General features: G+C 44.9%; 2 protein-coding genes across 2 annotated transcripts; one reads left to right on the top strand and one right to left on the bottom strand.

Annotated features, from left to right (window-relative positions):
• Positions 1-31,947: 31,947 nt before the first annotated feature.
• Positions 31,948-170,635, bottom strand: GLP2R (glucagon like peptide 2 receptor). Its single transcript, XM_044981830.1, has 13 exons — positions 170,464-170,635; positions 160,525-160,618; positions 147,349-147,453; positions 143,494-143,615; positions 125,701-125,807; positions 125,299-125,455; positions 107,969-108,128; positions 92,989-93,049; positions 78,267-78,336; positions 61,316-61,404; positions 52,528-52,666; positions 37,220-37,261; positions 31,948-33,004 (listed from the first exon to the last, which is right to left on the bottom strand). Exons 1-13 carry the CDS (start codon positions 170,566-170,568, stop codon positions 32,669-32,671), a joined length of 1,587 nt encoding a protein of 528 aa, XP_044837765.1. The 5' UTR covers positions 170,569-170,635; the 3' UTR covers positions 31,948-32,668.
• A 10,736-nt stretch (positions 170,636-181,371) lies between these two features.
• On the top strand, positions 181,372-244,606 carry GSG1L2 (GSG1 like 2). Its single transcript, XM_044981829.1, has 6 exons — positions 181,372-181,666; positions 193,726-193,773; positions 205,820-205,972; positions 223,562-223,673; positions 240,157-240,324; positions 244,490-244,606. Exons 1-6 carry the CDS (start codon positions 181,372-181,374, stop codon positions 244,491-244,493), a joined length of 780 nt encoding a protein of 259 aa, XP_044837764.1. The 3' UTR covers positions 244,494-244,606.
• Positions 244,607-257,084: the final 12,478 nt, after the last annotated feature.

The raw sequence follows: 257,084 nt of genomic DNA, 5'->3' as shown, positions 1-257,084 counted from the left end.
GATTATAAATGGTAAGGCATAAAAGTCAGAACTGGTGACAAAAGAAACAGATAAAACTGCAATCTAATTCCTAAACTTTACCAAAGTTAATAGGTCTAGAAGCAAAATAGGTGTCTCACCATTAGCTGCAATACATTTCACAGTCTGCATCTGCTTCCACATTCTTCAGGTGATTTCATGGAGATAGAGAGGAAAGGAGAGGTGGCCAGAGGCCTTTTTTCCTCTTCTTATATGCTAACCCTTTGAACTAGAAAAGTCTTTTCAGGTCATAGGGTCAGGCTGTTCTATTGCGTACATGAGCTGCCAGCTGTCCATCAGTTAAATTGTAAATTGTTTATACCTTCCCTGCCCCCTTGCTGGGGAATTAAGTAGGTAATGGATCTTTAGCACCTGGCTGGCGTGCAAGTGTGTCTTTGTCTTTGGGAAACTGGCTTGTGGGTGTTACCCAGAATTACAACACATTTCAGTAACACTCGTATTGCAAAATCTCATAATTTTATGTGCATTGTTGTTATAAACATTTTAACAGGATAATAATATGCAGTAGATTATGAGTTTTCAAATGATACCTCACAAGGCATACATTGTACAAAATATATCATAACCATATGGGGTACAGGGTGTCACACGAGCAAACCAACAACTCCATTGTCCCATTTCTAGTTTCTAATAATCAGCTGAGTCAGGTTCTGGAGCAGCCATGCAATAGGAGTCGGGTTTGCCTGCAATAGCAGGGACTGGACCTGATGACTCCGGGAGTCCCTTCCAGTCCTAAATTCCTAATGGCCAATTTGAGCACGCAAAAAATGGGAAGGGACATCTTGTGTGTCAGTCATGCTCTTCTGCTAGGTTGAGATTTTCCTATCAGAAGCTCCATGGAAATTATGACTTAAAACATGGAAACACTAATGTCACCTCCCACTTTTCTAAATTGCTGTCTCAGACATTCTACAAATAAAAAATAAGTTTTATAAACTGGTCCTACTGAAATATTTACACCAAAGACAAACATTTCTGCTGAACCAGCCAAAATCCATGCGCCCCCGTTTGTAATGATTTTACTTACACAAGTTGCTATGGAGAGAGGACATGAACTTTCAACTTCAATTTTATTTTCATTTCCTGATGTCTAATACAGAAAACCAAACACTCAACCCTTCTGAAGATACTGCATAAATTATACCCTTTTATATACAGAGCTATGACTTGTTTTAGACCCAGCAAATATATTAACACTACATCAGTTTAAATAACTTGTTTCTTTAAGACCTAAACTGTCCTTTAGTTGTCAGTTGTTTACACGTATCCTAGCTGACCTCTCCAGTGTGAGCTGGCTCCTCAAGTGACATGAACATTTGACACGTTCTGCTCAGAGTTTCAGGCCTCAGTATCTTTTCCCTACTATGAGGTCACTTTTTGGAACATCTCTTTCATGGGGTCGAGGGTCAGGAAAGGATGCTGCTGTGGCAGAGGCACAGGCAGGGGAAGAGCATTCACACTCCTTATGTAAACCATTTTGGGTAATAGTCTCAACGTAAAAAGTACTTTTGCATATCTGTAATTACAGGCACAAGAGTGACTTTGCAGGCTCAAATTGGTCCAAATACAGCTGAACACCTAATTGTATTCCTAAATGACCAGTTTGCACATGCTGTTGTAGTAAAAGCACATACCAAAGAGATGGATATAGACCATGGGCCTCTCATTCTGAATGTTGTCCCATTAGCTCTCTGTATCTCATTTTATGGATCTATATTACAGAAGAACTCTGTGCACCTTGCAAGGTTGTCTCTTTCACCAATAGAAGTTGGTCCAATAAAAGATATTACCTCACCCACCTTGTCTCAGGTACCCACCTGATTGGTGTATGGAGAGTCAGAATTCCCTAATGATCCAAGCCCTGAAGTTAATGGGAATTTTAACCGAGGGCTTGTCCACGTGAACACTTAGTTTGCAGCAAACTGGGGTGTAACTCTACCCCACACCAGCCTGCCTCGCCCTACCTGTCCATTAGTGCTGCTGACTCTAATGCTGCGCACTGTAAGTTCTCTAGTGCGCTTTGAAACTGGAATAATTAAAGTGCACTAGGGACCAGTCACTGTGCAGCAGCGGGGCCACATGGCCATTTAGTGTGCAGCAGGTAGATTTACACCCCCTCTTGCTGCAAACTAGATGTCTGTGTAGACAATAACAACTAACTGATCTAGGGTTTGGCCTAGATGTTTCTAAAGGTCTTTGAGATTCTTGAATGGAAGTTGCTCCATAAGTGCAAATATCAAATGTAGCCAGAGGGCCATTGTCCATGATGTGTGGTATTGTCTGTCTTTGGCCAGAGTCACATGTAGGAGCCTCTCATTGGCCCCAGGCGTGAAGGCTGGCTGCACATTGACAATGGCCTGTTCGAAATCAGAAGACCCCCATGAACGTCATGGCAAATCAAAGCCTGGTCCATGTGTGGTTAAGTGAGTTATAAGAGACTGGTTTTTGACAGCTGCAGACCACTCTTCAAGCCACATCGACTGTGCAGAGAAATCAGGGCAGGGCAAGTGGGCCCCCAATGGGTCCATCAACAACAAGTGTGACTTGGGTGGTCAAAGAGGTCTGTGTAAAGTGGTAGGCTCGGGTTTGCTTTGAAATTCTCAACCAGCCTGGTTCTGACATCGGCGTAGTCCATCATCAGTTTAAACACAACACAGTCAAAACTGGATCTTCCCTGCCAGGGCCGCTTCGCTGTCACTGTTAATATCACCAGCCTCCTCATCCCTAGCTCATAGGCTGGGAGTCCACTTCAGTTCTTCCCAATCTCTTGTCTGCACCTGTCAAGGTTCTTTCCCCACTCTGAACTCTAGGGTACAGATGTGGGGACCTGCATGAGAAGCTCTAAGGTTAATTACCAGCTTAGATCTGGTTTTGCTGCCACCACCCAAATTATTTGAGACATTTGGGAAACTCTACCTCCCTCCCCCAACCCCGCCCCAGAATATCTCCCTGCCAAGTACTATAACACTTCCCTGGGTAGCCTTGAGAGCCTTCTCCACCAAGTTCCTGGTGAACACCGATCCAAACTCTTGGATCTTAAAACAAGGAGAAATTAACCATTCCCCCTCCTTTCCCCCCACCAATTCCTGGTGAGTCCAGATCCAACCCCCTTGGATCTTAAAACAAGGAAAAATCAATCAGGTTCTTAAAAAGAAGGCTTTTAATTAAAGAAAGGTAAAAGTCATCTCTGTAAAATCAGGATGGAAAATAACTTTACAGGGTAATCAGATTCATAGAGCCCAGGGGAACCCCCTCTAGCCTTAGGTTCAGCAAACAGAGGTAAATCCTTTAGCAAAAGGAACATTTACAAGTTGAGGAAACCAAGATAAAACTAACATGCCTTGCCTGGCTGTTACTTACAAGTTTGAAATATGAGAGACTTGTTCAGAAAGATTTGGAGAGCCTGGAGTGATGTCTGGTCTCTCTTAGTCCCAAGAGCGAACAACCCCCCAAAACAAAGAGCCCAAACAAAAGCCTTCCCCCCACCAAGATTTAAAAGTATCTTGTCCCCTTATTGGTCCTTTGGGTCAGGTGTCAGCCAGGTTACCTGAGCTTCTTAACTCTTTACAGGTAAAAGGATTTTGGTGTCTCTGGCCAGGAGGGATGTTATAGTATTGTACACAGGAGGGCTGTTACCCTTCCCTTAATAGTTATGACAACACCCCATTCAGACTTTTTCCAAATCTTCTTCCTCCATAATATCTCCCAGCTCAACTCTCTGCTTCCTGTGCAGCCGGCTGAAACTCTTCTGTGTCGACTGCTGTCGCCTCCTTCTCTCCAGCCTTCTCAAACCCCTGTCGCTCCACTTCAGGAAACACAAACCCAAGGGTGGCTCCCCACAGCTGCCCATGTGGCTCTTATCCTGGCCAGGCTGGGGCTCCCCAGCTGGAGCCGGGTCCAGGTAAGAACTGTGTGTGGTGCAGCAGCTTTGGGAAGTAGGGTTGCCAACTGTCTAATCACACAAACCCAAAGACCCTTGCCCCGCACCCTGCCCTGCCCCTTCCCCAAGGCCCCGCCCCTGCCCTGTCCCTTCTCTGAGACCATGCCCCTGACCCGCCCCTTGTCCGAGACCTCACCCCCGCTCACTCCATCCCCCCTCCCTGCACCACTCATTCACGCTCGCCCCCACCTTCGCTCACTTTCACCAGGCTGGGGCAGGGGGGTTGGGTTCAGGAGGGGATGAGGGGTCGGGCTCTGGGTGGGAGTTTGGATGCAGGAGGGGGTTCAGGGTGCAGGCTTTGGGAGGGAATTTGGGTCCGGGGTCCAGGCTTTAGGCTGGGGCAGGGGATTGGGATGCAGGAGCAGGTCAGGGGGTCGGCACTTTCCTCGGGTGGCTCCCGAAAGCAACCGGAACAATCCTCTGGCAGCAGCTTCTAAGCCAGGGGGCTAGAGGGTCTCTTTGCGATGCTGTCCACAGGCACCACTTCTGCAGTTCTCACTGGGCACAGTTCCCGGCCAATGGGAGCTGCAGAGTCAGTGCTCGGGGTAGGGGTAGTGCACGGAGACCCCCTGCCCCCCTCCAGGGGCTGCAGGGATGGTGCTGGCCACTTCCAGGAGCAGCGCAGAGCCAAGGCAGGTAAGGGATCCAGCCTGAGCCCTGCTGCGTTACCGCTGGACTTTTAGCCCCAAATCTTCCAGTTTGGCTGAAGTAGCCTCCAGGAGATAGAGCGTGATTCTGGGAGACTCCCGGCGAAAGCAGAAGGGTTGGCAACCCTACGCCATGAACCCTCCTGCCCTGCATGGGGTGTGCAGGGCAGGGACATGAGCTGGGGCTGCTCTCGGCCCCCGCACCCTGAGCAGGTGGAGGGTCCAGGGTGTGGCTCCCTACAGCCGTCTGAGCTCCCCGGCTGGGCTCCAGCTGCTGCCACCTGAGGTTGGGCTGGGGCCTTTGGGGGGAAGAGGAGGGGCAGGGGTGAGGCGGGGCCCCTGCCAAAATGTGGACAGGGCAGGCCCGTCCACTTTCAAACATGGGAGAGCCCTGCCCCCCAGCCCCATTCTGGCACCCCTGCAACCCACTGCTGCTAAGATCAGCTCCTTGCCTGTCACTCTGACCCCATCGTCCCCTTTCAGTCACTGTGCATAGACCTGTCATGTCCCTCAGGAAACACACACACACATTAGGGCTGTCACACATTCCCATGCGACCAGCAACACATCATGCCTTTTTTTTTCCAAACACAAGAGCTTCCCTTGCACAACATAGTGAAGTCTGGGGAGAGGTGCATCAACCTACCAGCCAAGCTCTAATTCCAGCTGTTCTCCTGACTTTTCATAATATTTCTGTGCGCTGCAGAACCCTTATTAACCAATCCCTCTAGCCCTACCTTAATGGAGACAATCATCATGCATCCACTTCACAGCTAAGGCAACAGCTGTTGGACAAGGCCACTGTAGGCAAACTGGGTACAGAACCCTGGTCTCTAATATTCCAGAGCTGAGTCACAGCTACTTTACCAGAATGCCTTTGGAGCGACAGGGCCAAACTAGCTCCTGCTCTAACTCACACTAAAACAGAGTGGCTCTTAGTCCAACTTGAGCATCTAGGCTCTATGTGGGGGATTACGAGTCTGCTGCTATCTCCACACTCCTATGCTGGTGGCAGCAGTTCCTGTGTTTACACTGAGCAAGCCTATGGTCAGTCTTTGTAAGTGACCCAAATAGTGTAATTGCTGCTGCTGACTATATTGTCTTTACCCACTGGAGCATTCCCTGCCCAAAGAGCAGGAGCAGGACCCAGGACTCCTGACCAGAGTTCGTCAAAACATTTGCAATGCAACAAATTTTGTCAGAAAATGCAGCTTTGTCAAAATCGATCTATTTCACAGGAACATGTCGATTTTGACATTTTTTATGGCAACTGTCAAATGGTTTGTTTCACCTTTATTGTTTTGGTTTGCTAAAATTGAAGTGTTTTGTTGTGACTTCATTGGCTCTATTTTGTTTGGCCATTTCTATATTACTTTAATATAATGTAATGTAATATGTTAATACAATATTAACATTCATAAAATATTATATTTAATAGTTGGTATTATACTGTTTTGATATTCTGGAAACATATTTTTACTTTGTAAAAACAATATGACATTATCAAAATAAAATGTTTAGATGTTTCCAAATTGATTTTTTCAGAATTTCAGTTCTGCTCAAATTTCATTCTGATTCAGCATGAAAACAGTTTTTGAAACGTCAGAATTTCCCATCAAGTAGAATTCTGTTTTCTGTCCTGCCTGACCCTGATACACGACATTCCAAAGAGACGTCTCACCCCGTGAGTGGGTGGTGTGGCCCCGGCTAGGAACTGAGCCTCACAGCTAATAGAACAGCAGCACTTCCTCACCAGAGACTCTTACAGTCGACATGCCAGATGTCTGTGCTGCTGGTCTTAAGACTGTGGATTCAGACCTGCCTCCTAGCCATGTGTGAGGAAAAGATATGTAATTATTGTGAGGGCTCTGGCATAATTTTTGAAATGATTGTATATTGCAGATATTTAGAGGTGAACATGGATATTGTGTTAATGTTTTTTAAGTCTGTATTTTGGTTAATGGGAGCTTTAAGTTAAGGGTAATACTATGATTTGTTGGAGGAGGTTGATCACACTGATGTTCTCTGTGTGAGCAGGGGGCCGGGGTGTGTATGTTTGTGTGTGAGCGGATCCTACCTATGCAAGCTCCAGATAGGTAAGAACTTGATTTTCTAACTAGACAGCAGCCTCACCCGCCAAAGCATCACAGTAGTGTTTCTGGAAACTGGCAGCCTGTGACATACCAGGGCACAATCCAGACTGATCAGTTGATGAGTAGCTGTGTCACTGCTTCCCTGTAACCTGGGGTACCCTTTACAATGCCTTGCTGTTCATAAACAGCCCCCAGCATGTAAATCACTCCCAGCCACGTCTGTGTGTGCTGCAGCCAGCCAGCCACACCTTGGCTCTTACTAGTTTTAACAATTACCACAAGGTGAGCTCAACATACTCCCAGTCCCAGATTTCCCCCCAGAAATGTTTGTCCTGTCCCGCCCTGCCCTGCCCTGCCCTCTCCTAGACAGTACAAATACATTGAATCTGTTGTTCCTTTAAGGGAATAATATGCACACAACTTGTTACCCCAAATGTAGTGGTCCACAGACTTCATTTTGAGCACACTGGATTAGATAAAACAATAAAAAATGTATTAACTACAAAGAGAGAGATTTTAAGTGAGAACAAGTAATGAGGCATAACAGAAAAATACAGATAAAATGCTTAATAATGCCTAATTTATCAAACTATACTAGATTGAAGCAAAGTTTCTCACACATGCTCCAGAAGAGTACTTGCCAAACTCTCAGGCCAGGACCCCCCCCCCCGCCCCAGAGTCCAGCACTTGCTTCCTTTGTGTTTTCTTGTGCAGTGAATGCAATTGGGGGGTGGGTGGGTGTGTGCCTTGGGGTGTTTGTCCCTCCTTTTTATAGTTTGAGTTCCCCCTGGAAAAACATTGCCAGCTGAGAACCAGAAGCCAAGGAGAGCCTATGAGGAAGGATAGTCTCTGCTGGTTTTTTCACCTGTTTGAACTTCCTTTGTCTTCCTTTCCTGCTTGATGACTCTTTTACTGTTTAAATGCAAATTAAGCTGAGCACATGTTCCTTTGTTTGCCAACTTCTGTGTGGCTAGGGCTGTGGGGTTTGGAACATGTGTTAATAACACCATACAGGGGAATGTTATAACTTCACATACAGTGTTGCCACACATTTTACCAGGACAATATTGCTCAGCAAATGATCAGTTTTCCAATGATACCTTACAAGGCATTTGCACAAAGATTATAACAGTGGTGTGTAGGGTGTGACTGCAGGGGTGTATTCTGTCACACTGCTGTGGGGTGTTGCTAATGCACTACAGAATCTTCCACATGGAGGGCACCAGCCTGAGTCCAGCCCAGCTCAGCTGGAATTAAACACTGACCCCATCTAATGGGTGTTTGGTGGGCTCTGAGTGAGACACGTTTGGTGGGTCTCACCTCAGCTCCCATGTCACAGACGCCTCACCATGCTTTGCACTAATAGGCTAACTCAGCAGTGAGGCCAAAAATGGCTGGGGCCATGGGACGCCTAGAGGAAACCCCCCAGATCAGAACTGATGCTGAGCCATGATGGTAGTGCAGTGCATGGCGCAAGCACACCCTGTAGGGTATAGGCTCCATTCGCTTGGGCTGCACGAGCACTAAAGCCATACAATATTTGTAAAGCCAGACTTTACGGTTATATGCAAATTAATTGTACATATGCAAATTAGATAATTAGATTAGTTACATAAACCGTCATACACAAAGCTGCAGAAAATTTGGCACATCAAGCTCAGATTTCTTGTTTTCACTTTTAAGGCTCTTTTCACCTGTCTCCTATTTATCCAGTCTATAAACTCACGACACCCCCATGGATTCCAGCAAGGATTAGCATCCCTCACCCTCAGGGTGCTGGAGAAGGAAGCGCACTATTGCTGCTCTCCTGGTTGGCTGGAGAGCCAGTGCTGGCAGACTCTCTCTCCCCAGCACCTGTGTGTTCCTGAGTGATTATAGGGTACATTTTGTAAATTGAGACTACACAGTTTACAGCCCCTCCCCCAAACACAGGTAAACCAGATTAGAGATTTCAAATGATGCTTGAACTAAGACCTCATTTGCGAGAAGGTCACTGTTTTCAAGACAGTCTGGTGGTTTATTTAGAACTGCGGAGCTTGTAATGCTTCTTTAAAAATGAAGTATGTGGGTGTTCATCTGGATTTGACATGCACGGTCTTCCTTTGGTAGGATAAATAATATGATTATATTCCAATGATTACATTTGTTGATTAATATAGTTACCAACTTGCCTTTTAACAGAATCCATGTAATATTGAAATAATGCAAAAGATTGTTTTTACTAGGCCTCCTGGGTCTGATTATATAAGATCAGTTGATTTCTATAAACAGAAACAGGCAGAAAGATTATACATGCATGAGAGAGAAGAAATGCCACTCGCTATAAACTGCGGCCAGCAATATCAGAGGCTGCCTTCTTTCCCAGGGGAAATATCTTATCCTGCTCCAAAGAAGTAGTTGAAACCACAATTTTTGATGAGAAATAATTATATGATCATAAGCTTTTTATTCCTCAATCACTTCTTCTGGGGCACACAGATAAAATACATTCATAGCCAGAGGAAACAGAACACTTTTTGAAGTCTAAAACCACACATTTAGGAGAAATAAGGCTTTTTTTTTTAAGAGGGAAAAAATACTGAAATTAATGGCAGATTTGCACAACCTAGGGCACAGCACAGCAAAAGCACTGCTCTAAGGGCTGATGGGGTGTCCCTTAAGGGAGGATGGCATTTGAACACAGACACCCATTTAGGTGAAGCTCCAGGAGTAGGTCTCAAAACTAACCAGGGCCTACATTAATCCGGGCTTTAAAACAAGTCGAATTATCTTAAAATCACTCAATCGTTAATTTTAATCTAATTACAAATGCAAGATCAGTGCCATGTACATTACTTGTATTAAAGGCTGACAGGTAATGGGGAGGCATCATCCAGAGGACATGTTCCAAGTGGGGTACCACAGGGATCTGCCCTTGGTCCAGTGCTATTCTGTAACTTCAACAATGATGTGGAAGAAAATACAGAATCACTGCTGGTAAAGTTTGCAGAGGGCTCACAAAAATTGGTGCAGGGGCAAATAGTGATGAGGACAGGTCTGTTATACAGAGACGTCTTGATTGCTTGGTAAGCTGGATTCTTTAAAACAACATGTTTTAAAACAGCCAAATGCAAGATCTATAATTAGGGAAGGAATGTAGGTCATACTTACAGAATGGGGGACTTCATCCTGGAAAGTAGTGACATTGTGAGTGATGCTGTGGCAAAGAGGGCTAATGCAACTCTTGGAGGTCTGCACAGGTAAAATTGAGTAGGAGTCGGGAGATGTCTGTCCCAAAAACTTTATTTGGGGTAGGTGGAAAATGCAATTTTCCTTGTTTAGCTTCAGTCTGACCTGGCTGATTAGGCTTAGAATTTTGTGGTGTTTTTTCCATCTACGACTCATATACCAAAATATTGCCCAAAACTATGCCCATTTGTGTCTGTTAACAGTTCTGCCATCTTTCTTTGGAAAATGCCAGGTGCACTGGTAATCCCAAAAGGTAACCTTCAAGAGCAAAATCTCCCAAAGGGTGTGATAAACGAAGTCAGTTGAGCACTTTTTTAGCTAAAGCAATTTTCCAGTTCCACACACGGTATCCAGCTTGGAGAATACTGTAGCTCCTTTCACTTTGGGGAAGAAGCCATCCAATGTTGGGAGAATATATTTTTCTCACACAACTGCTTCTTTAAGTCATTTAGAATCCACACTGTTTTGTATTTTTTTTCCAAAGATTTTTCTCAAAAATGCCAATCTGCTCTTCTTTAATTCAGTTTCCACTTTATGAAGTAATGGGATAGGAATCTGGTGAGGTGTATGTACACTGTATGGTTCAGCATTGTTATTTATACCAGAGCTCCTTTCAAAAGTCCAATATCACCAAATATTCCGTTGCATTTTTCCACTTTTCTCACTAGGCCCATCATGGCTGCCATGCATGGCAGAGAAAGCTGTTGGTCTGTGATCCTTTGATCCTATGATCCTTTGAATGCAAAGCTTCTGTCTTTGCAAGTTCTTTCTGTGGAGAACTGGCCCATGTAGTTCAGAATATCTCCAGGGCAATTCATGACTGTGTCAGGTGATTTCTGCTTTGAGAGGGGTTCAAAGTGATTGTAAATCTTTTTTGAGATGTCCGCTTCTGAGTCAACTTTAAAATCAATCTTTCCATGAATATTCAGTTTCATTCTCTAGGCAGGCTTTGTGTCATCAGGGCCGGCTCTAGACCCCAGCGCGCCAAGCAGGCGCGTGGGGCGGCCCTTTCACTGGGGGGCGGCATTTGGCTCCGGTGGACCTCCCGCAGGCATGCCTGCGGGAGGTCCACCGGAGCCCGGGACGAGCGGACCTGCCGCAGGCATGACTGCGGCGGGTCCCCTCTTCCCGCGGCTCCAGTTGAGCTCCCGCAGGCATGCCTGCGGGAGCTCAGCCGGAGCCGCACGAAGAGGGGACCGGCCGCGGGACCGGGGAAGGGGCGGCGCTGCGCACGGCTGCTTGGGGCAGCCTATTTTCTAGAGCCGCCCCTGTGTGTCATCATACATGATAGAGCCAAGGGATGTTGATTGTCTGTAATATTAGTTAACTCCCTGACTGCTTTGGTGCAAACAGATCCAAAATCTGCGTATTTTGTGCACTTATTACTTTGCACCTTTGGTGAAACACATCTGTTGGACTAGGAATTTTTCCATGTCTTGTGCATTTGGGCTGTAAGGCTTTGGTGTTTGACCTGAGAATTTTCTCTCCTTGCCTCAGTGTTCTTATGGTAATGACTTGTAGCGCTCATGTCACATCTGTTAACAGCTTCTAAAGTTAGTTACTTGTTTTTCAAGTTTGGGAAGTTGCTCTTGGTTTCGCTGTCTCACCATCTCAGAGGGCTGTTCAAGTAGCAAAGCAGTACACAGAGTACATCTATCTTTATTTATAGCTGCTGAGAAAGGTTTTTATCTGTTAACCCGTTACCAGCACAATTTAGAGCTTTCTCCCCCCAACTCTGGGTGCAATGGCCCTCTACAGCTTAATGGGACCTTTTCCCAGTAAAAGAACCTTTATCACACAGTAAATATTCTTAAACATCTACATGTATTTATTAGCAATCAACAATCAGCAGAATGCACATGCTAAGTGTTTAATGCTCACCTCTCCCAATAAAACAGATTGTGTCTCCCAATGGTCAGTCAGGATCCGATCTCCAGGGCTCTAGCTTCTACACAGTCTAGTTGAGCAGGGGTTAAAAATCGTAGCAGCTTTGGTCTTGAGCTGTATCCCAGAGTTCAGTTCCAATGAGCTTCTTTTCTGACCCTCATGGTATAGTTAAAATGAGAGTTGTTCTTATCAATACCGTAACAAGTTATTTTACTCAAAGCATGTCTATGCAAAAAACATTAACCAATCATTTTCTCCGTACAATGTTCTAGGCGGTGAGCTCTTGCTGGGCAGCGCAGCTGCAGAGCCGTGGCCTGACCCGGTGCTCTGTGCTGTGCAGTGGCGTGGCTGGCTCCAGCCGGGCGGCATGGCTGCCTGTCCTGGTGCTCTGGGCGGCACAGCTGTAGCGCCCCCAGCCACCAGTGCTCCATGTAGCGTGGTATAGGGGCAGGGAGCAGGGGAGGTTGGCTAGAGAGCAGGGGAGTTCGGGGTGGTGGTCAGGGGGCGGGGGTGTGGATAGGGGTCGGGGTGGTCAGAGGGCAGGGAACAGGGGGGTTGAATGGGGCAGGGATCCTGAGGGGGCAGTCAGGAAGGAGAGGGGAGGTTGGATGGGGCGGTGCGGGGGAGTCAGGGGCAGGGATTCTGGGGGCGGTCAGGGAGAAGGGGTGGTTGAAGGGGCAGGGGTCCTGGGGGTGCAGTCAGGAATGAGAGGAGGGGTTGGATGGGGTGGGGGGGGAAGTCAGGGGCGGGGGACCCAGGGGCAGTCAAGGGACAGGGTGGGTTGGATGGGGCAGGAGTCCCGGGGGGGCCATCAGGCACAGCCTTCTCTAACCAGCCCTCCATACAATTTTGGAAACCTGATGTGGCCCTCAGGCCAAAAAGTTTGACCCCCTCCCATTATAGTGGTTGACAACGAGCCCGTCTTTGATATTTTCATATTTTGCAGTTCCACAATCAGTTTTGGGCCAATGCATGCAGAGCTCTTATAAAACATCCAACCTTTTCCCCTAGCCCTGGAAATCTCTGTTGAAAACATGCTCTTTCATGAACGACATTTCTCTCAGGCCTTGTCTACACTACAAGACTATTTCGAATCAACTTAGTTCGAATTTGTGGATTCGACCTTATGAAGTTGAATTTGTGTATCCATACTAAATACACTAATTCGAATTTCTGAGTCCACATTCACGGGGCCAGCGTCGACTTTGGAAGCGGTGCACTGTGGGAAGCTATCCCACAGTTCCCGCACTCCCCGCTGCCCATTGGAATGCTGGGTAGAGCCCCCAATGCCTGCTGGGGGGAGAAATGTGTCGAGGGTGGTTTTGGGTAACTGTCGTCATTGAACCGTCAATCACAACCTCCCTCCCTCCCTCCGTGAAAGCGCCTGCGGGCAATCTGTTCGTGCACTTTTCTGGTCAGTGACAGCGCGGACGCCACAGCACTGCAAGCATGGAGCCCGCTGCGATCATCGCCGTTTTCTCCTCCTCGCACTTTATCGTTCACCTCTTCCACAGTCAGCTGATGAGAAATTGGGCTACTTTTCAATGGTGCTGCAAGCACTGGGGGACCATAGGGGATGTTTTACAAACATCAACGTCGGGTGGCCGGGCAAGGTTCATGATGCGTGTGTTTTCAGGAACTGTGGGCTGCTCAGATGCCTGCAGGAAGGTAGTTTCTTCCCGGACCACGAAATAACTGTTGTGGATGTGCAGATGCCTATAGTCATCCTCGGGGACCCAGCCTGCCCACTAATGCACTTGCTCATGAAGCCCTATACAGGCGCCTGGGACAGCGACAAGGAACTCTTCAAATACCAGCGAGCAGTGAGCAGCGTGACCTGTGACTGTTCAGTTTCTTTACAGAGAAGCTGAACCTGCCCCTGTTTCTTTACCCACTGACTTTTGACTCTCCTCTTCGGTTACATACCCCGTTCACCCCGTTACCCCCACTTCCAGCACACGTGTAAAAATAAAATACATGTCCCATTATTACTTAACAAAGGTTTCTTTATTCATGACTTTTCGTGAAAGGGTTGAAACTGGGACGCAGGCTGTGCTGGGTAGGGTGTGCGGTGAGGTAAAGACTGCCTCTAAACTCAAGGAATGACAGGCTCCTGCTCCTAGAGCGGTCCGCAGTGCCGGAAGGCTTCTTTCAATGGAGCCTGCCATCCCTCTTTATGGAATTCTGTGTGCGGGCGGATATGTGACCTTGTGGTGGAGGAGGACGGATACAGATTCCTCAGCTGCGTGACTCAGCGGTCCAGGACAAGGACCGCTGTATAAGATCTGTAACCGCCCTCCCCCGCTGCAAAGTCACATCTCCCCCGCCCACACAGATCCTGGAAACCACCTCCAAAAAACGACCAGGGTGCCTACTGACTGCACCGTGTGTGTGACCCGCTGCTGATCCTGCCCCCGTGTCTGTACCCTGGGAAAGGTGACTGTCCTATGCAATTAACCACCCCCTTCCCCACGCCCCCCATTCAAACACAGTCTTCTTTGAAAAAACATAACGGAAACAGTAATTAACAGCAAAGCATGTTTATTAATTAAGTAGACAGTTAGGGGATGGGACTGGGATTGGGACTACTGTGAGTCTGGAAGTGAAGGACTTTGGCAAATATAGGGTATGAGAGCTTTTGGGTACTTGAGCACTGTGCTGTGGTGCAGTGACAGTATTCATGTCCCCGGCTGCCCCTCCTCCTGATTATTTTCGGTGAGGGGGGTATGGGACTTTGTGGCGGGGGAGTGCGGTTGCAGATACACTGCAGGGTGTCTCTGTCCTCCTGCGGTCCTGCAGAACATCCACAAGGCGCCTGAGCGTGTTCGTTTGCTCCCTCACTAGTCCAAGCATTGTTTCAGTCGCCTGCTTGTCTTCCTCACGCCACCTCTCCTCCCGTTCGCTGTGTGAGCGCTGGCACAGAGAGACGGTCTCCCTCCACTGGCTCTGCTGGTCCGCCTCTGCTAGGTAGCAGCCCATACGTTCCTCGAACATCTTGTCCCTTGTCTTTTTCTTTCGCCGCCTAATCTTTGCCAGCCTCTGCGAGGGGGATGCTGTGGCAGGTCTGGAGACAGTGGAAGCTGTGAGATGGGAAACAGGGAGTGAATTCCTTGCAAAGATACATTTTTGCGAACAATTAACTGAGTCTAGGCTGTCTCTGTGAATTCTGGGTTGAGACCCTGTGCCTGCTGGGGCAGAAATCATTTTCGCGGTGGATTCTGGGTAAATGTCACCAGTCATTCCTTCCTCCGGGAAAGCAACGGCAGACAATCATTTCAAGCCCGTTTTCCCAGAATTGCCCTGGCATACGCCATAGCGTGGCAACCATGGACACTATTTTGCCTTTTGTGTATGTCACCGTATGTGTACTAGATGCCGCTGACAGAGGCGGGCCAGCAGCGCTACACAGCAGCATGCTTTTGCTTTTGCATGACAGCAGAGATGGTTACCAGCCATATTGTACCATCTACCATACCATAAATTGGTAATAAGATGGTAATAAGATGGGCATGGTTACCTGTCCTTTTGCACTGCCCCATTTGGGGCTGTCATAAGTGCCCCTGGCCGAGCAGCCAGGGGCGCAAAAGCAAAAATTGGGAATGACTCCCTGAGTCAATCCCTCCTTTTTGGTATCTAAAAATAGAATCAGTCCTGCCTAGATTATGGGCAAGTGTACTAGAGAAACACTGTATCATAGAACCAGAGAGCACAGCTGCTCTGTGTCCGATCCTGCATAAATTATGAGCTGTATGCTATTCACAGGGGGTGCTCCTGCAACAACACCACCTGTTCATTCCGTTCTTACCCCAGCCTTCCTGGGCTACCATACCATTGTCCCAACACTTGTGTGATGAAGTAATAAAGAATGCAGGAATAAGACACAGTGACTTGTTTGTGAGAAATGAGTGGAAGGAAGCCTCCAGCTGCAATGATAGTCCAGGCAGGACATTAAGGAGTGTGGACGAAGGAGCCCATCATCCCTCTGCTAGTCCAGGGGCAATTGAATCTTTTATTTACAATGAAGGGTGGGGGCTGATGGAGCTCAGCCCCCTGTTGCAATGATGAGGACGGTTACCAGCCATATTGCACCATCTGCCATCAAAAATTAGGGACAGGCGCCCTTGAACGACCTTACTGATGCTAGTCGGCATGGTTACCAGCCCTTTTGCACTGCCCCATGTGCCAATAGGCTGATGGTACAAAAAGATGGAAATCCATCCTCATCATCAGCCATCCATAGCGTGCTGCACCATCGCGTCTATCTGCAGCATTCAGTAAAGATAGGGTGACATGTAAAAGAGTCAACAGAGGATTGTTTTCACTTCTGGTGGTGGGTGGGGTGTGTGCGCAAATTGCCGAACTATGCCCTGACCCACCGCAGACACTGTGTTTGGCCCTAGAAGCATTTGGAGCTCATCCAAGAATGCAAATACTTTTCGGAGACAGCAGGAACTGTGGGATACCTTGCGTCCTCATTCCCCCTCCCTCCATGAGCGTCCAATAGACTCTTTGGCTGTCCGTTACGCACGTCACGCAGCTGCTGCGTGCTGAGTCTGTGCTATGCCGTCTGTCCGTAGATTTCTTAAAAATACTTTGGACCAGGCGTAAAATTACAGTAATTACCCTAATTAGATGCAGGAGTCTCCGAGCGAGATCACCCTGAGGAGGGTCACTGAAGGAGATAGAGAGCGCATGCTGCGTGAAAGCTAGCACGAACCAGGGCCCGATGCAGCCGTGCTCGGGGAGGCAGTGCTCCCTGAGTTCCTCATGAAAGCCTCGCGCGGAAAACTGTGCTACCACGGAGCACCCAATAAGGCAGCTCTCCCCAGGAACCTCCTGCTGATGCTTTTCGATTAACGCAAGGAGAGCTTCGTGGAGATCTCCAAGGATGATTTCTGTTCTATCCCCATATATAGAGAGTCCTCCTTTTCACACAGTTAAGATTCCTGTTATATTAAGAATAAAAGTTAACATGGTTAAAGCACTTACCGACTGCTCCTTCCCCTGATTCAGGGTCCGGGTTAATGGCCGGGGAGGGTTGTTGGGGGATCTCCGTGACGGTGATGAATAGATCCTGGCTGTCGGGGAAACCAGCGTTGTAAGCGCTCTCGCCTGCCTCGTCCTCCACAAACCCTTCCTCATCTTCCCCGTCCGCGAACATCACCGAGGAACTGGCCGTCGACACTGTCCCATCGTCAGAGTCCACGGTCACTGGTGGGGCAGTGGTGGCAGGCTCCGTAGCGTCCGTTTGCCGCTTTGATTTTTTGGTAGCCTTGTCTGGGGTCCTTGGTTTTCACGCGGCGATGCGTTGCATGACGGCTGTATCCTCTGTCTGGATCATGGCTTTGGAGACCTTCTCGTAGGTCTTTGCATTCCGTTTGTTGGAGCGCAGCTCCGAAAGCACAGACTCCTCGCCCCACACACTGATCAGATCCAAGAGTTCCCGGTCAGTCTATGCCGGGTCCCTCTTTCTATTCAGAGATTACATGAACTCCTCTGCTGGAGAGCTCTGCATTGCTGCCGGTGCTGCTGAGCTCGCCCCGATGTCCAACCACGAAATGAGATTCTAACTGTCCAGACAGGAAAAGGAATTCAAATTTTCCCGGGTCGTTTCCTGTGTGGCTGCTCAGAGCATCGAAGCTCGGACTGCTGTCCAGAGCGTCAACAGAGTGGTGCACTGTGGGATAGCTCCCGGAGCTACTAAGTTCGATTTGCATCCACACCTAGCCTAATTCGAGCTAGCCATGTCGAATTTAGCGTTACTCCACCTGTCGGGGTGGAGTACCAAATTCGAACTAAAGAGCCCTCTAGTTCGAATTAAATGGCTTCCTAGTGTAGACAGTTGAGCGGTTAGTTCGAATTAACGCTGCTAAATTCGAATTAAAGTCCTAGTGTAGACCAGGCCTGAGATATAAAGTATTCATCAAACATAGCACAAACTCTTTCATGGTCGTCTTTGTGACGGCCTTCAGTAAAGTCAAAGGATTTAAATATATGCTCTGTTTGCTTCGCTTTAGCATAAATGAATGATGATACCTAAACATTCTCAGTTTCCTTTTAGAGTTTCACAGCAATTCAAAATCTTGCAAAATGCTGCTTCCACCCTGTCCATTCTGAAGGGCTGTCAAAGCTGAAGTTCTCTAGGGCATTAAAGAGCAGCATGGTGATGAGATCCCTCAACCTTCATTGCTTTATTTCTTCTATTTGCTTTGGTGCTGTTTCCTTCGGTTTCTGTTCTCTTCTGGCACTAGTTAACTCTCAACACCATGTCATGTACACTGTGTGCAAGGTAGGTTGCAGGGCTGCTACTACCAGATTAGGCTCTTGTACGAGGATATGGAGCTCCCTTCTGAGTGAGCTGCACACCAGATGTGTTGACTATGGGCTAGGAGTAGCCTATAGGGCCAGCGCAGTCACTGAGAGGAACTACTCAGCAATAATCAGCTCCTGACATACACACTCTCCAGCATTTCCTAGTGATTACTTAGTTACCAAGAAGTTGTTATTTTTTAAACTACATTGCATAGTAATTACTAACACCATGTAAAACGAGCACCACATTTTTACTAGCTATTATGGAGAATTACTTAAAATGAATAACTTTTCTTGAAAACTTTGAAATTACTTACAAGTAGCCGGCATGTGGACTGTTCACATGCACTGGTGCCTTGCTATCCCGTCACTCTGACTCCATGCTGGGGGGGCAGGGCTAGTAGGGGCCTAGGGGTATAGCTACGCTGCATTTTAAAACCTCACAGCCGCAAGTCTCAGAGCCCAGATCTACAGCCCCCTCCCCACGGCGTCAGAGCCTGAGCTCCAGCCCAAGCATCTACACGTCTGTGTTTAGTGCTGGAGCTCAAGCCCCGTGAGCCTGAGGCTGAGACTTGCTGGCCACAAGGTTTAAAACACAGTGTAGATGTACCCTAGGGGACTGGCCTACAGTACTTCTGGGGCAGAGCAGCAAACAGACCCCAGGCTTTCTGAGGCCTAGTCCAGTGCCTTATACACAAGACCCTCCTTCCTAGCCAAGACACACATACACACTGACATACAGTTGGTCCCCCCACCCTCACACAAGAAGAGGGGATTCATGTAGGGCAAACTCCATAGGGATGTTGTGGAAGCTCCTCCCAGGGTGCACATCGGGGCTGGGAGTGAGGCAGAGGGTATCAGTCACTCTGTGGGATTGTGTATGGTCACCTTATGGAGATCTGTGTGGCATTCTCAGTAGAAGTTAGGAAATTTGCTGCTGCAAACACTACTAATGCCTTCTGTGTCCCCTTGAAGCTGCACCTCAACAGACAAGGGATCCCACGGATGTAGAGATGGGCCTAGTGGCAGTATGAAAGGGGGCAGCTCCTACTCCTGTGGGCGTTTCGTTCCCTAGAGCTACCCAGGATGTGTGGGGTTGGGCATCTCACTCTCTGGCTTTGGTATATGAGCATTGTGTTGGACTTGCAGGCTATTGTTTTAAGAATGTGTTTGTTTGTGTGGGTGTGGCTGGGGGGAGGTGGTTCCCTGGTTCTGCTGGCCGTCTAGAGGGGTCTGTACTAAAGCATGTGACTGGTGTCAGTTTTCAGCTAGCCTAGAGTAAGGTGGGTGAGCTGTGCCTCTGTTTTAGGGAGCAGCCTGCTTTTTTTTAATCTCTGTTTTGGAGTTCTTGAGTGCTATTGTTCTTAACTCTAAGAAATAAAGTTGTGTTACATTGCAAACTACAGCAAGCGCAATTATGTTTTTTCTCATTTCTCTGTGTGTGTGGGGACTGTGAACATAACACTGGCCTCTGCCCAAACTTCTTGGAGATAGAGGACAATTTCCTGGACAACTGGTGGGGGTCTCAGAGAGGCCAGCCTTACTGCCTCCTCCATGCCCATGGATTGGCATGAGAGAACCCCTATGTGGCACTCCCACAAAAATGCAGACGCAGAATAGAAGTTTTCCTTCCAAAACTTCCTCACCCCCAACACCTAGGTGCAAGAGCTGCCCCTTGGGTGCATTTCCCACCCTCTGGGCCCTTCCCAGGTGTACTGCAGGCCCAACCCATTATGATATATATCTTCCCAATAGGGGAACACTAGGATAATGTTCTTATATATAGGCAATGTCTACAAATGTAGTGAACTCTACTTTCAGGAGACTCTGTCAGGATCAAACTGTTTCCTCAGGAAAAATCAACTCAGGTTCCTCCAACCCAGGACTCACCTATGCCTCCAGTGGTAATAGGGTGGTGTCAGCAGCCTCAACCCCCTGTGGTCCTCAGCTCTAGCCTGTGGGCTCTTATATGTAGTCAGTTGTTCCCCATTTTGTAGTTGTGCCTTTGATTTTTCCTTCCTAAGTGAAGTATTTTATAGTTTTCTATATTGAATTTCATCTTGTTGAATTTAGACCAATTTTCCAATTTGTAAACATTGTTTTGTAACAATCCTCCAACAATCCAGTCCTCCACAGTGCTTGCAACCCCTCCTAGCTTGGTGCCATATGAAAATTTTATAAGCATACTCTCCACTCCATTATCCAAATTAATAATAAAAATATTGAATAGCATCAGGCCCAGGACTGACCTCTGCACACCCCCACTCCAGTTTGACAGTGAACCATTGATAACTACCCTTTGAGTACAGTTTTTTAACCAGTTGTGCACCAACCTTATAGTAATTTTATCTTGACTGCATTTCCTTAGTTTGTTTATGAGACTGTAACCTGGAACTGTGCCAAAAGCCTTACAAAAATCAAGAAGGCCAAGACTATAAAAGAGTTCAAAAAAGAACTAGATATTACCCAGGATGGTGTCCCTAGCCTTGGTTTTGCCAGAAGCTGGGAATGGGCAACAGGGGATGGATCACTTGATGATTCCCTGTTCTGTTCATGCCCTCTGGGGCACCTGGCACTGGCCACTGTTGGAAGACAGGATACTGGGCAAGATGGACCTTTGGTCTGATGCAGTGTGGCCATTTTTATGTTTCTTATGTTTTTAAGATACATCACATCTACTGCTTTCCCTTGTCACATTCTGGGGTGCAATCCAGATCAGTGAGAGATTGTGTCACCGCCTGCCCTATAACTCTGGGTGCCTTAAAATGCTCTGCTGCCTTGTCTGGATGCTCCCAGTCACATACAGGCATGTACTAACTGCCTGAGTGACAAGCAGCCCTGGTTCAGTAACTCTGCTTGTTGTACCTCTGGTCTCCATCAGCCTTGGTTACTCTAGGCACCAGGAAAGCAAGCACATGCTTGGGGCGGCACATTTCCAGGGGCAGCATTCCGGCCATCCTTTTTTTTTCCAGACAAATCCACCAATGAATGAGAAAAAAGTAATACATGAAGATCAAAAAAATCTCCACTAGTGCGATAGGAGCGTGATGTGAAAAATATCGTGTCACATCGTGACACGGTCATTCATAATGTGAACGTGCGTAAATGTGTAAACGTTAATGGTTATTGATCAATTAAATCAGGAATCATGATTACTTGTGTGTACTGTACCACCCTATCAGCGCCATTCATACCAATTTCTTTGTCGTGTCGGTGCCAGTGGTTATAGGGCTAAAATGGCGGGACAAAAAAGGAAAATGACTTTCCGGTGCTGCCTACCAGCAACAAAGAGAGTGGCTTCAGGTGAGCTCAGTTTCTCAAACTGAAATTACTAAAAAATTATTTGAGGTCCACCATGTCTCAAAATCATTTGTCAGGACTCGCATTAATTTCAACTGAAAGTACCATTGCAAAAAAATTAGATTTCACTGAATTATTAAAATCATACTAAATCAAAATTTATACTACTACGGAAGTATAAAATCCAGAAAAATTCAGTTCATATAAATTCTTTTAATTTATGAGAAACTGGGTGCACCGGTAGACATTAACGTTTTTCATTACAGTGTATAGTTGAACCCAAATTGTTTGTAATTGTGATTTTGTTAAAATTAAATGAGTACACTAGTAGGAAATTGTTTTATTTGACTAACTACAAATTCTCTGTTGTCATTTTAAAAAAAAATTTAAACAGTCAAAAAAACCAAACAAACCCAAAACAAAAGAAAAAATAAAACATTGCAAAGTGTAAACATGTGTAAAAGCCAAAAAAGGGGGTGGGGGGCGGAGTGGCCAAACATTTTTTTGCTTGGGGTGGCAAAAAAACCTAGAGCCTTCCCTGTTGCTTACTAATAGCCAGGTGACCCCAACACACACTAGGGTGACAAGATGTCCCGATTTTATAGGGACAGTCCCTATTTTGGGGTCTTTTTCTTATATAGGCTCCTATTACACCTCACCCCCGACCCGATTTTTCACATTTGCTGTCTTGTCACCCTAACATACACCCAGTCCCGAATTTCCCCAGAACTGTCTGCCCTGGGCCATTCAGAGGAATACTAATACTCATCATCCTGCCACATTAACTGGAGTTAGCAATTACTTCAAGTAAAACACAGCACTGAAGTGGTTTAGATTAAAATAAAACAATTTTACTAACAACAGGACCTAGGTTAAGTGTTGCCAAGTAAATGAAATAAAGGCAGAGATGGTTACAAGCACATGAGAGTGAAAACATAGCTCTAAAGTCTAAAACTTAATCTAGCAAGGGACAGGCTTTGTTTAAGATGGCTTTGCTCACCATACTTTTGGTCCACCATGGCTGACTGTCTCTCAGTTAGGACGTTCCACAGAAGTACAAGGTGCTGGTTTCCCTCGTCTTCTTAGGTGAAAGATCACTTAGGGGTTCACTGCCCCTCTCTTCAGAGTTTGAAACGCATGTCGCTTGAAGTTCATTATCCCTGCTTCCAAAAGCAGGAAGGCTTCCTGGGGTGCAGTCTCCTTTTCCCATTGATAGTTGAGTTGTTACTTCTTCCAGGGGGAGGAGTCAAGCACACCGCCCCATCATCAGGGGCACAGAATTCCTCTGGGGCTGCAGTGGGGAGAGCAAACTCCTCTGGCCCCGGGGCTGCGGAGGGTGGGAGGGACAGCCAGCTCCACCGGTGCCAGAGCTGCAGCGGGGAAAGGCAGCACCTCTGGACAAGGGTTGATGGTCGGGGGAGAGGCAGCTTCTTGATGCAGCTAGTCCTGGAACCCACAAGAGGAGAGGCAATTCTTCATTTAGTCCTAAGTGGAACACATGATCTGGTCCAAGAGGTGAATATAGTGGGACAGCTTGGTAATAGTGACCATAATATAATTAAATTTAACATCCCTGTGGCAGGGAAAACACCACAGCAGCCCAACACTGTAGCATTTAATTTCACAAAGGGGAATGACACAAAAATGAGGAAGTTAGTTAAACAGAAATTAAAAGGTAAAGCACAAAAGTACAATCCCTCTGAGCTTCATGGAAACTTTTTAAAGACACCATAATAGAGGCTGAACTTAAATGTATACCTCAAATTAAAAAAAACATAGTAAGAGAACCAAAAAAAGTGCCACCATGGCTAAACAACAAAGTAAGAGAAGCAGTGAGAGGCAAAAAGGCAACCGTTAAAAAGTGGAAGTTAAATTCTAGTGAGGTAAATAGAAAGGAGCATAAACTCTGGCAAATGAAGTGTAAAATTAGGAAGGCCAAAAAAGAATTTGAAGAACAGCTAGCCAAAGACTCAAAAAGTAATAGCAAAACATTTTAAGTATATCAGAAGCAGGAAGCCTGCTAAACAACCAGTGGAGCCACTGGATGATTGAGATGCTAAAGGAGCACTCAAGGATGATAAGGCCATTGCGGAGAAACTAAACTAAATTCTTTGCATTGGTCTTCACAGTTGAGGATGTAAGGGAGATTCCCAAACCTGAGCCTTTCTTTTTAGGTGACAGATCTGAGGAACTGTCCCAGATTGAGGTGTTATTAGAGGAGGTTTTGGAACAAACTGATAAACTAAAAAGTAATAAGTCACCAGGACCAGATGGTATTCACCCAATAATTCCGAAGGAATTCAAATGTGACATTGCCGGACTACTAACTGTAGCTGTAACCTATAATTTAAACCAGCTTCTGTACCAAATGCCTGGATGATAGCTAATGTGATACCATTTTTTTATTTAAAAAGGGCTTCAGAGGTGTCCTTTGCAATTACAGGCTGGTAAGCCTAACTTCAGTACTGGGCAAACTGATTGAAACTATAGTAAAGAACAAAATTGTCAGACACGTAGATGAACATAATTTGTTGGGGAAGAGTCAACATGGTTTTTATAAAGGGCAATCATGCCTCACCAATCTACTAAAATTATTTGAGGGAATCAACAAGCATGTGGACAAGGGGGATCCAGTTGATATAGTGTATTTTGATTTTCAGAAAGCAAAATAAGTAGTTATGGGTTAAGAGGGAAGGTCCTCTCATGGATTGGTAACTGGTTAAAAGATAGGAAACAGAAGAGAAGAATGAGGGGGGATTTGATAGCTGCTTTCAACTACCTAAAAGGGGGTTCCAAAGAGGATGGATCTAGACTGTTCTCAGTGGTAGAAGATGACAGAACAAGGAGTAATGGTCTCAAGTTGCAGAGGGGAAGGTTTAGGTTGGACATTAGGAAAAACTTTTTCACTAGTAGGGTGGTGAAGAACTGGAATGGGTTACCTAGGGAGGTAGTGGAATCTCCTTCCTTAGAGGTTTTGAAGGTCAGGCTTGACAAAGCCCTGGCTGGGATGATTTAGTTGGGTTTGGTCCTGCTTTGAGCAGGGGGTTGGACTAGATGACCTCCTGAGGTCCCTTCCAACCCTGAGATTCTATGAGTCTATGAAACAAAGGGTAGGAATAAATGATCAGTTTTCAGAATGGCGAGAGGTAAATAGTGGTGTCCCCCCAGCGGTCTATCCTTGACCCAGTCCTATTCAACATATTCATTAATGATCTGGGAAAAGGGGTAAACAGTGAGATGGCAAAATTTGCAGATGATACAAAACTACTCAAGATAGTTAAGCCCCAGGCAGACTGTGAAGAGCTACAAAAGGATCTCTCAAAACTGGGTGACTGAGCAACCCTAACAAAATGGCAGATGAAATTCAATATTGATAAATTCAAAGTAATGCACATTGGAAAACATAATCCTAACTATACATATAAAATGATGGGGTCTAAATTAGTTGTTACACAGAATGCTGGGAATCATTAAGAAAGGGATAGATAATGAGAGAAAATATCATATTGCCTCTATATAAATCCATGGTTTGCCCACATTTTGAATACTGCATGCGGATTGGTTGCTCCTTCTCAAAAAGGATATATTGGAATTGGAAAAGGATCAGAAAATGGCAACAAAAATGATTAGGGGTATGGAACGGCTGCCATATGAGGAGAGATTAATAAAACTGGGGCTTTTCAGCTTGGAAAAGAGATGACTAAGGGGGGGATGTGATAGAGGTCTATAAAATCATGACTATTGTGGAGAAAGTAAATAAGGAAGTGTTATTTACTCCTTCTCATAACACAAGAACTAGGGTCACCAAATAAAATTATTAGGCAGCAGATTTAAAACATACAAAAGGAAGTTTTTTTTCCCCCACACAACACACAGTCAACCTGTGGAACTCCTTGCCAGGGGATGTTGTGAAGGCCAAGACTATAACAGGGTTCAAAAAAGAACTAGATAAATTCATGGAGGATAGGTCCATCAACGGCTATTAGCCAGGATGGGCAGGGATGGTGTCCCTAGCCTCTGTTTGCCAGAAGCTGGGAATGAGTGACAGGGGATCGATCACTTGATGATTACCTGTTCTGTTCATTCCTTCTGGGGCACCTGGCATTGGCCACTATTGGAAGACAGGATATTGGGCTAGATGGAACTTTGGTCTGACCCAGTATGTCCATTCTTATGTTCCTCCTGCCGTGGGAAGCACAGAAAGCACATCTCCAAAAGCAGCCAAATTTTTATTCTTGTACACGCCACTGACCTCCTCGTTAGCTTGATGCCTTTCTTTATCTTTTATGTAAATGTATCTTCATTGTCTCTGCTTGGCAACCAGGCTGGTTCGACAAGAAAATACATTTTCTTTTTTTACGATCCAGACATGCTGATTCCCCAAGCACCCTGTGAGCTTTGATAGTTCAAGGTACTACACATGTAAATTGCTATTCCATTGTCACTGGTTGTTGTCAGTTGGCTTGCGTGTGTGTGTTCTTTCAGTGTGCTGTCCAGTCTTGTGCAGATAGCTGGTTTAGCAGACCTCGATAGTACTAGACAGTGTTGTTAATTGCTGAAGGCTGGAATGTCATTGCATTAGTACTGCTGCTCAGGCTGCCCAGTGCTTCTGTCCTTGGACAGCCAGTAAGGTAGCCTGCTCGTTCAGCAGACTTCAGTGTTACTCATAAAGAAAGACCACAGGCACAGTTCAGTGACAAAGGCAGTCAGCCAAGTTTATTGCCCCCTAGGCACAGTATTAGTGCCCTGGCTCTGTGGTTACTGGTACACAGACACATGAGTGCTCAGTGGGCAGCAGGAGTTTCTGCCATCCCCATGGCCACGCAAAGAATTAAGGCAGAGTACCCCGACATTTATAGGCTAAAAACAAACAACTAACATACACACCACCTTACATATTTCATGACATCTGTTTGTTATCTCCCTTTGTTCCTGATATCTTGAACAAAACATCCCTATTCATTATTCTGTCAAACCATCTTATCTTGTACTAGATTGAGATGTATCTGAACTAACTGGAATAGATTTATGTAACTATCCAGTGCCTAGTACACTAGCAACAACTTTGCCAAGTTCATGTGCTGGGCAGTGAATTTGTACGTGTCTGCTTTAATACATGGCCTGACTTTGGTTCACAGCCTCTGGTTCAGGCCTCAGCCCTTGTACCAGGCCCAGTGCTCCAGGCTCTCTCTCACCCTCCTTAATTTGTATTCAAGACCTGGGCAGACCTGTTTCTACCTTGTTCAAATATAGAGTTAAAAACACAATATCAGAGGACAGTCACAACTCCACATGCAGCATTGTCACATGTATTCACAATGATATTATTGACCAGTGTGGTGTTAGTTTTCAAATGATACCACAGAAGGCATTGTTTGTACAAACATCATTGCAGTACTGTATAGGGTGTGAATACATGGGTGCTTATGGTCTCACCCCTCTATCCACTAGGCCAATAATCCTGTCAAAGATGGCAATTAAGTTGTTTTGGCAAGATCTGGTCTTGACAAATCCATGCTGGCTATTCCTTATAATCCTGTTATCCTCTAGATACTTACAAATCAATTGTTTAATCATTTGTTCCAGTATATTTCCAGGTATCTAAGTTAGGCTGACTGGCCTATAATTCTCTGGGTCCTCTTTCTTCCCCTTTTTAAAGACAGGTACTATGTTTACCCTTCCCCTGCCCTCACCCAACCTCCAGGAGCTCTCAAAGATGATTGCTAACAGTTCTGAGATATCTTCATCTAGCTTTTAAGTATCCTAGGATGAATTTCATCAGGCCCTGCTGATTTGAATACATCTAAGTGTTCTTTAACCTGTTCATTCCCTACTCTGGCTTGTGTTCCTTCCCCCTTGTCAATATTAATTGTGTTAAGCATCAGGTCACAATTAACCTTCTAGTGAAGACTGAAGCAAAATAGGCATTAAACACCTCAGCCTTAGTTCTGTCATCTGTTATTAGCTCTCCTTCCCTGCTGGGGAGTGGACCTACGCTTTCCTTTGTCTTTCTCTAAATCCTAATGTACTCATAGAAGCTCTTCTTATTGCTTGTCACATCCCTTGCTATGTATAACTCATTTGCTGCCTTAGTCTCTCTGATTTTGTCCCTATATGCTCGTGTTATTCTTTTGTACTCTTTGCTAGCAATTTGTCCACTTTTTGATTTTCAGGTCGCCAAGGAAGCCTGATGCAGTCATATTGGCCTCTTTCTATTTTGCCTATCTTCACATCAGGATAGTATGCAGTTGTGCCTTTAATATTGTCTCCTCTAAAAACTGCCAGATCTTCTGAAGTCCTATTTCCCTTAGATTTTCTTCCCATGGAACCTTACCTATCAGTTCTCTGAAGTTGTCTTTTTTCTGGACTGTTTGCAATAGTTACTCTCAGAAGATTTGCCTCTTTTAATTTACTATAATTACAGTCGGGGCGCTGGAACAATTTGTACAGTGGGGGTGCTGACAGCCATAGAATCAAACTGTAAACCCTGTATCTGATGGAAACCTCTTCAACCCAGGGGGTGCAGCAGCACCGCCAGCACCCTTTGGTATGGAACCTATGATTACACTGTTATCATTTTTTCACAAATGAATAAAAATACAATTAAAATACACACATTTAGAAGCAATAGTAAAATTCAGTATAGCCAGACTTCTCAAAAGCTGGGAATTCTACATACAAACTATTTAGAAATAGTTGAGTAAACAAGGTTCCTTTAATGAACTTACATGGTTTTAAATACCATTATATTGGCTCCTTGGGTATTGCTGAAACCGCAACGGTGGGTTTGCAGAGCCAGCAGCATCTGCTTTCCTCAGGGCCCCTTGCTCTGTGAGGTCCATGGAGTTATGGGGCTGGAATTGTTTGAATAGGGAATTAAGTTATTTCATGGGAAACTGACAAAAGTGAAACAGAATCTGATACTGAAGGGGCAGCTGAGCAGGGGCTTTGAAATTGTTTTAATGTTGACTTAGTAAGAAGTGACTGGAAAGGACAGAAATGTGTGAAGGAGGGGCTGTAATATGGCATTCATGCTAGAAAGTGATTTAAGATCAAACTCTGTATTTAAAATCAGAACAAGCTGGAAGTTTCAGATATTTCTTTCCCATTTAGCATTGGATTGGTTTGTGAAATACTGTGCCCAAAAGAACAAAATATGCAGGAGTTTGTAATTCTTTGCAAGTTCATTTCCAGTTCAAAGTGAAAGTGTATCTAGAATCATTATTACACTGCAAGTACTCTGAGCTCCCAGCCTGAGCACCTGTCATATAATCATCTTGGGCCTCTTTGTGTATAAGGAATTAGGTCATAATTAAATGCTGGCAATGAACTGGAATGTCTTTAGGATTAACTATCCATCTGTGTGCTTCAGCTGCAGATAGCAATAACTGTTGAGGCTGCACATGTCACTCTAGTTTTTGGTGTTATCATGAATATTGACAGGCAGAGAATGTATGAAGAATCTGGGGCACCTCCCACTTCTTCTGCATGGCTGTCTGGGCAGTGCATGTACCTGATGGAAGGGGGAAAGGAGGGAGGGTCAGAAGAAAGGCAGCCACCTGCTCCACGTGGACTGTGAGGCTGCTTATCAGTGAGGTAGGTAGGGAGAGATGGTGAACAGTGCAATGAGGGGTCTGCCAGATGCTTACTATTTCACATTTGGGGACAATATATACCTTCAAGTCTGTGGCACTGCTATGAGTACCCGCATGTCCCACAGGATGCCAACATTTTTATGGCTGACTTAGAACAACGCTTCCTCAGCTCTCGTCCCCTAACGCCCCTATTCTACTTGCACTACATTGATGACATCTTCATCATCTGGACCCATGGAAAAGAAGCCTATGAGGAATTCCACCATGATTTCAACAATTTCCATCCCACCATCAACCTCAGCCTGGACCAGTCCACACAAAAGATCCACTTCCTGGACACTACAGTGCTAATAAGCAATGGTAATATAAACATCACCCTATAGCAGAAACCTACTGACCGCTATATTTACCTACATGTCTCCAGCTTTCATCCAGACCACATTACATGACCGTTGTCTACAGCCAAGCTCTAAGATACAACCGCATTTGCTCCAATCCCTCAGACAGAGACACACACTTACAAGAGCTCTATCAAGTGTTCTTAAAACTACAATATCCACCTGCTGAACTGAAGAAACAGATTGACAGAACCAGAAGACTACCCAGAAGTCACCTACTCTAGGAGAGGCCCAACAAATAAAGTAACAGAACGCCACTAGCCATCACCTTCAGCCCCCAACTAAAACCTCTCCAGCGCATCATCAAGGATCTACAACCTATCCTGAAGGATGATCCCTCACTCTCACAGATCTTGGGAGACATGCCAGTCCTCGTTTACAGAGAGCCCCCCAACCTGAAGCAAATACTCACCAGCAACCACACACCACACAACAAGAAAACTAACCCAGGAACCTATCCTTGCAACAAAGCCAGTTGCCAACTCTGTCCACCCATCTATTCAGGGGACACCATCATAGGACCTAATCACATCAGCCTCCCCATCAGAGGCTCATTCACCTGCACATCAACCAATGTGATATATGACATCATGTGCCAGCAATGCCCCTCTGCCATGTACATTGGCCAAACCAGACAGTCTCTACGCAAAAGAATAAATGGACATAAATCAGACATCAAGAATTATAACATTAAAAAACGAGTCGGAGAACACTTCTACCTCTCTGGTCACTCAATTACAGACCTAAAAGTCACAATTCTCCAACAAAAAACCTTCAAAAACAGACTCCAATGAGAAACTGCAGAACTGGAATTAATTTGCAAACTGGACACCATTAAATTAGGCTTGAATAAAGACTGGGAGTGGATGGGTCATTACACAAAGTAAAAACGATTTCCCCATGCTAATTTTCCCCCTACTGTTACTCACACCTTCTTGTCAACTGTTTGAAATGGGCCATCCTGATTATCACTACAAAAGTTTTTTTCTCCTGCTGATAATAGTCCATCTTAATTGATTAGTCTCGTTAGAGTTGGTATGGCAGCACCTATTTTTTCATGTTCTCTGTGTGTATATATATCTTCCTACTGTATTTTCCACTGCATGCATCTGATGAAGTGGGTTTTAGCCCATGAAAGGTTATGCCCAAATAAATTTGTTAGTCTAAGGTGCCACAAGTACTCCTCATTCTTTCTCCTCTTACTGTTCTGTCACAGCATGATTGTTCAACTTCTGCTTCTTGGGGGTGAGGAAGAGCATTTGTCCCTCCTTGTGTGAATTTGTTTAGCTTGAGTTCTTGTAAATGTGCAGACTCACCCCTGCGGCGCCTCCTGCTGGTGACTTCTGGGAATTAGCTCATTCTGTCTCTGGAGTGCCCTCTGCAGGCCGGTGATCTGCCTGTCCTCTGGCCCCTGTGTCCCTCCCTGGACCCCAGTGCCCCATTTACCTGGGGTGCTGCCCCCTGGCAGTAACCTCTTTCAGCCTCAGGGTCTCCCCTTCCCAGGGGAACCGCCACCCACTATCCCCACCTGGCCTCAGTATATGGCTACTGCCAGTCATTGTCTAGCCCCATGGCCTGGGGCAGACTGCAGTATCAGCCTACTCATCACTGGCAAGGTTGGGTTTGGACCTGCTGCCTCTGCCTACCCCTGGGCTGCCCTCTGCAACCCCCAGTACCCGTTGGCCTTGTGCTAGGCCACAGCCTGTGACTTTCCAGGCTGGAGCTCCCCAGCTCCTCTGCCTTTCCCCAGCCCTGCTTCACTTAGGGTAGGTCCACACTAAGAAGGGGGGTCGAACTAGGGTACGCAAATTCAGCTACATGAATAGCGTAGCTGAATTCGAAGTACCCTAGTTCGAACTACTCACCCGTCCAGACGCCGCGGAATCGAAGTCCGTGGCTCCAAGGTCGACTCCGCCACCGCCGTTTGCAGTGGTGGAGTACCGGAGTCAACCGGAGCGCGCGGGGAGTTCGAACTATCGCGTCTAGATTAGACGCGATAGTTCGAACTCCGAGAAGTCGAACTCACCGCGTCGACCCGGCAGGTAAGTGTAGACTAGCCCTCAGGTACCCAGTGTCTATCTCCCTGCAGCCAGGCCCTTCTCCCTCTACAGGCAGAGGGAGATTCTGACCCTTCTGGTTTCCCTGGCCTTCTTATAAGGCCCTGTGGCTCCATTTGGGGAGTGCCCCAGCTGCAGCCACTTCCCCCAGTCAGCCAGCGTTTTACCTTGCCCAGCCCCAGCCCTCTGCAGGGCTTTTCCAACCCCTTCCAGGCTGGAGCGGGTGGTCACCCCACTACAGTACTGTACATGTCTATCCCATTTACAAATCTTATGAACACTTATGAACAACAATGTGGGAATATGTGCACACAACACACTCACAAACATGCGCACAAATAAACATACACACACACACACAGCCAGTGACCACACCAAACAAACCCATATGAAGCACCTCAAAATAAATCCAAAAATTGTTTCTTCAATAGATGTAATTATTCTTCTGGACTCCATAAAACTGAAAACTAAATTAGTATATGCCAAAAATGCCATTCATGCCAAATAATAAACAAACCCGAAGGAAACATGCTGATATTCATATCTGTCAGCAAAACTGCAGGACAGAGTAGCAAACAAAATACAGATGATGTCTCATGATTTATGTAAAGGAACAAAACAGTTCTCTTCTCTATTGTATTAAAAGCATGGTAGACATGTGCAGATAAAGACACAGGGATGATCTGTGAAATCTGCTATGTGCACCCACAGGGTCCCATTCATGACCAGAATGCAACTTGTTTTCCTTGGTTGCCAGATTAACCGAAAACAATATCTCTCCTCTCTTTTAAACACCATAAAGACTGAGAGGAAATGTATCACCAGATCTGCAGGAACCCTCAGATTTTACTTTGATTTCCCTTGTGTGTTTAAGAGATAACTTGGGATGGGGCAGGGAATGTTAACCCATGGGAAGAAAGTCAAGATAGGTGAGGTAATCTTCAGCTCTGGGTAAACTTGGAAATTTGTCTCTGTCATCAGCAGAAGTTGGTCCAATAAAAGCTATGACCTCACCCACCTTGTCTGTCTAATATGCTGGCTACAACAACACTGCATAGCCCATGGGAAAAAACTTCCCATTCTTTTTCTCCTGTTGCAGGAACACAGCTTGTGGGGGAGGAAGAGGTCCGTTCTGAAGGTGCCTTTATTATGCTGTCCTTTAAAAGAGCCTTCTAAATCTCACTTTCTTCAAAGACTTCCTCTGTTGTCTCCCCAGTTGTGACTTCTCCTTCGCTGCTATCCGACACACTTGCCCTGAGGTAGGGCTCTCCAGTACGTCCTGGCTCTGAGCTAAGATCTGCTCTCCCATTCAACAGCACCTGCTGGAGCTGCGCAGCCCAGGGCTCACTCACTTCCACGCACAACCTGTTATTGGCAAAGTGCTGATGTTTTTGCTTCTTTGAATATTTCCCCAGATATTTGATGTTTTCCCCAAGGAAGCACTGCATGCAGCCAAATGGATCAGCCAGCAGGAAGCGGGACCATTGCTTTTGGAGTTCTGCTTTCACCTGTTGGAAGAAGAAAACAATCTGACACGAGGTATTTCTGTGTGGTGACTTTCATGCAGGCAAAACATGCTGGGCTGACAGCCCTGCAGACTGGCATTTCAGCTACTCACAGAGCAGTGTAAGAACAAGCAAGCTGCAGTGTCTCAGCCTTGCCTTGGTGTGAGCGCACTACGGGACAAAGCGGAGGTCAGCCCCCAGGGCCAACTCAGACCTGGACTTTCTGATTCATCTGCCAGCAAGAGGGTTGTCTGTGAAGTAGCTGTTGGGACGTGGCTGCCTGTCTAACAGTAAGTGTGTGGAGACCAGCAACTCATGTCGAACAGCCCACTTAGCAGCTGGCTACCATGACTGAAAGGTGAAAGACTGCATGCCTCTGTCAGTCCCCTAAGCTGTCAGGCCCTGCTCTAGGGTGACCAGGCAGCAAGTGTGAAAAATCGGGACAGGGGGTCGGGGGAAATAGAATCCTATATAAGAAAAAGACCCCAAAATCTGGACTGTCCCTATAAAATTGGGACATCTGGTCACCCTACCCTGCTCCATTCACTACACTATAGAGGGAGTGAGAATGACTCCTATGTTTATATCCCCAAACACTTTCTTTTACGGTGACTTTTTGTTTTGAAATGCTTAGTACCACTGGGGATTGCTGCAGGACTTTGAAATTGGGCAGGAGATAGTCCTGGGGCCAGGGCAGTGATGTCTGGGCAGATTTGTGTGAGTTGTATGTTCTGGTCTGTGGTTTGTATAATACAGCTGCCCTGTCCCAAACCCTGAATACTGTATAGCCTGCCGCATGCATCGTCCCAGTGGCAGCACTGCACATGGAGCTGTAATTCCAGACAGCACAAAGACAAAATGGATCCACAGCCCTACCACAAACAGCATCAGTGTACCCTTTGGCCTAGGAAAAGACCACTTCATAAAGAGCCGGCCGGCCAAGAGTTCAAGTCTTACTTTTGCTGAATGATATTAATATTTCTATGCAATTTGGAACCCTTGTCATTGAGCAAGGCCTACTCTTGTGCAGGCAGGTATCAGCCTGTCTTACAGGAGTAGCTGAGCAGTTGCTCTATGTCACTTCTAAGAAAGCTAGGAGGAGAATTCCAGCCTCTAATACAGAAACTCCAAGTCTTACCCTCTCACCATGATTCTTCTCAGGAAGAGGTGATCAAATGAACATGCTTGTCAGTAAAATAGTTCTACTGCTGCAGAGGTCACCCAATGTATGATGTCCTTCACAAGTGGCTAGGCCAAGGGGATAACAGCCTACTATCACTGACTGCTAATAGAGGTAGCCTTTATCTTAAGTGTCAGAGATTAGGTGCTGTGGAACTGATGGGGCTGGTGTGCTGCTCATGATCTAAGCAGGAGTTGTTAGTGTTGCACATTATAGAATTTATGTTTTCCATTTTTTTAGAAAAGAAACCATATAAAAGCTACGCTAAACAAACATTATTATGGTTTCCAAGTCCAGAATAAAAGTTGCCTATACATCCACACAAACAGGGAAAAATTAAGGTTTCCCTTGTCCCTATAAGTCGAGTGTTTGACTTTGCAACTTTAATAATGTTCTTTTAATGTAGATTTTGGGTTTGTAATTATAGGTGGCACAGGTAATGATGCCTAAAGTTAAGGTTGCCTAACACTTCCTGTTTTCAGTTGCCTATGCTAAACTTTAACTTTTTGGGCAGAATTTTTTCATGCAAGATGTCTGCTTCAGGCTGAATCACTGTCCCCATAAAAATTGTCATTTTCACATGCACTGTAGAATTTGTTCAGAATCTATCCCTTATTTTTCTGAATATCACACATGCTATTGTACCTCCGGTATTGTATGTATGTGTTATGTAAATAACTAGAACTCTGCACAGGAGATAGAGAAAACAGTTCCTCCTGGTCTTCCAATTAGATATATAACCAGCTATTTGTAAGAGCCCTTACCCAGTTATGTGTGCAAATGCAGCCATATGTTTGGTGTACTTCTGTTTTCCATTTTTGCAACTTTGTATGTTATGTGGGTTTAGGCCCTCCTTGTGTAGTTATCACTATTATTCAATAAATAACTTTTATGGTTAAGTTGGTTGCTTCTCTCTCTCTTGCTGAACTTTACACTTTTGTGTTTTTAGCTTCCTCCCATCATTCTACAGCAACGCTTCTTTTACCTAAGCTAAAGATCCCTGCAGCGCCCAAAATACAGTGGGGTTTGCTCATCAAGTAGGTTACTGCCAGTACAATTGTGGTGTGAGAGTGGGTATAGAGACGTGCTGAATCTGGAACACATAAGGGTAACAGCTTGAAAGTGCTGCTTGACCCAGTCCATGGAGTCCAGGGGCATATAAGGGGAAGTAGCTTGAAAGTGCTGCTTCCTTCAGCCCAGTGAGTCCAAGGACAAATAAGGGGTCAGCTTGACAGTGCTAACTGACCCTGTCCGCTCAGACTTGCTCTGTTACTTATGTGTGGGTGTGTTCATCCGGTCCTGGGGCTGGAGAAACCCAGCCTAGGGAACCTAGGTCCTGCAGGATAGCTCCACTGGGAGGGGACTTGCAGAAGGGATAAGTAGAGCTCCATATGAAAACACAAGTGACACAAGCAGTACATTGATAGAATTACAGAACCCCCACTCCCCACCGAAGAGTAACCCAAATAAATGAGCATACCCCAAGGTAACGGGCAAATCTGGTAATACCCAGGTCTCTGGGGTTCCAGTTCATTATGACTGTGGGTCAGATACTGGTCTTAGGGTATGGCTACACTTGCAGCTGTACAGTGCTGGGAGTTAAACCTGTCTTCATACAGCTGAGTAGGGAAAGCGCTGTCTGGCCACACTGACAGCTACCAGCGCACTGTCGTGGCCACATCTGCAGCATTTGCAGTGGCATTGGGAGCGGTGCATTATGGGCAGCTATCCCAGCGTTCAAGTGGCTGCAACATGCTTTTCAAAAGGGGTGGGATGGGGTGGAGTGTGACAGGGAGTGTGGGGGGAGAGAGAGTGGATTTTTGGAGTCGATACTGTGTCAGCTCCCTGCCTTGCAAGTTCCAACCTCCCTCCCTCCTTCACCCCTCTTGCACTCACTGAAAGCAAACAGCAGCTGTTTGTTTTTTTCTCACAGACCAGATAAGCAGCCCTCTCCGAAACGGACCCGCCCCCTCCCCCCAGCGCCGCCTCTCTCTTCAAGCAAACACTAGCTGTGAGTGTTCCAAAGGAAGCCCCCCTGCCTGCCTCTGCTCATTCACAGCAAACAGTAGCTGTGTTTGTTTTTTTGATAAGCAGCTCCTGGAGCCTGGAGTTCACAACAAAACAAAGAGAGGCATCACAACAAAACAAGGAGAGGAACCTTCACTTAAAGGATTATGGGGAGTTTCCGGAGGTCAGTCACTGGAGCATCAGCGTCTCAGCCACTCCGCACCAGCTGTTAATCCTCTCGGGGAGGTGGAGTACCTGCAGCGCTGTAGCCACGGAGATACAGCTCTGTATGTGCCTTGCCAGTGTGGACGGGGAGTGAGTTACAGCGCTGTGGGCGACTTTATTGCGCTGTAACTCTCAAGTATAGCCAAGGCCTTAGTTACTCCAGTGTAAATCTAGAGCAGTGTCTCTCAACCTTTCCAGACTACTGTTCCCCTTTCAGGAGTCTGATTTGTCTTGAGTACCCAAGTTTCACCTCACTTAAAACTACTTGCTTAAAAGATCAGATATAAAAATACAGAAGTGTGATAGCACACTAGTACTGAAAAATTACTCACTTTCTTCATATCATTATAAAATAAATCAATTGGAAGATAAATATTGTACTTACATTTCAGTGTATGGTATAAAGAGCAGTATAAACAAGTCATTGTCCACATGAAATTTTATTTTGTACTGACTTCGCTAGTGCTTTTTTATGTAGCCTGTTGTAAAAGTAGGCAAATATCTAGATAAGTTGATGTACCTCTGGAATACTTCTGTGTACCCCCAGGGTACGCACACCTCTGGTTGAAAACACTGATCTAGAACAACTCCACTAGTTTCAGTAGAGTTACTCTGCATTTACATTTACCATAGTGAGGGCTGAATCTGGCTACTGTCTCCCCTGATAAAAAGAGGTTACTGCCTATTTAGAAGAATGCACTTATGCAAATCTCAGTGGTCAATACAGTATTGTTTTATTGTCATTCTGTTCATTACCTTGAAAATTCTACAGAAATCAACTAGTAATACACGTTGCGGTGCCTTACCTCTCCGTTAACAAAGCAGTATAAAATTGCTACAAGGAAACCCTATAAGAGAAAGAAAATGAGAAGAAAATTAGATTATGGAGGAGACACTGATTCCTATAGTCTTAATTTAAGGGTGAAATTACTATTAAAATCTTCATAATAGTAATCCCAGAACCATAAATCTTCTTTCCTTAAATAATTTTCTCATATACAATAGGTTTGTTTTAAAGGATTGCTAATATGACCAACGGAATTGGTTAAGTGGTAAACCTTCTAATAAGTGTGGAAAAGATTTGTACTTGACATACTTGAGGCTATTTTGTTGCCAACACTCAAGAATGGAGATCATCAGCAGTTGAGCCTCCTGTACAAATGTCAATGTAGTATCTTCTGCACACTACTTCTAGTGCAGTGGGTACCATTCTGAGGAGTTCATAGTATCTTATTAGTTCAAAAGACCTTGGACAATGCCATGATATCCAGGATATCTTTGATGGAAAGAAGTCTTCCTCAGAAACTGGACATGGAAGGAAGCTCTGGCTTGCTTTGCTATTACACCTATAGCCTTGAAGCTTCCTCTTTAGTCCCAAGGGATTTCACCAACTTTAAAATGCCTAGCAGTGATGTGATCTCTAATGATTATTACAAGGCTGGATGAACTCTTCCTAGTGGATGCTCAATAGGCTGCAGTGTTTGAATCCACCCACTGGATCCCATGTGCAATTGACTTTGTGGGTCTGAGCAGAGTCTTGGCGTTGGCTCTGGCAGTGTAGGCACTCTCAAGGTACAGATCCTCTGTCTAGCACCCCTTGTAAGAAATGGGCCTCTATTCCAATGTAATGGGCCCTGAAAGTAGTGCCAGCTCTTCCAAGCCTCCCCAGTAGTTCTTGCACATTCCTGGAGTTCCACCAAAGCACTGGATCCCCTGGATTACTGTTTCCTCCTTCACAGCTATGTGACAGCGAAAGCAAGGGACACAAAAAACTTTCCAAAGGAATTTCTAAATCATACTCAACTCACAGACAGAGTACAAGAGAGATAAAAATCTATGGAAAGTAACAAAAACATGCATGCAGAATCCTCCCTCCTGTGTTCTCACCAATCCGAGAGAGTCTTTTTGGTTTTAGTCAGTTTCCTTTCAGAGTCCCATCACCCTCTTCTCTTTCTTCTCCTCCTGCCCAATCTGACCGCCTTCTGCTTCTAGTCTCTTCTCTGTGTAAGGTTATGTCTCCACTGTGAGCTAGGAGTGTGATTCCCAGCTCACATAGACAGACTGGTGCTGGATCACATTGACCTAGCATGCCAAAATAACAGTGTAGCTGTGGTATGAGAGACAGCGGCGAGCAATGGGATGGGCTAGCCACCCTGAGCACATATCCATGGGGTCCAGAAGGAAGCTAGCCCATGCCACCGCTTGCCACTGCCTTTGCTAACGCTGTGAAGCAAACTTGCAGCCAAACCAAGGCTGCTCATCCAGCTGCACTGACTTACCAGTCCTATGGAGCCTGTGGTGACTCAGCCCTCAGGCAACCAACAACAAGCTATCCCAGAGCAGAGCCTCGGTCAGGTGACCCCCAGGCTCAGGTACTTCCACAACACCACCAGAGCTGCAGATCAGTCTGTTCAACAGCACTGCCCATCCAGGAACCTTCCTGCTGCCTCGCAGTGCATCAGATTCCCAACTTGCTCCTGTTTTTGCCTAGGGCTTCCAGGCATCCGGTTTTCAAACAGAACGCCTGGTCGAAAAGGGACTCTGGTGGCTCCAGTCGGTACCACTGACTGGGCTGTTAAAAGTCCGGTCAGTGGCGCAGCAGGGGCCCGGGGCTAAGGCAGGCTCTCTGCCTTCCCTGTAGCTGTGTGGCTCCCAGAAGCGGCTGCCAGGTCCCTTCAGTCCTTAGACTGCACGGGTGGCCAGGGAGGCTCTGTGCCCTGCCCCAAGGGCCGGCTCCACAGCTCCCATTGGCCGGAAAGCCACAGAAAGCACTGTCGGGACCCCACACCCCAAACCCTCTCCCACACCCCAACTCCCTGCCCTAGCCTGGAGTTCCCTCCCATACCCAAACTCCCTCCTGGAGCCCGCACTCCCGCAAACATCCCCGCCCCATGCCCCAGCCTCCTGCACCCAAACCCCCTGCTTCAGCCTGGAACCCCTCCTGTACCTCAAACCCTGCATCCCCAGCCCCACCCCAAAGCCTGCACCCCCAGCCAGTGCCCTCATCCCTCTCCAACACTCCAACCCCTTGCCACAGCCTGGTTAAAGTGTGTGAGAGTGGGATGGCATGAGCAGGAGTGAGGCCTCAGAGAAGGGGCGGTGCAGGGGTGTTTGGTTTTGTGCAATTAGAAAGTTGGCAATCCTGCCCCAGCCTTGCTTGAGCCCTGTCCCAGTCTTGTCTTTGTCCTACTCTAGTCTCACTCCAGCCCTGCCACTGACCCGCTCCAGCCTTGCCTCCACCTCCTGATCCTCCCCAGACCCTCAGACTCTGACTACCTGGCTTTGACCTCTGGCCTGTATCTGGACTCTGGCTTCAATATTCACTTGGCTTGTCCTGGGAAGCCGACCCTATGGTCTCAACCTCTGGCCTTCACTTGGACTGTGCTGACAGTTCCAGTTCTGGTTTAGCTATGGATTCTGATCTTCATTTTTACCCTGGTTTGTCCCCAGATCTGGACTGTAGCACCACCCTTGGCCCAGGCTCAACCCTATGACTAGTTGTGACCTCACTCCAACCACTAGGTCTGACTGTTGGAGGCATTGCCTGACAACCATGGCTACTCTACTATTTTTAACTCTTGATTAGAGCTAGCATGAGTATGTCTGTGTAAGCTGGGAATCACACCCCTCGCTCATAATGTAGACAGACTAAAATGGCCAGTGAGAGAGCCTTCCTTTTATAGGTTCCAGTTCCTATTGTCAGGTGACTGTCTTCAGTGGCTTCAAGTCCCTTGTCAAGTTCATAGTTTCATATATTCCAAGGCCAAAAGGGATCACTGTGATCATCTAGTCCGACCTCCTGTAAAATACAAACCAGAGAACTTCCCAAAAATAATTCCTAGAGCAGAGCTTTTAGAAAGACAGCCAATGCTGATCTGTTCTTTAGTTACAAGCCCAGCTGGAAGAACTGATTTTCCTGGGTGGCAGCTAAGTCTCTGTCCTAGGATGCTTCCATTTGAACAGGTTAACAACTCTGTATGGCTCTGCCTTGTTCTGCTAGGGAATGGCTATTTCAGATGTTATTCGTTCTTAATGACTGTTCCATTCAGGTTTGCACCCTTGCTGTAGCCATGCTGGTCCCAGGATATTAGAGAAAAAAGGTAAGAATATAAGAACAGCCAAACTGGGTCAGAGTAAATGTCCATCTAGCCCAGTATCCTGTCTTCCAACAGTGGCCAATGCCAGGTGCATCAGAGGGAATGAACAGAACAGGTAATCAGCAAGCGATCCATTCCCCATTGCCCGTTCCCAGCTTCTGGAAAACAGAGGCTAGGGTCACCACTCCTACCCATCCTGGCTGATAGCCATTGATTGGCTTATTGTCCATAAACATATCTAGTTCCTTTTTTAACACTGTTATACTCTTGGCCTTCACAATATCCTCTGGCAAAGAGTTCCACGGGTTGACTGTGCATACTTCCTTTTATTTGTTTTAAACCTGCTGCCTATTAATATCATTTGGTGACCCCTAGTTCTTGTGTTATGAGAAGGAGTAAATAACACTTCCTTATTTACTTTCTCCACACTAGTCATGATTTTATAGACCTCTATCGTATCCCCCATTAGTCGTCTCTTTTCCAAGCCGAAAAGTCTCAGTCTTATTAATCTCTCCTTATTCAGAAGCTGTTCCATACCCCTAATAATTTTTGTTACCCTTTTCTGTACCTTTTCCAATTCCAATATATATTTTTTGAGATGGGATGAACAGATCTGCATGCAGTATTCAAGATGTGGGTGGGAGTACCATGGATTTATATAGAGGCAATATAGTATTTTCTGTCTTATTTATAGTTGATATATTTTTGTATAAGATAGGTGAAGGTAATATCTTTACTGGACCTACTTCTGTTGGTGAAAGAGACCAACTTTCAAGGTACAAAAAACTCTTCTTCGTATCTGACCAGAAGCTGGTCCTCACCCACCTTGTCTCTCTATTTCATTCAGGGACACACATCAAGTGCCAGACCCTTCACCTTAACACACAAATTATGATGCAAGGACACAGGGAATGATGTCAGTAAGTGTATAAACATACACTTAAAAAAGTTCATAAAATCAACCTGGAATGCATAAGTTCACATAGACAGATCCCCAACCTGTGCCTGTGCTATTCCTCCTTATCTTCAAACATATTCCAGAAACCCTTATTCTCAATTGGGTACATGAACAATCATGTCTTTTCCTGTGGATAGTATCTGTCATTAAGATTCTTCATTTAAGCTGCAGAGACTTTTGATATAACCTGTGTAATTTAGCTTCCTATGGTTCTTTCACCCAAACACCTTAAATAAATAACTAAATGCTTCCCCTTATCTTATTACACCCCAACTCTCCTCTTTTGCCACAACCTCACACAGTCTATCTTCCCTTCTTCCATCATCAATACCACAATCTTCTTTACTCCATATTACATCAGGGCACAATTCTACAACCAATCTCCCATATAAATCTAATTACACGAGTCCTTCTTAAAGAATTTATCTCCCCTAATGAGAATGCCCCAGACACTGAGGAGAGAGGGAGGACTCTGTGTTGGCTACAACAGAACTCTTCTGAGAACTCTTCTTAAAGGGCTTTTCTCTTGCTGGAGAAGTCAGTGCTACTAGGGGAGTGAGGCATATAGTGTCAGCTGATGGCCCCAGGAGCCCATTTTAAAGGGCCACTGCTAAGCTGAAAAAGTATCTGCTGTTAGCATAGAGGTACCACTATTTCCCTGTCAGTCCTTCTGAATGTCCAAGCACCCTCTTTAAAAGCCCATCTCCTGCTGGAAAAGCTGTTGCTGCTCAGGGAGCTGTGTGTGCAGTGACACATGGCAGCACTACAAATCCTCCACATGTATTGATATAAAGAACGAGGCAGTGGACTTGATCCTCAGCTGGTATCAATCACCGTAGCTCCCTGAAGTTAACAGAGCTATGTGAATGTACACCAGTTGAGGATCTGGCATGTATGCAAAAGTAGACAGAATTAATTGACTGTCATGTTTACTGTTCACTCCACATTTGATGATTTTTTTTATGCTCAATTTCTCACCTTTAGTGTTGCAATATCAGTTATTTTTCTCAGTGGATAATATTAACATTTGGAGGTTAGACTACATGACCTTGTGGTCCCTTCTAGCCCCATGATGCTATATAGCTAGAAATCTCTCTACTATGGCCATGAGTTTCTGAGCAGTAGTCTCTTTAAAAGTAACATTATATGGGGGAGATGAAGTTAGAAGTTCAGAAGGAATACTTATTGGTTTCTGATGACCCTATTGGGAAGCAGATATTTGCATGTGTGGTCTCAGTATTGTTCATTTTTCATGCACATAACAGACTGTGTCTGTTTTTAAGCCACCATGAACCAGTAGTTTTTTTCTGTGGGTAACAATTCATGTTATACAACGCTAAGCTGAGATGATTGGATCTCCCCACTCTCTAAAGCAGAGATGCTGCTAGTACTGTTATAGCTACAGCAGAGCTGACTTTTTCATATTTAATTTTGTGCTCTTTTCAATTGTTTGTTAAAACTTCCATCTCACATCCCAGAGGTAATTGTTTTTCCTTAACAAAACAGTTTAGAAACAGTTTAAAACTACTTAGGATTTTTAGAGACTAAACAGATGGAATTGGTTCTAGTTTGTATGCTATTCGTTAATCCTTTTACAAAGTAATGTTTTCATTAGAAATAAAAACAAGAGAGAGAGCAATTGCAGTAAATACAGATTAAGTCCTTTAGCTATTTTGAAAAATTGTTTTATTTTTAAAAAGTGAAATGTTTGCTAAGTTGCAGATGCCTAGCAAGTTCCCCTAGATGAAAAGATGTTCTTTTACTATTCACTTTTTTCAATCTTGTCATTTAAAATAATTTAAGGTTCCCTAAACATAACATGCAACCAATGCAACCCTTAAAAGTAAGGAAATGCTAAATTATGGGACAACTCTTAACTGTTGTGACATTATCTGATTAAACTATGACCACGTAGATCATTACTACCACTTTTATATAATTGTAACAAATCTTGTACAAAATGTACAATCTATGGAAAGGTTATGATTTGCTGAATATGATTATGCTATTTGTATGCATGTATCATTTGTGTATCTGAAGTTATGAGTATTTGAACTATACCTGTCTTTCTAATGTGTTTACTTCTGGGAAACACCAACAAGGTGTTTAGACAGCACATTGGGAAGGAACTATTCAAGATAAGTGGCTCATCAAAAGGACATTTAACTCACAATGGAAGACGCCCATCTACACTGAATGGACTGTCCTGTGAATGTTCTGTCTGGGGTATAGGTAATGGTTTCCTGTTATGACTAAGAGAAGTCATGCATGGACATGTGACTTGCCCATGTGACTCCAAACACCATCTTGCTACCTCTAATTTTCCATTAGCTGTGCTGAGGGCTTTATTTGAAACAATGGATTTCCTTCCACATGGCAGAAGCTATATAAGGCACTGGAAACATCCCCAATGCCCCAAACCCCTGGCCCAGTCAGATCCCCCTCCTACCTACCAAACACCTCTGTCCCAGCCTGGAGCCCCCTCCTGTACCCCAAACTCCCCATCAATGGCCCCACCCAGAGCCCGAACTCCCAGCTGGAGCTCTCACCCCCTCTTGCATCCCAACCCACTGCTTCAACTCCTGCACCCTGAAGTCCTCATTTCTGGTCCCACCCCAGAGCCAGCAGCCCCCTCCGGAGCCCTCACCCCCTCCCACACCCCAACCCCCTGAGCCAGCCCGGTGAAAATGAGCCAGTGAGAGGGAGGCTGGGGAGAGTGAGCGACGAGGGGGGGATATGGAGTGAGCGGGGTGGGGCCTCAGAGAAGGGGCAGGGCAGGATAGGGCCTCAGAAGAGGGACAGGGCAGGGGGCGGGGCAAGGGTGTTCGGTTTTGTGCGAGTACAAAGTTGGCAAACCTCGTGGGAAGAGGCAGGGCGGGGTCGGAGCAGAGGCCAAAGGGGGAGGCCTTAGAGGAAAGAGCTGGAGTAGGGGTGGGACCTGGGTCGAGCGACCTCAGGAAAATGAGAAAGTCAGTGCCTGTGCTGCCCATAGGTAATGCTAGCAGCCCCTTTCTCTCCTTCATATCATTATATTCTTCTTCGAGTGATTGCTCCTATGCATTCCAGTTAGGTGTGTGCGAAGCGTGTGCACGGCTCTTCGGAACATTTTTACCCTAGCAACTCCGGCGGGCCGGCTGGGCGCCCCCTGGAGTGGCTCCGCTATGGCGCTGAATATATACCCCAGCCGGCCCGTCCGCTCCTCAGTTCCTTCTTACCACCCGTGACGGCCAGTTGGAACAGTGGAGTGCTCTCTTACCTCCACAGCCCTAGCGTTTCTCCATTCTTCAGTGTACATAGTTGGTTAACTTAGTTTAGTTGTTAGATTAGTTGAATAAGTTTAGTTAGTTATAGTATAGTAAGGGAATTAGAGGGGTTAGCCCCTCTTCTTCCACAACCGGTGCGGGCTCATGCCCAAGGCACCGGGGTTTAAGCCCTGTGCGGATTGCCAGCGGCACATGCCCGTTGGCGACCCGCACGACTCCTGCCTGCGCTGCCTCGGGGAATCTCACAGGACAGATAAGTGCCTGATCTGCACGGCGTTTAAGCCGCGCACCAGAAAGGAGCGGGACTCTCACCTCAAGCAGCTCCTTACGGAGGTGGCACTTCAGCCTCCCGCGCCGTTCCTGGCGGCACCGAAATCGTCCTCGGCGCGCAGCGCACCAGCGGCACCGAGCCGCCCCGGTACCGACACTGCTCGATCTTCGCAGACGGCACCGGCGTCCCGGCACCGTTCCCTCTCTCCACCAAGGAAGCGGAAGACGGTGCACTCGGCTTCTAAGCCTCCTGCTTCGGGACAGCTTACCCAGCCTTCACCGGCACCTCCGGCACCGGCTGTGGTAGTGCACAAGCCATGCACAGTTCCGTTGACTCCGGCACCTCAAGAGCCGTCGAGTCCGGTACCTCCCTGCTCCCCGGTGCCAACCGCGGTCGAGCTGCATCTCCCGTCCACGCCCGAGACCTTCTCAATGGCGAGAGAGCTTATCGAGCTCACAGAGGCACCGAGCCTCTGGCCCCCGGCACCGCCGGTGTGGGCTGTTCAGTCGGTGGGCAAGCCGGCAATGATGCGGCCCCCGACCCCCGACAGACGGGATAGACGGCGCTCCAAGTCTCGGACCCGGTCCCGATCCAGGAAACGGTCACCGTCACGCCGATCCCGATCCCGGCACCGATCAACGTCTCGGTACCACTCCCCGTCTCGGCACTGGTCGCAGTCCCGGTACCGCTCAGTATCGCGGTACCGGTCGCACTCCCGGCGACGCTCCCGGTCCCAGTCACCGGACCGCCGGTACCGTAGGAGGTCTGGCTCCCGGTACTGTTCTCGGCACTGCGACTCCCGAAGCCGCTCCCGTCACCGTCGATCGAGGTCGCGGTCATGCTCCCGGTACCGAGGCAATCGATGGTCCCGATCTCCATCCTGGCACCGCGACGGTCGGCACCGATCCTCGGCACCGTCCGGGGACAAACTGCCACCTTCCACGGCGCACTCCATCAGCGCCTCTGCCCCCCCGTGGCCTTCGTGTCAGCTGTCAGTCGCCTCTCAGGCGGGCAGCGGGAGAGATCTCCGGGCTAGCACCCAGAACCAGGACCTTGGACCACAGCAGTGGGTTTTTGGGTCCCCTGGGCCTACCATGAGCCCCAAGGGCTCCCTTTCCCCCCGCGTCCCGCGGGTGCTGAACTCAGGGTGCCAGAAGCCACAGTGAGCAGACCTCCCCCATCACCACCGGGTGAGGCCCTGTCGCCACCTGGTCCCGCAGAGCATCCGGGGCACGATACAGCTTCCCACCCCCCTGAGCAACCACCGGCAGATGTGGTGGTCCAGACTCTTTCCTCGTCTTCCTCACCGGATGAGGCGGTGGTGGGGGCCTCTATGGCGGACCCTCCTCCGATTGACTTGCGGGCCCACCAGGACCTTCTTCGCAGGGTGGCGAAGGCTATTGACCTCCCGGTGGCGGAGGTCCCGGAGGACGAAGACCCGGTGACCAACGTCATCGGAGCTGAGGCCCCGTTGCGGGTGGCCCTCCCGTTTATCCGGACTATTCAGAAAAATGCCACTACCATCTGGCAGTCACCGGCGTCCGTCCCTCCTACCGCAAGGGGTGTCGAACGAAAATACTCGGTCCCCCCCACTGGATACGAGTATTTGTACACCCACCCCACTCCAGACTCCCTCGTCGTGCAGTCTGTTAATGACCGCGAGAGGCATGGACAGCCAGCCCCGGCGCCAAAGTCCAAGGACGCCAGGCGCATGGACCTGTTGGGCCGAAAGGTGTATTCGGCGGGGGGTCTCCAGCTCCGGATTGCCAACCAGTTGGCCCTCCTAGCTCGTTACACCTTTGACATTTTCGTGTCCCTAACTAAGTTCTCGGAGCTGATCCTGACGGCTTCCCGACAGGAGTTCTCCGCTCTCGTCGAAGAGGGCAGAAAAGCCTCCCGGTCCTCCATCCAGGCTGCTCTGGACTCGGCGGACTCAGGGGACAGAACTTTGGCCTCAGGAGTGACCATGCGGCGCATCTCCTGGCTGCAGTCCTCCACCTTGCCGCCGGAGGTGCAATATACCCTACAGGACCTCCCCTTTGAGACTCACGGTCTGTTCTTGGAGAAAACGGACTCCAGGATTCAGACCCTCAAGGATGGTCGTATCGCTATTCGCACTCTGGATATGCACACACCGGCTACCCAGAGGCGCTCATTCCGGCAACAACAGCCCTACCGGCCTTTTACCCAGGCCAGATCGCGGCCGTATAATAGTCGGCGGAACGGTCTAAACCGCCATAGGCCATCCGGCAGCAGGTGCAACCAGGCCCAGGCGTCGTCCAAGGCCCCGCAAGGGCCCAAGCAGGCGTTTTGACGGGACGCCCAAGGACGGCCCAGCAGTCTCTTCCCCGGATCCTTCCCGTTTATTTTGCAACCGCCTTTCTCACTTCCTCCCGGCGTGGTCCCGAATAACGACGGACAGCTGGGTACTTCATACTGTCCAGCACGGGTATCGCCTTCAGTTTATTTCGCCCCCACCCTCCCACCCACCCTCCCCGTCCCTCTTCAGGGACCCCTCTCACGAGCAATTCCTCCTACAAGAGGTCGAGACTCTGTTGAGCTTGGGTGCCATAGAGGAGGTGCCGCACGATATGCGGGGCAGGGGATTCTATTCCTGTTATTTTCTCATCCCCAAGGCGAAAGGAGGTCTCAGGCCTATACTGGACCTCCGGGAGCTCAACAAGTACCTGGTCAAGCTCAAATTTCGGGAGACTGGTTTGCCGCCCTCGATATGAAGGACGCGTACTTCCATATCGCGATCTACCCTCCCCATCGACGCTACCTGTGTTTCGTGGTCAACAGTGCGCACTACCAGTTTGCGGTACTACCCTTCGGCCTGTCCACCGCGCCGAGGGTCTTCACCAAGTGCATGGCAGTAGTTGCTGCAGACCTCCGCCGTCGTCGCGTTCACGTCTACCCGTATCTCGACGACTGGCTGGTTCGCGGACCATCCTGACAACTGGTAGCAGATCAAATGTCCGAAATACTATCCCTGTTTCGGGTACTGGGCCTTCTCGTCAATGCCGAAAAGTCCTCATTGACTCCATCGCAGAGAGTGGAGTTCATCGGAGCGGTCCTCGACTCCACGGTAGCCAGGGCCTGCCTCCCTCGAACTCGGCACCAGACGATGGTCTCCATCATCCGAGACCTGCACACCTTTCCCACTACAACAGTTCGGTCCTGCCTACGCCTCCTGGGTCACATGGCATCCTGCACGTTTGTCATCGCCTACGCGAGACTGCGCCTTCGCCCATTTCAGTCCTGGCTAGCATCAGTGTACCACCCGCACCACGACTCCATAGACATGGTAGTCACGGTCACGAAGCCTACCCTCGATTCGCTCAGCTGGTGGCTGGACCCAGAGGTCGTGTGTGCAGGAGTCCCGTTCCGCCCTCCTCGTCCATCCATCACACTGACCACGGATGCCTTGGCGTTGAGATGGGGGGCTCACTTGGGCGACCTTCACACACAGGGTCTCTGGTCGCCCCACGAGCTCTCCCTCCACATCAACGTCCAGGAGCTGCGAGTGATCCGCTTGGCGTGTTTCGCCTTCTGTGCCCGTCTGCAAGACCGCTGCGTGGTGGTGTTCACGGACAACACGACGGCGATGTTCTACATGAACAAGCAGGGCGGAGCCCGCTCCTCCCTGCTCTGCAAAGAAGCCATGCTCCTGTGGGACTTCTGCGTGACCCACTCGATTCGCCTGGAAGTGTCCTTTATTCCAGGAGTGCAGAACACGCTGGCCGACCATCTCAGCAGATCGTTCCTCTCCCACAAGTGGTCTCTTCGTCCGGATGTGGTGCACACAATTTTCCGGAGGTGGGGGTTTCCCCAGATAGACCTGTTTGCCTCCAAGGAGAACAGGAAGTGCCATCTGTTTTGTTCATACCAGGGTCGCTCCCCAGGCTCCCTGTCGGATCCATTCCTCTGCTCCTGGACGGATCACCTCCTCTACGCCTTCCCTCCGTTCCCGCTCGTACACCGAGTGCTACTGAAGCTTTGGAGGGACAGGGCCCGCGTCATACTCGTCGCTCCGGCCTGGCCGAGGCAGCACTGGTACACCCTGCTGCTCGAGCTCTCCGTTCGGGATCCCATTCCCCTTCCGTTATGGCCAGACCTCATCACGCAGGACTTCGGCAGACTCCGCCATCCGAACCTGCAGTCCCTCCATCTTACAGCTTGGTGCCTGCGTGGTTGACCCACGCGGAGAGGGACTGTTCGGCAGCAGTACAGCAAGTCCTGCTAGAGAGCAGAAAGCCTTCCACTTGCTCCACCTACCTCACGAAATGGAAGCGTTTCGCGCTCTGGTGTGATGAACGCGGCCTCAATCCCTTCGTAGTCCCTATCCCTACAATCCTGGACTACCTCTGGTACCTTAAGGAGCAAGGTCTTGCGGTCTCCTCCTTGAAGGTGCACCTGGCAGCAGTGTCTACCTTTCGTCCATCCATGGGAGGTCGGTCCATCTTCTCCAACCAGATGGTTTCCCGCTTCCTTAAAGGCCTGGACCGCTTGTACCCGCCGGTGCGGCGTCCTACCCCGACCTGGGATTTAAACCTCGTTCTGGCCAAGCTTATGGGACCGCCCTTCGAGCCCCTGGCCACGTGCTCTCTACTCTCTCTCTCCTGGAAGACGGCCTTCCTCGTCGCAATTACGTTGGCAAGACGAGTTTCTGAGCTCCATGCCCTAACGGTTAGTCCACCATACACCGTCTTCCACGGAGACAAGGTGCAGCTTCGACCACACCCAGCCTTCCTCCCTAAGGTGGTGTCGGCCTTTCACCTCAATCAGGAGATCTTCCTTCCGGTCTTCTTCCCAAAGCCGCACGCCTCATCTCAAATGAACCTGAATGTTCCAGAGTTTGGGATCAGCAACTCTGGCATTGTGATGAGTTTGTACTACACACTGCCAGCCAAAGGCGCTCAGTCTAATCATGTAGTTTGCTCATGAGCTCTGGCTCCTAGACCACATTAACTGGAGATGCTGGGATAAGTTAGGCCTCTCCTTCCTTGTGCTGTGGTAATGGGTTCTGGAATGCAGGGCTCTGGAGGATATTTCTACATGATTACATCACAATGCAGGGTGAATTTGCTGACCTTTGCAGCTATATGACTGAAAGACAGGCTGGGCTGTTTGGAGGAAGACAGGTGTTTCTCATTAGGGACAGTAGGTTCTTGAATTTTTGGATGCTGAGTAACAAGATCCAATGGCTGGAAGTTGAAGAGGAGGGGAAGTGAAAATTTCTAAAACCTTAGAAAGAAGGAAAGAAAGAGGAATTTTATATAGAAAGAAGGGCGAGGGCAGTCTTGCTGTTCTCTAATTAAACTTTTCTACCATTTTAAAAGTTTTCTCTCTTCCCTTCCTATTCTTCTGCACTTGCTTTAAGTTCCATCTCATAGTGACAGAATGCCAGATGTGCTCTGGAGCAATAGAAATTGGTCACCTTACCAGTAAAATGCCCTGCTTGGCAATAGCATGGCTGGCAGTTCTGCCCTCCCCCTTGGTTTTGAGGCTGGTTTTGGCAGATGAATTGAGGCTGGGAAGTTATAGATATTGTTCTCTAATTGGAAAGTGTATCTAAGGGCCTAACTTTTCAAAAAGCACTAGTGAGTTTAAGCACATCAGTTCCAGGGTGAATTTGAGACAACTTGAATGGGGTCTGATTTTCAGAAGGCAGATGCTCAACACAAATGAAAAACAGGGGCTGTTAAGGTATTCCAGGTTGGGCATCAAAAATGGAGGCCCCTCAAATGACTGGTTCTTAGTGAAAATGTGTCTAGAGAATATTTATTAGGATGTTCCTGCTTTGCAATCTAACAGGCTTCCAGCACGTGTGGCCTTTTGGAATATCCCTGCCATGGGATAAGAGGGAAGGTGCTCACATTGATTGGTAACTGGTTAAAAGATAGGAAACAAAGGGTCACTATAAATGGTCAGTTTTCAAAGTGGAGAGAGGTAAATTTTGGTGTCCCCAAGGGATCTGTACTGGGACCAGTCCTATTTAACATATTCATACATGATCTGGAAAAGGGGGTAAACAGTCAGGTGGCAAAATTTGCAGATGATACAAAATTACTAAAGATAGTTAAGACCCAGGCAGACTGTGAAGAGCTACAAAAGGATCTCACAAAACTGGGTGACTGGGCAACAAAATGGCAGATGAAATTTAATGTTGATAAATGCAAAGTAATGCACATTGGAAAGCATAATCCCAACTATACATATAAAATGATGGGATCTAAATTAGCTGTTACCACTCAAGAAAGATCTTGGGGTCATTATGGATAGTTCTTTGAAAACATCCACTCAATGTGCAGCGGCAGTCAAAAAAGTGAACAGAATGCTGGGAATAATTAAGAAAGGGATAGATAATAGGACAGAAAATATCATATTGCCTCTATATAATATATGGAGATATACCTATCTCATAGAGCTGGAAGGGACCCTGCCTTCACTAACAGGACCAAGTACTGATTTTTGCTCCAGATCTCTAAGTGGCCCCTGAGGGGTTAAACTCACAACCCTGGGTTTAGCAGGCCAATACGCAAGCCACTGAGCTACTCCTTCCCACTAAAAGTTATGGTATGTCCACATCTTGAATACTGTGTGCATGTGTGGTTGCCCCATCTCAAAAAAGATATTGGAATTGGAAAAGGTTCAGAAAAGGGCAACAAAAATTATGAGGGGTATGGAACAGCTGCTGTGTGAGGAGAGATTAATAAGACTGGGACTTTTTAGCTTGGAAAAGAGATGGCTAAGGAGAAATATGATTGAGGTTTATAAAATCATGACTGGTGTAGAGAAAGTAGATAAGGAAGTGTTGTTGTTTACTACTTCTCATAACACAAGAACTAGGGGTCACCAAATGAAATTAATAGGCAGCAGGTTTAAAACAAATAAAAGGAAGTATTTCTTCACACAATGCACAATCAACCTGTGGAACTCCTTGCCAGAGGATGTTGTGAAGGCCAAGACCATAACAGCGTTCAAAAAAAGAACTCATGGAGGATAGGTCCATCAATGGCTATTAGCCAGGATGGGCAGGAATGGTGGCCCTAGTCTCTGTTTGCCAGAAGCCGGGAATGAGCGACAGGGCATGGATCACTAGATGATTACCTGTTCTGCTCATTCCCTCTGGGGTACCTGGCACTGGCCACTGTCAGAAGACTGGATACTGGGCTAGATGGACCCTTGGTCTGACCCAGTAGGGTCATTCTTATGTTCTTAAGGGGATTCACTTCAGAATCGCCTCTGAAGACTGCACTGATTGTGAGGCGATGCAGGATTCACTGGCTGAGAAGAGACATATGCAGGCGAGAGGGTCAAATTTCCCATTTTAGTCTGTTCAGGAAACTGCCAATTTGAAATTGTTTTTGTGAATTTATTGATCCATCCAGTGTAACACTATCACTAACACTATCATGTTAAGCCAATATATGTTGAAGGATAATAATAAATAAAACCAGGATATCTAGTCTATATGGGAAAATCCTAGCTCTAAGGAAAGATACTGTAACAGAGTACTTACGTGAAAGGAACTCATTGTTAATTGCATGAAGAGTCTTATATGTCTTGACAATCCTTTAACTTGTTCATCAGTGATGAAGGTAAATATAAACTCATGGATCCCCAGTAAAGGTATTAGCACCAGAGTAGATCTTGCCAATCTTAAAAATAAAGTGTTTGAATATTATATTTCTTAACATCCTTGATGCGAAGCGGAATATCCAACTATGGAGAAATAACTACAGTAGAAGGTCCCTTGGGGCTCCAGTTTGGGGCTGATATAAGAACTTCACTAATGATCTGGAGGAGAAAATAGCAGGTACTGGGAAACTGTATCTACAACAAAAGATAGATCAGGAAAAAGAAACCAAAAGCAAATGAGACAGAGGTGAGATTAGATGTAGGGAACTGGCAAATACCTATTAGTGCAGTGGTTCTCAAACTTTTGTACTGGTGACCCCCTTCACAGAGCAAGCCTCTGAGTGCGACCCCCTTTATAAATTAAAAACACTTTTTTATATATTTAACACCATTATAAATGCTGGAGGCAAAGCGAGGTTTAGGGCGGAGGCTGACAGCTCGCAACCCCCCATGTAATAACCTGGTGCCCAACCCCCAGTTTGGGAACCCCTATATTAGAAGAATGTTATTTGAAAAGTGATGTGAAAGGAAGGGTTTGGGGTTGGGTTGTAGTGAGGAATTAGGGATAGCAAACTGGCCACAGAGGCCAACATTATCAAACTATTACAGTTCGGCAGTTAACAACAGTACACCTAAATATAAACACACCTAAATATTGGCCTCTTTCTAGAGGCGCTAAGCAATGTCCCCTTTTCATCCATGTGCTGAATGACTTTTGTTATGTGCACCAAATTATTGAGGTAATGTGCGGATGTGTGCCACCAATAGAAACAAAAAACCTGGATATCATATATATTTTTATAAAGTTACCATAGAGATAATTACTTCAGCCAGGAGAGGTGAGACATTTTAGAACTCACTACTAAAAGAATTAAATGTAAGCGTAAGAGAGAAATCAAAATAATGAAATGCATTGACCAGTCAAAAAACTCAAATAACAGCACTTTGAAAGAATAAAATTACAGAGAATATATGTGCATTGCTGGAAGTATCAAGAAGTAACAACAACAACAACAATAATACAAGTATGTGTTGGGAGGTGAGTGTGAAAGAGAGTATTTGTGTCTGTGTGACACACAGTGTGTGTGTGAGACAGAGATAAAGTAAGTGTATGTGTATGAGGCAGAGATAGGGTACAGGGCTGGGGGGCTGTAGTACCATCCCTTTCCTTTGAGAGAGCATGTCACGCATAGTGATGAACTCCCTTCAGTCCCTTCAGAATCTCATCCATGGATTTCTGGAACAGGGCAGGTGCCAATGTGATTCCAAAAGGCAACCTATTGTAATAAAGGCAAGCCTTTATGTGTGTTGATTGTGAGATATTTGTGAGATGCCAGATCAATCTCCATTTGTAAGTATGCACTGAGAAAATCCAATTTACTGAAACACTGTCCACCACTAAGAGTAGCAAACAAATCCTCAATATAAGGTAGTGGATATGGAGCTGCACATAAAACTGGACTCAGTATCACTTTGAAATCTCCACAAATTTGGACTGAGCTTTTGGTTGGACCCAGGCTTTTCTGGGCTGGGTGTGAGGAATTAGCTTTTTTTGCCTCTGTCTTCACAGACAAGGTCAGCTCCCAGACAGCTGCACTCTGCAGCACGGTAAGGGGAGGAGGTGACCAGCTCTCTGTGGAGAAAGAAGTAGTTCGGGACTATTTAGAAAAGCTGGACGAGCACAAATCCATGGGGCCGGATGCACTGCATCCGAGGGTGCTAAAGGAGTTGGCCGATGAGATTGCAGAGCCATTGGCCATTATCTTTGAAAAATCATGGCGATCGGGGGAGGTCCCGGATGACTGGAAAAAAGCTAATGTAGTGCCCATCTTTAAAAAAGGGAAGAAGGAAGATCCAGGGAACTACAGACCAGTCAGTCTCACCTCAGTCCCTGGAAAAATCATGGAATCAATTTTGAACCACTTAAAGGAGGGGAAAGTGATCAGGAACAGTCAGCATGGATTCACCAAGGGCAAGTCATGCCTGACTAACCTAATTGCCTTCTATGATGAGATAACCGGCTCTGTGGATGAGGGGAAAGCAGTGGATGTGCTATTTCTAGACTTTGGCAAAGCTTTTGATACAGTCTCCCACAGTATTCTTGCCAGCAAGTTAAAGAAGTATGGGTTGGATGAATGGACGATAAGGTGGATAGAAAACTGGCTAGATGGTCGGGCTCAACGGGTAGTGATAAATGGTTCCATGTCTAGTTGGCAGCCGGTAGCAAGTGGAGTGCCCCAAGGGTCGGTGCTGGGGCCGGTTTTGTTCAATATCTTCATTAACGATCTGGAGGATGGTGTGGACTGCACCCTCAGCAAGTTTGCAGATGACACTAAACTGGGAGGAGTGGTTGATACGCTGGAGGGTAGGGATAGGATACAGAGGGACCTAGACAAATTAGAGGATTGGGCCAAAAGAAATATGATGAGGTTCAACAAGGACAAGTGCAGGTTCCTGCACTTGGGACGGCAGAATCCCATTCACTGCTACAGACTAGGGACCGAATGGCTGGGCAGCAGTTCTGCAGAAAAGGACCTAGGGGTTACGGTGGACGAATAGCTGAATATGAGTCAACAGTGTGCCCTTGTTGCCAAGAAGACTAATGGCATTTTGAGTTGTATAAGTAGGGGCATTTCCAGCAGATCGAGGGATGTGATCATTCCCCTCTACTCAGCACTGGTGAGGCCTCATTTGGAGTACTGTGTCCAGTTTTGGGCCCCACACTACAAGAAGGATGTGGATAAATTGGAGAGAGTCCAGCGGAGGGCAACAAAAATGATTAGGGGGCTGTAGCACATGACTTTTGAGGAGAGGCTGAGGGAACTGGGATTGTTTAGTCTGCAGAAGAGAAGAATGAGGGGGGATTTGATAGCTGCTTTCAACTACCTGAAAGGGGGTTCCAAGGAGGATGGATCTAGACTGTTCTCAGTGGTAGAAGATGACAGAACAAGGAGTAATGGTTTCAAGTTGCAGAGGGGGAGGTTTAGGTTGGACATTAGGAAAAACTTTTTCACTAGTAGGGTGGTGAGGAACTGGAATGCGTTACCTAGGGAGGTGGTGGAATCTCCTTCCTTAGAGGTCTTTAAGGTCAGGCTTAACAAAGCCCTGGATGGGATGATTTAGTTGGGGTTGGTCCTGCTTTGAGCAGGGGGTTGGACTAGATGACCTCCTGAGGTCCCTTCCAACCCTGAGATTCTATGATTCTCTGATTTTATTATTTACCATAGAAACATAAGAACAGCCTTACTGTTCATCTAGCCCAGTATCCTGTCTTCCAGCAGTGGCCAATGCCAGGTGCTTTAGAGGGAATGAACAGAACAGGTAATCATCAAGCGATCCACTCCCTGTCACCCATTCCCAGCTTCTGGCAAACAGAGCCTAGGGACATCATCCCTGCCCATCCTGCTTAATAGCCATTGATGGACCTATCATCCATGAACATATCTAGTTCCTTTTTAAACCCTCTTATAGTCTTGGCATTCACAACCTCACAGGTTGATTGTGCATTGTGTGAAGAAATACGTCCTTTTATTTGTTTTAAATCTGCATTATGAGAACGAGTAAATAACACTTCCTTATTCACTTTCTCCACACCCATCATGATTTTATAGACCTCTATCATATCCCCCCTTAGTTGTCCCTTTTCCAAGCTGCAAAGTCCCAATCTTATTCATCTCTCCTCATATGTAAGCTGTTCCATACCCCTAATATTTTTTTGCCCTTTTCTGAACCTTTTTCAATTCCAATATTTTTTTTTGAGCTGGGCCAATCACATCTGCATGCAGTATTCAAGATGTGTGTGTACCATGGATTTATAGAGAGGCAATACGATATTTTCTGACTTATTATCGATCCCTTTCTTAATGATTCCCAATATTCTGTTTGCCTTTTTTATGGCTGCTGCACATTGAGTGGATGTTTTCAGGGAACTATCCACAATGACTCCAAGATCTCTTTCTTGAGTGGTAACAGCTAGTTTAGACACCATCATTTTATCTGTATAGTTGGGATTATGTTTTCCAATGTGCATTACTGATCATAAAAGTTCATTGTACAAGACTAAAGCTTGATAAGAGAATGGCACAGATATGGCTCCTTGAGGATAAGTATGAGACTATTTAGACCCTGTGGTTGTGGAATACACATGTACTAGTGTACACAAGTGCCCACAACAGATTCATGTTTGCTAATAACCTTTCCATGCCTTGCAGCAGAGAATTGCCAACTTTATAGGGGTTCTTCAGCTCCTCCTCTGGATCTGCAGGGAACCCCCCATTTGTTTTACTGTCCTTCCCTATTCCCCCACCTCCTAGGAAAAGACAACCAGTCATAAATGCTTCATGTGCTGAAGGACCATCTGGCATTCCTTCCCGTCTGCAAATATAGGTTGGAGCACTCGAGAAATCCTCCTACCTCATGTGCTCAGGGGAAAATTGGGAACAACAGCTCCCTGTCATTCTGCAACTCTGTCTGGAGTTGCCTGCCCCCCAACCTGGATAAGGGAGTCGAGTGCTATCACTAGACCTTGGAAAAGGTGATGAAGAGGTCCCAGGCACACAATGGGACAGGGCAGCAGAATCAATTGAGGGGCTCTGCAAAATGGTAGGGGGAATGAATTAATGGTGTGTGTGTAGGAAGCAAGATAGAGCAAAATGAATTGATGTTTGGTGTGTGGAGAGAACTATTAGTTGGTCCATGAAAGGGAAGGGCAAACTGAATTGTGTGTGTGGGAAGGGAGAGTGTGTGTGTGGAGACAAGAGGGATGGTTAGTAGGGAGCCAGAATTTGAAGGTCCCTGTGGTGTTTCACGTGGGGATGGGAGGTGGGGAAGTCTTTGTTCGAGAGCAAATATTGCAGGAGTTAATATATAACTTGATGAAAGGTTGCATTTCTGGCCACAAAAATATAGAAAAACTAGTCTATGTGTTTTAAAGTGGCCAAAGTTGGCAGCTAAAGGAGAATCATGGCTTTGTGATGACATAGATATGGCCCTTGAAATAAAGGATCCCATCTTTGACGAGGAAGCTGGGGTTAGGAAGTTGGTCACTGGCAGCATTCTGAGTCAGCATGACTTTTGTCGCAAATGGGTCATTAGATAACTAGGATGAGATGAAGGGTAGCAAATTCCTATGTACTAAGGCATTGGCAAAATTACAGTATATAAGGATTCTAGAATATTCTTGAGTTCTTTCTCCTAGTATTCCCCCTTAAGACATAGTGCGGTAAGCTTGCTGGGTTCTGGGTGTCTGAATGGTATGTCAAAATGAAGCAAAATCTGGAAAAAAATAAAGACCACTGGTTTTGATGTTGATTCAGGGTTTTCACGGCATGTAGATATTCCAAAATTTTGTGATCTGTATATACATGGGACAGAAATTGGGTGCACATGGAGTTGATGCTGGGGTCCATGTTGTTATGATAGTACAGCTCTGATTGCCACTTTGAGCATGTTTGCCTCAACTTAAAGGGTTTCACTGGATCTGAGCACCAGAATAGGTGTTGACAAAAATTATCCATTAAGTGGTCTAAAAAGACTGAGTTGCCAATGTCCAGGCTAATCAAGTATTCTTCTGGAGCAGTGTCATCACAGAGGACACCAATCTTACCAAATCCTTAATAAAAATTGGCAAAAATTGGTAAACATTTTCAAATTTAAGGAAATGTTCAACTTCACACACATTTCTTGGGGTTGCCCAATTCGTGATCACAGACACTTTTCTATTGTCCATGCTGATGCCACTTGAGAAAACTATATACAGTAATCTAGAAATTCTATGGACGACTGGCCAAATTCACATTTTTCTAGTTTTGCGTAAAGCCCATGCTCATGAAGCCATTCTAGTACTATGTGAATATGTGTTGGTCATGGAGGAGTTAAGTTTCTGAGAAGATAAGAATATGATCCAGGTAGATCACCACAAATTGATTTTAAATGCTTCTAAAAATGTCATTAATGAAATGCTGAAAAGTGGCCAGGGTCTCTGAACAACCAAAAGGCATCACCAGATACTCAAAATGGCCATACCACATCTAGAACATGCACTTCCATTCATCACCTTTGTGAATTTGAACCAAATTATAAGTGCCTCAAAGGCTTGGTAAACAGCATTGTGGAGCACAATCTGTCAAATAACTCGGTGATAAAAAACAAGGGGTATCTATTCCTAATGGTGATTCTACTCAAGGCATGATAATTAATGCAAACACATAGTCAGACATCTTTCTTCATCACAAATAATATAGGAATACTGGACAGAGAGGTCAACAGATGGATGAAATTTTTTGCAAGATTTTCTTGAAGGTGTTTCTGAAGAGCCTTGAGCTCTTGTTCCAGCAGAGTGTACATTCGCCCAATGGGATCTTGGCTCCTGGCTGGAGATCAATAGGACAATTGTAAGGGTGATGAGGTGGTAGAATGTCCATATTTCTTTTATCAAACATGTTTGCTAGATCTTGGTATTTTGCTGGGACCACAGGGACTGAGTTGGGATCTTTGGCCCTAACTATTCCAACAACATGGTCTGGATGGGCATTCGTTGGTAGTACCTTAATTGTTACCACTATTATGGACATCAAAAGTGTTTGAAGCACTAGGTTGATGTTGGCTAATGTGTTGGGAAGAATGCACAATAGACGTAGTTGTGTCGTCTTCTGGGGTTTTGGTACTTGATCCCACAAGGCACAACTGTCAGCAGTAACTTGATTTGAAACACGCTTCTTGTGCCCTCCATGAAATATGTGGATCATTCGGTGTAAATCAAGTAATACTGAGGAAAATGCAGCAATTTGACTAAGGTGACTTCACGGGGTCACTTGGTTAACCACGTCTGAAGAAAGCAGGGCACCATCAATGGACTCAACATAATCAGGAGCAGAGTTACATTAAATTGGGACTTTATGTCCATGAAATTACTGGATGCACCAGAGTTACCAAGTGTGCGTTGTATAGGGTTGGACAATGGAGGTTCCTAAGCTTATACGAGGTTTGAATTTCAAGGGACAGGTAGCCACAAAGTGGCCAGACCCACCACAGTATGACAAAGACCATTTTGGTGACAATGCTTCTTCTCTTGACCAGTGAGATGAGTTCAAGTTCTGTCAACCCACATAGTTTCAATCACATGATTAGCTTGTGATGCCTGCAGAAATATCATCACATAGAAACAAGTTTGCTGGAATGAACTCTTTCTCTCCTGATGTCATTCAAATAAGCAGACATCAATCCAGATGCATAAATTGACAAAGGAAAATAGGGTCACTGATGGTTTCATCCAGGCCAACTCATCCTTATCAGGTTTCAAAAGTGGGCAGTGTAGTCTGAAATGGACCAACAACCCTGTTTTATGGAGTGAAGGGAGGCTTTGGCCACATGAGTGTAGTTTGGGTCATCAAATATAGTTAAGAAAACACAGATGAAATCATCAAAGTTACTCAGCATGGGACTGTACTGCTCCAGCAGCAGTGATACCTAATTCAGAGCTTCTCTGGTCAGTAGGCTATTTATAAGCCCTACCTTGGTCTGGTCTGTAGGGTATATAAGGAGCCGGAGCAGATAAAGTAGATGCCATTGATTCAGGAAATCACAAAATTTCTATCTGTCATGAATAAATTTATGCAGCAATGGGACTCAGGCCCCTATCTGATGGTACTGGGGGTTGAGAAGCCTTGAGAGCAGTATTCTGTACCTGCAGTTGCACCATTTGGTTCTGGAAGCTTTGGAGGTTATATCAGCCACAGGTATGTTAGTGTTTTGAATTCCCTAGTAGAAATCATGAAGGGAGGAGATGGGTTAGTCAGTGCTCTGCTCAAACTGTCATGGAATAGATAACACTCACAATCGACACAGGTTCAGCCGAATCAGTGTCAGGCTTTATTCCAAGAACACAACACAGCACCTAATGGATAAGAAGCCAGGCAGCTATTGCATTGAGTAGTCAGACTGGCACTCGCTGAGTTCTTATATAGCCAATGTGGGTGGCCGCTGGAGGGCAGCAACCTCTAGTGGGTAAGCTATACTAATACAATTACAAGCCTGCACAGACTGCATGAGTTCCTTACAGTCTCATATGCCAAGTAGTGCACAGCCTAGATCTGTACCTAGATTGGAACCCTCCCCTGGAAAGCTCAGCCAGCTGCAGGAAGTGATGGCAGTGATTCAATAGGTGGTGCTCTGAGTCCTTCCCTCTGAGTCCTTCCTGATCCCCAATACCACAGCATGGTACTAGGGCATGCTAAGGGACGCAGGTGACTCTGAAGGGGTTTCCCTGCTCCCCCCAGCCCCTCCAGGACCTGGGCTTAAGTCTTCAGCCCCCCAGATGTGAGAAGCTTCAGGGGGTGATGTAAGTTTTGAAAGAAGTATAAAATTGGGGTCCTAACCACTTATCACTAAAGATCCCTTATCACTTACTGCAAAACAAAGTGTGGTTACAGCTAGAACTGGTACCTACATTCAACCTCCCTATATTTCCTCTTGAGTTTCAGTTGGCAAATCATTATTCTTCTCTTCCTCTCCTATGACACTTGTGTTACTTGATCAGAATGGCTGCCATGTCTTACCACTTTGGTGGCTGTGTATAACTATATATCCTCCGTATCACTTTAGGAACTTTCTGAAGGAAAGGCACCATGGTAATACAAATGATTAGTAACACTTTGATATTTATCACATACCTGTATTTGTAATCATGAAAGCTCATTTGCTGGGCTTTGAGTTTGGAAATTAACAACTTTAGAATTTTTAGGAAGATGCAGAAATTAACCTTAAAAGAAAATATATATTGATTAGTTACAGTAAATGTCACTATACAGTAATACCAGTTATACATGCGTATATAATATACATCTGAAAAACTAAAAGAACATGAAAGTTGTAACATCAAGCAGTCAAAAGTTAGGAAATGTCAGAATTATGTTTGCCTGTGCAACCTTCATTCTGCTCCCTTGTGCGCACGTATTATGAGACAGTCTTGAACTATACTATCACATTTTAGTTTTTCCACATGACCCCTGCTTTATTCAGTGACTAGGCAGTTATTGAATGTTTACTTTTATCATCTTCTTGCAATGCGTGGCTCCCAAGCCTCATTTAATACACACCACCAAAACCCTGAATTCTGTACAGAATTATTAGTTTCCTCATGGAGTTTTCTTTGATATTCATCATCATATTGTCTGTGAAATGAATAGGTGGTAATATCCCAATTTTACATGTAGGAAATTGAGGCAGAGAGAGATTAAGACCAAAATTGTCAGAAGTATCCACTAATTTCAGGTGCCCAACTTGAGACACCTAAGATCAGAGTTCTCAGAGTCCTTAGCATTATATAGCAATTTATATGTTCAAAGCACTGCTCGCACTGATTTCAACTGCAGGTGAGAGTACTCAGCACTTGGGTAAGTCTGGTCCTAAGGGCTCAAGATGGGCACCCAGAAAAAGAAACAATTAGTGGCCAGGTGTGAAAATGTTGGTTTAAACGACTTGCCAGTGCCACACAGGAACTCTGTGGCAGAGGCAGGGATAGACTCCAGTTCTCCAGGGTTGCATTCAACATCCTTAACCAGCAAACCATTCTTTCTCTTCCTGAAGCCCCCCTGTCTCATTCACCATACCACTTCCAACTTCTGCAACAAATGAGACAGAGTCCTATGGACAACAGCCTCTTTCACTCCACAACTCTGATACATCCCCAGGGCAGAGCAATCCTATGCACTGAATGAGGCAGGAAAAAAAAAGTGATCATGTAATTAAAGATGGCATGGGCAACCTTAATTCTGGAATGTCCTAGATTTAAGTGCTTGACTATATAACCATAATGTTCTTTTGCCATAGTTTTTTTGTGTGTAATTTACTAGGCTTTTAAAAAGCAAACTGAAAAGACAAAATTCCATATTGTGGAGCTATACTGACATCCACATGGTTCATCAGCAGTAGGGTTCATAAAAAAACCAACAAAAAAACCCTCCTCTTTTGATAGGAAATTGGTTTTTTAACTAAATAATTTTTTTTGCAAAAACTGTCTGCTTTCCACAGAAATTATCGATGTTTCATCAGAAAAGAGAATGCCTGAAAACCAAAAAAATTCAGATTTTGATATTTCAATGAAAGTCTGAATTTTCCTAGAAAATTTAAATGAAAAGAACAAAAATGTTTTGTTGAAATTTCTCTCAGAAACAAAACCCTTTTTCTAACTGACTAATCAGCAGGTTTGGAATGTTTAGATCCACTACACAGAGTGCTGCCACTTGAGCTAACAGCATAACCGATACTTGTAGCAGGTTGTTATCCTCTATGTGGAGCAGCCACTACAGAGTGAGGAGACATATGCTTTGCCAGTGGGTTTCACAGCTGTTTGCTGACATTAGAGGGATGTAGAGACTCAAGTCTTCTGGCTTCAGTTTCAGGATTTGGAGGAGAGTGGATCCCTCTGCTCCCTTTCTGTTTCTAGCCATCTCTCCCAACTCGGCTCCTGCTACCCTTCCCTCAGCTTTTATCCATCCCAATTCTACCCCCATCTGTTGCTATCCACCTCACCCCTGGCTCCTGTCCCTCTTCCTTCTTTCCTCCTATCCACCCTATCACCCTTCCCCCACCTACCATATTCCACTCCCCCATTCCTCGCTTCTCTGCATTCCAGTCAGGCTGATTCCTCTTCCTCCTCCATCTCTTTGTGGTGTGGGGAGAAGGGCAGGTTTTCTAATCCTGTAATCATTCTTGTGGATCTTCTCTGACCCATCTCCAATTTATCACCATCCTTCTTGAATTGTGGGCACCAGAACTGGAGACAATATTCCAGTAGTGGTTACACCAGTGCTAAATACAGAGGTAAAATAACCTCTCTGCTCCTACTTGAGATTTTCCTGTTTATACATCCCAGGATCACATTAGCCCTTTTGGAAACAGAGGCACATTGGAAGCTCTTGTTCATCTGACTATCCATCATGATCCCCAAAGCTATTTCAGAGTCATTGCTTCCCAAGATAGAGTCCACCATCCTGTAAGTATGGCCTACATTCTTTGTTCCTAGATCTACCTTTAGCCATATTAAAATGCATATTGTTTGCTTGATCCCAGTTTACCAATCAATCCAGATCACCCTAAATCAGTGGCCTGCCCTCTTCATTATTTACCACTCTCACAATTTTTGTGTAATCTACAAACTTTATCAGAGATGATTTTATATTTTCTTCCAGGTCATTGGTAAAAATGTTGAATAGCATAGGACGAAGAACTGATCCCTGAAGGGCTTAGTGGAAACACACTCGCTTGATGGTGACTCACCATTTACAATTACATTTGGAGACCTATCAGTTAGCCAGTGTTTAATCCATTTAATCTGTGCCACGTTAATTTTATATCAGTCTCGTTTTTAATCAAAATGTGCAGTAGCAAGTCAAACACCTTACAGAAGTGTAAGTATGTTACATTAACACTATTACCTTTACCAACCAACTTTTAATCTTATCCAAAAAAAGTTAATATTAATTTGACAGGATCTATTTTCCATAACTCCATGTTGATTTGCATTATTTACATTTGTGACATTCTATACCTTGTGGGAATGTCCTGGAACCCCCATATTTCTCATTTTTATATAATCATGATCTTACATAAAAAGCATGCCTTGTAAGGTATCAGGGGAAAGGTTATGATGTGATGAAAGTCATTTCTCTATCCATATGTGTGTATCATTAATGCATATGAAGTTATGAGAATTGCATTGTATGGTGGCCACTAAAATATGCTGTAAGTTGGGGAATCAGCCAGATATTAGCTCCCCAGAGGTAACAGCAAGGAAAGTAACCAACACCTGGGTGAGGTGTCAATCAACCCATCAACAACCATTGTCCAGCAAGGGAGCTACAATGCAATGATTCACCTGCATGAGGCCACACCAGGGAAATTGCTCAACCTTGCCTGGGGACTGAGCAATGCACCCAGACATGCCTGGACTTGTGTTTTCCAAGCACATGGACTGAGGGTATAGAACAGACACAGTGGCCACATGCTTGGCTTTTTCTCCTTGATCCACCTACGCTGCAAGCAACAAGGACACTCTGAAGACTCCAACTGAAGGGACTGGCCCAGATTTCAAGGGTGAAATCTGTATACTATGAACTGCAATATCCAGTGGGGAGAGAAAAACTGCTTAGTCTAGTTGTTGCCCAGTCTAATAGGGTTGAGACTTTAGACTGCGTGCTTATATTTGATTTCTTTTGGTAACTAACTCTGACTTTTTACCCTATCACTTAATATCACTTAAAATCTATCTTTTATAGTCAATACATTTGTTTAACTGTTGATCTTTACCGGTGAGTTTGTATGAAGTGTGTGGCAAATCTGTTCAGGTTTTGCAAAGGCTGGTGTATATCCACTTTCCATTGATGAAGTGGTGAACCAATTAATAAATCTGCCCATCTTGAGCAGTGCAAGACAGTATATTCCTGAGGTTCAGTGCTGGGAGCTGGGGGGATTTGGCTCTGGTACCTTTCTCTGTGAGATTCATGAGTGACTGGGAGCATTCATGCAACCTAGCTGGGTGTGGGGTCTCCCCATGCGGTTGGGCTGAGTGATAACAGCACCTGAAGGGGTTTGCTGAAGGGTATCACTAGCAAGGCATTGCGAGAGACAGCCCAGTCTGGAGAGAGTTCAGGGAGGCACAGTAGTCCCACAGTCACAGGCTGCACTCCAGGGAACCCGTCACAACATTATTTTCCTTTAATTCTTTATTAATAAAGTTCAATATCCACTGCTCCATTATCTTGCCTGAGATCGCTATCAGGCCTATAATTACCTAGATCATCTCATTTACCCATTTTCAAAATTGGTACTACACTAGCTAACTTTCAGTCTTCTGAAAGTTCCCCAGTGCTCCAAGACTTACTGAAAATCAGCATTAATCAGCATTAATGATCCAGTGTGCTCCTCAGCCAGATCTTTTAAAACTCTTGAAGCAAGTTCTCTTGCTCTGCTGATTTAAAAATGTTTAACTCTAGTAGCTTCTGTTTTACATCTTCCTGATAGTCACGCTGCTCTCAGTTTTGATGCCCAGTGCTAAAGTGGTCACCAGCAGCTGGGAGGAACAATCACAGGGAAAGTCATGCTTAGCTCCTGCAGCCCTTGGCTGGAGCATGCTCAGTCACTCTGAGGGGATGGCACCTGCACAGTGTGGTCACATGTAGCAGCCAGTACAGATAGAAGCATGGTCCGTGCAGATTGAATCTTCAAAAAATTTAGCTGCTAACCTCTAACAAACCACTATTGAGCATATGAAAACTGAGATTTTTCAGAGTCTTATAACTTGGACAAATGTGGATTTTTTTCAGAGGAATTGTAAAGGGCACATCCATGACACTAGGGACTCAGTCTGCCAAATATCAAGTCCCTGCTCTAAAGTATGGACACATTAAGGCTTCTCAGTGAAGAAGCTGTCAGGATTTTTTTAACATGAACAAACAGATTTTCCCCTAATCTCATTTTCAGAAAAGGCTGACCTGTTTTTGCTGAAACTTTCAACATGAAAAAAAACCAAAAAACTAACTAAACCTTCAGCCAGATACAGACATCTGACATGGGAAATTTCAGCTCAAACTGTTAAAGTCTGGCAAAGTTATAGGCATTTGAAAACAGGTTCTTCTAATGGGAAGTGTTGGGCAACCTTAGCTGTTGGTGGTGTGACCAGCTCCACATATTATTGTGAAGATGCTGGTCATGACTCCATAATTCAGTTTGAGATAAGTTTTGTACTTAAAGCAGAAATTCAACCTTTTATTGTGCATGAAGAACACAGTGTATTCTTCTGAAATTTGTAGCATTTACTCTGTGAATACAGATTGATTTGTCTGAGCATTTACAAATACACTGTTAATTAGTTTATAAATTAGAATTAATTTGAAAACAGGAGATTTAATAAATTTTGCATCCTGTGTCACACTTTGTTTGGATAGTTTTTGCTGGCTTCCGTGCTTATTCAAATAGGACCTGGCTGGAATTGGAATCTTGCTGAGGAAGGAGAATATCTCCACTGCAGGGGAGGCATCCATTGGAGCACATGAATTGGGAATTATGGACATCTACTATGACCCACTTATTCCCCCTACTCTCCCATATTCCCAATTTTTGCCCCTTCACTCCCTCATCCCTGTTCACCCTTCTTTTCCCCTTCATATTCCTGTTTATTTCCATAATCTTCCCACTGATGGATGTTTCCCCCTCCCCTTTCTCTGGTGTCTGATGATAAAGAGCATGGGGTGGGGGGGCAGGGGGACAGTGAGGATTTGGAGGGGAAGAGGTTGGGGAAGGGGGCAGAGTGAAAGCTGGGTGTATATGGCAGAAGGGGCTGTTTTAGGGAAACCGGCACCATGCAAAGTGGGAGCCTGGGTGTGCAGTTGCAGCACACGGATGTGTCTGCACTCTAGGGGCTTTCACCTCAGCAGCAGTAACAAGTGAGCATGGAGGACGCATAGGGTAAGAGGTCAGAGGCAAGGTTTTATGTTGTTGTGTGAGTTGGATGAAAGGGCACTATTACTGGGAGCAGGGATAGCTTTATCCCTACCTCTCCTTATGCCACCAGCACAACAACCTCATTGATGTACTCCAGCACAGAGCCAGTGACACTGGGTAGCAACGATTCATTGGAATGAATCAGAGGGGTAGCTGTGTTAGTCTGGATTTGTAAAAAGCAACAAAGAGTCCTGTTGTACCTTCTAGACTAACAGATGTATTGGAGCATAAGCTTTTGTGGGTGAACACCCACTTTGACAGACATGTGTCATGCCTATCTCATAGAGCTGGAAGGGACCCTGAAAGGTCATTGTATCCAGCCCCCTGCTTTCAGTACTGATTTTGGCCTAGATCCCTAAGTAGCCCCTCAAGGATTGAGCTCATAACCCTGGGTTTAGCAGGCCAATGCTCAAACCACAGAGCTATCCCTCCCCCATGAAAGCTCATGCTCCAATACGTCTGTTACTCTATAAAGTGCCACAGGACTCTGTTGCTTTTGATTGGAATGAATGAGCCTCTATCCAAGCCCTAGAGCTTCACTGAGGTATGGCAGCCCTGAGGCTCACTTCTTATCTCCATATTCTGGCAGGTGTGCTGTGCTTCCCCTTCTCTGAACTCTAGTTAGTTGAGAAGAGGGCAGAGAGCCGGGGCCCCAGTCACGGGAGGTATGTCAAGAACAGAACTAGAAAGGGGGAATCTCCAGCTGTGTTGCAGCTCTGTGTGTTGGGGTGAATGTGTTCTAACCCTCCAGCCTGGTATCTGGTGGAAAAGGTGACTTCTCACCTGCCCTAGAACTTCAGTGAATGTGGGGGTGCAAACACTACTATGTAATCATGTAGTTAATGACTGCAGATAATGACTAGACTGGGCAAGGCCTCTGTGTAGCCAACCAGCACCATTCTTTGAGGAAATGGTCTTTGAGGAAATCCAAGTTGCAGCTGTGGTGCAGATCAAACAATGATACACATTGTCGAGTAGTGCCCGCTAACCAAATTCAGCAATTGGCTCTGAGAGCTCCACATCACCAGTAAAAATGCTATTGCTTAGCTCAGCAAATATGCAAATGCTAAATCAATAAATGTAGTTAAAGACTGCAGGCATAATGCATATGCAAAAGTGGCTGAGTTAAGGCTGCACAGGAGTTCCAGGTTAGAATCCACACTCAGGAACTTGAACTCAGGCCTATTCAATCCCAGGTGAGATGCTCTCAAGTCTCTCTTGTTGAAATTGCTCCATTTTGTATAACATATTGTGTGTAAAATAATGAATAATCATTGGGCCAGAGAGATATCCTGTCTCCTCCAGTTGTAGCTATTTCTCCCCCTGCCAGCAAGAGTCTGTGTCTCTGTGAGTGACTGAGTCCCCCCAGAAAAGAAGTGCCAGAATGCACTATCACACGGTGCAGTACCAGAAGTACCAGAATGCCAATAAATAAATAGAAATGCTGGAATGGTGTTCTGGAGCATTCCAGCATGACTTGAGCCCTGGTCTCTGCCCAGATCTCAGGCCTTCTAGTTCAAGCTCTTAGGCTGTCTACTACCCAACCCACTGACCTCAGCCACATGTTATCTCTGACCTGCTACTTCTGCTCCCATGCAGACTCTGGTCCTTCCCATTCCTGTGTGCTGAAGCCTATGGCGTCCCTGCTAGCTTGACATTGCACTCAGTGGGAGGAGAGATAATACACGGCTCTATATCAGGCTTTATATAGAAGTTTAAGATGATATTATGATGATACATGACTAGGGAAATGCTGACTAGATGAAATTACTATATGGTGGGTGCAGATCTGGTTGCCAAACTGTACTCAGAGTAATTATCAGTTGTTTTCTGTCAAATTGGAAGGATGCATCTAGTGGGGTGTGATGCTGTATGAAATCTGGGGGATACTTGAGGATATTATGAATATTGATATTTTAAAATTGCAATGAGTTGTGCCAGATATGCCATGTAAAATATCTGCAAAAATGTTTGGGTTATAGATATGTATGTATGTCTGTATTACAAAACTTGTGCTATACTTCTGGGTGACATCCCCCAGACAGTTTGGCATCAGCACTGTCTAGCCTGCTTGATGACCCATTAAGGACCATCAGCTATACAACTTCCCCATTGAGAGAGGCAAGGGATACACCTTATGACTCCACAAGGCATGCAGGGGCATGCCTATAGACAGAACTCTAAGGCTTTAAGCCATGTGATAGGCAGCTTGTGTTTGGGACAAAAGAAGCATGAGCCACATGGCAAAAAGACTATAAAAGGCAGCTGCATCTTCTCCATTTTATCTTCAATTCTGCTTCTTAACTGTGGAGGAACTTTGCTACAAACGAAGCTCTGAACAAAGGACTGAATGACCCATCCAAGCTGTAGATGTGTTCCAGAGGGACTTTCAAGCCAGCAAACTCACCAATATTGCTAGGAACCTGATATATGGACTTTGAAGACTTTGTATGTATGTGACTGTTTTACCATTTAACATCTCTCTTCTTCAGGGGTCCCCAATGTGGTGCCTGGGAGGGCATCTAAATGCACGCGCGTATTGGCCAGCGGTCAAGCATCCGCCAAAATGCTGCTGAAATTTGGTGGCGTTTCGGCGGCGACGCCTCTGGGTGACGCTGCTTGCCGCCGACAAGCAGCATCACCCAGAGGCGTCGCCACTGAAATGCTGCTGAATGCTCGACCGCCACCACGGTCCTTCATCTGGCTCCTGCCAGACCACTGCTCTTCTTGTTCTTTTTTCTTTATAATAAATCTTTAGTTTTAGACCCTGAAGGATTGGCTGACAGTGTAGTATTTTGGGTAAGATCCAAACCTATAGTGACCTGGTGACGTGGCTGGCCCCTTGGGGTCAGAAGAACATTTTGTATAGTGAGCAGAGTTTTTTAACAACTTCTCACTGTACTGGACCTAGAAACAAGAAGGGCAGCTGAATTCCCCTAAAGACTAAGAAAAGTCCTCAAGACTTAGAAAACCAGCCTGGCACCATTCTCAGTGAGACAGCTATTAAGTTAGAGCTGGCCAGGTCGGAGGTAGCAAAGGTGCAGAAGGAACAAGAATTCCAGATGTGAGCAGCCAAAGAGGAGCGGGAGGCAGAAAAGCAAAAGCAGGAGACAGAAGAAACAGCCCTAGAAGCATCCCACCAAAGAGCACCAGAGCTAGAAGACAAAAAGCATGAAGCCTAAGAAGCAGAAGGCCAAGAAAAAGAGCTGGACTTTCAAAAATGAATCCTTCAACCCAGGGATCACACAGCTGGGAGAAGCTGTTTCTGTGTTACAGAGAGACAGATTGCAATGAGGAATATTTAACCTCTGTTGAAAGAATATGCATGGTACGTAAGATCCCTGATGAGCAAAGAATGACTACCCTATTGTGAGGAATCAAGGTCTGCAGCAAAGTCAGCCTCTGGGCAACCTAACGAGTGCAGCTAGGCTGTAGTAGGCTGTCCAACTGGCTACACCACATGCTTGGTTGGAACAGTCAGCAGACTGGCTCTTTAGCCCAGCAGCTCAGTGGCTGCTCAAAGCATTTGCCAATGGCTGAAATAGCTCCTGTGCCTGCTTGTTCCAAGTCCTGCTTCATCCTTGTTCCGGCGTTGGATCCAGCCATGCTCCTGTCTTGAATCCAGCCCTCACTCCAGGTAGCCCAGTTCTGATCCTTGTCTCTGATTCCTGACTTTGGACTTCAGCTTTGTCCCTGGTCTCTGACTCTGGTTCTGGCCCTGGACTTTGATTCTGTCTCCTAACTCTGGCTCTGACCCTTGATTTGGCATTTGATCTCTGACACCAATTCTGACCCTGGGATCTGATTCCTGGCTTCCAACTGCTGTTCTAATGACTAGGACTGGCACCTGCTTTGACCACTAGACACAACTGCCTCCATCCCGGTTACTGACAGTTTGAACAACCCAACTGTGACAGAATGTACCCCTGTATCCACATCCGATATACTATTGTAATAATCTTTATACAAAATATTTCTTGTGAGGTATCATTTGAAAACTCATAGTTTTCTGGTCATTATTGTCCTGATAAAATGTGTGGGGCAACATTGTAAATTAAGTTACAAGATTCCGCTGTATGGTGTTATTAACTTGTGTTCCAAACTGAGATAGGCAAACAGGTCTGTCTGATTTCAGAGTGGTAGCCTTGTTAGTCTGTATCAGCAAAAAGAACGAGGAGTACTTGTGGCACCTTAGAGACTAAAAAAATGTATTTGAGCATAAGCTCTCATGGGCTAAAACCCACTTCATCGGATGCATAGAGTGGAAGATATAGTAGGAAAATATATCTACACAGAGAACATGAAAAAATGGGTGTTGCCATACCAACTGTAACAAGGGTAATTAATTAAGGTGAGCTATTAGGTCAGCAGAAGAAAAAAACTTTTGTAGTGATAATCAGGATGGCCCATTTCCAACCATTGACAAGAAGGTGTGAGTAACAGTATGGGGGGGAAGAAGCATGGGAAAACAATTTTACTTTGTGTAATGACCCATCCACTCCCAGCCTTTATTCAAGCCTAATTTAATGGTGTCTAGTTTGCAAATTAATTCCAATTCTGCAGTTTCTCATTGGAGTCTGTTTTTGAAGGTTTTTTTGTTGGAGTATTGTGACTGAGATCTGTAACTGAGTGACCAGTGAGGCTGAAGTGTTCTCCGACTGTTTTTTGAATGTTATAATTCTTGACGTCTGATTTGTGTCCATTTATTCTTTTGCATAGAGACTGTCCAGTTTGGCCAGTGTACATGGCAGAAGGGCATTGCTGGCACATGATGGCATATATCGCATTGGTAGATGTAAGGTGAAAGAGCCTCTGATGGTGTGGCTGATGTGATTAGGTCCTATGATGGTGTCCCCTGAATAGATAGGTGGACAGAGCAGGCATCGGGCTTTGTTGCAAGGACAGGTTACTGGGTTAGTTTTTTTGTTGTGTGGTTGCTGGTGAGTATTTGCTTCAGGTTGGGGGGCTGTCTGTAAGCAAGGACTAGTCTGTCTCCCAAGATCTGTGAGAGTGAGAGATCGTCCTTCAGGATAAGTTATAGATCCTTGATGATGCGCTGGAGAGGTTTTAGTTGGGGGCAAAGTGAGTTTTAGCCCATGAAAGCTTATGCTCAAATAAATTTGTTAGTCTCTAAGGTGCCACAAGTACTCCTCATTCTTTAGGTCTGTCTGAGACAAAGGAATGGGTGCTCTGCTTAATCTGCACTTAAACAGTAAACAGAGTCATCAAGCATGGAGGGAAACAAAAGAAGCTCCAACAGGCAAGGAAAAGTAGCAGGGAACATTGTTCCCTACAGACTCTTTGTCTTCTGAATCTCCGCTGGAAATGTTTTTCCAAAAGGAGAACTGACACTGTAAAAAGGAGGGGAAAACATCCCATGACATCCTCCTTCTCTCCCTGCCCATCATTTTTACAGCACCAGAAGAGAAAAAGGAAGCATTTATTGAACTGGAGAATGGGTCTTGACCTCAAAAGTTTGGTCAATGAGACAGATGAAAGCATATGGTGAGAAACTTTACTTGAATCTGATATATTTTGTTAGGCAGGCACCAGTAGCATTTTAACTTTATTTTCTCATAAACTTTTCAGCACATCCTAATAAGCACAGCTGGCTAGTAATAGGCTGTCTAATTTGCCACACTGTGTGATTGGTTGGAAGGAAAGGTCATCAGACTGGCTCTTAAGTGCAGCAGTAATTAAGTGTCTGGTCAAAGCATTTGCCTATAGTTGTGATAACTCCTGCACTTGCTTGTTCCAGCCCTAACCCTGCCTTGCCTCACTCCAGGCAACCTAGTTCTGATCTTTGGCTCTGACCCTTGGGTCTGGTGTCTGCCCTCTGATTTTGGGTCTGACCCTGCGCTCCAATTCCTGGCTACGAACACCTGCTCTAGCCACTAGGCATGACCACCCATGTCCCAAACACTGACACCTACTCTCCAAATTGACTGGTAAAACCTTACAAGTATTTAATGATATGGACATTAGTGAGTCTATGAAATATGTCCAATTCAAGGAGTATGCATCAAAAAGGTTTCAAACTACTCCAGAGGCATATCGCTTCAAATTCAGAAACCTCAAAAAAGTTGATAAATTAGCTCATGGGGAATATGTGCATAAAATGGTGGATTATTTAAGAAAATAGATAAAAAGTAAGGAGGCAGAATCTCATGACAAGTTAGTAGATCTAATTGCTCAGGAGCAGTTCTTTGAGGTCATAGAATAGAATCATAGAACCATAGGGTTAGAAGAGACTGCAGAGGTCATCTGGTCTAACCCCCCTGCCGTGATGCAGGATTTGTTGTGTCTAAATCATCCAAGACAGATGGCTATCCAGCCTCTTTTTGGAAACCTCCAGTGAAGGAGCTTCCATGACCTCCCTAGGCATCTGTTCCATTGTCCTACTGTTCTTAAAGTTAGGAAGTTTTTCCTGAGCTTTCACCTATAACTGCTGTGCTGTAGTTTGAACCAATTGCCTCTTGTCCTGCCCTTTGTGGCAAGAGAGAACAACTTTTTTTCCATCTTTTTTATGGCAGCTTTTCAATTATTTGAAGACGGCTATCATGTCCCCCCATGATGGGGTGTACAAATCCCACACTAAGCAACAAAGGGTTAAGGGATTATTTGGGGATCAGCCAGCTCCACCCTACCACACCTGCAGCAAATGCTCCATCTGATGGAGGAATTAAAAAGCAGGGAATTAGCTCATTTGGGTGACAGAGTAGGAGGTGAGCAGGCCTGTAGCCCACAGCTCCAGCAGACCAGAGGGAAGCCTAAGACTCTGCCATAGCTGCCTAAAGGGACCCTCCCTGAGGGAAGGGAGGATCCACCCTGGAGACAACCAGAGAGGGAGGTATCCTATGGACCTCGGACATTGGTGACCCCCTCTTACTTATTGTGGTTTGGGTTTTCCCAACAGGGAAAAGCCTTGGACTAAGCTGACGCTGGGGGGGAGGGGTGGACAGAGGAAAGGCCCAGGGAGGACAGCCTTAAGCAGCCTTAGTTACCAGACTACTAGTAGCTCAAAGGGCCCTGAGTCAGAGCCTGGTGGAGTGGGAAGGTTTGGACTCCCTTCCCCACAACCCACTTGGCAATCAGGAGTTGCAGCTGTGACCACTAGGCCATACTCCCCAAGTGAGGACCATTTATCTTCTCTTTTCCAAACTAAACATATCCAATTCCTTCCATGTTTGCTCATATGGCTTGCATTCCATCCCTTTGATCATCTTTGTCATTCATCTCTGGATCCTTTCAAGTTTCTCTACCTCCTTTCTATACATTGGTGACCAAAACTGGACACAGTACTCCAGCTGAGGTCTAACCAGCACAGAGTAAAGTAGTACTATCACCTCCCTCGACTTTCATGCTATGCCTCTGTTTATACAACTCAATATTGTATTTTCTTTTTTCTTTTCTTTTTTTTGCAGCATTGCATTGTTGACTCATTGTCTTCTCTGAGGAAGTGAGAGCTGCTGTATTGGCAAAAACTCCAGAATCAGTGGAAGCAGTTGCAGAAGTAGCTGGCTTGTACATACAAGTGAGACTATTCAGGGAGCATAAGTCCTAAAGGGAAGGGCAAAAACCCGAGAGCAGTAAATCCACACCACCCCAGTACCTGTCTCCTCCCAATTACTGGATCCAACCCCAGAGAAAGGCCCAAGAAACTGTTATTTATATGAGTCCCTTGATCACATGAAAAGGCAGTGCCCTAAGTAAGGGGATCCAAATTCACTCACTGATCTGTGCAGGTTAATGCAGCTACGTTTAGGCAGAGACTTCAGTGGTGGCAGAAAGAGTTCTGGGTAGCTTTATCAGGCGAGACAGACAAGGAATTTATTAAAAAGGCCCAGGTACACAGTAAACTGTGCCCAGGGTGGTGAGACACTGGTACTCAGATTTCCCTGGTCAGGAGTATGATATGGTTCCCAGGGGAGGAGGTAAAACCACTAGCTTCAGGATCATCTAAACCAGGGTGCTTCTGGCCTGCATCAAACCAGAGTGGGGAGGTCTAAGCGGTACTTTTCAAGTGGGAGCTTTTAATATACCTGCTGATGTGTTGGTTGGAAATGACATAATATCATTGCCTAAAGCTGTTAACATTGTGACCTGTAGCTAAAGAGAATATGTCCCTGAGTTTACAGAGGTAATCTCTGACAAGGGAAAGGTAGATGATGGAGGAGGAGAAGCTTCTGCCCCCTTATTAGCAGAAAATAGCAATGTGCCTTAAAAGAAAGGGGAGGAATCTTCCCCCACCTGTAACATCTCTCCAGGCAAGCCAGAGCTGAACAGTTTGCTGCAGAGAAAAATGCAGTCCCCTCTCTAGATAGCATAAGGGAAATTGTTCACAGTAAGGCCCCAGATACAGTGAACAGGGGAAGGTTCTTTATAGAAGAGGGTAGGCTGTGCCAGAAGGAAATTCTGGGGAACCCTGCAAACAATTTTGATTGTGCCCTCAAAACATTGTGTGGAGTTAATTTCATTAGTCTAAGAGTGTGCTTTTGCACATCATTTGGGAACAGAGGACATATGAAATGTTAAAGAAAAAATTGTATTGGCCCAATATTCAAAATCAGATAAAGGAATACTGCTGGACTTCTGACTCATGTCAGAAGCAGAGAAAAGCCTGTATGGCACTGCAAGACTCCCTTGAACCTCCTGTCAACAATCAAAGAAGAATTTTGGGGATGGCCATGGATATTATAGGACTGTTAACCCATCCAACCCAAGGGGTAAAGAAATATTTATTAGTCATGGTGGATTTTCCCACCAGGTACCCAGAGGCACTGCCCTGTATAATGTAGAGGCCAAAGCAATGGCTATGTCACTGTTCTCTCCATTTAACAGAGTAGGTTTCCCAAGAGATTTTGTCATATCATGGGTCAAATTTCATATCCCATCCATTTAGTGAGTTATGGAAGCCATTAAAATCCACCCCATATCATCCAGTGATGAACAGTTCAATGGGACTCTAAAATCTATGTTAAAAATGTATGTCAACAGAAAGGAGAGTGACAGATGTAATGTTACCCTTACTTGTTATTACCTATTTGCTTATTGGGTGGAGCCTCAAGATGCCACAGGTTTTGCCCCATTTGACCTCGTGTATGGTAGAAAAATCAGAGGGCCACTAGATCTCATCAGAGACTCCTGGGAAGGTGGCACTGAGGCAAAGGGGGAACCAGTGGCTGCAAATGTTAGGGAAGATTTAAAGACTATGATGGGAATGCTCACAAAAACGAAGTAGCTCTGAAAGAATGGTGTGGCCACAGTACTTGGGACTGATCATTTGATGTGGGAGATTTGGGGCTGTTGTTACTCCTTTTAAAAATGTACAAAATGCAAAACTCACGGGAGGCTCCTTTTGAGGACATGGAAAAGGTTAATGATGCTACCTACGATATACAAAGGGCCTACTGCAAGGTTATTCCACAGATTGTGAATGTAAACAGATTTTAACTAGAAATGTATCTAAGTGCTGTGCGTTAAGTGGAGTGGTTATCCTGAGTTAAAACTAATAAGCTGGTGTGTACTATTTCTTTGGGGATAGCAAAGCTGAGACTTCTGAGTCTTCAGTGGATGAGGGGATGGGCAGTCCAGAAGGACACTTTGATGACTCAGGGATTGATGTGTGCCTATTGCTAATCTATAGAGAGAAAGCAAGGCCTGTGGAGGTCTGGAAGGTAATGCTCGTGTATTGTTGTCATCACTGGAGGCTTTTAGGAACAAATTAGAGATACACCTGTCAGGGATGGTCTAGATTTACTTGGCCATTCCTTCTAGCCTAACCAAAAGAAGGCGGAGGGGGGATATGATTGCTCTTTATAAATATATCAGAGGGATTAATATTAGGGAGGGAGAGGAAATATTTAAGATTACCGGTAGTACCAATGTGAACACAAGAACAAATGGATATAAACTGGACACTAGGAAATTTAGACTTGAAATTAGATGAAGGTTTCTAACCATTAGAGGAGTGAAGTTCTGGAACAGCCTTCCAAGGGGAGTAGTGGGGACAAAAGACATATCTGGCTTCAAGACTTAGCTTGATAAGTTTATGGAGGGGATGGTATGATGGGATAGCCTAATTTTTGCAATTAATTTGGCAATTGATCTTTGATTATCAGCAGGTAAGTATGCCCAATGGTGATGAGATGGGATGTTAGATGGGGTGGGATCTGAGTTACTACAGAGAATTCTTTCCTGGGTGCTGGCTGGTGAGTCTTGCCCACGTGCTCAGGGTTTAACTAATCACCATATTTGGGGTCGGGAAGGAATTTTCCTCCAGGGCAGATTGGCAGAGGCCCTGGAGGTTTTTCGCCTTCCTCTGCAGCATGGGGCACGGGTCACCTGCTGGAGGATTCTCTGCACCTTGAGGTCTTCAAACTACATTTGAGGACTTCAATAACTCAGACATAGGCTAAGGGTTTGCTACAGGAGTGGATGGGTGAGATTCTGTGGCCTGCATTGTGCAGGAGGTCAGACTAGATGATCATAATGGTCCCTTCTGACCTTAAAGTCTATGAGTCTATGAGCACAAGGAAATGGAGTAGATGATCTCTCTAGTTTCTTTCCAGCCCTACATTTCTATGATTCTATGAGCCCAGGTCTAGGGGACAGGTCCATGGAGCAGCTGGAGTGTTGTGTTGCCTGTGAGCCTGCACTGCACATAAGGATTGGCTACAGTCCAAAAGGAAGGAGGTGCCTTTTTTGTGACTAAGGTGCAGAACGGGGTGTCTGTACCAAAGTGGGATGCTCTACTGAAATCAATTTGCCAGCACTGCCCTAACATCTTGCTTCTGCAAAGTTAGTGATGAATTCATAGAAAGAAAAACCCTTACACCAAATAAACAATGAAAGAAAAAACAACTGATTTCACTGACTCTTCAAGTGCACGTGTCCTGTTGGACATTAGTGTTTGTAGTACATGTCCCCTCCTCCATTTCAGTGTTTATTACTCTCACTCCATTTTGTAGATTCTTTGGGGCAGGGACTGTGTCTTTACATCAAGTGACCACTGCACTTTGGTTCTCATTATCATCTGAGCCAGAATATAATTTCTTGGAAAGATAAAAATAGACAATCACATCTGTATAATATATAAACAAAAGATAAAATAATCCTTACTGTAATGGAAAATAATATTGGCCCTCGGATGATCCACCAGATTCCCATATGGTTATTTATGTCCCAGCACCTAGGATTAATTTAAAGTATAATTATATTAGATTCATAGAAACAATTTAATTTAGATTTTAAAAAATCACATTAAAATGTTAAAGGGTATTTGACAAGATTTATTTTTTTTATATGCTATTCCTTAGAAACAATAGACTGAAACCAAAAGATCATAAGAACATAAGAACGGCCATACTGGATCAGACCAAAGGTCCATCTACCCCAATATCCTGACTTCTGACAGTGGCCAGTGCCAGGTGCCCCAGAGGGAATGAAGAGAACAGGCAATCAAGTGATCCATCCTCTGTCGCCTATTCCCAGCTCAGGCTAGGGACACTATTCCCACCCATCCTGGCTAATAGCCATTGATGGACCTATCCTCCATGAATTTATCTAGCTCTTTTTTGAACCATGTTACAGTCCTGGCCTTCACAACATCCTCTGGCAAAGATTTCCACAGGTTGATTGTGCGTTGTATGGAAAAAATACTTTTGTTTGTTTTAAACCTGCTGCCTATTCGTTTTATTTGGTGACTCCTAGTTCTTGTGTTATGAGAAGGAGTAAATAACACTTCCTTATTTACTTTCTCCACACCAGTCATGATTTTATAGACCTCTATCATATCCCCCCTTAGTTGTCTTTTTTCCAAGCTGAAAAGTCCCACTCTTATTAATCTCTCCTCATTTGCCAGATGTTCCATGCTCTTAATCATTTTTATTGCCCTTTTCTGAAACCTTTCCAATTCTAATATGTCTTTTTTGAGATGAGGTGACCACATCTGCATGCAGTATTCAAGATGTGGGCGTACCATGTATTTATATAGAGGCAATATGATATTTTCTCTCTTATTATCTATCCCTTTCTTAATGATTCCCAACATTCTGTTCACTTTTTTGACTGCCGCTGCACATTGAGTGGATGTTTTCAGAGAACTATTCACAATGACTCCAAGATCTTTCTTGAGTGATAATAGCTAATTTAGACCCCATCATTTAATATGTATAGTTGGGATTATGTTTTCCAATATGCATTACTTTGCATTTATCAACACTGAATTTCATCTGCCATTTTGTTGCCCAGTCACCCAGTTTTGAGAGATCCTTTTGTAGCTCTTCATAGTCTGCCTGGGACTTAACTATCTTGAGTAGTTTTGTATCATCTGCAAATTTTGCCATCTCACTGTTTACTCCATTCCAGATCAGTTATGAATACGTTGAATAGGACTGGGCCCAGTACAGACCCCTCGGGAACAGCACTATTTACCTCTCTCCATTCTGAAAACTGACCATTATTCCTGCCCTTTGTTTCCTATCCTTTAACTAGTTCGCAATCCATGAGAGGACCTTCCCTTGTTGGGTTGAATTTTTGTCAGCCTTCAGTGTGAGGAAAGATCTGGAATAAAAGCCTTTTCCTCCCTACTGGAACTTCCTCGATATCCCTTTTCTTCAGAAGAGAACCCACTTCCTCCATGATCAATGTCACAGGAGAGGGGATCACTGAAGGATTATGGGAAGGGGGTTTGTAGGCAACACAGACTAGAACTGAATACTGCAACCATTCTCAATATCATCAGCTCCCTTTCCAAGTCGGTGGTTATTCCACAACATGTCACCAGGAAACAGAACAACCAGATGGTCTCCAAAGGGCAGGGAATTCGAAGGGGAAGAGAGGGAAGCAAAATGAAAGACTAGTGCTGTCAGGTCACTCCATCAAACCTGAGGTCTACCACTGATGACAATGGCTGACTTCCTGAGAATCTATATCTCTGATGACCTCCCTTGTTATTTTGTTGCTTATTACACTCTAGATGAGACTGAGATTGAAACTTCTAGTAATAAAAATAATCCAGGGCAGCTAAGGAATAAGGGATACTGGCACTGGTACCTGAAGGATGGAGGAAAGTTGGATCTCTCCTTTTGTGCACAGGAACATGGCAAAAGTCATAAGGACTGTATGGATCTTTTTTTCCCTCAGTCTTTTCAGGACTTTTTGGTATTGGCAGTGAATATCACATCCCCATCAAAGGGAAGATTTTTGGCCTTTGATTGTGCCTCCAAGAAGAGAGCCCATGAACTGATGCCCATTGACACAACTCTCACTGCTCTGTCATGAGTCAGAAAGATCATTGATCCACCCTGCTGATTGCCTTGGTCACAGATCCTTCCTGATCTCATCTACAGGTCTGGAATGGGAAACTTTCAGATCCCTTGTTTATTTCAGAGCCACTGAAACTATGGGTTTGGAATAGCTGTGAGGAAAAAATATGGGCAACCCCGGTGGGGTACCTGATATAAAGTTTATCAAAAGTCCTTGACTAGTTCAATAGTCTCTCATTAACTGAGAGAAATATTTGCCCTCACTAGATTGCAGGAAGTGTATTGAATGGCATGTCATAGACGCATCGACTTTAAGGCCAGAAGGGACTATCAGTCATCTAGTCTGACCTCCTGCACATCACAGGCCATAGAACCTCATACTGTAATAGACCCATAGCCTCTTGCTGAGTTACTGAAATCCTCAAATCTTGATTTAAAGATTTCAAGTGACAGTAAATACACCATTTACTCTAGTTCAAACCAGCAAGTGAACCATGCCCCATGCTGCAGAAGGTGGCGAATCCCCACCTCAATCTCCCCCCCCCCCCGCCTGTGTCTCTGCCAGTCTGACCTGGGGGACAATTCCTTCTCAAATACAAATATGGTGACTAGTTAGACCTGGAGCATGTGGGTGAGACCCACCAGCCAGACACCTGGGAAAGAATTCTCCGTAATAGTTCAGATGGGGAGGGATCTGAGTTATCATCAGTTCCAGCCACAGAGGCAACAATTATACACAGTGGTTCTTGGAAATGTCTAAAGTTATTAGGAAGACACAGTAAAGATACCAGGGCTATCCTTAGCTGAGGAGAAAGATGCTGAGGTGGCCTGGCAAGTGAGAGGGGATTCTGCATCATAATGTGACATAGGTGTTGTTGAGGTGGCCTGGTACCTATGAGGGCACTCTGCATCATCTGCTGCTCTAAGATCATCTGGACTGAAAGCAGTTTCTCCATGGTTGATCTAGGCAGAGACGGTTTTGGAGGAAAGGAGTGCTTGTCTGGAGGGGTCCTTGGCAGAGAGAGGAGTGAAGCTGAGTTGAGACAGCAATGTTGCTGGGAACACGTGGTAAGGAATTCATGTTGAGCCAAATCTTGTTAAATTTAGCAACTAGAAAGTGTTTTATCTTTATTTCTCTGTGTATAGCTCCTTTTGAGCATCTTACTCCTAGTAATGAGAAAGAAGGAGTCTGACAAGAGAGCCATGTTGTGCAGGAATTAGAGGAGATCCTGAATGAAATTCCTGCAGTGAGATGACTTAGTACTGGAGCTTCAGTGGGAACTAGCAGAGAAGGAAGAATTATGGACTGAAGCACTTCAGTTCTGAGAACTGTCCAGGTGGACCTTTGTGATTGAAAGCACCCCTGTATTCACACCTTACACACCATTGCAATAATCTTGGTACAAAATATGCCTTGTGAGGTGTCCTCTGAAAAAGAATAACTTGCTGGTCAATAATATCATGGTGAAATGTATGTAGCAACATTATATGTAAAGTTATGATGTTGTAAGCACATGTCCAAATCCACAAAATCCTGACTAGGCAAAAGTTATTAAACAGGTCTATCCTAACCCAAGGAATGTGTGTTTATCTCAATTTACATATAAGTAGTAAACAGGGTCCTTGAGACAGCAAGAGGGGGAAATGGCAGGAGACAAGACAAATCCACATTTCAGCAAACACAGGGGAGAAGAGAGAGCATGCAGCCACCTTCCACACCAAACTCCACATCACCTTCTTTACTGTTTGAATAAACTTTGCTTTGAGGGATAATCCTCAGAAGAATCCACTTCAAAGGGTGACTGGGCTACAAAAATGAGGCACAAAAGCACCCAAGGGATCTCTCCCAATCCCATCCTATTTTTTTTTCACCTAAGAAGACAAAGGAACCAGCCCATTGACTCTGGGTGTGATCCTGACCTGAGAATATGGTCAGCAATGTTGCTGGGAATATGTGGTAAGGAATTCATGTTGAAGCAAATCTAGCTTGTTAAGTTTAGCTACTAGAAAGTGTTTTATTTCTATTTCTCTTGTAACCATTCCTGATTTCAATGCCTTATACTTGTACACCCTTAAAATCTCTCTCTCTAGTTCAAGAAACTTGTCTTATGTTTAATATAAAGTACTCCAGTGTTGTGTTTAAACTGGACTGTTTAACTCCATTTAAAGTAACAAGTTGTTGAATATTGACCCTTTACAGCTCAATATCTGAACTGCCCAGGAGAGGGCTGGACAGTGCAGACTACATGAAAAGCTGGGATTGGGAGTGTGTTGAGGCCACCTTGCAATAGTAGCCAAGACTGGTGCAAACCGGAGTGTGACTGGAGTATTTTTGACAGGCTGCTGGGTCAGAGCTTCTGGGTCAGAGCTGTAGGTGTACACAAAAACTTTGGGTGTCACCTGCATGCTTGTAGGCTGTTTGTGAGTGACCCAGGTTGGGAGCTACAACAGCAAATCACTGTTAGGCACCAGGTTATGGACCAGGTGGTGACACAACCTCTCATTGGTCTGGATTGCACCCTGAAACGTGACAGCCTCAAATTCCATCCTACAGGGCTGGCCTTAAGCACGGGCGAAGAGGGTGAAAGCCCAGAGTGCCCTTATAAATGGGACACCTCCGGAGCAGGGGTGCCCCTCCCACTGCTGCTCTGCTGGCGTCTGCAGCCCCACAGCTCCTGTCTGCTGTGCAGAGGGGGACAGGGAGAGGAGGGGCGCTGATGTCAGGGTGTCCCTTGCCCCCCACCCATCTACTCCATCTCTGAAGAGTGGGGTAGGGGGGACAGGGCTCACCAAGAGAGGGATGGAACTGCTGGTGGTGGCTACTGCTGTGTCTGAAGGAGCTTTCCTTCAGACTGGTGAGTGCTGCTTTCTTAAAAGGGGCAGTGCGTGGTCTCTCACACACTCCCACAGCTCACACACTCTCTCTCTTTTACACTCGCCTCCAACACATACTTATGTAGTTGTTACTTGTAGGTACTTCCTGCAATGCACATATATTCTCTGTAATTTTATTTTTTCAAAGTGCCTGTTTTAGTTTTTTAACTGGTCTATGTATTTCATTATTTTATTTCTCTCTCATGCTTACATTTAATTCTTTGAGTAGTAATTTCTAAAATGCCTAACCTGTCCTGGCTGCAGTAATTATCATTATTACTTTTATTATCATATTGTGCTTTGTGATTCATTATATTCATAATTCATCCCTGGCTGGGGTTGGTCCTGCTTTGAGCGGGGGTTGGACCAGATGACCTCCTGATATCTCTTCCAAACCTGATATTCTATGATTTAAAGTGGTATGATCAAATAATAGTATCCTTCTAGAATGTAACTTTAGCTTGTACTAACCTTAGCAGTGCCAGTTTAAAAAACATTAGCTAAACACATAACTTTACATACAGAGCAGATGAAAGTTTCTTATTTTCAAATTGTATTTTTAGTTAGATCTGTAGAATAACTTAAAATTTGCATGAAAATAAATGCATTTCCAACTATGATACCAATAGCAATGATGGAGTTAAATGTTAGTGAGTCACGCACATGATTGTGATCGGTAAACATAAATGCCAAAATAATTAGAAAAATAAATTCCCTGTCTTAATAAAAGAGAAAAAACCTTAATCACATATGTTAAAATTATGTTTTTAGTAAAAAAACAAATGACTAAAATAGAGTAGATAATGGCAGTTACACAGAGTGTGTCTGCTAGAGAAAGTAAGATTTTAAGCAGATTTTATTTATTTTTATTTATCTCTACTAAAAATAGTGTACAAAGTATCAAACGTGTGTTTCTGATATCTGTGTTAAAGCTCCAGAGCTGATATCTCAAGGCTTGGGATTGGGAATATCTTGTTGTATTATCTCCTGATTGTTCTAAATTTACATATAAACTTTAAGCGTGGCTTTAACTGGAGTTTGTATATATTTGTTTTCTGTATTTTTATAACAATTAGAGTGCTCCTGTCAGCTAATTCCTAAGTTATTGGCAAAAAACTCTAGAGTTTTCAGGTGCCTAAATCCCTGGAATAATGAGTAAAGTTTCCTCCCATCCCCCATAATCTGAAACGGCGCCCCAGTGAGTCAGGCATGGCCAGAGGGCTGCAGGAAGGCTTTGGACTCTGGCAAGATGTAGCCCACATGTGATAGCGCAAAGACTACCTTGAGTCACATGCTGAGCATCAGGTACCACAAGCCACAACAGCAGCACAGAGGTAAGGGTGACAATACACCATACACCATGCCACCCTTACTTCTACGCTACTGTTGGCAGTGGCATTGCCTTCAAGTTGGGCACCTGCCCAGCACCTGCCAGTATCAGGCCACCCTGCCAGTGCTTAATTTGTGCTGGGGCTGAGTTCTGGAATCTCTTTCAAAACAAATTAAACACTGGGGAAGGCAGCGGGGCCCAGAGATGATGGGGGTGGGGAGGGGAAAGCCCAGGGAACCCATGGAGGCCAGGAGTGATGGGGCGGCGGGGCGCCAAAATACAAGTTTGCCCAGGGTGCCATTTTCCCTAAGTCCGGCCCTGCCATCCCAGATGGCTTTGAAGATAAAGTGGGCAGCTCCCAGATCTGATACTCTCCACATAGAACATCTCCCCTTCTACTGCAAGAAGGGCTCCCTCTTAGAATCTCTCTGAGGGAGGAAAATCATACTATTCAGCTCAGGCAGGGCAATGCTGACCAAAAGTACAGGGAACTCTATGGCCTCTGAGGAACTGAGCAGTACCTAGAGCACGGAGACTCTAGAAGCACAGGTTCTGGCACTGATCCCATCATTTCCCTTTCTTTTTCTTTTTGGTAGGCTCAGGATCTGTGGCCTGTGCCTGCTGATTGGCCCATTTTCTTTTTCCCTGCCTTTGAGGAATGAGGCAAGCAGGGCTGAAGTCTCCATGCAGGAGGTCTGCCTCACTGTATTTGAACAGCCAGTACCAATATCTGAGGATAGAGAATCTCTCTGGAGTATTGGCATTACAGAGGGTCCTGCATTGGCAGAGGTCTCCTAAGCCTCTGGTACTGAAGGAAATATTGGCACTGCAGAGGTGGTATTGAAAGTTCCTGGTTGTCCTGAAACCTCAGATGACACCAATGATGGCTCCCACACTGGTTGCACTCTTGTGTCAGCAGATCCAGGTGCTGACTGTCACTGTTCCAAACCTGAAACTCTCCTGGGATCACTTGCAGTGTGCTGATACTTCCAGCTGGAACTACAGGCTTCATGCAGAAGAGAGCTTAGCAGACACAGCTGGTCTCTTGAGTTCCCACATGGAATTGCAGCCACTATCACCCAGTTCTGAGGTCCACACATTGAGGCCTTTCCTTCATTAAGAAGGCCTGCAGCCCTACTTGCTGGTGCTCATGGATCTGTGAGCTGAAAGCTCAACAAATTGAGCAAAGATCTGGGAATTGATCCTTCTCTGGGCATATCATGCATCTGGTATGGGCATCATATCCTGGAATAATAGAGGGCACACAGTGCAGCTCTGGAACCCTGACTTCTTAAAGAAAAGATTGTCCATAACTCACCAAGCTGGACCAGCTTGACTCCACAGTGCACGGCAATATGCCAAATCTGACCTGAACTCTAAAAGTGCAGAAAAACTAAAAACTATTAATAAAAACCACTAAAAACAATTAGGGCTGTCAAGCAATTAAAAACATTAATCACGATTAATGGTGTGATTAAAATCATTAATCACACTGTTAAACAATAATAGTATGCCATTTATTTAAATATTTTCTAAATTTTCAAATATATTGATTTCAATTGCAACACAGAATACAAAATGGGCAGTGCTCACTGTATGTATATAGAAAATATATTTTACAAATATTTGTACTGTAAAAAACAAAAGAAATAGTAAGGAGTCCCGTGGCACATTAAAGGCTAACACATTTATTTGGGCATAAGCTTTCATTCATAAAAAACCTCACTTCTTCAGATGCATGGAGTGAAGAAGTGAGGTTTTTTACCCACGAATTCTTATGCCCAAATAAATCTGTTAGTCTTTAAGGTGCCAACGGACTCCTTGTTGTTTTTGTGGCCACAGACTAACACGGCTACCCCCTGATAAAAGAAATAGTATTTTTAATCCTCCCATTACAAGTACTGTAGTGCAATCTCTTTATCATGAAAGTTGAACTTATAAATGTAGAATTATGTAAAAAAAACTGCATTCAAAAATAAAACAATGTAAAACTTTTGAGCATACAAGTCCACTCAGTCCTACTCCTTGTTCAGCCAATTGTTCAGACAAAAAAGTTAGTTTACATATGTAGGAGATAATGCTGCCCACCTCTTGTTTATTGAATGCTGCCCACCTCTTGTCTCCTGAAAATGAGAACAGGCATTCGCATGGCACTGTCGTAGCCAGCATCTAAGATATTTACATGCCAGATGAGTTAAAGATTTCATATGTCACTCCATGCTTCAACCACCATTCCAGAGGACATGAGTCCATGCTGATGATGGTTTCTGCTCGATAACAATCCAAAACAGTGTGGACCAATGCACGTTCATTTTCATCATCTGAGTCAGATGCCACCAGCAGAAGACTTCTGAAAGCATGCTCCACACCTCATCCCTCTCAGATTTTGGAAGGCATATCAGATTCTTAAACCTTGGGTTGAGTGCTGTAGCTATCTTTAGAAATCTCACACTGGTACCTTCTTTGCATTTTGTCAAATCTGCAGTGAAAGTATTCTAAATGAACAACATGTGCTGGGTCATCATTCGAGACTGCTATAACATGAAATATATGGCAGAATGTGGGTAAAACAGAGCAGGACACATACAATTCTCTCCCAAGGAGTACAGTCACAAATTTAACACATTTTTTCTTAACAAGAGTCATCAGCATGGAAGCGTGTCCTCTGGAATGGTGACCGAAGCATGAAGGGGCATATGAATGTTTAGCTTATCTGGCACATAAATACCTTGAAATGTTGGCTACAAAAATGCCATGTGAATGCTTGTTCTCACTTTCAGGTGACGTTGTAAATAAGAAGCGGGCAGAATTATCTCCAATAAATGTAAACAAACTTTGTCTTAGTGGCTGACTGAACAAGAAGTAGGACTGCGTGCACTTGTAGGCTTTTAAGTTTTACATTGTTTTGTTTTTGATTGCAGTTATGTAACAAAAAAAACCCTCCATTTGTAAGTTGCAATTTCACGATAAAAAGATTGCACTACAGTGCTTGTATGAGGTGAATTGAAAAATGCTATTTCTTTTATCATTGTAAAAAAAAGGTAATAATTGGAGATATACCAATCTCCTATAACTGGAAGGGACCTTGAAAGGTTATTGAGTCCAGCCCCCTGCCTTCACTAGCAGGACCAATTTTTTTGCCCCAGATCACTAAGTGGCCCCCTCAAGGATTGAACTCACAATCCTAGGTTTATAGGAGGCCAATGCTCAAGCCACTGAGCTATACAATACAATGCAAATATTTGTAATCATAAATAATATAAAGTGAGCAGTGTACACTTTGTATTTTGTGTTATAATTGAATTCAATATATTTTAAAATGTAGAAAACATCCAAAAATATTTAATAAATTTCGATTGGTAGTCTGTTTTTTAACAGTGCGATTAAAACTGTGATTAATTGCAATTAATTTTTTTGAGTTAATCATGAGTTAACTGTGATTAATCGACAGCCCTAAAATCAATTTAACTAGAAATATAAGTAACTATTTAAAGAGAGGCTAATGTCTGCCTAGAATCAGACCCTGGGCCCAGGTAGAAAGTTTCCTTGAACTGCTGCTAACCACTGACACAAAGGAACTGCCTGAGAGCCACACCTCCTTTACAAAATGCCCAAAGACACTGAACATCTGCTCCTGGAAGGCAGCACTTGAGCAGCTCCCAAAGGACACAACTTTGCTAGATGCTTTCCAAGTTCATGGCTCTGTGAACACTTTATTCCAAGAATGAGAACATGCATAGTCCACCTCAAAGATGAACACTGGAAGGAGGGCAATCTTGTAGGTGATAAAAAATTTACTTCAGCACCTGCAGATTTGCCCTTGTCAGTATTAAACTGGAGGACTTCTTCATCCTAGTCTCTGAAATTGTGCTTGGTGAATGGTGCAATAGGGGAAATAAACTCAATAACCTTTGACCTGTTCTGCACTCCACATCCAAGTATCACATTCAAAACTGGGAAATGGTGGACTGAAGTATGATCCTCAGAATAGGTACTTAGTCTTCCAGCTGGCTGGTGAGATGAAGCCAGCAGGGAGACTAAGGGAGTTTGCCAGCAGAGGAAGGCAGGGCTTGTCCCTTTTAAGCCTTAATTGCAGGTACTTTACAAGGAAGAACCCACAATGGGAGGAAAATGGTGTGTTGCCAACACCACTGCTTGCTCTTCCTCTGCCTGCACCTGTGGGGACCCCTTCCAGACAGGCACCCTGGCCTGGGAAGCTTTCATCCAGGCAAGTCTTGATTTGCTAGGAATGCTGCCTTCAAAACATCATTTTCAACAAATGTTTTTGTTTGAAAAATGTTGCCCAGCTGCAAATTAAAAAAAAAAAACTAAAGGAAACTGTCAGCCAAAAAGCTTTGTATATCTGGAGGTAAGGCATATCCAGAGAGAAATAATAGATCATATGCTAAAATAGACAAAAATTAAACAAAACTGGAAAATCACTTAAACTATTAATAGAAAGAAGAAGATTTCATAAGCAATTATACCGAAAAGCATACTGACCAGAATGGAGACCACAATCTATGAAAATTCTTTCAAAAAATTTTTAAAATACTCATTTTAAAGGAAAAATCTAAGAATTTATGTTTTACACTGTCATAATGTTTAATATTATGTAAGAATTATTTCTGGGATTCTCAAAATAGCCTAATGGAGTTAGGTTCCTAACATGTAACTGATTCTAATGGGTTCCTAAGTTGCTTAGAACGTTTGAAAATTTTACTCGTACTCCACAAATTCATGAACAGAAGGATAACATGCTGAAACCCATCACTCATCAGTGTTCACGAACAAACTTTGCAACTCGGGGGTTGGACTAGATGACCTCCTGAGGTCCCTTCCAACCCTGATATTCTATGATTCTATGAACTCATATATCTCAGTAATCTTATCCACAAATGTGACTTAAACTATAACCACGATGCTGATAATATACAAGTGTATCTTTCCCGCTAGAACCAATGTCCCTCCAACCAAACAAACCATCTCCTGCGAGTGCCCACTTGCAATCTGAAACTCAACATGGCCAAAATGGAACTGCTGATCTTTGCCCGCAGACCCACTCCTTTCCCTGCTTTCTCTATCATGATGGACAACACCACCATCCTTCCTTTCATTTAGGCCCATCATTTTGGCACTCTCTTTCACTCTTTTGACCCATTCAACTAGCCATGTCTAAATTTTGATGCCTCTTCCTGGAAAACATCTCCAGGATCTGGTCTTCCTTCTCTGCCCACATGGACAAAACTCTTGATCATCTCTCACCTTGACTACTGCAAGCTCCATCTCCCTGTCCTTGATGTTATAAAGTTGGGAAATGCCCACAGCCAGCCTTTCAGTAGAGACAAAGGAGCACCCATCACCAGCCAGATGGGCGTTGATGGCCTATCAAGAAAGAATCCACTATCCCAGAGGCTCCTTAAAGAAGGCACATATGCAATGGAGACTGCTTGACCAATGGGGAATGTCTGACCCCCATGTACACAGCAAGGATCTTTCTAGTAGCTGGAAGAAGGTATAAAAAGGGAGACGATAACATCATCTCTTGGCCTCTCCCTTTCCCACTCCTCGCCATCTCAACACCTGGAAGAACATCTGGAAGGAAAAGACTTTGAATGAGGGACTTTGGTTCCAGGCTGGAAAGGGGTCTGGACTGTATATTGAGGAACTGTAAGCTGACTGTTACATCCATTAGGCTGAGAAATTGTTTGATTAGAATTTTGCTCAGGCTGTTTAAGTTAGAATTTAGACTGCAAATTTATTTTATTTCTTAGGTAACCAACTCTGATCTCTATGCCTGCTGCTTATAATCACTTAAAATCTATCTTTCTGTAGTTAGTGAATCTGTTTTATATTTTACCTAAACCAGTGTGGTTTTGGTTGAAGTGCTTGGGAAATCCCAGCTCAGATTACAAAGGCTGGTGTATGTCCGTTTCACACTGAGGGAGTGGTGAACTACACAGTGAACTTGCACGGGAGCCTTGAGCAGTGTACGATGGTACAGTTCTGGGGTGCAAAGCTGGGGAGCTGCGGGGGACTGGCTAGAGCCTCTCCATTGAAGGTTCCTGAGTGGCTGGGAGATTATTCATGTAACTCACTTGGGTGTGTCCCTCCCTGCAGATGTCTGTGTAAGTGCAATGCCTGTCAGAGACCTGTAGCTTAACATGAGCATCACAGTGTGAGAGGGATAGTCCTCCAGGTGGAACCCCATGGAACCCTCACAATGCTATATCTCAAACTGAAGTTATGGACTTCATGGAGGAGTCACTGGCTGGAATTCTCTGGCCCATGTTATGCAGGAAATCAGACTAGGTGATCATAATGGTGCCTTCTGGCCTTAAATCTATGAATCTATGAAAATACATTCAAAGTGCTTCTGCTAAGATCATCTTCCTGGCCCATCATTCGGAATATGTCATAAGAACACAGAATTGGACAGGACTTCCTTGGTCATCGAGTCCAGTCCCCACCTATCAAAGGCAACCATGTCACTCTTGTCTTTAAATTCCCCCACTTGCTCCCCTCTTTCACGACAAACACAAGTCCTTCACAATTTAGACCTCTCCTCCTATCTTTTCTGATGCCGTCTTACAAAGTTGACTCTTGCCTTCCTCCACCAATGATACCAGGCTCCATCACCTCATTCTCTGATAATCCCTTTTGTGACTTTTTAAAGGCTGCCCCTTACACATGGGGAAAGCTCTCAGTCACAACCTATAAACCTTGTCATCCTTTGCATCCCTGCTCGAAACTCACCTCTGCTGTAGTGCATACAGGAAAGTAAAACTGGATAATGGTTAGGCAAGTGGGAAGCTGTGATCACTGCTCCTGACTGGCTAAGAATTACACATTGTACTTGTTAGTGTCTCTGTTATCCTCAACCAACTTGCTTGCTTGTCTCATGAACCTGTTTCTTGTCTTCTAGATTTTTGGGGGATATGGACAGTCATTTGCCATCTGTTTGGAAAGCTCCCAGCCCAATGGCGCCATAACCAAGGGTGGCTCTTGTTGCTGCTGCAGTATAAGTTAAATCATAGCAATAATAATATTCCAGACAAAGTTGTCCATGTACTGTAAATACACTCTGCTATTGTGTATAGAAGCCTCATAAACACTGGAAATGATATGATAGAAATTGAAGGAAAAGAACAAAGGCTAGTGTCGCGAATGCTTTCTTTCACTTTAATATTACAGCTGCCATTGTCTACAATATAATTAAAACCCCGATGAAGGGAAGATTGGAGTTTGGCAATAATATGTTCACTATACAAACACATTGATTTAAAAAAAAATAGAGATGTTGGCCACAGTCTGTGAACTTCTTATTCTCTCAGAAAAATTACTGCATTTAAAGGTAACAAATCTTTAAAAGCAGAGAAAGGATAATGAAAGCCCTTATTTGTATGAATAATAAATAACTTAAAAACTGGCTTTGGGAAAATAAATAAGGATTGAAGAAATGAAGATTATAGGATGGTGTCACTACAAGGACAGAGGTTAAGGTTGTTTTGGTGGAGCATTTGCTTATGAAAGTGATGGATTGTGCACCTGTGTAGAAATGGTCTGGGTGAAGATTGTGCTTTCTATAAACTATTCAATCATTGCTGTGTCTGACATTATTGCAGATTTTCTCATTTCCAAATGCTTGGTTTGGGTTGTTACGCATAAACAAACTTAACCATTGCAAAATGCGGTGTTTTTGTCTTTTACCATGAAAGCTTGGTTGTGATTCTAGTTAAGGTTTAGTTCAGTATTGCCATTAAAGCAGACATGCAGCCATTTTGAAATGTATGAAGTACATGGCATATTCTTCCCAAAATTACAGCACTTACTCTTTGAGTCCAGAATAAATTTTCTGAGAATTTACAAGTCAGTCCATGAATTAGTTTTTGAGTTAAAATTAATTTTAGAAATGGATCTTTTAATAAATGTAACACCTCCCTCCAGAACATTTTTGTCCTGAATGATTTTAATAAGGGGATAATGCAGACCCTTCATACTTCGCATATAATTGACATCTCATGGTTTGACTACTTTTGAAGAATTTTCTTGAGGGCTAGTGATCATATATGTCATTCTTTATATTGGAACTTTTTCAAAATGGCAGCCCTCTCCCACTGTTTTCAATAAGACTCAAACCAAATACTGCTTTCAGGGAAGATAGTGTCCCCATTCTTCAAGATGATCTGCACCTCCCACTGTTCCCAATGGGATAAAGCCAAACTTCCCTAAAAGATTATATTAGTGCCCTCTGCTGTTAAAGGTGTGCAGGAAAAGTAGCATGTCTGTGCATACTAACTTATAAACAATCCGAAAACCCATTAAAACAAACAAATCAATCTTATAAGATCATCTTTATATAGTAACTTACACTGTGTCTTCCAATTTTGATCTGGCTATTCCCCAAGGGGCCACAAACAGAACTGGAATAACTGTTGGAAAGAAAAAAGGCAAATTAGAACCAGGTTTGTAAAATGTTCAGTACAAAACACAGACATGTTACAGCTGTGCCTGATGATCCTACATAAAATGATTTTCATTCTTTTCAGGATCATTGTGACCCTTAGAAATCCCTAGTGCCAACTGAGAGAGAGTTCATTACGCTGTATCAGCAATGCCTGTTATGTCTGACAAGATTACTATACCTAACACACTGTTTTCATAATATTTATCCATACACAGTGTCTTGTAAGGTATCAAATGAAAGATGGTGACACACTAGTCATTAATATCATTGTGAAATATATGTACTGACACTATATAAGGAGTTATGTATACCTACTGAAAATATGTTTTAAAATCTGTAACAAGGCAGAGTTGACAAACAGGAATTTTGACAGATAAAGCATGTCTTGGATATAAATGAAGGATTGAAAGTCAATACAATGGAAGCTGCATCAGCATACAGAACCAAATGGGGGATGCAAAATCAACAGGGAAGACTACACTAAAGAACAAACAACTGGGGTTCACTTCAAAGGGCTATAGCTGCGGGACAAGTAAGACATTCTGTGATCCTTTCATGGAAGAAACTCATGGAAAGGTATGGGATGTTCATGACAGCTTTGATCCTAGTTTTGACTGAAAACCAGCAGCTCTGTCAAAGACTAAATCTTTGGGAGAAAATCTACTTTATTAAATAGGAAAGGTAACCATTAAAAAGTGTAGCCCTAGAATTGTGTTTTATGTTTTGTTTATATGTTTAAACATTTCATTTTCAATTTATTATCCTTATTCACTATCTCTTAAAACTTAACCTTTGATAATAAATGTATGACTATTTCAATAGAAACATATAACTGTGCAGTATTGTTACAAAGGACCTGATTGTGAGTTGTACCAGTTGAGCTGTGTGCACACTGTCTCATCATGCACAACTTACCAGGTAATTTCTGTGAGTGTCCAGTGACAAAGGCTGGAAACTGCAGGGAGTGCTCTGAGGACTAGAGGGTTGCTGTGGGTCTATCACAAGCTCCCACAGAGCAGGTGAGGTCTGCAGAGACTTGGAAGTCAGTGCTTGAGTGTGGCCAGAAGCTGTTAGTTTCAGGGAGCTGAGCTACAGCAGGCAAGACAAGACTGCTTCACAACAAGGGCAGGTAGTGGCAAAATACTTCACAACTCTGTGTACACTCAGGGAGCGTTACAATCATCTCAGGAAATTACACAGTGAGATTCCCTCTATTCAGCACTGGTGAGGCCACATCTCATGTACTGCATCCAGTTTTGGGCCTCACACTACAGAAAGGATGTGGACAAATTAAAGAGAGTCCAGCAGAGGGCAATGAAAATGATTAGGGAGTTGGGGCACATGACTTATGAGGATAGGCTGAGGGAACTGGGCTTGTTTAGTCTGCAGAAGAGAAGAATGAGGGGGGATTTGATGGTAGCCTTCAACTACCTGAATGGAGGTTCCAAAGAGGATGGAGCTAAAGGCAAGTCATGCCTGACTAACCTAATTGCCTTCTATGATGAGATAACCGGCTCTGTGGATGAGGGGAAAGCAGTGGATGTGCTATTTCTGGACTTTAGCAAAGCTTTTGATATAGTCTCCCACAGTATTCTTGCCAGCAAGTTAAAGAAGTATGGGCTGGATGAATGGACGGTAAGGTGGATAGAAAACTGGCTAGATGGTCGGGCTCAACGGGTAGTGATCAATGGTTCCATGTCTAGTTGGCAGCCGGTATCAAGTGGAGTGCCCCAAGGGTCGGTGCTGGGGCCAGTTTTGTTCAATATCTTCATTAACGATCTGGAGGATGGTGTGGACTGCACCCTTAGCAAGTTTACAGATGACACTAAACTGGGAGGAGTGGTTGATACGCTGGAGGGTAGGGATAGGATACAGAGGGACCTAGACAAATTAGAGGATTGGGCCAAAAGAAATATGATGAGGTTCAACAAGGACAAGTGCGGAGTCCTGCACTTAGGACGGAAGAATCCCATGCACTGCTACAGACTAGGGACCGAATGGCTGGGCAGCAGTTCTGCAGAAAAGGACCTAGAGGTTACGGTGGATGAAAAGCTGAATATGAGTCAACAGTGTGCCCTTGTTGCCAAGAAGGCTAATGGCATTTTGGGTTGTATAAGTAGGGGCATTTCCAGCAGATCGAGGGATGTGATCATTCCCCTCTATTCAGCACTGGTGAGGCCTCATTTGGAGTACTGTCCAGTTTTGGGCCCCACACTACAAGAAAGATGTGGATAAATTGGAGAGAGTCCAGCGGAGGGCAACAAAAATGACTTATGAGGAGAGGCTGAGGGAACTGAGATTGTTTAGCCTGCAGAAGAGAAGAATGAGGGGGGATTTGATAGCTGCTTTCAACTACCTGAAAGGGGGTTCCAAAGAGGATGGATCTAGACTGTTCTCAGTGGTAGAAGATGACAGAACAAGGAGTAATGGTCTCAAGTTGCAGAGGGGGAGGTTTAGGTTGGACATTAGGAAAAACTTTTTCACTAGTGGAGTGGTGAAGAAATGGAATGGGTTACCTAGGGAGGTGGTGGAATCTCCTTCCTTAGTGGTTTTTAAGGTCAGGCTTGACAAAGCCCTGGCTGGGATGATTTAGTTGGGTTTGGTCCTGCTTTGAGCAGGGGGTTGGACTAGATGACCTCCTGAGGTCCCTTCCAACCATGAGATTCTATGATTCTAGGCTGTTCTCAGTGGTGGCAGATGACAGAACAATTAGCAATGGTCTCAAGTTGCACTGGGGGAGGTCTAGGTTGTTATATTAGGAAAAATTATTTCTGTAGGAGGGTAGTGAAGCACTGGAATGGGTTACGAAAGGACCATCCTTAGAGGTTTTTAGGCCTGGCTTGGGAATGCCCTGGCTGGGATGATTTAGTTGGGGTTGATCCTGCTTTGAGCAGGGGGTTGGACTAGATGAGCTCCTGAGGTCTCTTCCAACCCTAATCTTCTATGATTCAATTTTCTTGTGTCTTTTGTTGGTTACATAACAAAGACAATATGAAGACACCTCACAGACACAGCTGAGTCTCTAAATATGCACAAACATGCCAGGCTTAGCTAAATACACACTGCTGCTCTGAGTGGGTTCTAGAAGCTTCAGCCACAGAACACAGTGAGTGCCACTAGTAGCCTCACAAATTATTTAAAGGAAAACTACCTTGTTCCTGGGTAGGTAATTATAACACTTCTGTAGTTTTGACCTATTCTTCAGTGAAGCTATTCTGGAATAATTTTCTTGTAGCTATCTCTTAGCAATCTGTGTTGCTCTCTCTGATAGTCCACTCCCTTTTGGGTGGTGGGGGCTGAAAGGAACATGCTTGAAATGTATCCCAAAAGCACACAATTCTGAACTGTCAAACTGTAGCCACATTATCAGTGACTGTTTCTTCCCATTGTCCAAATGAAAAAGACACCCTATATACATTTTCTATGTCCTGATCACTTGTGAATCTAGTGAGAAGTAGATTTTTTTACTAATACAGAAAAATTATCAATGGGTTCCAGATTGGTATGATCCTTTGCTTCATACAGCACTAGTGCTATTAATATCCAAGGCCTTCTGGAAGATGCTATAGATTTGAGATGTTCTTTGAGTTGCGTCTTTGTCATTATTTTGCATGGCTTGCATGGTTCCAAACTGTTTTTTTGGTCCTGCCTGATGCCAGGTATAGTAATCAGTATCAAGAAAACAGCTGTTATGTCACGAGGTACCAACACTCCACCTAAAATCTATGTCAAAAATGAAGCTCTGGACAATGTGGATCACTTCTGCTATCTCAGCTCAATTCTTACCAGCTCATTTAACCTTGATAGGGAACTTGATAATGGAATCGAGAAAGCTTCTGTTACCTTTGGCAAACTTACCTCACATGTTTGGAATAACAAATTGCTAACCCTGAACAAAAAGTTGTCTGTTTATCAGGTTTGTGTCCTTAGTACCCTCCTTTATGTTTGTGAATGCTGGGTTACGTACTACAAGCAGGAGTGGGGACTGAACCGTTCTCATCTCCACTGTCTTAGAAAAGTCCTTGAGTTAATTGGGACCAAAGGATCACCAATAAGAAGATCCTTGAGAGAATGGGGAGGATCCTTGAGAGACAGCCTACTGTCTATGCAGACTATGCTGGACATTCGCAGGCTTTGCTGGCTGGGACATGTGGAGCACATGCCTCAAGATCCTCTGCCAAAGGCTGTGCTCTATGGTCAACTTAAGAACTGCCCGCAATGCAGAGGAATGCCAAAGCTCCAATACAGCAACAAGTTCAAGAAAGACCTCAAGAAATTCAGCATTCCCACTGACAACTGGAAGAGCCCTGCCCACAACTGCTCAATCTGGAGAAGCTAGGTCAAGTCTGGTGCAGTCTTCATAGAGAGCCCAGATGGAGGTCCACAGGCAAGCCAGGAAGCAGAGTGTGCTCCAAACTCCATCTGGTGAGTGGACCTGTAGCCAGTCTGGGAAAGTGTGCTGCTCGTGCATCAGCCTCTTTTCCCATACCATTGCTAAGCACCAATGATGGACTGACTTTGTCAAATCTCCTTTCATCTGTCAAGATGTTGGACAGCCATCATAGGCCTGGTCAACATCCTGATGTTAGGGCTGGCTCCTGGCATTCTGTGGGGCTCTAGTGTCCCTTATATATGCGTTCCAATATGTTGTTCTTCAAGGACTGTGGGACCATAATACAGTTGCCACAGGTGAGCAGTAGTTGATTACTATGCTCTTATAAATTTGTGCCTTATTTTCAATTCAAACTTTTCTGACTTCAGTTTATGGCCATTGGATGCCATATGACTCTGCCTACTAGATTAAAGAACCCTCTAGTATGAGCATTCTTCTCTCTCCATAAGTACAGTAGAACCGCATTTATCCAACCCTCCATTAGTGAGCTTTCCATATTAACCAAAGAACCAGTTCACGCAGATCCAGAAGCAGGCAAACTCTCCTGTGGCTGCTAGATGGTGCTGCAGTCTCACCCTTTCTCATTCTCCAGATTATCCAAATTTTTGGTTATCTGATCTGGCCCTGGTCCCAATTAGATCTGATAAATGAGGGTCCGCTGTACTTAGAGATTGTGATCAAGTCACTTCTTTAATGTCTCCTTCATAAACTACAGAAATTGAGTTCCTTTAATCTCTTACTTGGTCAGGTTTTCCAGATCTTGTATCACTGTGATGAAGCAGAGACACTGCTCACCAGCACAGTAGGGGTTAAAGAGAGCCTTTGGGCCCAGCTACCCCTGCCCCATTATACTTGCAGTCAATACCAGACCTGAAGGAGGGAGAAAGGGAGGGAGCCTGGCTCAGTTTGGGACTGACTGGTGAAGGGGCAGGATCTAGCTGTCTCCCTGCCTGAGACATAGGGGTACTAGCCTGCCAGCCAAGGCAGCCATCTGGCAGTAAGCACTGTCTCCCCAGCTAAGGGACACTGCAAAGTAGATGTAAGAGTCTCTGGCACTGGAGATAACTGAGTGAGCGAAGCCCAGAGACATTGTGGCGTTTGGCTTCATCAATTTGTGCCTGCCCCACCCGAAGGAGTCTGGAACCACAGCAGGGCACTGCCCAAGATCCACAAGAGGGTGCTATGGGAGGCAAGCCATCCAGTGAACTGGACTAGAGGTGTCGTGCCTCAAAGTTAACAGACATTGGTAGGAAGTAGCCCAGGGAAGTGGATTTAGACTTCCTGCTGGGAGGGCTCCTCCTGTTCAGGGGTTGGGACCCGGTGGAGAGGGAGGCTCCGGGTCACTCTATTCTCTCCCACCTTAAAGACTGAGGGTTCTCAACCAAGCCAGGAGCTGAGAGCTCAGCGGACCTACAACTGGGCTGCCGAAACTCTCCAAGTTCCCTGTTACAATCTTCCTAATAACTTTCCTGCACCCTCTCCAATTTTTCAACATTCTTTCTAAAATGTGGATATCTGAACTGGAGACATTCAGTAACTGTCTCAGTTGCAAGCTCTTTGGAGGACAGGATTAGAATTCAAAATTATCTTGACCATCTGGAGTAATGTTCTGAAATAAATATGATGAAATCCAATGAGAAAAAATGCAAAGTACTACATTTGGGAAGGAATAATCAGTTGCACAAATACAAAATAGGCAATGACTGCCTAGGAAGGAGTACTGCAGAAAGTATCTAGGGTTTATCATCAATCACAAATGGAATATGAGTCAACGATGTAATACTTTTGCAAAAAACCCAAACATAATTCTTGGATGTATTAGCAGCAGTGCTGTAAGCAAGACACGAGAAGTAATTCTTCCACTCTGCTCAGCATTGATAAGGCCTCAGCTGGAATATTGTGTCCAGTTCTGGGCATCACGCTTCAGGAAAGATGTGGACAAATTGGAAAAAGTCCAGAGGAAAGCAACAAAAATGATTAAAGATCTAGAAAACATGACCTCTGAGGAATGATTGAAAAAATAGATTTGTTTAGTCTGGAGAAGAGAAGACTGAGAGGTTGCTTTAAAGAGGAAGGTGATAAATTGTTCTCCTTAGCCATTGAGCACAGGACAAGAAGTAATGGGCTTAAATTGCAGCAAGGGAGATTTAGGTTAGATGTTAAGAAGAACTTCTTATACTGTAAGGGCAATTATGCACTGAAAGAAGTTACCTAGAGAGATTGTGGAATCTCCATAATTGGAGATTTTAAAGAGCAGGCTAGACAAACACCTGTCAGGGATGGTCTGAATAATACTTAGTCCTACCTCAGTGCAGGGGCTTCAACTAGGTCCCGTCCAGGCCTACTTTTCTATGACTGTGACCTCTGGATTTAAAAGAATGAGCTGCTTTTGCTTCAGGTAAAGGACCAGGTCTGTAAGCTCAGAGGTAGTAGGAACCCCTCTCCTGGAGTATTGTGGCTCAGGCACCTAAGTCATTTATTTTGAGGATGAGTTAGGCACCTGCGTCAGTCCACACAAAACAGCTGGAGGAGGAGGTGGTGGTACTGATCTTATAACTCTCAGGGCATGTCTAGTGAAGATGCTCTATATTGATGGGAGAAAGTTCTCCCGTTGGCATAAGAAAACCACCTCCATGAGTGGCAGAAGCTACATCAGCTGGAAAAGCTCTCCCAACAACATAGCACTGTCCACACTGGCGCTTATGTCGGTGTAATTTATGTCACTCAGGGGAGTGGTTTATTCATACCCCTGAGTGACATAAATTATGCCAACTTAATCTGTAGTGTAGACATAGCTTTAATCCAGTGGTTAGAGAACTAAAGAACATAAGAATGACCATACTGGGTCAGACCAATGGTCCATCTAGACCAGTCTCCTGTCTTCAACAGTGGCCAGTACCAGAGCTTCAGGGGGAATGTATGCAATAGGGCAATGCTGAAGAGATCTGCCCATCTTCCCCTCCCAGTTCTGGCACTCAGAGGTTTAGGATTGCCTGGAGCATAGGGTTGCATCCCTAACTACCTGGACTAACAGCTATTGATAGACCAATCCTCTTGAACTTATCTAGTTCTTTTTTGAATGCAGTTATACACAACATTCCATGGAAGTGAATGCCACAGGTTAATTATGCTTTGTGTGAAAAAAGTACTTCCTCTTGTTTGTATTAAACCTGCTGTCTATAAATTTCATAAGCTGACCCCATTTTTGTATTGAGGGAAAGGGTAAATAATATTTCTCTATTCACTTATTCCATACAATTCATGATTTTATAGACTTCTATCATATCGCCTCTTAGTCATCACTTTTCTAAGATGAACAGCCTTAATCTTTTTATAAACTTTTTAAGGCTGTCAAGTAATTAAAAAATGAATTGTGATTAATCACAGGATTAAAAAAAATAATCGTGATTAATCACAGTGCTCACTTTATATTTATTTTTGCTTATAAGTATTTGCAGTATATATAAAAAAGAAATAGTATTTTCAATTCACCTCATACAAGTACTGTAGTGCAATCTCTTTATCATGAAAGTTGAACTTACAAATGTAGACTTTGTAAAAAACAAAACAAAACAAAAAAACCAACAACAACCCTGCATTCAAAACTAATACAATGTAAAATTTTAGCACTTGCAAGTCCACTCGGTCCTATTTCTTGTTCAGCCAATCATCAGACAAACAAGTTCGTTTACAGTTGCAGGATATAATGATGCCCGCTTCTTGTTTACAATGTCACCTGAATGTGAGAACAGGCATTCTAATGGCACTGTCGTAGCCAGCGTTCTAAGATATTTACATGCCAGATGAGTTAAAGATTTCATATGTCACTTCATGCTTCAACCACCATTCCAGAGGACACGAGTCCATGCTGATGATGGGTTCTGCTTGATAACAATCCAAAACAGTGTGCACCAGCGCATGTTCATTTTCATCTTCTGAGTTAGATGCCACCAACATAAGGTCCATTTTCTTGTTTGGTGGGTTGGGTTCTGTATGTTCCTCATCGGAGTGTTGCTCTTTTAGGACTTCTGAAAACATGCTCTGCATCACATCCCTCTCTGATTTTGGAAGGCACTTCAGATTCTTAAACCTTGGGTTGAGTGCTGTAGCTATCTTTAGAAATCTCACATTGGTACCTTCTTTGTGTTTTGTGAAATCTGCAGTGATAGTGTTCTTAAAATGAACAACATGTGCTGGGTCATCATCTGAGACTGTTAGAACATGAAATATATGGCAGAATGTGGTAAAACAGAGTAGGGGACATACAATTCTCCCCCAAGGAGTTCAGTCACAAATTTAATTAACACATTATTTTTTTAACGAGCCTCATCAGCATGGAAACATGTCCTCTGGAATGGTGGCCAAAGCATGAAGGGGCATATAAATGTTTAGCATATCTGGCACATAAATAACTTGCAATGCCAGCTACAAAAGTGCCATGCAAATACCTGTTCTCACTTTCTGGTGACATTGTAAATAAGAAGAGGGCAGCATTATCACCTATAAATGTAAACAAACTTATTTGTCTTAGTGATTAGCTCAACAAGAAGTAGGACTGAGTGGATGTGTAGGCTCTAAAGTTTTTTGTTATTTTGTTTTTGAGTGCAGTTATGTAACTAAAAAAAATCTACATTTGTAAGTTGCACTTTCACTACAGTACTTGTTTGAGGTGAATTGAAAAATACTATTTCTTTTATCATTTTTACTGTGCAAATATTTGTAATAAAAATAATATACACTGATATTGATTACAACACAGAATACAATATATATGAAAATGTAGACTATCATCAAACATATTAATAAATTTCAATTGGTATTCTATTGTAACAGTGCGATTAAAATGACGATTAATCATGATTAATTTTTTTATTGTGATTAATTTTTTGAGTTAATCGTGTGAGTTAAGTGCAATTAGTCAACAGACCTAAATCTTTTTATAAAAAAACTATAATCTTTTAGTTTGTCCTCCTATGTAAGCTGTTCCATATTCTTGATAATCTTTGCTGAGCTTTTATGAATCTTTTCTAGTTCCACTCTATCCTTTTTGAGATGAGGTAACCAAAGCTGCACACAATATTCAAGGTGTGAGTGCACCACAGATTTAAATAGTAGCTGTATAGTTTCTGTCTTATTTTTCTATCCCTTTCCTAACAGTTCCTAACATTGTTAGCCTTTTCGACTGCTGCTGTCCATTGAGCTGAAGTTTTCAGAGATCTAATCACAATGACTATAAGATCTCTTTCTTGAGTGGTAACTTCTAATTTAAAGCCCAGCATTATATATGTGTAGTTGGGATTATTTTTTCCAACATAGATTACTTTGCATTTATCAATGTTGAATTTAATCTAACATTTTGTTATCCAGTTACCCAGTTTTGTGAAATCTTTGTAACTCTTCAAAGTCAGCTTTGGACTTAGCTTTGGAATAATTTTGTAAAATCTGAAAACTTTGCCACTTCACTGTTCACTGTCTTTTTCATATAATTAATAAGTACAGCACATGTCTCAGTATAGATCTTTGGGTGATCCTGCTGTTCATCTCTTTCCACTGTGAAAACTGACCATTTATTCCTACCCTTTGTTTCTTATCTTTTTTAACCAGTTACTGATCCATGAGAGGACCTTTCATGGTATCCCATAACTACTTGCTTTGCTTAAGTGTCTTTGGTAAGGGACTTTGTCTGAAAATCCAAGTACACTATATCAACGGATCACTCCTGTCCACATGCTTGTGGACAACCTCAAAGAATTCCAGTAGAGTGGTGAGGCATGATTTCCCTTTACAAAAACCATGTTGACTCTTCCCCAACAAATCATGCTTATCTATGCCTGGTAATTCTGTTTTTTACTATATATTCTACCAGTTTGCCCAGTACTGAGACCTGTAATTGCCAGGATCTCCACTGGAACTCTTTAAAAATTGATGTTACGTTGGTTACTTTCCAGTCATCTGGTGCAGAGGCTTGTTCAATTCCCCCAAATACTTAATGAGAGAAAGGCTTTGAACAGGGATCCCCAAACCTCTCAGGAGGATGCTGTACTCATTGAGTGATATGATACTCTGATATGGTACTCCATCTGTCTCTCCTGTTCCACTTTGGATAAAAAACTGAATAGGTAATGAAGCAGGGGGACTGGACCTTGGGTCTCCCACCTTGCAGGTGGGTGCCCTTAGCAGGTTATAAAGTCATTCTCATTCTCTTGCCCAGTGACTTTTTAAGTATTTATACACCATGGAAAAGCTTCAACAGGAGAGACTGTGGGAACACCCCAGCAGCACATCCCATAGCTCTGTGGTTTCAGCATCCTCCTGAGAGTGGAGAGAGACCCTGAGCCAATCCTTTCTCCCCATTAGGTAGAAGGGGGAACTGAACCTGTGTGTCCTGTATCCCAGGCAAGTGTTCTAGCCATTAGGCTAAAAGCCACCACCACTGCCTTCTCTTGGGGCAAGATTTTGAATGGGATCCAATCCAGTAGGTGGACTCTGAGCACATCTATTGGATCAGGCCCCACATGTGAGAAAGGCACTTGTCTTCCTGTCTTCCCCGTGTAAGCAGAGTCAGGATGAGCCCCACCCTGACATCTGGTGGTAAATTATGGGGAGTGCGGAAAGTGTTGCATTGGTATTTCGGTTATTTGCATGGGCACTCCCACCCCACTTAGCATACCGCAAAGCAGCATGGGATGGTTATTTTCGCAGCTGTGGGAGCCCCAATTTCGTTGTTATTGGGGCAGGAGGAATGAAATGTTGTCACCCTGATTGGGTAAATGGGGAACTACAAAATTGTCTTGTGATGGGGGGTTTCATTGTCAGCTGGATAGCGCTTGCTAGATGGGGCACATGGGTTCCAAAACCCATTGAAAGGAGAGAGGCTGGGGACAGAGATCTGTACTTGGTGGTGCAGGCTCTTTGTGTGAGCCAGAAGCACCAGTTCCACCTGTGCCTCTCTCCACTGTGGAATGTCAGAGTTAATTTTTGATTCCCTTAAGAATCTAAATGCAGGTTACTGAGCTGAATTCACTGGTACTGGGGCTCCCCTACTAAGAGCTGGAATCACTGAAGAGCTGAAATCACTGAAGAGCTGGACTTGCTGAGCTGAGAGCACTGAGTACTGTGCTAATGAGTGGGGGAGCCTGAAGCCATACCGTGGAGCAGAGCCACTGGCAGAGCAGAGTGGAGCAGTTTGTGCAGCCACTGGGTGAGTGGAGCCAAGCAGCTCGTGAGGATGGCTGGAGTGGCTCACAGGACAGCTGTTGGACCAGAGCAGCTGGCAGAGCGGAGCAGCCCACAGAGCAAGCGGAGCTGAGCTGTTTGCAGAGATGACTAGTGGAAGCAGAACCCCACGAAGAGGCAGGGCAGTTGGCCCCGAAACCACGTAAGGTGCCCCTTTCTACCCAGGCTGGGGAGGGGGACCTCTGCAGAGAGACTCTCGAGCTCTGGGGCTGCACTGACCCGGGACAGAGACTTTTGGATTGTGGGACTTTTGGGACTGTGGGTGATTTGGGGGTTGCTGGACTCAAGGGCCCCGAGAGAAGGACATGGCCCAATTTGCTGGAGTGGGTCTTTGCTCACGGTTTGACCTATGAACTCTAGCTGAGGTATTTTCCCAGTTTAATGCTTGTTGTTTGTCATGTAATTAAACCTTTTCTGCTACACCAAGACTCTGTGCTTGCGAGAGGGGAAGTATTGCCTCTTCGAGGCGCCCAGGGGTGAGTGTAAGATTTTCCCAGGTCACTGGGTGGGGGCTCGAGCTGGTTTTGCATTATGTTGTGGGGAAGGGACCCCTAGGTATTGAACCCGGCCCTTGCTGCTATCGTTTTGGCCCGGCAGAAGGGTTACACCCGTTTATGGACCACATTGGGGATTATGTGGTAGACAGGCATCCAGGCACTGAGAGGGAGACAGCAGTGTGCATGCCCAAAGGCAGAGACATAGTTACCTAGAGAACTTTTACTCTAAACATTCAGGTGCTGAGTGAGTTTAGGCCCCTCTAGTGTTAGGGGGTAGCTGAGGGGGAGCTTTGTGGACTGCAGTAGAGCCTAGGTACCTTTGTTGATCTGGGCCTTACTCAACCTTGAAACCTGCCAATGCGTGATATGAGCTATCAACGTGTGGGGCAAATGATTGAAATGCAGAACATCTGTAATTTGTTGTATGTCACAGCACAATTAATTGATTATGCATTTTAAGTATAAAACTTGTTTTCTCACGATGTGAATTAAATACATTAATTTTTTAGAAAAGAAAATTGGAAAACCAAATTCTGCTATATGCAACCAAAAGGTCTTCCCTACCCCCAATGGTAAACAACAGGGCTTGAGCCCTTGACCTTCAGATAGGGAGGTCAGATTTCTAATTCATAAGCTGATATAAAGCCATTGATTTAAAGGCCAGAAGGAACTACTAAAACCATCTAGTCCAGGGATGGGCAAACTTTTTGGCCCGAGGGCCACATCTGGGTGGGGAAATTGTGTGCAGGGCCATGAATGTAGGGCTGGGGCAGGGGTGTGTGAGGGAGTGCAGGGTCTGGGAGGGTGTGCAGTGTGCAGGAAGGGGCTCAGGACAAGGGGTTGGGGTGCAGGAGGCTCAGGGAAGCGGGGTAGAGTGCTCAGGGCAGGGGGTAGGGGTGCGGGGTGCAGGAGGGGGTTGGGGTGCAGGTTCTGGCTTGGCGCCTCTTACCTCGAGCGGCTTCGGGGTGGCAGTGGCACGCAGTGGGGCTAAGGCAAGCTCCCTGCCTGTCCTGGCTCCGTGATGCTACCAGAAGTGACCAGCATGTCCGGCAGTGGCTCCTGGGGATGGGGCAGGCGGCTCTGCCGTGTGCTGCCCTTGCCTGTGGGTACCACCCCCAAAGCTCCCATTGGCTGCAGTTCCCCATTCCCGGCCAATGGGAGCTGTGGGGGGCAGTGCCTGCAGACGAGGGCAGTGCACGGAGCCCTCTGTCCCCCTGCCCCAGGTGCTGGCCACTTCCGGGAGTGGGGCGGGGCCAGGGCAGGCAGGAAGCCTGCCTTAGCCCCGCTATGCCATGGGGCTGGCAATCCCGTGGGCCGGGGCCAGCTCGCTGGCCGTAGTTTGCCCTCCCCTGATCTAGTCTGACCTCCAGTATAACACAGGCCAGTAATACCTGCATCAAGCCTGTGACTTATTAAACCTTAGTAACTAGTAACACAGAAGATGTCATACCCTATATCAATCATTCATGAAACTATACATATTGAAGAACTATACGCAGTGATTTCATATTTCATGTTGCTTCATTACATTTTAAAAAGAGCTCCAAATTTAAGAAACAATGAGACAGTGAAAATATTTTGGTAACATGATGTTTTTTGAAGAAATGATAACTTAGGTCAGATTGTCTGCTTTCCCTGGCATTACCAATTCACAACTTACAACAAGCAGCCCAGGTTTAACCTCCAACTCAAAACACACTGAGAATTCCATCGTTAAAATAGAAATGCTAATACCAGGGCGGTGTAATCGGGTCGGAGCAGGAATAGTGGGAACCAACCAATATCTTGTGGAGGCAAGATTGTGGCCCACCTATGATCCTCCTGTGCACGTAAGCAGGGGGAGAAGGTGCGAGCGGAATCCAGAGGAGGGGCTGGAGTGAACGCTGCAGAGCATGAAATCAGACTGGCCACCAGGGAGAAGGCAGCAGATCTTGGCTCAGAAACTTGGCCCAGAAGAGGGGCAGGAGCATGTGTAACAACTGCAGGTGCAGGCAAGTCTGCCGATGTGGGGGGAAGGGGCAATTGCCCAGGAGCCCGGGAGATTTAAAAGGGCCCAGGGCCCCTAGCTGCCACTACTGTTGCAGTAATGGCAGCGGCAGCTGGGAGCCCCAGGCCCTTTTAAATTGTCCTGGGGGCCCACAGGGCTCCTACAGGCGCACATGACTGCTCAGTGCTCCGCACTTTGGAGGGCCCCGCGGGCCGGTGCGGTCCTGGAAATAATAGCATTGTGCTGTGGGCTCCCCGCATGGACGGCCGTGGCCCTCTGGCCCAGAATTGTTCTCGGCGGGCCTAGGTGCGGGGAATTGGACAGTGCACTGGCATCTCGGTGGGAGCAGGAGGACATTGGCGCAAAGGGTGCCAGCTGCCAGGGGCAAGGACAAACTGGAACAGCAGTAAGATCTACTGGGATGCCCCTTTCCAGCCTCTGCCCAGTCTCCGTAATTTCCCTGGCTATTCCCTCCACACCCCACATTCACAGGATGCTTTCACCCAGTCCCCAGATGTTACCAGGGAATTTACTAATTTCCAGTGTGTGCAGACAACTGTTGGACATTACATATTATGTTGTTACGAAGTACATTATGATCACATGCTCAGTTCTGGACATCTCATTAGCGTAGGGAAGTTAACAAATTTCAGGGAGTTCAAATAATCAGCTTTTCTCTTTCTTTCACAAAGCACCAAAACTTTGTTTATCTATCATTTATTTTTTTGATATAAAAGAAGACAAATAACTTATCTGAAATTGTTTACTTACCCCATCCTATCACAATATATCTTTGCAGCATTAGGCTTTCAGAAAGCACAGCAGTCACCAATAATGTGTGGAGATAAAGTCCTTCAACTAAAAGCCAAAAATAATTTGCACCAACAAAGTAATGCAAGAAAAACTGGGAAGTCCTGCAAACGGTTAAAATCTGCAGAAATAAGACATCAGGAAGTATTTAATAATAGTAGTTAATTACACGTTGTAGTACTGTAAAATCTCTGAACAATACTGTTGCTCTTATGTCATATTTTACATTATTTAAAAATTAACAATTATAATAAATATTTGGTTCAGTCAGACACCCTTCTGCAGCTTTAACTGGGTTGCTGCACTTCATAAGAACGGCCGTACTGGGTCAGACCAAAGGTCCATCTAGCCCAGTATCTGTCTACCAACAGTGGCCAATGCCAGGTGCCCTAGAGGGAATGAACCTAACAGGCAATGATCAAGTGATCTCTCTCCTGCCATCCATCTCCATCCTCTGATGAACAGAGGCTAGGGACACCATTCTTACCCATCCTGGCTAATAGCCATTTATGGACTTAGCCACCATGAATTTATCCAGGTTCCTTTTAAACATTGTTATAGTCCAAGGGTACGTCTACACTACAGGATTATTCTGAATTTACATAAACCGGTTTAGTAAAACAGATTGAATTAAATCGAGTGCGCGTGGCCACACTAAACACATTAATTCGGTGGTGTGCGTCCACGGTCCGAGGCTAGCATCGATTTCTGGAGCGTTGCACTGTGGGTAGCTATTCCGTAGCTATCCCATTGTTCCCGCAGCCTCCCCCGCCCCTTGGAATTTCCGGGTTGAGATCCCAGTGCCTGATGGGGCAAAAATCATTGTCGCGGGTGGTTCTGGGTACATGTCGTCAGTCACTCCTTCCTCTGGGAAAGCAACGGCAGACAATCATTTCACGCCTTTTTTCCCTGGATTGCCCTGGCAGACGCCATAGCATGGCAATCATGGAGCCTGTTTTTCCTTTTGTGACTGTCACCGTATGTGTACTAGATGCTGCTGACAGAGGCGATTCAGCAGCGCTACACAGCAGCATGCATTTGCTTTTGCATGACAGCAGAGATGGTTATCAGCCCTACTGTACCATCTACCATGTAATAGATTGGCAATAAGATGATGGTTACCAGTCCTTTTGCACTGCACCTTCTGCTGCTGTCATAAGTGCCCCTGGCTGAGATCAGCTGGGGGAGCAAAAGCCAAAATTGGGAATGACTCCCTGAGTCAATCCCTCCTTTTTGGTATCTAAAAATAGAATCAGTCCTGCCTAGAATATGGGGAAAGTGTACTAGAGAACCAGTGTATCATAGAACCAGAGAGCACAGCTGCTCTGTATCAGATCCCGCAGAAATGATGAGCTGTATGCTATTCACAGGGGGTGCTCCTGCAACAACCCCACCTGTTCATTCCGTTCTCCCCCAGCCTTCCTGGGCTACCATTGCAGTGTCCCCCCACTTGTGTGATGAAGTAATAAAGAATGCAGGAATAAGAAACAGTGACTTGTTAGTGAGATATGAGGGGAAGGCAGCCTCCAGCTGCTATGATAGTCCAGACAGGACATTAAGCAGTGTGGGGGAGAGGAGCCCAGCATCCCGCTGCTAGTCCAGAGACAATTGAATCTTTTCTTTACACATGAAGGGCGGGGGCTGATGGAGCTCAGCCCCCTGTTGCTATGATGAAGATGGTTATCAGTCCTATTGCACCATCTACCAGGAATGATCAGGAGTTTTTTACCCAGGTGCCCCCAGCCAACCTCACTGGAGGCCAGTCAGGAGCACTCACGGGCTGATGAGAACGGTTACCAGTCCTTTTGCACTGCACCATGTGCTAAAAGGCTGATTATGACGGCAGATATCAGCCATATTGCACCATCAGCCACCCATGGTGGGTGGGGGGGAGCAAGGATGTTTGTGTTGACTGCTGCAGCATCGCATCTATCTGCAGCATTCAGTAAAGATAGGGTGACATGTAAAAGAGTCAAGAGAGGATTTTTTTCCCTTTCAATTCTGGGGGTGGGTGAGGGTGTTAAATTGCCGAGCTATGCCCTGAACCACCGCGGACACTGTGTTTGACCCTAGAAGCATTTCGAGCTCAGCCAAGAATGCAAATGCTTTTCGGAGACTGCAGGAACTGTGGGATAGCTTGATTCCTCAGTCCCAACTGCCTCCCTCCATGAGCGTCCATTTGATTCTTTGGCTTTCCGTTACGCTTGTCACGCAGCAGTGCGCTGAGTCCCTGCTATGGCATCTGTCTGCAGATTTTTAAAAAATGATTTTGAATTTTGTCTTCTGTAACGGAGCTCTGATAGAACAGATTTGCCTGCCCTTACAGCGAACACATCCGCATGGTCCATGCTGGAGCTCTTTTTTTATTTTGATTTCGGACTGCATCGCCACCCGTGCTGATCGGTGCTCCACGCTGGGCAAACAGGAAATATTCAAAAGTTCGTGGGGCTTTTCCTGTCTACCTGGCCACTGCATCCGAGTTCAGATTGCTGTCCAGAGCGGTCACAGTGGTGCACTGTGGGATACCACCCGGAGGCCAATACCGTCGTTCTGCGGCCACACTAACCCTAATCCGATATGGTAATTCCGATACTAGCGCTACTCCTCTCGTTAGGGAGGAGTACAGAAATCGATTTAAAGAGCCCTTTATATCAATATAAAGGGCCTCTTAGTGTGGACGGGTGTGGCGTTAAATCGGTTTAACGCTCCTAAAACCGGTTTAAACGCTTAGTGTAGACCAGGCCCTAGCCTTCACAACCTCCTCAGGTAAGGAGTTCCACAGGTTGACTGTGCGCTGCGTGAAGAAGAACTTCCTTTTATTTGTTTTAAACCTGCTGCCTATTAATTTCATTTGGTGACCCCTAGTTCGTGTATTATGGGAATAAGTAAATAACTTTTCCTTATCCACTTTCTCAACATCACTCATGATTTTATATACCTCTATCATGTCCCCCCTTAGTCTTCTCTTTTCCAAGCTGAAGAGTCCTAGCCTCTTTAATCTTTCCTCGTATAGGACCCTCTCCAAACCCCTAATCATTTTAGTTGCCCTTTTCTGAACCTTTTCTAGTGCTAGAATATCTTTTGAGGTGAGGAGACCACATCTGTACACAGTATTCGAGATGTGGGCATACCATGGATTTATATAAAGGCAATACTATATTCTCCGTCTTGTTCTCTATCCCCTTTTTAATGATTCCTAACATCCTGTTTGCTTTTTTGACCGCCTCTGCACACTGCGTGGACATCTTTAGAGAACTATCCACGATGACTCCAAGATCTTTTTCCTGACTCGTTGTAGCTAAATTAGTCCCCATCATATTGTATGTATAGTTGGGGTTATTTTTTCCAATATGCATTACTTTACATTTATCCACATTAAATTTCATTTGCCATTTTGTTGCCCAATCACTTAGTTTTGTGAGATCTTTTTGAAGTTCTTCACAATCTGCTTTGGTCTTAACTATCTTGAGCAGTTTAGTATCATCTGCAAACGTTGCCACCTCACTGTTTACCCCTTTCTCCAGATCATTTATGAATAAATTGAATAGGATTGGTCCTAGGACTGACCCTTGGGGAACACCACTAGTTACCCCTCTCCATTCTGAGAATTTACCATTAATTCCTACCCTTTGTTCCCTGTCTTTTAACCAGTTCTCAATCCATGAAAGGACCTTCCCTTTTGTCCCATGACAGCTTAATTTACGTAAGAGCCTTTGGTGAGGGACCTTGTCAAAGGCTTTCTGGAAATCTAAATACACTATGTCCACTGGATCCCCCTTGTCCACATGTTTGTTGACCCCTTCAAAGAACTCTAATAGATTAGTAAGACATGATTTCCCTTTACAGAAACCATGTTGACTACTGCTCAACAGTTTATGTTTTTCTATGTGTCTGAGAATTTTATTCTTAACTATTGTTTCAACTAATTTGTCCAGTACCGACGTTAGACTTACCGGTCTGTAATTGCCGGGATCACCTCTAGAGCCCTTTTTAAATATTGGCGTTACATTAGCTAACTTCCAGTCATTGGGTACTGAAGCCGATTTAAAGGACAGGTTACAAACCTTAGTTAATAGTTCCGCAACTTCACATTTGAGTTCTTTCAGAACTCTTGGGTGAATGCCATCTGGTCCCGGTGACTTGTTAATGTTGAGTTTATCAATTAATTCCAAAACCTCCTCTAGTGACACTTCAATCTGTGACAGTTCCTCAGATTTGTCACCTACAAAAGCCAGCTCAGGTTTGGGAATCTCCCTAACATCCTCAGCCATGAAGACTGAAGCAAAGAATCCCCTTCATTTTTGTATAGTTCCCCCTTTTGAAATTAAATGCCACAGTGTTGGGCAGTTGAGGTGTTCTTCCCACCATAGGGATGTTGAATGCTATTGTATTATGGTCACTATTTCCAAGCGGTCCTGCTATAGTTACCTCTTGGACCAGCTCCTGCGCTCCACTCAGGATTAAATCTAGAGTTGCCTCTCCCATTGTGGGTTCCTGTACCAGCTGCTCCATGAAGCAGTCATTTAAAGTATCAAGAAATTTTATCTCTGCATTTCGTCCTGAAGTCAAATGTTCCCAGTCAATATGGGGATAATTGAAATCCCCCACTATTATTGGGTTCTTAATTTTGATAGCCTCTCTAATTTCCCTTAGCATTTCATCATCACTATTACTGTCCTGGTCAGGTGGTCGATAATAGATCCCTAATGTTATATTTTTATTAGAGCATGAAATTTCTATCCATAGAGATTCTATGGAACATGTGGATTCACTTAAGATTTTTACTTCATTTGAATCTACATTTTCTTTCACATATAGTGCCACTCTTCCCCCTGCACAACCTGTTCTGTCCTTCCGATATATTTTGTACCCCGGAATGATTGTGTCCCATTGATTGCTCTCAGTCCACCAGGTTTCTGTGATGCCTATTATATCAATATCCTCCTTTATCACAAGGCACTCTAGTTCACCCATCTTATTATTTAGACTTCTAACATCTGTGTACAAGCACTTTAAAAACTTGCCCCTGTTTATTTGTCGGCCCTTTTCTGATGTGCCAGATTCTTTTTTATGTGACTGTTTATCATCTGACCCGGCCCTTACATTATACTCTTCCGTCCTCTTCTCCTGACTATAACCTGGAGATTCTCTATCATCAGACTCTCCCCTAAGAGAAGTCTGTGTCCGATCCACATGCTCCTCTGCAGCAGTCGGCTTTCCCCCATCTCCTAGTTTAAAAACTGCTCTACAACCTTTTTAATGTTTAGTGCCAGCAGTCTGGTTCCACTTTGGTTTAGGTGGAGCCAGTGATGAGCTGCCAAAATTTTAACAACCGGTTCCCTATAAAAAGTTCTGATTTAAGGGGGGGCGGGGAGTGGAGGAGGGGCCAGGGCAGGTGGAGACATACTTGTGGGGCCGGAGGCCCCTGCAGGGCCTGGGGCAAATTGCCCCACTTCCCCCCCCCAGCAGCCCTAGAGCTTGCAGCCCCCTCCCCCCTTACCTTGCTGGCAGCTCAAAGCAACTCAGGAGCTCAGCTGAGCTGCCCAGCTGGTGCCAGCGGCTGGCCCCACTGCAGCTGGGGGGAAGCGGGGGAAGGGCTGGGGGAGCCTCAGCCTCCCCAGCTGGGAATCCTGGGAGCAACAGAATGGTCCGGCCCACGGACCGGAGTTCTTTGCCCACCTCCTGGCCCTTTAACAACCGGTTCTCCACGGAGGTCTAATTTTAGCAACTGTTCTTGGGAACCAGTGGGAACCTGCTCCAGCTCACCACTGCCATGGAGCCCATCTCTCCTGTATAGGCTCCTCCCATCCCAGAAGTTTCCCCAGTTCCTAATGAACGTGAACCCCTCCTCTCTACACCATCATCTCATCCACGCATTGAGACTCTGAAGTTCTGCCTGCCTACCTGGCCCTGCGCGTGGAACTGGGAGCATTTCTGAGAATGCCACCATAGAGGTCCTGGATTTCAGTCTCTTTCCTAGCAGCCTAAATTTGGCTTCCAGGACATCTCTCCTACCCTTCCCTATGTCATTGGTACCTACATGTACCACGGCCACCGGCTCCTCCCCAGCACTACACATAAGTCTGTCTAGATGCCTCGAGAGATCCGCAACCTTCGCACCAGGCAGGCAAGTCACCATACGGTTCTCCCAGTCATCACAAACCCAGCTATCTATGTTCCTAATAATCGAATATCCCATTACTAACACCTGCCTTTTCCTAGAAACTGGAGTTTCCTCCCCCGGAGAGGTAACCTCAGTGCGAGAGGCAACCCCAGCACCATCAGCACTTCCATGATGAGGTCCCAGCTGTGTGCCATTGGGAATAGATGCAAACCTGTGATATCATCTACAGCCAAAACCAGCTAATCAGAATATATATTTGTCTCCAACATGCTAAAAACAGTGTGAGAGTGTGTGTGTGTGTGTGTGTAATTCCAAAAAAACAACCAAGCACCTCATGTGGGCCAGGCATGCTGTGGGGATTCAACACATACACACCATGATTTCTTAGAAGAAGATGCCGTATGACTAACAGGAAGCTTGGAGAGGGACTGGACCTCTCTGTCCTTGTCTATGAAGAAATGTAGGAAATCTCCTTCCACTGCTCTAGCATTAGTGCAGCTCAGCCATTTCTAGTGCAACCTTTAAGACTGTTCATTGTTTTAGGATGATTCCTAAGTAGGTTCTTTGAAACTTATTGATGAACCTTAATACCAAGATAGGGGGAACGCCAGGAGAAGTCCATACAAGGAGCAGCCTTATCTGATTAAGGAGCTCTTGCATGAGCTGAGTAGATTGTAGGGAGGGAACCTACTGGTTTTCAGGCTCTTTGCACAGGTACTATGGAAGAGAATGGTTTGGAAGAGTCATCTGAGGGAAGGGATTGGAAGGAATTGACCAGAAGGCATGGGATGCATTGTCCTAGGGACAGAAGTTCAATGACCACCACGCCCAAGAGGAGGAGACAGGTGGTGGTGGTCAGGAACTCCCACTTAACGGTCCTCCATCTGCAGTCTAGATGGAGTCATCTATCTGCCATCCAGGCTGGGAAATTCAAGATGTGTGCTGCTTGTCTGGAGCTAGAACTAAGGATGTGATGGATTGTCTGCTGAGACTGATCAATCCCTCGGACTGCTACCCCTTCCTACTTCTCCACATGGGCACCAATGACCGTGAGCAGGTCACTTAAGCCTCCGGGAAGAAGGATAAAGGAGTTTGAGGTGCAAATTGAGTTCTTGTACATCCTCCCTGTTGAAGAAAAAGGCCCAGATAGGGACCATTGAATTCTGGAGGTAAATGAGTGGTTATGCAGGTGGTGTCAGAGAGAGGGCTTTGAATTCTTCGACCATGGGCTGTTGTTCCAGGAAGAAGGATTGCTAGGAAGAGATAGGATCCACCTAATGAAGAGAGGGAAGAGCATCTTCGCAGGCAGACTTGCTAACCTAGTGAGGAGGGCTTTAAACTAGGTTCTCTGTGCGATGGAGACCTAAGCTCTCAGGTAAGTGGGAAAGAGAGATACTGGGAGGAAACACAAGGAGACTGCCTGATTCATACTGAGAAAGCCGGTTAATCGGCTAGCAGAGCAATCAGCTAGTTATCTTAGGTTCCTGTACATAAACTCAAGAAGCCTGGGAAAGAAGCAGGAAGAATTAGAAGTCCTGGCACAGTCAAGGAACTATGATGTGACCGGAATAACAGAGACTCGGTGGGGTAACTCACATGACTGGAGCACTGTCATGGATGGGTATAAACTGTTCAGGAAGGACAGGCAAGGTGAAGGAGTTGCACTGTATGAAAGAGAGCAGTATGATTGCACAGAGCTCCAGTATGAAACTGGAGAAAAGCTTGTTGAGAGTCTTTGGGCTAAGTTTACAGGCAAGAGCAACAAGGGTGATGTCGTGATGAGCATCTGCTACAGACCATCAGACCAAGAGGATGAGGTAGACGAGGCTTTCTTCAGACAACTAATAGAAGTTTCCAAATCACAGGCCCTGGTTCTCAGGGGGTATTTCAATCACCCTGACAGCTGCTGGGGGAGCAATACAGCAGTTCACAGACAATCCAGGAAGTTTTTGGAGAGTGTTGGGGACAACCTCCTGGTGCAAGAGCTGGAGGAACCAACTAGGGGCTGTGCTCCTATTGACCTGCTGCTCACAAACAGGGAAGAATTCGTAGCAGAAGTAGAGGTGGGTGGCAACCTGGGCAGCAGTGACTATGAGATGGTCAAGTTCAGGAACGTGACAAAAGGAAGAAAGGAGAGCAGCAAAATACGGACCCTGGACTTCAGAAAAGCAGACTTTGACTCCCTCAGGGAACTGATGGGCAGGATCCCTTGAGAGGCTAATATGAGGGGAAAAGGAGTCCAGGACAGCTGGCTGTATTTTAAAGAAGCCTTATTGAGGGTGCAGGAACAAACCATCCCGATGTGCAGAAAGAACAGGAAATATGGCAGGCGACCAGCTTGGCTTAACAGAGAAATCTTCAGTGAGCTTAAACACAAAGGAAATTTACAAGCATGCTCAAGCATGCAGGGGTGTAATCAGGAAGGCCAAAGCACAATTGGAGTTGCAGCTAGCAAAGGATGTGAAGGATTTCTACAGGTATGTTAGCAACAAGAAGGTGGTCAGGGAAAGTATGAGACCAGTACTGAATGGGGGAGGCAACCTAATGACAGATGATATCAAAAAAGCTGAAGTACTCAATGCTTTTTTGACTCGGTCTTCACAGACAAGGTTGGCTCCCAGACTGTTGCACTGGGCAACACAGTATGGGGAGGAGGTGAGCAGCCCTCAGTGGTAAAGGAACAGGTTAAGGACTATTTAGAAAAGCTGGACATGCACAAGTCCATGGGGCCGGAGGCAATGCAACGGAGGGTGCTGAGGGATTTGACTGATGTGATTGCAGAGCCATTGGATATTATCTTTGAAAACTCGTGGCGATTGGGGGAGGTCCCAGACAATTGGAAAAAGGCAAACACAGTGCCCATCTTTAAAAAAGGGAAGAAGAAGAATCCAGGGAACTACAGACTGATCAGCCTCACCTCAGTCCCCAGGAAAATATTGGAGGACATCCTCAAGGAATCCATTGTGAAGCACTTGGAGGAGAGGAAGGTGATCAGGAACAATCAACATGCATTCACCAAGGGCAAGTCATGATATACCTTGACTTTAGCAAAGCTTTAGATATGGTCTTCCACAGTATTCTTGCCAGCAAGTTAAAGAAGTATGGATTGGATGAATGGACTATAAGGTGGGTAGAAAGCTGGCTAGATTGTCGGGCTCAACGTGTAGTGATTAACGGTGTAATGTCTAGTTGGCAGCCAGTATCAAGTGGAGTGCCCCAGGGGTCCTTCCTGGGGCTTATTTTGTTCAACATCTTCATTAATGATCCAGTGATGGGATGGATTGCACCTTCAGCAAGTTTGCAGATGACACTAAGATGGGGGGAGAGGTAGATATGCTGGAGGGTAGGGGTAGGGTCCAGAGGGACCTAGACAAATTGGAGGATTGGACCAAAAGAAATCTGATGAGGTTTAACAAGAACAAGTGCAGAGTCCTGCACTTACGATGGAAGAATCCCATGCACTGCTACAGGCTGGGGATTGACTGACTAAGCAGCAGTTCTGCAGAAAAGGAACTGTGGATTACAGTGAACGAGAAGCTGGATATGAGTCAACAATGTGCCCTTGTTGCCAGGAAGGCTAACAACATATTGGGCTGCATTAGTAGGAGCACTGCCAGCATATCAAGAGAAGTGATTATTGCCCTCTATTTGGCACTGAGGATGCCACATCAGGAGTACTGCATCCGGTTTTGGGCCCCCCACTACAGAAAGGATGTGGACAAATTGGCGAGAGTCCAACAGAGGGCAATGAAAATGGTTAGAGAGCTGGGGCACATGTCTTAAGAAAGAGAAGCTGAGGAACTAGGCTTATTTAGTCCACAAAAAAGAAGAGTGTGGTGTATGTCTGGGGGGATTTCATAGCAGCCTTCAACTACCTAAATGGGAGTTCCAAAGAGGATGGAGCTAGGCTGTTCTCAGTGGTGACAGATGACAGAACAATTAGCAATGGTCTCAAGTTGCACTGGAGGAGGTCTAGGTTGGATATTAAGAAAACCTATTTCACAAGGAGGGAGGTGAAGTACTGGAATGGGTTACCTAGGGAGGTGGTGGAATCTCCATCCTTAGAGGTTTTTAAGGCCCAGCTTGTGAAAGCTCTGGTTGGGGTGATTTAGTTGAGGTTGGTTGTGCTTTGAGCAGGGGATTGGACTAGATGACCTCCTGAGGTCTCTTCCAACCCTAATCTTCTATGATCACCACAGAAAGAAATACACACTACTAGAGGTATCCAATTGCTATCAGGTACTCAGCAGGGCAGCTGCAGGAAACATCTCTGCAGATTCAGCTGGGAAAAAGCAAGAGAGAACAGCACATGACATACCCAAGGATAGCTGCTCAGCGCACTCTATGACTAGTCAGGAGAGCATTACTTTGACAACAAAAGGGGCTGATGCTAGGGAATGAGTGAGTGATTAAAAAGTATGCGGGACACAAATGAACTCTTATCAATGGTATACACCCATTATCAATTGGAGATGGTAATATGGTCGATAATGATGCACAAAAGGCAGATGTGTTCAATAAATAGTTCTGTTCTGTATTTGAAAAGAAGCTGGATGATGTATTCAGATCTCACAGTGATAATGGAATACTTTATATTCCAACAGTAACTAAGGAGTAAAACAGTGTATACTAAATTTAACATTTCTAAATCTGCAAGACTGGGCAATTTGTATGCAAGAGTTTTAAATAATTGACAAAGGAGCTCTTTGAACTAATGACGCTGATTCTTAACATGTCTTTAAATATTGAGAAAGTTTTAGAGACTGGAAAATAAGCTAATGTGCCAATATTGGAAAAGGGTAAACAGGATGACCTGGGTAACTATAGGTCAATTAGTTTGACATTGATCCTGGGCAACATCATAGCATTGCTGGTAAAGGATGCAGTCAGTACTGAGTTAAAACATGGGAACACAATTACTGCTGCTCCACATGTTTGTTTTTTTGGAAAATATGTTTTGCCCAACAAACTTGATATGTTTTAATGAGATGACAAGTTTGATTGATAAAGGTAACTGTTTTGTTACCTTAAAATAGGAAAGGGAAAAGAAAAGAGCTACCAGAATGTCTTAAAAGCCCACCTTACTGTGAGACACTTGAAAGTTCAGTCTATTTAGCTTATCAAAGAGGTTGCAGGTGATTTGATGACAATCTGTAAGTACCTATGTGAAGAAGAGATTTCTCATAGTAGAAGGCTCTTTGATCTAGCACATAAAGGCAGAATAAGACACGTGGTCTGGAAGATGAAACTAGATAAGTTCAAACTGGAAATAAGCCAAAAATATTTAACTAAGAGGGTAATTTACCATTGGAACAACTTAGATAGAGATGTGATGGATTCTTCATCACTTGATGTCTTTATATCAAGATTGGATGTCTGTCTAAGGTTTGCTCTAGCTCTGTCAGAAGTTATAGGCTTGATACAGGTACGACAGAATGAAATTTATGTCCTATGTTCTGGAAGAAGTCAGACTAGATGATTATAACAGTCTTTTCTGATCGGAAATCTATGAATTTATGAATAATACAATCAATTCGATAGCTGTGTTATTTTTAATGCTAATAATCAGTTTATTTTTTACTGAATTTTTAAATTTTTCACTGTATTGACATTGCATAATGAAGTTGGAAGAGGAAGCTGGAAGTTTTGTTAGCTGTTTAGGGAAAAGTTGGAGCTTTTCCTAGAGAGGTGTGGGAAGCAGCTTGCTGTTGTGGGAGAACCACATTAACTGGATTTTTCTGCTAAAAAAATCAGAGCTGAAATAGTTATAAGTGTTGGTTATAAGTGAAATAATTGTAAGTGTTATAAATGTCACTGCTGGGATGAATGAGGCAGTTCACACCTCTCCAGGACATTGTTCTGCAGGCTCAGGAGGGGAACACTTGATTGGTTATCCTCAGTTTTCAAAAAAAATTCTGCCACCATAAGGATTAGTAACATAATGTAATTGCCTCACTGCAGGCACGGTCTTGTGTTTTCTTATGATTTCCATTTCCCAGTCTCTTTCCTGAACATCTTCCCGAATGCTGAGGCCACATGCCTCAGTGTCATCATCACATCAGGTTCTAGAGCAGAATTCTGATGTGTACCCTCTGGTTCATTGTCTTCTCCCTATCCTTGCCATCTGGGAGTCCCAAGTAATCATTCTGTGGAGGATTCCTGTAACATGATTTGTATGAGGAGATAACTGGCTCTATGGATGAGGGGAAAGCAATGGATGTGTTATTCCTTTACTTTAGCAAAGCTTTTGATACGGTCTCCCACAGTATTCTTGCCAGCAAGTTAAAGAAGTATGGGCTGGATGATTGGACTATAAGGTGTATAGAAAGCTGGCTAGATTGTCGGGCTCAACAGGTAGTGATCAACGGCTCCATGTCTAGTTGGCAGCTGGTTTCAAGTGGAGTGCCCCAAGGGTCAGTCCTGGGACTGGTTTTGTTTAATATCTTCATTAATGATCTGGAGGATGGCGTGGACTGCACTCCCAGCAACTTTGCAGATGACACTAAACTTAGAGGAGTAGTAGATACACTGGAGGGTAGGGATAGGATACAGAGGGACCTAGACAAATTAGAGGACTGGGTCAAAAGAAACCTGATGAGGTTCAACAAGGACAAGTGCAGAGTCCTGCACTTAAGACGGAAGAATCCCATTCACTGTTACAGACTAGGGACTGAATGGTTAGGAAGCAGTTCTGCAGAAAAGGACTGTAATGGGTCGGACTCACCCCTGCGGCGCCTCCTGCTGGTGACTCTGGGAATTAGCTCGTTCCAGGCAATGGAGCGCCCTCTGCAGGCTGGTGATCCACCTGTTCTCAGGCCCGAGTCCCTCCCTGGACCCCGGTGCCCTTTTACATGGGGGTGCTGCCCCCTGGCAGTAACCCCTATCCTCTCAGGGTTTCCCCTCTCCTCAGGGAACCCTCACCCTCTATCCCCACCTTGCCTCAGTATATGGCTACTGCCAGTCACTGTCTAGCCCCACACTCTGGGGCAGACTGCAGTATCAGCCCACTCATCACAGGCAAAGGGGTTTGGACCTGCTGCCTTGGCCCACCCCTGGGCTGCCCTCTGCAACCCCCAGTACCTTTAGCCCTCTGCTAGGCCGCAGCCTGGGGCTTTCCAGGCCAGAGCTCCCCAGCTCCTTAGCCTGTCCCCAGCCCTGCTTCACTCAGGTATCCGGTCTCAAGCTCCTAAGCAGCCAGGCCCATCTCTCTCTATAGCCAGAGAGAGACTGTCTGGCTTCTGGCTTCCCTGGCCTTTTTTATAAGGCCTGTGGCTCAGTTTGGGGCGTGGCCTCACCTGCAGCCACTTCCCCAATCAGCCCAGGCTAAAGGCTGTCTTCTCAAGCCCTGCCAGGCCACTTTTTAAACCCCTCCGGGCCGGAGCGGGGTCCACCCCGCTACAAGGACCTAGGGGTTACAGTGGACAAGAAGCTGGATATGAGTCAGTGTGCCCTTGTTGCCAAGAAGGCTAACGGCATTTTGGGCTGTATAAGTAGGGGCACTGCCAGCAGATTGAGGGATGTGATCATTCCCCTCTATTCGACATTGGTGAGGCCTCATCTGGAGTACTGTGTCCAGTTTGGGGCCCTACACTACAAGAAGGATGTGGTAAAATTGGAAAGAGTCCAATGGAGGGCATCAAAAATGATTAGGGGGCTGGAGCATATGACTTATGAGGAGAGGCTGAGAGAGCTGGGATTGTTTAGTCTGCAGAAGAGAAGAATGAGGGGGGATTTGATAGCTGCTTTCAACTACCTGAAAGGGGGTTCCAAAGAGGATGGATCTAGACTGTTCTCAGTGGTACCTGATGACAGAACAAGGAGTAATAGTCTCAAGTTGCAGTGGGGGAGGTTTAGGTTGGATATTAGGAAAAACTTTTTCACTCAGAGAGTGGTGAAGCACTGGAATGGGTTACCTAGGGAGGTGGTGGAATCTCCTTCCTTAGAGGTTTTTAAGGTCAGGCTTGACAAAGCTCTGGCTGGGATGATTTAGTTGGGAATTGGTCCTGCTTTGAGCAGGGGGTTGGACTAGATAACCTCCTGAGGTCCCTTCCAACCCTGATATTCTATGATTCTATCTACAGCAGTGAAGGTAAGGTGCATATTCATTGCAGTGTAGCAGAATTGCACCACCATGACCTGTGACTCTCAGAGCTGCTGCACCCTTCTTTCCTGGCATCACAGTGCCTCAATTTGCAGCATTGTACCAGCATGTCCTTGGATTCATTTTCCTTATGCCAATCTAGTGCACAAATAGACCTTCTCTTTTGATGAAACCATTGCACAACTTCCAAGACTTTTGTTTGTTGGTTTATATTGAAGGATGGTTACTAATTTTGAGGGTACGGCTACACTAGAGAGTTTACAGTGGCACAGGTCTCTAATGTAGCTCTTCTCCAGTTCCTGTGAGCAGCAGTAGCTATGTCAGTGGGAGAAGTTCTCCTGTCAACATAGCTTTGTCCACACCAGTGCTTATGTCGGTATAACTTATGTTATGCTGACATAAGCTGTAGTGTAGACATAGCCTGAAGGCACAACCACTGAGAGGAGCCATGTCCCTCCTAACAATTTCCTCCCTCCACTGATGATCCCCCCACCCTGGCTAGATGTCTTATCCAACCAGCAGTGGGGAGTGAGAGGGGATAGAATAGAGCAGGGATCTGGCTCTTTATCAGGAAAGCAGGGGACCAGATAGATGTTCTCAGGCAGTGAGGAGGGGAAGATGAGAGTGCAGCGGCTCAAGCTGCTGCTGTTTCCCCACAAGCCCACTTCTCCTTTAAGAAGAAGAAAAGGGGGGATGAGGGAGCAGAGGGTAGGAGCCATGCTGTATTTGCAAGAGGGGAGCAAGTGAGAAGCACAGTAGCTGAGTGTAGGAGGAGCTCAAAGTAGAAGCCCAAAGCCTTCTGTTAGTTGTTGGCTGTGTGTGTGTTCTCTCTGTGTGTTGCACTGGCTCTGGCAAGGTAGTCAGTCTGGCAGACCTCAATCAAACTGCCCAAGAAGACCACACACTCAGTTCAGTGGTGAAGGCGCTTGTCCAGGTGTATTGTCAACGAAGCACAGTAATAGCACCTATAGATTCTATAGGGATACTAAGACTTGTCTGCCTGTTACAAAGGACCAGCTCAGTGAGTGGTGTGACTTTTTGCTTGCCCCTCAGTCAGACAAAGGGTTAAGGGCAAGTCTACACTATAGCACTACATTGGCACAGCTGCACCGATGCAGCTGCACTGCTGTAGCACATCTGGTGAAGAAGCACTATGCCAATGGGAGAGCTCTCTCCTATTGGCATAATTACTCCACCTCGGCGAGCTATGTCAGCGGGAGAGCATCTTTGTATTTACTTAGCGCTTAGATATACACAATACTTGTACATTAAAAAAGCTTTGTTGTACAACAGTTAACATAGCGCCGGTGTGGACAGCATGAAATTTGTGTCACTTTTTCACACCCCCTAAAGTTAGATCAATTTAAGCAGTAGTGTAGACCTGCCCTAAGACAAGGCATCCCAACATTTATAGGTTGAGACAAACAACTTATATATCATTTTACTTATTCCAAGACATATTTGTTTCCTCCCCTTGTAACTTTCTCTTGATGCTTCAGACAAAACTTCCCTATTCATTACCTGTCTTTGTAATTTTGCCTCTGATGTTTCAGACAAAACATCATGATTTATCACTTCTGTCAAACCCTCTTATCATGTGGTAGGTTGGGGTGTTTTCTCCTAGCCTGCCAAAATGTATTTACATATTCAGTGTGTTTTAGCAACGCTAGCAATACCGGCACCAAATTTATATAGCAGACAGTGAACTTGCAGGCAAGTTTCTGCTTTCGACAGGGCCTGACTTTTGCTTATAGCATAATTTTTTGCTGACTTTGGTTCAGGCCTCAGGCCTTGCACCAGGCCCCTGTGCTCCAGGCTATCTCTTCCTACTACACTTTCCTCTACCCAGGAGAGAGATACCAATTGATTTGAGCGGAGGAGACTTCACAGCAATTTTATTTGAGTGGGAGGGAGATAAGGAGGTGCTGGAAGGCTGGCAACCCAGTGAAGGCACAATTAAGATTGCGGTCTGTGATGTATAGTAGTTGTGGTTGTCATGATGGCTAGAAACAATATCTGTAGGTTTCCACATAGTTTGAGTTCCAGCTTTGTCTCTGTTCTTTACCAGGCAGCACACTCAGTCTGGTGCAAAGTATAGCACACAAGACATATAGTCATTGAAAAATATACTTGCAAGTAAAAATACCATTACAGTGGTAGTTTACTTCTGGGCAGCAATAAGGCCTGTGGGTGTGGGAGTTGAGGGTATGTACCCCTAGGTCTGGTCTACATTAAAAAACAACAACCCTAAAATAGTTAGATTGATAAAAGTATAGTTTGCATATAGTTATACCAGTAAAAAGTTACTTATAATGTTATAGCTTATTTTGCCTCATGAACCAGAATAAACTACTTAAGAATAAGCACTTTTCTACTGGTATAACTGTGTCTGCACTGGGGCAGGGAAAGGTTTGATTATTTAAATAGACTGGTATAGAATTGGCAAAACCTTCTAGTGTAGACAGGCTCTTAGACTGTTAATTTTTCATTTCTTTCTTTGTGTGGTTTCATATCAGGTATCTATTTATCTATCTAGTTCAAACAGGGATTGTTTGAGGGAATTTCTATGCAGGTCAAACTAGATGATCAAAATGGTCCCTTCTGGCCTTAGAATTTATGAATATGTTATTTGACAGGCAATCTTAACTGTTGTACAACAAAGCTTTTTTAATGTACAAGTATTGTGTATATCTAAGCGCTAAGTAAATACAAAGAATGCCATATACAAGCAAGTAGAAATATACAGTTTTGCTCCTAATATTGCAAGCTTAATAAAATTGCTGTTATGCATTATTCAAGGTCTCTAGATGACAACTATCAACACTATTAACCAGCACAGTGTGCTTACTATAAATTTTTCTTATGATCATATCTAAATCACATAAAAATCTATTCTGATCCAGAATTTTACCCTAATACTCCATGAATGCTATTTCCTGCAAAATTTCAATTTTTATAATTCACATCTTAGCATCTAAAACCTGTTTTCCTAAGGGAAACTGTTTTGCAACTTTAACTTTTGCAGCACAAATTATGCTATTAACAATTAACCAAAAATTGAATTACCTCAGAACTGAAGTAGGAAATCCATCCAGTTTCACTATTTGGTCTTTTTGTATAAGTATTATGGTATACAATATCATTTATAAGAACTGTTGTGGCTCGCAGTATAAAGGAAGCAAATAAATTTATATGGATGTAGTTTCTAGTGCAGTGAAGTTTTCTGTGGAAGTACAAAAAGAAATGTCCTCTTTTATGAATCCTTTAGAATAAATTTCATTATGAACAATATCATTGTATTCATATTATTGCCATCAACAGATATTGCTCAAGAATTACATTTGCATAGTAAATGTATATAGTTACATCTGACATGGAATTATAAGTTTAGTTACTTGAAAAAAGAATCCATATGTTGTTAAATTCCAGAATACAAGACATGTTGTAGTAATGCTGATTGGCACTAACCTGAAGAGCAGAAGTATAAGTAGAGCTAATACAAGGGAAATGAGAGACAAGCAGTATCCAACGGTGTACAGTAACTGTAGGGTGGAAAGTAACATGCGTTCTTCTTCCTAATCATAGGAACAACAGAGAAAAATAAATAAGTCACACAAGTGTGGGAGTCAGCCTGGCCTAGCAGACAGGGCACTGGTCTAGGAGTTAAGACATTAGGGTTCTATTATTTGTCCTACTCAGCTGTGTGTCCTTGGGCAAGTCATTTAACTGCTCCAAACTTCAGTTTCCCTATCTGTAAATGACCATTCTCAGTAACACCTGTGAGATCAACAGGTGGGAACCACTATGGAAAGCCAGATATAATTAGCAGGTTTTAAAAATTGAAATGATTCAATATTTGGAATAGGCACCTAGGGTCTAATTTTGAAAATTGTGTATGCACTACTGTGAGTCTAATTTCTGCCAACAGCCACCATGATTACATATGCAAATTGGGATCTAGGGTATGAAGATAGTTATGAATTTATTTGGCTAATAATGCTGGGCAGAAATTTTTCATCAAAACTGTTTTCTAACCAAAAAGAATTTAAACTAAAATTGTTCATTAAATCAGAGCAATTTTATTGACAATTCCTGTGTAAATGTTTTTAAATGTCTCCTGTTCATCTTGTGAGGAAACAGTTTCACACATTGAAGAAGAAAAGAAGATAAGCACTCAGTGTACTAATTAGAGCAGCAAGCTTCTTTCAATATCTGAAAAATATGATTGCAAGATAACATAAACACAATAAAAGTAATTAAAAATGGAAAAAAATAATTTTGAATCTAAATTTTGAAATTTCCAAACCTTTTTTCCCAGAATTTTCATCTTGTAGAACAATTCTAAATATTTGTTTTGCTCTGATTCAGAATGAAACACATTTTGAAGCATTGAAATTTCCTGTGAAACAGAAATTCTGAGTTTCAACCAGTTCTAATTACTCATTTGAAATTACCTAAAGCACAATAACCATTTGTGAAAAATGGGCTAACAACTGAACATGCATTTTTGGGTGGGCAGTTTTGAAAATCAGGTCTATCATGTGCAGTCATTTTCAGCACCACTTACATAGATTTTGTTTCTAAACTCAAGATGAAAATAAGGATGAATTAGTGATCAATGGCTCCATGATTAGTTGGCAGCCGGTTTCAAGCAGAGTGCCCCAACGGTCAGTCCTGGAGGTGGTTTTGTTCAATATCTTCATTAATGATCTGGAGGATGGTGTGAATTGCACTATCAGCAAGTTTGCAGATGATGCTAAACTGGGAGGAGTGGTAGATACGCTGGAGGGTAGGAATAGGATAAAGAGGAACCTAGACAAATTAGAGGCTTGGGCCAAAAGAAACCCGATGAGGTTCAACAAAGACAAATGCAGAGTCCTGCACTTAGGACAGAAGAATCCCATTCATTGTTGCAGACTAGGGATCAAATGGCTAGGACCTAGGGGTTACAGTGAACAAGAAGTTGGATATGAGTCAACAGTGTGCCTTTGTTGCCAAGAAGGCTAACGGCATTTTGGGCTGTATAAGTAGGGACATTGCCAGCAGATCGAAGGATGTGATCATTCCCCTCTATTCGACATTGGTGAGGCCTCATCTGGAGTACTGTGTCCAGTTTTGGGCCCCACACTACAAGAAGGATGTGGAAAAATTGGAAAGAGTCCAGCGGAGGGCAACAAAAATGATTAGGGGGCTGGAGCACATGACTTATGAGGAGAGGCTGAGGGAACTGGGATTGTTTAGTCTGCAGAAGAGAAGCCAGTGAGGGGATTTGATAGCTGCTTTTAACTACCTGAAAGGGGGTTCCAAAGAGGATGGATCTAGATTGTTCTCAGTGGTACCAGATGACAGAACAAGGAGTAATGGTCTCAAGTTGTAGTGGGGGAGGTTTAGGTTGTATATTAGGAAAAACTTTTTCCCCTAGGAGAGTGGTGAAGCACTGGAATGGGTTACCTAGGGAGGTGGAGGAATCTCCTTCCTTAGAGGTTTTTAAGGTCAGGCTTGACAAAGCTCTGGCTGGGACGATTTAATTCAACTACCTGAAAGGGAGTTCCAAAGAGGATGGGTCTAGACCAGTGGTTCCCAAACTTTAACAATCTGTGAACCCCTTTCACTAAAATGTCAAGTCTCGCAAACCCCCCCCCTTAAAAATGAATATTTCCTGGGATTTTCTCCTTTACCTGAGTATAAATTATATAAGTAGTGATCTTGGAAATATAAAATTTGTTTTTATGACATGCTTATTACACATTATTTATCATTACAGTACTTTAATTACGTTATGAAAACAGCAACATTATTCCAAGATCTCACTTTCGTAGCATGTATCACTTTGAATAAGCCTGTTATAAGACAAGGCTCCTATTTTTCATCAAGGAGTATCAGATGTGAAACAGCATGAAGGTATTTAAGAAGCCAACTCAAAGAGTTCCTCCTACACAAGCATTCAGGTCTTGAGCAGTCCAGGCAAACAATGCACATTACAACAAAGCTTCAACTTGTTCTTCATAATAATTTTAAAAACAGTGCTAGCTGCCTATTTAATTTTAAAAACAGCAAAAAAAATCCACCTCCCTTTCCATTTAATATAAGGAGTCTTGAAGTTTAAATCTCAGTGTGATAGATATGTTTGGTTTGATATGCTTAGCTCTTGGAAGTCTAGGGGCTCCAGGCTGCTGGCCCAGTGCTGCCCAAGGTCCCTAGGAACAGCTCTGTCCACCATTAGGTAATTTTTTCCCGAGAACCCCCTGTAATATTTTGTGAACCTCCAGGGGTTCACAAACCCCATTTTGGGAACCACTGATCTAGACTGTTCTCAGTGGTACCAGATGACAGAACAAGGAGTAATGGTCTCAAGTTACAGTGGGGGAGGTTTAGGTTGGATATTAGGAAAAAGTGAGTGAGCACATCAAGTGATATGGAACAGGACATCTGAGCAGAAACCAGTGAGCACCAATTTTCCTTTTATGTTTTCATTTAACATTTTATTTCTTTCTTGCCTGTTTCTGATATGTTTTGTAATTATGGGAGATGCTCAATAAATTATACCAAACTCCTAAGATGCCAGTAGTGTTACAGGTCTACTGCAAGTGGTGCGGTTCTTTGGCAGCCAGGTGTTGTGGGCATTAGCTGGTGGGTCACAGTAACCACTCAGACACATGGTAAGTGAAAGGCTATTTTATTTGGGTTTGGCAGGAAAGGGGAAATACCTCAGGTACAGAGGCTTAAATGGTTACACTCCAAAGTGAGCAATAATGGTAAATGTTTACGTCCCTGGGACAGTCCTACTGAGAGTCAGGATTCTTCAGGCCTAGTGGCTGGGGTGCTCTCTCCAGTCCAGTCTTTATTCAAGTAAATAGACGCTTGAGGTTTTCCAAGACAGGCTGTTATTGTCTCTGATTGAGGCTGCTCTGCACTGGCTCTCCACCCAGCCCTTGCTGTTCCCCCATAAGTCTCACACAGACCCATACCCAACTGTCACATCCAGCAGCCACAGCCGGTGCCACACATAGCTCTGCACATAATTCCTGGGGGGGTTCTTCTTTGCATTCAGCTTCTCTGCAGCTCCTGGCTGGCCATGCGGCCACCACTTCCAAACAGAGCTCGGCCACTTCTGTTTGAGGACGTTTCCCCTCACCTGGCCACAGGAAGGGGAAGTGGGAGGGAGCTAATGCTGCTTAGCCAGTGGTTCTCAAACTTTTTGTACCGGTGACCCCTTTTGAACACCGAGCCTCAGACTGTGACCCCCCTTAGAAATTAACACATTTTTCATATTTAACACTATGTTAAATACTAAATTTAAACCTTATTGCTTACAATGAATTTACCTTTTTTCATTGCTTTTAAAATTAAGACGAAAGCACATTTTTACCAAATTAAATACAAGAGGAAAAGTAGAATTTTATTTTAATACTTGACAGCAATTAATGACCCGAAGCAGCCACAAATCAGTGAGATGGATGATGCTATTTATTTGACACAAGAAACTTTATTCTTGGTGTTGTTTTAGAAAGGGCACATCTGATGTCATCCTTCACATTGAGCCAGTTTCGAGATTTCGTCTTTATTGTGAGAAGACTGGAGAATCCACACTTGCATTCGTAGGTAGTGGGAAATGGCAGAAGGACTCTCAGGGCCATTTCAGACACCAATGGGTATTCACTGGCAACTGAGCACCAGAACTGGTTTGTAGGCCACTGTGTGAATTTTTCTTTCACTTCATCATCATTGATCATGTCGACGAACTGTTCGTGTGTGAATATCATCAGTAGGTAACTGCTCAGCTGTCACACTGAAAGGGTTCTTCACCGGGGAATGAAGTGCTTCTGGTAGCGCTTGGAAGTAGTGTGAGAACACTTCATGATGGGCTCTCAAATGTTCACTGATCGCTGATTTGAAAGCACTATCAATGTTAACTTCCTCCTCCTTGCTGAACATGGAAAGTGTCAGAAACATGCTGTATCTGTCTGTGTCCAGCTTCCTGCACCACAGATCCAACTTCATCTGGAAGGCTTTGATTTTATTAGTCAGGTCTATTAATGTTGAACGTTTTCCCTGAAGTGACAGATTGAGATCATTAAGGCTACCAAAGATATCAACTAGGTATGCCAAGCAGAGATGCCATTTCTTGTCACTGAACATTTTGTTCAGTTTTTTTCCTGCAAAAACAGAAACAAGCTCTGCCATCTCTTCATGAAGTATAGAATCATAGAATCTCAGGTTTGGAAGGGACCTCAGAAGGTCATCTAGTCCAACCCCCTGCTCAAAGCAGGACCAAACCCAACTAAATCATCCCAGCCAGGGCTTTGTCAAGCCTGACCTTAAAAACCTCTAAGGAAGGAGATTCCACTACCTCCCTAGGTAACCCATTCCAGTTCTTCACCACCCTACTAGTGAAAAAGTTTTTCCTAATGTCCAACCTAAACCTCCCCCTCTGCAACTTGAGACCATTACTCCTTGTTCTGTCATCTTCTATCACTGAGAACAGTCTAGATCCATCCTCTCTGGAACCCTTTCAGGTAGTTGAAAGCAGCTATCAAATCCCCCCTCATTCTTCTCTTCTGCAGACTAAACAATCCCAGTTCCCTCAGCCTCTCCTCATAAGTCATGTGCTCCAGCCCCCTAATCATTTTTGTTGCCCTCCGCTGGACTCTCTCCAATTTATCCACATCCTTCTTGTAGTGTGGGGCCCAACCTGGACACAGTACTCCAAATGAGGCCTCACCAGTGCTGAGTAGAGGGGAATGATCACATCCCTCGATCTGCTGGAAATGCCCCTACTTATACAACCCAAAATGCCATTAGCCTTCTTGGCAACAAGGGCACACTGTTGACTCATATTCAGCTTTTCATCCACCGTAACCCCTAGGTTCTTTTCTGCAGAACTGTTGCCCAGCCATTCGGTCCCTAGTCTGTAGCAGTGCATGGGATTCTTCCGTCCTAAGTGCAGGACTCCGCACTTGTCCTTGTTGAACCTCATCATATTTCTTTTGGCCCAATCCTCTAATTTGTCTAGGTCCCTCTGTATCCTATCCCTACCCTCCAGCATATCAACCACTCCTCCCAGTTTAGTGTCATCTGCAAACTTGCTAAGGGTGCAGTCCACACCATCCTCCAGATCGTTAATGAAGATATTGAATAAAACCGGCCCCAGCACCGACCCTTGGGGCACTCCACTTGATACCGGCTGCCAACTAGACATGGAACCATTGATCACTACCCGTTGAGCCCGACCATCTAGCCAGTTTTCTATCCACCTTACCATCCATTCATCCAGCCCATACTTCTTTAACTTGCTGGCAAGAATACTGTGGGAGACTGTATCAAAAGCTTTGCCAAAGTCTAGAAATAGCACATCCACTGCTTTCCCCTCATCCACAGAGCCGGTTATCTCATCATAGAAGGCAATTAGGTTAGTCAGGCATGACTTGCCCTTGGTGAATCCATGCTGACTGTTCCTGATCACTTTCCCCTCCTTCAAGTGGTTCAGGATTAATTCCTTGAGGACCTGTTCCATGATTTTTCCAGGGACTGAGGTGAGACTGACTGGCCTGTAGTTCCCTGGATCTTCCTTCTTCCCTTTTTTAAAGATGGGCACTACATTAGCTTTTTTCCAGTCGTCCGGGGCCTCCCCCGATCACCATGATTTTTCAAAGATAATGGCCAATGGCTCTGCAATCTCATCGGCCAACTCCTTTAGCACCCTCGGATGCAGCGCATCTGGCCCCATGGACTTGTGCTTGTCCAGCTTTCCTAAATAGTCCTGAACTACTTCTTTCTCCACAGAGAGCTGGTCACCTCCTCCCCATACCGTGCTGCAGAGTGCAGCTGTCTGGGAGCTGACCTTGTCTGTGAAGACAGAGGAAAAAAAGCATTGAGTACACTAGCTTTCTCCACATCCTCCGTCACTAGGTTCCCTCCCTCATTCAGCAAGGGGCCCACACTTTCCTTGACTTTCTTCCTGTTGCTAACATACCTAAAGAAACCCTTCTTGTTACTCCTAACATCTCCGGCTAGCTGCAACTCCAAGTGTGATTTGGCCTTCCTAATTTCACACCTGCATGCCTGAGCAATATTTTTATACTCCTCCCTGGTTATTTGTCCAATCTTCCACTTCTTGTAAGCTGTTTTTTTGTGTTTAAGACGAGCAAGGATTTCACTGTTAAACCAAGCTGGTCGCCTGCCATATTTACTTTTCTTCCTACACATTGGGATGGTTTGTTCCTGCAACCTCAATAAGGTTTCTTTAAAATACAGCCAGCTTTCCTCGACTCTTTTCCCCGTCATGTTATTCTCCCAGGGGACCTTGCCCATCAGTTCCCTGAGGGAGTCAAAGTCTGCTTTTCTGAAGTCTAGGGTCTCTGTTCTACTGCTTTCCTTTTTTCCTTGTGTCAGGATCCTGAACTCGACCATCTCATGGTCACTGCCTCCCAGGTTCCCATCCACTATTGCTTCCTCTACTATTTCTTCCCTGTTTGTGAGCAGCAGGTCAAGAAGAGCTTTTCCCCTAGTTGGTTCCTCCAGCACTTGCACCAGAAAATTGTCCCCTACACTTTCCAGAAACTTCCTGGATTGTCTGTGCACTGCTGTATTGCTCTCCCAGCAGATATCAGGGTGATTAAAGTCACCCATGAGAACCAGGGCCTGTGATCTAGCAACTTCTGTTAGTTGCTGGAAGAAAGCCTCGTCCACCTCATCCCCCTGGTCTGGTGGTCTGTAGCAGACTCCCACCACGACATTACCCTTGTTGTTCATATTCTAAATTTAATCCAGAGACACTCAGGTTTTTCTGCAGTTTCATACCAGAGCTCTGAGCAGTCATACTGCTCTCTTACATACAACGCAACTCCCCCACCTTTTCTGCCCTGCCTGTCCTTCCTGAACAGTTTATATCCATCCATGACAGTACTCCAATCATGTGAGTTATCCCACCAAGTCTCTGTTATTCCAATTACATCATAATTCCCTGACTGTGCCAGGACTTCTAGTTCTCCCTGCTTGTTCCCCAGGCTTCTTGCATTTGTGTATAGGCACTCAAGATAACTCGCTGATTTTCCCGCTTTCTCGGTCTGAGACAGAAGTCCTCCCCTCTTGCAGTCTCCTGCTTGTGGTTCCTCCCAGTATCCCACTTCCCCACTTACCTCGGGGCTTTGGTCTCCTTCCCCCGGTGAACCTAGTTTAAAGCCCTCCTCACTAGGTTAGCCAGCCTGCTTGCAAAGATGCTCTTCCCTCTCTTCGCGAGGTGGAGCCCGTCTCTACCAAGCAATCCTTCTTCTTGGAAGACCATCCCATTGTCAAAGAATCCAAACCCTTCTCTCCGACACCATCTGCGTAGCCATTCATTGACTTCCATCATTCGACGGTCTCTACCCTGGCCTTTTCCTGCCACAGGGAGGATAGACGAGAACACCACTTGCACCTCAAACTCCTTTATCCTTCTTCCCAGAGCCACGTAGTCTGCAGTGATATGCTCAAGGTCATTCTTGGCAGTATCATTGGTGCCCACGTGGAGAAGCAGGAAGGGGTAGCGATCCGAGGGCTTGATGAGTCTCGGCGGTCTCTCCGTCACATCGTGAATCCTAGCCCCTGGCAAGCAGCACACCTCTCAGTTTTCCCGGTCAGGGCGGCAGATAGATGACTCAGTCCCCCTGAGGAGAGAGTCCCCAACCACCACCACCCTCCTCCTCCTCCTGGGAGTGGTGGTCGTGGAACCCCCATCCCTAGGACGGCACATCTCATGCCTTCCAATCAGTGGAGTCTCCTTCTGCTCTGTTCCCTCAGACATATCATCCACTCCACTCTCTGCACTAGTACCTGCGGAGAGAACACGAAAACGGTTGCTCACCTGTATCTGTGTTTCTGGTACATGGACGTTTCTGGTATTCTTTCCTCTTCTGGAAGTCACATGCCGCCAGTTGCGCTTTAATGCCCTTCCCCTAGAAAACCATCGGACTCGAGTGTGGAAAAGCAGAACTTCATATTCACCACCCATTTCATTGCAGAGCTCTCGAAAGAGATGACTATTCAGAGCATGAGCTTTAATGTAATTCACTGCTCATATAACAACATCCACCACAGTATTAAGGCATATTGGCAATGTCTTTGCAGCTAGGACTTGACGATGGATTTCGCAATGCGTGACAATCACATTATGTGAGATACACTTTACCTTTTGCTGAAAGTGAGACCATGCACCCATCATTGCTGGAGCACCATCAGTTCAGATACCACAAAGATTTTTCCATTCAATGCCATTGCTTTTGAAAAAGGCATTTACCTTATTGAAAATGTCCTGTGCTGTTGTGCTTGTTTCAAGTTGTTCACAGAATAAGAACTCATCCTTAACATCCCCGTACAAATGCTATCAGTTGTGCGTAGTGAGAAACATCAGTAGTTTCATCAAGTTGCAGGCTGAACATACTGTGACAAAGTTCTTCCTCTACCTTGGTGGGTCCTGTGCTTATTGGTGGATTTGCTCGCCTCACAGATTCACCCTGTGGGTCGGGAAACAGCCCAGAGACCTTCCCCTCTGGTAGAAGCCACAGTCCAGATCAATTCCTCCTGTGTTTGATCAGAAGTTGGGAGGTTTGGGGGAACTCAGGCCCACCCTCTACTCCGGGTTCCAGCCCAGGGCCCTCTGGACTGCAGCTGTCTAGAGTGCCTCCTGGTACAGTTGCACAACAGCTATAACTCCCTGGGCTACTTCCCCATGGCCTCCTCCCAACACCTTCTTTGTCCTCATCACCGGACCTTCCTCCTGATGTCTGATAACGCTTGTATTTCTCAGTCCTCCAGCAGTATGCCTACTCACTCTCAGCTTCTTGCATGCCTCTTGCTCCCAGTTCCTCACACACACTTCCTCTCCTCTGGCTCCCTGGCCTGACTGGAGTGAGCCCTTTTATAGCATCAGAGGGGCCTTAATTAGAGTCAGGTGCTTAACAGCCTCACCTGACTCTTAGCAGGTTAATTGGAGTCAGGTGTTCTCATTAACCTGGAGCAGCCCCTGCTCTGGTCACTCGGGGAACAGAAAACTGCTTATCCAGTGGCCAGTAGATCTCCCTTCTATTACTCTGCTGTTCCCAACTGGCCTGGGTCTATCACAATACTGAAAGCAGAATGTTTAATTTCGTGCACTACTTGTTTTTTGATATCTTCAGACATCTCACATATTCTGCATTTCACAGTATCATTACACATGGAAAGCATATTCAGTTTTTTGGCAGTATAATTGCCAACTATAAGTGCCACAATATCTTTGCATGCTGGCAGAATAAGCCCCTCACCTACTGTATGTGGCATTTTGGTATGGGCAATTCGTAGTGACACAACATAAGAGGCCTCCACAGCTGAGGACGTTTGCTGTCGGAAACTTCCATCAGCATCAAGCCTGGCCTTCTTTGCTGCTGCTTCTCTGTGTTTGAAAAAAAATCCATGCTTTGATTTTTATGCTCAGTTTAGTTTCAAGATGTCGCTGCAGTTTGCATGGTTTCATTGATTCAGCACACAAAGCTTCACAGCAAACGAGACATTGCGGTTTTTCAACACCAGAGGTGATGATACAGGTAAAACCAAATTTAATGTAAGACTCGAGATACTTTTGTTTTTTAGCAGTTTTAGCAGTACAAGTGGCCATTATTTTCAGGAGAAAGTTTGCACTTGTGTGTCTGACTGTTAATTAGTATTTGCTCAGCTGCGAATCAAGCCCTCTAATGTCTCAGTACCAGGGCCAGCCAGAGGAAAAATGGCACCCTGGGCAAACTTCTATTTGGTGCCCTTTCTTTGGAGGTGGAGCAGCGCTGGAGGTAGAGTGGAGTTGGGGGCTAACAGCCACGGGTCCCTGTTGGGGTTGGGGCTCACAGCCACTTGCCGGGGTCGGGGCTCACAGCCCAGCGCAGGGGTCAGGGCTTGCAGCCACACATCCCTGTCGGAGTCGGGGCTCACAGCTCACAGCTCGTAGCCCCGCAGCTCCACACAGGGGTCAGGGCTTGTAGCCCCGCAGCTCCGCACAGGGGACAGGGCTTGTAGCCATGCATCTCGGTTGGGGCTCACAGCCAAGCACAGGGGTTGAGGCTCGCAACTTCCAGCCACGCGCTGGGGTCTGGGCTCGCGACCCCCCACATAACTGGTTCACAACCCCCAGTTTGAGAACCAGGGTGCTTAGCTGACCCATCACAATGTATTTACTTTTCTAGCTCCAGTAAAGCTTCTCTTCAGGAAACAAACTGAAAAATTCTACAGACAGAGGGATAGCTCAGTGGTTGGAGCATTGGCCTACTAAACTCAGGGTTATGAGCTCAATCCTTGAGGGGGCCAGTTGGGGATGTAGTTGGGGATTGGTCCTGCTTTGAGCAGGGGGTTGGACTAGATGATCTCCTGAGGTCTCTTCCAACCCTAATAATCTATGATTCTATGACATGTACACACTACTTACCAAACCCCTATCTGGATTGCAGTGATTTATTGTCCAGCCTGGTAATCATATCTTCTTCTGAGCAATTTCACTGTTTCCACTGATGATTCAAGTGCATTCGCTTGGATGTTATTACCTTCATCATTGTCATATAGCTAGCTCTAACTAGCTCAAGTTGGTGACCATACCCTTAAGAGGTCATAGTGGTGGAGCCTGCCATGATATGCTTTCTGGTATTTTTCCATGATGCAGAAGAAAATACATCTGCCACTTTGTGAGAGGAAAATAGGATAGGGATAATGGAACAATAGAGCCAGCAGGAAGCAATGTGGGTGCTGGAGGTTCCCAGCATACTGTCTTTAGAACTCCACTTCCATGTTGCCACACAGCAGCAGCAGTACGAGATCCAGCACTAAGGAACAGAATGAGCTGACAACATGGGTGTAGAAGTTTTTCACCTCTGAATTAGATGGGAAAAAAAAGGTTGATTTCTCTGCTGTTGGTTGATACTAGCTGTGGATCTGATCCAACCAATTGATATTGCACCCAGGTAAAAGCAGGTCCAGCAGAAACAGAAGGAGCAGATACAGATGAACCAGGATGAACAGGAGCAGAAACAGGGATCAGAGGACAGTATATCAGAGCAAGTGCATCCTACTGTGATACAGTGAATCAGTGCAAGCAATGAAGACAAGTACCCAGGGGAGATCCAGTAAACACTTGCCAAGAGCAGAGCAAGTGTACAGCATAGAATCACAGAAGATTAGGGTTGGAAGAGATCTCAGAAGGTCATCTAGTCCAACCCCCTGCTCAAAGCAGGAGCAACCACAATTAAATCATCCCAGCCAGGGCTTTGTCAAGCTGGGACTTAACCTCTAAGGATGGAGATTCCACCACCTCCCTAGGTAACCCATTCCAGTGCTTCACCACCCTCCTAGTGAAATAGGTTTTCCTAATATCCAACCTAGACCTCCCCCACTGAAATTTGAGACCATTACTCCTTGTTCTGTCATCTGCCACCACTGAGAACAGTCTAGATCCATCCTCTTTGGAACCCCCCTTCAGGTAGTTGAAGGCTGCTATCAAACCCCCCTCACTCTTTTCTTCTGCAGACTAAACAATCCCAGTTCCCTCAGCCTCTCCTCATAAGTTATGTGCTCCAGCCCCCTAATCATTTTTGTTGCCCGCCGCTGGACTCTCTCCAATTTGTCCACATCCTTTCTGTAGTGGGGGCCCCAAAACTGGACGCAATACTCGAGATAAGGACTCACCAATGCCAAATAGAGGGGAATAATCACCTTCCCCGATCTACTGGCAATGCTCCTACTGCCGTTAGCCTTCTTGGCAACAAGGGCACACTGCTGACTCATATCCAGCTTCTTGTCCATTGTAATCCCCAGTCCTTTTCTGCAGAACTGCCGCTTAGCCAGTCGGCCCCCAGGCTGTAGAAGTGAATGGGATTCTTACGTCCTAAGTGCAGGACTCTGCCCTTGTCCTTGCTGAACCTCATCAGATTTTTTTGGCTCAGTCCTCCATTGTGTCTAGGTCCCTCTGTTTCCTATCCCTACCCTCCAGTGTATCTGCCACTCCTCCCAGTTTAGTGTCATCTGCAAACTTGCTGAGGGTATAAGCCATCCCATCCTCCAGATCAGTGGTCCCCAACCTTTTCGTCTGGTGGGCGCCAGACGAAGGACCACTGTGGCAGTAGAGCACTCGCCGAAATGCCGCCGAATTTCATCGAGAGACGTTGCCCCCGAATTTCGTCACTTGATGGCAAGCGGTGTCATCAAGAGGCATCCCTGCTGAAATTCGATGACATCACTTGTTGGTATTTCGGCAGGTGCTCGCCTGGGGGCCAGGACGCGGGCGCGTTGGGGACCTCTGCTCCAGATCATTAATTAAGATGTTGAATGAAACCAGCCTTAGGACAGACCCCTGGGGGACTCTGCTTGATACCAGCTGCCAACTAGACATCAAGCCATTGATCACTACCCGCTGAGCCCGATGATCTAGCCAGCTTTCTATCCACCTTATAGTCCATTCATCCAATCCATACTTCTTTAACTTGCTGGCAAGAATACTGTGGGAGACCGTATCAAAAGCTTTGCTAAAGTCAAGGTACAGTAACTCTTCACTTAACATTGTAGTTCTGTTCCTGAAAAATGCGACTTTAAGTGAAACGATGTTAAGCGAATCCAATTTCCCCAGGGAATTTTTTTTCCAGACTGTACAGGACCGTACTATAGTTGGGAGGTGCCCCCACCTCACCCCACACAGGCACAGCCCACTGGCACTGGAGACTATGAGGCAGGCAAGGAGGCTGAAGGTGCTGTAGGCTGGGAGAAGCATGTTGTGCAGCAGCAGCGACAGCTTCCCCTACTTTGCCCTCTGCCTGCCCATGCCACCCATTCCACCAAGCTCCCACCCTTAACCCATGTCTTCTTCCCCCCCGTTTACTCTGCACACCCTGTCCTTGCTCCTCTCCCCTCCCTCCTGCCCCCGGCAATCATCTGGCTTGCAGCATTCAGGAGGCAGGAGGGAGGGGGAAGGGGTGAGGACACAGGGTGCAGGCTCCCCCTCTCTCCCAAATGCTGCAAACCAGCTGATTGCTGTGGGCAGGAGGCAGGAGAGGGAGGGGGGAGGTGCGCCATGTCCTCCCTCCTCCCCCCTCCCTCCTGAATGCTGCAAGCCAGATGATTGCCGGGGGCAGGAGGTGGGTTAAGGAGGGGGAAGACGCTGATCCGTGCAGTCTGCCAGTGGGCAGGAGGTGCTGAAGGCGGGGGGCATAGGGAAGCTGATTGGGGGGCTGCCAATTGTGGACAAAGCAGGCAGCTAAATAATGTTATAGTGAAGCATTGCACAACTTTAAATGGAGCATATTCTGTAATTGAGCAGGGACGTAAGATCGAAACAACATTAAGCAAGAGGACGTTAAGTGAGGAGTTACTGATTATGATGACCACAGCTTTCCCCATATCCACAGAGCCAGTTATCTCATCATAGAAGGCAATCTGGTTAGTCAGGCATGACTTGTCCTTGGTGAATCCATGTTGACTGTTCCTGATCACCTTCCTCTCCTCCAAGTGCTTCAAAATGGGTTCCTTGATGACCTGCTCCATGATTTTCACAGGGACTGAGGTGAGGCTGATCGGTCTGTAGTTCCCTGGAATTTCCTTCTTCCCTTTTTTAAAGATGGGCACTATATTTGCCTTTTTCTAATCGTCCAGGACCTCCCCTGATCACCATGATTTTTCAAAGCTAATAGCCAACTCCCTCAGCACCCTTGGATGCATCTTCCCTGCTTCCGTTTACTCAATGCTGACCGTGCAAAGGTGCTGAAATTTGACTCGCTCTTTGACTCACAGGTGGAGGGTTAAGGCTTCTGGGAATTGATGGCTGAAGAAGATCAAAAGTGGGAATCACCGAACAGCTTGTTTTCCAAAAAGCTGTGACAGAGCTGCTTGGATCACTGAGAACTGCATGGGTAACTGCAATGGCCAAACTACTGATTAGTACACACTGTGAAAGCCTTAGCAGGTTCAGGAGTAGCAGGGTGATCTGCTGATGCCTCACACAGCCTTTGGGAAGAAAAAATCTACCAAGGCCATACTGGAAAATCTGTTGTGGTGTACTAGTAGGTTTGATGCCCTCCTCTCTGACCCAAATTTGAGACCTTGGAAAATCAGTGTAATGTGAGGAAAGTAGTGCACAACAGATATTTCACAGACACAGTCTAGCTTCAGGTATAGCTAAAAATGGATCTGGTTTTGTCAGATTAGAGTGCCATCTACTATCGGAAAACATGAACCAAGCATGGAAGAGGAAACAGGCACAGAAAGATGAAGTGACTTCACCATCACACAGCAGGGCAGAAATTGTGCTGGAATTAGACCCTTGGTTTCTTTACACTTAGCCCTATCACCTGTTCTCTGAACCACACTGTGCTTAGTATGGTGAGACAATTCCTCAGTAGAGACTGTCATGAGCATATACAGCATTGTTGCAGCCACTGTTATATATTTGCAACAAATCTTGTACAAAATGTGGCATGTAAGATGTCTATGAAAAGGTTGTGATTTGCTGGTTATGATTATGCTATCGGTATGTCTTTATCATTTTTGTATTTAAAGTTATGAATATTGGCTTTATACCTGGATTTCAAATGTTTGCTCCTCCTGGGCTAACATCCACAAGACAGTTAGCCAGCACATCTTGGAGGAACTATTCAAATTAAGTGGCTCATCAAGAAACACATGACTGACAATGGACTATGGGGACTACACTGAATGGACTGTCCTGCAAACATGCTGTTTGAGGTACAGGTAATGGCTTCTTCTGTGTCCAAACCCTCATGCATGGACATGTGACTTGCCCACATGACTACAAATGCTATCTTGTCACCTATAATTTTCCACTAGCTGTGCTGAGGCCTTTGTTTCAAACAATGGATTTCCCTCCACATGGCAGAAGGTATAAAAGGCCCCAGAAACTTCTCCATTTTGCCTCTTTCCTGCTCAGAACTCTGGAATATGTACTATAGTAATGGGAGCATTCTTACCAATGGACTGCGGACCTTCCAATGATGATCTGGAAGCAGACAGAGACTTGACTTAAGCCATGAGTTTATTCCATCACTGCTACAAGCCTGAACCAAGAACCTTACATTTATTGAATGTATTTGATTCTTTTAATCAATTTTTTTTCTCTCTCTCAATCTCTCTCTCTCTCTCTAAAGGATTGGCATCAGCATGTTTTTGGGTAAATCCTAAATTATATATTGACCTGGGAGTGTGGCTGGTCCTTTGGGATCAGAAGAACCTTTTATTTGAAGAGACTGGCTGTAAAGAACCATCCATCTCTAAGTCTAGTGTTTTTGGTGGTAACACAAGGACTGGAATGCCTGAGGAAACTGCCTTTCTGACCTCTTGTTAGCCAGTGTGGTGAAACAGAAGTTTATTTTTGTTGCTGGTTTGGTATATCCTATGTGGGATTAGTCACCAGTCTTCGGGGGGTTTCTGCCCTATTTCGCAGCAGTTAGTCCTGAATTTGGCACTCTCAGCTGTGGCCCAAGAAGGCACAGTTACAGAGGTGTGCAAATGTACATGTGGTTGATCAGTAAATGTTTTCAGGACATCTTGTGAACAAGAGGTTGGGTGCTACAAAGATGAGTGTTACTGGCTTACAAAATAAAATATCACTGTACAGGCAGCTTTCTGTGCAGTCACGAGTAAAGCTGCATGTTGTTAGCCCGGGGATCGTACTGCACAAGCCATGACGCTCACTGTACAGAAGCGCTCTGCACCGTGATAATACTGCTCTCTGCTATTGACAGGATTTGTAGTAACCCTGGCCCAGGCACTAGCACATGCATCTGTGATGCAGCAGCATATAATGCTGTTCTGGAGAGAGAAACAGCCAGCGAGAAGGCAGCTCAAGCTGGGGGGTGGTCTCAGAATCTACCCAAAGTGGGCGGTTGGAAAAAGCTGTTAAAGAAAGAGAAGAATCAAGGTGCTGAGCTGGGGTTGAACTGGTGCTGAGAGCAGAGGTAAGGTGATAAAATACCAGAACAGAAGAATAAAAGCCGGGGCCTGGGACATGAGAAGGAGGGAAGAAGGAAAATAGGAAAGGTTTCAGGTCAGGAGAAGTACAAAAAACAGACCTGGGTATATGAGCAGACACTGTTAGAGAAAAGAAGTAGAGGGAAACAAAATCTACAGACATACTGGACAGAGAGTACCAAGGAGATAATTGGTCAAAAAGGGAAGTGATCAAAAGCTGTGTCAGATGAAAACAGGCCATGAAAACAGTAAATGAGAAGCCCACCCGCAAAGGACCTAAAGTATGTGAGCAGAGAGAATGACTTTGAACATCACTGAAGGAATAAAAGTGCAAAATGCACAAATGAGGGCCCACTAGGTGAAGAAACCTGCTTATGGATAAACCCAGTGAAAAGAGGCACAACCACAGGAACGTCGAATCTAAGGGGCACTTCAAGCCAAAAGAGAACCAAAGAACAGGACAGCAAGAGTGGAGCTGAAAAGTTGATTCTTCTCTGAAGTGACACAGTCTATTGTTCAATAATCTTTTTGTTCTTAATAATAACAATGTATTTGGTATTAACTGCACAGAGTAAAGAAGAGCATCATGTACAAGCATGCAAATGTTAATGTGTTGGTAACATAGTTTATTATTATTATTACAAGGAGTAAGTACTTTGCAATATTCTATATTATTTATGCTCCTGAAACTTTTTTGGGGTTTCCCCTTATAAAGATCTAAAAATTTAAAATTCTCTCTTTTGTCTTGGTTTTCCTCTGCCTCTCCTCATAGTTAGCATAACCTAACCTAGCTGGGTGACTGTAAAGTCTCGTCAAAAGTCCAGTGCCAACAAGGATTTGTTTGTTTGTGATTTTGCCTCCATTTTTTCTTTTCATGCAGCTGCCCACTAATGACTGAGGCTCAGGGATGAAGAGAATGAATTGAAGTGGGAAATTTGTTCCATGTTCACTCCAATTAGTTGCACAGCAATTTTGCCCAATATGTTTCCTTTTAGCATGTGGATTTCTTTGAGTCTGAGTAATTAACTCTATGAGTTTCATTTTTTACTCATTATATTAGAGTTCAGTAAATGTGGTGATCCCAAAACTGACCTAGGGATAATCTGTTGAACCCAAAGCACTCAGGATTTTTCCAGTCCTAATCCCTGTTCAAAATACAAGCAAAGGTTTCCATATCATAACCTAAATAAGTCTGGCTCTCTTCTGCAGCTATTCAATGGAAACATCTGATCAATTATTCAAGAAGGGATTAAGAAGATTAAAGTATTAAAGCATAAAAGAAAACATCATACTTACTTGTGGGGTGATGTGATTCTTCTCATAGCACTCTGAAGCATCGCGCCAAATAACTGCTGAATTCTCCTCTGTTTGCCAGATTCCCTGGTCCAAGCAGACTCTGTATACATTTCCTGCACTTCCTGAAAGTAAACAGAGCTTCAGTCTGAAAGGTCAAGACATATATTTCATTTTTCATGTGCTTTACAAATTTCACCCTTTCAGCAAAGCTAGGGAAACCCCATTAGAGAAATCTTTGCTTTGGCCTTTGATTTTTCTTTGTAATGTCTATTTGGGAGAAAATCATAGAAACGTAGTTTATGAATTTATTATCAAAAGAAATTCCAATAATTTACCCAGTATTTTCTAAGAGCAAATATAGTGAGCACATCAAAAAGATAAAATTACATTTCAAATCATTCTTTCTTCATCCTTTAGATTCTTAATCTGAACCCTTCCTATTACATACAGGCAATACATTTCATACCACCACCAGAACTCTGGGCAAAGAGGATGATTTAGTAATTAAATAACCATCCTCTCATGCTCTGGCACATCAGCTTGTAGTGCCTCGTCACAGAATGTAGGGGCCAGATCCTCAGCTGGTGTGAAATGGTGTAGCTCCATTGGCACAGGGGAGTGTGGGGAGCAGGTGGCCTGGCTGAGGGAAGCACAGGGGAGTGTGGGGAGCAGAAGGCCTAGCTGAGGGAAGCACAGGGGAGTGTGGGGAATAGGAGGCCCAGCTGAAGGAGGTGCAGGGCAGTGTGGGGAACAGGTCTGGCTGAGGGAGGTGCAGGGGAGTGTGGAGAGCAGAAGGCCTAGCTGAGGGAGGTGCAGGAGGCCTGGCTGAGGGAGGTGCAGGAGAGTGTGGAGAGCAGGTGGCCTGGCTGAGGGAGGTGCAGGGGGCCTGGCTGAGGGAGGCTGTGACATTGTTTAATTAGAATATAACCATGCAAATCATTAATGCTACCACTGTTATATAATTGCATGGCCAGAAGGGGTTAAACAGCTTGCAGGCTAACCAACCCAAAGCCAACATTTAAAGGGTAATTAGGGCCATTCTATTGCTAGGTAGGCTAGAACTTTGAAATGCAGACCTATATTGTTAGAAGTTAGAAGTAAAACTAATTGTATGTATTAGGGCTGTCAGTTAATAGCAGTTAACTCATGCAATTAACTAAAAAAAATTAATCGTGATTAATTCCAGTTTTAATTGCACTGTTAAACAATAGAATACCAATTGAAATTTATTAAATATTTTGGATGTTTTTCTACATTTTATATATATTGTATTCCGTGTTGTAACCGAAATCAAAGTGTATATTATTTTTATTACAAATATTTGCACTGCAAAAATGATAACCAAAAGAAATAATATTTTTCAATTCCCCTCATACAAGTACTGTAGTGAAAATGCAACTTACAAATGTAGATTTTTTTGTTACATATATGCACTCAAAAACAAAACAATGTAAAATTTCAGAGCCTACAAGTCCACTTAATCCTACTTCTTGTTCAAGTTTATTTACATTTATGGGAGATAATGCTGCCCACTTCTGAACCCCATGATCTTCAAGCACTTGGGGTTGGCAGTGATGGGGAGTCATGCAAGATCTAGATACAGCTGCAGAGGAGCTTGTGCCATTTGAAAATATACCCATGCTAGGAGACCCCTCCATCCCCAGGGGAAAGACTGAGGCTGGGCCATATTGGAAAATAGTTGTTCCCTGAACATGATGGCCAGTGCAGCAATGAAAGAAGCAGGGTGAGAATGGAGCAGCCCTCTAGACATCCTCTTAAAAGGTCAAGAACACCTTAAAGCAGAGGTGTCAAACTTTGTCAGCTTGGGGGCCAAGTGTTATTAATCATACAGTTATTGGCCCGCAGTCACTGTTGTGGAGTGGATCTCTGCCTAGTTCTGTTTCCTTACAGATGGCTATGAAGCGCAGAAGAACCAGAAACTTCCCACAATTCTGCTTCTAGGTATCCCCTGGCCTAATTGAGTCTACAGTGGACATAGAGTTGGCAAAGTTAACGCTTGTACCTCATTTCCTTCAGCTTCTGGAGCAGGGGCAGGGGCAAGGACAGGTGAGGGAGTGGGGAGGGGTATGTTGGATGCTGGAAGAATGAGTAGTTGCATCGTGCTGTGCCCCAGCTATTCCAAACCACAATGGGTTCATCTACACGGACATTAAAAACCCACAGCTGGCCCATGACACTGACTTGGGCTCCTGAGGCTCATACTAAGGGGCTGTTTAATTCTAGTGTAGACATTTAGGCTCAGGATAAAGCCCAGTCTCTAGGACCCTGTGAGGTGGGAGAGTCCGAGGGCTCGGAGTACAGCCCAAGCCAGAACATCTACACTACAATGAAACGGTCCCTTAGCCCAAGCCCTGTGATCCCGAGTCAGCTAGCAAGGACCAACTGTGGGTGTCTAATTGCAGTGTAGACCTACCCTATGTGATCCTTTGGGAACTGTAGCCAATGGATGCAAATTAGAACCAGCCGCAGGCTGCTCTTGCTGGGGCAGGCAGGCAGGGAATTGTAACTGTCTGTTATGTCCCAGCTTCTCCTTTACCACCTTTTGAGCTTCCCAGGGGTGTGTGGGGAAGGGGAGTAGTCTTTGCTAGGGGCCCCTAGGCTCAGGCACAGCAAGTTGAGCTCATGTCCTGCTCCTCCTTGGAAGCAGGAAATGGAGCCATTAGAGCTACTCTCCTCTCACCCCTGCAATGCAGCAAATGGTCAGTGGAGGCGTTGCTGAGCAGCTGCAGTAGGGAGGCCCAGCTGTGGCTCAGAATGCTCCTGGTGCTGCAGGGGAGGTGGTGGGAGGCAGCTGGGGAGGTGCTGCTCAATATCCCTGCCTTGTATTGACGGGGCTGGTTCAAATAGGTCAGTTTAAAAGTTGCAAGGCACATTTTCAGTTCATAATCAAATAAAATGTTCTTGTCATAAGGCATTGGTGCCCCATAGTGGCTGAGCATGGCACTGCAGGTGCTCCCTGCCTCAGTTTCTCTCACTATGGTTTTCTGACACTTCTTCACCTCACCCTCTGGTGCCAGTTCCCACACCCTTTGGGGTTATCTTTAAGTTACTCTGGCTCTGGGACAGAGCCCTGACTTTCAGGCTCTTTCCATGGAGTCCTTCTCATAGTCTCAACCCCCATCTGGGCTACAGCACTGATGCCTAGGCTGATTCCCTGCTCCAGGACCTTCCACGGGAGCCCAACTTACTCCTGTTCCTCACTGACACTGAGTTCCCTCAGTCCTTTTATGAGACATGGGTGTTTCAGGCAGTCACCTGACACAGCTAGTCCTGCCCCTTAAGCAGGGAGGCAGGTAATTATGGCACAGGCAAGGCTGATTGAACAGGGCTGACTAGCCCTCAGCCTCCAGGCCCTTATGGGGCTGGCCATCCTGTAACACTTCTTCTCACCACAGCCACCCTTGAGGGCCACAATTTAGAGCCATAGTTTGAACAACCTGGTCTCTAGTTACCACCATGGGATTCCCTGAGAGTCAAGAAAACTGCTGGGGGAAGGGTCAGCATCATGACAGCATTTACGGGGAAAGGAGTTAGGAGAGTTCTTAAAGTTATTCTTAAAAGTCAATACCCCAAAGTGACTTTTTGGCCTTAAAGTGACTGAAACATAACAAAGAGGGGTGGGGAAGGGTGCAGGCAAGGTCACTTCTCATCCCTACAGGGCTTGAAGCATGTTGCAATGGGATGACTTTGGTGACTAGCCAGGAAGGAGGTGATGCAGAATAGCTCCAAGCAATCCTCCAGGCAATTCCAGGACAGTAGAGCCTGAGCTGACAACTCTCTCCTGCAATGAAGATTCCTGATATGAATCTTTTAAAAAAAGAGAAATCACATTACCGTTTTTCAGCCAGGTTAAATATGAAGGACAAGGAACAGACACATTTCCTGGACGTGAATAAGGCCAGCAGACAAAATGATCAAATGTCCCATTGCAATATATTCCTGTAGAGAGAGAGAGAACTAATGTTTAGTTTTTAATAAAGATTATTCAGGCAGCCAGTAACCATGGGGACTGTCATGCCTGATTCCAGGCAACCTGTAAGCACAGGGATCTGTTATATATAGAATGGAGGCCATGGTTATAGCATGGGGGTTGTATCCTGGAAAGTAGTGACTCTGAAAAGGACTTATGGGTCATAGAATCATAGAATATCAGGGTTGGAAGGGACCTCAAGGAATCATCTAGTACAACGCCCTGCTCAAAGCAGGACCAATCCCCAACTAAATCATCCCAGCCAGGGCTTTGTCAAGCCTGACCTTAAAAACTTCTAAGGAAGGAGATTCCACCACCTCCCTAGGTAACCCATTCCAGTGCTTCACCACCCTCCTACTGAAAAAGTTTTTCCTAATATCCAATCTAAACCTCCCCCACTACAACTTGAGAGCATTACTCCTTGTTCTATCATCTGGTACCACTGAGAACACCCTAGATCCATCCTCTTTGGAATCCTCTTTCAGGTAGTTGAAAGCAGCTATCAAATCCCCCCTCATTCTTCTCTTCTGCAGAGGAAACAATCCCAGTTCTGTCAGCCTCTCCTCATAAGTCATGTGCTCCAGCCCCCTAATAATTTTTGTTGCCCTCCGCTGGACTCTTTCCAATTTTTCCACATCCTTCTTGTAGTGTGGGGCCCCAAACTGGACACAGTACTCCAGATGAGGCCTCATCAATGTCGAATAGAGGGGAATGATCACATCCCTCGATCTGCTGGCAATGTCCCTACTTATACAGCTCAAAATGCCGTTAGCCTGCTTGGCAACAAAGGCACACTGTTGACTCATATCCAGCTTCTTGTTCACTGTAACCCCTAGGTCCTTTTCTGCAGAAAAGTGAACAAATAACTCAACATGAGCTCCCAGTGTGATACTGTGGCAGAGGGCTAATGCAATGCTTGGATGTATAAACAGGGAGTTGCGAGTGGGAGTAGGGAGTTGATTTTATCTTTGTACATGGCTTTGATGAGACCAGTGCTGCTATATTGCACTCAGTTCTGGTGTCCACATTTTTAAGAGAATGTTGAAAAATTTGAGAGGAAGCAGATTTCCACAAAAATAATTCAAGAGTTGGAAAAAGTGTTATAGTGAGACTTAAGGAGCTCGGTGTGTTTAGCTTATAAAAAAACCAAGAGGTAACTTGATCCCAGTGTGTAAGTACTGTGACAGACTTCCTCCTCTACCTTGGTGGGTCCTGCGCTTATTGGCAAATTTGCTCACCTCAGTGATCTTCCCCTCTGGTGGAACCCACAGTCTGGGTCAACTCCTGTGTTGGATCAGGAGTTGGGAAGTTTTGGGGAAACTCGGGCCCGCCCTTTACTCCGGGCTCCAGCCCAGGGCCCTGTGGATTGCAGCTGTCTAGAGTGCCTCCTGTAACAGCTGCAGGACAGCTACAACTCTCTGGGCTACTTCCCCATGGCCTCCTCCAAACACCTTCTTTATCCTCACCACAGGACCTTCTTCCTGATGTCTGATAACGCTTGTACTCCTTAGTCCTCCTGCAGCACACCCTCTCACTCTCACTCTCACTCTCAGCTCCTTGCGCCTCTTGCTCCCAGCTGCTCACACACACACCACAAACTGAAGTGAGCTCCTTTTTAAACCCAGGTGCCCTGATTAGCCTGCCTTGATTGGCTGCAGGTGTTCTAATCAGCCTGTCTGCCTTAACTGGTTCTAGCAGGTTTCTGATTACTCTAGTGCAGCCCTGCTCTGGTCACTCAGGGAACAGAAAACTACTCATCCAGTGACCAATATATTTGCCCTCTACCAAACTCCTGTACCCCACTGGTCTGGGTCTGTCACAGTACCCATAAAGGAAGAAAAATTCCTAGTTAATAAATGGCTCTTCAGTCTAGTGGAGGAAGGCAGAACAAGAATCAGTGGCTGGAAGTTAAAGCCAGATAAATTGAAGTTAGAAACAAGGCACAACATTTTGTCAACAGTGAGAGATATTAACCATTGGAAGAAACTACAAGTGATATGGTAAATTCTTAATCTGTTGGTGTGTTTAGATCATAGAATCATAGAACCGTAAGGTTAGAAGCATGGATGGAGTGTGAAGCTTCCCCTTGGGGAGGCTAGTCCTGGACCCCGCCTCTTCCGGCTGAGGCCATGCCCCCACTCACTGCTCTCAGCCCCTGCACCCATGACCTCAGCCAGGGCAAGAGCGGGCTGAGAGCTTGGTCGAGGCCACGGAGGGTGGGCTGAGAGCTCAGGCCCGGCTGGGGGTGAGCTCTCTGCCCTGGCTGGGACTGAGGCACAGCTCTTGGCCCTGGCGGGAGCTCTAAGCCTGGAGCCCCTCCCCAATTCTGCCCTTTCTGTCTTCAGCCATTCCCATGGCCCCACCCCACTCCGCCCCTTTTCTTGTGGCCCCGGCCCCTTTCCACCCATAGCCCTGGTCCTGTTCTACCCCTTCCTCCCATGGCTCTGCCCCCATTCTGCCCCCTCTCTGCCCCTTCCCCCGAGGCCCCGCCCCTCACTCAGTCCTTTACTCCCCCCACATCCCCATGCAGCAGCCCTGAGACTGGAAAAGCTCTGTGGCCACAGCAGGGAGCGAGAGCTCCTCCAGCCCCTGGCCATGGTGGACAGGGGGACAGGAATATTTTCCAGGCCCCCCAAATTATCCAGGGCCTCTGGATACAGGCCCCATGGGCCCATGTGGTAATCCACCACTGCCCACTCCCCCTCCAATCAGCACGAAGTTTGGGGAGACTTAGTCTCCCCCAGTCTCCATTATGCACCGACCATGATTAGAAGAGACTGCCAGGGTCATCTAGTCTAACCCCCTGCCAAGATGCAGGATTTGTTGTGTCTAACCCATCCAAGACAGATGGCTATCCAGCCTCCTTTTGAAAACCTCCAATGAAGGCGCTTCCATGACCTCCCTAGGTGTCTGTTCCATTGTTGGGATCAAGACTGGATGCCTTTTGGGAAGATCTGCTTTAGCCAAACACAAGCTATTGGGCTCAATATTATGAAATTCCCTGGCGTGTGCTCAACAGAAGGTGAGACTAAATCAGTGGTTTTCAAACTGTGGGTCGCGACCCAGTCTTGGGTCGTGGAATGTAAGGCACTGGGTCGCGGTGGCTCTGGTCAGCACTGCCGACTGGGCCGTTAAAAGTCCCATCAGCGGTGCTGCCCGGCTAAGACAGGCTAGTTCCTACCTGTTGAAGGGTGGCTGTGGTGAGAAGAAGTGTTACAGGATGGCCAGCCCCATAAGGGCCTGGAGGCTGAGGGCTAGTCAGCCCTGTTCACTCAGCCTTGCCTGTGCCATAATTCCAGGACCTTCCACAGGAGCCCAACTTACTCCTGTTCCTAACTGACACATAATGATTTTCAAGGGGTAGTTGTCAAATTATAATGGGGTTCTAGCAGCCATTGGGTCCATAGCCCTTAAAGGGGGACAGAACCATCCTGATGGACTTTACTGATCATAGCACTTTACAAACACAAATGAAATAACTGTGACAATTTTTGGCCCAGTGAGGTAGGCATTGTTATCCCCTGGGGAAACTGGTTGTGATAGGCACTAACCTTCCTTGGGAATGGTGCCCACAGTTCTTCCCTGATGTCTGTAGCATGCATGGGGAATGTGAATGATGCGTTGTTTCTGGACAGAGATCTGCTCCCCTCTGCCAGTCAGCTCTATGGGCCAATGGAGAAGGTGTGCAAGATCCTGGGCACATATGAAAGGTCAAGGATAATATATCCCAAAAGGGTAAGTGACTTCCTGTGATGGGGTGTCCAGGTAGGCCTATTAACTCCACAGGAGGAGGATCCAGAGAGCAGGGGACTAGTGGATTGCAAGCAGGCTCAACTGTACAGGAACAGGTGGGACCTGTATAAAGCCAGATAGCTGGCAACAGACAGGGGCCTCTGGGAAAGGGCAGTCACTCCCTGGGAAGAGGGAGTTGGTTCGGAGCTGGTACTCTCAGAGAATGGGTGAGGTGGGGGGACCAGGAAGAGTAAGAGGCAGTCCAGAGAAGGAGCAATGAGGGCTGAGTGGTTAGAGCCCAGAACTGCTGAGCTGAGGGTCCCTGATCTGGAACCCAGGGTAGAGGGAGGGCCCAGGTCACCTTACTGGCCACTGGAGAAATGGCACAAGCTGGACAGCACTGGAGAAGACTGCCTGGGACCATTTGCATGCCATAGAAGGATCTTGGGTCACCCTGGAAGATGGTGACCTGGCTGGAGGGCCGAGTCATGAAGAGGATGCTGTGGTTCCTGGAGTGAGGTGGGTCCACAGGGTGAGAGGTAGACAGGAGAAGTACCACCTGAAGAGCTCCTGACAAGGACTTTTGTGCACAGATGGCGCTGTTACCCACATTACAAATTGCTCTAGGATCACTCCCAGATACAGAGAGCCTGGCTTCACGGGGCAGTCCAGCCTCAGGAAACCCATAGTGATAAGTTTTCAAGTCTAATGATTGGTTTACTTTAGTTTCCATTTTTAAGGCTGTCTCTACAATGGAAAGTGGTGAAGATTCACATTTTTTTCTTAATGAAAATAAAAGGTGTGTTTAGTTCCCCATCCCAGCGGGTGCTTGGAGGTATCAGGGACTATGGCTTTCTGGTTCCCAAAGACTGGCTGTGCTGTGATCTAGCCTAGTTCTGCCTCGTTAAAGTTCCAGGGACATAATCCAACAAGACATTTTAGAAGTCACATTGTTAATGTATTTCTCTGTGAACTACTTCAATGATACGTGGCACCTTAAAGACTAACAGACATATTGGAGCATGAGCTTTCGTGGGTGAATATCCACTTCATCGGATGCATGCTGACGAAGTGGGTATTCACCCACGAAAGCTCATGCTCCAATACATCTGTTAGTCTATAAGGTGCCACAGAACTCTTTGCTGCTTTTACAGATCCAGACTAACACAGCTACCCCTCTGATACTTCAGTGATACATTACTGTGTAGGGGATCTCTGTGTTCCAAGAAAAGACACAGATCTATCTATGGCTACCTCTGTTCTTGGAGCTAGGGTGAGATTCCCATCTCACAAAGACCTACTTGCACTAGCTCTCATTGAGCCAGCACACTAAAGATAGTAATATAGTCACGGTGGCATGGGCAGTGGTGGCATGGGCTTCATACCCGTGGGGTTCAGGAGGATGGCTAGCCTGTGCTGCTGCTGCCTCTGCTACCATGGCTACATTACTATTTTTAGTATGCTAGCTCAATGTGACCTTGCATAAGTATATCCATGTGAGCTGGGAATCCCACCCGTAGCTGGTAGGGTAGATGTACCCTCTCCATATGCATCAAAACCCAAACACAGTGTTTCAAAGTCCAGCTAAGTTTAGTAGATGACAATGTCACATTGTTTACAAAGCATAATCATGTAGGGTGTGTCTACACTGGGGAGTTTAATTCAAAGCTTTTTGATGTGCATCAGATAACTTGCATTACGTAAGTCATATCAATAGCATGCACACAGAATGCCTGTTCTATTTTCCGTTCACATCGTATGAACACATGGTGCAAGTTTGCTGTGAATTGAGGGTGTAGCATTCTTGGGGGTATCCCAGGGTCCTTTGCTTTACCACTGAGCAGCATGCATCCAGGGATTGTTTTTGCTGTGAAATGTGGGAAACCAAGCTCCTGCTCCCTGCTTCTGTGGAGGCAAGTGAAAATATACAGGGCTTCCTTGGGCTATATTACAGCACTCAAAGCTGGATGAATTCAGCATTGGACTTTACCCATTGCACCAACAAGCTGATAAGGCAGGAGCAGAAGAATATTTTATGGCAGCAGCAACTCTGGCAACAGGAGTACAATCTGCAGTGATGGCAGCAGGTTGCCACAGAATAATGGGAGAATCTGAGCTGTTGGAATGAGAAGACCAGGTCCTGGATCACCTACAAAGGGTTCAGCACCATTTCTGGGCTGAAGAAACCACCATGGATTGGTGGGAGAGGCTCATTCTGTAGACCTGGGATGACCAACTCTTCAGTGACAAGAGAACTTCAGGATGGGGAGGGTTATCTTTTTTTTAATATCTGTGCGGAACTGGCCCTGGAACTGCAGCGTCAGTGTACCAATGTGTGGTGCCCCATATCCATGGAGCAGCAGGGTTGCCATTGCCATCTGGGGGCTGGCCACCCCAGAATGTTACTGGTCTGTGGCCAACCAATTTGGTGTGGGGAGATCAACTGTTGGGGCCATTCTCATACAGGTCTGCTATGCCACTGAAAAGGTGTTGTCTAACCAGGTAATGCAGATGGGTAATGCTCAGGAGATTATTGATGGGTTTGCATACATTGGGTACCCAACCTGGTTTTGGTGTAACTGATGAACCCATATGCCTAACATTTGCCTGCCCTCACCCCAGTTGAGCACAGAATTTGTAAACAGAAAGGGGTTTTTGTCCATAGTGCTCCAAGGACCGGTGGACCACCATGGCAGGTTTACAGACATAAATGCAGCATCATCTGCTATGGTCCACAATGCTAGAACCTTTCAGAACTCTCTACTATTCAAATAAAATGGAGAAAGACTATTTACCCCCTGAAGCACTGGGGGCATTAATGGCATGGAGGCTGGTCTAGTTATTCTGGGAGATCCAATTTATGGCCGGGGGCCCTAGATAATGAAACTATACATGAGCTGCTGGGACAGAAGCAACATTTTAATTATTGCTTTATAGCTAAACAATGAAAAGCAGATGACACAGTTTGCAGAATAGGTTGGAAGCTGCAGAAAAAAATGTTCCAATATTATAGGTAGATGTTGTGTTTTGCTCAATATTTGTGAGAGCAAGGGGGAAAGACCTGACGATGGGTGGGAGTCTGAGGTCCAGGGGCTTGCTCAGAGGTTCAAACAGCCAGCAAGGAGCACAAACAGCCATGGGAATGCTGTCAGGGATGCCTACTGTTTGCGTTTTGAGTGCCTGCCATGCCTGAAAAAGTTACCCTGTGTGTGGGGTGCACTGGGATGCAGACATTTTGAGCACTGAGGGATTGCATGTGGGTGGTTGAAATTTACTGTTCCCTACGTGCTCTTGTAAAAACCTATGAATTATTTTCGCATATTTAAAGAATTCTCTGTGCTAACTGCAATGATGACCCATAATGGATGTATTGTAAATGGTTTTAATATGAAACAATAAAAAATACAAAAATGTTAATCAAAGCAATGAAAAAATAATGTCTGTTTGGAAATACATTTAGAAAACCAGTCTTTTAAAGTAATCAACTATACACAAACCTTAAATTACTGCAACAGTGCACATGAAACTTAGAATGCAACAGTAAGAACATTCCAAGTGCAACAGAATGAGGAGAGGGGGAGCAGTTACAGGTGAGTATAGGCCTTGCCTCTGACTCTTCTTATCTGCTCGGGTGCTGGGGCTGAGTGCCTCAGCTCAAAGTTCTCAGGGGCTCTGCAGGGCTCAAAAGAGCTGGACTCCCAGGGAGAGGCGCTGATTTCCTGAGTTCCCCGGGGGTGCTCGACCCCCACCCCAGGCCCTGCCCTCGCTTCTCCCTCTCTCCCTGGCTCCCAACCCACCCCGCCTCTTCCTGCCCCCACCCCACCTCCTCCCTGCCCCTTCCTGCTCCCACTCCTCCCCAGCGCCTCCTGCACCCCACTGAACTGCTGAGGGGGGAGGGGGAGGAGCTGATCTGTGGGGCTGCGGGTGAGTGCTGAGCACCCAGTATCGGCGCCTATGCCAGGTGCAAATGTTCTCGATGCCCAGAGGTGGGATCTGAGAGGTGAATGGGACCTGCTGGGAGCACTGCGCTTGGGATGCAGAGGTTAGGAGTTGCTGCTGGTGCCAGTAGCCACCATTATCCACAGGCCGAAGGACTTCTGGGTCCCAAATTACGGGACTGCAGGGCCTGCTGGCCTAGAAGTAGCAAGATTATCAGGAGGTCATTCTGGATAGTACCCATGAGTTGCCACTATATCTCCGTCCTTTTCCATGCTCTCCTTCACCTTGGTGATACTATCTTTGGCCACAGCCACACTTTCCCTTGGCCATTGACATGATCTCCTGGGAGAGCAACTTCTCCCTCCCTCTGGATCCTCATGTGCAAGCTTCACTCTCAGACAGCCTTGTTCGACTCTGTGACTCAGTCATGTAAACATCTCATCCCGGCTCTTCCTTTTTCTTCCCCTCAGGTTGTCAGCAGTTCAGAGAGGCCCTGTCCTTGACTGTCCTGCTGTTGCAGGGTGCTGTGGCTATGGAAGCGAACAAAACAACAAAAAAGTTGTTTATTGTTCATATTCAGACAAGGCATGCTAGCTTTTTTAGTCAATATGTGTGACCGTTCCTCCCTGAGACTCTTCCCATTCTTGTGGGAAACTCAGAGATGGTAGGTTGGTATGGACAGTGGTGGGTGCCTTTGGATTTCAGTCTACTGTATCTGCTTTCATGATTTTGGGGTGAGGGAGTTGGTTGGAGCTATGTCCTGACTCTTGATGATATTACACTGAGGTGGAGGACTTGTCTTACTCAAAAAAGACAAAGAATAGACTGGTGAGATATGCTGTGAAGTTGTTCTCCACAATGGTCCCCTCTGAAGCATTGCAGTAGTGGAAAGGGCTTGCAAGCCCTACGAGAGGACATGGGCATGGGGTTATTCCCTATAATTTGCAAAACAAACAAAAACCCAAGTAATTTCTCAGTCTTAATTTCTGCTATATCTCCCCTGGAGAAAGTGAAGAGAAAAATAGATAGGGCCCTGCAATGATGGTCAGCTATATGCATTTTTCAAGGCATTTGCACTTCAGTGGGGAGTAAGTATTGTTTGCAGGGCCGCCCGGAGTGGGGGCAAATTCGGACAATTTGCCCCAGGCCCCACAAGCCCTGGCGCGGCAGCAATCTGGGTCTCTGGCAACATTTCGGTGGGGGGGGGGCGTTAGTGCTGCCAAAGACGCGGAGCAACTGAAGGGCCCCCTGCCGCCGAAATGCCGCCGAAGACCCAGACTGCTGCCAGGTGAGTACAAGCACCGCAGCTCCCCTGCTTTGCCCCAGGCCCCCTGAATCCTGTGGGCAGCCCTGATTGTTTGTGCCTTGCCTGGGCCTGCAATGTGCATTTATATTTCATGTAAATTACAAAAACTATCCAGATTTCTTTTCCTATAAGCACTATCTCAATAAATTATTGAATGTTGTACAAATAAATGCTTTTGCTATTTGAATCTGGTGTGGGAGGAGGAATGAGGTACAGACTGTGACTGCACCATGCTGGCAGACGCCATTTGGAAGCAGCACAAGATGGAGGGTGAGTGAAAGACATGGGCTCCTCGCTTACATCCACCAATAAATAATAGATTGTAAAGATAGGTACTTACATGCTGACGTTCCCTCCAGAGGATCTGACTCTTTGGTCCCTGCTTGGTTTTGGGCTGGGAATCCGGCTCAACTGATGTAGGGTGGGAATGAGGGTCCTTCGTAGTAGAGCAAGACTGGGACTGGCTTTCCAGCTGGCTATCCTGACCCACAAAGAGATCCTAGCTGTCAGGGGCAGCTCCTATCCAGCATCCTTCTGCTCATCCTCCCATGGGTCGAGCTGGTCATGCTTGGTAGGGGGAGGTGCAGGCAGCAGGTTCAGAGTAATGCCTGGGACAGGTTGTATTGTGATTGTGTAGAATGCTATATAGTTCTTCAAAAATGGACAGGTCACACGTCCCCTGCCAGATTGTCTCTTTTCATCCTTCATTTCAGTGTGCATTCTCCTGAAATGTTTGTTCTTTATCTGGCACTGGCTGGTGTCCTGGCTGTGACCCTTTGTGGACATCTGCTTTACAATGTGCGAAAAAAGGTCCTATTCCTGTGCCTTCCCCACAAGAGGTTCCTGAACCAATGCATCTCCCCATATGGCAGTGAGATGAAGTGTCTCAGCACCACTCCAATCAGCAGTGTGAGGCATGTTATGGGGCTTCTGGAGTGCTATTGTGGTTGCATCACCAGAATAATGACACATTGGAATTGAGTGGCAAACAGGCAATATCTGGCTCTGTGCCACTTTTTATAGGGAGAAGCGTTATCCTGAAAAGGACCCCCCATGGAGGGAGTGCACACAATGGACAAGTCAGTAACAGTTGAACTGCAAAGCACTGTGGGATAGCCATTGAAAACATGAAAAAAGTGGTGCACAGCAATCACATGCACACATACAACAAAAATGAACTATTTCAATTTGAAGCAAACCTAATCCACTTTGCAAGAGGACTCCAGCATTCCAGACAAATGCAGTTAGTGCGCAGTGATAAGCTGCAATGTAAGCAGAGTCTGAATGAGCTCGAGTCACTTTGTTATTGGGGCAGGGGTACTAAAGGGTTATTATCCTTGTTGTGTGAATCAAGAGCAGCAGAACTGTGCAAGGCATACTCTGATGGAGGGACTCATGCTCAACTAAACTGCACTTGCTAGGCAGGTGATGTGGGTGCCAAAACCCAATGGAGTTGAGAGAGGGTGGGGACAGGTACTTGTACCTGGTGGTGTGGGCCCTGCCTAAGGATCCGAGGCACCATTCGACCCTGCATGTCTCCACAGTGTAAAAACAGAGCTGATTAAGACTCAACTGGGAGTCTTGTTACACACCACAGAGCTGAAATCACTGATAACCAGGTATAAGCATTTGGCCTGCTTTGGGATGGTGTCTCTGATTCACGAGACTGCCCAGTCCACACTAGTAGTGAGGCTCCACCACTAACAGCAGAAATCGCTGAGAGCTGTGTTAAGTGGTGGGACCTTGAGACATTCCAAAGGATTCAGAGCGAAGTGGCTGGCGGAATGGACTGGCGAGTGGCTGGCAGGCAGAATGGAGCAGCGAGCAGGGTGGCCAGTGGAACAGCTGGTGGAGCGGTGAGTGGCCAGCAGGGCGGAGCGGTTAGTGGCTGACAGGCCGGCTGATGCCAAAGCAAGCGCCTGGACAGCAGAACAAGCAAGGTGCCCCGATTCCTCACTAGGGCGGGAGGTGAGCTCACCCAGATGCACCTCTAAACTCTAGGTCTTCACTGATCAAGGACGATAGTTGTGAACGGGTTGTGGCGGACGGAACAAGAGAACGGTACATTAAAGAACTTTTTGTTGCTGAACTTAGGAACCTGAGGTAAAAGAACACTGCCCAACATACTCTCAGGTGGGTCTTTGCTCTTGGTTTTATGTTTATGAATCCTGCTTGTGGCATTTTCCCAAAGGAATGCCGGGTTACTTCTCTCCTTTTATCTCTCCTGTGTGCTTGCAAGAGGGGGAGTATCGCCTCTTGGAGGTGACCATGGGTGGTATGTAATTGTCCCAGGTTACTGGGTGGGGGGCTCAAGCCGGTTTTGTGTTGTATTGTTAAAAAGGAACACTAGATATTGAACCCGGCCATTGTTGCTGCCAACTCCAACTGGCAGAAGAGTTACATATGCAAATTGTTTACAAACTAGATGAATGTCGTTTGATCCAGTTTGAAACCTAGTGTGTAGACAATCTCTTAAAACAAAGCAAGATAATTGAACCAGGTATGTCATAAATCTTACATGGCTACATAAACATACTGGGTGAAATCCTGGCCCCGCTTGAAGTAAATAGAAGTTTTGTCATTCACTTCAGTGGGCCAGGTTTCCATCAGTTAATCTTTTCAAGTACAAATAAAAGCATGTTTCATTATGACACCCCCAGTTTAATTCTCAACAAAAACAATGCATATCTAAAAATCTATGAGATCTTGATTTCAGTGTCCAAACATTTTCTTAAGTGATACTGTTGACGGAAATACATCACATAAATGTGTACTTTCAATAGTATTTTCCCCAGTAAACTGCCTATGAACACTTTTTAGTTTAACCAGGAAAACATATAACATTGACTATATATAAATATATGTTTGTGCATCTGTTTTGGAAGCTGATCACTATGTGTTTTCGTATACATATTTAATGTTTTTGTTTATGTTTTGAAATTATTGATGGAAATAGTTACTTTGAGTGAGAGCTAAGGTTGTGTTACAATAAACTCTGCACACCTTTATATTGAATAAGAATAAATGTGTTTGTCTTATGTGGACACTGTAAGATTAATACTTAGTTTTAGGGTGATCAGACATCCTGCTTTGGCCAGGACAATTCCTTTTTTAAGCCTTGTCCTGGCTGTCCTGACTTTTTTGGCAAAAGTGGGCATTTGTCAACTTGATCAGGTGGCAAGAGCAAATGGGACAAATGCCCACCTTTGCCAAAAAGTGGGTGCAGAGGAACATGTGGGGGGGTGAGCAATGATGCCAGCTATGCATGGGGGGGCAGGCAGGGCTTGAGCGAGCAGTGACGCTAACCTCACATGTTGTAGGGGGGAAGGAGAGTGCTCCGACCATTGGCTCAGGCCAGCCCCACTTGAGGGGGAGAGTCCTCAGGCGAGTGACTCGGGCCAGCCCCATGTGTGGGGGTTGGCAGGAGAGGACATGGGTTAGTCCCACACAATGTCGCATTTTCCCTTTGGGAAATATGGCCACCCTCCTTAGTTTATTATTAATAGTAGTACTAGCAGCATGCAGAGATCCCACTATGCTAGGACTCTGTGCAAAGAGACATTCTCAGCCCCAAAGACCTGAATCTCTACGCATTGTATTTGGTGGAAAATCTCCTACTGACTTAAATGAGATCAGGCTCAGGACTTACATAGACAAGAAACAGAAGGATGGAGGTGAAGGGATATAATACAGAGTGATCAGTGATGGGTGGCAAACCTTGTTAGTTCAGTGGGTTCTAACTGCTTTCTTTAATTAGGGTCATTTATAAATCCCAATTGCTGGAAATTCATCTTGCTCCACAGTTGTTTAGCAGTTGTCTGGAGTTGTGAACAGTTTGCGGCATTTCAAGCTGATTTCACTTATTTTTTTGGCTAAGCAAAGGGTCTTAAACATAACTTGATGGCATTCCTCTGTTTGTCTATTTATAGTAGGCCTTTCTGGCCTTACATCTTGAAATCTATGAATAAAAATATACCTCTGCAATATTGTTCAATACATTTCTATTTACTCATTTAATATGGATATTTTGAAGTGTTACCCCAGTTTTAGTCAGGTTTCTTACCAGTTTCTACTGCAGATTCTTGTAATTTTTTCAAGCAATCTTTTTTGTAGTTAAGCCACTTTGTCATCGTTTTCTCCATCAGAGAGCCTAAGACCTGTACATACAGAAAATATTGTAAATGAAGAAACTGAGTTTGAACTTTGTATTTTTCTAGGTGGGATAGTTTTCTGCTACTTTAACAGTTGAAATAAGTAATATACAAAATTCAAGAGTTGTCACTTTTTCTGTGGCCAAGAAATACACTGTTACACTGTTATGTTCTACCCGACACCACACATTTTTGTCAAACTTCCAGCTGGACACTCTGAATATATAGCCTCTGCAGAGCCATGCTGTAGAAGTTGTGTGCTATGGCTCATAAATCCTGGAACGTTTTCAAGCAGTTAACAATTAGATTATATGCAGAGGTTGATTAATCATTGTTGAATATTTATGTTTTCACTGGATTATTTGATTGGTATGACTGGAAATAATTCATGGGGCTGTTTGTTTATTAGCGTATTTTACAGATTGTCAAGGATGCCCAGAACATTGGCTGAGGGCTCTTTCATTGCCGTTTAATATAATTGTGAAGAAATAAATAATACCATTTTGTTAACATCACCTTTAAAGAGGTAAATCCTCTCCCAACATATCCCTCCCAGACTCCAGACACTAAGCCTTGTTTCAGCAGACCTCCCAAGCAACCCCTCAGTATCCCTGTTTCAAGTGAGGCAATTGAAAAACTAGCAAGGACTCATCTCCATTTTCATAGATTTCAAGGCCAGAAGGGAGCATTGTGATAATCTAGTCTGACCTCCTGTATAACACAGGACATAACATAACATAAGAATGGGCATACTGGGTCAGAACAGTAGTCCATTGAGCCCAATATCCTGCCTTCCAACATTGGCAGATGCCAGATATTTCAGAGGGAATGAACTGAACAGCGCAATTATCAAGTGATCCATCCCCTGTCATCCACTCTCAATTTCTGGTAGGTGGAGGTTTAAGAACACCCAGATGATAGAGTTGCATCCCTGACCATCTTGGCTAATAGACATTGACAGACCTATCCTCCATTAACTTATCTCATTCTTTTTTGAACCCAGTTAGTTATACTTTTGGCCTTCACAACATCCCCTGGAGATGGGATCCATAGGTCAGCTGTGCATTGTGTGGAGAAATACTTATTTTTATTTGTTGAAAACGTACTGCCTATTAATTTAATTGGTGACCTCCTGGTTCTTGTGTTATATGAAAGCATAAACAACTCCTTATTCACTGTATCCACACCATTCATGATTTTATAGACCTCTGTCATATCTCCCCTTAATTAGCTCTCTTCTAAGATGAACAGTCTCAGTCTTTTTAATATTTCCTCATATGGAAGATGTTCCATACCCCTAATGCTTTTTGTTGCCCTTTTCTCCACCTTTTCTAACTCTGATATTTTTTTTCAGATGGGGAGACCAGAACTGTATGCACTATTCAAGATGTGGACATCTTATTATCTATCCCTTTCCTAATGGTTCCTAACGTTAGGTTTTTTGACTGCTGCTGCACAGTGGATGCCTGTTTTCAGACAACTCTCCACGATGACGCCAATATTTCTTTCTTGAATTGTGACAGCTAATTTAAACGCCATGATTTTGTATAGGTAGTTGGGATTATTTTTCCCACAGTATGCATTACTTTACACTTATCCCATTGAATTTCATCTGCCATTTTGTTGCCCAGTCACCTAGTTTTCTGAGATCCCTTTGTAAGTGCAAAGCAGACTGCAAAGACTTAACTATTTTGAGTAATTTTGTATCATCTTTGCCATCTCACTGTTTACCCCTTTTTCCAAATCATTTATGTATATGTTGAACAGCACCGGTCCCAGTACAGACCCTTGGAAGACCCTGCTATTTACCTCTTTTCATTCTGAAAATGGACCATTTATTCCTACCCTTTGTTTCCTATCTTTCAGCCACTCACTGATCCACGAGAGGGCCTTCCCTTTTATCCCAGGACTATTTACTTTGCTTAAGAGCCTTTGGTGTGGGACCTTGTCAAAGGCTTTCTATATTCACTGGATCATCCTTGTCCACATGATTGTGGACCTTCTCAGAGAATTCTATTAGATTGGTTTGGCATCATTTCCCTTTACAGAAGCAGTGTTGACTTTTCCCAAAAATATCATGTTAATTTATGTATGTTAATTCAGTTCTTTACTATAGTTTTGAACCAATCTGCCTGGTATTGAAGTTAGGCTGCCACGATCACCTCTGGAGCTTTTTCAAAGTTAGGTATTATTACATTAGCTATCCTCCAGTCCTCGTACATAGAAGCTGATTTAAATGATACATTACATACCACAGTTAGTAGTTCTTCATTTTCATATCTGAGTTCCTTCACAACTCTTGGGTGAATACCATCTGACCCAGGTGATTTATTACTGTTTAATGTGTCAATTTGTTCCAAAACCTCCTTTACTGACACCTCAATCTGGGATAGGTCCTCAGATTTGTCACCTAAAAAGAATGGTTCACCTCATATCCTCTGCTGTGAAGACTGATGCAAAGAATTTATTTAACTTCTCCACAATGGCCTGGTCTTCCATTAGGGCTTCTTTAGCACCTTGAGCAATCACTGGCCTGCATCTCATGTACTTACATTTTTTTGCTGTTAGTTTGTGTCCTTAGCTACTTGATCTTCAAATTCTTTCTTGACCTTCTTTATTGTACTTTGACACTTGGCTTGCCAGAATTTACGCTTCTTTCTGTTTTCCTCAGTTGGCTTTGACATCCAATTTCTAAAGGATTCCTTTTTACCACTAGTTATGTCTTTTACTCTGCTGATTAGCCCTGGTGTCATTTTTTTTTTGGTCCTTTCACTTTTTTTATTTGGGGGTGTACATTTAGTTTGAGCCTCTGTTCAGGTGTTTTTAAATAGCCATCATGAAGCTTGCAGGCATTTCACCCCCCAGGACTGTTTGTATCTATATGTAACCCTTTGGGGGTTTAGAAAGCATGGCCCCTTTAAATCATTGTCCTGAGGGAGGAAATGCTGATTGTTCCAGGCAGAGGAAGTGCTGTTCGGGGGTAGTGTGAAGAGAGGGGGAGCAACGAGGTGGGTGTGTCTGGGGCTCCAGACAGAAGGGCTGCAGCAAGCAGGCAGGGCCGGCTATGGGGTTTTGTCGCCCCAAGCAGCCAAAAAAAAAAAAAGCCGTGATTGTGATCTGCGGCAATTCAGAGGGAGGTCCTTCACTGCGAGCGGGAGTGAGGGATCCTCCACCGAATTGCCGCCGAATACCTGAAAGTGCCGTCCCGCTCCAGAGTTGCCGCCCCAAGCACCTACTTGATATGCTGGTGCCTGGAGTCAGCCCTGCAAGCAGGCCCTCACAGAGTGAAGCAGCTGAGAACCTGTCCAAAGTCCAGGAGGGACAGGGCAGCCGATCGGGGACACCTATGCAGAGATGCCTGCAAGACAGCTGATCAGTTAGGCATTTTGTGAACGTTCTGGGCGGGAGCCTGAAGGCTTCGGGTCCAGGTACATGGCTGCAGTGGATGCTCATAGTGCGGGGTTTTCACTGGCAGCCAGGCCACCTGCTCTCATAGCACGTGGTTATTTGTGGTGTGCTGTGACAGTTGGGCCCATGGTGCCGTGTTTTCATCACAGAGCTGTGCTCTTGCTTGTGCAGAGCTTGGTTCTCTGTTGCAAGCTGCAATACTTGGACTCGAAGCTGGGGAGCTCCTCCTAGGAGCAGTCAACCTGTTCAGGCATTTCTAGTACCCTCTGGGGCATGCTGGGCAGGGAGTGGCCCATTGCCTCCATGGTCTCCTAGCGTAGGCCTTCACTGTGAGTGAGGCTGGTCCAGGCAAAGTGTCAGCGTCCTGTGATGTGCAGTTGGGACCAAGGGTTGGAGTCAGGTTATTCCTGAGACTGAGTAGAGGAGGAGCTCATCATCAAGTTCTAGGCTGGGGTTAATATCAAGGATCAGAGTTCGACACAGGTTTCAAGGTCTGAGTCAAGAAGTTAGGCCAAGTAAAGCTAAGGTCTAAACCAAGAGTTCAAGAGCAGGAATGGCCATGACAGCTACAGGAGATCCACACTGTTGCCTGGACAGTTCCTGGAATGCCCCTTATATTTATATAGGGTGGGCAGCCAATCAGGAGCCATAAGGCTGCTGCCTGTCAGACCCCTTGAGGCAGGACTTCCTGTGGTCTGTGTCAGCTGTGGGTCAAGGGAAGAGGAGTGTGAGCTGGTTACAGCTGCTGGTTCATGGCAGCATGGAGGTGTTTGTTGCCTAGCAGCTCTGCGGGCCTGGGTTTAAGAGCCCTCTGTGCTTTACACCGTTAAAACACAAACTATCAAAATATACAAAGTCAATATCCTTAAGTCAGACTCTAAGTTCTCAAGCAGCATTTTTCTTACGTTACCTATCTGCAAATTTAGATTATTCTGATGGAAATATTTTTTCATTGGTTTTTGTGTGTACAGTAAAAATCAATGTTTACTGACATTTACTGACAAAAATCTAATTCTTCCAAGCCTACTCATAATCCATGGGTCAAGGCTGCTGATAGCTCTAATATCGGCATGGATGTTTAATCTTTATTTATCCACTGCGAAAAGAAGATCATCAGTCAATGCAATCAGACCAATCTCTGTGCCAAGCCCTGGTTGGAATCCTGCCAGAGGCCAAGAAACCAGAGGCATCCAGAAACTGCAAGAACTCTTGCCATGACCTTTCTTACAATCATAACCAAAACCAAACAATTGTCCAGCTTGTCATCATCAAGAGAGAGTTTCTGGAAGGGAGGCCGAACACACGCGTCCTTTAAAGCTGCAGTCCTTACAGTGAAGAGGCACCTTTTAGTTTTCCAAGGAAAATCCATTTTAATTTGGCTGAGTTAAATGCTTTTGAAAAATTGCCATTTGCACATGTACAATGTACTTTGTCTGGGTTGGGAACAGTTTTGGTGAAATGCCAAAAGCTGATAGGCTGCACTGAACACATGTCTGGTCTACAGTGTGCCATAGGCTCCTGGCTGAGTGCCAAGTGCTTCTCAGGGAAACCCAGGATTTGATAATCCCATCAGCACAGCAACACCTAAATACCTTTAAAAATCGGGGCCAAAGTAAATGAGATCCAGAAGATTGTGTGAGTCCACACAAGAAGCCTCTCGGGGTCATATCTGTATCTTATCCATTAGATTCAGAGCGTGCTAGAACAACATAACAGATCTATTGCCTGTCTGTAAAGTTTGTAAAACAGGAATAATAGTTGTTTAAACCTCTCTCTTAAACGGGGCTTTTCATTCATACCCATCTTAGCAAATTTTCCATGTGATTTTCAGTTCTTCAGTGTGTGCTGAGGGTAATAGCGTTGTTGAATGGAAAGGAGTTTGTCAGAAAAGGATTTAATGGGTTGTTGGTGTCATAATGGCAGTGAGTTAATGCTTAGAAACTGGTTTTGTCCTGGGTGTGAATGTTGCCGTTACATATCCTGGCTTTTTAGTGTTTCTTTCTCAGAAATACTCCTCAGCAACCATAACTCTCAATTAAGGAAGGTTTTTTTGTGTGAATTTCCTAATTCCCCAAAATTAGTGTATGCAAATAAGATTTTTAATGACCCAGGACTGGAGACTGCTTGAAGGTTTTGAGAGAGGGTCTTAAAAGAAGTGGAGGTGCAGTGGAGGTGCAGTGCTGAGCAAATAATGCTTTGACCAGTGCTCCTGCTTCATCTGTCTTGTGCTAAAAGCCGGCCAGCATGAATAGCTTTCAGGGCTCGACAGAGGGGATTTGAGCTTTCTTTTTTGGGAGCATAAAGTTTGAAATAGCTCAGAGAGGACTGTTTCCCTAGCTCCTTGTTTTCCCCAGCATTGCTCCCAGGCCAGTTTCAGGCTCATGACTGTGAGCCACCCATGCTTTAAATCCCCTGGAGTGGAAAGACTAATTATTCTTCACATGATGGACTTCCAAGATAAGAAGAGAATATTTATAAGAGCCATGAGAAAGGAATGCTTGTTTCCAGGACAAAAAACATCTTGGCTTGTCTCTGATGTGGGCCCCAAAATGCAGGCAACCAGAAGAGATTCTTGGGACATCCATTGGTCAGTGAACTTCATCTTAAGAGGCAAGGAAATGGAGATGACGCATTCGTAGAAAAAGTGGCTCCATTTAATAGATACAAGTTTGGTTTACAATAAACAAACAGGGGTAAATGACCAAGGAAGTACAGGGAAAGCTCTCAGAACTGCTACCTGGATCCTCTCTTAGTCCCAGCTGTCGCCGCACATGCTGAGAAAGGGGTTCTGGACAGCACCCTCCACAGGAGGGGCAGGACCCTTAAAGGTGCAAGGACACAGATTCATCACATTTTCTGCTTCAGTTGCAAGTTTTCATATATAGAGACATTGAAACAGCAGTAGCTGATAACTGTCGACATCATAAACTTCTGTGTGACGTATGACTTAGTGCTGCATGACATTCTGATTAAAAGAGCAGCACGGTGCAAAATCAATGCAGTATATACTAAATATATTAAACAGCCTCCTAAGCTATAGATCTCAAAAGGTAATTGTAAATCTGGAGTCATCATCCAATGAGGGGTTTTTAAATCGAGTTCCCTAGGGATCTGCGCTTGACCTAATGCTATCCAATATCTGTGTCAATGATTTGGAAGAAAACATAAAATCATTAGTGGTGAAGTTTGCAGATGACACAACTTGTGGTGGAGTGGTCTATAATGATAAGCACACATCAGCTACAAAGAGTAATATGAAAGCTGGGCTCAGTTGAACAATATTCATTTTAATATGACCCACTGCAAGGTCATACTCCCAGGAGCCAGGAATTCAGATTACACCTCTGGGACAGCAATGACTCAGAAAAGGATTTAGGTGTCAGGGTGTAAACAAACTGAACACAAGTTCCCAGTGCAATGCTCTGGTTAAGAGGGCTAATGAAAATCGTGGACGTATAAGCAGGGGAATATCAAGTAGGCAGGTAGTATTATTGCTATATATGGCATTAATGAGACCATTACTGGACCATTATTTTGAGTAAATAATATTGACAAATTGGAAATGATTGAGAAAAGAGATACAAGAAAGATTTGAAGTCTGGAAATCCCACCTTATAGTGAGAAACTGAGAAAGCTTATCCAAGAAAGGATTGTCACAGTTCAGAGCAACTGCACCTACATTCCTCTTCTATGCAAGGGCATCAACTCAAGACTCCTGGCTCCTCAGCCATCATCTCTTTTGGGTGGAGACCCCCATCTCGCTCCCTCCTGATCAGGGTACTTCCAGACTGCACAGCTCACTGTCTATACACTGACCTCCCCAGCAATGTCAGGCTGCCTAAGCCGGCCTGTTTTACTTTTTTCTTCAGAGATGGTACACAGTGTAATTGTCACAGTTAAACCACCACACAGATCTTTCTAAGCAAGCACATGTATCTTTAAGGAGAAAAAGATCTCTCATTAGTAACTCAGTTACTCCGTTATACAGTGTGTCTTTGAACTGTCATGTATCAGGGGTAGCCGTGTTAATCTGGATCTGTAAAAAATGACAAAGAGTCCTGTGGCACCCTATAGACTAACAGACGTATTGGAGCATAAACTTTCGTAATGGAGCATAAGCATGCATCTGATGAAGTGGGTATTCACCCACGAAAGTTTATGCTCCAATACTTCTGTTAGTCTATAAGGTGCCACAGGATTTTTTGTCTGCTCATCCTGTTACATGAGGACAGTTCAAAGATGCGACAAAAGGTCCCCTCCTCTGGGTGAAACTTCCAAGACTGAATCTGTAGGTCTGAGTTTGCAATCCCTTTCTCCCAAGTACTTCCTAGGAATTCCACTTCACACATATCGTCCAAAAAGATCAGTCATGTCTGCTACATTATACAACATTGTCTTTTGAAGCTCACAATACTTCTCAGAGATTGCATTAATTCTGTCTTCCTCCTAAAGAAGTTCCAGACAATCCCACAATAATGCATAAACATTTGCATTTTTCAAACAACAAACTCCTACAATACTTAAACCTAATTCAGTAGGGTTTAACTTAATTCAGTAAGGTTTGTCCAGGATATTTCAGGAAGTTGTCGTATCTGTTACAAAAGTGAGAATGACCTGATCACAGTCCGTAAGTACAGACATGGGGAGAACATTTCAGCTAGTAGCGGGCTCTTTAATCTAATAGACAAAACCAGAACAAGATCCTGTGTCTGGAAGCTGAAGATAAATTCAGGTTAGAGATAGGGCACAAATTTTTAACAGTGAGCATAGTTAACCTTTTGAACAACTTAATTGGGACCTGGTGGATTCTTCATCACTTAGAATCTTTACATCAAGACAATCATAAAAAAGATATGGTCTAGCTCAACCAGAAATTATAGCATTGATGTGGGAATCACTGGGTAGATTTTCCATCCCATGTTATTCAGGAGGTCAGATCATAATGATCTCCTCTGCCATTAAAATCCATGGGTGAAAGCCTGGCCCCCTTGAAGTCAATGGGAGTTTTGTCACTGGCCTCAAAGGGGCCAAAATTTCACCCTGTGAATCTTGTTAAAATGAAGGTGAAATAAAGTAATACAATTTATTTGTAATATGATACTTCATGCTGGAATATTCTTTATTTGGAATATGCTGAGAAATTGTTGGCCAGTCAGACTGAATTATCACAGGCGGTGGGCAACAAAAATGTACCATATACGCTCCGAAAAAGATCTCAAAGTTTAAATATTTACTAATATTTGTAACCATTCCCTTAATCTACCTGTCTACTGGGGGACATGGATGTGATAAATTACAATTGCCCCTTCCTCACCAAGACATGCTTCAAGCTTATTACTGTATTATAAATGAATCAAAGCTGATGTTATTACTGGGAATATGGATGGAAAATATACAAGGGATAAAATCCTGGCCCCACTGAAGTTAATGAGTTTTACCTCTGACTTCAAAGGGCCCAGGATTTCACCCCATATGTCCTCATGAGTTGATATGTCTTAGAAAGTACAGTGATGATTCAGTTTTAAGTGAATCTGTGTAAAACCATTTCTGTGGTTAGAATTGTCTGAGTGAAATACGATTTTGTTCTCTCAAAAATTCAAAGCCTTAGTGATACTTATTGACTTTGTATTATTTATTCATACAAATTTTAGAAGCAAAAGTAAAACAAAACTCCATGAAACATATTCAACAAGATATGCTCCCTTCAGCAATGGTAAATCTGTCAGTTATATTCAGACAGGAGAAAATTTAACTTTCTTTTTACTCATAGTAATCTTAAATCTGTGTTTTAATTTCAGAACAGAATGAAATTTACTATTATACTTTATTAAACTGTTAAAAAAAAATCTGCCTAGCTCACTACAGATATAGCTTTTTTTTTTTTAAATGAACATTTCCTTGAAGTGAATTTTATGGCAACCCCTTAACAAGAAATCTTTCAAACTCTTCTATATTCTATATACATCAATAATCCATGGTAAAAATTAAAATGAGATTTTATTAAAGTCTTTCACAGTATTTAGAAGAAAATGTAGTGTATTGCAGAGACGCAAAAAGCTAATGTAAATACCGTATGTATTTTTGCTGCCTTTTCTAAACAGACTACAGTTTTAAAATTGATACTCAGATTTGGTAGTTAACACAATGTATGTTAATATTAAAACTGCCTTTATAAAGGAAATTCAAATACAATGTATTCAATATATAAAAACCAGCATTAAAATAGGAAAATATTAATATATGACCTGGATAAGAGCAGTAAATTGGGAAAAACATGCTAGGACTTATAAATCAATAGCATGCTTTTTGCATTTTGAAATGCTTAACAAATTGCTAAACAAGTACCATTTATGAATATATCACGCAATTTATGAACATTAAAATGCAAGGTGAAAGGACTGTCTGGGTTTTAAAATCAATCATTGATAAATAAATGTTCTTACCTGTTTTACCACAAACAGTATCATAACAATAGAAACAGATCCAAGAGATGTTCTGAAAGAGAACCACATATTGGAGCAGAGACCAGAATATGTGGAGATACCCATAGTGGCAGACTTGGTTCAAGAATTATGTGCTGTACGATAGAGCCAATTCCCCACCCTGTTCTGTGAAACGTTTAATGCCTGCACTTTTAAAATTACAGACAATTTCACAAATGTGACTATTTCCTGGATCTGAATTTAATCAAGCCAACAAATCTGTTGAAACAGTTTTGAGATCCTGACTTCCTTTCGTTTCTCTGTGTAAAGGCAAAGGGAATTTACTCTAAACTTCACAAGCATGTCTGCTTTCTGTTGTTTGTCAGCCAATGAGAATTAGCAAAAGTATTAAACATCAAGGGCTGATCCTGTTCCCATAGAACTTGATGGGAGTTTTGCCATTTGACTTTAGTGGGAGCAGAATCCAGACCCTTATACTTTCAAAAACCTCCTATGCTGTTAAAATACAAACCCTAGGTAAATACAAAGAAAAAGCTTTGCACAGAATCTCTGGCGAACCAGGACACAGATTAGATGGTGCACTGGAGGCAGCTCTGCCAAGTTTATTTTGATCCTCATGGAGCACATATCACCCAATCTGCACACTGAGAGCAGAATGGTGACATGGAACATGCGTTGACACCTCTTGCAGTTTTATTATGAGTCTTGGGATGTCTTTCTTACAGCCCCACTGAGCAGGTGGGCATGGAGGGTGGGGGAAGAGTCGGAAATGGATGGAGCTTTGGCTCCCCTCTGCAACTTACTGGTCAGTGTAGCTGAGTCAGATCAAGGAGCTGGGTTAGTAATTTCCTACTGGGACAGGCTGGCAATAAATTATTACCTCGAGGGAGGCATTGTGACCCTGACAGCTGCCTCTGAGGCCCAAGTCTCTTGATGCCAGGGATGCTGGAACAATTTGTATGGGGTGGGGGCCCTGAGAACCACTGAACCAAACTGTAAACCCTGTTTATAATGGAAATCACTTCAAGCTGGGGGTGAGGCGGTGCCCCCCGCCCCACATTCCTAGTTCCAGCATTTAGCTTAGTGCTCCTCCTGGCTGGCACAGCATGTCCCCATCTCCTGCTCAGGGCTGTGCCTAGAGTCAGGGCCTAGCCCTGAATGATGCGGGGTGAGGGGGACTCAAGCTGCTAAACCAAGTTAAGAGCTGTGTCTTCATTGCTATTCCAGCCTGAGTTAGCTGTTGTAGCTGAGATCACACCTTGCTTTGCAGTGTAGACGTACCCTGTGTCTCCTCTCTCGTACACAAAGGGAAAGTCCCCAGCGCCCATCACTGCCATCCTGCCCGTGGGGTTAGCTGACTGGCCCAGAGTCATTCTGGTGATCCCCAGCCAATCTCCTCTCTTAGTTCTGGAGTGACAACCTTCCCCTTCAGTAACTCCAGTCACCAGTATCCTCCCAAAGAGAGTCTGTTGGCCAGTTAGCTGATCTCCTCTCTCCATCCCAGCCCAACAAAGAAAGGGATGGCATTGGTGGGAATTTAGGAGGGAAATTCCCCCATCCTGTTCCTAGCCAATCATAGCTGTTGGGAGTTGGCCTTACAGACCTTAAGTACAAACTGTCAGGTGACTGTTAGAGTGGTTTGCTCCTTCTTTTGCTAGTTGAGCAAATGCTGCTACCCTGTCAGACCCAGAGGCGAAATCCCCACCCCAGCGTATGATACAGGCATATCAGATACACTGTTATCACTTATTAAAGAGAACCTTCATATCTGCCATGTTCCCCTTTGCCCTTTACACCACAATGTACAGGGATGCTCAGAGCAGAGATGGGAAGTTCTCACATGGACTCGCTTGCCCCAGAACTTGTCAGTCTGAAGCTGGGACCTGATTCTCCTAGGGACTGAAATGAGCAGTGATCCCTCATTCCCTAGTATATCAGCCCCCAGGGTTGTGTCAAAGTTAGAATCAAGACTCACAATTTGTTAGACCACTCTGTTTTATTAGCACAGCGCTCTGCCAATAACACCCAGATAATGTGAGTGGCCATGCAAGACCCAAACAGTCTTATTTATACAGATAAAAGAGCGGGAATTAAACAAAGGGACAAAGAGAACAAAACAGTAAAATTCATCTGGGGCACAGCATGCATATCCTACTTCCTTACTAACTTTTATCGATTTAAGGCTAATGCTTCACCAATTGCCCTTAAATGGTGCAATTGTTCTATGTTAATGTCTGTATTCCTGACACCTGGACTGCAGCATTCCAGCAATTTTGCTTAAAGGTACAGACAGCATTTCTTTGATCCTATCTATTTTACAATATAATTCATTCTACTTTCACAGTTGTCCACTGGGGTTTCCCTCCTGCTAGAGTGGTGAGTGAGCACCTCTTTGGTAGCCTGGGTGGTCAGGACAGGCCTGGCCCCCTGCAGAGTGAGTCTTTACTAAAGCAGTAATTCCTTGGCCATGCTTACCCATTCTTCCCCACCCCCCACACTCCTGAGTCCTGACAATCTTTCTCCGTTGTCTGTTCCCTCTCCTACTCCATGTGCATATGAGGAAACCATTTCCCTCCTCCACAGATGGTTTTCTGTCTTTGTCCCACCTCTTGGTGAGTTGAAAGTTGGGGTCCACTGAAGTGACACTCCATGTTCCACTGGAGGAGGGGAAATAGACCATTGTATCTGTAGCTGTAGTAGGATGTTGTCCTCTATGTGGAGCAGCCACTAGAGGAGGGATGAGTCACACACTTTTCCAGGGAGTTTCACAGCTTTTTGCTGACAAGAGAGGAGTGGTGAGACTTGGGACTCCTCTGTTCAGTGTTAGGTTCTCTGAAGGAGTGTGCTGTAGTAGTCATAGACTTTTCTGCCCCCATGCTTCCATCCCTCTCGGATCTTGTCCATCCCATCTCAGCTCCTGTCTTTCTCCCCCTCTCCTCCTATCTTCACTCTTGCCTAGCTCTTGTCCCCTTCCCCCATGGCTATGTTTCAGGGGCACCATTTCAGATTTTGAGGGATTTGGGGAGCAACTTTAACTGTGATTCCAGAGGCTACTTGGGGACCTGAAAACTGTGTTTTTTTCCAGATAATAACTTAGATACAGTGCTCCTCTCAGATAATAATTTCTAATCCCTATATAAAGAAAGAAAATGTAATAAATATTAGACCCACTCAGCTCTAATACTAACATGTTCTGACATCTTGTGTCAATCCACTTAAGGGACACTGGTTACGTTTAAAATTTTAATGTCTGTTCTTATTTTGTTACTAATTCTTGAATACAATTGAAACAATTATAGAAAAATCTAGATTACTGTCTACCACTTTTTTGCAGTTCATCAAGCTTGGAATAGATCATTCAACTTTTGGAAACGCCCTACTAGGGCAAGTCCCCATGAGTTTATACTGCGCCTGCCTGGAGCTCAAGCGGGGGTTACCCCACTACAAATAATAGACTAGAAACTGACTTTAAACAGGAGTGAAACTGACACTGTCAAGTCACTTTCATAGTAGTGCCAACCCCAAATGTTCAAACATCATGAATCAGGCTCATCAAAAATCATGAGATTGGCTTTAAAAATAATGAGATTATATAAAATAATAGATTTGATGTTCTTTTTATTTACATTCTGCTTTTTGAGCCTTTACAGTGCACTGGGGTCACATTTTGAAGCTTTATCCACAACCACAAGGGCTAGAAACTTGATTTCTCTTTAATAATGAAGGCTGATATCATCACATATCCACTTGACTCCAGGAGCTGGGGCTTAAGGAAAACAATAATTATCATGAGACTCATGACAAAATCATGAGAGTTGGCAACACTGCCTTCTGTTTAGAGCAGGGGTCGGCAATCTTTCAGAAATGGTGTGCCGAGTCTTCATTTATTCACTCTAATTTAAGGTTTTGCGTGCCAGTAAAACATTTTAACATTTTTAGAAGGTCTCTTTCTATAAGTCTATAATATATAACTAAATTAATGTTGTATGTAAAGTAAATAAGGTTTTAAAAATGTTTAAGAAGCTTCATTTAAAATTAAATTAAAATGCAGAGCCCCCCAGACTGGTGGCTAGGACCCAGGCAGTGTGAGTGCCACTGAAAATCAGCTTGCATGCCGCCTTTGGCACCCGTGCGATAGGTTGCCTACCCCTGGTTTAGAGGCTATTTACTTTCCAGAAGGGTCTTAAAAACAAAACTACAGTGCTTGAGTTGCAGTTTTCACAGGATAATATTTAAAACCAAACACCAAGAAAATTCCATGTTTTAAAGTTGAGAAAAAAATTGAGACTTCGGAGGTATCTCAGGGCCACTGCAGGCAGGAAAGGAAAATAAACAGCACAAGAGCTCTGGGCAGCTCTTCCTCTTGAAAGAAAGTTGGAGGGTCAAATCTTCTAGATGTTAATCAAGTAAAACTATTGCAATTAGTGCCTCCACTCATAGATATTAACATCACAGTGAACATGTGATGACGTGTGGTCAATAACTATACATTTCATACATAAATATCTGAGCCATCTTACCCAGAGTTACACATCATATATGCATTGGCTCAAGGACTACATTTTCCCACTAGGTGCCTTTGAAAATTTGGCCTTTAGTCTGTGTGTCCTAGGGTGACCAGACATCAAGTATGAAAAATTGGGACAAGGGGTGGAGGGTAATTGGCACCTATATAAGACAAAATCATAAATATTGGGATGGTCCCTATAAAATCAGGACATCTGGTCATCCTAATGTGTCCCTCAGTGCCCCATCTGTACAATGGGTATAACAGCTCTGAGGGGTTGTGATGTGAGGCACCCAGATACCATGGTGATGGGACCACATAAGTACCACAGGTAGAGTGGGAACTTCTCTATATCACTGCTATCCCTTCCTTAGGTTTTGGCCCCTTCTTTTCACCTACCCCCCTCACATCTCCCTCTTTTCTGAATGAAAACTTGGATCAGAGGGCTTGGCTCAGAGGTGAAAGTTAGCTGGTATCAGCAACAGCCAGTACGCCGTGCCGGACCGCACCAGCTTCTACAGCAGGGATTTAAAGGGCGGGCCCTTAAATCCTGGCCAGCAGCTCCGGCGGCCGGACTGGGGCCGGCATTTAAAGCGCTGCTCTGAGCTTCCCATCACAGCGGGGAGCCCGGAGGAGCCCTTTAAATCCCGTCCCTGGCCTGCCACGGTGGTCAAGCTGAGCAGCGGAGAACTCGGAGGAGCCCTTTAAATCCCGGCCCTGGCCCTGGCCCACAGCTCCAGCAGCCAGGCTGGGGCTGGCATTTAAAGGGCCCGGAGCTCCATGGCAGTTGGAGCCTTGGGCCCTTTAGTTCGCCCCGGTGGCTACCAGCCACCTCTGCAGCTGGGAGCCCCCTGGGTGATTTAAAGGCCTTGGGACTCCCAGCCCCGCCTCTTCTGGATGAGACCACCCCCCCACAGGACTCCGGCCATACTGGTAAGTCCTGTGAGTTACTTTCACCCCTGGCTTGGCTGTATTTCTTCTGAGTCCCCTGTAAACAAAACACTGACTCCCAAGGGCACAAGCTGCAAGAAGCAGCTCTCCTCTGCAGAACTCACATTCCACACTAATTCTGTGCAGTTAAGAGCTCCATCTGGGAGCCCACCTCCTGCCCGCCCTCCCTAATTGGCACCCTTGCTATGTTTGTGCTGTAGCTAGGAGCGTGTTTCCCAGGACAAGTAAAAAGATACGTGACAGTTCTGCTTGAGCTAGTGTGCTCAAAATAGCAGTGTAGGCGGGTAGCAGGGGCGGCAGCTCGAGTTAGCTGCCTGAGTACAAACCTGCGCAGACCCTCTGGGTACATACCTGGTGGCTAGCCCAAGCCACTGCCTGGGCCACTCCCAGCTGCACTGCTACTTTTAGCCTGCTAGCTCACACTGAGCTAGTGGCTGGGCACTTCCACTGGGAAGCACGATCCCAGCTGCAGTGTAGATGTGTCCTATGATTCTATATACCCACGACTCCCTCATCCCCTGTTCCTATATGCTCCCACCCGTAACTCCCTCCCTCCCTCTGCTCCAATCCCCTCCCCTCCCCCCTGGCTCCTGTACATTTGATCTTTCCCACCTCTCTCTCTCTCTGCCATCCTCTGGTTCCTGCAAAGCCCTGCCCCCCATTCCTCACCCCTCTCCATTACAGTCAGGCTGCTTTTTTCTCTCCCTCACTGACTGGGCAGAACATATTTCCCTCATGTCTCGGTGTGATGGGTTGTCTACCTCACACAAGGGCTGAGTAGGAAAGTGCCAACTGGCCCTGTGACAGGCTGCACCTGAAGGAGAGTCAGGGCTGAGAAGCACTAACTGATGGTGAAGCCCAGCCTGGGAGGGGCAGGCTGGGCTGGTATCTAACCAGAAAGTGAGAGAAAGAAGGGGCTGCTGGAAGAAACCCTGCAATCACTCCCTAGAGAAGAGGGGAGTGGCTAAGAGATCAGTAGAAGTCACGGGGGAGGGGGGGGGGGAAGAAAACCCTGAGATCCTGCCTGGGAATACAGACTCTGGCAAGAAACTGCGAGAGGGGTGTGTGGTGACCTGGCTCAGCGAGGTTAGGCTAACTGGGAGGAGAGGCAGAGGCAAACCAAGACAAAAGGGATCATTTTAAATTTTTAGAACTTTATCAGGGAAAACCCAAAAATTGTATCAGGAGCAGAAATAATATAGACCATTACCAAAGACTTACTACTACTAAACTATTGTTACCCACTCATTAACGTTTGGGAGCTTGTACACACTGTGCAGTTAGTACATTAGTGCATTGTTATTACCAAGAACAAAAGAGACGATTGAACAATAGACTGTGTCACTTCAGAGAAGAATCAACTTTTCCTCTCCTTGGCTTTAAGTCCAGCTCCACTCTTGCTGTCCTGTTTTTTGGTCTCTGCAGCTTGAAGTGCTCCTTAGATTCGATGTTCCTCTGGCTGTACCTCTTGTCACTCTTTTCTCTTTTCACTCCACAAGTGAGTTTTCTTCACCTAGTGGCCCCCACTTGTCCATTAGGCACCTTTGAACTGTATTCCATCAATAGATGTTCCAACAGTCATCCTCTCTGTTCATGTACTTTAGGCCCTTTGTGGGTGTGGGTGGGTTGCTTACTATTTCAGGGTCTGTTTTCATCTCGCACCACAGCTTTTTGATCACTTCACTTTTTCACCAATTATATTTCCTTTCAAGTTTCTTTCCCCCTGGTACTCTCTCTCTCCCTGATAAGCCAGTAGATTTTATTTCCCTCTATGGCCCTTCTCTAATAGCACCTGCTCACATACCCAGGTCTGTTTTTTTTCTCCTTCTCCTGACCTGAAACCTTTCCTATTTTCCTTCTTCCACCCTTCTCACTTCCCAGGCCCCTGCTTCTATTCTTCTGTTCTTCTTTTATTTTATCATTTCACCTCCACCCACAGCGCCAGTTCATTCCTAGCTCAGCATCTCAATTCTTCTCCAACAGCAACTTCTGAGTATACTCTTCAGGCAGATTCCAAGCCCTCTCCCCAACTCGAGCTGCCCTCTCCTTGGCCGTCTGTCTCCCCAGGGCAACATTCAGTGCTGCAGCATTGTTGCTGCAGCAGGTGCTAGTGCTAGGGTGCAGGTTACTACAGATGGTAGCCACAGGGAGCAGAGAAGCTCCAATAGTAACCCAGGGGTGGTTTAGAAGATAAGGAAAAGTAGGAAGGAGGCCATGGAAACTGTGACAAGATCTGGGATTGAGTTGTTAGTCATAGGGTCCCAGGCTGGAACCCGGAGTAGAGGGCGGGCCTGGGTTTCCCTATGAGCCAATGAGGAAGTGGTACAGACTGGGCAGTGGAGCAGGTGACAGACAGTTTGTTGAGTAGAACTTTGATACCCCCACAATGGAAAAACTATAGCTGGAGGACAAAGTCATGAAGAGAAAGGGTGACCTGACTCCAGAGAGAGATGAGCCACAAGGAGGTGCCACAGCAGTGATTAGCAAACCCCATTACACTCAGTCTCATAAACAGATTAACCATTTTTGCTGACATTTTCCAAAAATATTCTTCCTGAGTCAGACACCCAACACTGGCAACTTCAGCCCAAACAGCTAAAGTTTGACAAAGCTATAAGCAACTGAAAACGGGGCTTATAATGGAAAGTGTCCGACAAACTTAACTACAGCCAGCATACCAGTTCAGCCTGTGAAAAACAGACAGAACTAACTGTTGATGTTTTGTGGATCTACCCTCAAGCCTTCTGTATCAGTCACATGCACTGAGAATAAAAGGACACATTTCTCTCTTTTTAACTTCAGTTCAGTATTCTCACTTACTCTCAGAGCATGTTTTACCCTTACCCTTATGGACTGTCTCAGACTTCTCAAATTCAGCTGTCATCCAGTGACAGACATTCTGCTTCCTACAGTTTCATGCTGAGACTTGTATTGAACAACACAAGTATTGTTATTTAAAAATTACATAACCCTACCACAACATAACACAAAGCCAGCTGGTCACTGCAGCCTGCAGCTCATTTTCTGTCCTTTACGACGAAGACCACCGCTCAATATGAAGGTGACTGCTTTGCTCTTTGCAGTCACACCTCACAGGCTTAAACAGCAACAGCTGCTCCAAACAAGACTTTGCGGAACCCCTTGGAAGATTCCTGCTGCACTTGCAATGTCAAACAGGAGGAGATGAGAGCAGTGTCTGTAAAAGTTGTCAAGGTAGAATGACACTGTTGGGAGAGGAGAAGATTGCTGCTGCATCTTCCATGGTGGAAAGAGTAGATGTTTCCAGGCTTGCTGCTTCCTGAAACTTTGTAAGTCTACTCAGATATGCCAGAGGGACAGTCACTCTGTGACAGCCAAAAGGCAGAGGGCAAGAGGCACCCAGATATTTGGTAATGACTTGCAGCTGGCATAACCAGTTCAAGTGTACCTCAGTTCTTGAATGTATGAAATGTATGTGGTAAGTGTCGTGCAAGGTCTCCGTGAAGCTCATGACTCACTGGTTGTTAATATAACCACATAATGTAGGTGCAAGCAACTGACCAAAGTTATGGATATAAACTGAAATGATAGTTTTTAAGATGTGGTTTGTCAGCCAAGCAGAAATTGCCCCACCTCAGGAAAAGAATGTGGCTTCTCTATCTGGGAATTACTTTTATAGTATTTTGAATCACAATCAGAATGTATTTACATTTTGCATAAAAAGACCCATCAAACTCGCAAGGAGTGGAGGTAAACCTCACATTATAATGGAGGAAACTGACAATCACATGTCTAATGTTCATTCAAATTGCACCAGAGGGGGCAGGAACTAAAAAAATTGCATTTTAGCAGACACAAGTCTAGCTGGTAGGAAGCATCAGGAAACTTCCTTCAAGACAGACTCCATGTTGCCTACGTCACAGCTGGAAATAGACTTTTTATCTGGAGGTATCCTTCATCAGAATCCATTTCAAAGCTTCATTAGACTATCAAAGAGAGCGGCCTGGAACCCCCAAGTTATCTATCACCTACAAAGACAAAGGTACCAGCCCTTTGGCTTGGGGGGATAGATCCTGACCCAGGAGCTCAGTCAGCTATCTTGATGGAAATATGTGCTGAAGATTTTACCTTGAACCCAGACTAGCTTGTTAAGTTTCAGTTACTAGAAAGTGTTTTATCTTTATTTCTCTTGTAACCATTTTTACTTTAATCTTTATATTTGCATTTAAATCTCTCTGTGCAATTAAATACACATGTTTTATTTTTAATGTAAATTAATCCAGTGCTGTGTTTGAACTCAACTGTCTGGTAACTCCAGTTAAAATAACAAACTGTTGGATACTGACATTTTAAAGGAACAACAAATCTTAAAATTCCCCTGACTGTTCCAGAACAGGACTGGACATTTCAGAAAACACATGCATATTCGGGGCTAGGAAGAATGTGGAGTCACCCTACCGGGCATTAACCGAGAACGGTGGAGAACAGTGGAAGTCTATGATGTTGCAGGCAGGCTCCAGACCCAAAGTGTTGGACCAGGGCTGCCCAGTATATAGACACAGAGTGCTTGCTTGTTGATGACTTGTTGCAGACAGCTTCAGTAGCAAGGCATTGTGAGGCAATCAGGGTCACAGAGTAAGACGTGACACATCTCTTCACTTGTTTGGATTGTACCCCAGCCAACTTTTCCTTTTCCTGGGGAAGGGTCAGGATTGGCATCAGTGCAGAAGGAATGGCACCTTGGGCAGTTCAGCCCTCTGCACTGCTTCACCAAACTGCATTCCATGGAGGCACTTTGCAGTACCAGGGGCAGCCTGCAGTGGCTCCATTAATGACAAAGGCAAACACACACTTCTTGCCTTTGTAGTTGGTATGGTTCCAGGCAGATTTCTTGTCCCCCTGAGCTATGGAGCACTCCCCTTGCTCCATCTCAGGGATAGGGATCATCTCCTTAAGAATCCCCCTACAAATAACATTCACTCCTGCCATAATTAGTATTAAATTTAACAAGAAGTTCTGAAGCCTGAGCTGCCCTCCCTAGTCAGGAACGTTGTCTGTATCACGCACCTGTGCCTGGGATAGCCCACGAAAGCTTATGCCCAAATAAATGTGTTAGTCTCTGAGGTGCCACAAGGACTCCTCATTGTTTTTGCTGATACAGACTAATCCCTTGTCTTGTGATTCAACAGACACACTCCCAGGATCCTTTCCCCCCTTTACATTTCCTGCACAGGTTTCACTGGCTGGACAGATCTGCTGCGTCCTCTTTTCTTTCTTGCCAAACAATGAGCATACGATTTCTGCTTATCATCTTAACTACCAAACTGGTACAATTCACTGGTGGAAATCCAGAACTGAAGAGTGAATTTCAGTGGATGCTTCTCCATACAACCAGATGAAAAGCATTATCACTGGCTTTTTCAGCACACTTTAACACTGATGCTGGCCCTGCAAGTGGGCAGATTTCAGACATGGGCATGGACAGACGGCAGAGAGCCTCAGCAGCACTCTCGCTCAGTTTTCTCTCATTAATCTTCTCTATCACAGCATTTAGCAGCAGTTACTGGTGTGAAGGGACAAGAAAAGTTGCAAAACCTTTCTGTACAGATCAGGGGAAAGGGACTCACTGCATCCGCTTCAATAGCTCTGACCTGAACAATAGCAACGCCGTTCAGTATATCTGGGAGACAGGCGATGACAAGTTCATTGACCGAAAGTTTCACGCTGGCATCTGGTATTCATGTGAGGAGATTATTAATGGGGAAGGTGAGTGACAGCCAGACACATTTACTTCAAAAAGTGTGTAGCCAAAATGCTTCCTGATTATCTCCTGCTCCCTGTTCTCCTGCTGCTGTAGTACTGTATGTTTTGTTGAGGGGGAAAGGTATCAGCACAAGGGTGCCACTTCTCCAGAGGGAGAAGATACAAAGATTCAGGAAGGATTGGAAAGAAACATGTTCAACGAAACCCTTAGAAATACTGTTATGACGTTTAGAACGGCAGACTGCAGTGCAGATTCTTGATTTCAGTGATTAGCATTAGATGGTTAGATGAGCATTAACTGACTAGGGCTACCACCATTAGAAATTAACAAGATTTGCTCTTCTGGTGAGAGCAGCAAGTTAAAAGGCTTTTAATGAGAGAGGTTTTAAATTGTTTTTTACTTTTCTGATATTATCTGTGATCTCGATTAAAATAAACATGTCTGATGGGAATAATCTTTTTAGATCCCTGATTGCAAAATAGGAAGGGCAATGTTATTTCTTATTTTAAAATGTCATGTTAATGTACATATCATGTTAATTTACAGCAGATCTTGTGCAAATACTACAGAAATGTGAGGAGTGTTTTCTAAGTAAAGAATTTCAAGAGAAGCCCTGATTTTGTGCTAAAAATGACATTTTATTTTAAAAGAAATGGATTCTCTTTTCTGGGTTTCCTCATTCTCTGTGCCTCCCACTAAGGAGATGAAATTTGATCATTTTCTTTTCACCGTGATGCTGTCACTACCAAACAAAGGCAGAAGGTGCATTTTTCCCTGCTGAAGAACAACTTGGCCATTTATTAATCATAACTCATATGTACTAGTTGTACATAACCTAGCCCCACTCGGAGAAACCCTAAACACCTAGATGGCATAGAATGAAATTTGCCATAAAATGAAACTGCTGATTGATCTTGGATCTTTGTAAAATAAGGCTGTTAATTTAGTACAAGTATGGTGCACACAGGGCTGGCTCCAGACCCCAGCGCGCCAAGTGCGTGCTTGGGGCGGCAAAATTGCTAGAGCCAGCCCTGGGTGCACACTATAAGTCCAGATATCCAAGTTACTACAGTTTCTGCCTTTGTAGTCCCAAAGAGAGAGAGAAACAGAAAAAAGACAACAGAAGAGTCAGATCACTCCAGACCTATAAACGTCAAACCCTCAGCAACTAGCAGCCATAAATCTGGGGATCCCAATTCTGCTGTGCACTGGGCTTGACCTTTTAAACTGTAAACAACAGGGATCAGCAGAGAAGCCCCTCTGCCTAGACAGAACAAAGATTAGGAGATGGGAAACAGAAACATTCTGGAAGGGGTGATCCCTGTAGACTGCAGAGGGGAGAGAGCTTTTCTATCTAGTGCTGTGAGTGGCTGAAAGGCCGAGCGGATTGGAATCAATTTAATGAGCTTTGTTCAGAGGATCTGGATAGGGGGTTTGAGACTGACTTGTGAGCGCAAGAGGCTGGAGCCAAGTTTACACAAATCTATCGGAGCAGGAAGTAGGGGCATTCTTTAGATCACCTGGAGGGCAAGCAAAGTGACAGAGTTTGGAGAGGCCACCACCTGTCAAGGGAACTCTGTTTTCACAATGAACCTTTTGAAAAAATAATTTGAGAGTCCCTAAGTTCCCCTCAGCTTCGTCTCTGGCCCCTGATTCAAAGCGGGAGGGATTCTCTCACCTACCTCCAAACGGTGAGGCCACCTTCCCTTTATTCTTTTCCACTGTATGCCTTTGGGGCCCAACTCCTTTGCCACTGCATGTCCCCAGCGCCCAACTCCTCTGCTGCAGCGGTTGCTTTACCCAGGCTGGAATAGCTACCATGTTAGCCCAAGCAAATGCTTCAACACAGAGATAGGTAGCACTACAGAGCAAATCCATTCCCTGAATTCACCACGGGATGGAGAGCTCTGCTCCACTCTCATCCCAGCCCCAGTCCTCCCTGTTCTGCTTAGGGTGATCAGATGTCCTGAGTTTATCGGGACCGTCCTGGTTATTAGGGGCTTTGTATTATATAGGATCATATTACCCCCCCATAACTCCCCATCCCAATTTTTCAAACTTGCTATCTGGTCACCTTAGTTCTGCTCCACAGTCCCCTGTGCATTCTTTTCTCCCTTGTTAGAGGATTGGCCCTTTTCCATAGAGTACCCTGGGGTACTCTATGGAAATTTTACCTTAATTTATACATAAGTAATAAACAGGGTCCTTGGCTATCCACCTACCAGCCCAATCATGCACACACACCATTCAGCCAGGAAGGCGCTCTAGAGGAGCAGAAAGTGGGTGTGAGTGTGTGGTGTCAGTGGGGAAAGGTGCTGTATGAAGACATCTGGATTTCCTAGCTTTTGTTGGAGTTGCTGCTTAGGGGGCTAAGGCAGAAGGCCAGGCCAAATCCCCCTGGGCCACAGGAACTGTCCTTTCACGAATCAAGGTGAACTTTCTGTTCTTATTCTGTGCACTTAGCAGGACAGTGCCAGCCCATTCCTCAAACTCTGGGCCTCGCTTGTCACCATTAGCTGCATCCACTGTCTAGTCTCAACTCCTCTCTATTGCAAAAAGGTGTGCACACGTTATATGATCATACACATTTCATTATTTTTGTGTGTGTGTGAAAAATACTATTCATTTTTTTGGCCAAAAACTTTTGGTTTGGGGTTTTTCAGTTTTCCAGTCAAAATCAAACATTTTAAAGGGAAACAGACCTATTTCATGAAAAATTTTATTTAGTTTAAAACCAAATTCTCAGTCAAAAACAAGTTAACACAAAATGTTCAACTAGCCCTCGTAAAGACATACCTGTGTTTAGGGTTAGGCTGGTGAACCACAGTTATGAAGGGAAGGGAAGCTGGGGAAGACGGGTTCATTTTCTTCTCTGCACGTGGGACATCACAAACTACATCACAAGAGATGGGGACCTGGCCTCTCCCATGCTCCCTACAGTGGTCTCCTATTGATTAATAAAGAATTAAAGGAGGGCAATAGCATTAATGCTAATCAGCATGCCAATCTATTTTATGGAAGATAGATCTTGTCAAAATAACTTGATATCTTTTTTTAAATGAGGTTACAAGTTTGGTTGACAAAGTTAATTGTGTTGCTGTAATATACTTAGACTGCTGTAAGGCTTTTGACTTGGTACTGCATGAGATCGTGATTAAGAAACTAGAATACTAAACAATTAACATGGCACACATTAAATGGATTAAAACTTGCTAATTGACAGGTCTCAAAATGTAATTGTAAAGGAGGAATCATCATCATCAAACTGGTGTGTTTCTGGTGGGGTCCTGCAGGGATTGGTTCGTGGCCCTATACTATTCAATATGTATACTAGTGACTTGGAAGGAAACATAAAATCATCACTGATAAAGTTTGCAGGTGACAAAAAGATTGGGGGAGGGCAAATAATGAAGAAGTTGGGTCACTGATATAAAGTGATCAGGATCACTTGGCAAAGTAAACAAGTAAACAATATGAGTTTTAAGATGGCCAAATGCAAATGTATATACAACAAGTACCAAAGAATGTAGGCCATACTTACAGGATGGGGGACTCTATCCTAGGGAGCAGTGACTCTGAAAAAGACTTGGGGATCATGATGAATAGTTAGCTGAATTTGAGTTCCCCGTGTGATGCAGTGGCCAAAAGGGTTAATGGGAGCCTTGGATGCATGAACAGAGGAATCTTGAGTAGAAGTAGAGAGATTATTTTACTTCTGTAGTTGATGTTGGTATGACTGCTTCTGGAATATTGTGTCCAGCTCTGACGCCCACAATTCCAGAAGGATATTGATAATTTGAGAGGGTTCAGAGAAGAGCCACAAGAATGATTACAGAATTAGAAAACCTGCGTTACAGTGATAGACTCAAGGAGCTCGATCTATTTAGTTTAACAAAGAGAAGGCTAAGGGGTGACTTGATTAGTCTACATGTATTTCGTGGGGAGCAAATATTTGATAATGGTCTCTTCAATCTAGCAGACAAAGATATAACACACTCCAATGGCTGACATTTGAGGATTGACAAATTCAGACTGAAAATAAGACATAACATTTTATCAGTGAGGGTAATCAATCATTGGAACAATCCACCATTGGCCATGGTGAATTCTCCATCGCTAGCAGTTTTTAATTCAAGGTTGCATGTTTTTCTAAAAGATCTGCTCTAGATCAAAGAGGAATTAATTCAGCGAAGTTCTCTGGCCTGAGCTATGCAGGAGGTCAGACTGGAAGATCACAGTGACCCCTTCTGGCCATAGAATCTCTGACCCTCCCCGTAGCCCCTTTCCCAACATCCACATTGTACTATGTTCTGAAGTGTGGGAATGTTTGAGAGTGGTTCTGCTTTGTGTTCATTTGTAATGTGGGTGTACTAAGCTGCTTGAAGCAGAACTGCTGAACAGCTCTTATAAAACAGATAAAGGAGCTAGCAAACAGATGCAAACAGGAGTTTTGTGAGGGAGTTCTCCAGGTAAAGGAGGAGCAACTATGTGACACTCGGAGTGAGTTTGTTGTCAGTTTGTTTGTTGTTGTGTGCTTGCCACTTGCCATTTGCTGATTGATGGAAGTTTATAGTGTGGTCTGTCTGAGGAGCCATTCGCTGAGCCTAGCAGCCTGTTAGGCAAGGCTGAGAGCTTCCCTACAAGGTTTTAGCCTGCCATCCTTTCATCCCTGCTTCCTGTAGGATCCCTTGATAAGGGGGCATGGCTATTGAGGAACAGGGGTTTAAAAAGCCAGCTCCTACGCGACCAGAGGAGCTAGCGAACAAGGGAGTGTTGCGAGGGAGTTAAGAGACGGAGTGTGAGAGCCAGACACATCCAGCAGTCTCTAAATTTAGGCAATAGTGCCCCCCATGATTGAAACACGGCTCTAACCTGCTGCTTCTGATTAAGCAGTGGGCTAGCCCTCCTGCACCTTTGCAAGGGGGGAGCGTGACCAAAAGCATCCCTGTATTCACACCCTACACACCACTGCAACAAGCTTTGTGCAAAATATGCCTTGTTTGGTATCACTGGAAAACTAATAACTTGCTGGTCAATAATATGGTGAACTGTGTGTAGCAATGTTGTATGTCAAGTTATGAATCCCCTGTATGATGTTATCATCACATGTTCAAACCCACATAACCCTATCTAGGCAAAAGTTGTTAATGAGGTTTATCCTAAATTTTACCTTAATTTATACATAAGTAATAAACAGGGTCCTTGAGTTAGCAGGGGGAAGAGATGGCAAGAGACAAAGCAACATTGCATTTCAGCAAACACAGATGAGGAGAAAGAGCATGGAGCCTCCTTCAACACCAGACTCTATGTTGCCTTTACTGCTTGAATAAACTTTACTTTACAGGGTAAGTCTCAGAAGAATCCACTTCAAAGGTTCACTGGATTATAAGAGAGAGGGGCAGAGAACCCCAAGTTAAATCTCTGTCTTTCACCTAAGAAGACAAAGGCACCAGAATCTTTAGGCCATTGGGAGAGATCCTGACCATCTTGCCGGAAAACTGTGGGCGAGAAAAGCCATCTTAACAAAGCCTGGAACCAAAACTTGGAAGATTAAGTTTCAGACTTTTAGATGCATGTTTTCACTTTTATTTGCTTGTAAACATTTCACTCTTAGAATCATAGAAACAGAGAATTGTGGGACAGGAAAGGACCTCGAGAGGTCATCTAGTTCAGTCCCCTGCACTCATGGCAGGACCAAGTATTTTCTAAACTGACAGGTGTTTGTCTAAACTGCTGTTAAAAATCTCCAATGATGGAGATTCCACAACCTCCCTAGGCAATTTATTACAGTGCTTAACCACCTTGACATTTAGGAACCAACCTAAACAGCCATTGCTGAAATTTAAGCCCAACGCTTCCTGCCCTAGCCTCAGAGATTAAAGAGAACAATTTTTCTCCCTCTTCTCTTCTTGTGTCTTACTTACAATACTCCTGCTAACACATCCCAGAATGATGTTTGCTTTTTTATTTCCCCCAACAGAGTTACAGTGTTGACTCATATTTAGCTTGTGGTCCACTATGACCCCCAGATCCCTTTCCACAGTACTCCTTCCTAGGCAGTCATTTCCCATTTCGTATGCGTGCAACTGATTGTTCCTTCCTAAGTGGAGTACTTTGCATTTTCTCTTATTGAATTTCATCCTATTTACTTCAGACCATTTCTCCAGATCATTTTGAATTTTAATCCTGTCATCCAAAGCATTTGCAACCTCTCACAGCTTCATAAGTTTGTGTCATTATCTAAATCATTGATGATGATACTGAACTGAATCAGACCCAGAACTGATCCCTGCAGGACCTCACTCCTTATGTCCTTCCAGCTTGACTGTGAATCACTGATAACTACACTCTGGGACTGGTTTTCCATCCAGTTACTAACCCACCTTATAGTAGCTGCACCTAGACTGTATTTTCCTACTTTCCTCCTTCCCCTCCCCCCAGTGCCTCCTGCCCACTGCTGAACAGCGGCGGGTGGGAGGTGCTGGGGAGAGAGGTGCAGCTGATTGGCGGGCCCCGCCAGTGGTGCTGAGTACCCATTCTTTTTTTCCCATGGGTGCTCCAGCCTCAGAGCATCCACAGAGTTGGCAGCCAATCTTTAGTAAACTATCTAAAGATTTATTAATAAAAAAAGAAAAGAAGAGCGTTACTAAAGGTTAAAATGAATCATATACATTACAATTGATTTCAGAGTCTCTAGATCAGGATAGTAGCAGTTATGGTAAATCTGCTAGCCTGCAATAAGTCTCTCTGGATCAATCCATCTTGTGGATGTTATCCAGGAACACAACATGTTTGAGATACCAATACATTGCAAAGATTCATAGCTTCATATACAATGACAATACAGGTATATAAACAGGATAACATTGTTCAACAGATCACAACTTTTCTGTTTTCCATTGATACCTTACAAGGCATACTTTGTATAAGGTTTATCACAACTGTGAAATCGTGTTGATACATCAGTGACCATACCTTAGTGTAAGCATGTGTGGTGCTCTGTACTCAAAGCATCACCCTGGAACCCACATCTTTCTTTTTCTACAGCATCACAAGGTGCATGGGGGATGGAGTTGGGGGTGCATGGGGGTGAAGTTGGGGGTGCCTAGAGGATGGGGGTGCATGAGGTGCACGAGGGTGAAGTTGGGATACAAAGGGGATTGAGGGATGGGAATGGGGATGAAGTTAGGGTGTATGGGGGTGAGGTTGGGAAAGACCAGTGTCAGGGTCACCAGTGTTGTCAGACACTACGGGTGTGGTGCTCTGCTCTGTTCAATGTTGATATCAATTGGCTCCGTTGTGTGTTCCCTCTGTCTGCTCCCCCAGCTCTGCGCAAATAGCTGACACAGCAGATCCCGAGAGAACCCCCCAATGACCACAGACTCTAGTAAGGTACGAAGGCACGTCGGCCAGGTTTATTGTCGAAGAGAAACACAGTCTCCAGCTCCCGGGCAAATGAAGTCCAAGGTGCTGCTAAGGTGCTGCTAGCCAGTACATATGTGCTCCCTGACAATGGACTCAGCTCAGTAAGTGGCGAGACTTTCCACTGCCCCCTAGGCTGGACAAAGACACTGCCCCAGGGATGCATTCTTATACACAGGTACAAAAAAGTTACACATCATTCCTGATGTATTGAGGTGCAACCCCTCTATGTAGCAAGGTACAACTCTTCTATGTAGTAAGGTGCCACCTCTCACCTTGTACATGTTGGTTCGAACAAAACAACTCTATCCATCATATTACCCTTTTGGCCCTGTCATTGGGATGGGTCAGCCTGTTCCTTATTATCTGTGTGGAGTGTACAAGTATGCGAATGTTCTGATATCTGGTGTCCAGTACCTTTTAGGTATATCTCTTTTTGCAGCATCAGCCCTTTCCTTGCCAGCTTCTGTGAGCAGGGCCTGCCTCTGGCTCACAGCTTAACTTTGCTTTATGTTAGCAAAGTCCTGACCATTACTTTAGTTCAGGCCTCAGGCCTCATACTGGGCCTCTGATAAGGGTTTATGTTTCAGGGCCTCATCTTACTACAGCAGCCATGATGTTGAAGATTGCGCCTTCCTCTTTTTTCAGTCAGCAATTGTCCCCTAAAATCTTTTTTGAGGACCCCAGAAGGGAGTTAGGAATTTGGCCTAAATTCTGACACACCAATTTTGGCTCATTAATTTCCAGTCCCAGACTTCTCTTGTTTACCCAACTTGATCATAACACAGTCCTTGAGTTATATCATTTAGCCTTTTTGTTTGTACTAATTCAGTCTGTCTCCCTTTGGCACCTTTTCTCATTAACATTTATTGTTATAAGTTATTGTGACACATTATAAACTTTCTCGTAGTTTTTACGGTTGAGCTCACAATTCAGATACATTTGTCGGCCCAATTATTACACCACCTCTGGGTTGTGGTACACCTCACACTCGACTGGCACCCTAGGTTTACTGAGCAACCCCAATGATTACAATGGTCTTGCTAGTGCCATATACAGAAATTGTATCACCTCCCTCTTGGTACTCAATATTCCCCTGTTTATTCATCCAAGTATTGCATTAGGCATCGTAGCCACAGCCTCACACTGGGAACTCCTCTGCATTTGTTTTCCACTATGCCATCTAAATCCTTTTCTGAGTCATTGCTGTCCTATCTTCTGGTTCATGTGTGTATGATCTTGCATTAGGCTATATCCTATGCAGTCTGAACTACTCTTTATAACTGATCTATCCTTATTATCATGTTCCATTCCACTATTTTTGAGTCACCTACAAACTTTTTTCGGAAGTGGTCTTATATTTTCTTCAATATTTTTTTACCAATAATCTAGAATAGCATTAGGGCAAGATTAGATCCCAGGAGTACCCCTCTAGAAACACCCATCATGGATGATGATTGCCAATCTACAATTACTTTTTGAGATCTATTGGTTAGCATCACAGTTATGTAGCTATCTACATGGTGGTTCTCTTTTTGAGCTCTCTGAGTGAACCTTCGAAGGTGTTCGGCATCTTCCTTCACCTGTATCGGGATGGAATCTCACGATTCTTCCACTTTTAGACCAGGTCCTAAGTGCACTACCCAATGTACCACTGCTTCTCACCCTGCAGAACTGGCTGGGTTCAGGCACCCACATTTCCTACTTTCAGGAACCTGTGACCAGTGAGAGTGACTATTTTATTTAGTAGTTGGAACAAAGCATTCGAGAAAGGGTATTTGAAAACAACAAAAATCCCACACATATACTTAGTTTTATTTAATCTTATGCTTCCCTACAAGCTAAATTAGAAAGACTTTCCTCTTCAGTTATAGGGACTGAAGAGAAATGACTCATATTCTCCTAGACAGCCCAGATCCTTCTGTGTTTCTTATTCTCAATCTGGTCCTCTTAATCTCACTCACCCTGTTCAGACTGGTAGCAATGCTCCCCCAGGAGTGTGGGCTAGAGCTGTTAAGGCTTCTCCCTCTGGGATTATCACTTAGAGACTCTTCAGTGTAAGAGGTTAGGTGACTATTAGGGTCTGTCTTCATTGCAGATCCAACTCAGACTCTTCCTTGGGTGATGCTGCTAACCCCACTCCCCTCCACATGCAAACCCTCTCCCCTGAGTTTGATGCTGCTTGACACCCAGGCTAGCTGGTCCAGAGGGGGGCTATAGGCCAGTGCCTGGGCACTGCTTTCACTTTTCAGTGTGGATACAGGCTAAACAACCCTATGGTGCCTTCCCACAATTCACCCCATGTGTCCAGAAGGACAGACAAGTTCTCCGACAATTCACTGAGAATGAATCTTAGATTGTCACACAAAGAACAGGCTCTGCCCCAGAAATCTAAGATACACACACATGGGGGAGGGAGGGGCGGGGAAGAGCACAGCATCAGTGAGGACACAGTAATTCTGGTAGACAGACCCTTAGACCATCAGAAAGGGCCTCCTCCATCTTTCTCTAGATTTAAAGTCTCTGCAACCCAGTCAGCCCCTTAGGGTAAAATACACATTCTCATAGATAGTACAGACACATCACACTAGTGGCAGATCCAGATCCAGTATTAATAATTATTAAAAAGCACCTCCACATTTGACACAGTTAGCCAGTTTTTAACTAATTTATTAGATAGTGCACTGATTTTGTATTGGGCTCAGTGTCTAATCAGAATGTCATACAGTGCTAAGTCAAATGCCTTACAAAGTATACGTATATTATGTCAATACATTTATGTTGGCCAAGCAAATTTGTCATCTCATTTAAAAAAATCAAGCTCCTCAAAACAAAACAAATAAACTAGGCATTCCTCCCCACTGTTTACTCCCGAGTTCCCATCACTATATCCGTAAAACATCTGATGAAGTGGGTTTTAGCCCACAGAAGCGTATGCCCAAATACAATCATGGACCAGGTCCTCAAGGAATCAATTCTGAAGCACTTAGGGGAGAGGAAAGTGATCAGAAACAGTGAGCATGGATTCACCAAGGGCAAGTCATACATGACTAACCTAATTGCCTTCTATGAGGAGATAACTGGGTCTGTGGATGAGAGGAAAGCAGTGGATGTGTTATTCCTTGATTTTAGCAAAGCTTTTGCTACGATCTCCCACGGTATTCTTGCCAGTAAGTTAAAGAAGTATGGGCTGGATGAATGGACTATAAGGTGGACAGAAAGCTGGCTAGATCACCAGGCTCAATGGGTAGTGATCAATGGCTCCGTGTCTAGTTGGCATCTGGTATCAAGTGGAGTGCCCCAAGGGTCGATACTGGGGCCAGTTTTGTTCAATATCTTCATTAATGATCTGGAGGATGATGTAGATTGCACCCTGAGCAAGTTTGCAGATGATGCTAAACTGGGAGGAGTGGTAGATATGCTGGCAGGTAGGAAGAGGATACAAGGGACCTAGACAAATTAGAGGATGGGGCCAAAAGAAATCTGATGAGGTTCAACAAGGACACATGCAGAGTCCTGCACTTAGGACGGAAGAATCCCATTCACAGACTAGGGACCGAATGGCTGGGCAGCAGTTCTGCAGAAAAGGACCTAGGGGTTACAGTGGACGAGAAGCTGGAGATGAGTCAACAGTGTGCCCTTGTTGCCAAGAAGGCTAATGGCATGTTGGGCTGTATAAGTACTGGCATTGCCAGCAGATCGAGGGATGTGATCATTCCCCTCTATTCAACATTGGTGAGGCCTCATCTGGAGTACTGTGCCCAGTTTTGGGCCCCACACTACAAGAAAGATGTGGCAAAATTGGAAAGAGTCCAGCGGAGGGCAACAAAAATGATTAGGGGGCTGGAGCACATGACTTATGAGGAGAGGCTGAGGGAACTGGGATTGTTTAGTCTGCAGAAGAGAAGAATGAGGAGGGATTTGATAGCTGCTTTCAACTACCTGAAAGGGGGTTCCAAAGAGGATGGAGCTAGACTGTTCTCAGTGGTACCAGAGTACAGAACAAGGAGTAATGGTCTCAACTTGCAGTGGGGGAGGTTTAGGTTGAATATTAGGAAAAAACTTTTTCAGTAGAAGGGTGGTGAAGCAATGGAATGGGTTACCTAAGGAGGTGGTGGAATCTCCTTCCTTAGAGGTTTTTAAGGTCAGGCTTGACAAAGCCCTGGCTGGGATGATTTAGTTGGGGATTGGTCCTGCTTTGAGCAGGGGGTTGGACTAGATGACCTCCTGAGGTCCCTTCCAACCCTGATATTCTATGATGCTATGATTTTTTAGTCTCTAAGGTGCCACAAGGATTCCTCGTTGTTTTTCCTGATACAGACTAACACGGCTACCACTCTGATTTGTAATTGTTTGGGAACATGGACTCTGAATGTCCTGAGTTTTATACAGTTACTATCATAAATTTAGTGTTTCGTTCACTTAGTTTCGGCTGGAAAATATAGTGCACGGTATAGTAAAACAAGTGCTCCTCTTGGGGCAGTTCTAAACTAAAACCAGCACGTATGTTTATACATGCATTCAGTTAAATGTCTTTCATGACAATTTGAATAGAGGAGGACATTTTACCTTTCTTTGCATTGTAGTCATCTAGGTCTGCATTTTATTTTTAAACTTTAAATTTGTATATGTCTTTTAGGTGAGAAATGTAGAAGTTTTATCAGTCTGACTCCACCTGCAGATCGAGGTAAATATATATTTCCAGTACTTCAGGGCTCTGTAACCTTCCTACTTTACATTTAGCATTCTAAATATTTTCGCCTTTGTGCCTTTGGAAATATCCCCTTTAATTTCTTAGGAAGGCTTTGGGGGCTTTATTTGGGTTTTCCAAACTCCAAAATGAAGCCCAAATCTGATCAAATATAAGGGTGGGAGTTTCCAAAGCATTGGACCTGATTTTAAAGGTATCTAGACATCCAGTGGGGTGAGAAAAGCTGTTTTGTTCAACTCTTGCTTAGTCTAAAAGTTTAGGATTTAGAATGCATGTTTACTTTTTATTTTCATAAGGAACTATCTCTGATCTTTAGGCCTACCACTTATAATCTCTTAAAGTCTATATTTGTGTAGTTAATAAACTTTTTAAAATGTTTTATCCTTACCCCTAAGTTTGTCTACTAACACGTCAACTCCCTTCTCATCTCAGTGGGGGACTGGTAGTGCATTAGCTGAGCAGGATGAACAGGGTACTCTGAATTCTGCTTAGTGAGGCTCAGGGAGGGGGCATAGGTGGCTCTTTTCTAACTTACTGCCTCACATTCCTGGGGTAACTTCAGGGGTGCTCTAATTTACCCTGGCTGGAACAACTCCCAAAAGGCTCTTCTATCAGCTCAGGCTCCCCACAGTGTAGTGAGCTCTGGCCATGCCTACTCAGGCTCCTGGAGGTGGGAAGAGGGTAGTGTATACTTGGCTATGCCAAACTCCCTCTACACAAGAGGAATTCCAGCTACCCTGTAAGAGCAGGATTCCTTCCCCTTTGAGCCACGGGACACAAAGGCAGAGTTCAGGTTATTTTCCAATGAACAATGGGTTATTTTATGCTTGTCCATGTATGTAGCACTTGTAGGAAATGAGACTACACAAATATCTCTTCACCTTTCATTAACTGTGGATTTCTGCATTCTAATCTAACTGCCATTTTAGGCACCAAAATCCCAGAATCAGGCCCCACGGGGATTCACAAAACCCCCACTCAGCTGATCCCAAATGCTGTAGGTGCCTAAACTCACTCAGTGCCTCCAATCTTGCAGTAAAAGCTACCTAGGTTTCTGTTTCTGTGCTCTGCGCAGTGCAAACCCATACTAGGCGTCCACACATCTAAGTTCCAGAGCAATTCACAAACTGGGGGAAAATAGGTGTTCCTCCACCTAATTCACCTGTGGGGCCCTATCCAGTGAGTGCTTAGAGCTTTGCCTATCGGATCAAGCCCCTACAGGTGAGCTTACATGGAAGAGTGGTGCAGGGTGGAAAATAACTAAAAAAAAAAAAAGGTATGGGACTAGGGGATCTGGATCCTGAGTTACCCACCTCATAAGGGAAGCACGCTAACCATTCTCTCTCTATCATGGTCTCTCTCTCTCTCTATATCATTGGCAACAGCTTCAAAGGAGAGATTGAGGGAGACCCTAGATCAGAATATCCCTCAGCCCAGGGATTAGGGCATACATCTGATAGATGGCAGATCCCTGTTCAAATTCCTTCACCCTCAAGGTGGGTCTCCCATGTCCCAGGCGAGTACCCTAACCACAGGGCTAAACATTAGCAGTGATGTCTTTCTTGCTAAGATGGTGTAGGCACCTACTGACAAGAAAGGGTTTGTAGCTGAGAATCCCAAGCAGGGCTAGGCACCTTCCTGAAGCCCAGATTTAGGCATCTATCTCTGCCCCACCCATTGCTCTGGCATCTCCCATTGTCTAGCTTATGCAAGGAGCCCCCTAGCATGCTGATTTTTATGAATTACAGTCTAAAGTGCCTGTCTCTCCCCATTCACTCTATAGGAAGCCTAGGTTCTGAACTCAGGATTTGTGAATCGCAGGGATTTTCTAGGTGTGATAAAAGTTAGGTGTGGTGATGCTCAGTATGACTGTGTCTAAGTTCCTAGGTGAATCTAGCCCCATGTGTCTGAAGTTGGGCACCAAAATTAGTGAACACTTGGCTACTTTTGACCTTAATCTTTTGTGCCTCAGTTCCACACAGATAAAGTGGGAGTATGTACTGGGGTCTACAAACCCCATATTGAGCCTAGACAGAGGGAGAGGACAACCTCTCCTGTTTACAAGCAAACAGCCTGATCCCGTTACCCTGCAGCTGCCAGAGCTGCCAATCATGGAGACAGGCACCCACAGTTGTAACCAATAAAGGAAACAAGACCTGATATCAAGGAGAGAGTTCAGAGATGGAAGGGGAGGCAGAAAGGCCTGGGATAGTAAAGGGGAGACAGCCCTGCATCAGGCTGTCTCCAAGAAAGAACCAAGAGGCTGAAGCAGACTGCAAGCCCTATCATTGAAGGCCTGCTAGCCTTAATTAGAGGTGAAAGTCTAAGTCTTGACCTGATTGAAGAGATGCTAAGGGTAGTCAGCTGGGAGAAGCTGGAGTCCCTTGAAAGTCCACACCAAGAGACCACCACAGGGTAATATCATCCCCTCTCTGAGGGGTGCTGTGAAAATACATTCCTTAATGTTTGTAAAACATGAAATGTGATCCTATGGGGATAAGTACCATAGAATGCCCATGAGAAAATTACTAACTGCATGTTCAGTGTAGGGCTTGACTGGTGTGTGGTAAATAAGGTCTGAGGCCTCTAAATAAGGAGGACAAAAGAAATACGCAGTCATTGAGTATCATCTGTGCCATGCACTGAATGACATAAATTAAATGGATAAATCTAATGCTAGTTAATGCTTTTAAAAATCTAGAAGGAAAATACAACCTCCTGTTTCAGGGCTTATAAGCCTATCTTTAACTATTAGGGATCAGGATGAAACCTTCCTAGGGAGGGGCAGATTATCCTACACCTGCCCACTGCAAGAAACCTTGCATCTTCCTTTTCAGCAGCTGGTATTAGCCAATGTCCAAGACAGAAGACTGGGCTAGAGGGATCTAGGGTCTGATCCAGTCTGGGTTAGAGAATGAATTAAGGTTGGTGGGATATGGAAACAAAATGCATAATAATAATACAAATGATTTCCTCTCCCCTTCCCTATGCTTTGAGGCAAACCCACAGCCAGACCAGGGCTGCTCACTCACCTGACATGACTCCCTACTCCCACAGAGCCTGCACTGACTCAGCTCTCAGGCATGCTGCAGCAGCCTATCCCTGAGTAGGTTCTGGCCTGGTCTACACTAGGCGTTTAAACCGGTTTTAGGAGCGTAAAACCGATTTAACGCCACACCTGTCCACACTAAGAGGCCCTTTATATCGGTATAAAGGGCTCTTTAAACCGGTTTCTGTACTCCTCCCTAACGAGAGGAGTAGCGCTAATATCGGTATTACCATATTGGATTAGGGTTAGTGTGGCCGCAGATCGACGGTATTGGCCTCCGGGCGGTATCCCACAGTGCACCACTGACCGCTCTGGACAGCAATCTGAACTCGGATGCAGTGGCCAGGTAGACAGGAAAAGCCCCGTGAACTTTTGAATATTTCCTGTTTGCCCAGCGTGGAGCTCCGATCAGCACGTGTGGTGATGCAGTTAAAAATCAAAATAAAGAAAGAGCTCCCACATGGACGATGCGGACGTGATCGCTGTAAGGGCAGGCAAATCTGTTCTATCAGCGCTCCGTTACAGAAGACGAAATTCAAAATCATTTTTAAAAAATCTCCAGACAGATGCCATAGCAGGGACTCAGCGCACTGCTGCGTGACAAGCGTAACGGAAAGCCAAAGAATCAAATGGACGCTCATGGACTGGAGGACTCAAGCTATCCCACAGTTCCTGCAGTCTCTGAAAAGCATTTGCATTCTTGGCTGAACTCCAAATGCTTCTAGGGTCAAAAACAGTGTCCGCGGTGGGTCAGGGCATAGCTAGGCAATTTACGCACCCCCCCACCCACCCCCAGAAGTGAAAGGGAAAACAATCCTCTCTTGACTCTTTTACATGTTACCCTATCTTTACTGAATGCTGCAGATAGACGCGATGGTGCAGCACTCAACACCAACATCCTTGCTCCCCCCACGCCATGGATGGCTGATGGTACAATATGACTGGTATCCGTCCTCATCATTAGCCTATTGGTACATGGGGCATGCAAAAGGACTAGTAACCATGCTGACTAGCATCGGTAAGGTCAATCAAGGGCGCCTGGTCCTAATTTTTCGTGGTAGATGGTACAGTGTGGCTGATAACCATCGTCATCATAGCAACAGGGGGCTGAGCTCCATCAGCCCCCACCCTTCATGTGTAAAGAAAAGATTCAATTGCCCCTGGACTAGCAGAGGGATGCTGGGCTCCTCTCCTCCACACTCCTTACTGTCCTGTCTGGACTATCATAGCAGCTGGAGGCTGCCTTCCACTCATATCTCACTAACAAGTCACTGTGTCTTATTCCTGCATTCTTTATTACTTTATCACACAAGTGGGGGGACAATGCTACGGTAGCCCAGGAAGGCTGGGGGAAGAACGGAATCAACAGGTGGGGTTGTTGCAGGAGCACCCCGTGTGAATAGCATACAGCTCATAATTTCTGCAGGATCTGACACAGAGCAGCTGTGCTCTCTGGTTCTATGATATAGTGGTTCTCTAGTACACTTGCCCATATTCTAGGCAGGACTGATTCTATTTTTAGATACCAAAAAGGAGGGATTGACTCAGGGAATCATTCCCAATTCTGGCTTTTGCGCCCCTGGCTGATCTCAGCCAGGGGCACTTATGACAGCAGCAAATGGTGCAGTGCAAAAGGACTGGTAGCCACGATCCTCTTATTACCAATTTATGGTATGGTAGATGGTACAATATGGCTGGTAAACCTTCTCTGCTATCATGCAAAAGCAAAAGCATGCTGCTGTGTAGCGCTGCTGAATCGCCTCTGTGAGCGGCATCTAGTACACATACGGTGACAGTCACAAAAGGCTAAACAGGCTCCATGATTGCCATGCTATGGCATCTGCCAGGGCGATCCAGGGAAAAAAGGCACGAAATGCTTGTCTGCCGTTGCTTTCCCAGCGGAAGGAGTGACTGACGACATTTACCCAGAACCACCCGCGACAATGATTTTTGCCGCATCAGGCACTGGGATCTCAACCCGGAAATTCCAAGGGGCGGGGGAGGCTGCGGGAACTATGGGATAGCTACGGAATAGCTACCCACAGTGCAATGCTCCAGAAATCGACTCTAGCCTCGGACCGTGGACGCACACCACCGATTTAATGTGTTTAGTGTGGCCGCGCACACTCGATTTTATACAATCTGTTTTGTTAAACCGGTTTATGTAAATTTGGAATAATCCCATAGTGTAGACGTACCCTCTGAGTCAGATGATCTCAGGCACAGGTATTTCACTCAGCCCAGCAGAGCTGTAAGTTAGTCTGTGCAACAGTGCTACCTGACCAGAAACCCTCCTATTGTCTCCCTAGGCTTCCAGCCTGACCCTAGCCTCACCTGAGTGGTGTTCTTGCCTATGATCTGCCCTGACCCTGATCCCCAGACCATTGCACTGATTCCAACCCAGCTTTGACTTTTGGCCTGAATGGAGTTCTGACTACGATGCTGATTTGGCTTGTCCATGGATGCTGATCACAATTCTGACCCACGGTCTGTCCCTGGGCCCCAGTTTCACTGCTGCTTTCAGCCTGGTGCTAACCCTGTGCTCAGCTTCAAACCTTGGTACCAGTTCTCACCCACTGATCCAACCACCAGGCCTGACTGCCTACAATCCAGGGCCTGACAGTTTGCACAGACTCCACTGTATTGGACCCCAGGCCTAGATGGAGCACCTGGGTGCTGCAGCCCCAGAAATGTCATCCCTACTCCACAACTTCTTGAACCAATTGCCCAGCTAAAGTCAGAGAACACTTCTCTCTAAGTGCTGGTTTGGACCCTCCAGGATCTCTTGGCCCACCCATGGTAGAAGCCCTGGAGTGTGGTTCAAAAGTTCCCTAGCCAGAGTGGTTTGATGGTGACTGCCACATGTTTTGAGGTTTTATCAACCAGTGCCACCCACATGATCAGATAAAGGTGGGACTTGTTATCAATCTACTGTCTAGAGAAGCCCTAGAGTGGGCCTCACCCATCCTGGAACAGGTCAACATGATGCTTGGCCATTTTGAGTATTTCATCCATTCCTTCTTGTTAATATTCAATGACCCCAACTAAATATGCAACATCAAAGCAGCCCTATAGTTCCTCAGCCAGTGTTAGTGACCTGTCTCCACCTATGCAGTCCACTTCTGGAACCTGACCACCGGTATGGTTTGGAATGAGGCAGCCCAAATCTATAATTTCCATTGGGGATTGAATGATGCTGTAAAGGAGGATCTGGCTCTGGTCTCTCTCTCTCCCCCTGTGCTGAATTGGTACCCTACATCAAGCTTTGCATAAGAATCAAGAACCAGCTGCTCAAGCATTGCCTGGAAAAGAAATAGGCTTCCAACCATTCCCAGCCTAGTGTCAAGGGCCCCATGCCTGTCCTTTTCCCAGGTCCAGATCTGATTTCATGCAAACTGATGGCACCAGTGGGGTTCATCACAGACCAACAGAAGGATTACTGGTGTCAAAATGGCCTTGCCTGTACTGCAGAGAAAGTGGCCGCTTCACCTCAGGGTGCTCCCACAATCCCAGGCTCGCTACAGTGCCAGAAAACCACTCGATCCAGCCCTGGTAAAGGAGTCATGGCTGGACCTAATGTAGAGAGCAAACCCCCAAATGGATCCACTCTGCAGCCTACATTTGCCCATGCACCATTGGAGCACCACCAGCCACACCAGCAGATCCCCCTCCAGCTCTGGGTCCCAGCCACACCTGAAGTAAGCTGTACCCTGCTTTCATTGATCAACTCTGGGTTGTCCAGAAACGTTATGGACTTCATCTATGCTGGAGACCGCCATTTGACCAGGCAGAAGAAGAGTGTCCTAGAGCAGGTGGAGACTATTGATGGTAGTATGCTGACTTCCGGCCAGTTTTCTAAAAAACAGCACCTCTCCAGGTCAAGATAGGAGATCACCAGGAAATTATGCAGTTTGACATTCTCCTGCTGATTATGAGCTCCTAGAATGGGTCAGTACAGCAAAGATCTTCATCAAGCTTAACTTGCATGGTGCATACAACTTGGTCTGCACCTGGGAGGGTGACGAATGGAAAACAGCTTTCTGCATCAGGTATTGCCACTATGAGTACCTGGTTATGCCCTTTGGCCTCTCCAAAACCGTGGCCACATTCCAGTATTTCATGAATAATATCTTCAAAGATATTGTAGACCAGTTCATTCTGATCTACTTAGATGACATCCTCATCTTCTTAGAAAACCAGACTCTGCGTGACCAGCATGTCCAACAAGTGCTGGAACACCCCAGGAAAAATGACCTGTATGCCAAACCAGAAAAATGCTAGTTTGACTGCACCACCATTGATTTCCTGGATTACGTCATCTTGCCTAATGAGATCACTATGTATCCACACAACCACTGTGGACTGGACCTTGCCAAAGAGCACCTGTGACATCCAATCCTTCCTGAGATTCACAAACTTCTATTGGAGGTTCATCACCCAGAGAGTGTCCCCCATTACCTAACTCTTCCATAAGAATTCTGCATTCATCTGGCGGTCAGAGGCCCAATGGGCTCTTGAACAACTAAAGAAGGCCTTCATCTCTGCACCTATATTGAAGCATCCAAACCCATCCCAGCCTTTTGTTGTCAAGACAGACACTTCCAATTATGCCATTGGGGCAGCACTGTCAGAATCACAGAGTGTCACTAAGCATTCGCCATCCATGAACATTCTTCTTCAGAAAGCTAAGTCCCACAGAACAGAGGTACAAAATCTATGGCAAAGAGCTGCTAGCCACCAGGACCACCTTTGAAGAGTGGCATCACCTCTCAGAGGGAGCATATTTCCCAATCCAGGTATTCACCGACCATAAAAACTCAGAACGCTTGTGATCCGCGAAGGCCAAATCCAATGGTCCCTGTTTATTTCTTTGTTCTTGTCTGAAGTTCATGCTGCATTATTGGTCTTGAGACAAATGGCAAACCTGATGTATTCTCCCACAAGGGGGAGGACCTTGATGGCAAGGAAGGACCATCTGAACCGTCCATTATCCTGAAGCCTCACCATTTCACTAATGTATTAGTGAACATGGACCTCTTATCCCTAATAAAATCCTCTCTACAGAGCTATCAATTTGTGAGTAAACAGATGTTGCACAATATCAAGCTCGACCCAGGCTTCTCTGTTAGAAATGGAGTACTTCCATTCAAATACTGTGTTTATGCCCCCAAAGGCCCATACCATCTTGCAACTCTCCGACAATACCACAACTCCCCTCTGGACAGCTATTTTGGACATGGAAGACCACAAAACTGATTGTGTGACATTTCTGGTGGTCTAGACTGCACACCTCTGTGAGATCATACATTGACTCATGTGAAGGTTCCCATGCTGTAGGAAGGTACCCCATACTAAGCTGCTGGGCTATTTGATCTCCCTACCTATTCCATCCCAACCCCAGGAATCAATATCAATGGATTTTGTTGTGGAGCTCCCTAACTCCAGAACCATAGCCATAGATGTAGACCTCCTACCCAAGATGTCTCACTTCGTGCTCTGCTATAAGATTCCCATGGCAGAAATGACAGTCCATGTTGTCTTTGATCATGTTTGCAAGCTGAATGGGTTATCTTCCAATATCATGTCAGACCGCAGACCGGATTTTGTCGCCCACCTTTGGAAGGAGCTCTTCCGTCTCTTAGATGTTGACCTACATCTCTCCATTACTTGTGATGCCCAAATGGATGGGTAATCAGAACAGACATGGTGGTTTCCATCAAGACAACTGAGTCCAACTCCTACCCTTTGCAGAGTTTGTCTATAACAATTCTAAAGATAAGTCTACTCAGCAAAGCCCCTTTTTCTCCAGCTACAGTTTCCACCCCGGGTTCTACCCTTCATGAACCTCAACTTCCCACATCCCTGCAGCCTCTGATCTGGTTGAACGCCTCCTTCATATCCAGGAGGAAGTAAGCTTGACACCACCAAGGCAGAGTAAAAGTGGTTTGCTGACCACCACTAATAGACCAAACCTCCCATCAGTGTTGTCTTTACACAAAACACTTGGACACCTCATGTCTCTCACACAAACTTGCCTACTGGTACCTTGGTCCCTTCCTTGTCATTTAGCAAATTAAATTGGTCACTTTCTGCCTCCAGTTCCCCCCGCCCACTCCCCCGCGAGAGTACACCCTGTGTTCCATGTCTCCCTACTGAAATAGCACACCCACAACTCCCTGTCAGGATGAACAAAAGCTCTTTCTCCTACAGTCATGGTGCAAGGTCAGGAATAATAACTGGTGAATCAGGTCCTCAGAGAAGCTCTTATACCTAATAGATTGGGAAAGTTATGGCCCAGAGGAGCACCCATGGGAGCCAGTGAGCAACATCCGTGGCCCCAACCTGATCTGTGACTTGCATCATTCCCATCCCAACAAACCAGTCCCAGGAATGCCTGGGACGCACCCTCATAGCAGGGTAAGGTGAGGCAACCCCACAACCAGACCAGGCTACTCACTCAGGTGATATAACTCACCCCTTCAACCGATCCTAAAGTGACTCAACCATGCGGCAGCCCAGAGCAGGAGCTGGGTCAGATGACCCCCAGGAACAGGTATTTCCCTGACCCCATCAGAGCTGCAAGTTAGTCTGTGCAACAGCACTACCCAGCCAGGAACTCTCCTGATGCTTCATGTGTCACAGACTCCCTCGGCTTCCAGTCTGCCTTCAATTCTGTCCCTGTTTCTGCCCCCAACCTTTCCTGAAGCTTCCTTCAGCCTTGTCTGTGCCCTACCCTGGCCCTGATCCAGCCCTGTTCCTGACCTGCTTCAGCTCTGCACCCACCTCCTGACCCCAAGACCATTGCACTGACTTCAACCCAGCTTTGACACTTGGTCTGCATCCAGACTCTGACTACAAACTTGAATCGGCTTGTCTACAAACATTGATCACAGTTCTGACCCACAGCCTCCCCTGGTTTCCATGCTGCCCTCAGCCCAGCCCTGACCCTATGTCTGGCTTGGAGCACCACAACCACCACCAGGCCTGACATTCTAGAACCCAGAGTTTCACACATGCTCTCCCTTCCAGAATTCAAACTGGGACATCACCCAGTGAATGGTAGTGTCCCCTCCAAGTTTCCACCCATAAACTCCACTGCTGTCCCTTGTGCTTTCACAACTCACACCTGCCAGTGGCAATTGAAAGTATCCAGCATCTCTGAAGATGGGTACTTCCCCTGCCCCAATGCTGTTTCAGCTTTCTTGCCCCACAGAGAGTGCTCTCAGGAAGGCAAAGAGATTAATTTCATCAGGTAACCCCTAGATCTTGTATTTATGTGAAGGGGTAAATAACACTTCCTTATTCACTTTCTCCACACCATTCATGATTTTATTGACCTCTATCATATCTGCCCTTAGTCATTTCTTTTCTAAGCTGAATGGTCCCTGTCTCTTTAATCTCTCCTTGTATCAAGTATCAAGGGGTAGCTGTGTTAGTCTGTATCCACAAAAACAACAAGGAGTCTAGTGGCACCTTAAAGACTAACAGATTTATTTGGGCATAAGCTTTCGTGGGTAAAAAGCCCACTTCTTCAGATTCTCCTTGTATGTAAGCTGTTCCTTACCCCTAGTCATTTTTGTTGTCTGCACCTTTTCCTATTCTGATATATCTCTTGGTTTATATTAGTTGCAGTTAGACCGTTTTTAATCCATTTCATGTGTGCCATGTTTATTTTATATCTTTTGAATTTTTTAATCAAAATATCCCTGTAGTAACAATTTAAATGCCTTACAGAAGCCTCTGCATATCTCATCAACACTACTACCTGTATCAGCCAAACTTGTAAACTCAACAAAAAAGGATTATTAAGTTAGTTTGACAGGATCAATTTTCCATAAACCCATGTTGATTGGCAATAATTCTATTACCCTCCTTTAATTCTTTATTAATCAAATCCTCTATCAGCTGCACCATTATTTTGCCTGGGATAGTTGTGAAACTGACAGGATCATTACCTGGATCTTCCCTTATTAAATACCAGCACCACATTAGCTTTCTTCCAGTCTTCTGGAACTTCCCCAGTACTCTGAGACTTATTGAAAGTCAGTATTAATGGTCCAGTGAGCTACTCAGCCAGCTATTTTTTAAATTCTTTGCTGCAAATTGTCTGGACCTGTACAGCTCTAGTAGCTGCTGTTTAACATCCTCTTGAGACATTAGTGGAATGGAAATAGTATTATCATGTGATATGATTACATCATCCATTTTTCCCCCTCAAATACAGAACAGAAATATTTATTCAACACATCTGTGTTTTATGCTTTATTATTTATAATTCTACCATTTACATCTATTAACCGACCAATACCATTGTTAGGATTCTTTTGGCTGTTCCTAATATATGGTAAAAATTCCTTCTTAACTTTGCTGGCTATAGATTTCAGCTTGTCTCCTTTTGCCACCCTTATCAATTTTCTACAATTCTTAGCTTCTGATTTATTTTCATCACTATCAACTTCTCCTTTCTTCCATTTGTTATATATTATTTTTAACTTTATTGTAGCTGCCTTCACTTCCCCTCCAAACCAGATCAGTTTTTTGACTTCTTGCTCCATTGTAGGATTATTGCTTTCTGGGGATCTAGTAAAGTGGTCTGAAGCAATTTCCAATTATCTGTCACATTTTTCTGATTAAATTCCTCCTCCCAGATGATTTGGTTCTAAATTTATTTTTGCTTTGTGAAAGTCCCCTTTTTAAAGCACCAAGTATATATATCACTGGTCTGGTCTGTGTTCTGCTTGCACGTTATACATGTGATCACTGGTAACTTACTTACCATTAGTTTTTAGTTCTACGATCAGTTCTTCTTTATCTGTTAAGATGAAGCCTAATGTAGAATGTCTCTTTGGTATCTAAGTACGTTTAAAGCCAGAAGTTGCCTGGGTACCCTCACAGATAGAAATGAAGAAGAAAGAAATGTACTAAATGTCTGTAATGGCTGCTAACATCAGTGCTATTGATTTGTTGTTTCAGGTGTTTTGTGGCTATCTATTGTAGCAGAGCTACTCTATATCATTTTGCTGCTAACTGGAGCCACTTTGATGTCAATAGAAGTGTGCTACTACACTACAGTCATTGATGGGTTAAAGCTCAACGCCTTTGCTGCGATATTCACTGTACTAGCAGGTACAGCTTAGGATTTATATATTGTAACTTTTCAAGATGTAACTTTGAGTTGCAATGCTAAATGCTTTTGTGGTAAAAATTTTAATTTATGGTCCAGATCCTTAAACCAAAGAGTTTTGCCTGAATGAGGACTGCAGGCTGGAGCCCTGGATTTTTTAATACTACTGTAAATGGCATAATTCATTACATCTAGAAAATGCAACACAGAGAAATCAGACTTGGTTTCAATAAATATGCCCTTCCATACTGAGATCCAGATAGCAGAGCTGGACCCAACATGGTTTTGTGGAAAATAGGTCTTGTCAGACAATATTGATATCATTTTTCAATGAGATTACAAGTTGGGTTGACAAAGATGTTTACATAATAAATTTCTGTAAGACATTTGACTTAGTGCTGATTACAAATTTAGCCCTGTACAAAATAAATGTAACACTAGTTACATGGATTAAAAACTAGGTAACTGATATATCTCCAAAGTAAATGTAAAAGGGAAATCATCCTCCTAAAGGAATGTGTCTAGGATTTTCCCAGGGATCAGTTCTTGGCCCCGTATAATCCAATCTCTTTATCAATAATTTAGAAGAAACCATAAAATCATTGCTGGTAAAGTTTGCAAATGAAACAGTAACTGGAAGACTGGTACATAATGATTCATAAATTACAAAAAAAACCCACAGTGAACCATTAGATCATCTAGTCTGACCCCTTGTATAACACAGGGCACAGGATTTAATCCAGTTACTCCTGTACTGAGCCTATTAATTTGTATTTGACTAAAATATGTTTTCCAAAAAAGCATCCAGTCATACATTGAAGACGTCAAGAGCTGGAGAACCCACCAGTTCCTTGGTATTTTGTTCAGTGGTTAATCACTCTCATTATTAAATATTTGTGCTTTATTTCTAATTTGAATTTGCTTTCATTGGTTCTTGTTATGCCTTTCACTGATGGGTTAAAGATCCCCTAGTATCTATTATTTTCTTCTCTTGAACATACGTATATGTCCTCATCAAATCACCTCTTGTTCTTCTTTTTGATAACCTAAACAGATTGAGTGCTGTCACTGGAAGGCATTTTTCCAGTCCTTGAATTATTTTTGTGAATCTTTTCTGCATCCTCTCCAAATTTTCAACATTATTTTAAAAATGTGGACATTAGAACTGGACACAGTTTTCCAGTATCTGTTCCCCCAGTGCATATACAGAGGTAAAATCACCTCTCTACTTTTTCTCACTACTACCTGTACATACATCCAAGGATCACATTAGGCCTTTTTGCCACAGCATCTCACTGTGTGCTTATGTTGAGTTGTTTGTCCACAATGACCTTTTCAGAGTCACTGCTTTCCAGGACTCTGGCATCTGCCATTGGCTAGCTTACGCAAGGGGCCCCCTAGAATGCTGTAGGTTTGGCTGCATTCTTTACTCTTATAAGAATGACCCCGCATTTAGCTGTATTAAAACACATTTTGTTTGATTGGACCCAGTTTACTAATGAGGCCAGATTGCTCCTCATGACTGACGTATTATCATCATTATTTACCACTTCGCCAATCTTTGTGTCACTGATATTTTATCAGAATTGATTTTTATATTGAATAGCATTGGGTCTCAAACTGATCCCTGTGAAACCTGCTAGAAACACTGCCATTCAGTGATGATTCCTCATTTGACGACTGCTTTTTGAGATCAGTCAGCTAGCCAGTTCTTAATCCATATAATGCATGCTTTATTGTTATTGTATAATGCTAACTATTTAACCAGAATGTTGCACAGTACTAAGTCATACACTTAGACTTCTGTAAGGTGCTTAACATCTACACAATTCTTTTTTTTTTTTTTTTTTTTTTTTTTTTTTGCGGATAGAGACTAACACGGCTGCTACTCTGAAACCTACAATTATCTTTATCAACCAAATTTGCAGTCTCACCAAACAATGAAATCAAGTGGCATCAATTATATCCTGTCCTTTATTTTCAGCTTTCCCATGATTTTGCTGAGGATTGAGATCAGGCTAACTGGCTTATACTCACCCAGATTATCTCACTTTTCCTTGGCACAACATTAGTACTCTTCCAGTCTTCTGGAATTTCCCCATTTTCAAAGATAGATTAAAAACTAACGTCAGAGAGCCAGACATCTCTTCAGACAGCTCTGTTAGGACTTCTGGGTGCAAGTTATCTGGGCTTGCTGATTTGAAAATATTTCATCCCTAGCTGATGATGTTCAACATCCTCCTTGGTTAAACTGGAAAATATTTCATCACTTTACATGATATCAGGACACTGTCCTGCTTCTTTCCAAATATGGAACGGAAATATTTACTGAACACATGTGACTTTTTTCTGCTTCACTGTTAACAATTTTACAGTCTTGATCTAGTAATGGACCTTGTTTAGTACCTGTTAGTAAATAATAATAATACCTTTAGTTCTTTCATTCTGTATATTTGATTAATTTATATATTTACTATTCTTTAGAATCTTTATCTTAAGCAAAGAGTATGGCTGAATTCTAAGGCCCAGAACACAGGTCTTGACCAATAAGTAACCCTATTTAGCAATTTATTCATGATGCTGTATTTAATAACTCTAGGGCGTCTTCATGGCTATAATACACCAGATATTCTTGTAAACCATCTCCTTATCATATATATAAAATGCTGACATAAGCATATATAGACTAGGGAAACTAATAAGAGATTATTGTTATAGCAGATGGTTTCTGTTGGGGAAATCAACATGGAAGAATGATTGTGGGGTAAGAAAGACTCACTGAGAGATATTAAATGGAAGAACTGTTAGTGCTCTCGGCTGTAAATAATCATGCCTTCACACATGAGTCAGGTAAACTGAGACTGTATAGCGGGTGTAGGCAACCTATGGCACATGCACCAAAGGTGGCACATGAGCTGATCTTCAGTGGCACTCACACTACCCGGGTCCTGGCCACCGATCTGGGGGGCTCTGCATTTTAATTTAATTTTAAATGAAGCTTCTTAAACGTTTTTAAAACCTTATTTACTTTACATACAGCAATAGTTTAGTTATATATTATAGACTTATCGAAAGAGACCTTCTATAAATGTTAAAATGTATTACTGGCATGCGAAACCTTACATTAGAGTGAATAAATGAAGACTCAGCACACCACTTCTGAAAGGTTGCCGACCCCTGCTGTATAAAAATGACATCACAACATATATTTCTCGGACAATATTCTTGGCAACTAGGTTTCCTTTGTCTGAAATGCTATACAGTAAAAGCTGTGTTATCCGGCACTTTACCAACTGGAAAGCTCTATAAACCAGCATTTCTGATCCTCATTGAAAGTCTGGTTTATAGTCCTGTTGGCGCAGGACTGGCAAGCTCCCTACTTGGCTCCATGTGGCTCCCTGGAAGCATGTCCCTACTGCTCCTAGGTGTAGGAACAGCCATAAGGGGTTCAGAGTGCGGGAGGGAGTGCATGGCTAGGTGGCTCTGCCCCCACCCCACCCTGAGTGCTGCCTCTGCAGCTCCCATTGGCCGGGAACTGCAGGGGGTGGCTCCTGCAGGTTCCCGGCCAATGGGAGCTGTGGAGCCAGAGCTCTTGGCAGAAGCAGCATGCAGAGCTGCCTAGCTAGGCCTCCACCTAAGAACAGCAGGGACACGTTGCCACTTGTTGCTAGCTTCTCCTAATGTCAAATTACTTATCAACAAACATTCCTAACAATCTTAGTCATAATAAGCTTCTGTGTCAAAGGTGCCCCAAACACAAGGTTCCCATCCACTTATTTTCTTTTGGTCTTAAATTGTTGATTCTTTTTCTCCCTTCCTGATTAGCAGAGACTGCAAGTCTGGAAATGTATTTGAACATGCCTCCAGAAGCTCTGCTTGTTCAAATTAACCCTTAACTAGGTGGTGGTCTATTTTATTAATTCATGGTGGCTGAATGCTGGTTCCAATTAGCTTAATCAAAATCTAGGGCGCACACACACCCCTCAATTCCAGGGCAACAAGCTAATAGAAAATGCCAAGAAAAGGAGTGTGGTTTAAGCCCCACCTCTCAAAGGAACTTAATCACATATCTCTGGGATGGTGGAAGGTTTCTGTCTTTCGTTAGGGTTTGGAGCTGTAAACCCTCTCCTGGCATCAGGCACACCTAAAATATTTCTCTTGCAAAAACACTAGAAGAAAGAGGCAGCAGTAACCTCGCGGCTACCAGGTATTCTTGCATAGGTCTTTCTTAGTCTTTCTTGTTGAAGCTGTTACACTATATATTAAATATCCATTGGCCCAGAGACAGTGTAAGAATTACTCTATAGTTAGGCTTGGGAGAATTCAGTTTTTATTTATTTATGGTAATTTTAATGGATAATATCAATGCTATTTTAAAGTATTTTTTCAATTTTTTGTCAATATACATTTTAACAGTTGCACAAAATTGTAGGGGGTCAGATAATCGGGGGTAGGGTTAGACTAATTATTTAATGACAGTAGATGCTGAGATTCAAAAAGTTAAAACTTTATAATTCTTAAAACACACCTTGCCAGCATCATGTGACAAAATATACAAAGTAAATAGCCTTAATTGAAATTCTAATTTCTCAAGCAGCATTTTTCTTGCTTTGCTTACCTGTACATTTTGATTATTATAGATACAAATATTTGTTTGCTGGTTCAGGTGTGTATGATGAAATCAACATTTATCCATAAAAGTCTAATCCTTCCAAGTCTATCTCTAGTCCAGTGGTTAGGGAACTCGCCAGAGAGTTATAAAATCCATTCTAAAATCCCTTCTCCCAGGGTTGATTGATTCAAATAAAAGTAACTTAAATCAACAAGAAAAATTCCTTGATTTAAATAATGTCTATCTTGTTTTGCATTTGTATTTTTTAGTTTATATAATTTTAAGGAGAGGTTGATCCTATTTGCTGGTAACAAAACAAGTTGATTTGCAATTAAATATAGCCTTTACACTACATTTGGAACCCTTTTTTGCTAACCAGGAGGAAAGACACATTAAATAAGCAATTATATAGCTTATTTTTTAATATTATTATTTTAGAATATGGTAAATGATGCATTTCTTATTTGCTAAATGATTTTTTTACTCGTGATTTGTGTCAAGTTCTAACTAGATGGAAATTGCAATTCAATTTTAAAATGCACACACACAAAAAAGCTTTTTTGCTGCTGCTGCTGTTTAGTTAAATAAAACTACCTTAAATGTGCTGGATGTGGGGAGGGATGCAGTAATTTTATCAAAGCATGCTTTGCATTTAAAACCAAGGGATGTATTAAATGCAGAAAGTATTAAATTCACTAATTGTAGATAACTGATTTTTTCTGGTCATCATGTGCCTCAAAGAATTTACAATTAATAGATCTCATCCTGTCACACCTAATTTTTATTCATAGATTTGGAAGAGGAAAACAAACTTGCCTGCTTTTTCAGCTACCAATTGGTTTCTTAACTTTGAATAAACTAGTCATTGAAATTAGCGGGTTGAATAAACTGCAGAAGAGACTAGTGCTGTCAAAAGCTATTTCTCCACTTCTAAAAAATCTGGTTCCAGATACTTTCAGTGGCTTCCACCAGTTCAGTGGTTTGACTTTAAAGCTTTGGAGGCAACCATGTTAAACTGCTTAATACTTTTTAAATTTTTAATTATTTTAATAGGTGATAGTAAGTTTAGACCTTCATGTGTGTTATCAAAATTTCAAATATAATTTTAAATAGATTTATTTTTAAAAGAAAATTTTGTAAATAAAAACATCAGATTTAAATGAACACTGATTTTACATAATTTTTTTAAAGAAACCATTTGTTTTTTATTCACCCTGCCTTTTACACATGAGGCAGAGGGTGGAATTGAGCCTAGGTGTCCCATAAATTGAGTGCTGTAGCCTAGGGGTCCTCACAACACATTTTTTGTGTGGCCTCAGCGTGCGGCCACCAACTCTCACTGGTGGCCTCATTGACCATTTTCCTCTAAAATACTTAATTAACATTAGGAAAAACAATTACATATAGACAGATTCACATCCAAATCATTGTAATGTATATTTGTAGGGTTTTTTTGGCCGATTCACTAACAAAAATAATGCTGCCTCCCTCTTCAGTCTCCCCACCCAGGGCTTATACTGGGGCTTGCTGTGAAAAGTGGTATTTGTAGATTTGTTAATATCACAGCAGACTTAGTAGCTACCTGGGAGGCAATGAAAAGTGATATTAACAAATGTACAAGTATCACTTTTCACAGATAGCTAGTAAGTCTGCTGTAAAAAGTGATACTTGCATGTTTGTTAATATCACTTTTCTCAGCAAATCCCAGGACCGGCTCCAGGCCCCAGCTCAGCAAGCAGGTCCTTGGGGCGGCCAACAGAGAGGGGTGGCACGTCTGGTGGCACGTCCGGCTCTTCAACGGCAATTCGGCAGCCGGTCCCTCTCTCCCTCTCGGAGCGAAGGACCAGACGCCGAATTGCTGCCGAAGACTGAAGTGACGGCGGTAGAGCTGATCGCGATCACAGCTTTATTTATTTTTTTTCTTTTTGCTGCTTGGGGCATCAAAAACCCTGGAGCCGGTCCTGCCAGGACCTATTAAGCCCTGGACTGGGGAGGGGGAGGCAGCAGGAGTCAGAGGCGATGGTGGGATGGATGTGGGCCCTGGGGAGGCAGCTGGGGCCCAGGGCAATGAGGGGGATGGATACAATGCCTGGTGCGATGGGGGTGGGTGATGAGCCCTACTGTTGCATAGCCAGAGCCAGGGCCTGATGTCTGCTGCCATGCGGCCAGAGCTGGAGCTCAGTGACCACAGCCAAAGCCCAGAGCTGGGGACAGGAACTTTGTCGCTGGAGCCAGGCATTGGCGCCTGCTGCCTCGCAGCTGGAGTTGTGGGTCAACGCCTAGGGCTAGTGCCTACCGCCACGGTGCTGGAGCCCATGAGTGTGTGGCTGGAGTCAGGAGTCAGCACCCACCGCTGTGAGGTTGGAGCCAGCACTCACTGCTGCGTGGCCAGGGCCAGTGATCAGCACCTGGGGCCAGCTCCTGCCACAATGTGGCTGGAGCCTAGGAACAAAGCTGTGGGTTGTTGCCTGCTGCCGTGCAGCTGGGGCAGGGGATCAGTGCCAGGGGCTTGGTTCGCACAGCCGGAGCCTGGGGCCAGCGCTCGCCACCACATGGCCAGAACTGGGGGCCAGAGCCGGGGGTCAGCAGAGCCCAAAGCCCCTGCTTGGAGCCCGCTGTCATGCGGCTGGGGATCAGCGCCTGTGGCCACTGCCTGCCACTGCACAGCTGGAATCTGGGACTGGAGCCAGGAGCCAGCACCTGCTGCCGCACAGCTGGAACCAGAGGCCAGAGACTGATGCCCTGCAGCTGGAGGTCAGGGTTGCATGACCAGAGTGTGTGTGTGTGGGGGGTGGGGATCAATACTTGCTGCCTCTTGATTGGAACCCAGGACTACATGGCCAGGTTCCTGAAGACCTGCTGCTGGAGCCTGCCACCCAACCCCCCTCCTCCCAACGTGGGTCAAGAACTCACTTTGCTCCTGCAGCACTGTGCCCCATCTCTCTCCAGAGGTGATGCAGGGCAGCACATCCAGGAGCAACATGGAGGGAGGGGGAGAGGCCGATGCTTTGCCCCACCCCCATCACCACCCAGGAGGCTGTCATGGCCACACGAAAAGCCCCTAGTGGCCATGTGTGGCCACGGTGGCCACATCTGAGAAACATTGCTCTAGCCCAGGTGTAGGCAACCTATGGCACGTGCACCAAAGGTGACACGCGAGCTGATTTTCAGTGGCACTCACACTGCCCGGGTCCTGGTCACCGGTCTGGAGGACTTTGCATTTTAATTTAATTTTAAATGAAGCTTCTTAAACATTTAAAAAACCTTTATTTACTTTACATACAACAATAGTTTAGTTACCGTATATATGCTGTAATACAGCATGGCCAGGGGGCAGCAGGAGAGGGTTAGAAGGGAGCCTTATTCCCTGTAAGGGGAAGAAAGTTTGCTATAGATTAATTAGAGCACCTGAAGCCAATTAGAGCACCTGCAGTCCGTCACATGATAAAAACCCCTTCTTCAATCAGACAGTGTGGGAGTTGGAGCAGAGAACAGTTTGAAGGGAAGCAGAGGAAAGTTTAGAGAAGTGCTGCGGTGGGCTAAGAAGTCCAAGACCCTAGCTAAAGGGGCACCTGGCTTGTGCAGAGGGAGGACAGGAAGCCCCCTCACAAGCTGAAGGGCAGGAGAGGGAAGTAGCCCAGGGGAAGGAACTGCCAGCTCAAGTAGTTCACCACTATCCTCAGGGCCCCTGGGCTGGGACCTGGAGTAGAGGGCAGGCCCAGGTCCCTCCCTCTCCACTCCCCTCCTCTAGGACACTAGTGGGGCAGTTAATACTCCAATTCAGGGGCAAGAAATGGTGCCCTGAACCCCCCTCAAAGAAGAGAGTGCGAGACCCATCATAATAGTGCCAGCAATTTGCCACAATATTCATTCATAAGCCGAATATTTTTGGTAAAAAAGCGACGCATCAAAGAGCTGGGGTTGGCTAACAAACGGGTCTACACCAAAATAGATGATTTTAAACTCTATGGAATCATTTAATTGAATGTCTAATACATTGTCGTTTTGTTTACTTGGAGTGTCTGCGGGCACAGAGCCCCTCAGCTCCCAGTGGCTGGGAGCGGCAAACCGTGGCCATTAGGAGCTGAGGGGCTCCATGCTTGTGAATGCTCCAGGTAAACAAAATGTCCCAACCTGCCAGGCTTACCCTGACAGGTCGGGAGCCAAAATTTTCCAACCCCTGAAATATAGGGTTGACTTATGAAAGTGTCATACAGTTTTTAATATTATTACTTATCCATTTTGGGGGGTTGGCATATAAACGAACGGGCTAATGAACAAGTAGATATGATATATATTATAGACTTATAGAAAGAGACCTTCTAAAACCGTAAAATGCATTACTGGTACACAAAACAATAAATTAGAGTGAATAAATGAAGACTAGGCACACCACTTCTGAAAGGTTGCCGACCTTTGCTCTAGCCACTGGGCTAAAAGTTATAAGAAATGCCTCTTACTTGTCCTTTCTCCGGAGCTCCCAGATAGCAGCACAATAAGAAGTGGGGCGATCCCGAATGCAGCTGTATGAGAATGTCTGCTGTCAAGAAACCAACTTTAGAGAGTTACAAATCTCGAATTCCACTGTGGTCTCCATTCCATACACTGTCCCCTTGCAGATCCTCTATTTAACCCTCAGGGCTTGTCTTCACGTACAGGGTTTCTGTACCGCTTTAGTGAAGATGCTGCTATGCGGACCGGAGAGCTTCTCATGTCTGCATAGTTAATCCACCTCCCTGAGAAGCAGTAGCTAGAAACTGTCCCATCAACCTAGCACTATCTACATGGAAGGTTAGGTCAGTTGCTCAGGGCTGCAGATTTTTCACAACATAGTTCTGTAGTGTAGACCTGGCCTCAGCCTCCCTGGCCCTCCTGCCACACTCCTTGCTGATTGTCACCCCTAGTTGTGTTGTGTCTAATTTGGATTGTGGCAGTTTGGGGCAGGGATCTCTTACAGTACACTCATGTTTATCTGAATGGCCGGGGGACATCCAAAACGTTCAGATAACCGAGCAGTTGGATAAACAGATGTGCTATTCTGAGCTTCAGTTTCACTGATATACAAATATGGGGGACAAAGGCAGTAATGCTGAAGTTTGCTTAATACTTTACTAAAAAGTAAAAAAAAAACCACTTTGAGTTTATTAAAACACCAAAACTGCATTAAAACCACAGTGGACGTAATTTAATTCTGAATGACTTAGCTCTTACTATACAGTTTCTACTTTAGATTCAACACAGAGGTTTTTCTTTTCAACGTTGTCCTGCCAAGCTGATGTTGCTGCTGAAATGGGCTTAGGTCTCCCTAACAGCAGGTAACCACTCAGAACTGCTACACAAATACAAAGCCATTGATTAGCACTAACAGGCACTAAGAGGTAATTGAGAAGTTATTGGTGTGTGTGATTAACATAGAGAGAAATGAGAGACACCCTGTGGAATCAGATAACAAGGAAATGTGGATAACTGGAATTATGCTGTATATTTTGTCAGGAAAAACCTGACAGAATAAATGAATAAGTCACTAGGGAGGTGCAGTGACTCCATTAGTGTGGGTTGCACCACTGTAAAATGGGGTCTGAGCTCTCTGGCTTTTTTCTAACATTAGGTGGTCATTTGATGGAAAGTTTCACACAGGGTTCACTTTTATGCCCTTTTGTGTGTAGTTTTTCTTTGATTTTTCTCCTCAGGAGTTTTTAATGGGAGGTCTTTCTGTTTGAACTCTGGCTGAAATGTGTCAACAGCAGCTCTCTGTCACAACAAATTGCTCTCAGCACAAAAGGTTATTTTATTTTTTAAAAAGTTGAATGTAGGGTCATTTTTGCCATTAGTTAACTGACAGTTTAGGCTTTGTACCACAACCCTGGTTGAGAGCTGTGTGAACATAACATCTCGGTCAGGAGCTGCACTCTTATGCCAGATTTTATCTTACAGAGAGAGCCTTATTCAGCTGATGGCACATGGAGTGTCACACACAGCTGCTGACAGAAAATATTTTATCCATCATGAGCTGCACTTTGGCTCCCAACAGACCTGCCCCTCTGACATCATAAACCTGCCAGTTCTCCAGAGTGCTGCAGAAAAAGCAGAGAGATATCTGATTTATAATGTGAAAAAGAAGCAAAAAAAAAAAATTAAAAACAAACAAAACCTTCAGCATAAAGAAGCAACAAAGGATTTTAAAAAATGGTTGGATATTTTAATTTAATAATGAGTTGAGACTGATAATCTTTTATTAAATAATTGCATTTGAGCCTCTTTTTTGACGATCAAAGATTAATACAACACTATACAGAAAGCATAGATACATTATTCTCCCTCCCTTGGTGTAAGGCAAAGAGCTGGTCTCTGTGTGTCTCTCCTCTGTAACTGGTGGGGTGCTAGCAGTCTGTGTTCCCCAACCCACTTCCACACCCTCTGTCTTTTTTATCAGGGATTAAACAAAGAAATTCTGTTTTGGAGGAGAAATTGCTTTTCCGTGAGTAATTTCACTTTGTGTTCTGTTTTTGATGTTTTCATTTTACCTAATTACTTATGGAATTTCTTTTATGGTAGCAGTAAATTGCATGATGGATAAGATAAAGGGAATTCTAATCCAGTCATTGTTACTGATAGCTGTGACTATTGGCAGTTCTTAATCAGTTAAAAATCATCTTTCAATGGATCCTTATTTCACCCATTACAGAAAACGTCTGCACTAACAAGTAGCTCTTACCAATCACAGAACAGAATTACATCATAGGCACCCTTATCAATCACCAAGTCTTGTTTACATCATACTTCTCCAGACTTTTTTTTTTTTTTTTTAGTATGAGGGGTCTTTTCCCTCGACATTTATATTCCCACAGACTTGGAGGGATGAGCAATAATGAGGTAAAACACAATATTCAATCACATGAATTTCCTGAATACAGGTCACTCAAAGGTTGAGAGCCAACAGTCTGTGCCTTGGAATTCAAACACTCTTTGCTAATATCCTAAAGATTCTGGAAGAATAGTTAATATGCAAAAGAATTCAGTACACAACAAAAAGGGGACTAAAAAAAGGCTAATATGTACTAGCAAGTACTAACACATTTATTCCCTTTGGAGGTAAAATTCTAAATCGGGTAGTGTGTAAGAAGAATGCAGAACCCTGAAAGGTATTTTGATGAAGCAGTAGCTATACCGTGGTTAGGAGTAGAGAGCTTATTTTACCTCTGTATTTGGAACTGGTGCAAATGCTGCTGGAATATTATGTCCAATTCTAATGCCTACATTCCAAGAAAGATGTTGATAATTTGGAGAGGGTTCAGAGAAGACCCATAAAAATGATTAAGTGTATAGGGAAAAAATGCCTTTATAGTGACAGACAAACAGAAAGTTAATAGGTGACTTGATTACAGTCTGTAAGTACCTACATGGGGAAAATTTTTTTACAAGGGGCTATTTAATCTGGCAGAGAAAGATAAAACACTATCCAATGGCTGGAAGCAGAAGCTATACAAATTGAGATTGGAAATAAGGCATACATTTTTAATGATGAAAATAATTAATTCATGGAACAATTTACCAGTGGTCACAGTTGATTCTCCATCACTGTCACTGTTTAAATCAATATTGGCTGTTTTCCTAACAGATATGCTTCAGAAATTGTTTTAGGGAAATTCTCTGGCCTGTGCTATAAAGGAGGTGAGACTAGATGGTCACAATGGTCCCTTCTGGTCTTAGAATGTACAAATATATGGTTAAGGGTTTTCTGGTGGAGCAGTAGCTGCAATCTAGATAAGCATATTGTGGTGGAGTGGCAGCTGTGCCACAGTTAAGGCTGTTCTGGTGGAGCGGCACCTGAGCCATAACTAAGGGTGGAATGATAGCTGTACCATTGTTAAACGTATTCTTGTGGAGTGGTAGCTATGCCATAGTTAAGGGTAGATGCATTTATAGTGAAAACAAGTAAAAGTTTATTTAACAAAGTATAGAAATTCAAATGATAGCAAGTACAAGAGTATTGGAAATAAATGGTTACATATCAGATAAAATAATAACATGCATTCTATGGCACAGACTTATTTAACTAGACACTTTTCTGTCTCATAGCTGTGATCTTTTGTTCATGAGACAAACTTACTGTCAGCTTGCCTCCTAGATGAAAGATTCAGGGTGTCTGTTTGCACGCCCTGGTATATCAGAACAATCCATTGTCCTTATTAAGAAACAGGATCCTCCCTTCTGGTTGTTTTTTCCTGTGGCTTTCCTCTCTTGTCAATATTGCAATCTCCTGATTAGCCTCAGGCTCAGGATTCCAATGGATGTGCAGGGTGAATGGACAGTGCCCATTACACAATGACCAGTAAGGGTCTGTTACCACCTTTCTGAAAGGAACATTCCTGAAAAATGTCATCTCCTGGTTAACCTGCCTTAAAAACATAAATTTCAGTATAGACCTGTAACTCCGTAAATAAGAACATAAGAACGGCTATAATGGGTCAGACCAAAGGTCCATCTAGCCCAGTATCATCTCTTCTGACAGTGGCCAATGCCAGGTGCCCCAGAGAGAATGAACAGAACAGCTGATAATCAAGTGATTCATTCCCTGTCACTCATTCCCAGCTTCTGGTAAACAGAGGCTAGGGACACCATCCCTGCCCATCCTGGCTAATAGCCATTGATGGACCTATCCTCCATGAATTTATCTAGTTCTTTTTTGGACTCCTGTTATAGTCTTGGCCTTCACAACATCTTCTGGCAAAGAGTTCCACAGGTTGGTTGTGCATTGCATGAAGAAAACTTCTTTTTGTTTGTTTAAACCTGCTGCCTATTAATTTCATTTGGTGACCCCTAGTTCTTGTGTTATGAGAAGTAAATAACACTTCCTTATTTACTTTCTCCACACAAGTCATGATTTTATAGACCTCTATCCTATCAGCCTTAATGGTCTCTTTTCCAAGCTGAAAAGTTCCAGTCTTATTAATTTCTCCTCATATGAAAGCTGTTCCATACCCCTAATTTTTTTTTGCCATTTTCTGAAACTTTTCCAATTCCAATATGTCTTTTTTGAGATGGGGTGACCAAATCTGCACGCAGTATTCAAAATGTGGGCATGCCCTGGATTTACATAAAGGCAATATGATATTTTCTGTCTTACTATCTATCCCATTTTTAATTATTCCCAACATTTTGTTTGTTTTTTTGACTGCCACTGCACATTGAGTGGATGTTTTCAGATAACTGGCACAGTCAAGGAACTATGATGTGATTGGAATAACAGAGACTTGATAGGGTAACTCACATGACTGGAGCACTGTCATGGATGAATATAAACTGTTCAGGAAGGACAGGCGGGAGAGAAAAGGTGGAGGAGTTGCACTTTATGTAAGAGAGCAGTATGATTGCTCAGAGCTCCAGTATGAAACTGGAGAAAAGCCTGTTGAGAATCTTTGGGTTAAGTTTAGAGGCAAGAGCAACAAGGGTGATGTCGTGGTGGGATGCAACTTTTATAGTATGTTATGCTGATGCCATATATACAGGGCCGGCTCTAGGTTTTTTGCCGCCCCAAGCAAAAAAATTTTTGGCTGCCCCCCACCCCCCCCACCCCCAGACATGAGCCCCCCCTGCCCACCAGTGCCCCCCACTCACACCCCCTGCTGCCCCAGCATTGGGCTCCCCCCCAAATGTGGGATCCGCTACCAGCACACTGCAGCCGAGCCCTGGCCCAGCTGTGACTCTGTCCCCATGCGGGTGGAGCTGCTGGGCAGCACGGAGCGGGAGTACTTCCAGGTGGCGGCACAGCTACGGGGTGGCGCAAAGAACACGGCCCCCTCCCTGGGCTTCGCAGCACTGCTGGTGGCCAAGGTGGATCAGTTCGTGCTCACCGCCCTCACCTCAACATGCTGGTGGCCAAAGACCTGGAGAGCCCCCTGGACCTGCTGCTCTTCAGCCTCACGGTGCCCTGGCCCAGCCCTGGCAGGAGGGAAGGCGAGGATCTCCGGCTGCGGGGCTACCTGCTCAGCACCGACGAGCCCAGCCGGCCGCTCACCTCCTCACACACTCCAGGAGCCCCTCGCCGCCATCGCAGCCCGGGCTCGGCTCCAGGGGACCCCGTTTCCCTCCCTCCCCGGCTCCTCACACACACTGGGTAGGGCCGCCCAGAGGATTCAGGGCAAAGCAATTTTGGGGGCCCCTTCCATAAAAAAAAGTTGCAATACTATAGTAACATGTATTTGGAAATGTAAAAAATAACTAGTGAAAATTAATTTGTAATAATTTGAAAATACACCAAATACATTATTTAAAAACATTAAATGCTTTACTGGTCTGTATACATTTGCAATTACAAAATGGGCTGTTGCTGGATGATGGTGATGGTTGGTGCCAATGGGCTGTCACTGCCTGGAGGTGGTGCTGCTGCTGTTGCCCAGGGCTGGGTGGGGAGCTGGGCTCTGGGGGGTGCCTGGCTCACAGGGGCTGGGCTCAGGACTGTGAGGAGATGGGGTCGGAGGTTGTCTGGCTCAGAGGGGCTCGCCTCAGAGCTGGGGGTCTGGGGTGGGGGGATGGGGTTGGAGGGTGCCCAGCTCAAAGGGGCTGGGCTTGGAGATGAGGGTCAGGGCTGTGGGGGATGGGATCGGGGGTGCCCGGCTCAACTGGGCTGAGCTCGGAGCTGGGGGTCTGGGGTGAGGGAGATAGTGTCAGGGGGTGCCCACCTCAGAGCAGCTGGGCTCAGAGCTGGGGGTCAGGGCAGTGGGGGATGGTGTCGGGGGTCTCCAGATCAGAGGGGCTGGGCTCGGAGCTGGGGGTCAGGGCTGTGGGGGGTATGGGGGGAGGGGGTGTCTGGATCAGAGGGGCTGGGCTCGGAGCTGGGGGTCAGGGCTGTTGGGGGAATGGGGTCAGGGGGGTGCCCAGCTCAGAGGGACTGGGCTCAGAGCTGGGGGTCAGGGCAGTGGGGGATGGGGTCGGGGTGCCCAGCTCAGAGGGGCTGGGCTCAGAGCTGGGGGTCAGGGCTGTGGGGAGAATGGGGTCAGGGAGGAGTCCGGATCAGAAGGGCTGGGCTCAGAGCTGGGGGTCAGGGCTGTGGGGGGAATGGGGTCAGGGAGGAGTCCGGATCAGAAGGGCTGGGCTCGGAGCTGGGGGTCAGGGCTGTGGGGGGAATGGGGTCAGGGGGGTGTCCGGATCAGAGGGGCTGGGCTCGGAGCTGGGGGTCAGGGCTGTGAGGGGAATGGGGTCAGGGGGGTGTCTGGATCAGAGGGGCTGGGCTCGGAGCTGGGGGTCAGGGCTGTGGGGGGAATGGGGTCAGGGGAGTGTCCAGATCAGAGGGGCTGGGCTCGGAGCTGGGGGTCAGGGCTGTGGGGAGAATGGGGTGAGGGGGTGTCTGGATCAGAGGGGCTGGGCTCGGAGCTGGGGGTCAGGGCTGTGAGGGGGATGGGGCCGGGGGGGTGCCCAGGTCCTAGGGGCTGGGCTTGGAGCTGGGGGTCAGGGCTGGGTGGGGAGGATGGGTTTGGGGGGGTGCCCACCTCAGAGGGGCTGGGCTTGGAGCTGGGGGTCAGGGCTGGGCCTGGGGGGTAATGGGGTCAAGGGGTGCCTGACAAACACCTCCCTGAGACCCCCCCAATCCAACCCCCCTTCCCTGGCCCCTGACCGCCCCCCCCCACAGAACCTGTGCCCCCTCCCTGCCCCCTGAGTGTCCCCGGGACTCCCTGCCCCTTAGCCCCCTGCCCCGGCTGCTTACCCCCGGCTCACCGCGCAGCAGCCGCATGGCTCCGGAGGGGGCTGAGCTCTTCCCCGCTCAGAGCTGCGTGGGGAGGGGGTGGGGCCGCAAGCTCCAGGCTCAGCTCAGCTCCCTCCGCTCGGCCCGGAGCTTGCAGCCCCGCCCCCTGACCACGCAGATCTGAGCGGGGCGGAGCTCAGCCCCCCGCCCCGCCCCCCCCCCCCCCCAGCCAAGCTGCTGCCGGGCTGTTTAGGACCCGGGGAAGGAGCGGAGGAGGAGCGGCCCGTCTTCTGCAGCCAGGCGGGGCCGCGCTACTGGTAAGGGGCCTCTCCTCTCCCCCAAGTGGAGCCGGTAGCGCGGCCCTGCCCGGCTGCAGCCTTTTGCCGCCCCCTATATTTTGCCGCCCTAGGCAGCAGCTTGTTTTGCTGGTGCCTAGAGCCGCCCCTGCATATATATGATGCATATTCAGTAGGTGTTTTCCCTCTTTTCCTTATTTGTAGTTCCTCCCCTTACTAACGTTGCAGTGTCCTTCTCCTATAGATTAATATATCAATGATCTCAATTTATTATCATATGTGTTAATTCATTGTCATGGCCCTCTTGTGCTTAGGTATCTGCAGATGTAGCTCATGTATCTGTTGTTGTTATGTACACCAATTTGTTGCCTTGATACTCTTGTGGTCGAACTCATGTTCCTGTGGTCTGAAATTCCCCTTAAACACTCTATTTTCAGCTCCCCAATATTTGGGTTTTCCATTGGGCCATTTATCTGTGCCAAATTTCATAGGCCTCAAGCCCTATGCTAAAACTGCTGAAACGAATGTCTTACAGGATACAGGCCTGTAGGTTCCTTGCATTACAGCTGAATATAATGAAGGCAAGCTAACCCTATGAGCTACACTACTCAGGATGAATTTCATATAAGGTTTTTAAATCAGCTTAAAGGAGTAAGACACTCCACTGCCACTAAAATTCAGTAGGTTTTGTACACTTTAACTCCCTTAAATACCTTTTATATATCCCAGCCTCATTCCCCGGTGTACAGTGAAGGTTTGCATGGTACTGTAGAGGTGACTGTAACAACTCAGTCCCTGATAGAAGGGGCTTCCCATGTATGAGTTGCTAGTTTGTGGAGCAGCACCAGCAGTGTGGTGGGTGTTACATTCTCTTTACAATGTAAAGTACTTTTTCAGCTATTTTTAGACCTTTAAATACTTCACAAAACATTCTCCATATTCAGGAATAATCTGCATGTGTTTATTTTTTAATATATCTTACAAAGTTATATTTTTCTAGGTCTCTTTGGCATGGTCGCTCACATGATGTACACAACTGTATTTCAAATGACTGTCAACCTTGGTCCAGAAGACTGGAGACCACAGATGTGGGATTATGGCTGGTCCTATTGGTAATTTTTGCATTAAAATATATAACTGTTTCATTAACACTTAAATTGCTGTCTCTGCCATCCTTGTCCTCAAGTAGTAACTAATGGCTCTGATCTGAGCTTTCCACTGAGGATATAATACAACAACCAACTTCTTTATTTGTAATGTCTGTAGTCTTGTCTAATGGTATAAGGTCCCATAGTTCCAGGACAGCCAGTACCAGCACTACCCAGGGCATGCAGGTGCCATGGCTCCCACTCCATCACCCACCTTCAAGCACAGGACAGTGTTGGGGGGACTCCCGCCGCTCTGCACCAATCAGGGGCCTTCTTGCCCCAAAGGTCTTATTATCTATTGTTACTCTAGATGGGGCTTTAGCACCCTTTATTAATAGGGCTGGCTGACAGTTTATAAAAACCTGTTTTCAGTTGTTTATAACTTTACCAAACTTCAACAATTCAGGATGAAATTTTCCAAGCCAGGTGCCTGCCTCAGTCTGAATTGTTTGGGGCAAATTTCAGCCAAAGCAGTTCAGGCATTGTGAGAATGAATTAATTAGTACCCGTTACACCTCTGGCGTTTAGGGCAGCAATATAGCTCCTCCACTCCTGTCTGTTTCTGGCAAGTCTTTCAGTGGTTCCCCAGCTGTTCCCCAAGTTTTTCATTTCAGCTTCCACAGCTCTTTGCCATGTTGTTTTCGGGCAATCTAGTTTTTGCTTGCCCTCAGGTGTCCATCTTATTGCTATTCTGGTGATGGAATCCATTTCCATCTCATGCACATGGCAAATCCATTTCCAATATCTCCTGGTACTGATGGTTCTCATATTTTCTTGGCTGCACTTACAGAGGATTTTTCTGAGTCAGGTTGTGTGAAACGAAGACAGTTTGGGCACGTCATACTTTGTCATTCCCCAGCATTCTGAACTATAAAGTAGTGTTGAAAGTACACTGCTCTGAATGAGGTTAGGGAAAAATACATTGTTTTGCCCATGTGTCAAGGCTGATTCCCCACTCTGGCACTTTGAGTGCAGAAGGTGGGGGCCCGCAAGGATTTAAAAAAAATTAATACTGGCCACTCAAGGCTGGTATTAAACTCCCAAGGTTACAGCTTTTTTCTGACCTTGAATGGGTAGATACTGCCACCACCCAAGTGCAAAAAACCCTTTTTGGGACCCAGGAAGGCACACTTGGGAATTCCTTCCTGTGGGGTACCCTCAAGCCCTTTCACCCCCTGCCCCCCTGGAAGAGCTGAGAAGGAAAAACAAAGGAAATCAGCTGTTGCCACAAACTAATTAATATAGGAAGATATACCTATCTCATAGAACTGGAAGGGACATCAAGTCCAGCCCCCTGCCTTCACTAGCAGGACCAAGTACTGATTTTGCCCCTAGATGGACCCCTCAAGGATTGAACTCACAACCCTGGGTTTAGCAGGACAATGCTCAAACCACTGAGCTATCCCTTCCCCTTAGGGCTATAAAAACCCAATCTTGTTCTTAAAATTTTTTATTAAATTTTATTAAAAACAACAAAGAAAATACATCTGGAACTTAGGCTTTTTGCTAGTTTTTTTAAATAAAAAAACAGTTACAAGGATTAAGCATCAAGATAGCTTCTTGACATCCAGTTTAAAGATTACAAGCAAAACAAAAGTACCTGGGGTTTGCACAGAGGAGTCCACATAAAAAAATAAAAGAGAGAAACCTAATCGCATCTTCCTAGACATTTCCTGCTCTACTTACATATCTGGGGTTTTAAATTAGTAGTTTCTAGGTATGATTTGATGTTTTTCATATCTGGCACAAGCTTTTACAACATAGCTTCAGCCCTGTCCCCTCTCTCCAGAAAACAAAAACAGACAGACAAAAGGAAAGTTTTTTTTCCCAATTTTAAAAAGTTCTAGCCTTCCCATTAGCTCTTTTGGTCAGGTGCCCACTCCCTTCCTTTTACCTGTGGACTTTTTTTAACCCTTTATGGGTAAAGCAGGTAGAGAACAGCTACTAACAGGGATTTTATAGCTAACTAGCTGGCTGGGTGTCCATAAAAGGGGACTGCCCCCCCTCTCATTTATCACACCCTGGTAAAATATTCTGGTGCCCTTTTCTTTGAGAATCTCTAGCACCTCCATGCCATGGAGCAGGGACTTGACATTTGGTAAGGGTTGGGATTGGTAATGGGGAGATGCCTTTTGCCATCCCCATATAAATCTCCCCCAATTTGGTCACGTAATAAGCCTTTGAAAAATCATAGTTTGCACGTGTTTGGTAGAGACTTGTAAGAAACTTTGAAACTTAATTTCCTGAGAGAGAGGGGCAGTGACAGTGATTATATACACTGGTGATTAAGGCACTTCTCTGGGAAGTAGGAGATGTGGATTCAGATGTTCTTTCTGCCTGATTCAGAGGAAGAATTTGAATCCACATGTCTTATCTTATAGGTGTGTGCCTTAATCACCAGCCTATAGAATCATTCTCATTCTTTGTAGCCCGATGAATATTCATTTAAAGTGCAACAGCTGCCACAGGAGAGACTGAGACCCACCCCAGAACAGTATGTTGATCACTAGGTCAGATGCTCTGTTGGGATGAGGGATGTGAGTTCAACTCCCTGCTTCAGGGTGGGGATTCAAACCTAGCTCACCCACCTCCTAGGCAAGTGCACTAACCACTGGGCTGCAGGTTATAAAGACAGAGCTGTGTTTCTGGCCTGGAAAAAAGATTTTCTCAGCTGACACTATTTAGGTCACATTTGTGAATAGTTTTGGGTCAACCAAAACTGCATTTTGTGTGAATCAACTATTTAATAATATTCATAGATTCCAAAGCCAGAAGGGACCATTGTGGTCATCTAGTCTGTCCTCTTGCATAACACAGGGCAGAGAACTGCTCCTAAATAATTCCTAAAGCAGATATTTTAGAAAAAACATCCTTTCTTGATTTTAAAATTGTTAGTGATAGAGAATCTACCAGGACCCTTGATAAATTGTTCCTGTGATTAGCTACCCTCACCGTTTAAAAAATATATGCCTTATTTCCAGTCCGAATTTGTCTCACTTCAACTTCCATCCATTGGAAAATGTTGCACATTTCTCTACTAGACTGAAGAGCCCATTGTTAAATATTTGTTCCCCATGTAGGTACTTATTGACTGTCATCAAGCATACCTTAACCTTCTCTTTAAGTTAAATAGACTCAAAGAGCTCAATCTATCACTGTAAGGCATGAAAGAGTCTTGTGGCACCTTATAGACTAACAGACGTTTGGGAGCATGAGCTTTCGTGGGTTGCATCCGACGAAGTGGGTATTCACCCACGAAAGCTCATGCTCCCAAACATCTGTTAGTCTATAAGGTGCCACAAGACTCTTTGCTGCTTTTACAGATCCAGACTAACACGGCTACCCCTCTGATACTGTAAGGCATGTTTTCTAGTCCTGTAATCATTCTCTTCTTTGAACCCTGTCCAATTTATCAACATCCTTCTTGAATTGTGGGCACCAGAATTGGACACAGTATGCCAGCAGTGCCAAATATAGAGATAAAATAACCTCTCTGCTCCGCTCCTACTTGAGATTCCATATTCATGCATCCCAAAATTGCATCAGTTGTTTTCACCATAGCATTGCACTGGGAGCTCATGTTCAGCTGATTATCCACCATGACCTCCAAATCTTTTTTTGAGTCACAGCTTCCCAGGATAGAATCCCCCATCCTGTAAGCATGGCCTAAATTCTTTGTTCTCAGACCAATACGATTACATTGAGCCATATTAAAATTGTTTGCTTGTGACCAGTTTATTGAGTGATCCAGATTGCTCTGTATCAGTGACCTTTCTTCTTCATTATTTACCACTCCTCCAATTTTTGTATCATCTGTAAACTTTATCAGTGATGATTTGTGTTTTGTTCCAGATCACTGATAAAAATGTTTGAGTGTAGGGCCAAGTACCGATCTCTGTGGGACTCCACTGGAAACAGACCTACTCACTGATGACTCCTCATTACAATTACATCTGGAGATCTATCAGTGAGCTCCTTTTTAATCCATTTAATGTATGCCATGTTAATTTTATGTCATTCTAGTTTTTTAGTCAAGATGTTGTTTGGTACCAAGTCAAATGCGTTACAACAGTCTAAGTATATTACCTGTATCAACCAAACTTGTAATCTCATCCAAAAAAGATATTGTTAGTTTGAGAGGATCTATTTTCCATAAACCCAAGTTGATTGGCATTAATTACATTACCCACCTTTAGTTCTTTATTAATTGAGTCCCATGTGAAGTACTCCATTATCTTGCCAGGGATTGATGACAGGCTGTCAGGCTATAATTTCCCCATTTACTGTTTGTAAATATTGCCACAACATTCACTTTCTTCCAATCTTCTGTTAACTTAAGTCCCAAGCAGACTGCAAAGAGCCACAAAAGAATCTTGCAAAACTGGGTGATCGGGCAACAAAATGGCATATGAAATTCAATGTTGATAAATGCAAAGTGTGGGAAATGGCTGATGCTACTGTGGTGGGTCATGGCAGCACCTCTTACCCCTATTCTTGGGCACTGTGGTGAGCTCTGCTAGTGCCCTGGTGGGAGAGAGAGAGGAGCAGGGAAGGGATCCAGGTCCACTCTCCTACTCTCGGTCCCAGCCCCTTCAGCTTTGCAGGCTGCTTACCCTCTCTCCCCTGGGGTAGGGTTTCTGTCAGTTGTCTGTGCTGAGGGACTCTCCCTACTCAGGTAGGATTTCCCTTCCCCTGGTCCTCTGGCTAACAGCAATACTCCAAACTCTAGTCAGCTTTCCTTCCCTCTATCTCTGTCTGACTGAAGCGGGTGGGGGTGGGTAATTAGGTATTGGGCGGGGACTTAAGTGGCTCCAGGTGCTCTAATTAACATGTAGTAACCTTTCCCTAGTCCACAAGGAATAAGGCCTTGATCATTTTAGGGTTTATATACCTCCAATCTACTACTTTCCTGCTGCTCTCTGGCCCTGCTGCATCACAAAAGTAATGCACATTGGAAAACATAATAACCAACTATACATACAAAATGATTGGGTCTAAATTAGCTATTACCACTCGAGAGAGATCTTAGAGTCATTGTGGTTCATTCTCTGAAAACTGTGCAGTGGCAGTCAAAAAAGCAAACAGAATGTTGGGAATCATTAAGAAAGAGAAAGATAATAAGACAGAAAATATCATATTGCCTCTATATAAATCCATGGTACACCCACATCTTGAATACTGCATAAAGATCTGGTCACTCTATCTTAAAAAAGATGTATTGGAATTGGAAAAGGTTCAGAAAAGGGCAAAAAAAATTATTAGGGATATGGAACGTCTTCTGTAAGAGGAGTGATTAATAAGACTGGAGGTTTCAGTTTGGAAAAGGGACTACTAAGGGGGATATGATAGAGATCTATAAAATCATGACTGGTGTGGAGAAAGTAAATAAGGAAGTGTTATTTACTCCTTCTCATAACACAAGAACTAGGGGTCAGTAAATGAAATTAATAGGCAGCAGGTTTAAAACAAACAAAAGAAAGTATTTTTTCACACAACACACAGTCAACCTGTGGAACTCTTTGCCAGAGGATGATGTGAAGGCCAAGGCTATAACAAGATTCCAAAAAAGAATTAGATAAATTCATGGAGGATAGGTCCATCAATGGCTATTAGCCAGGATGGGCAGGGATGGTGTCCCTAGCCTCTGTTTGCCAGAAGCTGGGAATGGACGACAGGGGAATAGATCACTGGATGATTATGTGATCTGTTCATTCCCTCTGGGATACCTGGCATTGGCCACTGTCGGAAGACAGGATACTGGGCTAGACGGACCTTTGGTCTGATCCAGTATGGCCATTCTTATGGTCTTAAATTCCCTCCAAGATTTTGTTAGTGTTGCAGTTCTTGGACCTCCACTGTTAGCTGCATTAGCAGAAAGTTCAGCATGCTGATTTAGCAGACCTCGATGTTGTTAATAAAGACCACAGCATGGGTGGCGGGTATAAGAGGCCAGGGGAGGCTAAGCATCCGTAACAGGATGCAGCACATGTCCCTTTGGAGGCTCACCAGCCCACAGCCAAAAGGGCCCCTGGGCCATGGCCTCACCCAGGATGGAGTGGGGGTGGAGTATGGGCAGGGCCTTGGGGGAGGAGGCCAAGCAGGAGTGGGCCTTGGGGAGGAGCACGGGGTGGGGCTATGGTCCAGGTGCCAGTGCCCCTCCCTACTTATAGGGATCTTCCAGCACTCATGCCCAGCCTCCCCAAATGTAGGAGTCACACGCCACCCATGGACCACAGGCTTGGTTTGGTGCCGAAACCGTTCAGCCAGGTTTATTGTCAGGAAAGCACAGTACTAGTTCTCTGTCCAATTGGGCCAGAAGGACACTAACACATGTATGCCTGTGACAAGGTAAAAGCTCAGGCAACATAAGAGGATGCCATCCCCTTGACTGAAACAAACATGAGCCTCCTGTGATGACTTCTTTTATACACTGATAGAAACAACTCATGTATTGGAATTGTGTCCCTAACCTCTGTTTGCCAGAAGCAGAGAATGAGTGTCAGGGGATGGATTACTTGATGATCACCTGTTCTGTTCATTCCCTCTGGGGCATGTAGCACCAGCCACTGTTGGAAGACGGGATACTGGGCTAGATGGATCTTTGGTCTGACCCAGTAGGGCCAATCTTATGTTCTTATTACACTCTAGATGGTGTTAGTTACCACTCTTATATCTTGTATCTGCTAGTTCAAATAAAACATCCTCATCTATTATCCTGTCATTCCATCCTTATCTTACAAGGAGTCAGTGTGTTCCTCTACAATCCCTTCAGAATTTGTTTACTCATTTATTTTTGAACTCTGGGTGTTTCTGTACCATCCTCTTAGGCCAGGAATGTGCTTACTTGGTATCAGGGGCGGCTGCAGGCACCAGCACGCCAAGCGCGTGCCTGGGGCGGCAAACCACGGGGGGTGCTCTGCTGGTCTCCGCGAGGGAGGCAGGCAGGTTGCCTTCGGCGGCATGCCTGTGGAGGGTCCGCTGGTCCCGGAGCTTCGGTGGACCTCCCGCAGGCGTGACGCCAAATCCGCAGGACCGGGGACCTCCCGCAGGCAAGCCGCCGAAGGCAACCTGCTTGCCGTGCTCGGGGCGGCAAAATACCTAGAGCTGCCCCTGCTTGGTATTAGCTAATACCTGGTGCATTGCTATTCTGCCAAGGCCTGGCCTACTCTGGTTCACAGCCTTTGGTTCATACTATTAGTTATGCCTAAGGCTCTAGCAAGGCCTATACAAGACTAATTGAAAATCAGTATTAATAGTCCAATAAGCTCCTCAGCTAGCTCTTTTAACAGTTTTGATTAAAGTTATCTGCACCTGCTGATTTCAAAATGTCTAACGTTTGTAGCTTCTGCTTAACATCCTCCAGCGATACTAGTGGAATGGAAGGAGTGTTATCATGTGATATGGCGACATCATCTGGTTTTTTTCCCAAATACAGAACAGAAATATTAATTGAATACCTCTGCCTTTTCTGCATTATTATTGATAATTCTACCATTTCCATCTAGTAATGGACCAATATCATTCCCAGGATTCTTTTTGTTTCTAATATATTGAACAAATGCCTTCTTGTTGTCCTTAACACTGCTGGCAATTGATTAATTTTTTTGTCCCTTTGCATCCCTTATCAATTTTTTACAATTCCTAGCTCCTGATTTATATTTTATATTCACTGCTATCAACTTCCCCTTTCTTCCGTTATATATATAAACAAACACCAACACTTTTTTTTATTGCTGCCTTCACTTCCCCTCCAAACCAGGTTGGTTTTTTTTAATCAGCACGGCATTCTTCCTCAGTTGTGGGTTTGTGGCTTTTTTGGTATCTAAAGTCAGAAGTTGTTAATGATTCTCAATTATCAGTCACATTTTTCTGATTAAATTAGTCCTCCCAGCTGCTTTGGCTCATAACTGTTTTCAGCTTTATGAAATTGGCTCTATTAAAGCACCAAGTGTGTGTGTATCTATCTATCTATCTTACTAGCCTGGACTTTATTCTGCTTGTACATTATAAATCTGATCAAGTCATGATCACTTGTACCTAGATTACCATTAATTTTAAGTGATCAGTTCTTCTTTATCTGTTAAAACAAGATCTAATAAAAAATTCCCCAATGCTGGCTGCAACACAACTTGAGTTAGGATATTGTCATTTACATTGTCTGAAAAAAAATTCTTAACTCTTCTCACAGCTGCAACTGAAGTCAATGGGAGCTGTGCTTTGAAAGTATAAAGTGCTATATACTTTATAATATACTCTGAAACATCAGGTCTTATGTGTCTCAAATCTGGGGACTCAAAATTAGTGGATACCTTTTACCTTAATTTCTCTGCACCTGAGCTCTCCATGTGTAAAACAGGGATAACAATGCCACTTCACCTCATAGAGGTGTTGGGAAAATAATTCCATTAACATAGTTGAAGCTCTCAGATACTGTAGTGACGAGCATCTTTGAAAAGCCCATGAAGAAATTAGAATTCTATATTCAGAGTGGAGTATGGTTAGTGTGCAGTAAATAAGGCCTGGGGGCCACAAGTTGAACAATGAGAATGAAACAAAATATTGAGTAGCTGCAGTCTATCCTGTGCACTGAATTCATAGATTCATCGATATTAAAGCCAGGAGGACCATTAGATCATTTTGCCTGACCTCCTGTATATCACAGACTGTTAAATTCCATGCAATTACCCATCTATTGAGCCCAGTAATGTGTGTTTCACTACAGCGTATCTTCCAGAAAGGCATTCAGTCTTGACTTGAAGACATCAAGAAATGGAAAATCTACAACTTCCCTTGACAGGGTGATCCAGTTGGTAATCACACTCATCTTTAAAACTCTGACTTATTTCCAGTTTGAATTTGTTTGCCTTCAGCTTCCAGCCATTGGTTCTTGTTTATCTTTCTCTGCTAAATTAAAAAGCCCTCTAGTACCTGGTATTTTCTCCCCATGTAGGTACTTAGAGCTAGATCCACATAGGGACGTAGGTGCCTAATGGTCACTTTAGGCACTTAAGTCCAACATTTAGGTGCCACTGAGTCCTTCAAAACTCCCACTTAGCTGCCACCTAACCCTGTAAGTGCCTGTGTTCCACCAGCAGGCATGTGCAAAATCAAGTCCTGATACACCAAAGCTGCTTAGTACCTTTGCTTACACCTAAACTCTAGCTAGTGGGATGCCCAACTATACAGTCCCCTGCCTATCTCATGTTAAGAGCCCATACAGCAGGCATTTTCAGAGCACTCTTACCAAACTGGGCCTCACAGAAAGAATGGGGTGTGAGCCTGCCTGCCTGTCTCTGGGCTGTTGGCTATAATTGGGTGGAAATCACTCGCTCTATCCTCTTTCCCCCTCCCCAACCCAAACAGAGGGTTCATGGCTGTGAATGCAGAGCAGAGAGAGGTGCCTCCCCCCAGCCCACAATTAGGTGCCTAGCTACCTTTGAAGGGTGGGGCTTAGGACACACCCCTCACAGTGGAATTTCCTATTGGCTAGATTAGGTGGCTCCCTGCTCAGTGTGCTACCTTTTGTTGCTCCCATTCTTAGGCACCTAACTCTCCTCGTGCATTGTGTAGGGAGCCTGGCGGCATGTGTAAGAGGCTTGGGGAGGCTAAGTTTCTCCAAACAGCGCACAAAATGCCAGATGTTGGGCACCTCCCACTGGAGGCGTGCCAGCCTGCCACCTTTGGATTGTCACTGCTGGAAGCTCCTCAGAAGTGTGTGTGGGTGGGGGCACTGGTGCCCAAACTGTGGCCCCACCCTCACTCTGTCCTAAAGATCCACTCCCACTAGGCCTCTTCCCCTGAGTCCCCACTCGCTCCTCTCCACCCCCTCTCCCCATGCTGCTCACCCTTAAAACAGGAGGGGGCAGAAAGGAGTGAGTGCGGGGGGCTTGAGGGATGGGGTGGAGAGGTGCAAGCAGTGGGCCTTGGGGTAGGGGGTGGATAGGAGAAGATAAGGGGGCCTTGGGAAGGGGGCAGAAAGGAACAGGTGGGGAGTTTGGGGAAGGGGGAGGAGAGGAGCGAGCAGCGGGCAGGGAGTCCTTGGAGGAGGGGGAAGAGAGGATTGAGCAGCAGGAGGGGAGTCCTCGAGGAGACAGTGGAGAGGAGCAGGCAGTGAGGGGGAGGTCTTTGGGGAAGAGGTGGAGCGGGGGCATAGCTTCAGGGGACGAGGCCAAGCGGTGTCAAGACTTTGGGGGTGGAGATGGGCAGGGCCTCAGGTGGGAGGAAGCTGAGAAATGGCTGGGGCTCAGGGTGGAGCAGGGGGCGGGTCCATGGCCCAGGTACTGGTGGCCCCTCCCACTTCTAGGGAGCTTCTGGCACTTGCACCCAGCCCCCCCAAATGCAAGAGTTATGCATCTCCTATGCTGGGCACCAAACATGGGGCTGAGGATTACACTGGGTGGCAGGATGCCTAAACGGTAGATGTTGCAACACTCCGCATTGCAGTGCCAAAGTTCCTGGATCTAGCCCTTCTAGTATTATACACTGTAATTAAGTCACCTCTCGATCTTCTTTTTGATAAACTGAACAGACCAAGCTCTTTAAGTCTCTCATTGTAAAGTATTTTCCTCATCCCTGGAATAATTTTTGTGGTATGCTTCTGCACCCTTGTGGATTTCCTTGGTCAGTTTTGTGAGGCAGGGATGGAGAAGGCAAGTAAGTGGCAGAAACATGCCACTGAGCCCCATTCCCTGTCAGTGCAACTGAGCTGCTTTATAGCCCTCAGCTACTCACTGTAAGCAGGGTCTGAATGAGCTCTCTCCTGCCATCTAGGGCAGGAGGAAAAGATGTGGAGAAAGGATGTCAGGAGCAGACTGTATTTGCGTAGACACCCCTATTCTGCCTAGGTAATCAGCAGAGAGATATGCTGCCAAAGTGATCAATTTTGGCTGTTTCTGTAAAGATTCGCTTTAATATTGAATGCTGAGACAATGAAATATTGTTCTTTTTATTGTATGAGTAAAGGGCAGCAAAACTGGGCTCAGCATGCCCTATTGAGGGGGGATCACCCTAAATTGGATCTCACTTGTTATGCAGGGACCAGTGATACCACATCCTAGTAAAAGTTAGAGAAGATGGGTACAGGTATCCTTGCCTTGGGGTGTGGGTCTTTAGATCTATTTGATCCTCTCTTGTCCAATGCTTAAAAGCAAAGCTGACTAGACTCAATTGTTAGTGATTACTGGAGATGCATATAGTGATATTCAGCTCCTTTGGAGCAGCTTCTTAATCTTTCTGTGGAGATAGTGTTGCAGTGAAAAGACAATGTTGAAGAGCTAGCAGCAGAGATGTTCCCCACTACCCAGTGAAATCAGTGAGAATTGGGCTAAGTGGTGGAACACCAGAACACAGCATTGTAGAAAGAGGCAGCAGGGAGGATAGAATGACAGTGACAGAAACTGCAGTGATGTTGATGAGCAAAGGTGGAGGTGTTACTCAACTACACTCTCCCCATGGGGCCGGGAGGCAAACCCACCCAAATACACTCCTGGACTCCAGGGACATTGCTGACCTTGGACAACAAACCGTGAATGGCATGCAGTGGAAGAAAAAGGGGAATGGCATGTTAGAGACACATCCATCTGTTGGACTTTCACAGCACAAGGTGGAAAACAGAGCCAGAGGATTCTGCCCAAGAGTGGGGCAGGGGGGTTATTTATTGGTTGTATACTTTCAAGTAATTGTTGCAGTGTTTTCTCAAATTAATGCTTTGATTAGTTCTTTAATTAAAGGTTTCTTTTGTTCTATACAGACTCAGGATATGTCTACACTCCAATTAAAACCTCGTGGCTGGAGGGGCCAGCTGGCTCAGGCTAAAGGGCTGTTTAATTGCAGTGTAGACATTTGGATTTGGGATAGTGCACAGGCTCTAGGATCCTGTGATGTGGGAGGATCCCAGAGCTTGGGCTGCAGCCTGAGTCTGAACATCTACACTGCAATTAAACAGCCCCTTAGCCTGAGCCCGAGTCAGCTGGCCCATCTAGCCACAGGTTTCTAATTGCAGTGTAGCCATGCCCACAGCAAGTCAGGAAGTGTTGCCTCTAAGAGGTGCCCAAGGGTGATGGACAGTTTTTTTAGATTACTGGGTGAGGGCTTAAGTCAGTTCTGTTTTCTATAGTTAATAGACATCCCTAGATATTAAGCCAGGCCCTTGTTGCTGCCGACTCCACCTGGCAGAATAGTTACAGTTCTGTGGGCTTGTCCAGGGTCCTGGGTCAGTACTCCTTGCAAGTACATTTTGAGTAAACCATTAATTTGGGAAAACAATTTTGTTATATTTTGGGGAAACTACACTTTCTATAATGGCTGTATACACGTTAGAGTAGTGGAGCAAGTGGGGTGAATATTGGCCCTAAGACCTGTAGAGAAGTAGTAGTAAAAAATGAGCCATGACATGGGACCTGGGTGGCAAAAAGGAGCTGGACTAAAACCACTGCCCAACCCGTGCAGTGGGCCCCATGGGGCTAACCCACCCCTATTCAGCATGGCTCAGAGTGAGACTGAAGAGGAGGACACTCCCATGGTGTATCTTAGAATGGAGAACAAATTCTGGTCTCTATCTACTGAACTTCTTTTGGCTTTAAAGCCCACAGTAGAAGCATTTAGGCCTGTTGCTAGCACACCCATTCCACCAATGCAACCAATATGCAGTGTGATTTGCCAGGACAATAAATTCTTGGTTGGGAGGAGAATGTAAGCAGGATCTGAATGAGTCTCCTCTGCTGTCTAGTGAAGAATTGGGGGAAAAAGCCTCAGGAGCAGATTGCATTTGCATAGACCCTGCCTAGGTGATAACCAGCCAAATCTGCTTGCCTAAGTGGTCAAGTCTGGATATTTCATATGAAGATTCACTTCAGTATGAAATGTTGTTATCCTTATTGTATGAGTAAAGGGCAGCAGTACTGTATGTAGTATGCTTCAATTGAAATTGGACCTCACTCACTAAGCAGGGGGTAGTGATGCCCAGTCCAAGTGAAAGTCAGGAGTGGAGGTAACATTTTTTTACCTGATGGTGTGGTCCTGTTAAAGTGTCTTAAAAGTTATTTGATCCTTTTCCTATGATGTTTTGGGGAGTTATCCACCCTAGTAAGGGGTTCTTTCACTTCTTGCCCTCTAACCTTGTGTGCTTCTGTGCTGTATAACTTTGATTGAGACTTCTGACACCAGGAACCTGCTCACAGCATAATGGTCTCACCCTGGCTTCCATCAGCCCAGTGACTCCTTACAGAGTGACCCTAACAACACTTCTGGTCCCAATTCTCCCCAAAACCATCTCCCCTGCAGTGTCCAGTTCCTCTTACTAGACACTCACAGAGGTAACCCCGAGTTCACTGCTCCAAAGAGCCAGTATAGATAACAACTTGGTAGCTCAGCTGGGGTTATACACTCCACTATACACTACTACACAGCACCAAAATGATTTGTAGTAAAAACTAAGAATAAGTTTATTAACAGAACATTGTGACAGGGTGCACCTGGCAGGGCCAACTCTAACTTTTTTGCCACCTCAAGCAAAAAAAAAGAGTGCTGCCCCGCCGTAACACCCCCCCTGCGAGCACCGCCAACCCCCCCCCCGAGTGCAGCGCCACCAAAGCCCCCGCCCCTCCGAGCGCCGCATCGTGCTGCCCAAGTCTCCGCCCCCACCGAGTGCCACACCACCCAAGCCCCCCCCGAGCACCGCACCATGCTACCCAAGCCTCCACTCCCCCCGAGTGCCATGCTGCCGAAGCCCCCGCCCCCCGAGCACTGTGCTGCCCAAGCCCCCCCCCCAAGCGCCGCATCGTGCCGCCCAACCCCCGCCCCCCCGAGCGCCGCACCTTGCCACCCAAGCCTCCACCCCACCGAGTGCCATGCCGTCCAAGCCCCCCACCCCTCCCGAGCAATGCGCCACCCAAGCCCTCCGCCCCCCCGAGCGCTGCATCACGCCGCCCAAGTCCCTGCCCCCGAGTGCCACACCGCCTCCTGCCCCCTCGAGTGCCGCGCTGAGCCACCCAAGTCCCCGCCTCCCCGAGCACCGTGCCACCCAAGTCCCGGCCCCCCCGAGCGCCGCACCACCAAAGCCCCTCCTAGCGCCGCCCGGCCGAAACAAAAACAAACAAACAAAACCCTCCAGCGCCACCCGGCAGAAAAAAACAAACAAGCGCTGCCCCGCCCCGCCCCAAGCACGTGCTTGGTTGGCTGGTGCCTGGAGCCGGCCCTGGCACCTGGCCCTTTGTCCCCCTACTGGAGGCCCTGCAATTCCACTGCACTCTGCCCCAGGAAGGAGTAGTGAAGGTGAGTCATGGAATCATAGAATCTCAGGGTTGGAAGGGACCTCAGGAGTCCAACCCCCTGCTCAAAGCAGGACCAAACCCAACTAAATCATCCCAGCCAGGGCTTTGTCAAGCCTGACCTTAAAAACCTCTAAGGAAGGAGATTCCACTACCTCCCTAGGTAACCCATTCCAGTGCTTCACCACCCTACTAGTGAAAAAGTTTTTCCTAATATCCAACCTAAACCTCCCCCTCTGCAACTTGAGACCATTACTCCTTGTTCTGTCATCTTCTACCACTGAGAACAGTCTAGATCCATCCTCTTTGGAACCCCCTTTCAGGTAGTTGAAAGCAGCTATCAAATCCCCCCTCATTCTTCTCTTCTGCAGACTAAACAATCCCAGTTCCCTCAGCGTCTCCTCATAAGTCATGTGTTCCAGCCCCCTAATCATTTTTGTTGCCCTCCGCTGGACTCTCTCCAATTTGTCCACAACCTTCTTGTAGTGTGGGGCCCAAAACTGGACACAGTACTCCAAATGAGGCCTCACCAGTTCTGAGTAAAGGGGAATGATCACATCCCTCGATCTGCTGGAAATGCCCTTACTTATACAACCCAAAATGCCATTAGCCTTCTTGGCAACAAGGGCACGCTGTTGACTCATATTCAACTTTTCGTCCACCATAACCCCTAGGTCCTTTTCTGCAGAACTGCTGCCCAGCCATTCGGTCCCTAGTCTGTAGCAGTGCATGGGATTCTTCCGTCCTAAGTGCAGGACTCTGCACTTGTCCTTGTTGAACCTCATCATATTTCTTTTGGCCCAATCCTCTAATTTGTCTAGGTCCCTCTGTATCCTATCCCTACCCTCCAGCGTATCAACCACTCCTCCCAGTTTAGTGTCATCTGCAAACTTGCTAAGGGTGCAGTCCACACCATCCTCCAGATCGTTAATGAAGATATTGAATAAAACCGGCCCCAGCACCGACCCTTGGGGCACTCCACTTGATACCGGCTGCCAACTAGACATGGAGCCATTGATCACTACCTGTTGAGCCCGACCATCTAGCCAGTTTTCTATCCACCTTACCGTCCATTCTTCCAGTCCTCCAGGCCTACCTAGAAAGGCTACACTGAAGCAGTCAATCAGAGCCCAGTATGCTCAAATAAAAGGAGCTGCAAGGTTGAGCAGCTCAGTCTCTGGCTAGGATATAGGGGTGCTCTGCTCTGCCCCAAGGTGTTTGGAGGGCTGCATTTACTGGACCTGAGAGAGAGAGAGGACCTAAGAACTGTAACCCTGAGGTGCTGGTAAAGAGATAACGTGGGAAGAATCCCAGGGAAAAACAGCAGCAACTAATTAAAGGAGGCAGCATGTGGCTGCTCTGTGTAGGATCCCTGATTTAGGACCTGGAGTGGGGGGCAGGCTTGGGTTTCCCCACTGGGAAAGTGTCCCAAGTGGTGAGAAGGGGACATGACTTGTTTAGAAGCCTTATCTAAGGGTGGGATTTAAAGGGCCCAGAGATAGAGCTGAATACCCTGCTGAGGGCTAACAGTTTGTGAAACTTTTATAACCCCTGGAAGGGGTTTACTTTTTGACTATGCGACTTGTCTGGAGGGCTGAGCCACTGAAAACCTATCTAGTGAGCTCATCAACCTACAGGGAGCACCAGGAGCAGGAAAAGGCCTGAAGTACTAAAGTGCTCAGGTAAGTGTCCCTCATTACAAACACAGATTTCAGTGATTTCAAGCAAGAGTGAAAGAGCTATGAAAGGGTTACAAACAAAATGAAAACAACATGCTTTCTAGGGTCTAAAACTTAACTCTAGCAAGATATAGCTTTGCTTAACATAAGTTATCTGCATGCTCCAGCTTGTTTCAGCAGGAGGGACCCTTCTTTCATAGATACTCACTTATACCAAGAATAATTTTGTTCTAAAACACAAAAATATGCTGTTTAATGTTCATACAGTTGAAGGCGAGCTTTGAATTTAAGTACTCAGTTAACTCTGCTTCATCTTAAGCTGTGTAGTTCTACTGTAGCTGTTAAAACCTTCCACTAGGAGTCTGTTCCCCCATTTAATCCATAATTTATAGCAATAAATGGATAGCTTGATCACTTTTGCTACAATGTATTTGGGAGACACAGTAGTATGATGTGGATGCAAAACTGCTGTCACTTTCTAACAAGCCTTTTTGTTGACAGCCTTGCATGGGGTTCCTTCGCTTGCTGTATGGCTGCCTCTGTCACCGCCATTAACAGATACACAAAAACTATGTTGGAATTCAAGCGCAAACGAAAAAAGCTGGAGAGAAGTTTAAAGAATAAATGCAAGTTTCCAGATCCTGGAGTTCCAGGGAAAGCTTGGAATATGTATGTCAGCTCTTTTCATAACACTACAGAGGACTTGGTGCATCAGTTAAAGAACATACATAATCCAGCCAGCATTTCAGTGTTTGTAGATTTAAACAATATCCCTGAGCAACACCGTGAAGAGTATTGCTAAATATGTTCTATAATATTTATTAATTTAAAAATGTATCTGTGTAGCATTATTTTTCGTAAAGAGAAATGCTTTTATCAATGCTTCAAGCAACACATAGTGTTTGTGGAGCTGATCCAGATAGAGTGGTTCACAAAAGGCAATACGCCATATTCTCCATTGTCCTGCATCTTGTACAGTCATTTACACATGTGCAAAGTGGGTATGAACACTACTACATCGGCATAGCACTGGCTTACACCCACTTTACTAGGACACCAGGACAACAAAGAATCTGGCCCACAATTGGGTCCAGAGCTGGAATAGGTTATTTATTATTAAAGATGCAACCTCCTAGCCAAATTCAGCACATTTCAGGCTACACTGATTAGTTTCACCATGTGACGGAGGTCACGAGGAGCCACACTGAGGTAACTCAAATAGGATAAACTGTAAGGAATGGGGCAGACAATCCCCAAAGCTGGTGGATATTCCAATACTTAGATTTACCAAGCCAGCACAAAACAGCTTCTATAATACCTTACTAGTTACCCAGAAACCAGCAACAGAGTTCCCTTTAAGTAACCCAGCCTTAGGCCTCCACCCAGATACTCAAGTCAAATATGATGAGGATTACTAAAAATCTTATTCATCATGTAAGAAAGTTCTACCAATCCCAAAGGATCAGACAATTTACCCACCAGGTTAATGAATATTCCAGATCTGACCCAAATACACGCTTACAGCCAATTCTTATGAACTAAACTAAAATTTATTAAAAAAGAAAAGAGAGAGAGTATTGGTTAAAAGATCAATATACATACAGACATGAGTACAGTTCTGAGATCAGATTCATAGTAGAGATGGTGAGCTTTGTAGCTGCAAAGAGTTCTTTCAGAATTGGTCTATAGATTATAGTCCAATGTTCATATTCAAGGTGATCCAGATAGGACTGGAGATCTCAGTCTTACGATTTAAGCTTCCCCTGCATGAAGCATCAAGCAGATCTGAGATAAAAATGATCAGGTCCCAAGAGTCTTTTATACAGTTTTCTAGCAGCCTTTTGACAATACAGTCCTTAGACAAACAACAGGCAATCATCCAGACTCTGAAGTAAACCTGTTTCCTAAGCATCACTGGTAATTAGCTACATGGATTAACATAAGGCAATTTATACATTAGGCAGTTTTTCACAAACTTTAAAGAGATATACAGACAATGACATTATTTTACCCAAAAATCATCTAAATGTTAATATTCCTTTTGATCTCTGAATCAATAGCAATAGTAATAGACAGGAACTGTCTGTTTACATGGCTAACATCTAACAAGATATAAGTAAACACGTACAGTTAGTATCACCTCTAATTCTCTAACAATACAGGTTTGCATTTCAAAGTTCTAGCCTATCTAACATGGAATGGCCCTAATTACCATTTACATACTTTTCTAACATGTCTCTAAAAGTTGAATTTGGGTCATTTATCCTGCAGGAAGCTTAACCCTTTCTGGCCATGTGTCACACCCAGAAGGATGGTGGTGGAATTTGATGCCTACAGACAAGCTGGGAGTGATAGGGTGTTATTCTGCAAGCTCAATGAGAAACCCATGCTGTGAGTGCTGGTGTTTTTGTGCCAAATGATCCTGCTATCACTATGCTGATGTGCATGTTTATTGGGAGTCAGTTTACTGAAGACTACATGATACAGTGTCTGGAATGGTATTCCAGGCACAGAGGTCTGTGCAAAGTTCTGGTTCATCTTTCATCTTGCAGAATTGGAAGGAGCAGTGGAAAGGATTAAAGTCTTTGAAAGATTTTCTTATGAGAAGAGACTGTTTCATATATAGAAGAGACTAACGAGGGGTTGTGTCAGAAATATACAGAATAGTGAATGGTCTAAAGATGGTAAATCAGGTGCCTTTATTTGCTTATTTGCAGAAGGGGATATCCTATTATATTGAAAGGCAAAACATTGAAAACTGGTCAAAATAAATATGCTTTTACTTAACACATAATTAATGTGTGGATATTTCTGTCACGAGATATCATTGAGGTGAAGATCTTAGTAAGAGTTTAAAAAAATTAGATGTCCCTAGGTATAATGATTACATCCGCAATAAAATTTGGTAGGGAAAAGTGAGAGTGAGATGAACCCTCAGATTTCAAAGCAGCAAAGAGTCCTGTGGCACCTTATAGACTAACAGACGTATTGGAGCATGAGCTTTCATGGGTGACTACCCACTTCGTCAGATGCTAACTGAGAAGGGTTAGGAAGGAACATCCTCTATGGGATGGTTATTTCATAACTGTCTGCTACAGAAGTTTCTTATATCTGTCTCTGAAGCTGATGGTGCTGGTCACATCAAGACAGGAAACTGGACCAGATGGACCCAGGGCTAATGTGCTCTACCAATCCCTGTATACAGATTGAATGGTTCCATGGATTCTTACATGTTTTTAAAATTGCATATTTGGAAAGATGAAACATTTTTTCTTTACTTTGTGAGCATTAATGTGAATGAGAAGCTTTGGGAGCAGGAAAGACATCAGTCATGTTCACCACAGTTAAGTGTCATGCCTGAGGATAGCTAGAGGTGGATAGAAAGCTGGCTAGATCATCGGGCTCAACGGGTAGTGATCAATAGCTCCATGTCTAGTTGGTAATAGTGTTGATGTCATAAACTTAGACTTCTCTAAGGAATTTGACTTGGTATTACACAACATTTTGATTAAAAAACTAGCACAATTTAAAATTCCTATGGCACACACTGAATGGATTAAAAACTGGCTAACCGATAGGTCTCAATGTATGATTGTAAATGGGGAATCATTATCAAGCAGGCATGCTTCCAGTGGATCAGTTTTTTGCCCTATGTTATTTAAGGATTTTATCAATAACCTGGAAGAAAACACAAAATTATCAAGATAAATTTTGCAGATGACACAAAAATAGGGGAAATCGTGAATAATGAATCACTGACAGAGTGATCTGGATTGCTTGGTAAATTGGGCACAAGCAAACAATATGTGTTTTTAAACAGTTAATGTACGTGTATGCATCTGGGAACAAAGAATGTAGGCTGTACTTACAGGGTGGGGGACTCTATCCTGGGAAGCAATGACTCTGAAAAAGATTTGAGGGTCGTGGTGGACAATCAGCTGAACATGAGCTCCCAATGCAAAGCTGTGGCCAAAAGGGCTAATGTGATCCTGGGATGCATAAACTGATGCTCAAATAGGAACAGATAAATTATTTTACCTCTATAGTTGGCAGTGGTGCAATCGCTGCTGGAATACTGTGTCCAGTTCAAGAAAGATGTTGATAAATTGGAGAGGGTTGCCTTTTAGTAATAGACTCAAAGAGCTCAATTGATTTAGCTTAACAGAGAGAAGGTTAAGGGGTAAGTTAATTACAGAGTAGAAATATCTACAGGAAGAACAAAATTTTAATAATGGACTCTTCAGTATAACACAATCCAGTGGCTGGAAGGTGAAGCTAGACAAATTTAGACAGGAAATAAAGCATAACTTTTTTAATGGTTAGAGTAATTAATCATTGGAACAATTTATCTAGAGTCATGGTGGATTGACAATTTTTAAATCAATATTGGATATTTTTCTAAAAGATCTGCTCTAGGAATTATTTGGGGGACGTTCTATTGCCCATGTTATGTAAGGGGTCAGACTAAATGATCAGAATGGTCCTGTCTGGCCTTGGAATCTATGAATCACTTATTAGGTTGAGGCCTTGCTCTGGCTTGCACTGTGCATGTTTGCATGTGCGCTCCCCCATATGCACATTTTTTGGGTGCTAACACTTGTGGTGATGATCCAAATAAACTGCTTTGAATGGATACATTTATCTCAGAGCTTCTTTTTTTCCTCAGGAAAGCACTACAAGGAACAAAGTGAAGGTGGCTCGTGCTTTAGATGTAGATTTTCATCCACTCAGACATTTCAATTAACTTTGACTTTGAATTTCCCTGGTTTAATGTTTGTTCTTTTATAGCTACAAACGTTATTGTAACAGTTATTTTCTCTTATTTTACTACTAGGTAGTTTGGGCTAGATCCACAAAGAGACTGCTACATTAGCCACCTAACTCCACTGAGATCCTCAACGCCACTGTTCAGATGCTGACTGGTCAGGCAAATACATACATTTTTACCAGCAAAGTGCCCAAGGTGCTGACATTTTTTCCAGTGGGTATGCACATGTAGCTCAGTGCTTTAGCTCAGACCTAAGCCCCCATAGGATTCTCAAACTAAGTGTGCCTCTGCCTATCTCACCTGCAGACCCCAATCTAATAGGCATTCTCAGAATATGTCCACTATCATAGAATCATAGAATCTCAGGGTTGGAAGGGACCTCAGGAGGTCATCTAGTCCAACCCCCTGCTCAAAGCAGGACCAATTCCCAACTAAATCATCCCAGTCATGGCTTTGTCAAGCCTGACCTTAAAAACCTCTAAGGAAGGAGATTCCACCACCTCCCTAGATAACCCATTCCAGTGCTTCTCCACTCTCTGAGTGAAAAAGTTTTTCCTAATATCCAACCTAAACCTCCCCCACTGCAACTTGAGACCATTACTCCTTGTTCTGTCATCTGCTATCACTGAGAACAGTCTAGATCCCTCCCTCTCCCTCCCAGAAAGTCCTAAACAATCCCAGTTCCCTCATCCTCTCCTCGTAGGTCATGTGCTCCAGCCCCCTAATCATTTTTGTTGCTCTCCGCTGGACTCTTTCCAATTTTTCCACATCCTTGTAGGGTGGGACCCAAAACTGGACACATTACTCCAGATGAGGCCTCACCAATGTCGAATAGAGGGGAATGATAACATCCCTCAATCTGCTGGCAATGCTCCTACCTATACAGCCCAAAATGTCATTAGCCTTCTTGGCAACAAGGGCACACTGTTGACTCATATCCAGCTTCTCATCCACTGTAACCCCTAGGTCCTTTTCTGCAGAACTGCTGCCTAGCCATTCGATCCCTAGTCTGTAACAGTGAATGGGATTCTTCCATCCTAAGTGCAGGACTCTGCACTTGTCCTTGTTGAACCTCATCAGGTTTCTTTTGGCCCAATCCTCTAATTTGTCTAAGTCCCTCTGTATCCTATCCCTACCCTCCAGTGTATCTACCACTCCTCCCAGTTTAGTGTCATCTGCTAGATCAGGCCTGACACAAAACACAGAGAAGATGTGGTGTGTTCCAGAATACCCAAGAGCCCAGTGGCTAGGACATTTAGCTGGGATGTGGGACACCCACTTCAAGTCCCTGCTCCATATTAGAGCAGGCAGGGGCACCGACTTCCACTCTGCTTGGTAGGTGCTTGACACCCCCCCGGCCCCGCCCCTGCCCCATCTCTTCCCACTCCTGCACTGCCCTCATCCCACCCCCATTCCACCCCTTCCCCCGAGTCGCCACCCCTGCCCTACCTCTTCTCCACCTCCTTCCCTGAGCACACCACATCCCTGGTCCTCCCTCTCCCTCCCAGAAAGTCCCAAGCACCACCAAACAGTTGTTAGGTGGCAGGGGGGAGGGGTGTGGTAAGCGCTGGGAAGCAGGGGGAGGAGCGGGGACGTGGCACACTCAGGTGGGAGGAGAAGGAGGTGAGGAGGGGGGAGCTTGGCAGCCAGTGAGTAGAACGGTCCCACCCCTGGTCTGACAGCCTCTGTGCTTTTGAGGAGGATGAAAGTCCCAGGGAAGGAGAACATCCAACTGTAGCAGAGGGAAATGATCCAATAGTTGGGACCCCCCTTCCAGATGATGTTGCGGTCTCCTCTTGCATTAAGGATACCTCTCCGGGGGAGGGAATTCCAGCTATGAGGAAGAGACAGGTATTAGTAATGGGCGATTCAATCATTAGAAACATAGATAGCTGGGTTTGAGATGATCAGGAGTTGTCTGTCTGGTGCAAAGGTTGTGGATCTCTCGAGACATCTAGATAGATTTATGTGTAGTGCTGGGGAGGAGCCGGTGGTCATGGTACATGTAGGTACCAACGACATAGGGGAGGTTAGGAGAGAGGGCCTGGAGGCCAAATTTAGGCTGCTAGGTAAGAGATTGAAGTCCAGGACCTCCATGATAGCATTCTCTGAAATGCTTCCAGTTCCACACACAGGGCCGGACAGGCAGAACTGCAGGTCTCAATGTGTGGATGAGATGATGGCATAGGGAGGAGGGTTTTAGATTTATTAGGAACTGGGGATCCTTTTGGGAAAGGAGAAGCTTATATACGAAGGATGGGCTCCACCTAAACCAAAAAGGAGGCACTTAAAATGAAAAAAGTCATTGAGCAGTTTGTAAACTAAGAGCTGGGAGAAAGCCAAAGCGCAGAGGAGCACATGATTTGGACAGAGACATCCCTTAGGGGAGAACCTACTAATGGAGATTGTCTATGTCCTAGTAAGGAGGAGAGGATGGAAGATGATAAAATACAGGGAGGATCTGATGAGAAACAGTCAAATGAAAAAAGTCCCATCCAATTACATCGTGTGATGGGAGACAGTTAAAAAGTGACACGTTTTTAAAGTGATTATATACCAATGTTAGAAGTCTAAATATTAAGATAGGTGAACTAGAGTGTCTTGTATTAAATGAAGATATTGATATAATAGGCATCACAGAAACAAGGTGGAATGAGGATAATCAATGGGACACAATAATACCAGGGTACAAAATATATTGGAAGGACAGAATAGGTCGTGCTGGTGAGGGAGTGGCACCATATGTGAAAGAAAGTGTAGAATCAAATGAAGTAAAAATCTTAAAGAAACCAAACTGTACCACAGAATCTCTATAGATAGTAATTCCATACTGGAATAAGAATATAGCAGTAGGGATATATTATCGACCACCTGACCAGGATGGTGATAGTGACTGTAAAATGCTCAGGGATATTAGAGAGACTATAAACATTAAAAACTCAATAATAATGGGGGATATTAACTATCCCCATATTGACTATGTACATGTCACTGCAGGATGGGCTGCAGAGATAAAGATTCTTGACACCTTAAATGACTGCTTCTTGGAGCAGCTAGTTCTTGAACTCACCAGAAGAGAGGCAATTCTTGATTTAGTCCTAAGTGGATGAGGTCCAAGAGGTGAATATAGCTTGACCACTTGGTAATAGTGACCACAATATGATTAAATTTAACATCCCTATGGCTGGGAAAACATCCCTATGGCTGGCCCAAAACTGTAGCATTTAACTTCAGAAAGGGGAATTACAGAAAAATGAGGAGGTTAGTTAAATAGAAATTAAAAGGTACAGCACCAAAAGTAAAATCCCTGCAAGCTGCATGGAAACTTTTTAAAGACACCACACTAGAGGCTCAACTTAAATGTATACCCCAAATTAAAAAAAACATAGTAAGAGAACCAAAAAAGAGCCACTGTGGCTAAACAACACAATAAAAGAAGCAGTGAGAGGCAAAAAGGCATCATTTAAAAAGTGGAAGTTAAATTCTAGTGAGGAAAATAGAAGGAGCATAAACTCTGGCAAGTGAAGTGTAAAAATATAATTAGGAAGGCCGAAAAAGAATTTGAAGTACAGTTAGCCAAAGACTCAAAAAGTAATAGCAAATTTTTTTTAAGTATATCAGAAGCAGGAAGCTGCTAAATAACCAGTGGGGCCACTAGACTATTGAGATGCTAAAGGAGCACTCGAGGATTATAAGGCCATTGCAGAGAAACCAAATTAATTCTTTGCATTGGTCTTCACGGTTGAGGATGTGAGGGAGATCCCAAACCTGAGCCATTCTTTTAGGTGACAAATCTCAGGAACTGTCCCAGATTGAGGTGTCATTAGAGTTGGTTTTGGAACAAATTGATAAACTAAACAGTAATAAGTCAACTCAAATGTGAAATTGCAGAAATATTAACTGTAGACTGTAACCTATCATTTAAATCAGCTTCTGTACCAAATGACTGGAGGATAAGTAATGTGATGCCAATTTTTAAATAGGGCTCCAGAGTTGACTCCAGCCTGACTTCAGTACTAGGCAAACTGGTCAAAACTATAGTAAAGATCAAAATTGTCAGACACATAGATGAACATAACTTATTGGGGAATAGTCAACATGGTTTTTGTAAAGGGAAATCATGCCTCACCAATCTACTAGAATTCTTTGACGGGGGTCAACAAGTATGTGGACAAGGGGGATCCAGTGGATATAGTGTATTTATATTTTCAGAAAGCCTTCGAAAAGTTCTCTTACCAAAGGCTATTAAGCAAAGTAGGCAGTCATGGGATAAGCGGGACGGTCCTCTTATGGATTGTTAACTGGTTAAAAGATAGGAAACAGAGGGTAGGAATAAAAGGTCAGTTTTCAGAATGGAGAGAGGTAAATAGTGATGTCCCCCAGGGGTCTGTACTGGGCCCAGTCGTATTCAACATATTCCTAAATGAGCTGGGAAAAGGGATCGCCCAATCTCAAAAAAGATATATTGGAATTGTAAAAGGTTCAGAAAAGGGCAACAAAAATGATTAGGGGTATGGAAGGGCTTCCATATGATGAGAGATTAATAAGACTGGGACTTTTCAGCTTGGAAAAGAGACCACTAAGGCTGATAGGATAGAGGTCTATAAAATCATGACTGGTGTGTAGAAAGTAAATAAGGAAGTGTTATTTATCCATTCTCATAACACAAGAACTAGGGGTCACCAGATTAAATTAATAGGCAGCAGGTTTAAAACAAATAAAAGAAAGTATTTTTTCACACAACGCACAGTCAATCTGTGGAACTCCTTGCCAGAGAATGTTGTGAAGGCCAAGACTATAGCAGGGTTCGAAAAAGAACTAGATAAATTCATGGAGGATAGGTCTGTCAATGGCTATTAGACAGGGTGGGCAGGGATGATGTCCCCAGCCTCTGTTTGTCAGAAGCTGGGAATGGCGCGCTTGATCACGGGATGGATCACTTGATGATCACCTGTTCTGTTCATTCCATCTGGGGCACCTGGCATTGGCCACAAGCAAACAGGACAGCATTCTGGGCTAGATGGACCTTTGGTCTGATGTAGTATGGCCTTTCTTATATTCTTATGTTCAAGCAGTGACTGATGCCTCCTACTGTTCAGTTCCCACCTTTCCTGGGAACCATGTGCAGTGAGTCAGCCCTGCTCATTGAAAACTAATACCAATCTTCTTCTCTGCCCAGCTGAGAGTACTGAGCAATGAACTAGGGTTTCCTACTACTGTCTTGTTGTTGGGCTGGAGCAGCAAGGAGGAGGAGAGAAACATTACATAGCAATCCTGAGTTCTGAAGGAAGGATATTGCTTTTGTTGGCAGAGATGGGATGCCATGAGAGCTCCGAGACTATGAGGCAGGTATCTCTGGGTATCCTTCTCACTTGAGACTGTCAAAGTTTCTTTTGTGTTTGGTTTCTCAGTCCATACCACCAACTCAATGACCACAGGACAGAGTGAGTGATTATGAGATAGTTTTTCAGCTACTCCTGGCATGGTCCCAAACCAACAAGAGAGTCTGTAGAGACCTCACATGGGAGACTGCCCTCCATACCACCTCCAAGCAGGACACCATAAGTCCCAGAATGAGCAGATGCTGCCGAATGGTAGCCTCTGGGATCTGTAGGAAGGAGTTCATGAGGTCCTTACCCATTCCAAAATAGGAAGGAGAATTTTGTTGCACTGTGTGAAGACCTGGTTCCAAGGTCTTTGGGGTTTGGACTAGATGACCTCCTTAGGTCTCTTCCAACCCTAATCTTCTATGATTCTATGATTCTAAGATGAGCTAAGTCCTGAGAAGCTGTCAATGAGCTCTTCCAAGTCGATGACAAAACCATATCACTGAAGTACCTGCAGCACTGTCTGGATGACTCCGATGGCTTCCTCATTGTGCTGTATGCAGGACACAATTGTTTCCATTTGTGGATTTTTGGAGAGGTGGGAATTAGTGGTCTGGGGGAGTTCTGGTTCTGCTTTTCCAGCAAGTCCAGTTGATGTTTCTGATCTCTCTCTCTCTCCCCAATTTCTTGTTTTTTCAGTTCCACGGCCCTCTGATATGCTAATTCCATAGCTTGCTTCTGGGCCCCTATTTCCAGTTCCAAGATTTGCTTATATTCTTTCTCTTTTTCTGCTGCCTGCAGTCTGAACAGATCTAGCTTCGCAATCATTTCACTGAGTGTCACAATTACAATTTACATTATATATGTATACCCTGTAATTAGATAACCCCAGATCAAAAATGTTTATTAGTATTAGGATGAGAATCTACTTAATATGTAAAACTGCATGAAAACTAATGAAGGATTGTTTCTCGTTATCACAATATTCATGAAAACTAGTGAAAAATTGCTGGGATTGCTGTAACTCAATGTATGATGCATATATCTGTAACTTAATTGCCCATCCAATGGGATTGACGCCTTAGGGCTGTAATAAAGAAGCATGCAATCTTCAAAGCATGGGTCACTGTGTTCAACAGTGGGAAATCTATATGCCTATCCTCTGATGGAAACACTTGCCAGATTGTTTTCTGGGAAGATAACTATACAAATGAACCCTGAGCCTAATCCTGTATCTCTGACTGATGGATTCTGATAAGGTGGAATTCTGAGCCATTGGACTGAGATCCTCAAAGTCATTTTGAGTAACTTTCAGACTTAGGGAAAACTAGCAGATTACTACACATCTGCTATCATTTGGATTTACAAACTCTGAATCGCCTATAAATGTTTTTACCTGCTATAACCTCTCAGTAACTCTCATTTCTTTTTGTTAGATAATAAATCTTTCATTAGTTTTCTAGTGAAAATTACTACAACGTTGTCTTTGGTGTGAGATCACAAGTATCCATTGACCTGGAGTAAGTGACTGGCCCTTTGGGGTCAGGAGTGACCTAATGTGTGATGATTTTTGGTTTTAATAATATTTAATCACAAAGTCCAGTGTGTCTGACTGGCAAGATGCATTGGAGAGCCTAGGAGGACTGCCTGTGACTCTATGGTACAACCAATATAGTAATCCAGGTGTGCATGCTTGTTACTGGTTTGGCAGAATTTAGTTATAGAATATACTACCAGTTTGGGGTGTCTTCCCTGTTTTATGACGGTCTGACCTGAGATTGGTAGTCTTAGTTCTGCATTACTCCAGACATTGTGACCAAGGTATCATTTGAAAACTCATAATTTGCTGTTCAGTATTGTCCTGGTAAAATATGCGTGGCAACACTGTATGTGAAGTTATAACATTCCCCTGTATGGTGCTATTAATACATGTTCCAAACCCCACTGCCTTGCCCTAACAGAAGCTGGCCAACAGGTCTGTCCTAAACAAAGGAACGTGTGCTCTGCTTAATTTGCATTTACAACGGAGTCACCAATCAGGGAGTGAAACAAAGAAAGCTCCAACAGGTGAGAAAAAGCCAGCAGGGAACATTCTTCCACATAGACTCTTTGTGTCCTAGTGCCCAGTAAGAAATGTTTTTCGGGTGGGGGGGGCCTGAAACTAAAGCAAGGAGAGACAAACACGCCAAGGACCCCCGCCCCCCATTACATTTACTGCACCTGAAGAGAAAATGGAAGCAGACATTGGACACTGGGGGAGGGGTCCTGACTTCAGAGTTTGGTCAGTAATCTTTTAAATCATGTGCTTAGAAACTTTGATTGAATCTAATATAAGTTGTTATATTAGACATTAGTAAATGTTTTATCTTTATTTTTATTGTAACCATTCCTGACTTTATGCCTCATTACTTGTACTGGACTCACTTAAAATCTCTCTTTGTAATTAATAAACTTGTTTTACTGTTTTATCTAATCCAATGTGTTTAATTTGAAGTGTCCATTAAAGGAAACAAAATATTTGTACTGTCTAGAAGAGGGCTGGGCAGCACAGAACATACATTTCTGGGGGAAATCTGGGACTGGGGGTATGTTGGGGTCACCCTGCAGTATAACCAAAGCTAGTGAGAGTCAGGCCTGGTCTACACTACGACTTTAGGCTGAATTTAGCAGTGTTACCTCGATTTAAGCCTGGACCCGATATCCACATGACGAAGCCCTTTTTTTCGACTTAAAGGACTCTTTAAATTGATTTTTTTACGCCACCTCCGACGAGGGGATTAGCGCTGAAATTGGTCTTGCCAGGTCAAATTTGGGATAGTGTGGATGCAATTCGACGGTATTGGCCTCTGGGAGCTATCTCAGAGTGCTCCGTTGTGACCTCTCTTGACAGCTCTCTCAACTCAGATGCACTGGCCAGGTAGATAGGAAAAGGCCCATGAACTTTTGAATTTCATTTCCTGTTTGGCCAGCGTGTTTGCAGAGCTCATGCAGAGCTCATCAGCATGATGTGCACATTGCTGGGGAACATTGCCCAGCCCATACTTTGTGAGAAGTGTATGACCATGTCCCTCTCATCACTACGCTGCCGTCGCCTCCTCGCTTGGTTTTGTGTGAAACAATTGTCTGCCGTTGCTTTGACGGAGGGAGGGGCGACTGACGACATGGCTTACAGGGAATTAAAATCAACAAAAGGGGTGGCTTTGCATCAAGGAGAAACACAAACAACTGTCACACAGAATGGCCCCCTGAAGGACTGAACTCAAAATCCTGGGTTTAGCAGACCGTTGATTTCACAAAACAAATGGGGTCAATTTCTTGTTTTGATCCATCTATCTTTTACATCTTAGGTTGGCAGCAGCTGGTGCAGTACAACTGCAAGCCATCATCATCTCCTGGCTGCTCGCCAGAAGATGGTGCAGTAGGACTGCTAGCCATCGTCATCTCCTGGGTGCTTGGCAGAAGATGGGAATGATCTGGCTGAGTTACTCCCATGTCTGCCCAGGCGCCCCTGACCGTTTTCACCAAGGTCGGCTAAAAGAGCACCCAGGAATATGACGATGATGGCTACCAATCGTAATGCACCATCTGCTGCCAAAAGGCAATGAGCTGCTGCTATGTAGCAATGCAGTCCCACATCTGCCGGCACCCAGGAGACGTATGGTGATGGTGAGCTGAGTGGGCTCCATGCTTGCTGCGGTATGGCATCTGCTCAGGTAACCCAGGAAAAAAGGCACGAAACGATTGTCTGCCATTGCTTTCACGGAGGGAGGGATGGAGAGGGGGGCCTGATGACATGTACCCAGAACCATCCATGACACTGTTTTTGCCCCATCAGGCATTGGCATCTCAACCCAGAATCCCAATGGGCAGCAGAGACTGCAGGAACTGTCGGATAGCTACTCACACCTACCCACAGTGCAATGCTCCAGAAGTCAACGCTAGCCTTGGTACTGTGGACGCAGTCCGCCGACTTAATGCACTTAAAGCATTTTTTGGAGGGACACACACAATCGACTGTATAAAAACGATTTCTAAAAAAATGACTTCTATTAATTCAACCTAATTTCATAGTGTAGACATACCCTCAGAGTGTAACCCAAGTGTGGCTGGCAGGCTCCAGCTCCACACAAACACTCAGGGTGTGACTTGCATTCTGGAAGGCTGCCTGTGAGCAGCCCAGGTGGCGCCTACTTCACCAAGGCATTACAAGGCACCCAACGTTGCAGGGCCAGGGTGACACAGCCCCTTACTGGTCTGGAATGTCACACACACATAATTATTATTAGGGCATTTAGTGCACTAAATGAGGTAAACCATACATGGATCTTGAAAGGTATGTTTTAAGGGGTGTTGATCATCATAGCAGTGGAGATATATTTGTAGGTTTTGCATCTGCTGTTTTGGTGAGATCTGGTGCTGCTTTGAGTTGGTGGGTCCCAGTCTGTAGGAAGCTTGTTTCTGATGATGATAGTCAGAAGATGGGGGAAGGAGGGTGTTTGAAGGCCAGAAGAAGGGGTTCAGGAAAGGTTTATTTCAGAATGTGGTCCCCATCAAGGATGGGTTGTAATTGTAATGATACTCTGTGTGGGTTTGAGTGTGGGGTAGCAGGTGAGAACTAGGGTTGTCCTGTGACTGCAGGGGTGTTAACAGGCCATTTCACCTTGAATGGTCCCTTCGAATATATGTTAACTACTTATGCTAAACAATTTGTTCCACCTTGTATTTAGCTGTGACACTCTGAGTACATTTCCCAAACCCAGAGGCAAGCTCAGTGAAGCTTTAAAGCTTTTCTTCTTCACCAACAGAAGTTGGTCCATTAAAAGAGATGACCTCACCCACCTTGTCTCTCCAGGATAACAGGACAGTTGAATACACGTTCATCTGATTATCACAGCAGTTTCTTTCCCTCCTACCAGTTTAGAAAGCAAATATCTTCTCCTGAGAGAAGTGCAGAGATTGAGCCACAAGGCAGCTGCAGCCGGTACAGATAGACTGGGTGGGGCGGGGGAGGAAGTAGGGAGGAAGTGGAGTACAGACACGAGCAGCTGTAGCAGGGACTGACAGACACTGATGATATAATCAGGCTGCTTTCTGCAGTGTTCCCTTGGGCCAGTCTGTGCCCTGTATTGACTGGCTGTTTGGCTCCAAACACCACCCCCTCAAACAAAACCATTAAAAGTCACCCCTGGTAGCAGTAACATGCTCCTGGGAGTCTGTCTTTCTGATCTGGCTACTTGGAGGTTGTAAGTAGGTTTTTGTGGAAATGAAATTAGTGGTAGATTTGGCTAACATAATGCTTTTGGGGGAATGAAGAAGGATGCATCATGCCCATGACTGCAGTTGTGGAATCAATTAAAAATGCACAGAAAATACCTGAACAAAATGGGCAGGATATGTCTGCCTGGGTACTCCAATTAGTGGAGACCTTTTTGGAGGTTTCCAAGTCCAAACTGGGATATTGTCAAGTGCACACCTACATTTTACTTGTAGGAGAGAACTCACTGCCCCAGAGGCAGTCACTGGAACATAAGGAATCCAAACATCCAGTTCAGGTAGTGAAGGCATTGTTAGAAATGATTGTCATAACTACAGCAAAGCAACTGATGTACTGTACTAACTGTTCTGCAGATAGGGGGTGCTTAAGGTTATTGAATCCAACAATGGGAGTGGATTTGTGGAGTCAGTTGTCAAAGAAGTGTGCAGCCTGCTGGTCAGTGATCAGGAGTTTCACATTCCTTATCATCCAGCAGCAGCAGGACAGGTTAAGCAAATGAATAGAACCATCAAATCCAAACTAAGAAAAAGGGGTGAATGCAACAGGCAGCAATTGGAATGAAGTATTACCACTGATACATGGCACATCAAACCTAAGGAATGCAAATCCACAGGATTGTCCCCTTGCTAGGCCTTAATGGGAAGGACAATGAGATTGTGGGAGGATATAACTGACATGGTTCCAGTCCATCTGGTTACAACGGCCCTGTCAGAAGCCTGGGTTCAGATGCAGATTTTACAGGTTCAAAAGATCATGGTAGCAACTGACAAGGCAAAATTACAGAAGAACAAAGCATGGTTCAATCCCAGAGATCCCCACCACCACCCCCAAGAGCCCTGTGGACACTTTGGGGGAGCATGAGTCATGTGAACAGCAAGGAGGAGGTGGAACAGGAGGAAGAGTATGGGGGACAGGTGACCAGGGGAATCCAGTGCTGCAGTGAACCAGAACCTGTTTTTGACTCCTGGGTAGTCCAGCCCGTCCCTATGGTCCAGCATGGGTGAGCTTGATGCAGGGGAAGGAACCTCTGATAAGTATGCAGTTTGCTTTGAAACTGCAGGGATGGAACTCCCAAAGTAGCAGGACACATATGTTGATTACTCTGAAGCTAGAAGAGGTAGTGAAACAACCAATAGAGGTAGAGTTTCTATTTGCTTCTCATTCTCCTACTGAATTAGAAAGAGGGGGCCATGAGGAACAGTTTGTTTATGTGCATCAGGATGTCCCATGAATCGACCATTATGATCTCAATGAAACTTTCCTGGAGGAGGTCTGAAATCCTTGCCAAATGTTTCTGGGGAGGGATGCTTTATTTCTTCCACCATGGTAGGACACTTTCCCACATCACTCAGTGATTACTTCAGCATTGCAGCACACCGGCTAGCAGCATACAGCCCTGGTCTGCAGCCAGACACCTGCAGGAGCTGTTCTGTTTCAGTCTCTGTTATCCTCCGGAGTGTGATATTAACTAAAATCACCACCGCCTCTGGAAAATGGTGCCAGTATTCAGTTCAATTGCCCTATATACATATAGTCATGCCCATGAGCTATCCCCTAACTCGCCCCCTGGCCCTCAGGTTGTACTCACCATGGCTGGGAACAGAACATGCTGCACAGGGATTGGTTCCTGCAAAGTAACCAAGCCAATCCAAAAACATGTCATGCAATGTATAGTAAATGCAATGAGATGTATAATGAATATAAAGTGAAAGGGTTTCTGTGTAACTTTGGAACTGTGATATACCCTGCATCCATCCCTCTGGGTCTGAGTCTGATCAACTCAGCCTAGCATTGCTGGATGTCAAATAAAAATACCTGAGTGACAATGTCTGGAGTTAGAATCATAGAAGATTAGAGTTAGAAGGGACCCCAGAAGGTCATCTAGTCCAATCCCCTGCTCAAAGCAGGACCAATCCCCAGACAGATTTTCCCCCCAGTTCCCTAAATGGCCCCCTCAAGGATTAAGCTTACAACCCTGGGTTTAGCAGGCCAATGCTCAAACCACTGAGCTATCCCTGTGCTTGGGGAAATGAGTGGAAGGGGTCTCAGGAGAGCCCTG

This window comes from Mauremys mutica, chromosome 12, assembly GCF_020497125.1.
Source record: "Mauremys mutica isolate MM-2020 ecotype Southern chromosome 12, ASM2049712v1, whole genome shotgun sequence".
Taxonomy (NCBI): domain Eukaryota; kingdom Metazoa; phylum Chordata; order Testudines; family Geoemydidae; genus Mauremys; species Mauremys mutica.
The sequence above is the reverse complement of the archived record's forward strand: the minus strand, read 5'-3'. Positions and strand labels throughout refer to the sequence as shown.

Bases quoted from the DNA above. Each gene is read 5' to 3' on its own strand.
- GSG1L2 (XM_044981829.1), top strand. From the start codon at position 181,372: ATGGGCATGGACAGACGGCAGAGAGCCTCAGCAGCACTCTCGCTCAGT. The intron at 181,667-193,725 runs GTGAGTGACAGC...TATGTCTTTTAG, and splicing joins GGAGATTATTAATGGGGAAG to GTGAGAAATGTAGAAGTTTT. The intron at 193,774-205,819 runs GTAAATATATAT...TTGTTGTTTCAG, and splicing joins GACTCCACCTGCAGATCGAG to GTGTTTTGTGGCTATCTATT.
- GLP2R (XM_044981830.1), bottom strand. From the start codon at position 170,568: ATGGGTATCTCCACATATTCTGGTCTCTGCTCCAATATGTGGTTCTCT. The intron at 61,405-78,266 runs GTAAGGATTATT...TTTTCTTTTAAG, and splicing joins CAATATTATTTTCCATTACA to GTTAATTTCTGCATCTTCCT. The intron at 52,667-61,315 runs GTATGTGATAAA...TTTATTTTTAAG, and splicing joins TTTCATGATTACAAATACAG to ATTGGCAAGATCTACTCTGG.